The following is a 288,358-nucleotide window of genomic DNA, read 5'->3' as shown; positions in this document are numbered from 1 at the left end:
TGAAAAGTCTTTCAGAATCCATACTGTTTAAATAAAACGATGGATCATCTAGTATCTGGTCATCTGCTAAACTCCATGGTGTTTTCTTTTTCCTTTAGCACACAAATGCTAAATCTGACAAAAATCTGGAAAACGATAGACCCAGAGTAAAAAGATGAGTCAGATATCCATAATTCCAATCATGACTTCTATAGCAACACACAAACCCAATATTCTAGTTGAGTTCCTTTTGAAAGAAAGCTGGCCTGAGTGATGTCTCTGTTGCTGTTCTTTCCACAAGTATGTGGAAGAGTATTGCCCCTGGTTAATATGCTAAAGCAGAAAAGGTTAGTTACTTTATCCACATCTACTTTAGCAAGTAGAAAGTTAACCACTGTGAACTCTAAAAAATAGTGTTTTTTTTTTTTTTACAAAAAAAAAAATAAATCTCTGAGTAAAGTCATCTCCATGAACATTTACCTGTCAAGTTTGTGTGCAAAGCCAAGTATCCTTTATTAGAAGATTCTTTGAGGGGGTGCTTAATATATGATATGAAGGGAAGACAGAAAATAAGCTACCATGATGCTTTTTTTTAATTGTTATTATTAATTTTGTAAAATAGAAAGACTTAACAGCCTACACAAGATTCTTAGTGCTATGGAAACGTGCTACTGAGGATAAAATATTTTATCAGTAGAAGCAACAATATCTGCCACTTCCTTCAGAACTTCATTAATTGTTCTTGACTCTTGCTGTCCGTATGATTTTCTTATTTAGTGACTTAATCTCTCCACTCCTGAAATACCAACATTGACTGAAAGCTGAGATCACAGCACAAGCAGCTATTTTGTTTCCTATGGAACAGTAATAAGACTTTAGTACAACTTAACTAGAAAACAAATCAGAATGAATTCAGTAAAGAGTGAACAGATGGAAACTTTAGGTTCCTTTATCAACTGTTTTGCTAATTTATGAGGAAGATGTTTTCTCCAGAGCTCTGGGAGAGATGGGTCTTTACAGAGGCCAGCAAATCCATGCTCATCCACATTCACTGCCTGAGTGACTGGGAGTAAATATTCTGTGTTTGTGAACCAGAGCAGGATCCATCCAATTAGAAAATATCCTTTGTAAAGACTTGTGTGAAACTTCCAGTTCAAGGTTATGATATTACAGAGGAAAAAATGAATTAAGGGTTTTATTAGTTTCCTTCTCGACCCACGCAGCAAAGGAAATGTGTGTTTATGTGTATATAGATGGATATGTGTATCCACTGGAAATAATACGCAGCAGAGCTACAAAATACAGTGACTTGTTTCACCAAAACTTATAGTTAAAGACCCAACGTGTTGCAAGATAGAGTTTTAAGAGGATTAGCATCCCAAAAGGATTACAGTAAGGCAGCGGAATCCGTTGTCTGGTTTAAGATCTACAAGTTGAACTTGAATAACAGTATGCTGATATGTTTTGCTATGAGGCCAGCTGAAGTAGTATTAAACTTTCAAGACTTGCCCATTATTCACGTAGTTATCTTTATTGCACAACAAGAGAGGGTTTGACAAATGAAAGTCCAAAAACTGGTGTACAACTGATGCTACAATACTGTTGCATTCTGTTACATACTGTGATGTTCACATTATGGAATAAATCCAGTTTACATGTTCCAAGGAGCTAAGCCCTTTGTCCTGCCATCAGAGGTACAAGTGTTAAATAATATACCAGCATTTGGAGAAGTTCCACTGTCACCTGGTTATGTAAAATGAGCTGTGCATGACAGAAACAGGTTCTTGCTGTGTTATAATAATTATTTCTTTTTACTGTTTTGGAAACTGGTAGCATCTTCCCAATAATGAATGTAGAGCATAGCCCAGAAAATATTTCTTCTGTCCCATCTCTAACATTGTTGAAACTGGGGGAGGGGATGAAGGAAACATTTAACTTTCTCCAACTGTTCATACACTCCTGCAATACAACAAATGCAAAGCTACAACCATGTGTTAAGATGATGAATTTGTGTCTGTTTATATTGATTTCTAGAGCACATAAGGCAACCAATTTAAACACATTTTCTCCCAGAAATTTGATCTGAATAATGAACCTTTTATGATCGATCACAGAATTAAGAAGCAAGTGGAGAGACATGCAGGAGGTCCTTCAGATAAATGTCACGAGTCCCATGAGTTCATTTACTTTTGGTTTCTTGGTTGTGAGGCCATGTAGAGTGCCACTAGACAGTAGATAGTCCCGCCTATTGTTAGAGCCATAGTGGTCCGATAAAGCAGCCTATCTGGAACTCCTCGTTTCAGGTGTACTGGCAGTCCATCTGCTTTCTGTGGGAAGAGTTTAAAAACAAACAAAAGAAAATGAACACCCAGACAGAGGCCACCATGAACAAGCTACCTCAGGTAAACTTAAGAGACTCCCATGAGGGAAACCTCCTGACAAACAGGCTATCTACAATCAGATGTATTAAGTGCTTTTCATTTAGCAATACAAATGCAGATGCAAGTTAATTTTATTAGCCAAAGCCATTAAGTGCAGGCAGAAAGAACATATCCTGAAATATTCCTAAAGAGGACCTGGATGAGAGAAGTGTCACTAACAAAAGAATGTGAAAAGATACATAGAAAAGGTTATTCACCAAGTCAGACTGACATATTCCAAATGCAAGTGGCATGAAAGAGAGAAAAGGGCACGTTACAAAGCACATTCTCAATGCTTTTGTTTAAAAAATAAATAAATTAACTGATTTATTTTATGAGAAATCCCAGTACATTTAGAAATTGCACAGCTAACAAACTGGCTTTGAAAACCTTACTGCGCTCTTCTTAATGCTGCATTATAACAGCTTTGGTAGTATTCAAGTTGTTATACTCAAAACAGTAATGATCTGCTTTGCTTCTCCAGATCTGCTTTAAATCATATGCTTGGATTCCCACATGGAAAATGCTTCCAATAGTCAAATAATACAATTTGCATCTTTTGAAGCCCACCAAAAGAAAGATAATTTTTACTAGACTTTTCACTTTCTGTATTTATGTCCCATGCAAGGTCATGGGACAGATACAATTATACCATATGTCCTTAAGTGCATTTTGAAAGGTGTAGGTATTGTAGAATGACAAAAGTAGTTCACCACATTAAAATAGGGCAAAATATGACCCACTCTCTCCAGTTTTCTTTAAGTTACTCTCAAAGTTGTTGTTACCTGAAAAATTTTCTGTAGGTCTGGCACCTTGTTTTTACCCAAGAAAGAATCAGTTGCTGGTAAATCTGAAGCAAGTTTAGTTGTTGTCCCAAAAATCAGAGCTGGGGATTCAGTGGAAACTATTGGTTTGAGTCCCTGCATAAATAAAGATTAAAATATCAAGGTATATAATACTTGCAAATGTACCAATTGTCACGTTAGGTAGGCATACTGCCACTGCCAGTCATTACAAGGATAGGTTACAAAGAATATTTATCTGGTATGACAACCCCTGGTTTTAAAAAAAAAAAAAAGTGACAGCTAATGAAAGACACATTGTTGGCCTGTTCATTTCTCTGCTACAACTTTGGACTTTGTGAGGAAAACAGAAGCCTCCTTTCTGATTTTTTTTCCATGACATAAATTCATAGCTCTCATATGCTTTTTCATGCTGGTATTTGGTCCAAATTGTTGCTTGTTTTTGCACATAGTCAGACTACCTAGATCCTAACAGAGTAGTAGGGTTAGAAGTGGGGAATCCCTGATGCTAGGGTCCAACTGAGTGAGGAGACTTTACCAAACTCTCCCTCCTGAATGTTCTAAGCAGTGCCTCTAGAATTGGGCCTGAAATAACTGGGATGTGTGGGCTGGAGGGGGAGGAAAAAAGAAAAACAAAAAAAGGAAACCACCACCAACAAAAAATATTAATTAAAAAAATAGAAAGGTTATGACCACTTGCTGTTTCATATGAAAGTGATAAATAAGTGGTGCTCAAGGACACTTCAGATGCCTTGAAAGGGTAGATATTTTAAGCTGGTGTAACAACACCCTGTAATTCACATGCTGTTGCAGCTTGCCACCCCTCACGTGTTCCCTCTGAGCAGCGTAAGCTAATTTCCTTTCAGTTCTGATGGTTGTACCCTGCATTTGATATAAAACTACACGATCCAGTTCTATGGATAAGATTTTAAGTGTACAAAGTTACAGCAATCGTGAGATGGCCTCCTTGCCTGTTTTATTAGAGGTAGACTTAACAGTTATGCTTCAGCACATGGCAGCGACGATGTACGTTATGGCTCCTGAAACAGCTGTATGTTTGTTTTTTTCTAATCGCTGCAAAAGCGAAAAGCATAATACAGGCAGGTTAATGCAACAGTCTTTCATTTCAAACAGAAACAGCAATTGCTCTCCATTAGATCAAGCTGAGGCTGCACTCAAATTTTAGTTTCTGCTCATGGGACTAGTTGATACATTTTGTATTTAAGAGAACTGTCTGAACACTGTTTGGAGCTGAAATCAGACTTTCACTCTTTTCCTCTTAGGCCTGCTACAGACCAGGCATGTTTTCTCCATATGGCTGTAAATTCTCTGCCATGATAGGCATCTTCGAGGGAAAGACTACACTTCTCAACATCCCAAAACAGCCTTCTGCTTTTCTAGCGTCTGAATATTAGAATCCCATATTTCTGACGGTCTTGGTTATGTTTTGAAAGAAAGCTGGCAAAACTGGATTCTCTTGCACATTCAGTAACTAGCACCTTACTACTGAGCAGTCTTGCACATGAATTGTTGAATTAAAACCAAGTAGTTCTTTTCATATCAGCAAAAGGAAGCATCTAAGAAACTTAAGATTAGCTAAGAAACTTAAAATCAGCCACTTGCTAAGCTTATTGTGGTTGGAGAGAGATCCTCAGGACTACACAGAAGAATTTCAGTACAGATCATTTTTGAGCAAGTCATTAAGACACCTTAAATGACACTTGTGTTTAGATAACCCTGCAGTTTGGGTGTTGCTACCAGCACCAGTGTTTTGCTACACTCAACGTACTACTGAAGAGCGAATGCCTCTACATGTTTGACCTGTTTTTCTTAAGCAAATGTTTCATCTTGATAATGTCTCTTCTGATTTTAAGATGTTAATCTCTTAATCAAGCTAATAAGAATTTGTTCTAATTATTAGATGAAGTGTAGAAGGTCAACTCAAACACAAAAGTCATCATCAGCCGATTTCATAAGCACACAATGACTTTCTCTGAAGTCCTTAATGAAAGGTCAGGACATGTGGCTAATCGAAAACATACAAAATCTCAGACACCAGTATCCTTAGGTTTAACTCTCTGCCTGTCCCTCTCTAAAGTTCTAAAGTGTGTTTGCTTTCCAGTCAGAGGTCTGCAGGTCAACCTACCCGTTGGCTGGCCAACATGTTCAAAGTTAAAACAAACTTACGTCTTCCTAGCATGAACTCCAAAGGGAGATTTGCATTCTCCTAGTAGCACAAAACAGGTAAGAATTAGGAACACAATTTAATAGAGAGAGCACCACACTTAAGTTTGTAAAGGGAAATTGGTCAAGCTGAATCACAGAATGAGAAAGTGGAGAAGACTGAGGTAAGTGTAAGTGAAAAAGGAAAATTGGGAAGGAAGTTAAACTGAGAAATATGAGTTCAGAACATGAATTGAAGTAACTTTTACGAACCTAACTGAACTAGACACTTCTCACCTAAATAGCAGATCACTTGCAGCAGCACATACCTCACTGTATGAAGTTAAATCTGTTTGTCATCACTAACACAAGGATGCTTTTAGATAGGATTACTTGAAGCTCTGCTTGCATTGGGTGACACACTTAAGTGTTTTTGTGTATGTTTGAAGTATGATCGACAGTCTAAAAGGTTAATCATTACAGTTTCTCAACCAACTCCAAACGATTCACACATTAAATCAGAAGATCTGTGTGGAGTTTTTATTTTGTGGTTTGGTTTTGGTTTTTAATAGCTACAAGCAAAACAAGTTGTACCATCTGAAGATGTGGCAGTATGAGAGAATTTCTACCTGGGTTGTGGTCAGCCTTGAAGAACTAGGGAAAAGTTCATACAGTCATACTCACCTGATGGCATTTGAAACTGGTCCCACTGTTAAGTGTTTTAAACACAGGCCAGCTCTTTGACTGAACAGTTTGTATTGAATTTGTAATGGCTATGGCAGTCATTAGCCTCCTAAATCAGAGTAGTATTTTTAACCTATTTAACACCTTACCTGCTCTAGCTGAGAAAGTTCCCATTTATTCAAACAGGCTAAACAAAATTATGTAAAGTAGCATGAACTATTAAATGCAAAATTAAGTCATTTAAGAATGATAAGATTGAGATGGAAAGAACAGTACAGGTTTCAAACTAAGGAAATTTTTGTTAGTATGAGTAGTTAGTTGTGTTAGTTGTCAGCAAAAGCATTTCTGAAATACGTTTTGAGTGATATTTTGCAAGCCCACAAGCTTAAACTCGCATCAAAACAATACTGCATTGGGAAGCATCAAAACATGCCAGTACAGAATAGAGTGAATTATTACATTGCATTTTTGACCGAGGAGAATTTGAATGGCAAGATGTCCTCATTTTTCCAGAGCAATCAAGACAAATAGCATAAAAAGTAAACCACTTTAATTGCTGAGCTGTGGTTTGATTAAATACAGGAATGAAATCAATAGGAAAAAAAAATTACTTTGATTTGGACTTAACATCTACTTACCCAGGATTCCTTTCAAATTTTAACCTATATACAGATTAAATATATTTGTATAGGACAGATAAGTGCCCAAACCTTGTGTTTTCTACCATAGCTGCCTGTTAAGATGTGAACAGACGTACTTGTAGACTAGAACGAATTTACTCCACTGTCTTCCCTGCGTCCTGCCCTCTTCCCAGACCCCTTCCCAACAGCTACCCAGGAAACCTAAAGAACGGTGGGGAAAAAGAAAGAGAATACTGTTCTTGGGCCAGAAACTACATATCTGAAAGTCACCAGTACCTCAATGTTTACTTAAGGTCATGGGTTAATTTGGGATGCAAGGGCTCTCTAGCGCTAGTCCAAACTCCTCCCCAGAGGAGGCTCTCCCATGGGGTCAGGCCAGGTTGCTCTGGGTTTTGGCTTGTCTGGCCTTGAAAGCTTTCCAGCCCTGGAGACTGCACAGTGTCCTGGGGCACCTGTTTCACTCCTACAATAAACACAAAAATATCTTTTCTTACATGCAGTTTGACCCTTTCTTGTTGCAGCGGTGCCTGGTGGGATGGCATAAGCTGTGCAGAGCCCAGTTCCATCCTCAGTAACTCTCCTGCAGGTTCTGGCTGGCTGCTGTAGATCTGCAGCTGCGTGATGCCCCTGCCCCAGCTCCTCTTCTACCGGAAACAGGGCTTGTTCTCCTCCTAAACTCAACACAGGCCAAGTGCTCTGACCCTCCTACCCATACTGGGGACTTTTGCTGAACATGCTCCAGCTTATCCCAAACTGAATCCCATGCTGAAATGGCCAACAGCTGGATGCAGTAGCTGGAGGCAATTGCTTCCCTTGAGGTACTGGCTATGCATGAGGTGATACAGCCCAGGATGACACTGGTCTCCTTCGCAAGCAAGATGCATGTCCAGCCTCATGTCCAGCTTGCTGTCTGCCACTATCTCCAGATTCCTGAACTTCCAGAAGTTCAGACGACCCCATGCTTTGATGTCTTCTGCAAACTTTACGCTCTATTGCCTGCTCCAGGTAACTGATAAGGCTCTGCAACAACCTGCAGCACTGTGCTGGGTACCAGCATCCACGTAGAGTGTGAGCCGCTGAACATGATCATCCAGTTTTCTTAACCTTCTCGCTGTCTATCCATCTAAACTACATAAGCCTTAAGTTCAGAAGACATCCTAATAAAAAGTTTTCCCTTTGGTCTGGATCCCTTGAAACAGCTCAGTGTTTTAGAGAAGCTTAACACAGTATTGCTGCTTGCAGACTGTGCTGTCCGAGTAAAATCTGCACAGTGAAGGCTACCAAGGAAAGCAGAACTGTGCAGTAAGGCGCTTACAGAACGACGATAGGGAGGAGCTACACAGAAAAATTGGTGTATCCCTACGATACACACCCTACCGATACGTCAGCTTTTATTAAGTTTATCAGAAAAAAAAAAAAAAGACAAACCATAAATAATTGGTCCTTTGACTTCTTCCGTTTGTGCGCATAAATGCACTTTTTTAAAAATAAAGCAGCTGAGGTCACATCAGAAAAGCTTGCTCTCCGGACGTGGCTTCTTTAGAAGCTTTACTTTATATAAATAAATAAAAATCAGATTCCCAAGCCTTGACCTCCAGCAGCGAACGCCTTTTCATTGCTAAACCGAGTGCCTTTTTGTTACTGAACTGCACGAAATCGGAGCTTTCACGGTCTCCTCAGGACCTTCCCCACCGCACCGCACAGCGCCCACGCCACCCCGCCGGTGCCCCCGGCGCTACCCCGGGCGATGCAGGCAGCAGCGCCGGGGCAGCCGCACCGAGCGAGGCGGCCTTACTCTGCCCAACTTCCCCGAGCCGCACCCCTCCCGCACGGCCGGGCGGCCCCAAGGTCACGGGTCGGGCCGGCAGCGGCGGCCCCGATCCGCCCGGAGCGCGGCTACCTTGGTGGCGGCGGGGCGGTGCCGTTGCCGCTGCCGTTACCTGCGGGCTGTAGGCGGCGGAAGCGGCCGCCCCGACCAGCCGCTGCGTGACGCCGCTGAAGCGGTAGTACATGGCGGCACCAAGGCGGCGCGGCCACCGCCGGCTCCCTGCGCGCCGCCAGAGGGCCCCGCCGGCTCGCCGGGCGCCGCTGCCACCGCCTGAGAAAGGCCGGCCCCCGGAGCCGCCGGAGGGGTGAGGGAGGGAGGCGGGCCCCGTGCAGGGGGGATCGGGGAGCGGTGGGAGGGAGGGAGGCGGTGCGGAGGCACCGGCGGGGCTGCGCTGTGAGGAGAGGAGGGTGGCAAGGGGCAGGCGGGCGCGGGGCGCCCCGGGGGCCTCGCAGTGCGCGCAGCCAATGGGCGGGAGCGGGAGGGGAGGTCAGGTCCCGCCCTCCGGCGGGAGACGGGCTCGGGGCTCAGGTGTCGATACCCGCGTTCGAAGCTGGAGAGCCGGGTTCGAGGCTGCCCTCGGCTGCAGCCCTGGTGGAGGTGCTGAGCTCGCCTCCCTTATCTGGTCTGAGCTCCCCGCAGCTGTAGGTTGTTAGGGTACTGGGGTACTACCGAAAACGAATAGAAAAGTTTATTCAGCAGTGAAGGACAGTTATTACTGACCTGTGGTATGCGCTATATGGTCTGTTGGGAGTCCCATGTGCGGTTTTGCAGAGATGTTTGCTGTGAAAATGTTTGTGCTCGTGTACAGAGTGAAACCCAACTAAAATACGCCTTCTTTATAAGCTGGGCAAAGCTCTGCTTCTAGGAGGTGATTCAGAAAGTAAAGCAGCCATATATAAAGACAGTATTTCTCTACCCAGCCCTGTAACAACTACTTGGCTCCTGAGCCGTGAGTGTGGTGGCAGCAGGACAGAGCACTGAGCCCCCCTGCATTCACCCCCTCTGCCCAGCACACCGGTGGCCCAGTCAGGAGGAAAGCCAAGCCCCTGGGCATCCTGTGGGCACAGAGCTATTACCCACAAGGCCAGGCCCTTGCTGCCCACATCCCACCTGTGCCTGCTGCCCTGCGGGCTGGGCAGGTTGCCTCGGTGATGAGGCTCCAGACGCTGTCTCCGCCATCCTCTCCAGAGAGCCAGACAGCTGGGTGCTCCATACGCGATTCTGAGTCGGAACATCTTCCCAGGACATATTTGCTCAGTAAGTAGGAAATTTATGAAAATATTTTGTAAATGTTACGGGAAGAATTGTGAAATCCCTGTAGCTTTCGAGGCTAGGAGGTATTAACGAACTGGTACACGGGCTGCATAATGTATGGTGGAAAAGACTTTGCAGACCAGGATTCTGCTTAATTCTGAGAAAACTAAACCAGAAGGTGTGTTTGACTGTAAATCTCCCTGTAATGGAGCAAAACGCACTGATGATAGGGTATGCATATTCTTTTTAAAGTGGAATTTTTGCTGTGTTTGTATGGTAACAGTCCCAATGCATTGAAATCCATGGGAGCTGGCTCATACTGTAACTACTCAGGAGCTTTCCATGGGCATACATGTCCGTAGATGCTTTGTCGGCCCCCCTGTCCTGCTATTTCAACGTTCACATGAAGAAACATGAAGTGCCTGGCAAGCTCTTTTATCGAGGTTGTTTTATGTCTTGCTCTTCTATATTTTGTTCTGATATTAATGCATCCTACAGTCCTGGAGGAGGCTGCAGCAGCTCACACGTGGGGATGATGCCATTGTATAACCAGCACTTGCTCTGTCGATGCTCTTGACTCAAGTTCTTGAAATGCCATTCAGTATTGACTGAAAGCCACGGAAAGGAGCTCTGAGGAAGCTATGGAAAATGTATAAATTTATCTTTTTCCAGTTAATCAAGTTAGATTATAATGCTTATAAGTAAACTGTGATATTTTGCTGCTGTAGGCTGTTGAAACAAAACCTAGGTGCTGTCTCCCTATTTTAGCTCAGAAAATAGAAGATTATTTGCCTTGCAAAAGAGATGCATGAGAGGATGACATGATTAAAATTAGTTACAAATGAGGCTCTGTTGTTCTCTTAACACAAGAGCACGGAGAAGTTCCATGAAAAGGAAAGTAAAAAGCTTGGAATAACATAAATTTTGTCTTTCCTTTTAAATGGAGACATTTGTTTATGCTTTAGGCTCTTGGTCCAACTTTTCTTTAGTCTCTAGACTTTTGCCAAAGACTGCTTTGCTTGTCAGACTTGCTGACATAATGGGTAATTAGACTGGAAAACTTAACTGCAATGGGAAATAATGGAGGTAAAATGAGGCCACTCACCCCAGCAGGGTTAAAGAAGGATTGAGTATCTCTGTGGACCATAAAACCATGCACAACTCATGTAAACAAAGTGTCCCAGAAGGAGAAGACTTCCTGCATCGGGCCTTAAGATGAGCTCTGACTTTTAGACACTGAAACAAATAATTCATGGAGACTGGCAACTCTACAGCTGCTCTGTTGGGGCTTTTATGCCTTCATCTGCTGTGTGGTATTGGCAGCAGCTGAAGGCAATACTGTCCAAGCTACACTGTAGTCTCAAGTATTTTATTTATTTATTTATTTTTCCCCAAGATTTTTTTTAAGGTAACTGATTTCATACATGCAAATTTAAGATTATGCTTCAAGGTGAGTAGGCTTCTGGGAGTGAATGAAAGAAGCAGAGTACCTTGAAGTTATTCTGCATTTGTTGTTGCTGTTGTTGAAATTTTTGTGTTTTTATTTTCTCTTTGAGGGTAAAATAAATAAAGAAACAAGACCTCACTCAGTTGCTTAATGAACAACACCTTCATATGCTGATCATAATTTCAGCACAGATGTCTGTAACTCAAACTCTGTGAATCTGCCCATGCAGATCTGTCCTTGAATTGCTGAGAACAACTGTGTGGGTGGGTTTAGAACATGAAATTGCTGTGTGCACTTATGTTTTGTTTATGCAGTACTCATTTTTAAGAGTACTAGATTGGATCTGCTTAATATTTGCCTTGTGTGTCTGTGTGTGTGTATATACATAATATATACAAACCCCCAAACTAGATGATGATCTCCAAGCATAAGCTCTATTAATGTAAGAGACTGTGACATTGTAAACATGTTGTTTGAATCATTTTATCAACTGAAAGAAATGAAGTCTAAACACAGAATAATCATCCAAGGTATTGGTTGCCTCTAAAAACTGTACCTGAATTTATTGGTGCTTTATCACCCGTATGTTTTGAATACAGCACAGGTGACTCTTGGAAATAGACTACTATTGTCAACTGAGAGTTCTCTTCAATGGGCTTAATAATATTGAAAATTAATATTAAAAAAAAAAAAAAAGCTTTTAATTTTAAAGCTATTCATGCAGTTCCAATATAAATATAAATTTAACCAGTTTTTTTCTCATAACAAAATCCTTGTTTGTTTGTTTGTTTGTTTCTTCTGAGGGAGATAGGGTTAAAGAGGGTCATATATCTTCTCTGTGAATTTAAAAATAATTCCTTGTTTCACTTCTGTTTCATTGGTACTTCTTTGTCTTAACGTAAGACTTCTACATGAGAAATGCTTAAGAGCAACAGCAATTTTGGAGATAATGATTGTGTTTGCTGTAGGGTGGCTAGGGATCAGGAATCGTTTTAAAGGTGTTGAACTGTATTTGGGGGTATCTACCTTTTGTTTTACCTGTGTAATATTCTTTCTAGGTTCTTGGGCAGAACTTAACTGAAAAAGTTAATTAAGGAATTGAAAACTTGATGATCTAATTCTTGTGAAGTCTTATGTTTGAATAATGCTTTTGAGGCAATAAGATGCTTTTAGTAGTCCGTTCTGTGGTTGTGTTACATGTTTAACAGCAAATGGAAATTATGAAAGCAATGGTTTGTTCCAGGTTAGTGGTGAAGTATTCTTTTGTCCTCCCATTTCCAGATGTGAAAAGCATTGTAGGAACCTACAGTAAATATTGCTTTTGCTATTTCCCAGCCTTGTTGTCTTTGCTTTTATTTTTTCCCCATTATCATCTGAATTGCAGAATTGAAGGTAAACTTTTCATCTGATTGAGACACCAGTGTTGGCTATCAGTAAAATAATAATTACCTAAATGCGCTATATATTCTACTTTGAAGAAAGTAATCCTGAAATCCGCACACCCTATCTTTATGGCTTACAACACCTACCACTTTGGAAATTCTGTACTACAAGGTTGCATCCTTTGCCCATTGCTTTCAACTCTAATAAAGACAACCAAAGCTCAAAGCTTGTCTATGTGTTTTTCTACTCTGACACATTTTTTCCTCAATTACTGGAAGGGAAGTCTCAGGGTGGCAGTTCCTTAGTCTTCCTGGGCTTTTCTTTTAAACGTTACACGGTAATGAAATAGGTTCCCAAGTAAAGTCAGCTCTGGACATCTAGAGGTAAAATTTGTTTGCAAGGTTTTATGTTTTCACACTTTTGCCGAACTCTTCCTTCATCTTTTCTCTCTCCTTCTCTAGGGTATGAGTGTTTATTCCCAAGTAGTCAGCAGTCCACAGCAAAAATTTGTTTTTCTCAGATTTGTTGTGGATACTGGGAAGATGTTGTCCTTGTATTTCATTTCTTCTTGCCAGCCTTTTCATATCTTTGCAGATCTACAAAGACCGGACTCCAGAGACAACTACATCCTTAGTGCAGTATTGTAACAATCTTCCCTGAATAAGGCAAGAAGATTTATTAATAAACAAAACAACAATAACAAAAAAACACCCTCCTCAGCGTGTACGTTAGAGGAGATGCTCTGTTCATTTTATATAGTGTGAGGCAGATAAGCAGTAGTGTGGAGTCAGGCTGAGGAAAGATCTCGTGGACTGTTTCTCAGTATTAACAGATAAATATGATTGCCTTGGAAATGCACAGGGCAATTTATACCCGATGGCTTGACTTGAATACCCATGTCTTTCACTTTTGTGGTCCAGCACCCACTCAAAATTTACTTGTCCTTATGATTTTAGTTATATTATCTTGTACGATGTTCTTACGATTTTAGCTGCATATCTTGTAAAATGTTCTGAAATGTTTGGCCTTAATGTGCCATTTCCCAACAGTGACTAGCCTAGAGCTAGTCTGAAATAACTCCACCTGAAACGTGTGTGGTGTCGGTGTCAACTCTTTCATTGTGTGCATCGCTCCAGTTGTCTGCACTGTTTCCCACAGTGGCCATAACCTGCTAAACTGTGGAAGATGGGATATGAAGATGGACTTTCTAGATCCAGATGCCTGCCTAGAATCATGTTGACCGATGCTGCCTCTAAGACACTCTTCCAGGTACTGCCATGGGATAAAGCAGCTGAGAGCTAGCCAAACTCTTAGTATAGTCACTGACAAGGCCCAGCTTTGCCTGGATTATTTGTTAGCAGGCTGTACTCTAATGGATTTTTGTTTGGCTGATTTAGAAGAGGGGAGAAAAAAAAGGCACGCTTAAATTTAGTAATGCTAATGTCAACTGTCTGATTACTAGAGTAATCTTTCTCATAGAAAATATTCTTGTTATGGTGAATCATTTAGTACATCAGAAGTAACATAATAAGAATAGATTGCTGCCATGTGATCAGTGTCTCCTGCACTGAAAACAGTGGATAGTTTTGACAACATGTATTTTTAAGGACCGTATTCTTCCAGCAGCAGGAACCATTACACTGTGATACCTTTTTCACTCTGCTTATTATCTTCCCTGCAGCATCCTGTAGCTTCACTGACATACTGTAAGCAGGTAGCTATTCCAGTGTAGTCTCTTCATATCGTAGTGTAACTCTCATCTGTTTCGGGAAGTCTTGCAGGTTTTTAGATGCTTTCCCCCCTTGTCTTGCTGTATTAAAATATTTTTACCTTTTAAAATAATCTGTGCTTTCTTACTGTCATGCGAATAGGGACAGGGTAAAACTGGGTGTCCGAGCAGATGAAGGAACCCTTAACATAGCATTTCCCTGCATGGGAGGAAGAAGTGTGGAAGATTTTGTAACAGTGTGGCAGAGCACTGAGAAAGTTCGGAGTAAGGGGAAGAGGGAAGCACAGTATCGGCTCTGCAGACAAGAGGACTGAAGAGTGCTTGAGTGACTCGAACAATGTCAGGGAAAGCCAAAAGGAAGCGATCCTGAGCCCAGTCCTTGCACATGTTAGAGAGCTGGACAATTGTGGAAATAGGGAGCCCAACAAGTAAATGCTGCCTGCAATATCTGCCCCTGCATTGTGCAGGAACTTTTCTTTGGCAGAGTATATACAGCCTTACAAAGTCTATGGTTGGATTAGATTTCTTTGCACAGTGCTTTGCATCTCTTCATTTTTCCTGAGCAAGAGATCACCCGTGTAAGAGCAGGTGCATGTACATGCCTGGAAGCAGTGGGATTCAGTTACTACCGCACAACATCTAAGTCAATGTTTTTGTTGAAAACTCGTCTACTGGCAACGTCCTCTCTGCTAAAGGTTTCTCACAGTAAATTTCGCTGTGCCATCTCTGGCTGCCTTGTCTTGCATGGGTTCTGTGAAGCCAAGTGCTAATGGAGAGTTTCATTTGTCTCAATATATAGGAGTCTGGGCTTTTGTAGTGGGAAAATCTGAGTTCTGTTTTGCCAAGGAATACCAGAGCTAGTAGAAGCATTGGTAGTGCAGACATGTTCTGGTAATTGTGCCATGTCCTGTTCTGCAGCCTGCCGGAGCTGAAAAGATGAGGAAGTACGGAAACTGAGATTTGGCACCATGATTTTATTTGCTTTTTATTATATGTATTCTTGATTGTTTCCCCTCCACAATGTAGTTCTCATTTTAGATGTTTGCAGTGTGGAGCTGATGTGGTGATGACTTTGTAAAGGATTCCCTGTGTCCTTCTGACTACAGATCCTGTTGCTTGCTGTTCAAAGGCAGAAAGGAAACTTCTGTGTGTCCTCAAAATTGTTGGGGGCGCTGCTTTGACCCCAGTAATTTGCTAGTCCCAGGTCCAGTTGCAACCAAACAGACAATATCAGATTGCTCTAATTTGAGCCTATTAGCACTCAAGCCTCTTAGCACTGGCTAAACACTTGCCTTGTAATGTGGAGATTACACTAAAATAATGGGAACCAAGTTACTCTAATCTCTTGCTTTCTTTCTTTGCTTTCGCTATGTTATTATATTATAGCATCATGTTTATAGTGCTTCAGGGAGAAATGAATTGGGAGTGAGATCTACTTGTTTGCCTTACAGAAAAGTTTTATGGGTAGAGACAAGGGAACCTTTCTCCAAATGCTATTAAAAAGTCTTTATTTAAGGTCCCATATATATTCAGTGTAATCTAAGAGATGACTGCTTCGCACATAAAGCAATTTGAACTTTGGAAAAATACTCGTGTGTGTTCACTTATGTTCCTTTTTGGGTGATTGCAGCCCTAAAGCTTAAAAATTTCTTAAAGCTGGTTACAAAAAAAATGAAATGGTGAAATATGATTTGCCTTTTTGATGGATGAAGAGGAAATACAAGAACCAGCAGAGAGTTTATGGTTTATTTATGTCTACTGGTAAATAACTGCATGTTTCTGCGATGGACTTACCCTGTTTTTCCTCTGAACCGTAACATGCAGGCTGAATGCCTTTTATTTCAGACTGTGAGTCTTCTTTGAACAGTGAAAATGCCTAATCCAGTTCCATAGTGTTTGTCTCCTTGCTATGGTCTCCAAGAGAGTTGAAGGTGCTTCAGCTGAGCATTTGTTTCATTCTCTTTTTAAAAGCAAAGTCATAAGTATTTGTAGCATACCGTGTTTTAAATTAGCAGGAGAAAATTGATAAAGGTGTTGCTTGGGAGCCCAAGTTCTGGAGCTGACCACAGCAGTATTTGCTGCTGCATATGTTACCATTAGCCTGGAGTGCGAGGAGTTGGCTGATACCATGCTGACCACAGCTTTAGCCTGTATAAGCAGCAAAAGCTTGTGTTTAGTCTATCAGCTATCATAATTATAAGCTGGGTAGGGACTCTGAGATACCTGAGATACCACATTTCCATGGAAATTCACATCTCAAAAGGGATGATGTGACCTTTCTGAGCCTTTAAGTCATAGAATCATTAAGGTTGGAAAAGACCTCCAGGATCATCTGGTCCAACCATCACCCTACTACCAATGTCACCCACTAAACCATGTCCCTAAGCACCATGTCCAACCTTTCCTTGAACACCCCCAGGGATGGTGACTCCACCACCTCCCTGGGCAACCCGTCCCAACACCTGACTGCTCTTTCCGAGAAGAAATGTCTCCTCATTTCCAACCTGAACCTCCCCTGGTGCAACTTGAGGCCATTCCCTCCAGTCCTATCACTAGTTACCTGGGAGAAGAGGCTGACCCCCAGCTCCCCACACCTGACTTTCAGGGTAGCTGTAGAGAGCAATGAGGTCTCCCCTGAGCCTCCTCTTCTCCAGACCAAACACCCTCAGTTCCCTCAGCCGCTCCTCACAGGACTTGTGTTCCAGGCCCTTCACCAGCTTCGTAGCCCTTCTCTGGACAAAGTCAAAGCCCTTTGTTTGTTTTTGTTTGTATTTTGAGTTGCATCCTTTACTGCGGATGCCATGTGGGTTTTTGGTCATCATTAGTGCTCAGTGGAAAGGGAGATGACTGCTGAATGGGATGAGATGATGCCAGATTCTCTTCTGTTCTCCTGTTCTGACAGGCTGCTTCTGTAGACAGACACTTCCGGAAGATGTTTAAAGGGAAATAGTAAATCACAAATGTTGTCAATACAAGTTGTCAGTGTGTAACCCAAAGATACAGGTGAAAGTGTTTCTCAGTAGCAAAGTAGGAAGGTATCCATTGGGTTAGGCCTACTAGGGATGAATGGACTGGGGAATTGCTTTTTAACACAGTTCCTTGAAGAGTAGGGCACTTGATGTATGTACCTACAGCAATGACAGTAGGGCAGAGAAGAATGGGCAGGATGGGCAGAAGGGGGCTGGTACCACCATTTCAGAAGTATTTGGTGCTGGCACAGAGGCCTGCCAGTGCAGCTGGTGGCAGAAGGAAAATGGGGTGGCTATGAAAAGGGTAAGAACCAAACAGAAAGGGAGTTGGATGAAAAAGTCTAGCAAAGGAAGAAAGCAGAGATGGATTTTCAGGGATGGCATGGCAGGACAGCAGCAGTGATGGGGAACAGGGCAGAAAAGCACAGTGAAGCCCTATTGTGTTTAGTGTCTGGGAGTTATCTGCATTGTCTGTTCTTAATTTTGGTGAGTTGGTTTTAGAAAGGACTTCATTGCTGTCCCAGAGCTTTTTGCATTGTTGGAGTAACTATTTTTAACCTCTCCCTACCCCTCTACTCCATCTCCCTTTTTCATTAATTAGTCTTCCATCTGCTCTCTGTGATGTTCTTTCAGTTTGCATGGCAATCCTGGCCTCTAAATAGTGATAAATCACCAAAGGAGGGAACGTAAAAGCAATGATTCCTCTTCTGGATCCTAGACGGGGATCTTCAACGTCGGAGTGAAAGGCTACCAGTTTCTGAGGCTGTCAGTTGCAGTTAGCATAACTCAGTTGCATGCTGGTGGAAAGGGACCAGCCAGCAGAAGTACCTTGTCCAAGCTTGGCCAGTTTGCTTGGTAGAAACAACAATTTAGAGTAATCAACCAAAAACTAAAGGAGTAACTACAAATTGGCAGCTCTGACATGCCATTGGCAACTCCTTCTGGGCTGCCAGGTCTGACGTTGGCAGGCACAACACACGAGTAGGTGGCCAAATGCTCACAGGTGAGCTTTCCTGCAGAGGTGTGAGCGGGTTTGGATGGGCTGCAGGATGCGAAGTGCCTGGTTACGGTTGTAGATGAAGGATGAGATATGGATGATTTAGGCAATTTCGCATTGCTTTGTAGAAACTTTGCTTTGCATGACTGTTTCTTCCCATTATACGTGACATTTATTGTGGGGGAGGAGAGAGCTTTTTATCCTACACTGACACAGAGAAATGTATGGATATTTGCTCTCAGCTATCTAATCTGGAATTGAACTGCATTTCAAATGTGATTGGGACAGTCTATATGAAGAGAAGGCAAAGGTAACAGCAGGCTCAGTCACTGGATGTTAATGTTTAACCTTAATGCTCCTTGAGTGACGATCAGGCAAAAGGAGAAAGAGAAGGTCTAAGAAAACAAGGAGGGTAGAGATGCTGAAGATGGAGTCTACTATACAGAGGGAAGCAGATGAGCTTCACAGTTCCTGCTGCTCTTGCTGAGGGTAATCTGGCACTTACATCCAAGCCTTTGTCTTCCATAATCCAGTTGACAAGCAGATTTTCTAAAACAAAGCAAAATTTGTCTTGCTAGCTTTAATTCTGAGCTGGTTGCACTTCTCCCTTTATTTTTTTTTCTCTATACATATATCTGATTTTTAAGTCTCTTGAGGCAATGGAGATTAAAATCTACTGTGACCTGTAAGCTCAGTTTGTACCAAAGGAGTCAACAGGCACAGCCTAAAGACACTGCACTGAAAGGAAAAAGAAAAGAGAGAGTAAGACTCTCTGGCAGGAATCCATGCATTTAGATTTGAATGTATGTTTTACTGAAGTAATTTTGTTGCTGATGCTTTTCTTTTCAGTGGACCTATGCATGACTGTATTTAGAAAATACACTGTTGGCAATGTTTCTCTTTTACACTTACATAGCATCTATACAATAGAGCTCCTATCTAGGCAGCATCAAGGATTCAGGATGCTGTTTTAATAAATGGCCCCAGTTTCATTTGTTCATAGCTTCCCATCAAATGACTCAGCTGACATCCGGTTCAAATATTAAACCCTAGCAACAAAAGCCACGGTTAGAGGCTGTGCTATCTTGGTATATATAGCCAGTACAGATGACAAGGCCTTTAGCAATGTCGGGAAGATTGTCTTCTAAATGCTGCATCCTGTGTGACCAACTCTAAAATGGAGGGCAGGGAGGAGGAATTACATTTGAGCACTTAGTACTTAAAAGTACACCAGACTCAACAAGTTAGCAATATTCATGCTACAGAGAAAAGCTGTGTTGCTTGCTTGCAGTTTTGTCTGTATACATATCTTGAGTTGTGTTTCAGTCTTGGATTATATGTTTTTGGAGAGCAGCATTGTAATTTTGATCTACGACTGTAGAGTACTTAGGGAAACAGAAGCCTGGTTGATCCTCATTATAGCTCCTAGCTGCTACTTCAATATTGGTAAAATAGCACTGAAAAGAAATAGAAAAACAAAGTCAGGGATTTTTAGGATACAAGAGAAAGAATGCCATTTTTGAATTTTCTGATTTCCTAGATTTTATTGAATCTCTTTACTATCTTTTAAAAATTCTTATAGCAACAAGTGTATAAAATGCTCCCTGAGACAGCAAGAATTTATTTGTCTTTTGGCGTTCTGTGTATTTACAGTTGCATCTCAGATTGATAGGAGGTGCAAGTGCTGAGAATATCTGTAAAATAATGTGATAAAACATCAAAAAAAGAACTTCTGCTTCCAAAATATTTCAGAAGTTCTTTTAGCAAAACACTTATAAAACATCATCAATTTAATTTAAAAAAAAAAATAAGTAAAACGAGAAGTAAAAATGCTCTAAATGAAAAGTCGGTCATTCCATAATAATGCAGTGGGTTGGTGCTGGAATAGTTGATAATTCACAGATCTCTTAAAATATTCAAACTTTTCTCTAAAGAACATTAGTTGTGTTTATTTTTGGAAGTACCTTTGTAATGGCTGCACTTAACAAATCAGCAGAGGGCATCTTGCCTGTTTGTTCCGTCCTTTTAGCTCCTAGGCAGACCCATAATAATGCAAGTCCTGCACTGGTGAAACTTCTGGTTGCTTTGAAACTCCAGAACTATAAATATAGATTCATTTCTGTGAACTTGAAGCCAAATTCAATCATTTTTCCTAGATTTGTTCTTCTAAGTAATCCCCAAGGAATAATGCATGTGCTACATGGCTGCTTTTTAATTTTGTTTGACAGTTCTGTTGCCTATAATTACTGTAGGTAATCAATTGCTGTTGTTGAGAAGAATAACGCTGTGTAGGTTTGTTTATTATCTCAGGGTGACTTGTGGACTAAATATTCAGAAGTTCTGTCGAGTAAGGCTCCTATGTCCTAAATGGCAAACTTCTCAGTAGCCAGAAATTGCTAAAGGAAAAAGTTTTTTCTGAGGTACAATACCAATATGAATAGCCACAGAATTCACTTGTTGAAAAGAACGCATTTTACGCAATTGAGCATGTTTGTCTTGACCCCTAGTATATGAAATAATCAACAAACCCAGTAAATTTTATTTTGTGATTTTACGCGTCGAATTCTGTATTCACATCAAGAAAACATTCATTACCTTTCCAAATGATAGTATATATTTTTCTTTACAGAGAAGCAAACAATATATAAAATTAATGTTCTACAAAATTATAAACCTTTGAGCCTGTAAAGAATAAAGGAGTCAAAAATGTGTAGTTGCAAACATCCATATTTTATTAATTTGACCAAAGTTTCCTCTGCGGCTCTTAAAATTTCTTGTCAAGCATATTTGTACTTGTCAGTTGTGCTTGCTCCCTGGGCAGCCTTCTTGATGCTTAACCTATTACATCATCTACAAAAGATATTCCCTACTTGGTGTTGCGCTTCACAAGCCATACAAGATATTAGCTTTCCACTATAGAACAGGTGTTATGTTGTTTCTTCCACATGTGCTGGGGCAAATCATGAGCTGACATAAACAACTGTAGATCTAGCAAAACCAGAAGACTTTTTTTTGCCTTTCTCACTTAAGGAAGACTCCTTATTATAAACAGGGATCTGTTTTACCTAGCAGGAACTAGCGTCACATATACTGATGTGTATGTTTGCTTTTACAAACAAATAACAGAAAATGTTTTCTGAAGAATTTCCTTTTTTAAAATCAGCGATTTTTAATTTTTTTTTTTTAAATAGAGCAACATAATCTTTTTCTTTTTTTGCTGTGCAGAGCTAAGGTTGTTTTCCGTCAAACATCTCAGAAGCATATTTGGAAGGATAATACTAAAAAAGTCAAGGTACATCAGAAGGCCAAAATTTTAATTGGGAGTTTTATCCTGAACCTCTTATCTGGGAGAAAATTCAGAGCAGAGCAGTCCTTGTTCATCTTGCCAGTTCGCAGGAGACTCGCTGCTGTGACCACTGAATTCAGTGGCTGCTGCATGTGCATCGCTGCTTCTGGCAGGCATTTAGGACTTGTACGATTTTGTGGGCACTACACAGAGGGGAAGAGACCAAGTGACTTGATTCTGTAAGGACTTGAGTTTTATTTCAGAAACATCAGGGTTGAACACTAAAAAAGCTGAAAACTGATTCCTCTACGGGGACCAAATTTCGTATATAATGTTAAAACCCTGTACCTTTTCCCTTAAATATGTGGGTATCAAGGTGGGTATACAGGATTTTATCTTCATCAAGCTTGCTCTATGTACACCAGGATCAACCACTGTACAGTAAGAATGAATATCACATATTTAAATGGCTGATCCCTGGGCTAGTAAAACTTTAAAATCATCAGTTGATTGAGTTAATTGGGTTTGTTTTTTTGTTTTGTTTGTTTGTTTTTTGGAAGGTGTTCATAAAAACAGTATCCCTTTATAGCCTTACATCAAAGGAAATTACGTTCTTCCATTCTTTGTTATTTTGGGGATGGTGCTTTATGTGGAACTGTAGAAGGAAGATATATTGTGGGCACCTTTCAATTACAGCGATTTCAGTAATGATCAAATGTTTTTAAGTGGCACTGAGCACCTTGAAGGACTGCAGCCAATATACAGTTCCCAGTAGGTCAGTCCTAAGGATCGAACCTAGTATGTAAGTGTGATTAACCTTTGCTGTCATCAAGGTGTTTAATGACAGTTCAAAATTCATTGGCATGGGTTTAGCTTTAGACAAACAGGCTGGGTCACAATTATGTAAGTTCTCTTTATTTATGCCTAGTTTTATTATATTTGTATTTTATCTAATTCATTCCAACTGTAAATGTTTCAAATAATGAAAGAGGTACTATCCATGAAATATTTTTACTGTGTTGGCTTCAAACGGGCAATTATTAGAAATGAGCCACTTTGTCCTCATTTGGCTTTGAAATGCTGTAATTTGGAAAGAAAGCTCTGCACCCAATGTCTGCATAAAACGTGGTCTCAAGTACACTTTCAGTAAAAGCGTCACCTGTTTAAAGATACACTTATTCTAGACCACAGAAAATTGACCATTGAAAATGTAACATGTACCCTATTTATTTACTATAAAATTCTGTTTTAAAGTTACCATTGAGATCACGTTACTTCAACTTGGTTTCTAAGGAAACTAAAGGCTACATACTGATAACCATAATACAACAGCAAAAAATAATAATAATTAAAAAAAAAAAACACGACAGTATCTCTCCTTAGTGGGCTTATAAAGAGAGCAGTTTCAAAATAATATTTTATTATAACTCAAAAATACATAAAGGTTATTCTGTCCACATTTTGCCATACAAAAAATGAACATAAACTGTTTTAAAAAAGTATATAATCTCCACAGACGTTTTCTGTTACACAATTATTTTCAGTAGATAATCTTTTTACACTGGGGAAGGGATTCTTTAGCTGGAAAACAATCATAAAGGATCATTTTGTTTGTGTACCAGATATAGCCTGGATCTGTTCATCTTTGAAAACTTCCCATCTTTAATTGCTTATACAAAATGATTCGTGATGCAAACTGGTATTCAGAAGTTATGTGCATTAGTTTGTATTCTTTCCTTTGTACAAAAAGTTAGATTTACACGTAGTGCTGAAATGCATTTTATTTTGTCTTGAAATCAAGATTGCAACGTACTTCAAAGTACATTTGTGTTGTGTGCTGATTTCAAACTATTGTCATCCTGAGGATGGGGTGTTTTGTGAGAGGAGGGTTCTACCCCAGACCATTGGTTTGGTTAAATACAATACAAGGACAAAAGGCAAAGTAAATTTTAAGGAGTTTTATTGGTATTTTTTCCCAAGCATTAATACTTGGAAAACAGCATATGAAAATCTGTAGGGCAAAGTTATTACGTGTTTTTTTTTTCATTTTTAATGGAAAAAAAGTGGAGAAAAGTATAAAAAATAAAGGTTTTCTCCTTGAAAAGTTTTTTTTTTTTTTCTGATACTGTCAAAATAAACTTTTCATTAGAAGATGAAAATGTCATTTTCTTCAATCAGCTCTGTTTGGATTGAAGTCTGAAATTTCAATTTTGTCAAGAAGGAATTTTTTTTGTAAGGAGGAGAAAACATTTCAACTGACAATAATGTATAATATATGCAGGATATATATAGGTACACATGCAGGAATACAGAGCCAGCATCTCCGCTGGTGTAAAACATCTAAGTGTCTCTGAAGTTGCTACTTAGCTAGCTAACATCAGCTGTGAATCTCACCTAAGACAGAACTTTTTGCTGATATTTACCTCTCTGTGGATGCAAGAGCACGTTCCTGAACTACATAATTTCAATACAAAAGGCATAAATATAGCAGTATAGGGAAGTTAGAGCTGAACGCCAAAACGTCAGTGGCAAGAAACAGAGGTATGTCTGTAACATTACTTAATAATGTGTTCTTTAAAAACTACTGAAGGAATTGTCGAGCTCGTCTGTGAGGAGGCTACTAAAGTTCTTTTCAGATCTTCAGAAAAATTGTATTTGCAATGTAATTCCTTAAGACTACTTAAGACTAAGACCACTTAAAATACTAAATGAGTTTTTTCAAGTCTTGAGTGCTCTTTTCATGGTAGAGCCTTCAACATACTGGTCATTGACCAACGTGGCATTTCTATTTGAGTGAGCAGTTCCAGAGATGTGTTTTCTAGGTGGTACTCATTTTATTTCTAGAGCTGTTAACAAATACATATATAAAAGATGCTTTTACAGCACAGTAATAGTAAACGCATTATTTTCAGGCAAGCACATCAAATTCAACTATGCCGATGACTCTGAACTTCCAGGTTAATAATGATGTTTATTGGTACCCAAATTTGTAAAGCTGTACCTAAATATGTTTTAGTATCCAACTGCACAGTTCTACATAGCAGCTTTTCAGAATTATACTGAACAAGGCTATTTAGCAGTACTACACAAGAAATGTAGTGAACAATATTTCAGAACCTAACTTGATTCATTTTAATTTTCTAGTTACATTGGAGAATATACCCTTTTGCCAAGCGCAACTTACACTTCTATATTTTACTTTCTTTGATCTCTTTTGGGCTTTTTACAGTTGTTTTTAAAACTTCTATGAAAGTAAAATGTATGCTTCTGTAAGGATTGCTGAATTTCAAGATGATGATGAGTCTCATCTGACAGGGAACAGCTACTCTTGTTTTCCAGTGCTTTCTCCAGACTGTTTCAAGTGATGGAATCTTATAATTGGTCTTAGAAGACTTTCACTACGATATATATGTTTGTTTAAATGGGCAAAAAATATGTTTATGAATATATAACTTCAGGTGGATGGAGTTGAACTGAGTGTATGTAAAATTTGGATAGCTCCCCCAGTAAGCTACCAGAAAATATATTTATCGATGCCCGAATTTTTATGCTGACCTTTATAAAGTACCACGCTTCTATTAAAGATTTGGTTCCAGAGAAGAAAGTAACTGTGGTTAAGGAAGTCCTTGCTACAACGTTCAAAGGTATATGCACTCTTTAGTTATTCCATCATAAATTCAGAGCAAAGACACTGACTCCACTGTTTTTTTATGGAAAATTTGTGTGCTTCATCAAAGATCAGAATCAGATCTCAAGATTTTTTTCCCTACTGGCCTATATTCTTCATCTTTTCTAAGTCACAGAACCAGCTGTACTGTGTTGTGAAGCTCAAAAGTAGCAGCAATTCTCCTTCAAGTATCTAGTTTGGTTATCTGGGTTAGAAGTGGAGATACTTCAGGCAAGAAAATATGATGCCTCTACAGAGCATTTAGATTTTGTAATCTTTGAAAATCTTCTGCTACACATTGCTTTGAATGATATAGGATGTAATTATGGGAATGACGAATCTCAATGTTAAACATATTTTTTGTTCTGCTTTTGTGTGGAAAGGCAAACTGAAGACCAAACTGGTCTGGTGGAGGACTTCTGAATCCTCTTGTGTTGTTCTCTCAAATTTGAAACATCACTCTCTCTCCTTGCAAGGTGCCCAAGGCAGGTGGTTATCCTTCCTGTCTGAATGGTGATGGGCTTTCTCCAGGCTGGCGAGAATGTTGTTCCATAGGACCATCCAGTCAAGGAGGACACGTGAAGAGACTTTCCGCCATCTTCTCCTAAGACAAAGCTTAGCAAGTAACTACAACGGAACTCAAGTTTGGTCAATTTAAGAATTCAGCTGAGAGGCTTCTACTGTACCGAGCAGACCGGAACTTGAGCTCATGGTAACACTGCACGAAGCTATGATAAATGAAGGTGATTGGCAAGGCTAGTAAAACGATGCCACTAACCACGCAAATTCCTCCGAGAATCCTTCCTGGTACAGTGATGGGACACATGTCACCATAACCAACCGTGGTCATAGAGATGATCACCCACCAACAAGCAGCAGGGATGCTGGCATAATCCTTATTCTTTGTTCCCAAGTCCAGCCCATTTTCAAGAAGCTGGGAAAGTGCACTGAAAATTGCCATAGCAACACAGATAAAGACAAGGAGCATCACCATCTCTCTGTAACAACGCTTCAGAGTCAAACCAAGTGTTTGAAGGCCAATGAAATGACGAGCCAGTTTAATCACCCAAAAAATCCTCATCATTCTTAAGACCCTCAGGGTGACTCCAGCCCTCTGAAGCTGCGAGTTTTCCCCTGTAAAAACTGTCATTAGAACAGAGATGTAGTAAGGAGTAATTGCCAGTAAATCAATGATGTTGAGAGGTCTTCTGACAAACTCACACTTGTTTTTTGAAACGATGAACCTCACAATGCACTCTGCAGTGAACCAGCCTATGCAGATAGCTTCAATTATCCTGTCAAAAGAAACAAAGTACAGTATTTATGTTCTGAGGAAAGGCTTTAGTGCCGGTTTGTTTTTTCATGGACATTACCAAATTGACATTCAGTCCTTCACAAGCGACAAACAGAAAGCCACGCTATTCTTATTCTGAGCATGTAACACCAGATTTCAGCAACTAACCTTAGGATCTAGTGCAGAGTTTAAACTGATCTGTGCTAAGAACCCCGTCACTGATCACTTTCTGTGAATTACAGATTCTAGTCCTAATACTGGATGCACATGCCTGCAAAATCTGGAACCCTGCAGGAAATGATGGAGTGCCAGTGCGTAACATAATCTAGAATACTTTGTTTGTTTTTGTTTAAAATCTGTGAGAACTGATCCACTTACGAATGCCAAGGACTGTGGATCAGTGAACTAGCAATGTGTTGAACCAGATTGCTAAACTGAAATGAAAGTGAAGATGGAGTAGGTGGAAATCAGCTTTTGCATCAGATAATTCATGCAAATTGGCTCTTCAAGAACCAGTCGAAACCGGTCTTATTTGCATCCTAAACAGAGGCTAACCTAGAACTGTATTCAAAACTTTATAATATCGACACTAAATACAGGTGATATTTTATTCTTCACAGTTGGGTACACATAGTACCAAAGTAATAAGCTTGTGTCCTTCCATTTACTGCTAGGCTTGGCATTACTGAAGTTTTTTTTTTTCTTTTAAATGTAACTCCCCCTAAACTGTGTCACAGTAAAATGTCAAAGTAAGCAAAGCAATAGGCAAGATCATCTTCTTGCCAAATACAAATAGCAGCCCTGATTAAAGAAAGCATTGCTGTCCTGGAGGGTGATTTCATTATATTTCTGAATGTTTTAAAATCCCAGTGCAGCACGTGAGACTTGAGAACATTCTCAGCCTGAAACCACTAGAAGGTAGAAATGGGTATCAAAATAACCCTTTTCTTAAGATTTCAAACTACACTCACTTATTTAACGTGGGAGGGAATGGGAGCTAATATTTCCCTCTTTCCTTTGTTTGCTTATCTTTTTTCAATAACTTTTTGTGTAAAGAAAAAGCCACTTATCAGTGCCATCTCTACCAACAGGTCTGAAAGCAAAGTGAGATGAAATTGGAGATTGAAAATGCTAGATGAAACCAGAGATTTTTCTTTCTACTGCAGGGATCCTAACAAGGTATTGTCTACAGAAACAGTAGTGATTTGTAAGTAATAATCTGTCATTTGAAACATAAAATTTTGTTTCCCTAACACGTTTTCTTTTTTAGTTACCATTTCTGAAATCTGTTGTTGTTATTAAAACAGTGGCCTGCTAGAAGAACAAAGTCTTCTGTAACTCCTGTAATTATACTACTAGACTCTATAAACCAACTCTCATAAAAGCGTCATACGCTAAAATTTTATTTATTAATTTCATTTTATTCATTCATTCACTTTAGTTTTATGTGAAATAGTAGAGGCAACAGTAATAGTCAGTCGACATAAAGTCGTAAGTTACGCCATAATTCCAGCCACAGAAAATTTAAATGGACATGAATTAACTACTCAGGGAAGTAGTTACATAAAATCAGACCTTGCTATGACCTTGTTATTCATGATTCATGAATAACAATGAAAGTCCTGTAAGCAAGAGGCCTTTCGTAATAAAGGGCTTATAAAATACTTGTTCATGGTTGCAACTTCTGTTGTAAAGACCTCTGAATTTTAAAAATAGCTTCTTCTGAAGAATTAAGTGTTCTCTTAAAAATTAAGCTTTTGAAGATATTCGTGTTTCTGTTAATAACGGCAGTGGGAACTGTCATGCCAATTTGTTTGGTAAAAGAAAATTCAGGTCATAATGTCATCTAAACAAATCTTGTACTGAATGTATGCAAGTGTTCATATGAATGGATTATCATTCCTTCATGTTGAAAAATCAAGAAAAAAATGTTAGTGGGTAAATTCACTTCAACCATTTTAATATACATGACAAGGAAATATATAAGAGTTTCTCTAGTAAAAGTAGCCAGACAGCAAGATCGTGGTAATGGACACACTGAAAAAAGCTGAATGTCCTTAAAGTTGGCTATTTGAGAACTCATAATTGTTAAAAGAAAAAAATGCATCTGGAAATAAATTTGCAGCCAGGAATATTCTACAATTCTGACAAACTCCATTCCATTATATCTTATGAGATTTGTCTGGTAGTTATGCCTATGACGTTGAGCATTTACATGAAAAAGCAATTCTTAATTTTACAATTTAAAGCTGTTTCAATTGGTATTTCCTGATGCCTCTATAACATTGAAGGCGTAATTTCTTGATTTTATCACAAATTAGGCGGGTTATCTCTGAGTCAAGCTTTGAGGAAGCTAGGTCCTAATAGTTGTGATATCGTAGAAGTTATCTTTATGAATCAATATTGATTCAGAGGTCTGGTATAACTTTGGGGAGTAGTTGTGCAAGTAAAAATCCATGTTAGATGAAATGTGATCAATCTGTTGTTTTACTCTGTTGGTCCTTAGCACAAGAGAAACTGTAAATCAATTATACTTCAATAGGGAGGACTGGAGAGTCTTTTGTTGTAGAACAGACTACAAGACAGCTAAGAAACAGTACTTGATGCAAAAATGACAAAGCAAGATCAAGATAGTGGAGATGTATTGCTGCCACTTGACAACATATTGCACTTCAATGTCTCCATTTTTTTTATCTGTTGTTCTTTCTCAGCAATTACACAACCTGGCTAGGGAGATGATAAAGAAGGGTCTTTCCTACTACTTAGCCACTAGTGAAACGTGTTGTTCCTCCTCTCGTGTCACTCTTTTTTGCTTTTGTAGATAGGTTTCAGCAGTCCTGATGAATCACCTAAGTGCGTAAGTGCTTAGGTGAGCACAACTAGAAACCTCTGGCCTGTTGTGAAAGCTGGAGTGCTACATACTATGTTTCTACTTTCAGATTAAGTCTCCCTCTCCCTTACAGTGACTTATCTTTGTAACTAAGTTATATCCTTGTGAATGGAGAAATAACATTTAATAAGAAAACCAAAATTAAGTCCTTTACTTCATACTAAATTAAGTTTTTTTTAAGGCCAACTAAAATGCATTCACTTGGAAGACTAAAGTAACTGTATCTTCTGCAATCAATTCTTAAAATATTTGCTGCATATTTACATGACAGACTGCCTGTTCATGAAATAATATGCTCTTTAAGCATCTGTAGCTATATGATTAAATCATGAGCTTTATTTGGTAAAAGGTAGTACCTATTCTGGTTTGTTGTTTTTTTTTTTTTATCTGTTCAGTTTTAAAATAGCTGGTATTCAAGAAGGAGCTGGGAAATTAAAAACAAGTCTATTAAGTGTTTCCTTAAAGATTCCCCATAAAATTGGAATAATTGGAGAATATTAAGTCCTAGTTTTTAATAAGTTATGGGTTATTTCTGCTCAAACTTACTGCCCATTGGCCTAGACCTAAGTACATGAAAGAGTGGTGTTTTTTTTTTCCTGAAATTGTAAGCCTCTTGGTACTTAACAGGTTTTCAAGATTTCTTTAATGAGTGTTTTGTCCATAAACTGAAAATAAAGCCTTTGTGAGCCTCATTTTTACTGTAATTCAGTTACTGTTTAATTTTCTGTTCCATCTGATAACAACCTTTCAGAATAGGCTATTTTATGTACACTGAGTTAAACTGCTTGAAAATTTTTTCATGCACTAACAAGACTATTTTATTATGCTAAAAAAAATCACATTGGAAACATCATAAAGTATTTCAACTTAGCATTACACTTTGGCCCAGCATGCTAATTTGTATACTTTTAATATCCACTGGTGAGTCAGTTGAAATCTCCCCAAAATATTCATTAGTGGCACTATTACTGATTAAACTTGTAAATAAAACATACATATCAACAGGACACACGAGGAAAACAGATGATACGGTTAAAGACAGTATATGACAGGATCAAGGTCTGTCAGCACTGATTTGATAAATTGTTGCTAAAGCCATGTAAGATACATTAAGCCTGAAAAATGTCCAAGCAGTAGTGAGAATGATCAAATTCCTGCTCAGGAAGACTCCAACCCATTTCAGCAAAAGGTCTTTTTTAATCCTTTTGAAATCAACAGGATTTCTGCCTCGCTACAAACTGCAGAGCAAGGGCAACAGAACAGCTAGTTTCACTGCATTAAAAACCTTGCTGGTGTTTTTCCTTTATGTCCCTGTTTTGATAGCAATAATATTTCCCGATGCATTACATGCCGGTGCATGCCTCCTGGGCAGGGGGGGGGGCGTGTAATGACCAGCACTACCCTGGGAAGGAGAGGGGCCAATGCTCCACAGCTCTCAGGGAACACCTGGAGTTGAACATCCCAGCCCTGGTGTCCTCAGCATCTTTTCCGTATACTTTGCTCACAGGAGTAGCAGCTAGCCCTGGTGAGGTTGTTGAGGTTCCCCTGTAGCCAGGAAGTGATGCATGTCTGTTCTTTGTGTTATCTCTATTTTTCAAAACTCTGTTAAATTCGTTAGAAGAATCCACATCTGTGTTTTTAAATTGGGTCTGTAGTTCCATGCATGACTTTCAGCCTACTTTTAGAACTTAGGCAAAAATATGGTGTTCAGGCTGGATCTTACGCAAGAAAGAATGTCTTATTTTTATGAATGGGTGTTGGGCATGAACATTTGGGTGTTCTGAAATAATAATGATTTTTGTGCATTTCAAATGCAACTTCTTAAGCTGATGTTTTGCAGAGATGAAAAAAGCCCACTGGCATCTGTTGAGAAATGCTGTTTGGAGAAGTTACTGTGTTTATTTGTTTTTGCTTAACAGCACGGCAATCATACATGCTTTACAACTGAGGGATTATTTCAGTACAAATTTAATCATGATTCTGTAAGTAAAAAAGGGGCAACAGTCTCTTCTTGTGCTAACTATTCGTATTTAATTTAGAAAAATAGTTTAAAGATGGGTAGATAGAACTATACTGGCTTTAAGTCAAGCAGCTTCAAATGACTTCTTATTACAAGCTTAAACTCTCCCCAAAAGATTATGCTTATGATCAGTTAATGGATGAGTCCCTGACCAGAGACTCACAGCATGCATCTGTTGGCATTGATCAGAAGAGAGCAAAGATGACTTGAAATTGCCAGAAGCAACAGAAGGGGAGACAGGTGTCCCTGCTGTCTGCTCCTAAACTGTGCAAATCTGATGCAAATCTTTAGCTCTGGTAAGTGAAACATGCCAAGACAGGGAAGAGAGCAAAATCATAAAATGCAAGAAAATTTCAATAACTCCTTCCTCGTCCTAAGCATGGACCTGGGGAAGGCAATCCCTCTGCAAGTCAGGGAATTATATTATCAGTGTCCCTGAGATCTGTGAAATTCAGAGGTCAGATTCTTCATCCCTCTCCTTAAAAAGCCTCAGAGTTTTCTGTTGCCCTCTGAAGGGGATTACTGCAAAGGATCAGAAACAGCCATGCGCTGTTCACCTTTTGACAGCATGGTCATAATGAAAAGTTATAACAACATAAGGGTTTCTGAGAAAGATATGGGAAAAGCTGGGTGGACTCAATTCTTCTGGTGAAGAGGTGTTTCTGTAATAATAACAAAAAGAAATAATAAACTCAGCTGGTATTAATTGGCAGCAGTAGTAACCCTTATCACAAACCTCATTAAAGAGGCTGATTTTGTAAATTATAAGGAGTTAGTTACCGCCTCGCCTCTAGAAATGATGTCCAGATAAGGTGGAGACACCCCAGTAGAGCTGTTTTCACTACAGCTGCCCTGAGTGGTTCTGGGGATGGTTACCGCAGCTCAGCCACAGAAGTTACCCGTGTGGCACCTTTGCAAACTGTAAGTAACATAACATTGAGGAAAGGACAGTTGTTTTTTTATTGGTAAGCCTATGAGAGACCGAAAATACCAGAGAGATTTTAGGGTTGCTTAATTTCCAGAGGTAATTCTCACCTCTTCTAAGCACTGGCTCATACTGATCTAATAGTTGGTTACACCCAAAGTCTTCATTCTAAGGAGTTCTAGATAAGCCCATTCACTTTTCATTTTTAAAAGTTTTCAAAATATGTTTTTACGATAATGTAGTCTTTGTACTAGTAATTATAGTGCTGTATGTCAAAACCTACTTGCTTACAGCAGTAATATCACAACTTCTCTTGAGAAAAATACTGTTGTATTATCATGTTAGATAGAACTTTATTTTAATGAGATACCTTGCTTAATAAACAAAAGCCAGGATTTGGCTTCAGACTTTTAGATAGATCAGGAACTAGCAGCCAGGTGTTTACAAGCACTCTCACTTAGGATGGATGGCATCGCCAGAGTACACAAATCCTTTGGCAAGTGTAAGTAGTTGTAACTTAACTGGATCGCTCAAAATTAATCGTAGCTCACTCCTTTTTTCCAGATATTGCAGGCTTTTTAGTCATGACGCTGCATACACAATAAAGAAAGGAGTAGCTCCTGTAAGAGAACAAGGCCACCTCAGCAGGTGACAAGCTGTGGACAGAGAGGAACACGTTTGTATCTGTTTTCAGTGTGTTCACCATTAAATAGCTATTGATTCACATTTGCAGTGATAGCACATGGGTGAAGACACACGCAAAATGAGCCAGCCTGTATTTAGTGCTCATCTGCAACGAGATTTTTGCAAGAAAAGGGTTAGAAACTGTTCAATAGCAACTTTTATTTATACCCCCCCCTTTTTTCTTTTTTTAATTGCAATTCCATAGACTGCTGCAGCTGGTCCTAAAAAAAAAAAACTCACCCTGTCATTGACAGGGTCCTTTCTTTTTTAAAAGTAGCCTTCAGTGCCCTGACAAGTGCTTGGCTACACACTGTCCCACAAATACTTAGGACCTTATCCTTCAAATGCTTGGTACACAGTTTAGTCACTCAGAGGAGTAAAATCATGTGTATATCTACACAGGTTCTTGAAGATGAAGGCACTATGAAAGAAAAATTACATGTCATCTGCCTTGTTCATCTGCAACTCCCAGTAAGTGAAAAATTGTTAACTTACACATCATAAAGATGCGATCAAAGATATGACCAAAGTCATTTATGCTATCATTGCTGTTGTGTATATTTTCAGCTATGTATTGGGGGGTGTCTAAGCAGCTTGCTGCCTTAAGCAGAGATCACTCAGAGCATCCCCTCTTTGAAGTAACAGCAAAGATTAAGGTTTTTTAACTGGAAGAACCTGTAAGAGGAACTTTTGACATATCTGCATGTAGGCAGGAATCAACAGCTTCTCAGTCTGTATCTGCTTTCTTTTTGTTCATATGATTAATGCTTTGGCTTGGCTACAAACAGAAATACAGGTGCACTTTCCATTAAGTTAATGGAAACTATGAAAATACTTTCCAAGGAATTAATTTGGCTACTAAGATATAATATATCACATTCCAATTAACTCCACGGTAAAGGATGGTAACTTCATAATGACTAGGCTGCAATTTCACTGTAGGACCCCCTTAGCAGAGTAGAAGCTGAAAACTTTTGTTGAATACTGTATTTGTTTTAAACTAATGGAGAAGGTGGAAAACATGAGAAATGTTTACTTTTATAATATCTGTATCTGAATCTTATTTACGAGAGAAGTCTTACTGGAATGGTCCTGATCCTGTTCTCTAGAGAACGGAAGATGGAGAGCAATGGTACTGAAGTCAGCAGAGTCGCATCGATGTAACCCTGAGGTGAGGTCACAAAGATGATTTAAAAAAAAAAAAAAAAAAAAGGCCTTGCTCTGACTGGTGTAACACCAAGACTGAGCCTTATACACCCATGCCCTCGTTGCTGCAGCTGTTTCACAATGTTAGTGTCTTTACATGCGTTTTGTCTAAAGGAAATGTACACATCTGCTATATGTTCATACCCTGGGGCACTGTGCAATGCATCTGCAGGAGCTTAATGCTCAGGCTGATCATCTCCGGTGCCTCTATACAGAGGAGCTGAGTGGCAGAGGAATGGGGTCCAGCTGCCGCCCCATGCGAGGTGTTCCCAGATCAGCTCCCTAATACAGGGTGTGCTCCTGTGCGAACACACACAGCGCGCTCTTCCCCAAGTAAAAGCGAAGGGAGCTGCTTTCTTTCAGGGCTTTATTTTCCTTTTTTTTTTTTTTTTTTTTATCTCCCCCACGAAGAGGGGGTCTATCATGATTTCCTGGGCGTGGGAGCCTCCCTACGTGGGTGAGGAGCCCCCCGGGCCTCCAAAGGGGGGCACGGCAGTGCTGAGACAAGAGGGGCCGGCGCCTTTGGAGGAGCGGGAGCCGCGTCCCGATCGCTCCGGCTCCGCTCCGGGTCCCCCGAGCCCCCCTATTCCCCGTCCCCGGGCTGATTTCGGGGTTCAGGGGGTGCAGGCGGGGAAGCGGCGCGGCCCCGACCCCCCGAGACCTCCAGAGCATCGCGACGAGCGGCGGGACACAGCGGACGGGACACACTGGGAGGGGGCGGACAGCGGGAAAATAAAGGATCCTCCTACCCTGAGGGCTCCCTCACTGACTCTGCTGTGTACCTGCTCTGCTCCTCCACGCTGCGGTTCTCCGGCGCCCGCCACTCGGGCAGGGTGCTGGCGCACAGCACCACCATGGACACGATGACGAAGAGGATGGAGACGGTGGCCAGGACCTGGGCGGCCAGGGAAGACGTGGGCTCCTCGAAAGTCCTCCGCATCCTCTCCAGCCACTTGCCGCCCTCGCCCCCCGCCGCCCGCCGCCCCTTGGCCCGGGGGTCGCCGCCCGCGTCCCCCGCCGGCTCCTCGGGGCAGTAATAGGGCCGCGACTCGGCCAGGCGGTCGTCGAGGCGGCGCTGGCAGCAGTAGTCGAGGTGGGAGCCCTCCAGCCCCCAGTAGAGCAGCTCGTTGTAGAAGGAGAGCTCGCACATGTGCGGCACGAAGCGCAGGTGGCCGTGCCGCACGTAGAGCATGATGAAGCCGAAAGCCTCCGAGTGCCGGTCGAAGAAATACTCGTTCCGCTCCCGGTCGTAGTCGTCGCACACCTCCAGCACGTCCTGCTCCGACAGGCAGCCGTGCAGGCGGCTCACCCGCCGCAGCGGGAAATCCTTCAGCACCTCCCGGGAGAAGGAGTACCGGGTGCCCCCGACGTTCAACACCACCGGGGGGCCGCGGCCAAAGTTCATGGCTTGGGCGGGACGGAGGAGGAGGAGGAAGAGGAGGAGGAGGAAGAGGGGCAGGGGCCGGGCCGGGCGAGGCGGGGGGCGGCAGCGGCAGCCCCGGCTCCGGCTCCGCTCGCACCGCTGGCGGCTCCCGCTCGGCGACGGGGCGGGCGGGGAGGGAACGAGGGAGGGATGGAGGGAAGGAGGGAGGGATGGAGGGATGGAGGGAGGAGAGCCGGGGGGGCGGGAGAGGCGCCGCCAGCACCGGGGAGGGAGGGAGGGATGGAGGCGGCTCTCCCCCCGGCGGGTCTCCCCGGCGAAGTTGGCCGCCGGCGGTGCCCGGGCAGGGGGATGCGGAGCGGCGCTGCCGCCTCCCGCGGAGGGCTGACCCCAGACGGGGCAGCGGGGCTGCCGCCGGGAGCGCGTCCCGCGGCCCCGCGCACATCTGGAGGAGGAGGAGGGGGGGGGGGGGGAGGAAGAGGAGGCGGTGCTCCTCCTCCTCCTCCTCCTCCCTTGCCGTGCGGGCAGAGTCGAAAGGCGCAGCGGGCGCCCCCTGCCCCGCTCCGGCCCCCCGCCGGCTTTCCGACGCCCCGCCGCGGCTTACATCGGGCACCAGCTGGCACTATCCGGGCCGCCCTCCAGAGCTTGGATTTCAGGGGGCTGCAGCACGCACAGGGAGCTCCTCTCTTCCACCACTCTCGCCTCTCTCCCTCTCTGGTAGCCTAACAGTCCGGCTTTCAGGGCTGAGCCTTTTTTTATGCTCGCCACCACCTGGAGCATCTCCCGGAGCTCTCCCCCTCGGGGCGATGCCTCCAGGTGTCGGCGTGCTGCCAGGACAGAGGGCAGGTGAGTGCCTCTTCTCCCCACTGATCCCAGAGGTTTTGTGGCCCAGGGGCTCCGCCTGTAACAGGACACCCAGGTTAGGGCAGTGCTCCGCCACCCCCGCTCTTTCCTGCTCCAGATTCAGGGATTTCTCTTGGCAGCCTTTGCTGCTGCTGCCATGTTACTCCCCCAGCTGAGGTTTGCAGGATGCCTTACAAGACGTGGATGGCCGTGTGATTCCGTAGAGCCGCTTGTTTTAAAGGAGAATGCGATTAAGCACTATTATTTTATCGCTGTTTGGCCTCTGTCTATAAAACACTTGGAGAGAGGTTGGGATAAATGCCCACGGTGCCCCCAGAAGGGCTTCGGCAGCTTCCCTCCTACGGCGCGGCGTGCGGCCGCTAGAGGTCACAGTTAGTCGGTGTTCTCGCTTAAGTGACCGAGGAGAAAAGAAAACCACCCAAACTCCGACTACAGGAGGTAGTAAAGTATACACGTCAGTGTGCTGCTCCCCAGTAAGAGCATTTTTATCTCTTTTCAGTCATTCTGGTGCTTTTTTTTTTTTTTTTTCGTCACATAGCTGGAAAGATTCTTGCTTCCAGCAGCTGCAGCTATTTCGTGTGTCTTGCCTGCTGGTTATTTTTATAAGCAACAAATACTCTTCTAAATCGCTTCACCTCTCTTTGGGTATACTACTGCCCTTCATTCTTCCAGGAACGGTTACTGGAGTATCTGGTTACAAAAATAAATAAAAAAGAAAAAGTAGCAAAAACTGACTAGGGCTGTCAGCAATAATGAGTTACCCAGGTGCTTCTGGCTTTGCAATTTGTCATGCTTGCTGCTCCACATGTTTTAACCCCCTTCATCCTTTGTAGCAAGTTTGCAGAAGAGAGGATGGTCCAAATTACTGGGTCTGAGGATGGGCTAGCTGCATGAAAGTGCTTTCTGGAAATCATTTTGAGACAGACAAAGCTTCCTGTGCCGTGAAGCTGTGTGGCAGAACAGGTAAAGTGCCAGGCATACTACAGTTAGACTTTATCTTGCAAGTGAACAAGCATTATAGGTTGGTCTGATGTGTGTTTCTATTTGAGTCTTTCTTTTAAACACGGACTACAATGATTTCCTCCTTTAGAATAACAGCGGTAAGCAAAGCTAACCTGACAACAGCAATGCCAGTTGCTGGATTTTCCCCGCTCTGTAGTCTAGCATGTTGCGGTTTATTTATTTTAGTTATAATTACTGACTTTCAATCAAGGAGATTTGTTCTAGCTAGCTGGTGTCAATAGCTGTAAGCAATGTGTTCTCACACCAGGAGCAGTAATTTACCAGGAGCAAAAATTCAGATTTTAGACAGGATTTGTAATTTTCCTGCAAGTGTTCTGATCTGTGGCCTTTTCAGATTGGTCGCGCTGCTGTCATTATGAAATAGCAGTTTTATTGGTAAATTTGTGGAAGTTTCAATGGCTTCGTAGGACTTACTCAGGAGTTACAAGTGTCAGTTCGGTAGCTGACTTGTCATAGCTGTCTTATTCTTCAGGAAATTTCAGTGAGCATAATAACTTTCTTTTGTTGCTGAATTTTATGAGTGAAGAAACTTGAAAAATAGGATGGAGATTCCAAAAGAGACAGAGCACTTAAAACGACTTTGTGTGACTGTAAAGAGAAACATTTAGCAATATAAGAAGGAAAAGGTATTTTTAAAGGTCATGCATGGGAAGGGGGGGAAGTGTTTGAAAGTTCCAGCTGCCCTGTTTTGAAAGATTGAACCAAATTATTTAAAAAAGAAAAAAGTGAGCCAATAAATCCATGTAAATAGGTCAGCACAGAAATTAGTATTCAGCCTCAAGGTTAAATGGTAAAGTACAAGGCTTCAAGGGAAACTTTAGAGGGACTGAGCTGGCTGCTAATCTGAAATATAGCAAAGACCTCTTTCAAGCAGTTAGCTGAGTTCAGCTGTTCAGGTGTTTGGGGGTTGTCTTTTGTGTGTGTGGCGTTGTTGTTGTTGTTAAATGCTCTGGAAATACACACTGGGATGTTGAATCAAAGCAATTACCCTTCTCCTGGTGTTACAGTTGTATCATTTACTGCCCAGGAGGAACTTCACAATTAATAGTCATTATGTAAAAATAGCTTTCTGTATGTCAACATTTATTTTCATGGCTTATATTGTGCTATTGCATCCTAAGGGTATTTAATGAACTTGAAATATTTTCTACAGTTTCCAAATCTTTCTGGCCTCGTGCTGAGACCATTGTTCTGTGTTTTGAGTGCAGCACTATAATTGCTTTAAAAAAGAAAAAAAGAGGTCCTTTGCTGCTATCTTTTATGTGAACAAGCTGGTATATTTTGATGTTGGGCATTTTTCATAACTCCGGATCAGAATCTGTTCCTACTGAGGTAGCTACCAAGTGATCTTGACTTAAGTGCAGGCAAAATTGGCTTTTGGTGGGGTGTCCTCTGTCAGGATCCTTGTTCGTTTTTAGGACTGCAGCACCTAGGGGCTCGAGCTGCGGAGCAGGATGCCCAAATGACAGACTTGCACACACGGAACAAAAGATTTTCCTGTTCAGGGAGCGCACACATAAAATTGTTGGGGGGGTGGGGTGGAACAATGTGTTTTAGTATTAAACATACCGTACTTGGCAATATTTATCCTAATTACTTGAAGAGGCAATGAATAAAGAATAGAAGAAATGCTTCAAAAGGTTCAGCATGCACAGATGCACTAGTGTTTGCAGTTATCTTCAGTTTAGATCGGGGAGGGGGGGGATGGTTTCCACTAGATGTTTTTGCTGTTATCTAAGTTCTCTGTACCAGAGCCCCACTGCTTCAATGTGGTTTGTGGACTACGTAGAAAACCTCTCAGGAGAGGGGCCTATCGCCACGTATAATTGCAAAACAAAGTCTAATGACAGATGCAGTTTGGATCATCGGTGGCACCTGACATGAGAGTACAAGTTCCCTTGTCACTGAGGCACTTATAAAGATCTGAATAATTTTGAATATGAATGTTGCTAAAAGTGGCTGAATGACATTTAGTAAGGAGCTGGGTATTCACATAGATATACATGTGCACGGAATACAATCTGCAGTTGACATTTAGAATTAGACTAAGTTATTTCATGAAACATGCTAAGAGTTTGGGAAATTTGGCTGTGAGCAATTAGCTTTGATACTGAGGACTCGATGAATTTGTGGGTCAGACAGCGAGCTTTTTCGGTGTGACACGCGGCTGCCTTCCCTGTTGTTTGTCACCTCCATGTTCAGACAAAGCCCAGCAAAGATTCTTGGACCTGATGCTGGGCTAATTACTGAAGGTGATTAAATTTCAGGATCACTGGGTCAAAGGAAGCCCTCTTGGTCAGAGACTGCTGCTAGCTGGGTTCAACCAGTTTGTTACATCTGAACTCCAAGCAGGAAGACGCAAAGCATGGAGAGAAGGACGTTGCTTGCCTGAGGAAGGCAATTAGAAGGAGACTTGCTAATGGGGAATTCAAAGCCATGAACATATTTTCACAGGAGAGAAGAACACAGGAATAGATTTTCACACCAGTGAGATACTTTACTAAATGCTTACCAAGGGGAAGGGAAACTGTCTGCAGAGAAGATGGAGAGAAATACTGGGATTTGGGGAAGCTGTATGTGCAGGTGAATCCAAAATATCCTCTGAGAAGAGAAAGAAACTGGGCCAGATGAATGCATATACATTTTATTTTGTCGTGATCTTACATTTTTGGCGTTAGCTAACATAAAAGGTTATGTGCCTTTTTTTTTTTTTTTCCCTCCCCGTTCTCATCAAAGACTATGGAGCTCAGTTCAATGTGTGCATATAATACGTGAATTAGTGTCATTTGAGATGAATGGGAAAACTCGAGGGTATTGCATACACTACTGGGGCCTTCAGTGTCCTGTCTGCCAGCTCTTATGGATGTCCTGGATGCCACAGAGGTGACACCTCGTGCCTGTGTTCAGGTAACCGAGTTGAGCCCCTGTTGTGCCTCACGGAAGAGCAGGACTGGAAATGTAGAAGCTGTGTTGTCTGGGACTTGGTGTGGATGCATGCCTGAGTGACCAGTGGGTCACCCATGGCCTTTGGGAAGGGAATTGAGGCAGCTGGGACTCTGAATCCCATTGCTGCAGAGGGTACAGAGAGCTGCTGCAGAGCCAGCAGAGGCAGCACGCGTACCCCTGCCTGCTCGTTTAGAGGAGGTGATGAGCACAGAGGTCTAATTAAAGTGAGAGTTGGCTGAGGTAGTGAGGTAGTGTCCTGCAAGTAGGGTTCTACTGGATTTGTGAAAAAATATTCCAAAGAGAAGCTCCTGGAAATACTGGTTAGCATCTTTTGCTCCTTAGTGAGATATAGCATACTTCTCCATTTCGTGTACATCCTTGGGGAAAGGAGAGGAGACTTAAACTCTTATCTTGCTATGACACTACTCCAAACTTCACACTTCAATGGAAATAAAGTTTAAAAGGGTGCTTCTGAAAAATGTCACTTGCTTCTTGAAAAACAGGAGAAATACTACCTCCTGAAATACTGCTCTCCACAAATACTGAGTGACTGCTCAATTGTACTAAACTACGGTAAATGATGCAAAAATCAAGTCTTATGTAACACTTGGGGATACAAAATTTAATTGTTTGGATCCCTTACATTCAGATTTTTATCTGTAAAAAGAATTATCTCTTTGTCTAGCCCTACATGTTCTTCTAGAAGTCCCAGGAAGTCTTTCTGTTGACTACACTGGTTTATAAAAAAGATCAAGCTTGCTTGCGTAGATAAATGTTTGTGTAACTATTTAAAACTTAAAGATGATGCTTAGGTTACTAAAATACTAAAACTGAAGTCAAATACCTATCCAGTTAAAGTTAATAAAGCAGTAATGTCTATGTTCTGTTCAAACAAATCCTCTGCTTCTCAGTGAAAACAAGATCCGACCTCTTTGTAAAATTTCTCTTTTCCCAAGCCTGTCGCAGCAGCGCTGGAGAACTTGGTGTGTTCATATCCCTCCTTGGGACATTGGCAGCCCTGATTCTGCAGTGCAACGAGGTGTTAAAACCTTTGCATTATAAGGGCTTAAGGAACAACTGGAGCGTAGCTTCATTACGGTTACAGGGAAGCTAATAAAGCCGCTCCAGCCCGAGTTTACCCCGTGGGATGTTAAATGGAAGTTTGCCTCTTGTTGCTGTGCAGATATAAGCTAAAGATCCCTCGGTTGCTTTCTGTAACTTATCTGACTTACCTGCAATATATTGGAGAGTACTCTTGCTTCTGGCAAAGAGGTTGTATTATCCTAGGCTGCATGTTTCCTAGTATCCTAGTTTCCATGTTTCCAAGTATCCTAGGCGCCTACATGAGCACTCCCAACATCTAAGCAAGTTACATCGATGTTCCCCAAGTTCACTGCTGCACCGCTGGTGGGAGTTGGCATCCGCCTCCAGGAGCGGTAACTTCTCACCCCATAGATCAAGTGACTCCTTCCTAAATCACACAAGAGACTAGATTACACCCTGGAATGGGAAATGAAAGTGATGGTACCGTTATCTCCATTGCACAGCCAGAAATGTTGCTTGTAGCCAGAAAGAGCTGCAGTCTCATTTGATGAACGTAGGATGTTCCTCGTGATGCTATGTTCATGTATGACTTCCAGATGTAACAGCTGATGTTTGGGATCAGGTATGGATGCTTGCAGCAGAGCCCACCAGAACTATACAGTAGATTGCTAACTCTCTCATGTCTAAAAGGTGATCAAAACATCTGAGGAGTTCATGAAATTAAACCAACGACACAAGAAAATATTTTTTCTTTTTGCACTGTAGAGATACTCATTTCTCTATGGTTATTATGCAATATTTTCCTCTGATATAAGCTACCATAGCTGCATTTTGTGCAATTACTGATTTCAGGCGTTGTTTTTTTTAAACACATTTTTGCCTATTTCACCATTTCTCTGCTAGCAACTGCGTGCTGACCTGTCTCCTGATTTTAAACCAAGTCACACTTCCCAATTCCCTTCTTGGGAAGCTGCAACATATTTGTTAATTTCTCTTTCCCCACTAATACAGAAGGGGAAGGTGGACTCCCTGTGCTCCCCTTGGGGAGGGAGGAGTGGGATTCAGAGGAAAGGTTCACCAGCATTATTCCTCTATAACTCAGGCCAAACCCCTAATGAAATTGCAGCTGGATGAGATGTGTTCCTTCACCACCGCGGGGTGCGTTAGTGCTGCTCATGGACTTTTTGGAGCTCGGTAGTGGCTGTGTCACGCTGAAACGCAAACTGCAGGTGGGCCACCCCTGCTGCTGTAATGGTCAATACCTCTCCGACTCGCCTACCAATATACCTGCAGCATGGAAAGCTGATCAACCAGCATTAGCAATTTACACATCCTCTAATTTCTTGGCTTCCTGCTGGGATAAACCGTGGAGCCTAGCGGCTGAGGCTGCAGTGACTTGGCTGCAACTTTGCCGTCAGCTTAGGACTGACTCCAGCCTGGATGCAGCAGATAAACAAAATTTCACAGTCTTGATAACAAAACAAATCTTGCCTGGCTAAGAAATAATGGCTAAGAAGCAAATTATTACTGTAGTCTGTGGAGCTATGCAAATTTACTCTGATAAAGATCTTTGGTAAATTTTCAGTACGACTGAAATGTTAGTTTCGAGGTAGGTTTATAGATGTGCCTTTCAATTGCAAGAGCTGGAATAAAACAGAGCACTCATTTCAGATTCTAAACCATGTCTTCCATGGCAGTGTGTGCTTTGTGTGATTTTTTTTTTTTCTTTTTCGGGGGGTGTGGGGTGATGTGGGATAGGGATGAGTGTGTTAATGATTGCAAAAACAGAAGACATCAATAATCTTGAAACTAGTAAGAAGAAAATTGTACATGTCTTTTTAGAAAAGCTCAACAGCATTTAATGAGGCATACTGTGGTGTTGTTGCTCTTCAACAAGTACGATATTGCCCTGGTTCTAAAAGGTGGGGAACTGCAGGAACAGCCACGGAATCTCCTACCCTTAGCAGAGCCTCTGCCCAGACACTGCAGCATTCTTCTGGTCTGTCACAGAAACTGGAGAAGCTTCTTTCTTTCTGTTTGGGGATTTGGGACTTAAAAAATTATTATTTTCTGTTGTGGTATCATGCTTATTAAAACCACAATGCATAAGAACATATTGCTTCCTTAATTTTCTGAAAAGTATTGTTATCAGATGATCAATACATTTTTTTTTCTCCAGCAGGTTTAAATGTGACTCTTCTTTCTTCTTCTTTCTTTTTTAGAAATTTCATCTGTTTAAACATTTGTGCTGCCAAACAGGCTTCAAACTGGGAACACACATCTCACGTTTGCAGTGCCTTGTTTGTTTGATTTCTTTCCTGCTATAGTTACATCTTTAATTCTGAGATCTGTCTTTAATTCACTAATTCACATTGCCAGTTTTCTGTCTTCTACCTAACTTTTTTTTAAACTTATCTATTAAAACGTATTTCTTATTCAAAAGAGAATAAGAATGGGGAAGGAAAAGTTTTTTTTTTTTTTCTTTTTCCCTCCCTTTTCAAGTAAGAAGTACCAATTAAAACATAGGATTGGAGTCCTGTGCTGCTGTTTTCCAGGAGCCCAGGACTATGAGGATTTCCCTGCTCAGCCCGCAGAGTGCTCTGAGATGTGGCACCTTCACCAGCTGTCCCTAGGGAGAGCTCTCTCTGTCCAAAGCCACGTACAGTTGCTATGGCTGGGTACCCGCAGGAACTAGGGATCTGCCACAGCCTGGTGCTCTTTCTTATTATTTCCACGGATTAGCTGGAGAATATCCCTTACAATCTTCTTGTCTTGTAAGTTCACCATTTCAGTGACTTAACATAATGTGAAAAATACTCAGCACTGCCAAACATGTAATCAGATTGTCTACTTGTGCTGTTGATTTTTAATTGTTATTTACGGTCTCTTGCACTTTGTTCCCAAAGGAGCAGTCCTTAAAGTCAACGAGGAAGATAAGCTTGTGAAGCTGCGATTCCTAACGCCGAGCTTCGTGGCAGTTTTGTGGGAGGTGGTCCAGCGTCCCCCTTCCTGAGCACTGGGGAGATCTGGCAGTCCCGCTGCCTGTTCCGCACCCGGTAGGGGACAGGGCAGTAGACATGGCTTTCCCTCCATGCAGTTGTGCTCTAAAGGTTCAGCCCAACACAGGATGTTGTAATCACATATCTATGTTCCTGTGCCTTCCCTAAGACTGGGATTCACGTGGATTAACTCAATAGCATCAGTAGAGTTATTCTGAATTTACAGTGGTATGACTGAGGGCTAATTATAGCCCAGTATTTGTGAGTCTCTGAAGACAAATAAAATAATACATTTTCATCACTAATAATGATGGCCTGTCTAATACTCCAATATTCAATGATTCAATGTATTTAAGTAATTTTTTAGCATGCGGTAACAAATTCCATTGAAAGGAATGTGCATTGTAAAAAATGTGACCATTTAGGTCAACTGGCTCAAGAGACTGCTGTTTTGAGTAACAGAACAATTAGTTCTCATAGACAAGTTGCTTGGTACAGTTGTTTGCAGGCATTCGATTCTTTGTGTATTTTTTTAACATAAAAGCAATCCTGTCTGTTTCCTACAACCAGAGAAATAATTCTGTAGCAAAAAAGAAAATAGCTCTTGGGTTCCTTAAACTTTGCAAGACAAACTTTCGCTGCCAAGTTACAAACCTTGGAATAGAGGCTGGTAATGGAAATAGCGATGGAGAAAATCTTAGAGTTATGAATGGTGACATGATGGGTTCTCTGTGCCCAGAAGTCTTGCACTGAGAGGGGATTGCAAGACTGATGTGCCTGAAATAGCAACACTACCCTTCGCTGTTCAGAACACCAGACTTCAACAGAAAGTGAATACTTCGATTTAATACTAAATTCCAGGAAGATCATGAAAAAGTCTAGTTACTTCTGTCCTCTTTGGTAGGAAAATAATTTTTACAGTGTGATGAGGTTTCCCAGTATTTTTAGGAAACAGCTCGAAGCTGAACAATGAAGTTCTTGAACTGTGCACTACCTTCGGAAATGTATCTGAATTTGTTAAGAACTGATAGAGCAGGAAATATTGCTTTCATTCCTTGTGATACTTCACTATAGAAATCTGTAGGTGAATAAGGAAGCTGCTCAGCAGCACAGTTTGTTCCATTAAAAACAAGTCTTAAACTGTAAGTTGATACTTTTTTCTTTTTGCATTTGGGTGTATGAGGAAAATTGCAGATATAAAGTCTTTTAAAAATGACTGGTCACCTTTAAATCACAATTGCTATTGAGCAGAGCTCCTCTTAAAGTTTCAAGGGTAGAAATGACATAAACTTAACTTATTCTATGCCTTATAGATTTTATTAAGCTTGCTGAAGAGTTATGGTGAAATCTCATATTTAGTAGTGTAAACTCTGTGGCATCCGGATGCCATCCTATAGGAGGCAACACTACACCCCTGCACAAACGCCTTCTCCTGCTTCCCTCATCATAACAGATCATGATGCTATATTCAGTCATTTGTTAGTTTCTTTTCTAAACAGAAAAGGCTGATAGCCAAACACACAACTTGTGTTCAGCATAAAATATTCATCAAACAATCATAAATAACCTTCCTCATCATAAAATGTAGTGAAATTACCAAAAAGAACTCAATCAAAACATGTGATCTTCTTAAAATATTCATTAGAAATGTCATATTCTGAAAGGCTTGACAGGCACTATGGCTAGGATATTTTTATTGCAATTTCCCCCTCCCTGTTGTGGTACAGTATTTTGAACTATTTTCATGGAGAACACCGTGGGGAACTGCTGTTATGAATAATTATTACAAGAAAACCTCTACAGTACTCTCCAGCCCTGCAAAGTTGGAGGGCCTTCTACCTGTATTTCTTATTATGCATCTTCAATGGACATTCATGAAAGCAGATGGTGTTCAGCACCTGTTAGAACTGAGACCTACTGGGATGGTTTTGGGTGCTGACCACGGCTTATTCACAGACCCAGCCAGTCCTCAAAGGGATGTAAGTCTTCATTTGGGAAGACGACCAGAACTTCTGGAAGCAGATCTGAGCAATGTGCATGAGCAGGCCTCTTCTGTCTCAGACTATACACGATTTAGCAGCATGAGCTATGTTTGTCTTCTCTCTGATGTCTTCTGGGCATTTTGTGTACACAGATGTTTGTACTTTGACCTCGCTGCTAAGCTGGTACTCAGATGAAATTCAGGAACTGGCTTCAGTTAAAATAGTCCCCAAAAACTTATTGCTTTGGTGCTTTTGGTTTTGCTTTTTATTTTAATTTTTATTTTTATTTTGTGTGTGTGTGTATGTGTTTGGCTGTTTTACTTCTCTCCATCGGTGTTAATATGCATTAGTTAAAAACTTTTACAGATTCCTCAATGGAATATAGCTGTGTCAGTATAAAAGAGGGTTATTCCAGTGTAGCTTATTCTTGTATTTACAAGCATGAGAAAACCAACACACCATAATGCATGCAAGCTAAAAGATCCTTCCTTCTTTCTACTGTTTGTTGTTTTGTTTGTTTGTTTGTTTTTTGCTTTTTTTTAAGAGCTTCTGAGTTCTGTCCCAAAGCGGCTCTTGCAGCATGGAGTGTTTTCAGAGCTCCATTGCAGAGCCACTGGATCAAGGAATCTAGGTTATTTCAAAGAGCATTATGCAAAAGATATTTCTTTGGTCATTTTCTTCCAGATGAGCAAGAATTTGTGATTTTCCCCTAGCAATTCTCTTCATTGCCAATTCCCTGTTTGAGAGTAGTTGGCTGGATAGCTTTGAGGAAGACAGGAATGGAAACATTCAGTTTTGGCTCTGTTTGTCTGTTAGTCTCAGCTGTATGCTGTACTTTGTGTCCCAGTGGAGCTTTGTAAGGAGAAAAAGACTTATGTATGTACCTTACTTTTTTCTTTTTCCTTTTTTTTTTTTTTTTAGTTTATATTGAAATATAAATGATAAGAGCAACTTGTTTGTAAGCACATAAAATATTCCTTCCTATTCTAGACAATATTGTAGAATATTCAAACTCAGCAATTTGCAGGCTGTTAATTTTGGGTATCTGGATTTTATGGATTTCCATTCCTAGCAGTAACTGGGACCCAAGCTGTGGAGCTTGAAGAGCAGTTAGAAGCTCATCTGATAAATGAACCTGAAGATTAGAGAGCTGAAAATCTTCAGTTTGCCAGGGAGAAGAGTAAAGGTTGATGTACTGAGCATGGACACCGTAGACCTATCAGATAGTAGTATTGGCATCTGTCTTCCATACAGAGAAAAGAGACTTAACTGCAGTAGTTGGGGGGATTTTTACTGGATGTGGATGCTTCAGAGGGAGAACACTTGTTCAGTTATTCTGTTTGTGCCTATTTGGCACAAATCTGACTCTTCTTGTGCCTGCTTGGTGTAAGCAGGGAACCATTACTGCAGAACTTGCAGGATGTGTGAGTTGGTATCACATCCAAATTACACTCCTCATTATACTCCCGTTTATGAAATATGTAAGATCTCCTGGAACAGGGTTTTCAAACTGTTTGTTTCTTCTTGCCAGGCATAACACATAGCTTATTTAAAACAAATAAACAGAAAAAGCCTGCCAGCTTTGCAGCTAGGGAGCCTCTCGTACGCAATCCTTCCGCAATATTTCATGTCATCACCTCATGCCTGGTGTAGCGACCTGAGCCATCTGCAGCTATCTGGCTACTTAAGGGGGCATTACGTGGTCTTTCCTCTGGTCCTGAGAGAATGAATGCTGCGTGTTTCACTGACTTCAGCCAGGTATGTGATTGTCTCCAGATGAAAAACCCAGCTTCTCCTAAAAGCGACCACTGATGCTTTCCAAAATAACGGTATTGCTGCAGTGCTCGGGAGTGCTGCTCTCCTCCTTGTCGGAGTGCGCATTGATTGCAGAAGCAAGTCAGGGAATCAGCAGCCTGCTAATCAGGCAGGCAAACTGACCTCCTCTGTGGCACTGCCTATTTTTAGAAATAAAGGTCACTTGAAAACAAAGTGAAATTTGCTGGGAGTAAGTAGGCATGATTCCACTGATTGAGGAGGAAAAGGTGTGTGTGTATTGCACCAGTGATAAATGTGTCCCTGAAATCCACCCAACCAATTCAGAATTGATGTCTCTTATACCAACAGAGTAGTGAGCAATTGTCAGGTCACTATGCTGACCTGCATGAAGAAATTATTCTGATTTTTCAAAGCTAAAAATAAAAGCAGTACTGAGAATTTTAAGTTAAACCCTTCCATAATGGAAACGCAAGGCAGTGTTAGAGGCATGGTAAGGCACTAAGACACCTTCTGTACCCTTAATCAATAAGTTGCACTTGGGTGTTACTTGCCTGTAATCATTCGATCCCCAGAAAAACTGAGCTGAACAGATGCTGAGGCCTTTATTTAAATTAATTCTGCTCAGATGAATGTACTGTACTCTACTTAAATCTGTGTCATTAAGCACCTTTGACAGCTTTTTAGCAGGTGTTTAGCACAAAAAATAGATCAATTGAGGGAAGGGGAGAGAGAGAGAGTAAATCCAGTGTGGTGTGTTTAATCTCTATCTGGTATAATTATGTTTAAGGCCAAAATGGTTTAATTTAGGAGTGCTGCAGATTAATGCATCCAATGTGCTTCCAGCTGCTCTGATTCTCAGCTTCTTTTACGTCAAAAATAAGGTACACATTAGTCTCATCTTAGTCCTAATGAAGTCAACCACAAAACTCACATTGAATTTACGAGGGGCAAGATGTGAACCTATGTATTCTAGCAAACAAAATGGGTTACAAGACTGAATCCTAGAGCTCTAGGCTTTTTCTCCATTAGGATGTGAACTGCAAAATACATTGGCAGGTGTAATAAAAGCTCTGGGTAAACATATATATATATATTTTTTTTTCTCTGATTACTAAATACGATCTTTACTCTGTTACTGAGTTAATTAGCAAAACTGTGAGACATGCTTCTGGAGTGAAAGAAGTGCATTTCTTCAACATGTAGTCTTTAATAGTAGTTTCTTATAGATTAATAATAAAGCCTACTTTACAATCCTTCCCTCAAAATGGTAGCAATATTTCCTTTTGTGATAGAATGGTTTTCGTTAAAGCAAATGCAGTCAGAACAAGAAGACAGATACATACCAGTCCAGGTCTGATTTATTTTGCAGAAAATGTCCTTAATTCAATTATATGATTTATGGGAAATAAAATTATATATCGGTTCAAAAGCAGTGCCATACGGTAGGCTATAGCATCTATCCACATAATTGTATGATACTTATTGAAAAACCATTACCAAATATCTCTTTTTCAATAGCCACTCAAAAAATATCTTGTTGCCAACATAAGCACTGCTTTTATTCACACATTGATTTAGTGGCATTCTTACAACTTTAAGATTTGAATTGAACATCTAAATCTTCAGTCTACTGATAATTCAGCAATTAACTTTAAGCTATTGTTTAAATCATATTTAATGAAAATAGTGACATTGTATTTAGCTAACAGTCTCTTGAGAGATCTGATTCACAGAGTCGATAAAAAACATTATTTCTGATGCCAAGAGAAGATGATTTTCTTTTGTGAGAGGGTGGACTTTTTTTTTTGCTGATTTATAAAGAGGCTGAAGCATCCATTACAGATTGCACCTAGTTAATTCTTCAGTAGAGGCAGCTAAAATTTTCTGTTGCTTACGATAATAAACAGTGAATTTTATATTCCAGTAAATTAAATTAAAAAAATCTTACACAATGCCTTTTATACAATGGATGTTATCTAAGGCTTTTATAAACATAATCACGAGTATCAAAATGGAAAAATGTATTTCTCTGGTGACTAAATAAGTGATAGCAATAAGAATTCTGTTTCTGCTAGAAATTCATTAATGAGCTTTTGCAATGAGTCTTTGCATTAGTGGAAAAAAAAAAAGTGAATGTACTTAAGCCTGTCTGATGGATGTACAGCCGTGCTAACTGGCATGTTCGTTCATGCTAAGTGACTTTGTATATTCTACATATTATTTTTGATTCAAATATGACAAGTCTGTGAACTACCTAAGTCCTCTGTGGCAATGAGTTACACTCAGTATAAGTAGGAGTTTAGGCTGATAAGAAATCTTGTAAAGTTCTTCATATTTTTAACTCTTTGCATAGGTTTCAAGCATACAGTCTGCTTACCCATTGTAGCAAAGTCTTACTAACAAGGCAGCCACATTCCCTTAGCATGAACTCATAAACCCTCTGCTTAGTGTTTCCTCTGTTGTCAGATCACTCATGCCAAAAAGAAACACTCAGCTGAGGCACTTTGAGTTAGGCCATGTAAGGATGGCCCAAGGATGGGAAACCTTAAATTTCATTTCCTTTCTGTTGCATCAGCATGAGGATGTGTCTCCATGAAAGGTCTACAGGGAGCTGAGCACCTTTTATTAAGGTACAAGCAACTCTTCAACATTTTTGTTGATTTCAGTATGGTGCTTCTACCTTTGAGAGCCAAAAACAGTCCAGTCTTAAACACGCTCCTATCAACATATTTTACTTTAGACATCTGAACTGTCAGTTTTATTTAGTAGGAAGATTTATCTTCAGCACTGGTGTCTTCTGCAAGCAAGTTTTGTGCGTGTTTGTGTTGTTCTTCTGTTCTGGCTTTTTCTTTTTTTTTCTTTTTTTTTAGATTTGTAGAGAAGATACTGGACAGGAACCTTCAAAATTAAATTCTTGGGACCCAAAACAGGATACAAGGACAGCATGACAGCTCTAAGGAGAGCTTCCCTGTGCTGTCACTTTCTGAAATGATAAGGTTGTCAGAACCTTTTGAAAATCTAGTCTTGGCGCTGCAATAGTGGGAAGAGAACATTGGAGTGAGGAGTTTTTGTGTCTGATGGAACAACCCTTGAGAATTTGTCCTGAAACCTCTGAACTTGTGTGAGCAGCCAGAGTTCTGCCAGTGGCTGAAAACAGCTTTTGGTTTCTGAAAAGCTACAGGGAGATGAAATGAAAACTCATGAATAAAATTCTCTGATAGTACATTACCATTCCCTTTATCCATTCAACTCCAGGTGTGAGAAAGAAGCCTTAAATTGCATGAGAAGAGAAAGTGATTTTTTTTGTGCTATCTCTAATGAAACAAAGAAACAAAAACCAACCTATCTAATCATTACATTTTTAAAATACAGCAAGAAAACCGTATAGCTCCAGTCAGCTTACCAGGTATTTAACATATATGATTTAGATCCACCTGCTGCAGCTAAAGGAAAAAAGCCAACACAGAGTGCGTGGCCTGGACAAGGCAAGGGACACTGTCCTGGTAAGGGGACAGAACAGAGTTCCTGCTCTGTGTTTAAAAATGGTCCCTTACACCCTGCTCTGGTTTTCTTGGTTATTTTTTTTTTTTTAAACTCTGATCACTTCCTTTGAACATCTTTGCTTTTCTGGCCCCATAAACTGGGTGAAAAGGACTTCCTCAGCTGAAGGGCAGTAAAGGTGTGGGGTGGGATGATGGGCTGCACAGGATGGCATGACCAAAAAAAGTCATCAAATGAGGTTCTTGGGTAAACTGTGTCTCTAATAGGAATAATCTAGTCTGTAACATTGACTGCAGTTACCACAGAACTGTGGTTTCTTTTGAACAACACAAATAATTCCATAGTTTGTAGCAGAGTGCAGTTTACTTACCAGGTTATGACAAAGCTCTTATGTGATTTTTTTTCTGCAGCAATGTTGTGGTTGAAACGAGGGCATTTAAATTTTCCATCATATTTAATTTAGAAAAATGAAGATGTTTACAGAGTTTTATTTTTTCCCATTCCATGCACTGAGATAGCACAGAAAATAAACTGTATGCAAGTGTTTGTATACATTGCACCAAAGTAAAATACACCGAGTCCTGCAGCCCAGTACCCAGGCACAGCTAGATGTGTCTCCACCCTCCTCAGCTTGCAGCAGTGACTTTGAACTACTCAAAGACAGCAGCAGAACACCAGGTTTGTGCGGTCTGACTGTACGAGCTGCATTAGTGTGAATAATCAGGCCCAGGGACTGAGTACTAAGGTATATAAATGACATTCTTCATTTATCTCGGCTGTTATGCATGCCTTAGCCAGGCAACTGTAAATAAGGTTTTATCTTGCTGTTTTCAGGACATCAACCTGGAGGAGAAGCTTGGGACTCCTGGGCTGTTTTCTCATGGGTTTTGAAAGGCAAATTCTGTATCTTCAGGAGCTGTCTTCCTTATTTATAAGCTGTGCCTTTGGATCGTGGAAGGGAGAGTCTGTTTCTATTGAAATGCACTCTATGCTGGAGGAGGGCACATTGTAAGCTTCAAAGTGTGGGAAATTCCTCTAGTGTCACAGTGCAGGCTTGAGCTGAGGGAAAGTGCTCAGAGACATTTTGTTTAATAGATAATGACTGGGACAAGCCAGTTATTTGAATTAACCGTTCTCTCGCCTTTAAAGTCTAACCTCTGTTTCATTAATGAAGCAGTAAACCACAAGAGTAAAAATAACATACCATTTAACTCCTAGCTATTTTTATTTAGGTCCCCAGTAAGGTGGTGTTATTGTGCCTGGAAATAACCAGCTGGATAGAGCTGCTGCTTTCCAAGGAGTTTCTGCGGGCATTTTTTCAGCTCCCACAGAAGTACTCGTTGGGAGACAATTTCAGCTCCCACAGATGTTTACATCAGGAGACAAAATAAAGGGAGATTTCAGATTTTTCCTTCCAAGGCATGAATGTGTGGCTGTTTACTAAAGAAGATGAACTCACTGGGAGTTTTGTTTGCTAGTTCCCTGTCTTTCAGGGATTCGGTACTGGGTTGTGTTGTTCAGTACATATCAGGGATTTCAGTACTGGGTTGCCTGTTTGACACGAAGCAGTGACTTAGGAAGTTACAAGTGCACTAAAAGTGGAAGAAACCTTACTCTGCCAGTCACTTGCAGGGGGAAATGGAGGGGAGGATGTGATCATTTGAAACATCGGGAAAACTTACTCGCTGTCGAGCGAACACCTTTTCTGATAGCTCTGGGTGCAGTGAAATGTTAGCTTGGCTCAAGATTCATGCACAGAACAGGTAATAAATCACCACCATCCATAGAAAAATGGCAAAAAGCCTTTCCCCTCGAAGGACGCATGCCAGAGCAGCATCAAGTTGTTGGTAAATAATATGGATTGCACTCGATGGTGCAGGCTGCACACAAACAGAGAGAATCGGCTTGGCCTGGCACCGATATTGCTGCTTTTTGAGGCATCCCCGCAACCGGACGATTTGCGAGCGATCTGCCCGGGGATGCTCCCTGCTGCGTGTGGGGAGGCACCCAACAAAGCGGCCAACAGGTGCTGCGCGCTCACACGTGCGGGGCGAGGAGCTTCCAACTTTCCCCGCACCGCGGCAGCCAGCTCCCGGGGAGGGGGGGGAGGACGCGGGGACACCTCAGGGCTGCGAGGGACACAAAGAGCCGGCCGGGGAAGGCGGGCGGAGGCCGCAGTGTCGCGGGGACAAAGCGAGGCCGCCCCACCTGCGGCCGGGCCTGAGTGGGGACCCAAGGGAAGGGAAGGGAAGGCAAAGGAAGGGGGGCGTTCATTAACCCCTTCCCCACCGGGCGGCTCCGGAAGCGGCCGCCCCGACCCTGCGCTGCCTCCTGTGCCCGGGCGGGGAAGGGGTGGCGCCGGGTGGGGGCGACGCAGGGCGGGGGGGCCGCGGGAGCCGCTCCCTCCTCGCCCAGCCCGGCCCGGCGGCAGCGGCAGGAGGAGGAGGAGGGCGCAAAGCGCAGACATGGCGGCCAACATGTACCGAGTGGGAGGTAGGTGGGGAACGGGCAGCGCCCGCACGGCGCCGGGGGTTGCTCGGAGCGGCCACCATCTTGTCCCCCCCCCCTCCCCCGAGCCTCGGCCCCCAGCGGGGCGCCCAGGCCCGGGCAGGGGGAGGCGGCCGGGGCCGGCGGGGAGGGAAGGAGGGAGGCAGCGAGGGGGCCGGGCAGTGCCGCCCTCCGCGGGGACGCCGCCACTTTCCTGCCCCCCACCCGCAGCCCCGGGCCCGGCGGCTCCCCGCCCGGCCAGCGGCAGCCCCGGGACCCCCGGGAGAGGGGGGCGGGACCCCCGGCCCCGCCGCTGCGGCCTGGCCGGGCCCGTCCGGCCGCGCTTCCCCGCGGGGAGCGCCTCGGCGCCGCCTGGTGCGCGCACAGCCCGGCCGGGCCTCCCCGGGGCCGAATAAAGCCGCCCGGGCAGCCACAGGGGGGCTGTCAGCTCGCCGGCCTGGCCCGCTGGTGGATGGCTGCCGGGCACACGGCGGGAGTCGCTTGTGGGTGTGAAATAAAAGCATTCAGTTTCCAGCCCTTCAACCTGCTGAGACCGACCCGGGTAACTTTCCCCAGGCTCTGGTTGGAGTGGACGTGGCTCTCCGCCGGGTGCTGGGGTTCAGGTGCACCGCTCGAGTTGTCTCCTACTGCTCTCCTGGGCGTTGGGATGGAGGACGCAGCCCAGCAGGGGATGGTGGCTGTTAGCTTGAGTCGCTTTCTGCATCTGCTCCCAGGCATGCTGGTGTATACGCATCGCCCATCCGCATACCCCGTCATTAGGGCGCTTAGGTTGTAATCCCATCAGCCTTTACTCATCAAAGTAATCCTTATCGGAGTGATGCTGGTGAAATCTTGGTAGGGTTTGCTTCTTAAGTCATCAAGTCCCAATTTTTTCATTTAATCTTAATAAGCAGTTACGAACGATATCCAGAGATCTTACTCTTCCTTTGGTGCTAATTGAGCTACCTGAGGCTCCGTTTCACTGTAATGTAGCGTCAAAGCATAGCATCTTATACCTTCTTATGGTCCCCTGCCATTTTTTTTAAAATAAAATTTGCAAGACGCATGGTACAAAAGTCAAGTATTGAGCGGAGAGGAGTATGGTTGGCATTTAATGGTTACTTTTTCATTTGACTAAAACAAATTTTGAGGAAAACTATTGAAGGAAATGTGTTGCGTGTCAATTTTTTGTTTGAATGTTAAATGGCAGTAGCTTTCAGGATGTGAGCGAATTTCCATAAAGTCTATGAAAATATTTCTATTCTAATGATCCTGTAAGAGATCTTGGCACAGAAGAACCCTACTACCCTCATGACTTGAGGATCTGTTACTGCTTAATATAGTTTGCGTGTTACTGAGCAGAGATGGCAACAAAGCAAGTATCACAAAATGTACATTACTTATTTGGACAACTGTACTACCACAGCACGTAATAATAAAGGTGTGATAGCGTATGTCACATAAGTATTATTTCCATAATCTAGAAACTCACCAAAGTGCTCTATGCTTAAATCTCCCCTGGTCATAGAGTGGTTGAGGATGGAAGGGACCCCTGGAGGTCATCTGGAGGTCACTCTAACTTTAGGGGGAAAAAAAACAACTTTGCACTAAAACATATATGTATTTTAGCTATATGATTTTTGAAATAATACAGCATCTTTCATTTTTTTCATTGCAGATTATGTTTATTTTGAAAATTCCTCCAGCAATCCGTATCTCATTAGGCGAATTGAAGAGCTTAACAAGGTATGCAAGTATCTAAGGTTCCTGCTTAGCGACTGAGAATCATTTGCCTTCTGTGAGATTTCTGTTGGTAGAATTTTCTGAATGTTTTTTTACTTCCTTGAGATTTCTTATGTATTTGTTTAAGTTTCAGTTACTGAAATACTGCTGTGTGATATATTGTAATTCTGCCCTGTTATCTAAGGAAACACCCAGTTTATTATTCCTGGTGAACAGGAGTACCCTGCTGTAAAAAAAAAATTCCAAGGCAATCCTGTGGATGATTGAGGAAGTTAGCAAATTTAGTTTTTTATATGGTGATGATACTGAGTCTATCTGGAGTGATAGTGATCATGTAATGTGTCTCCTTCTGGATATGTGCATAAAGAGCAAGTGGGTGTCCGTGAGACTTTTCAGTGATCTGATAACAATACACATCTTCTGTGTATGTTTATTGCATTGCTTATTGGTAGTTCTGAATGAAGGACAGTTTTCTGAATAGAAATTGAGACTGTATTCTATCTTTATCCTAAGTGCATTGTAATGTAGCATGTGTGGAGCCTTCTCTGTGTACCATTTTGGGGAAAGCACTAATATTTCTCAGTTTTCGTACTACCAAGACATTAAAAAAAAAGTGCTTTTCTCTTATTGACTGTTCAGTTGAGCAGTATTATATCTTACTGGTAAATTGTGTCAAAAGTTAATGACAGAAATGTTTATCATGATGTCATAAATGATGATTTTGTGTGTGTGGTTAGAAAATAAGTTATAAATAGCTGAACTGTAAAAATACATCTTATTAATGGGACACAACACTATGTCATGCCAGACATGAACCACATTGCTTGCTAGTGCTGTCCATCACTACATCAACTCAGATTGTACTTGGCAAATCATTTTGGACTTACTAGAGAACAATATTTTTTATATACAGTAATTGAAGCGATTCCAATTATGTTCTGAATATAATATTTATTATCTTTAATCTGCATTGTTATAACTTAATCTTGCTTGTGGGTGGTAGAGCCGAGTCATATATTGACTTCTTGGGGGAAGAGGTTTCCAAGATATAATCCAGTTATGTTACTTGTGAATTGCGTGCCATTCCTGTGTTAAAGGTATTGAGCAAATATGCAATGAAATGATTTGGTTGTCATTTTACTGGAGATAAGATGCTTTCTTTTTTGATAAGAAAATTAAAACATGACACTTCTTGGTGCCACATCTTGAGTTTAAACAACTTGAGGTGATTAACTTTTTACGATTTATAACAAGAGAGAGAGTGCAATTCTTTGAATATTAGTAGATTCTCTACATTATCATGGTAAAGTGTGATCACTGATATGAGTCATGAAAACAACTGCAAACTAAATTGCTATTTTACTGTGTAAGCTGAAGTGAATTTTCAAATAAACCATGTTCTATTAAAGGTGGTTCTGGAAAGAAATGTTGGAGTGCTTTGAAATCTATGTCCGTCTAAAACTGGGTTGCAAAAAACTCTTTACAAGGCTCTGGTATTTCTTGAGGATTCTTATGTTAACAGGATACTGGCATTACATCTCTCAGTAACTGATCAATATATAAAATCTTACGAGTAAATAACTATAATCATTGCTGTAATTTGATGTGAAATTGATTGGCCTGTGTCAGGATGCTCTTACTTACTTGAGTAATTTTGATTTCAGTCTGGCTGTTCATGTAGAAACTACTAATAAGAGGAAAAATTACAAGTAGAGGATGTATAATTTGTATTACTCAGCTGAGCAGGGATGCGTTCTGACTCAATTTATCCTTTTATTGTAGACTGCTAATGGAAACGTGGAAGCAAAAGTGGTATGTTTTTACAGGCGAAGAGATATTTCCAACAGCCTCATAATGCTTGCAGATAAACATGCTAGTAAGTAGACTGTATGGGGCATCTTTTCTTTCTATCACAGCCTGTTCAGTTTTTCTCAATTACTTCAAATTACATTTCTTTGGCAAGAGGAATATTTATTTATATTAGGCATTAATTAATATCCAGTTAGATGCTAAGGATTATCTGATACTGGCCCTGCTCCTAACAGTTGCTTCTGGGACTTCTAAACTATGTTAAAATGATTGAAAATCTGCATTTGAATACTTCTCTTTCTTTATTTTTTTATTTTTATTTTTTTAAAGAAATATAGCCATATATTCCGGGTTAATATCAGATGTAAGTCTTGGCTGTAAGTCAATTTAAGCTTCAGAGCGTTTTCATAAGAACTTGATTTGATTCAGGATAGTAATAAACAAGTGTATAAGAGACATACTGTAAAGACTAAAGTGTATCCCGAGAGACTGAAAGTCAGTGCACATTGCAAAATAGCTGTTATGTGCATTTAAAGGAACTAAATATTAATCAGTAAAGTATCATCTTGTTTTTCCAGAAAAGCAACAAAGTGGTGGTAACAGGGAAAAAGTCCCATTTTTGTCATGTACTTAACTGCCTTTGGTAGCTACTGTTTGGTCAACAATTGAAATGCTACACTTTTCTGTAATGCTAGAACCAAAAACTCTGAAGGCAAAAACAGAATCAATGAGAAAATAAATATTTACAAAATGTTGAAAACTTGTTTGTAAGTAACTGCAAACTGCTTGTAAATAACCAAAGTGTTAAAATGTTAACATCCACTAATTTTACCACATATATTGTAAATAACAGTTTGTTTATAAAAGACCTTAAACAATTATTATAGGGTTTATAAGTCTCTGTGTCCTGCAGTTTATCAGGATGTGTCTCTTTAAAATCATTAACTAGTGCCATGTTTTGTGTACAGATAAATGATGGAATAATAGGACTCTTAAGAAAATACAACATTTTTAAGGTCAAATTCTGATAATGTTACTAATGTGAGTATCCGTGGTGAAGAGAAACAGCCAGGTTTTAGCTTTTAGCCTATTCTTTTGTTGGTCTTAAAGAATTGGAAGTGATTTGAGTATGTGGCGTGAAGAAGTACAAGCTTGGTTTTTAAAGCAAGGAGAAATAACATGTACAGAATCTGATAATTTCTTTTAGAATGCCACTGTCTAAACATAGTGTAGTGTTTCAATCGAAGATATATCTTGCTTATGTTCTAAGGAGATGTTTTTTTTTTCATCTAGTTGCATACACTTCTGAATTTTTGATGACCTGTTTATGGTATTGTGCCCCCAGATTCATCATGGTCTTTTGAGTTCTTCTTTGTGAAATGTATAGAAGCATAGGACTTGGAGTGAGCCTCACTAAACTTTCCAATGCTTCTTTTGTATGGGGGGGGGGGGGGGGGGGAAGGTTGAAAACGATAACAGTCTTACTGGAAATACAGTTTTAGCATTTGATGTGTGAAACACGTTTAATTTTTGTTGTTGTCTTCTATCTTTAAAAACGGAGTGTCAGTTCTGTGGGTGTCATTCAATCTGAAAAAGTGAATAAGATTTTTCTAATTCTCCTGTGAGCTTTAGATTGCTGTTTTGTCAGCACTTCAGTAGAAAGGACTTGTTGATGGTCCGTTGCACTTTCGTTGTAGTATTCTAGCACTTGGATGTCAGTAGAAACACCATGGAGTCCTCTGTGTTTTCTGAATTGAGATTCTCTTGCTGTTTTCTTGTGAGAAAATAAAGATGTGATTTCTAACTGGTTCAACAAGCCCGTTGAGAATGACTCCATGTTTTGCAGGTCATAATTCTTCTAACCATTGTTCTTATCGATTAATTTTCTCTGTACATAATGTTTTCCTTCTGACCAATCTGGAATCTGCACAGCTAATTTGTCTCACGAGATGTGTATTCCAGTTACAGGGGAATAGCATGTAGGGTAAGATTGCTGGACTGGATCTTTGTACAGCTCATACAGCAGATGTAGCTAAATGTCACATCAATTTAAATGTTTTGGTTCTGGAATACAACTGTGTTCTGTTTAAAAATATGATGTACGTAAACAAAATATTTGGGTATTTATGATTTGAATGTTTGTATAGCTAAACATGTTGATACTTTTCTACCTGATTTGTTACAAAATAAAGGCTGAAAGATGGGAGTTTCTTATGGAATGGAAGCTCTATTTCAGTCACTGGCTACTCCAGCGTGTGTGGAGTCTGAAGAATAATGTCTGCTTGAACTTTTCTAATGACACTTTCTATTACTAGAGATTATTAGAGATTATTCTTTCTGAGTAAGGAAGCTATCCTGACTAATGAGCACTTTCCAAGATTTTTGGCAGGTGGGGATTGGCTGTTAGGGGTGACCCCATAGTTTGTGAAGGTTGTATTGTGTGATGGAGATAAGGGTCCCATTTAATAAGGAAAAAATAGCTACATAAGAAAATACTTAGGAACTTTAGATTTTTTTCAGTAACTCGAGTTTCAAAATGATTTTAAAAAATGTTTGGGAAAAATGGAGTGAAGTAGGTCTATGGCACTATCACAGGGAGTTGATGTACTTTTTTTTTCCAGATGCCTTTGAAAAAAGTTCAGGATATGTGTGTGTATATATATATATATATATATATAAAAATATATAAATATATATATATAAATATATAAATATATATATATATATATAAAAGAAAAATGGGGAAAAATCAAGTTTACCTGATGCTTGGGTTCAGAGGAGTTCCAATAATTTCAAATCATTTGACACAAATGTATGAGGAAATTGTATTACTTTTTTTTTTAGCCTGGTGTTTCTGGTGGAACTTAATTAAGGTAGCATTTTTATTTGTCTGCCAGCATCGTGCATGATGTCAGTCTAGATCTGTGAAGAGTTTTATTAGCCAGCTGCAACCACTGAAATCCAGAGGGGAGTTGAATGTTTTATGAGCCCTTGAAGACATTACGTTTTCCCCCTTTGATTTCTGTTACTATAAAACAGTGTATGGTAGGGCCAACTTGAATGCATAGGCAGAATACTGTCCAAGGTGAGCTTCTTGATCCTCCTAGGCGGAGTAGCTGAGTTCTCTCGAAGCATAACGCCCAGCAGCTTTGTGGTCATAACTGCTGCCGTAGGGTCACTGTCAGGAGATTGTTCCTGTCTTTGTGCAGCAAAGGCTTGCTTTATGGGGAGAAGAGATGAATAGAAGAGAGCACGCAAGCGCTATTGCAGCAGATGACCAAAGTACATAAGCAAAAGAACTTTGAGAGATGGAACAAAAACATATAGCTCATTAAAACGGGAGAAGCAAACATAAATGGGTGGCAGAGATGTTCTCTTAGGGAAGAGTGGCAGTTTCTTTCAAATTTCCAAATGTAGTCTGATCTGTAAGATTTATTTGATTCTTTAAGCTGTGTTGTTACAAACATTTTAGGGAAAGGTAGATATTTGTAGAGTGAACTGTGCTAGCTGCATACTAGCACTGGTGTTGGGTTGCTGTGAAGGGCTTGACTTCTGTATTTCCTTCTATGTAATAGCTTTAGGTGCTATTACGTGAAGCTGAATAGGCTTAAGAGCATGGTGTTAAGAGATGTGACACTGGTGTGTCATGATCACAACTTATTTTTATTGTTGCTTATACTTTAAATTCTTTATCCAGTCGTGTGCTACTGTGTACTACTATCTCTGAAGTTATTCTTCTGTTGCAGTTCCTCAAGCAGCATTTGCCTAGTCAACTGCCTGGGGAAGGATATTAAAAAAAATCCTGTTGTCAGAGGCTTTTTTCTTCTGATTTATTAAGAGAACTTGCTTTGACGTAGGTGTGCTGGACTCCTGACTAAATGCACTGAATATTTCTGGGCCCTAGATAAAGTCTGTGCACTATGTAACTCTTCTTACTAACAGAACTGATGCTCTTGTGAATAAGATAAAAAGTCAATTTAAAAAAGAATCTCAGGCATATTAGTTTCAGTAACTCAGAGATCAAAGGTAAAACTGAGGTTTTTCTTATTTTCTTGGATTACAAAAATAGTCCAAATCTCCTTTTTTCCCATTTTATGGCATCATATGCTCTTTGTTGAGATTGCTTGCTGTTTTTACTCATCATAGTTGCACTTTATTATAGGACTTGTTTTAGCAATCAGCTCTTAGACAACCATGTTTCATGTCTCATTGCTATACAACATGGTGTTTCTACTACAGGATTTCTGTATGCCATAGAGGAACGTTTGGAGTACTTGGTTCTGACCTTGGTATGACACTGATGATCGTGATCATAAATATCCTGATCATAAACAAATCAAGAATCCTCACTGCACTTCATTTTCTTTATCTGTAAAATGACACGCTCAATATAAAAGTTCTTATTTGGTCTAAGCTGGTGAAAAAAATTATAGCTACACTTTCATGTTTTTATAAAATATTTGTCATTGGGTTTCTGAATATATGATTGCTGTGGCATAGTAGTGGTCTTAGTATTCAGTTCCAGGTAAAACCTATTAGAGTTTTTCAGTCCTCTTCAACAATTCAAGAAATTTAGCTTAGATTCATCTTCCAGTATGTTTCTCAAGAGTAAATAGAACTGAAATGGGAATAGGGCAATCTATATACTCAGTCTATATGTGAAAAAGTATGTCTGTGAGCACCCTGGAGGGTCTGTAAAGGACTTCTAAGTAAAATGCATAAGATGCTTTGTGTCGTTCAGTGTTGTTCTCTTTTCTAAGTCATGTATTTGACTGTATAATTTAAAACACTAACAATACAGTATTACTGGATTATTTTTGTCCAGTCAGATGGTAACAGCCAAAAAGTTGTGTGGTGTTTTCTGTTGTTGTCCTAATCCTTTTTCAGTATAGTATTTTTTGTACATCAAACTAAAAAGCTGTTATTCAGAAGGATACAACATTTATTTACTCAAAATTGCTTTTCTGAAAAATCACTTTATGATGAGAGACTTCTCTTGTTCTCTTAATTCGAGTTGTATAATGTCTTAGAATATAAAGCATCTTTTTACTGGAGGTTTTATGTGAAACCTTAAAATTTGCTATTTCTGGTCCCGTTGGTTCCCTTGAACGCCTATTTTATCCACAGTCTTTTTAGTCAGAGGCATGTTTTGTCAAACAAATGCCAGAGATGAATGTTAAACCTTGCATTGCATATGATCCACTTTATCCACCTTTATCTTAAACGTTGAAGTAATTAATACTTCCTTTTTAATACTCGTTGTTGTATCCTCTGTACAACTTCCAGGGAAAAATTTAATACAGTTTATTTGCTTTACTGATAACGTTAGGAGAGGATGACACCCATTCTGTAGGGCAGGATGTGTGTAGGGATGGAGTGTGCTTAGTTGGTTACTCTTTCAAGGGAGTTAAGTCTGGAAGAACTGCCAGTTTAGCTTGAAGGGAAAGAAGATCACGGTGTTGCATTGGTCTTGATACGAATAAAACAAACAAATCCATTTTTGTCTTATGGTCACGTGGGTGCAAAAATAAATCCATAGAGCTCAGGAGTTCAGTTGGTTAGTTGTTTTTACAGAAATGCATAACTGGTTCTTTGGAGTTTAGTATTCAGTCGGATTTGTGGTAGGGTTGCAGTTTGTGTTTTAATTATCGTAAGTGAGAAGCCTCCCTCTTGCTTGCTGGTAGGATTACAAGTCTGTAAGGTGATGAAGCATACCATTTTTCTGAGAGTCAGATAGGAGGGAAGGGAGCTAAGGATTGGGATGGCAAAGCTGGGGATCAGGGATAGGAGAGTCTTGGAGCATTTATAGCGGAGGAGGCTTGGCTGCTAGATATGCCTGAGGAGTGGGTGTGCAGACTTGTGTAACTGGTTCAGTGAGACACTGCCTTCTTAATTTCAAGGCTTCTGTAAATATAAACAAGTGCTTGTTTGCAGGTTAGTTGTTTATTCCCTCCCCCCTCCCCTTGAGTAGCAAAGAATTAAGAGAAAATGATTTTTGACCTGGAATTTCTGCCCCCTTTTCTTTCTTTTCAAAGACACGTCCTCTGTTTGTGAGCAAGCCATGGGAAGACTTGTGTTTGCTTTGTAGGTGGGGTGGTGAACAGAGGAAAAACAAATATGGTAAGCTAGGAAAGCTTAGGAGAACGAGCTCCAGTGTGTCTCTTGCTTGAGACTGGAATTTTACATATTATATTTAGTTTACATGTCTCTGTTAGTTGACTGTAAATAAGTGCTAGCAAATTCAGGTTGCTCCTGGGTATCCTCAGGTCTGTGTTGTGGTAAGACACACCTTAGGAGGGCCATTTAAGAATGATAACGACAACGAAGTCTTTAACCAGTGGCAGAGTAGCTTTTATGCTAAGGGATTTTTGTGTTAGTGTAACTATCACTTACACTGAAAATGAGTTTGGGGATTTTTTTTTTTTTTTTTTGTAGGGAAGACATGACGTTTTTCATCTCCGGAGACAAGGGAACCTGACTTTTTCCTTTATTTACACAAGAGAATTACTTCAGTTGTAATTTATTTGGAGAATTGGGGGTGGAGGGGAAATCAGACCTTGCTGAAATAGAGCAAGCCTTGTCCAAATTCACATCCTTGTCGCCAAGGAGAAACTTGTCCCAAGGCTCCCAATTATCCTTTTCAAGGGTGCTTTGGGTAGTCTCATAAATTATGTGTTTTGTTCACTACATTTTGTACAGGAACTGCATACTTGTGATTTTTTTTTCCCCCAATGTTGAAAGCAATAAAGAAGCAGTAATGAGGAGCTTTTTGCTTCTGACGATCAGTCTTCCTTTTGTGAATGACATTTTAGAATTAGTAGTTAACCGTAGCGTATATTGTCTCATTAACCAGTTTGCTGTCAGCTCTAAGTATCTTGTGGAATTACTAGCTTCTGTGGCTGTTTAGTCAGTTTCTTTGGTGCAGAATGTCTTACTAGATTGTGAATGTTAATGATCTTCCCTTAATGGAGTGAATGGGTTTCCGGTGAAGTTCATAGTTGCAGGAGATGGTAGCTCTGATGGCAGACTTGCATAAGTACATTTTATTCACCTGAGTATATGGGATCTGCATTTGGGTATGTAGGACTTTGCACGTATTGTTGTTTGTCCACTGTATGCAGTTTGTGTAACTGCGTCTTGTTTTTTGCATCTACTAGCAAACCAGCTAGTAGCTGCTAGCTTCATCTGTTAATCTCTTAAGAATAGATTTATAATTTTGGGCAGCCATACCTAGATTTTTTTTATAGTTCCAAATCTGATCTTCTAAACACAATTTAAAAGGCTTGAACACATTGCTACCAATCTCTTAGAATGTAAAAACAAACTGAAAAGAAAGTCTGGATTAATTTAATGAGTTTGCTGTGGAGAGTGGAAAGCTGCAAATTACCAATTTACATTTATGCTGAAAGCTGTTTAATTTCAAAAGTTTAATGAATCTGTGAAATCTAACTACTGTTTTTATTCCTTATTAATTGAAATCATTTATTCAATGTGTTTCCTCAGGAGGGAGTGACTCACTGGAATACAAAAGAAGGCATCACTTTTTTGAGCTCTACCCACAAAATAAATTCTTTGCATTTGAGTTTTGGGAAGGAGACAGCATTCACAGAAAACTGTCTAGGCATTGTGCATTCTCTGTTTCCCAGTGTTCTTTAGGATCTGTTCCCATTTGGTCAGGCTTAAATATGTTTATCATTATTGCCGTGCTTACTGTTTTGTGTTTGTTTTGATTTGTGGAAAACATGTCATTGTCATTTCTCAGATACTTTTTCTTGCCCCCTTAGTGTCTGTTAATTGTGCAGACCAATGTGTGACCCTACACTGTTTTCTCGAGACCTACAAAATACTGATATTATTGATCATCATAGTTTGCCTCACAAAGATAAATACGATGTTTCACACCTCCTAGGTTTTCATGATCTTGTGTGTTTCTACATCATGGTGTTTTTTCCTCTCTTGGCTCATAATTTTAAGTGAATGTTCCCAAGGCATAAATTTTAGTCATAAAAAAATTGCTAGGTTATTTGTATCTTTAAAGCTACAATTAGAGATGCATTTTATGGCTTCAAAGACTTCTGTGATAGTTTGCTTGAATCAGTAGTTTGTTGCTTACAAATGTGAGTGATGCGAACTCGCTAGTAATACAGAATGACTTTTTTCCCACCTTACAGTGGCAGTTAAGTGTATGAATCATGGATGAGATCTGGTGGTTTAAAGGCTTATCAGCAGTAATTCTTGCATATGCCTGTATTGTGCAGTGAAATGAGGTCTGTGATAGTTGTCCTTGATGATACTTGTGTGCGTCTGAAAATTCACACAGGATGATGGAGACAGAGCTTATTAGCTTGGGCAAGGCACTGTGTGAGAATGGACTTAGTGCTTCCTACCCAAGCTGACTCATGCACTACTGAGTACGTGTGGTGCGAGGTATTACAGAAAAGGTAGAAGTGGCAAATAAGATTCATATAGAAACTACTTCTGTGGTTTGCCTGTAAATTTGTGTTTTTGTTAAATGTAGCCTGCACAAATGACAGGGTATGGACTCAAGGTTACCATACATGTTGAGTTTGATGTGCCCTAGGCCACATGGAGTAGCAGAGTGGGTGTTTGGAATGGCAATTTAGAGATGTGATTTGCCTTTTTGATCAATACCTTGTTTTTCCTTTCATCTACTGTTTGTAAAGCTCTATCGGTGCAGGGAAAGCTTTGTAGTGTGAACCTGTTTGTGTACTACACAAGTGCTTCTGCAAGGATCCTGGCAGAGAAGTGTTTTATTCTAATGTAGAATATATTACACCCATGAGCAAAACAAGTTTGACTGGTTAAAAAGTGCAATTTTGCCAGTAAAAGCCTGTTCTACATTATGAAATTCCTAAAAGACTGTGGAGAGCTAAGCAGTTCATTTTGACTGTCATCAACTGTCTTAATCCAGAACTTGTTTCCAGGTTTATCGCAGTATGTAAGATGTCTTCTCTGTCCAGATTGCATAGTTGATGGGCTGTGCATACATCGGAGGTTACGTAAACACGTGTGCTTTTTCTACTTGTGCAACAGGTTAAGCATGTATCAAAAAATCAGTTTTTTAATCTTTCCATTTTGCTATGCCAAGTGATGGATTTAAATTTTCACTTGTCTGTCCTTGTTTACATGAGGGATTGGGAGTGATACACAACACTGAAGACAGTGGTTTGTTGCAGCTTCCTACATGAAAAGTACACCCTTGTTTTGGCTTAAACTAGCGCTGAAACTTAATGTTGGCAGGGTCAGTGGCCTGTAACCTGGCCTTACAGAGTGCTGTGGGGCCCTTTGCTGTGTGACAGTTCTGCTGGGTCAGGTCCTGTGACTGATGCTGCTGTTGTGAATGAAATCCTGATGTTATTCTCAGTAGGGCCTCAAGAGGCCAAGAACTAGGCTGCCAAGTATCACACAAGAAAAAACACTATGATCTATGGCCAGCTTTATTTTTGCCTTCAGAGGGTGACTACCTTCATATACTTCTGAAATGCTCTTCTCTTTCTTCTGTTTTTAATAGGGGGAAAAAAGCCCGGGATCAAAATACTGAATATTCAACATGTATGAAAGAAATAAATGATGATTTTTTGATATTTTTACTTGGTACTGTATCCAATGTGATATTTGACAGCTTCATTGATTTCCTTGAAATTTTATTTCAGTTTATTTAAACAAGAAAAAATAGCGTATATATTGAAGACCTCACTAGTTACTACAATGTGATGTTTATTCCTACACTGATTTCCCTACTCAACTGGCGTCATAATTAAAAGGTTTAAAGATTTAAAGTGACGTATTTATTTAGATTTCTTTATACCTTTCCCAGTTCATAAATATATAGTTCCCTTTCATTAGAATCTTAACTCTATATTCTTTCCTTGATGCATGTACAATCTTGAAGATATATCATTAATACAGTTGAAGATGGAAAAAAACATAACTTTCAAGTCTTAGACTATCACAGTGAATTAACTTTTCTTCCTGCTCATCTCATTAGGTCTGTAAACAGAAAAAAATCTCTTACCATGCTGGTGTTGAGTAGACATTATGTTGGATAATATTCTTCTCATTTTAAAATCCTGGACATAGAACTTTAATGTATCTTAGTTAACTTTACTCAGGAACAGGATACACAAATCGTTTTCTTTGCATTTTTGCTTTCCTTCTTTCCTCCCTGTAAAAATCAAACAAAATTCAGCCCTTCTGGAAGGAGATATTGTAGAAGATAAATCGTCTGTGTTTTATAAGCAGAATCATATGCCATTCGGAGTAGGGGTAGGAAAGTGCTTCTACAATCTGTGCCTTTTCTTTGCCAACACATTTTGAAAAGCTGTTTATACCTGCTACTGCGGATATGAATTGCTTGTTAGAAAAAACAGTTTAGATCTCTGAAACTCTGTGATTATTATTGTATTACAGTAAAATAAAACAATAGTATAGTTCTTAAATGTGGACTCCTACAGAAAGCTTAAAAGATTTTTGGTGTTCTTAGTTCTCTGTGATACATGTTTTTTAAAATATTTTCACTGCATTTTACTAAGGAGAGGCAATATTACCACTTGTTAACTAATTCAGGCATACCTTGTCTATTTTAAAGGAAAGACCATTTAAAACAAGATCTTATGAGCAGGTGGTTTGCACAGAAAAGTTGAAATCCAAATGATGGGAAAAGTTGCTAATAGGATCAGTCTTATGAAAATGGAAGATACACATTTCTCATTGCTCAAAATCAGGTCTGATAATTAATCTTGAAGGCGAAGAGTTGGGATTATTTTCTTTTTTAAAAAGGGTAGAAAGGAAGGGAGCTAGACCGGTGAGCCTCCCCTCTGTGCCTGGATAGATTGTGGGACAGATCCTCCTGGAAGCAGTGTTAAGGCACATGCAAGACCAGGAAGTGATCTGAGACAGCCAGCATGGCTTCACCAAGGGCAAATCCTGCCTGACCAATATGGTGGCCTTCTGTGGTGGAGCGACTGCATCAGTTGACAAGGGAAGACCAACCAATGTCATCTACCAGGACTTCTGCGAGGCCTTTGACATGGTCCCACTTGACATCCTGATCTCCAAATAAGAGAGATGGATTTGGAGGGTAGACCATTCAGTGGATAAGGAATTGGCTTGAAGGTCACACCCAGAGAGCGGTGGTCAATGGCTTTGTGTCCAGGTGGAGGTCAGTGATAAGTGGTGTGCCTCAGGGACATCTGAAGTGTCCCTCCATCTTGGGACTGGTGCTGTTTAATGTCTTGATCAGTGACATAGACAATTGGATTGAGTGCACCCTCAGCAAGTTCGCAGATGACACCAAGCTGAGTGGTGCAGTTGATAAAACAGAAGGAAGGGATGCCATCCAAAGGGACCTGGACAAGCTTGAGAATTGGGCCCATGTGAAAACTGTGATCTTCAACAAGGCCAGGTGCATGGTGCTGCACCTGGGTTGGGACAATCCCAGACATGAGCACAGTCTGGGAGAAGAAGTCACTGACACAAGCACTGCAGAGGACTTGGGGGTTCTGGTGGACGAAAAGCTTGACACAAGCCAGCAGTGCGAGCTTGCAGCCCAGAAGGCCAACTGTGTCCTGGGCTGCATCAACAGATGGGTGGCCAGCAGGGCGAGGAAGGTGATTGTCCCCCTCTGCTCTGCCCTTGTGAGGCCCCACCTGGAGTGCTGCTTCCAGTCCTGAGGTCCCCAGCACAAGAGGGGTGTGGGGCTGTTAAGAGAGGGTCCAGAGGAGGCCACAAAGATGATCAGAGGGCTGGAGCACCTCTCCTATGAAGACAGGCTGAGAGAGCTGGGGATATTCAGCCTGGCTCCAGGGAAACCTCATTGGGGCCTTTCAGTACTTAAAGAGGGCTTATAAGTTAGATGGAGAGTAACATTAAATTTACTCAGACAGTTAGTGATAGGACAAAGGGGAATGGCTTCTAACAGGGGAGGTTTAAATTAAATGTTCGGAGGAAATTCTTCACTCAGAGGGTGGTGAGGCACTGGCACAGGCTGCCCAGAGAAGCTGTGGATTCCCCATCCCTGGAGGTGCTCAAGGCCAGGCTGGATGGGGCTTTGGGCAGCCTGGTCTGGTGGGAGGTGTCCCTGCCCATGGCAGGGGAGTTGGAACTAGGTGATCCTTAAGGTACCTTCTGACCTATGTGATCCTGTGATTCTGTCTGATACCTTGGTACCAAGTGATCCACATAATGTTTGTGCTGCTCTGAAAGAATGATTAAATGATTATGTTGAGAAGAGCATACTCTCCTACCTATGTGGCATTGTTGTAGGCCTTCATATTTCTTGAGCCAGATGCTTTTTTTTTTTTTTTCCTGGGCAATATCAGGTTGCTTGTGTTCGCTCTTGCTCTCTGTGTGGTTTGCCAGCCTGGATTTGAAGGTAGAACTGAAACTTCTAACATGCCTTCCCATTGCAGCCCTAAATATGTTTGTACTTTGAAAAATAAGTAGTTGACCTCCTGTTCTGTTGATGAGCACGATCCAGTAATTGTACATTGAAAATGTTAATCATAATGCAAATAGCGTTGTCCATGGCACAATTTTGAGTATGCTGTTTGCTGCCTGTACCAAGGAACTGTGTAAAGGAGCACTGCAGAGGACTGTTGCTCTGCACATGCCGCAACAGGTTGCTTCAGTTTATAAAGGTGTTCACATGATGAAATGCAACAGGTTCACATGATGAAATGCAAAATATCCTGTAACAGGATATTTTCCCTTTTGAAGGAGTTTCTATTTGAATAGGTGAGACAGAAGCCAGGTTAAGGGAGGGAGGAGAGAGAAGGGAAACTGAAAAATCTGCATCTAGGTTTATGATATAAGATTGCCGGCTGTTTCATCATTGCTTGCACGTCACTGTTTTCACACTTCTGTGAGACCATTCTGTTTTGCAGTGTCGTCATAAGCTAGTTTGCAGCACTGGATAGCAGTGCTAAACTATAATGTGCTTACTCCTGTATTTATTTGTGTAGCATTTAATTTACCATGATATATTTGTTAATGTAGCACACTATAATTTGTACTGCTTACGAAGGTAATCCTTCCCTGCCTTCTACCCACAAGCTCCTTGCTCTCAAAAATCTTCAAAACCAGTTATCCAGAAAATCCGTCCATCAGGTTTTGGAATGGGGAGTTTTCTGATGATGAAGACTGTGATAGCTTTCATTAAATATTTTTGCTACAAGCCTATGACAAACATGAAATAGTTACTAAGTTATATATGACTGTCATTCTGCGAATTATTACTCTATAACATGCCGCTTGGAAGTACTCAAAAAAAACCTTCTGCGTAACTTTAGAAATATTTTTTTTATTGTTGGAGAGTAGGTGTGGCATCTTAATGGTTGTGGAGTGTAATTATTTCTTTGTTTTGTGACCTCCTTTAGAAAAATTATGATGATGTAGTGTGAAAGGATTGCTTGGATAATTGTGCAAGAAAATGGAAAATCCCTTGGAGCAAACGTGTATCTATGCTATCCAGGAGGAATTAAAAGTACACCTGTTCCCTGTAAGCATAACCAACCAGTCTTTTTTCTACCTGCTAAATTGTTCAGATTCGCACAGTAGGTAGCTAGATGACTCAGAACCCATACAAATTGTGCTTTAGATTTCTGATCCTACCTGACAGTAACAGTAGATATCAGGCGGATGTCACGTATTCTACCAGCCATCTGAATATTCTACTAACAGACACGGTGTAAGTAGAGCTAATTAATTCAGCTTTAGTAAACACTTTCTCAGTCAAACTGACAGTATAACTATGTGTAGTCTAGCTCACAAAGTTGATTAAACTGCTTTACTGAAGCACTTGGGGGTTAAATATCACAGTGAAGTTGGTACAACACCACATGTGGCAAGAAACTTCATGCAGACTGAGCAAATTGGCCAACAGCTCGGTTAAGAGAGCTCTTCGTTCACAGTCTGAATAGAGTTGTTCGTATAGTCAGACTTAATGTTTATCTTTTGTACTCATTTTGGCAGCAAATAGATTTGCTCCCTATCCCCCAAAATCTATATTTATAATTCTTTCTGCTGTAGTGTCTAACTGCCAAATGTGCGCTTGATGTTTTTGCTGCAGCCAGCTAAGCTTAAAAGATTTACGCACCGCCGTCTTTCCTTTGATGTGCGTGGTAAACTGGCTGCTGTTCAGCATTCTCGGCCTTTTATCTGTATGTTTTAAAATACGTTGGCAATACCCATCGTTTATATAGTTTTGGGGCTGAGTCTATACTCAAAGGTGTACAGGAAAGGAAAAAAGTTTAGAGGTTGTTCTTAAAGTCGGGCTTAGTGGCGTTCTTTGAACTGAAATTTATGCTGATCAAATAGGATTTTAAAGGTATTTTAAAAACACTGTCACAATTTGTGGAGTTAAAGCAGGTTCACTAAGTTTGTTAAATTTCTCAAGTCTTGCATAAACTAGGTATAGCTAAGCTGAGATACGGTTTCAAAACTGGAATCAATTAAGTTTAGAGGTAGGAAGTTAATGCGCTGTGGTTATGCTGCTGGTTTAATTCAGCATCAGCCTGTCCTGCTGTTGAAACAAGTGGTCTTGATTTTATTCCCCCCCCCCCCTTCCCCTTCACATCTTCCCGGTTACAGCCCTTATTCCCGCTTTTTCCTTTTATGCCAGGAGCAGCATTGTGGATGGGCACGCTAGGTCACAGGCTTGGAATTAATCTGGATTAGAGTGCTATGAAGTGAACAAAAAGCTAACTGCATGGTCTGAGCCAGAGGGTAGCAGTTTAGGGTTCGTATACTGGGACCTGCCCTTATCAGCGGCCTGGGGCACAGTAATCGTGTTCCCAGGCTGACACCACCTGGGGGGAGCCAGGTGCTGCCCTGGAGGGGAGGGCTGACACAGACCTAGTAAGCAGGAGGAACGGGACACCGGGAACCTGGAGACAGCTTGGCAGGAACAAAATGCCAAGTCCTGTTTGCGGGAAGGAAGAGCCCCTGGCAGGGATGCAGGCTGGGGGGAAGCAGCTCTGTGGGAAAGGCCCTGGGGTGCTGGCAGAGGGCAGGGCCCTGGTGACAGAGGAGGCAAAACAACAGCATCCGGGGCTGTATCACCAGGTGCCTAGCCAGTGGGTGGAGAAAGGTGGCTGTCCCCTCCAGCAACTCGGTGCTATGTGTACTGCATCCAGTTTTAGGCCCCCCAATACAGGGGAGTTACGGATACATTGGAGGAGGTTCAGCAGAGGTCTCCATGATGGGAGAGGCTGAGGGAATCAAGCTTCTTCCACTTGGAGAAGTGGACTGCTGATACCTGTGGGGAGATTTTAGGGGTGATGGAGTTGAGCTCTTTGCAGTGACTGAATTCAAACAGGAGCGATTCAGGTTAGGTACAAGGAACAGCTTTTTTGCCATGAGCTGGCTGCCAGAGAGGTTTTTTGGCCTCTGTCCTTGGAGGTTTTCAAGACCCAGCTGAATAAAACGTAGAGTAACCTGGGCTGACTTCACAGTGGAGCCTGCTTTGAGGAGGACTTTGCGCTGGAGACCTCCTGTGTCCCTTTCCAGCCTGAATTATTTTGCGTAGCTGTGATTCTGTGATCCAGTCAACCTCTAGCTGAAACTAACGCAGACAGTAACTTGGTGGCAACAGAGGGAGAACTTCTTCCTTTTAAAACTCAATATATACTCCTTCATTGCTGGCGATAGCCTTCAGTGTTTAATCCGGTGTCTTACTTTCTGTTGCAGTAGATAAGGGAATTGTGTGGTGGGTTATTTTGACTTAGATAAGGAAAAGTAATAGGTTAGAGGAAAGCAACATGTTTGCTAGCTGATGTTTAACCACGGGGTGGTTTGAATCACATTTAAAGCTTTTTAGGTGTCTTTCAGGATTTTTTTAAAAGTCACTTTCTTAAACCATTTTATATTAAATGGGTGTGTTGTATTTCTAGAGGTCTGTCCTCAGTTTAGTTTGATTTTAGGTGTAAAAATAAGCATATCTTCCTGGTGGCAAGCTTAAGTCACCACGTTACTTAACTATAAAAAAAACCAGACATCTACGAAGTTTATGGCATGGACAACTCTCTCTTCTTCTTAAGTTCGATAAGAACACTTTTCTAAACAGTGAATCCCACAGAGTAAATAAAAAACAAGTGTTCAATTTTTTTTTAAAATGGTAGTGCACATGTAAAATGAGTGAGGATTACAGTTTCTTCCTAGTATCTATTGCTTATTTGTGTCAATGAGGCCTTAGTTACAAGGGAAAAGGGAAAGGGCAAGGCTGTACCACCGCCAGCGAAAGTTTCGCTGGACCACTCTGGTTCTCAGGATCAAAGCAAATATTTGCAATCGCTGATTAGAAAGCCCATGTATAATAGATAGACCTAAAGCTTTAAAAGCGCACCAGAGATCCCTGCTTTTGCTCTTCAGGATTTTTCTTTTAAATGAAATATTTCTTGTAGACCAGGAAAAGTACTGCAAAACAGCATAATCTTCAGCTTTGCCCATGGCCTAGAGGGGATTGTGTCACTTAGAAAATCTGATTGTGTCCATCTTTGTAATCGTGCCTCAGACTTTCAAGATATTTTTAAGCTGAACAACTTCAGATAGAAAACAAAATTCAATTTATTCTGGGAATGATGATGCTGTGTATGTCATTACTATATTTCTCCATTAAAATATTTGTTCACTTTGAGTCATTGCTTTAGTTCTCTTCCTGAGCACTGAAAATGTGCTCAACTTAGTGCCACTAATAATTTCCTGTAGGTACCTTCCATTTCACTCTTCTTGACGTGAATAACCTCTTCTTGGATGGTAAATTAAATTGCATACGTACTGCAAATACAAGACACAAAGGTGAAGAGAGCTTTAGAAGGACTGAAGGTTCTTCACCCCTTTTCTTCGAATAGGCATTAAGGCCTGATCTATGCAAAAACCTGGTTTGAAAGCAGCTGTCTAAAGGTGTGGTCAGATGCAGAATTTGTTGTATTGTCATCGAGCAAATTAGTTAAATATTTAATTTTCTCACTTTATCCAGTGTGCACTTTCTAGATGCAGCTTGTTATTGCTGGGGCAAGCTATTACATGTTTTGCTAAATGCATTACTATTTGCATTTTTTATTATGAAGAAGAAAAATAGTAAAATTATTCTGGTGATAAATTATATTGCGTATGTAGTGGAACTGTGCAGTGTCTGGCCATGATTAGTCCTGCTTTCTGAGTTTGTCAGATCTTTGTGAGTAAAATGTGTGCTTTATTTCTGAAAAATTTGGTAAATTATATTTTTTTTCATGTTTGGGCTTGTTATGTTTTAAGAGATGGCATGTAAGAGAGGATTTCAACTTCAGGCTCTTGGATGATACTTTCTTGTCCTATGGAAGATTAGTGCAACAAATATACAATTATTTTTTCTAATTTCTCGCTCTAAGGGAGCTGTTATGATACTTGAACATAGGCATCTAAAGTCATTTTAAGCTCTCTGCAATATAATTCCTGGCTCCCTGCTGCCACTTCAAAATGGTACACGTTCTTCTGTGTTTTCTGCCATACAGGTAGTCGGGTGCTGTCTACAAGTCTGTCTAATATGGCCCTGGACACCTGTGTTTGGATGCCTAAATTGCTTTCTAATGGGCTATTTCTTGTCAGCTGTTTTCAGATGGTTGTAACAAAAGATAAGCTTGTACTTTTGATGTCATTCAGGAAGGAGAAGAACACCTGTAGAATACTACAAGCAGTATGTATACTAAAAGAAAGAAACAAAAACAACCAAAACAACAAAAAACAACCACTGACACATCTGGATATGTTAAGAAATATTCAGGCATTAACATTGAAATACAAATGTAGCTATAACAGTCATTTATTGTAATAAATGGTCATAGCTATTATTTGCTTGAAACTTTAACATTTTAATACTAGTCCCTTTTTTCTTTATTAGCTTAATTTAAAAATGCTTTGTCTTTGCACAGCATTTTTTTTTTTTACACTTTATTTATTGTTAGTATTATAGGTGTCAGAATAATTCTAAACTCAGTTGTGATCTGACTTGAACCTCTATGTGTGTCAGGTGGGACTGTGGGGCTTTGTTTTTGTTAATCTACATCCCCACAAAACATTACAAAACAGGGAAGGTGACTGTGGGTCTACAGCAAGTTAGGCTTATGGTGGCCGATAGAACTGGATTTGAAGAGTTGGTTATATGAGATGACCGTGTTTTATCACTTCTGTAGAAAGAAGTGGAATAAGCTATAGGCAGGCATGATTTAAAAAAAAAAAGTTGCATTTGGAGAGAACTGTGGTTGCCATGAAGATACAGGCAGGCTTCATTTTGAGACGTCTGTAGGTTGTTTGTAAAAAGTGTTACTTTGCAAGAGCAGATGAGGTGATTTGTTCTAAGGTAGCTACATGAAATACTAGCTAATGCTGAGGTTTCATTGTTTAATTTCCTAAGGCATATTTTGTAAAGTATATTTGGTTTTGTAGCTTGTAGATAATAGAGCAGGTAGAAAATTGCCAAATCTTAGAGAACTTAAAGTGCCTGTTTTTTGCATATAACATTCACTGAGACTTTGTCCTTTCTGGGAAGTTAGGGAGTATAGTCTGGAGGTCTGCATGTCCCAAGAATTTACTACAAAGGCAGATCTCAACCATGGAGATCCCATGATAGCTATTTTGAGTAGTGTGCTTGTCCATATGATATGCTAACAACCACTGTGAATGTTGCTTTTAAAATCTATAAGGGACACTTTCTAGTATCTGCTTTTATTTCTTCCTCTATCTTCCCAGTTTACAGATGGTTTAAGTCTTTAGAAGGAATCTTTTTCTTTGGTTATATCATGTTCAAGGTAGTACTAGACGATTTCAGGTTAGACTGACTATAAAAGAGTTTTCAACTGCGAACATAATTTAAAATATAGTTTAATACTTGCTGTTTTAGTTGCTGCTATCTTATGATAATATCTAATAATAACATCCTATTGTAGTGCTGTATTGCTTAAAATAGAAATAATTTTGAATATTTGCTGTCAGACTCTATTAGGTTAACATCTTGGAAGGCAGTGAGGTTGTTCAGTTTTCTTAGAGTGTGATTTGGCTATACAGTGAGTTCAGTCACTTTCTGTTTCATAGAAAGCGCTTTTCCCCAGGACGCTTGTAAAACTTCTAGTAATGCTGATATCAGCAAAAGAATACGTACAATGGAACTGGTCAGCAAAGAAGTGGCAAACCTGGAGAAAAAAGGTGAAAAGAGATGAAAAAAGAGTGAGTAATTTTGTCAGGATTGTTCTTGCAGCTGTGTGAAAGACGTCAGTGCATAGTACAGTAGGAGAGAAGCATAATTTTTAAAGGCTTAAAGTAGAAGGTATCAAATTCAAAATGCTTAATATTCTGTCAAGTTACATAAACCAGACCTGTTAATCTCATCTTTTCTTTGCAATACTAAGGGAGGTTGCTAAGGGGTGGGGGGAATGTCAAGTGAAATGGCTGCAAGTGTGTTATGTAACAGAGTTAATTTCGACCTACGCTCTGCTTCTCTGCAGAAGAAGTTGAAGAAGAGTCTGAAACTACAATTGAGGTTGACTTGACGGATAAACAGAAACATCAGTTGAAGCACAGAGAGCTCTTTCTTTCTCGCCAGTATGAGTCTCTTCCTGCAACTCACATCAGGTAAGAAAAAGTAAATATTGTTTGTCTGTGTAGTCTGTTGAGGTGGATTGCCTGCCAGTAGCCCAACTGTTTGAACACTTCAGCCTTTATCTTGCAAAAGGGCGTGATTGATCACAGATGAGCCGTGCCAGGTAGTCCCATGAATTGTTTTGGAACTGCCTTTGGTATTGCCTTCTGTTACTTCACGTCTGAGCCTTGGAAGGGACAAGAGTCTCGGACAGAGCTTTGGGTTGCCATTAGAGGATCAGTTGATAATGTGGTATGAAGTCAGTCTGTTCCTACTTCGGAAGAGTTGTTTTGTTAATTCTTCTTCTGCTGGCCAGAGGAACTGTGACCACTTTGTATGCCCAGGGAGACCACAGATGGATTTGGAAAGGAAACAGTGACACAGTGCTCAGATCTCTAATGTAGGGCTGCACACATTTAAAAATAAAATTACCCCAACTTTAGTAAATGTGAAGAAGACATGACTGAGTTTGGCTAAACATTTCAAAAGCATTTCAAATATTGTTTTAGATTGCCCTAATGGTAATGTAAGAAGAGGCTTGCTAAAGCTCAAAAGTTTTTTTTTTTTTCTTTTTTTTGATTTCTTTCTGTAAATGAGGTAGATACTTAAGTCATCTTCTGCGTAGAGGTCAAACAATTTGTTTGTTCATTTGGAGGGGGGATATACCTAGAAATGGAAGAGAATGATCAGGAAGAGCAGTGGCAGAAGGGGAATATACTAAGTATAAAACAAAGGCTCTCACAGTTTTGCTTTCTGAAGGAATTTTAGTTTTCTTAGTACATCCAGCTCCCCTCAGCTATTTCAGACCATAAATGACTAAAAGCTATGAAAAAAATGTATATGCTCCAGTAGAGAAAAACTTTGTATGTGCATATATATTTTCTCTTTGTCAAATGTGGCTTATCTTTCTTATTACCAAAACAGAAACTGGAAATTGGGAATTTTTATTAATTTCCTGTACTTGATTCAGCCACTTCTTCTCTGACTTTGAGAAGGTCATTTACATATCAAATCTCTGCTTCCCCAACTGTAGCATAAAGATGATAATTCTGAACAGTTTCTTTTACTTACTTTGACATTTAGATATTGAAATAAGGTATTCTGTACCTAGCTTCTCTCACAACTTGGAGAGGAAATACAATAGAGGATCTATCTCCAGGGTTACACAAAGAATCCAGAAAAACATGTGAATTCATGGTACATGTAGCACTGCACAGCAGGCAAATGCAAAGTGATGACTTGCATTTACTTTTCAGAACATATAAAGTGTTGTACTGCTATATTGTCATGAATTACTAAGACCTTTTCCGGATGCATTCTGGAAAAAGTTTTATGTAGAAGTGGGTATCATAGACTATCCTGACTTGGAAGGGACCCACAAGGATCATTGAGACCAACTGCTGGCTCCACACAGGACCAGTTAAATGTAGCAACACTGCTTTGTAGACACAGTGCTGCAGTGGGACATATTCAAGAAGGTGTAATTGCATAGCTCACTGCAACAGAAACCTGGAGTGCTGGTATGCAGCGCAGGGCAGTGTCAAGATGATACATTAATTTGGGTCTCAAGGACAAAGCTTGTTCCCTTACTGCCATGGTCAAGTTACAAGTGAAACCTCCCTCCTGAAATGTGTAAGGTTAATAGCACTCCTCTAGTGAATTGCCTCCTTTCTTCCTGATCCCTGCATATTACAAATGCAGTTTTGCCACACACTGTAATTCCCAGTTCTTATAACAGTTTTTTGCTGCCGTGGACTCACTGAGCCGTCATCTTCATTCAGTAGATTTAAACATCACCCAGTGAATGCATGCAGAATTCATGATACAGATAGTTCACAAAGCAATGCCATTCCCAGCAAGGGACTGAATTGAGTTGAATTGCTGTGTACTTTAACTGGGATTTTCACAGACTTGAGCATTACCAAATACAGCATTTTGGAAAGACACGGTAAGGCACAGGAAAAAAAAAAAAAGGTATTAAAAGTTGTCATCATGGTGAAATTGTTTGATGTTGTAAAAATTCACCATGCAACTCAGCACGAGGTAAAAAGGATCTGCCAGCTATTAGTATGAAAATCTGCAAAAGATAGTCATTGGAGAGAAGCGCTGGTTATCTGACTTGGGCTTTAATATTTTTTTTTTCATTCTTAAGTTCTCACACAGCTTTAGATTGTTGTTGTAAAAGACTGCGTTAATTTCTAAGATCATTTGTACTTGCTTTTAAATTTAACACTTTGTATGAAATAGAGAAATAGTTTTTTCCTAATGTGCAATTCCTTCATTTAGAACACACCACATGGTCTGAAATTCAGGACAGGATAGGACAGCTCATTTTGTTGTTTAAGTATTGTAACTTTTTAAGGCATGGCACCCTAGAAATTAGTGATACTACCTCAGGATTTCTAGTCTTGGCATTCTCAGCAAGCAAGCTGTTTTCAGCATACAGGGTGTGTGCGTGTTATGTATTCATATACCTCACGTGTGTATATATAAGCTATAAAACTTTAGCTAATTCTTAAAAGCTGATTTTGAGCCTTAGAAGCCTGGTTTATTTTCTGGTGTAAATCAGACTGCTGGATAAGATAAGGAGTGAATCTGCTTTGAATAGGCATGTGGTTATCTGTTGATTTGGATTGTTAAGGATTGATTTCTTTCTTTCTGGATTGAGGTTATTTAGAGTATTGGGGCCTTTGAAGCATGCCTATGTTTTTTTTTTTTTTTTTTTTTTTTCTTTGTTGGTAGAAGTTGGAGAATGTTTACACTAGTTAGATTCTGGCTTAGATTTTCATCTTGTTCTCACTTGTGGTCAATAGCCAGTACAAGTAACAGAGTAAAAGAAAAAAACTGTCTTTATCGGTGGAAGTTTCAGTGAAATACCTGAAATTCTTACGCATGTCCGCATAGTGACATAATTGCAAAGTAGGCGTGTTTCACATGGTGCAAGACTTTAAGATCAGTTGCGTGGAGTGGTGCGCATTGCTTCTGGGCTAAGTGACCCTGTAATGTTACTCTGAAAAATCATTCCTAACCAGCCTCCTGTGGCTTTCTTAGATACATTTGTATTGCTGCTTCTCTGCTAAAAGTTTTTTTTTTTTTTTTTTTTTTTTTGCCTGAATTAATACCGGGGGGGGGGGGGGGGTGGGAGGGGAGGGGGAATAGCAATGACTTGAGTTTCCTACAATAGTTTATAGAATGTGTATATATTGTTACACTCACTGAGATAAGAAAACATCGTTTTGCTGTGCCTAGGTCAGGAAAACATTTTACCTCTTGTGATCTGAATCCCTTTCTTCTTGGCATTGTTCTTTCTGCTCCATGTGTTCTATTCTTGAAAACCCTTCTCAGCAACAGAACACAAGATGCAATCTAAGTGGTAATTTGCTAAAGCTCGTTTCAAAACATCTATACATTCGTAGATCCATGTTTCTCTCTCAACACTTTCTACAGCTATGAAAGTAAGATTTTTATGAGTTGCTGAATGCTTTGGCTCTTCTGCTAACTACATAGTAATTTGTGTGTATAAGCTGCATAAATTGTTACTGAATGAAAACTCCTCATTTTTATCTCTTAAAAATAAGATGTTTCAACTTGGAAATGCTTTTTCTTCTGATTAGATTGTGACTAGGTAACAGTGTGAGCTATATAAAAGTTGCAATTTAAGAATATGAAAAAATGATTTGAACACTGTCTACAAATTAATTTAAAATTGGTGTCAATTGTGCATGATTATTCCAAGAAAGACTTAGCCTTTAAATCGTATAAATTTGGAGTGTTCAAAATGAGGACTTCAGTTCTAATCAAGATTAAAATGGTGAATTTTCAGACTGATGCTCATGTGCAACATAAAAGCTCTGGGTCATCCATATCTATGCGTATGTTGAGATGCCAGGTGTTCTCTGGTTCATTTAGATATACATGTCAGTTTGCTGTGCATTCTGTTTTGAGTCCTATTTTATCAGTAGTATGCTAAACAGGTAATACCCAAGTTATTGATCTACATTTTGGCCACAGGTGTACATGGCATACACAGTCTTATACTTTTCGGGAGATTGGTGTCATTTTTTTTGGAGACACGGGTCCCAGTAATACTCATCTATCAAGTGAGATTAGTGTTGGTTTCCCATAACTGGGGAATCAATTTTTTATAAGTAGCAGAAGCTCTTAAGACTCCACAGTTCCTAGTCTGTGGTTTGGTGATCATTGCAAACTGCTTGTAAGGGATCAAAACTTGGCTCAAAGTAGTTGTGTGATTGGAAATCTTCAAAACAATTCTCCATTTCAGTCAGTTCAGGAAAAACGTTTTTTGTTTAAGGTACCTTTCTCATCCACTGCTCTATCTGTACTTTTTTTCTCCTTCTTACTCTTTATGATGCACATGAGAAAGGTTGCTCTTGTGTTCTACTCAAAACTTTACTGCCTTTCTTCATTTTGCACCTTGTTTTGAGTTTAGTCTCAAACTGTCATTGAAGCAATAGCATATGCTAAAATGAAATCATTTTTTTTCTCATAAACTTAACGTTTCCTAATATTCTCTCCTGTTGTTTTGTTCTTGTCTAGCTAGTGACTCACTTCTGTGTTTCAAATTTCTGAGACCAACATTTTTCATGAAGATTAACGAGAGACAATTGGTTTGTCCGCATGGAATTATTCAATGTCATTGTCATATTCAGGAGGGTGATGAGTATTTATTAATAGCAGAATTTCCAAGTCTGTCCTCCCTGCATATATTTTCTTCTTTCTTCAAGTTGTATTTTAATGACCAATGCATAGCAAGTTCCATTGACTTGGTGGGAACTGAGAGCAATGTGTTCTGAAAGTTCTTACTCTGCACTAATCATACCCAGAATGCAACTACATTACAATAGGAAATGCATATGGCATGTTACTATAGCCATCAGGTTGCCTTTTCCACTTTCATGGTTTGTCCTGGTTATCAGGCACTAATTTCTTCATTTCTTTTGTAATTTCTTTCTGTAATTTTTGTTGTTGTACCTCCTGTCCCAAGGGTTCCTTATTAAAAAGAGATTTGTATCTCAGGCTGTCTTACTCATCTGGTGAAAACATAAAGAAATAGCCGGCAAGAATAACAGAACAAGAACTGTAGAGGTTTCCACTGTTTTAAAAGTAGGGGTTGTGCCAAAACAAGGCCTATATAAAAGATAAAAATAGTTGCTGTTGATTTCGATTCATTTGGTAGTTTTAAAGTATCTGTTTTCATCAGGTTTTCGAAATTTTTTAAAGATTTGACTAAAATATAACTAAATTATGGATTACTTTAAGAAAAGTCTTAAAAGATGATTACCTAGACAATGGAAACAAGATGTCTCTTTTTTTTTTTCCCATATGTATATGTAAAATGTATACGTTGGATAATTTCGCGTTTTGATCTAGGTTCCGTAGAATCAGGTGATATCTAAATCTTATAATAACATCGTAACATCTTGCATTAAAGCTTTGGTGTGACTTGTTTCAAACAACTTGAATTGTTGAACTGGTTATCATCATCTTGTGGCTTAATAAGGGAACTTTTCTGTTCCAAATGCTGATTGTTATCATGGTCTTGTCTTAATTATGTTCCCAAATACTTTTCATTCCTCCATTGGGTCTTACTCAAACATGGCACAGTTTTTGTCTTTAATTTTCAAGGCCCGTTAGGCCCTCTCTCTGCTTACTTGCTTTGAAATCTCTCCTTCAGGACTCAGATGCTGACATTTCACATAGACTGTTCATTTTCATCAGCTCCTTATTGAATTGTCCACGACAGTCTTATCTGAGTGTCTCACAAAACTGCCATTTATTTTCCAGTTTTCTGTTTATTCTCCTCTTCTTTGTTCCACAGTTAAAAGACAAACAAACAAAAGCCACCACCAACAAAACAAAATACCACAGACAAATAACTTCCTAAAAACTGGGGGGGTAGGGGGGGGGAGTGTGAGGAAATCTTTTTGTTCACTCCATTGGGACTGCTACCTACCACGATGAGTAGCATGTTTTGCTGTTTCCTTATAATCCTCATTAGTGTCTCTGTTTATTTGCTGTTTCAGCCGTAGGTGGTTAGCATTTTGGTTTTGGGACTATGGGGCTTTCTGCTGGAACAGTTGAAAACTTTTTATAAAAACCACTAAAGCGTTTTTTCCAAAGCTGTGTTTTAGAGTTTATTTGTGGGAAGTACTTAGGTCATTCTTCGATGGCTTTGTTCAAATCACAGAAGCAGGGTGTAAGCATGAAGAAGTAGGCTGTAACACGTCCCTCAGCTGATGTGCCTAAGTGGTCAGGAATTGTCAGCATACTGTTGGAGTTGGCTGAAATACACAGTAGAAAATTTACAACCTGGCAAGAATTTATAACACATGGCAATGAAGGAAGGGCTAACATGTGAAAACAGCTTTCACGTGGTTAATGGTTAAAAGAAAGAAAAAAGTTAAAAGTTGTAGCTCTGGTTCTTAGGCCAGGGGATGTGGTTGAATCCTGAGTGTTTTATATGATAGGGGCTGGTAATACCGTGAGCATTACACGTAGGTAAGCTTTGTTCTCTCCTTTTACTGCAAGACCTGTAAATTACTTTTTATTTTTGACTGATTTAATCCTGTGACAAGTTTTGTTGGTATTGCCAGCTAAGTGGAAGAACTTTTTATCTGTGAACAGTTTAAATATGTTTAAGTACATCCAAGAGCAGAAAGCATTCTGAAGGGACAATTTAATCTCGTCAGAATTAAATTGTAAGTGAAGACATAAAAGGTAACTTATTTTTTTGTTTGCAGGTATTTGTACATTGCTGAGGTATCTGAAAGCTCCCCTCAATATTCCTACAAGATCAGCTCTGCCTAATTCTGTAGGAAATAAAAATAATTTCTCTGAGTATTAGAGAAAAAGGTCAAAACCAGGAATGTAATCTCAACATCACTGATCTCTTCTGATGCTATTTACTAGTAATTTTCCCTGTTGTTATCAGTTAAGTCAGGGATTCTGCTTTGTAGAGGAAATATAGCTAAAATCAGACTCACAGTTGGAGAAGAAGGTTTCATATCTGAATAAATATTAGACAACTCAATTTTATTTATTTTTCTTACTGTTTCACTAAAACTGGGTAATACTTTGTAATTTTGACCTTAATTATTTCTTGTGACAGGCTTCAGGAAGGAGATTTCACCAATAAAGCAATGTAACTGTTGCATTATACTTTGCTAGTCTAAATAGTACTTGAAAACTTAAGAAATCCTACAGTCCTTGCAAAGAGAGTATTGTTTTGGTGTGTAACTGATCTTACAATCTGGTAAATGCAGTTATATATGTCTCTGTGGTTAGCCAGCTCCACCCCCCACCGCTTTTTTTTCCCTCTTTCTAGGTTAGTATAGTTGATTTTATCTTGTCATGCTGATGCTTTATTTGCTATAGCTCTACCTATTACAGTTATCTGAAATTGTCCTAAAACATTAATAAATGCAGTTACGGAATGCTGTGAGGAGGAGAATATTATATTCATATTCAGAGAAGCTTATAAAACTTTTTAAATACACGCCGTAGGTGAAAAAATGCGTATCTTTTCACTCATTCTTGTTGTGATGTGGTTTAAACCCTATTAACTTCCTCATGTGGCATTTTGATTACTAGTATTGGAAGAAAGGATGAGGAGTACAATGGTGGTTGGAGAACATTTAGGGACACATCACTGTCAGTCGGTATTGAGGTCTTTCTGCAGTATACATGGTTGAGAGATTTCAGAGACGAGATCCAGAGCTAGATGCTTTGGTTCAACCCACTAGGCCATTTCCAGTAGGCTGAGAGGACTTTCCTTTTGGGGGGGGGGTGGGGGGGAAGGCGGAGGGGAGGAGGAGATACATAAATGGTAGGGGTTCTATGCCTTTGGTTAAGATTCTAAATAACTTGTAATAAGTGTTTCATGCTTGTCAATCACAGAAACTGGTAACCATAATACAGATCTTTAAAAATTATTTTTTTACTCCATTTTTAATTATTTTTAATTTTTTTTTAAACTTTTTTCAAAATTTTTTTTTCATTTTAGCATTGGATTACCACTGTAGGTCTAGCATTACTTTTTTTTTTTTGAGGCTATAGTCCATACGTTTGAAATGTATATACATTAAAAAAAATTCTATTTGTGTACATGACTCCAGCCATTTGATGGTTAAAATGCTGTGCAAAGAAATGTAATATCAAACAGAAACTTACTTAGAAGATGTGCTGTGGAAATTAATCTTTTGTCTTAATGAAGCTTTGTAAATTTCCAACAGTAAGATATAAGGTCAGTCACTGCCCTTTCAGCCACGATGACAGGTGAAGGAAAGCCTCGGCAATAATTGCACTTAAATAAGGGTAGGCTGTATTGGAGAGAGGGCATACTAGAGCTGTACAGAACTGAAGCAAACTGGAAAGGTAAACTCCTATTTAGCCTTCAATACTTTAAAAAAAAAAAAAAAGGTTAAAATTGATTAACTGACTTCATCGTATAGCATATAATTAATCTTTAGACATAAACGTTCTGGAATTATCAAGGTCAAAAGCTTCAAAAAACATCCAAAGACATGATTGATTATAGAGACATTTTCCTAGCTCTCTACTGCAGGAATCTTCTCATCTGCTGTTGTGTGCTGTGCTCAGATTATTTTTTTTTGATTTCTTCCCACCATTTCCGTGTAAGGTTGTGATTCTCCTGACAAATAATGAGATTGAGAGAAATTCAGGAGGTTATACACTACAGACTTAATGAATTTTTTAACCTAATTTCGCATGCTGTCCAACAGTAATGAGTAAGATGTTAGCTTGGTATTTTTGCTTAATGACCAGCAGTTAGTAATTGGCACCTGATATTTTACAGTTGAGCTTAACAGTCAACATTCTCTGAAATGAACAAGGGCTTTTCACAATAACTTCTTTGGGTGTTACCGTCTTCAATCAAAGAGGTCCCTGATGTAACTTTTATCTTCCCTAATGTTTATTTGTGTGCTGGTTTGTTACAAATGGGAGAAGGGAATTGTGGGATCCTGCTGTCTATACGTGTAAGGCTACTAGGACCACATGGTGAATACCAACTAAATTGATGGGAGTTGAATAAGACTTTGGTGCATGAAATGCAAGGTGATGTATTTAAGGAGTAATATGTTATTATAAAGTTACTATATGCTCATCTGAAAAACTGACATAAAAAATGTCAGTTGCAAGCAAGATGATTCAGCACCCTTAACATTTTTCATCCTTATCTATGTGTGTTTCTTTAAAATGCAATTTGATAAAAATAAATTTGCAGATTATTTGCAGAGAAGTCAGAGGCAGAGGAATTTGAGGCTGAAGGGTTGTGGAAGGAGAAAGGGATGAGAAAGGTAGGGTCAAATTCTCATTGCAGTATCTACCTGGGCAGATATATGGCAGATGTGTGGCAGAGCTAAATAACAGGAAGTTTTCCACTGGTAGCTTACACAAAAATGTGGTAGTTAGCATTTTAATGTGGCCATGGAAGAAATTAATAGAATCTTATGGTTAATCATTAGAAATATTATCGTTCAAAAAGGAAAAGTACTTTGAGTTCATGGGGAGTTGTTAAAACCTCGTATTGTTTCTAGTTTGGGTCACTCGTTTTCAGACTAGGAATTACTGAAAAAAAAAGGGTATGTATGATGATCCAAGGGATAAAGATCCTCTTCTTTGAGACAGTGACGTGAAACCTAGGCTCATTTAACCTAGCAGTATAAAGATTAAAATACGATTTTGGTTTGGAAGCGGGCTTAAAGAGTGAGTAAGCATAACAGGAAGAAGAGCAGAAGGAGAGTGCTGACGTGAAAGCAAAATAATATAAACTGGTCTTGAATAAAATAAAGCTGATAGAAAGTTCATAACTTTAGGAGAATGAGGTTCTGACACAGCCTCCCAGCACTGGTAGTGGGGATGAATAACCCACTTAGGAATAGCACCAGGGGCTAAGTGGGTTCAGTAACACAGGGAAGCACCTTGTAGGCCAGCACTCCAATAATGTTCTTTTTCAACTATATGTTGGCCAAAAATCAATATTAAGAACTTAAATCTCATCCAGAACAGTGTCATACTTTTACTTAGTTGCACTGTCTTTCAGGTTTGGTTTGCTCTCTTTTATATGTTTTATTTGTTTTTCATGAATTATTTCTCAATAGCTGTTTCCCTTGCAAGTGTATTTGCCACTTGGAATGTCTGAGTTAAATAAGCGGTATAGTCATTTGCGGTATCTCCATTTAACTTTTTTTTTTTTTTAGATGTTCTTGGATTAAAAATGAAGGCATACCATTACATGGACTTAAACTTCTTTTCTCATATTAGTGCTAGCAGTAGATGCTGTTTGTGTGACAGGAACAAGGATTTGGTGTCCCTTTAAGCCATACATTACTAAATGTTAGTACATCATTAAAATTACAGAGCCATGTTGAAGAGGCTTGTTAAGTTTTCTTATGAATTGCTTTAATTTCCTTTCACAGTCATTCAGCCAGACTTGTTAGTAAGGCTTCTATCTGACTTACGGGAACTGATTTCATGAGCTGTATGTTAACCTTTTCGTTACTAAAGCAGTGGTGACGGTGTCAGAGCATACATCTGAGAAGCAATTTAATGAATAAGAAAAGCCAGCACTGAAATTTAGTACTGTTTTTGTATTGATTACATGTGGCAGGTTAGGTTTTTCCTCACAATTTGTGGAAAGTCAAGATACAACAGCGGAAGTTTTTATGAAAGGCTTACAATCACTGGATATTAGAGTTCACATATGATTCGAAACTTCTGGGTGCTTTCTTGAACTGGATCTCTAGATTTCCTGAGATTTAGTCCTGTTTCAAAACAAACAAAAAGAACCACAGTAATTTTGAGAAAGAAGGGGTGGGTATAGGGAATGAGATGAAGGACAGTTAGGTTTTCTACTGGGACACTGATGAGGATGCATGAAGTTGCACAGTACCTACTTTGAGGGAAGGATGGGTTTGTGCTGCCTTAAGAGAAGCCATTTTGAATGTCCTCTTACTCATTTGGACTTAAACTAGGAGTTTTCTGCCCTAATACTCCTCCTGGTTCCAGAGCCCCTGCAATAGGGACACTTTCCTTTTAAGTCTGAAGCCTTCTTTGGAAGCTCAAGGATTTATTTTGGGGTTCTTTTTGTTGGTACAAGATTTTTGAAACCTGCTACTAAATAAAAGAAACCTAAACAAACAAACAAAAGCCACATTTAAGACCATGCTTTAAGAAAAAGTGGAAAACCGTAAAGAACTGGGAAAATGACAGTAGTTTCCTGCTAGAGATTCTGTTACAGCAGGTGAACAGGCTTTAGGCTCGTTTTTGTTTTTTAGTCTAGGAGGTGATGTTTCATTCAGCCAGGGCTTTTTATTAATGGTATGTGTATTTACTGTTAGCTACAGTACCTCTTGTTCCTTTGTTGCTTCTCTATTTCTGAAACCGTTTCCCAATTCTGTAGAATCCTTAAATAATTGAGTGCTTGAGATTGTGCGGCTGTTCATTATGTTGCTTTGATGTTAATTTTAAGATACTAAAGCATGGCAAAATGCATTTTACTGCATTTTCAATGTTAACGCTTAAAATATATCTAATTTGTTTTCTTGCAGGTTTTTGACTTGACAAAAATTTCAGCTTTACAAAAGTAACAGTTCTTCCTTGTGTTTGTGTAGGGGAAAATGCAGTGTTGCACTTCTGAATGAGACAGAATCTGTGTTGTCGTATCTGGAGAAAGAGGTAATATCTGTGGCTTCTATTTGTGTAAATATTGGAATGATTTTAAGTTTTTTTTCTGTTATTTTTTTTTACAGTTTTAATGTCAGTAAATGGGCAAACACTTTAAAACTGTTTTCGTGAAGGTTATGTTAGAAAAATGTTACGTTAAAACCACTGATTTTGAAAGTGTTATGGAACAAAAACTGAAACGACATATTACAGTTCTATTATGCATTTTATTGTACTTAGAAAATAATTAACTCAAACTTACTCATCTTATAAAGGAAAAATACACAGACTTTTTCATGTAGTGGATATTTACAATACGGATTTTTTGTTTGTTTTGCTTTTTTTCTCCTGCCTAGAGGTGTTCGAGAAGTACCAGTCTTCCATACTCAAAATATCATACTCTGTAGTCAATAGATGGAGAGAGGGAGGGTCCTCTAGAGAGTAACTTAGTATAGGAGCTTAATTCTAAGTGCTCTGAACTGCTGTATGAAAAATATCTCTTCTCCTTTCATTTCCAGTGGAAGAAAATTAAGGTGTTTAGCCTTACTAAAGGCAAAAAAAATTCCCCATGACTTTGAAAGATAAGCCTTTAAAATAGCTTTGTACTGTAAAGTACCTTTAAACATAAATGCATTTTCCTTTGGAGTGTCTTTATATAATATCAGGCAGGCAGTGTTTTTTAGCTGGAATTAATATGTCTTTACTTTCATATTTCTACACCAAAACCACTGATAATCTGAAAAATGTTTCCGAGAACAACATTTACCCTATGCTGCAAATGACTGTACCAGATATGTCAATACTATTTTTGTGTAAGTCCTTTTCAGGCACTGACAGTTTTGTATGCTGTTTGAGACTAATTTATAAAAAGTCAGTATGGCAGAGGTATTTAGGAAAGGAAATTGGAAATTCAGAAAATGGTTAACTGTTTCAATAGATTAAAAAAAAAAAAGAATTTTTGAGTATGAATCTTTTCATTATTGCTCTGTTCTGAAATAACTTAGAGCAATGAGAAAAGCTTTGATTAGCCATGTAAAAGTATGCATGAAACATCTGCATTATTTAAAGTCAAGATTAATGTTTCAAAATGTTTATTCTTGTACCAAACCTGTAGTCTGTAAAAGTGTATTATAAGGGTTACTTGAATAATTTTCACATGGAAAGTGAGGTACATCTACAAATCTTATTTTAACATTCATTATGCTGTTGCAAATGTCTTCTTTTTTAGGATACTTTTTTTTATTCATTGGTGTATGATCCATCACTGAAAACGCTTTTAGCAGACAAGGGAGAAATCAGAGTGGGGCCTAGATATCAAGCAGATGTGCCTGACATGCTTGCAGAAGGTAAATACTTGCTCTTTGGATAGTTAAATAAATAAATTGTTATCTTGCATTATTATTTATGTTAGCATTCTGAACTAAACTAGTCACTATTGAGGCAGAGAAATACTATGAGGAGATGCTGCGTGATTAGCTGTGGGAAAGACACTGTCCTGTAGAGTCTGTGCATAACAATTTACATGTTTGTTTATTTATCTAATTGTATGGTCCAGTTTCATGCATGCCTCTTGGAAAGAAGGCACTGAAGGCCAGCTTGTTCTGTACAATTAACAACACAGTAACAGGATAAGTGAAAAGTGTTCTAATAGGGAGAGAAAGAATATAGACTGAATACAGAATGTATGCCTATGTGATTTCCAATTTTAAGGTATTGTCTTGCATTAAATCGTATTGGCTGTTCTTTGCCAGGACTGAAACAAACATTTTGAGCCTTGGCACATCTTTAAAAATCATTGGATCTTTTTCAGTCTAGAACAAATAGTTGTGTGTTAGTCTTCTGCTACATAGCAACTTTTTTTTTAAACAAAATTTGAAGTAAATTATCTATTAAGAATTTTGATGTTTGCATGAGCAGATGCCCGTGTTTGCAATTATGTTTACCTAGTAAATCTTAAAATGAGCATTTTTTGTCAGTGAAATGTGTACTAACAAAATGAAAAGTTTTCTGAGAAATACCTAGACAAATACTGTTTTTAAGAACGTTGGTATTTATTCCTTAATATGAAAAGATTATGCAACAGGAATGTAACTTAAGTCGAAAGAATTCTGAATATCCAAAATACATACATTTGTAATTTTAAATGGGGTGTTCTCCATTTGAGATGGGCTTTTTGCCTGCTGTATTTGTTGTCTCTTGTACAAAACAAGTACGATTTCTGCAAAACTTAATGGACTTTATAAAAGAATGATTTGATTTCTGGCAAGTGGGAGATTATTTTACTGTAGATACATTTTATTAGTTCATATGTGTTGTTGTTGTTATCATTAGGTTATTTTAATAGCCAAATATAACTTATAGGAGGACTTTTCCAGATTTGTTTATGAGGAGTAAAGACCTTGTTTAAGAACAAGGTTATGTCTAGAATATGATGCACTGCTATTCTTGCTGTAAAGTGTGCCTGTCGTAGAAAACCAAATAATTATGTAGACAGTTCTATGCTCAAGAGGAAAGCTTCTTAGAGGACTAAGAAAATGACCATCTCAATATGTCTATCAAGTAACCAGGAAGCATTGATGTGGTTCTGAAGTAGCTGGCTGAGTTGTTGGGGTTTAGAGGATGAACTGTCTGCCAGAGAGGAAGCTTTTTTTTTTTTTTTTATTCCAGCTGAATTCTGCTACTTTAATTGCTAACAATAGAGCTTAGCCATGGAATAATAAGTAATACATCTAAAGTAAATGTTTTTCCCTTGAAAATTTTACTTAGTTTGGAATTAGACTTTAGAAAAAAAAATATTAGATGTTAAGTTTTACTTCATGAAGACAGGACTTCATGCAACTGTATGTTACTCTTTTTTTTTTCCACACCATGTTAATCCCCAAAGTGCAGTAAGTGATGAACTCTTGTTGCTGCCTTTAGTAGGCAGTAAGAATCTGTCAATTATTAAAATTCGGAAACACTAAGTTGTTCACAAAACAAAAATCTGGAGGTATTACAGATCTTTGCTAGTTAAGCGATTAATTTACACTTACTTTCAGTGACTGTGGTGGAAAAAATAATTTGATTTTAGGAGGATAAAAATATCTAGATTGTTGTATATTTGGCTGATTATTATCAGTGTTTCTATAGCCTTCTGACCTTCAAGGAAAACAAAAAGATGATTCAGCTGATGCTGTGTCTCTGTGTAAGCTGACAGTGTGGAAGTTAATCCATTCCCTGTCAAACATTTTCATTCACAAAAAAAAATATATATATTAACCTATGTTTAAAATTAATGGAATAAAATAGATGTGTTTTGCAGATACGAGATTCTGTGAAGACTTCTGAATCTTTAAATGATTTTTTTCAACCTATACTTTAAAAAGTGGCTAATGATCTATGTCCAAGTTTTTATGCAATAATATACAATTCTTTAGGTGTAAAATGTCACGTCTTCTTTTTTTCAAAAAAAAAAAAAAAGAAAAGAAAAGCCTAAAGCAATCACCTGTAAAGAAACAGAATTTAGACAACTTCAAGTGAGGGATCTCTTAAGAAAAATCAGGTTTTTTATTATTGGTATAACGGTGTTATACAATACAAAACATTTGCTAAATTAAATCACATACCTTAAAATTTCCATGACAGAAAGTATATCTTTTTGGACGTTGTTGGTAGGCATATTTTGTTTACAGAAATTCCCCAGAGCTATAAAAAAAAAAAAAATTAGAAAAATTAAGGTGCACATGCTATCAGGTTTTTTTTATTTGTTTAAGTTTTACTGGCATATAAACACAATTCAAATGAGTGAAAGCATGCCAGTTCTTATTAGCTTTCAGAAGACCAGTCACAAAGTGGCTGATAAATGAAAATGTTCTTTGAACCGTGAAAGCCCTTCCATGTCCTCTATAAATATCCAAATATTTTGACGTAAACACACGATAGATTCTAGTAGTCTAAAAACTTGCATTCATTTTTGCATTTATTTTCTGATCATTTATTTTCCTGTCTGAATGGGCTACTGTGGCTTTTTTGTGTTTATTGAAGAAAGATATGCTGCCTTTTCATTTTTTTTTTTTTTCCTCCAGGAATCTATATTCTAAGGGAGGTTGTGGGAAGTTCACATTTTCAGGACCTCTTTACTTACTACAGAATGTGTATTGCAGAACAGACTTGCATGGAGGGTGTAACTTTAACTGTTGGGTTCCCACCATAAGTTGGAGTCATAATTCTGGATACTAGATTAAAACATAGGATCAGATTTGCAGAAATGCTGGGCTGTCACGCTCAGTTCATGTCACTGTGAACAGTATTTAGCCAATAGAAACCATGGAATTATTTGTATATGTTTATCTTCCGAGCTGTAACTATAATAAAATTAAGAAATAATCTTTTGGACAGTAGCGTAGAGTATGTTTCAACAGATGCATGGATAAGTTGAGTTTAATTTTAGAATCCTATATTTTCCTGTAATCTTCCCCCCCTCACTTCTCTAAGACTTAGTTTTCTCACCAATCTCTCTTCCATCTCTGATCTCCGTCTGCCTGTTGCTGATGTTGTGTGGGTTATTTCAGAATGTCATCCAGCAGAATTAACTATTTAGAGGAAATATTTTTTTTAAAGGGATACAAAATATAGAAGGTATGGCCTAATACCTTGAGAATACAGCTGCTAAATGATGATTAATTGAGTTGCGGGTATCTCCAACTGGATGCCTGGAAGTCACGTGTGGCTCTGACAGTCTTTCAGAGACTGAGTTGCTTGTATGTGAGAGGAAAAATAAGTAGAGGGAGTGTTTAAAGGCAGTGTTTATGAAGTGTGAATTTTGTAGGTATGAGTGCCATAGAAGGTCATATGAAGAGAGCAATCCTTTGAGAATAGGTTCTAAATAACATTTTGGAAATAAAATACAGGGGCGTGCATGTAGAAGTACAAACAGTTGCTTGTTAAACTAACACGCAGAATTCAGTCTGCTGTGGATCAGATGATGGGCGAAGATGTCATTAAAAGCTGATAGTGCATGAAAGAAGCTAATAAGTAGAAGCTTATAAGCTTCTGAAACCCTTTAGAAACTTGTTGAGTGCTTAAAAAGAATTTTAAGATTTATTTGTGGAAGAATAATCCTTTGCAACCTTACAGTAAACAAATATAAACTAAATTTAAATCTAATTGAAAATGTCTAAGCCTTGTTGATCTACACTGCTTGTGTTTGTGGTCGTTTAGCTAAATCACTTGGAAGAACTACACTTAGTGAGGACTATAGCTTTGTAGAAAGACCAGAAAATCCAGAAAGACTGGATTTCAACAGTCTATGATCTTTGTTATAAACACCTTTTGAGAGTAAAACCATGAGTTGGTCAGACAGGGAATGATAAAAGGGTTGGATGAAATTGTTTCCTCTCCCCCCTATGCCAATTGCTCCAGTCTTGCTAGACTTTCACTTTGAAGATTGTGAGTATTGTTACTTGCTTTTATTGTACTGGAGAACAGGAGACTATTCCAGAGCACTGGCTTAATTTCTGGCTAGTGTGATTGTAAATAATGTCCTTTCTCTTTTATCCACACATTCTCCAGTTGCTTATTCTGTCAATCTAATAGTTGTTTATTTTCAAATCTGTTTCCAGTGTGGGATAACATTCTAATCTTCTGTACAAAGCAAGAATAAAAAGGTTTATCTCAGAGAACCAAAGCACTCATTTGGGTAGAGAGCATCTTATATCAAGCATCCCTTGTCTTGCTCCCTCAGGAATAAGGTACCTGGTTCTCTGCTGTAGTTGGGTTTTGGTACATCTACGCACTGTATCTGATCAGCAACGAGGTGACTAGTAAGTTTAAGTATTGTTACTCTAGAGGAAAGTGTGTTTGTTTGTTTGTTTTTTAAAAGAAATTAAAAACAAACTATTCCCCCCCTTTTCCACTCCAACAAAATAAAAAAAATAAAAAATTGCCAAATTTATTCTGGGCATATAATTATTTTTGCTATTTGGTTAAAAGGCATACTTTCATGAACTGTTCTAAATATGAACAAATTGCTATCACCATCGACAGGTTTTATTTATCCCTGTTTTATATACTGAGAACTATGTTCCTCCCCTGTGTAATTTTTTTTTTCATTTTGTTTTTTCAAGAGGAACCTCAAACGGCTACTAGGTATGATGTAGTTATGATTCTGGGTAGTAGGTAACTTCTTAGTATGTGTTCAGTCATTGTTGATTTTAGTATGCTCAATATCAGCTGATTTTTCTATTAAGCCTTGAGACAACACCTTGAACTTTTAGTAAATCTCAACCTAAAAATACAAGGAACACCCAAAGATTAGCATGTTCAAACACTAATATTAAGCTAAAAGCATTAATACATATCAAAAATCTTCAGTATAATTTGGTTATCCGTATTGTAATACATGAAAAAGCTTTACGTGCGTGTAGTGTGATGCAGGTAACAGAGCAACCACCAGCCTTTAGAAATTTTATTTCTCTCTTGTAAGAACATAAGGTGGTTCCTGAGATTTAGCGCAAAACCACCAGCCAGAAAGTAGATTGTAGAGGGAAGAGCTTCTGAATTTTCTCTACCTCTCTTAAGTTGTTTGGGTGTTTGAAGTGTGTCTTTGGGAACCCAAAGCTTGCCAACCTATGTCGCAATGGGCAGCAGTGTAGTGGCAGCTGGTCCTAAACAGTCAGTGAGCAAACACTGATCTAAACAGTGGAAAGTGCCTGGTAAGAACACTTTACTGCTAATTAATTGCCTGTGTTGTAGCATCAGCTTCTGTCAGCTCATCCTCATGTGCTCATAATGCATGCTGTGAGGAAGCAGAAAGCCAAGTTCTTCACTCCTGCGTAATACAGCAAAGAGGGGAGCAAGCTGTATGGAGCTAGAGGTCACTGGGCAAAACGGGCATGTCAGAGCGGGCAGGGTGATGGTGGCTGCGTGAAGGGATTGGGTTGATGGGTGGTTGGTGGGAAATGAGACTTCAGTCTTCATACAGAGGCATATGGCATATCAAGAGGGGTTGGCAGTGTGGCAAGGAATGATCGGGTTTAAAGGTTTATCTAGAGAACTGGCTGCTAGTGTTAAGTGCTACTAGCCATGATAGCATACTACCACCAGCAGTGGCATTGCAAATCCCTGTTCCAGTCAGCCTGGAGTGGTGATCTTAATCAGAATCACTGTAACTGGGTATCTCTGAGAGGCTACCTGGAACTTTTGTGATGCTAATGGTCCCCTCCCAGCTGCAGTCTGGGTCCTAACCCAGTGCTGCTTATCTCTTGTGTCTGGGTTTAAGAGGAGACCACTCTTCTGCAGAATTCATAGTGGTGCAGGAATCTGATGCAATTAGGTGCTCTCTAGCCATTTAAACCAGTAGAAGGAGTTTGGATTTGGCAGGGAGGAGGAAATGGGGAGATGAGGACCAACCTCTTTCTACGTTATACAGAGGAAGAGGAGTTAAAATCTCTGAGATGGCACAAGTAGCAGCCTGTACCAATGATGTTCTGTTTGAAGCTTTTTTTTTTTCATAACTGAAATAAACTACCTTCAGAGTATCTGTATAAAAACCCAGAGTCCCTGTTGCACATCTGAAAATATCCAGAGAGAGTCTAGAAGTAGTGCTTGCTCTACACTCAATTGTGTTTCTTGAAGGCAAGGCATTTTAGAATTAATGGAGTTCAAGTAGCTGAGAAAATAGGAAGAAGGGGAGCATTTGGGGAAATTTAAGCAGTAAATTTCGGATGATGTTCTGAGAATATATATCCAAGATTTCTAAAACTTCTCTTTTGAAAGAGAACGAAGTTATTCCTTTAGAGGCATTTTCTAATGTTTTTTTTTTTTTTTTTTTTTTTTTTGCTTCTTATACCAACTCAGTTGCAAGAGCATGTTGTTTTTAATAGATCAGATGGAAACTATTAAATTTAGAGTTCAAGGCTTTTAATGTTTGAAAATATTGAAAGTCCAGGATTTTAAGGTTAAAAACTCTTCCAAGTGGAAAGACAGATAAGACGTTCATTTATATACTGCTTAGATTTTAATATTATGAAAGTTTAGGATGCTTAGATGCAGTGTATTTTTTTTCCTGGTTCTTTTAAATGCTTCCATATACACTAAAATTCTATTTCCGTTTAGTAAATGAAAAATTGGTTTTAGAATAACAGAACCCAGCTGTGATCTCATGAGGAGGGATCTGTTCTGTTATTTCATGGTGTATAATGCTCCCATTTATTGAAAAAACCACAGCTGGACTTGAAAATTTCTCATACTAGCCTGAGAACTGCAAGAGTTGTTTGAAGAGTGCAAATGCTTCTCTTGTCAAAAGTCTGTGTGCTGGATTAACTCTGTTAATTTTTATGTAGTTGCAATGATTTCATTCTGTTATAGACAAGATAAAAATCATACCTTTTTAATTCAGGCAATATGAAATATTTTTACAATATTAAGTATTCAAATACTTAAGTGTTAAGAATTGGAGAGCCATGTTTAAGGACTACGCGGACAGATGTGGTTATGAGAAATGTCTGACAGGATAAACAAATATAGCCTTACTGTCCTATCAGTTTTCAGAAAATATGGTATGTAACTTGTGCTAAGTGATCAGTTCTCTGACAATTTCTCGATATGAGAACTGCCTGCATTAATACAGCAGGCAGTTTTTTAAAAATAAAATTCAATGATAAGTCAGCCAACAAAATATTTCTAATTTTTCCCATTAGTTCATTAGTTTAGAAATATGAAACATCTAACCTTTTGCTTTAAGAAATTTTCAGCGTTGATAATTTGGAGAATATGTGGTTCTGGAATAGTTAACGTTTCCTTTGTGAAAGAACCAAATGTAGTTGCAAGAATAAGTTGCCAGATTTAGTTTAAACCCAGTTCCTTGTGTATGATCATCAAAGAAAAAATTGCTTTTCCTGCGCGCACACAGTAGGTGACAACAGTGGCAGCTTTAGGCTCTTTGAGCAATGTGTTGGCATGGGAGGATAAGACTTTTTGTGGGAAAAGCTGTTTACAAAAGTACTTCTTTAGGTGGAGTGGAGGAACTAGTTTGTGTAGAAGCTCTTGTATTCTGTATAGATTCTGTATTCTGTATATTCATGTACCTCTTGTATTCTGTATAGATAGATAGCAATTTGGCAGTCCACAGTCTGTTGTCTAAAACCAGATTTCCTGTATATTCAAGAAGACCTTATTGAGATTTAGACCACAGAAAGCAATGTTTAATTTCTGATACTGGAACTACCCTCAGGAGCAAGAAAGAAGAAGAAAATGTCTTCTTCAGTAGAAGAAAATGTTTGTGCCTCACTTATATTTCCTTCTGTAAAATGCCCCAGAATCTTGTAAAAATCCATTCCAGAAGGTTCAGTGTGAAATGAATTGAGACTTCAAAGTTATGGAAAAATTTGTTAAGTTTTCAGCAAAATAAATGACAATTTCAAAATATTATCCAAAATAGATCATAAGCAAAGAGATCTTGGAGGGTTACATGCTCAAGTAGAAGATGAGGACTTCCCATTTTTAATGAAGTAAGTAATTAAGTGTTAGAAGATGGAACAAGGGATACTGCAGCCAGATTCAGAAACTGCTGCTTGTGAACACCAATGGAAAACCAGACATAAAGTGTACAATTCTGCTAACTCAGTAAGATTCCTTTATGGTCGGAGCAGAAAAATGATGCCTAGACATGATTCATCTCACCTGAAGATGGACATCTAAAATAGATTAGAGGTTAGATGAGATGAATCTCGACAAGGGTAATAAATACACCAGAATAAAATTTCTATTTATGTGTACTCAAATATATTTTGTTCTGAAATGGAGTTTATCCTGGTTGTACTTTTGACTTACCATCAAAAGTCTTGTTCAGAAGGAACTGTTTCTTGAGCAGATTTAAATATGGTTGTCTCTTGTATGGTTTTCAGATTTTTTTTCTTGTTACTAAACTCAGTGAAGTATTTTTTTTTTTTTTCACAATTAACTGTCCAATGCACAGTCATCGCAAATAGTAAAATACTCTTTTAAAATGTTGATTGTGTCAAATTTTAAGAGGTTATAATACCCTTCTCTTTTGGCAGTCTCTTCTAGTGAGCTGGGTGATTTACGTGCTGGGCAATTAAATGTGTGTTTATAGGCTCTTTAATCAGTTTTATTATAAATTAAATAGAACACATGTAAATGGCCTCTTTGTTCCTGTTTTCAGTAAAGACTTCACTTACTTTTTCCTAACTTAGCAGATGCAGTGTAAATCTGTAGTTTAGTGTTGCAGCCACATAGTACAGAAGCTCAATTAGGTATTAGGACACTGCTGTATGAAACATGGTGTTGTATGAAGCCTTTAATGTAACACAAATAGGTTTGAAACAAAAATATGCATCTGTCTTTTGGGTTACATAGTAATTTTTACAATTTTTGTTGCATTTTGGTACAACTCCATGGGTTAGTTAAGTGCATACATAATTTTAATCAAACAAGCAATTACATTTATTTTGTTGGTTCTTTATAATATATATATGGTAGTTGTCTATTCCTGGAGTTGAGTTTTCAGATCATTCTCAACTTCCATGTTACAAGACAAATGATAAACTAGAAGAGCTGGAAATTGTGCTGCTCAGTAATTGCATCTTATAAAAACTGTTCAACAGTTTGAGGGGAATTATTCGTGTTTTTTTGTTCGGGGATTGTTGCAGTAGTGTTTTTTTTGTTTTTTTTTTTTGTTTTTTTTTGCTGTCCCTGTCCCCAGTTGTAAAAAACTTGTTTTGAGGTTGGTTTATACTTGAAGTCAGAGTTTTAACCTTCGTAACAAGAGATCTATGATTACCTGCTGTATTTGTCATTTTAAGGAGATGTGCATCAGTTCTCATTCTTCATATGTTTATTATGAACATCTTATTTTTCAACAACTTGAAGGAAATGATCAAATCACTATCCTCTCTTTGACCTGCTGGTTGCAGTGCGAGATGAATGGTCTGTGCTGTGCTGTTGGTGAGGAAGATTGTGAATGATTGCTGTTGGAAAGATGTCTTTATTAATAATGGCTATAGAGCCTTCTCTGAGGTTGTTCAAATACCAAATGAGTTCTGTCTAGTAGCTGGCTTTACAAAGGATACAGTTATTTATTGCATGCTGTGTATGTGCTTATTATCACAAGTAATACCTTGCACGGAGCACTTGCAAATCGCCTTTCAGGCTGTAACACAACATCTTAGGGTTTAATTGACTTTGCTGTATTTTTCTACCTCAGTAACTTTGCCTAAATGGACTTATTGTAAGTTCATTTTTTTTTGTTTCCTTTGCCATTTTACTGTAACCATTTTTTAAAAGAACAAACTTTTACAGAATGATTTTCTCGTTAAGATGAAAAACAAATGTCAAATGCAGATGAAATGTGCTTTTACACTTGAATAATTCAAAATAACATTTCATCATAAAGAAAAAGTTACTATCTGAATTATATATTTGGTTTAAATTTATGCAAGCAAGCAGGACTATTCATCTTCAGCATACTGTAGTCAAAGGGGCTTCACATATTTTTAATTTCGTTTATGTCAAAAAAAAATTGCAGGACCACAGATCTTACTATAATTTAGTAGTGTGGGTTTTTAGTTGGCTGTCTTTGAAGAACACAATGTCTGTGTGTTGTGGTATCCCTCTTTCCAAAACAAGTATTTTAAATATCATTAAATAATAACTGTACCATACTACATATAAATGTTATATGCAGTATCATTTTTCACTGTGTTTTCCTGAAAACTGCATGACTTCATGTATTGTTATTTCAGGAATTCAGAAAAACTGCTACAATCTCTCTGTGTTCAATCTGGAAATGGTGTATTCACTAGTGCTGGACTACTTCACAGTGCTAAACTTACCAAAATATCAACTAAAACGGGGGTAAGAGGGGACAAAACTTGGTGCAAGTCACACCGTTCAGATGTATTCATATATATCAAAGGAGTACAAAAAGCCAGTTCCAAAATAAAGGTGAATTTCTGGTGTCTCTTCAATGTTTGAATACTTGCCCTTGCCTTTGAACTCAAGTAGGACTTGTGGTTTTATGCAATACGTTAATTTAGGTCATTGCCTTTAGAACTGCCGTAAAACGCTAAAATGAAAGGACTGACTATTTTTAATATTTCTTTCCTGTAGCAGTAGGGTTTCTACCTAAAAGTGTCTTTAACATAAGGATCACAAAGTGAGGAATGATCTGGTTTTAGGACATTATGTCTCTGTTTTCCTACATCTGTGAAGTTCCTTTTTTGCATACTGTTCTGCAGGGTTTTGAGAAAGTGTCAACATTATTTGTTCCTTTCTTCTAGCCCTGGACCGTCATTCCAGCCATTCTTGGTGCTGCATTATGGAGAAGTTGGTCATACTGACTGCTTATAGTTTAGTTCTTGAGCTCAATAGTAATTATTTCTGTTTAATTCTGGGATTTTTAAACTCGATGAATTAAAGTTCTTTTGAGTGCTTGTGAGACCTTGCCTTTTGATCATCAGTTTCTGATTTATAAGCAGTGCAAGACCAAGCACTGGGAGAGTGCTAAAGTCTTTGGTGTTGGAGGAAGTTTAATTTGGAAAGGATTTCTCAAGTGAAAAATGACTGAATTTTTTATAGACTAGAGCTCTAGAGGGTAGGAGGCAATTGGAGTGTACGTGTTTTATTGGCTTAGAAAACGCTCAGCAGCAGTTTAAATTGCCTGTTGTAGGCCAATAATGGTCTTCTATCACCTGATAACTTTGATTTGTAGTCTCTGTACATACTGTCTTTATAAAGACTGTTTTTTCACTTCTAGTCTTTATACATGCATTATGCTCATATATTGAGTTTTACCAGAACATTTCTATAAATATAGAACTCATCTGAATGACTAGCTGAAATCTTGGATATCCTTCTGTCAGGCAAGTTAAGCAGGGATGGGTGTGGGGAAATTCTTCTGCAGTTGAACAGTAAACAGGTAATTTTTCTACACTTTTAAAATAATCTAAGCTTTCTCATGCTTCTCTTATTAAAGTAACTATTTGCACATAATTTTTTTTTTCAGAGTTGAACATAAATTTTTGATTTTTTTTTTCTGGATGATTGTTGATTAACCAGTAATGATAAGAATCACAAATCATGTGGGGGGAAAAAAAGTCAAAAATGAGTAATAAGAATTGGCTGCAGAGCTTTTATAGTGAAAAGTGTTGTGATTTCGAGTACTTAAGATCATCAGCCAGCTAGCTGTCTACGATGAATTCAGTGTGTGCAGAGTTGAACTCATTAAGTGCCATTAGTTAAACTCATTAAGTTTTTATGTTCACCTGAAAGATATTTCTTCCAATCCTTCATGTAGAACTCCTTCTCCCAGTGGCAATTACTTCAGCATTTTGTAACCTTTCCCAGTTAAGCTGTACATGCTGCTCTTCCCTCTCCTCCATCATCAGTTGCTTGCATAAAGCTGTGTGATGTTTTGTGATAATTAACCTCTGTGTATAAATGTATATTTCATTATATATAGTACAAATATGTTGGCTGTTCTAGAGGGGAACTAAAGAACTTGTAATTGGAGGAGAAAGTTTAGATTTTCTTTAGACAGGCACTTTTAATGTATGGATCTCTGTTCGTAGCTAAACAGTACAAGAAAATCAAATGTGATGCTTTTTTTCTCTCCAGTAAGTTACAGAAAAAGTTTGTCAGCAGTCTAAATGTCAGCACGAGAAGGTGGTTCACAAATCAAAGTCTCATTTTCAGTGGCTGGTTGTCCATTTTTGTGATGTTAAATAGAACATGAATCTGTGTTCAAAAAGTTATTTAGGGTTACCTGCAGTTAGTATACTGCCCAACAGTTTTGGCCAAAATCTGGTAAAAACTATATCTCCTAAATCTGATCCTGTATTTCAATTATAACTGAAAGGAATCTCTGTTTCACATCTTTGCAATGTAGTGAAGAAATACTGTTCCTGTTTCACAGGTGTAAAGCTGAAGCACAAAGGGTAAGAGTCCAGTGAGATCAGTTAATGGAGTCATAGAATGGTTTAGGTTGGAAAGGACCTTAAAGATCATCTAGTTCCAGCCGCACTATGCTTCATGAGAAAGAGACCTTCCCCAGCTTCCCAGTGTAGGCCTCCTTTAGTTACTGGAAGGCTGCTAAGATATCTTAATTCTTATATTCTTAATGCTTGGCACATACCAACACATTTATGAGGCCTTCATGTTTATGTGTTTGGTGTCTAGTGAGTATGGGTAATTAATGCATGAATCAAACCTCATGGCTAATTTCAAGAGATTCTATAAAGTGCTGGATGAATTTCCATAGCAGGGGAAACTCTGCAGCACAAACTATTGGTCTGGTGGCAATTGGTCCATGGCTACACCTGCCTTCTTACTATGACCAAAAAATCATGATTACAGATTTTCTGCCCTGTGTGAGTAAGGATCAAGCAGGTGGTACTTCTGTTTTGCATATCATAAAAGATGGATTCGCTCAGAAAGCTGAGCACTGCTGGTGTTTAGTTTAGGTGTTTGGATCGAAGTGAATGCTAAATTACTTTGTGAAAAGAAGAAAATTGAAAAAATAGTGCAAATTATACAAAATACAAGAAGAAAAAATCGTTTCTGACAAGTGTTATCAGAAAAGAAAATGTTCTCCTGGCTATTTTTCAGTCAGTTACATCAACAATTGTGAGTCAGTAGAAGTGGAATTGGCATTGTTTCCCTGAAAGTCATTTAGAAAACAAACACATACACCTACCTCACAATTTTATAGATTTTATATCTCAATTTCTTAACCATTTTGTTTTTTAAAAGGATACGGTATTGCGGCTTTGTAATCTGTAAAACTAAGAATTGTGTTGTGAGGAGATGTTCACAGAACATGTTTTCATTGGATAAGTTCTGAGAACAACACAGAGACCCTCTGAATCTAATGGACAAGTTACCTTGGGGCTATTTATCTGCAGCAGGCAAAGTCTAAAGGACTAAGTAGATCTTTAATTTCCTGTAGTTCAACTTAACAGCATTTGGTTAATAGCTTAAGTTTCATTTGTTTTGTTTTGTAAAACTTTACTTAGAATTGTTTTTGCCGGGGTGGGGAGAGATCATGTTTTCTTTTGATTAAAATGACAAACCGAAATGCAGAACTTCAATTTTGTTAAAGAAAAACTTAACATTTTGCTTTTTAAAAAGAAAAAACATGAGAAGAAAGATAGCAAATGATTGATGAGGAGAAAAATTGACATATTTCTGGCCATTTAGTAATGTTTTCCAGTGAAATTAATCTTTGGGATTAGATTGGCTATAATAAAATTTTATGTAGTACTCAAAATAAATTGGATACACTGATATGGCATACCAGGCATTCAAAAAATTAGCCTAGCACTTTTCAGAAGCCAAAGGAGATAATTGGTATGTTGGTGGTGGTGAGGGAAGGTAACACTTACAAAAACAGAACCCAAGAGCCTTCTTAGATGCAACACTGAAAATGTTAAAAGTAGAACTCCCCCATTCCATTTGTGTCCTGGAATCTGCAACTGTTCGCAATATAAGGAATGAATACTGTGGCGACTTTGATACCTGTTCAGTTTGAATATCTTATAACTATGCGTCAAATTCAATGATGTAAATGATAAATGTAGAGTTGTTGATAGAAATGAAGTTTTAGCTTTAAAAAGGGGTCTGCCACATTAAAAAATTCTATAGTGTATGGTACAGACATAGTTAAAGAGAGCTGAAGGAAAACTTTTTTCTTTAAATTATTAATATTTTGGAAGATCACCTCTGGAAAGAAGACTTGTTTATCTTACATGATCATTTTATACGAATGTTCAGGATGTACCAAGGAATTGCATCATATTTCTGTTCTTGAGGGTTTTATTCAAGGACTTCTACTGCACTGCTTGACTGCCCCCGTGATTTGAACTGCTTAGGTTCCTTCTCTTCATGTTTGTGTGACAATACCGGCCATTTAGGTAGAAAATCAGGAACGAGGCATACATTTTAACTGTGTTTTGGCAGAGACTGCATATGTTCTGGAAACCCACATGTGTGATGTATTTGCAATATTAAATATCATAGCAACAATTGCATTATATTTCATATATAGATTCTTTTGGTGTAGATTCTGTTGCTTTTATGTTATTTAAGTATATTTATTGCTACCATTACGAAGTATTGTTTGGCAATACTTCAGATTTGCCTTTATCAACAGTTAAAACAAGTTTTTGTAGTAATGATTATTTAATTACATGTACTTGAAGTAAGGTGTAGTAGCTCAATTTTAAAAATCTTTTTGAAAATTTGATTCAGGAGAGTGACATCTTTCGGTTCAATATCTGTGTTATGTTTGTATGATGTTTTTCTTTGTGCCAACCATGACCTGTCCAAGTCCTGGCTTTTCTCATACTTCTACAGTTAAGATCTCCAGGATATGATGTCCTGAAACAGTTAAGTAACATGAAAGATACTTAAAAACTATATATTAACAGATTGAAATGAAGTGCTTTGAGGTTATTTATAAAATATAGAACATCACCCACAATGTGTCTGTCACAGATGGAAAAAATGAATGTATTGACAAGTGTGTAGTCCATTGAATAAGTTTATAGACATAAAATCCTACCCACAAGTGCTAGAAATTAAGTTTGTCTCCAGTACTGGATGTGAATTAGCTTAAACAGAAGCATAAGTCCCATTAGGCAGATGAGTCTTTATTGCCTGTGTGTCAGAAGAAAGTCATTTAGTTTGTTTTTCTGAGAATATTCCTGAACCATTAGCCAGACAGCATGGTGCAGTTCTATCTTATGCTTTTGGTAGGAATGAATATATGCCACATTTTCCTTTCAAAATGAATGTACCAAAGAAACTTGCCACGTACAATCAGATTTCAGAAGAACCGGAGCTTGGTTTGCAGTCTGCTTCCAGACTCCTAAGTGTACAGGCTTTTTCATGTCTTAATGGTACTATGCATATTTAGACTGGCTGTTTTCATTAAGTCCTAAGAAAAAACAGAGACTGAAGTGATTTTCTGTGTACTTAGAGAGATACCTGCACTGCTTAGCTTTTCAAAGTACATGGCATGGCTCTATTTGAGGACAGGTTTTTATTCTTGCAGTAGCTCACAAAATTCAGAGAAGCTCTAGGGGCCAATTGAACACTTAAGTTCTTCACATCTTCAGTGAAGGAAGAAAATGCTTATAATCTAAAATATCAAAGGTGGATGATGACTTTAATTCTGCACTTGCCATTTGTTGTTGCACCTTACTATGTTGGTGTTGGTCGTGTCCTATAGATAAATATTCCTATACTCGTAGACTGTGTTGTCTACCTAATGAGCCTCTGTTTTTTGTTTCTCATTTTGCAGTAGAAGTTATTGATGGAGTAGCCAAGCCGAGATTTAGGTTTCCATATGAATGTGAATCATTGTTGTGTCTTTACACTTTACTGTTCTTCCAAGAAATACATAATTTTAATAACAAATACAGTGCAAGTTAAATTTCTGAAAACACTGTTGTTTCAGTCACATGCATGTACAGATTGTTCTATTCATTCAAATGGACTTGGGAAATGATTATATAGTATGTAGTAACTTTATTGTGCTGTAGCATTATATATCACTTCGTGAGTGGGTATAACTAGTCAACAAACATCAATTTTAATAGTATGATTGGTGTTAACAATACAGATAATGTAGTGGTTGAGAGCAAGAGGTGAAAAAGAAATAAATATAGTAGGTAGTATTGTTTCATAACAATTTCTGTTTTGCGGGTGTATTCAGAATACAAATTGGATAGGATTTTTAATTGCTAAAGCTGGTTAAGTGTAAAATTAATTTTGATGTGGCTTAAGTGAAGTTAACTTTGATATAGTTGAGAAGCAATTTAAAAACCTCACTGGTTATTTACATTTTGGTTTCAAGTTTATAATCACATTTTATTAAAGTTCTTTGATACTACTCCTAAGACTGCCTCCTTAAAACAAATTCAAATGCTGATGTTAAGGGAAGATACTTATTTTACTGACACTGCAGTGTGAAATATAAATGGATAACTGCTGATTATTAACTACTTTTTGAGTGTGTGTGTGTATATATAAATGTACAATGTCTCTTTTAAACATAACACAAGAAGTACACAGAGAAAAACATTGTGAGTAATAAGTGTTTTGTCCCATCTACCTTTTGACAGGAGAATTAGATGACAGAGAACAGGCAAAGCTGGAAGTAAAAGTATGGGATCCAGATAGCCCCCTTACTGACCGTCAGATTGACCAGTTTTTAGTTGTAGCACGGTAAGATTAAAATCCTCTAATAAAAAAAAAAAATTCCTTTTCCTTTTTCTACTGACTATTTATTCCCCTATATCGTGTTACTCAATTTGTTTACCATTTTGTGAGCCCTTCTGTTTCCCACGGTTAGCTAAAAGAGAGAATCAGACCATAACCTTCTGCATATTTACTGAGTTTACCGGTACAGAAGAGAGAGAAAAAGAGTTATACTAGACTGCCTGTATTTCAGGCTACAGTAGAATTTGATATTTTAAATGTAGATATCATTCTGTTTTCCCATCAGGGTAAACAAAATAAGATTTCAGTGGTAATATTTCAGTCTTGTACTATAGTGTTTGGAATTTCATAATGTAATATAAAGTAGAAATGAAGATGATGTAAACAAATGAAATGGATGTAGAACTTGCCAGATTTGCATATAAGTTGACTAATATGCAGTGCAGTTATTTCAAATGAACATTGAAATTAAAGCTGTGAAGTGATGCATTTCATTAGTAAAAAGAAAATCTGGTCAGTTCAATTTTATAAATTAACATGTGATTATGCATACTTATTTGAGGAACATCAAAGCCCTTGGAATTCATAAATACCTTTTAAAACAATTTCTCCACTTTACAGAATTTAGAAAGTTTTAATGTTTTTACTGAAGAACAACTCTATGTTCGTAAAATAAAGCATGTTTTTCTCGTCCTCTAATTCATAGTTAAAAATATAGCACAAAGTTACTGTTCTAAAAAAAAAAAAAAAAAAAAGGTGCTGGCAGCAAACTGTTAATTAAGGTTAATGGAGGGATGTTACCCTGAGTCATTCCATCTTTTTTTTTTTTTTCCCTCTAACCTGGTTGCAGAGCATAGTCTCAAATCTTATTAGGCAAATATTCTATTCATGTTGTTTCCAATTTTTGTTCTTTATTCCTTTTCCCATTTGAAACAAACATTTCAAGAAGCAGCTGGGGGGGGGGAGAAGGAGGGAGAAATTGCTTTATATTTTCCAGCTTATGTGTACAGTGAAATGGGTTGCTGACTGATTGTCTTACTCTTCCAGTTTTGATTGACTCATAGGCTATTCTGAGTTGAAAGGCACCCACAAGGATCATGGAGACCAACTCCTAGGTCCACAAAAGTCCTGATTTTTGGGTGGTCCTGTGTCTGAGAGTATTGCCCAAATGCTTCTTGAACCTTTGGCAGACTTGCTTCAGTGAAGCCTGTCCCAGTGCCCGACTCCCCTCTGGGTGCAGAACCTTTCCCTAACACCCAGCCTGACCCTCCCCTGTCCCAGCTCCATGCCGTTCCCTTGGGTCCTGTTGCTGTCCCCAGAGAGCAGAGCTCAGCGCCTGCCCCTCCGCTCCACTCGTGAGGGAGCTGCAGGCCGCCATGAGGCCTCCCCTCAGCCTGCTCTGCTCTGGGCTGAGCAAACCAAGGGGCCTCAGCCGCTCCTCATTCATCTTTCCCTCTAGGCCACCATCTTAGTTCTCTTTTTGACACTCTAATAGTTTTATGTCCTTCTTGCATTGTTGGGCCCCAAACTGCACGTAGTGCTTGAGGGGAGGCTGGACCAGCACAGAGCAGAGCTGGACAGTCCCTTCTTTGGACTGGTTAGCAGTGCTGTGCTTGATGCACCCCAGGGTACGGTTAGTCCTCCTGGCTGCCGGGGCACACTGTTAACTCCATTCAACTTGACGTCAATCAGAATCCCTAGATTCCTTTCTTTGGGGCTGTTCTCCTGTCTCTTGTCCCCCAACTTGTACGTAAATCTAGGGTTAGCCTTTCCCTGGTGCAGAATCTGGCACTTACTCTTTTTAAATTTCATGCAGTTGGTGATTGCCTAGCCCTTTAGTCTGTTAAGATCGCTCTACAAGGCCCCTCTACCCTTGACAGATTCAACAGCTGTTCCTAATTTAGTGTTTTCTGCAAACTTACTTAGTGTGCATTCAAGTCCTGTGTGTAGATCACTTGTAAAAACACTGAAGAGAACTGGCCCCAAAACAGAGCCCTGGGAAACCCCACCAGTGGCTGGCTGCTGGCCTGATGCAATCCCATTTCCTATAAACCTGACCCGTCAGGCAGTTGTTCACCCATTGTATTGTGTACTTGTCTAACTGTACGCTGGAAATTTTGTCCAGAAGGATACTGTGAGAAACAGTATTGAAAGCTTTGTTGAAATCCCAAAAGATTACATCTACTGGCTTCTGTTGGTCAATGGTAGATCTGGTAGATGGTAGATCTTGGTAAATGTTGATCCAGCTATGTATCTTTCTCCCTCACTTAGTAGCCCTGTGTCCTTTTTATATAGTAAAAGTTGCCTGCCTCTTTTGAATTTCTAAGCAAGCCAAAGGGGTGTAGGTGTGATCATGCATCTTTTCAGAAGATTACAATGCCTGGTGGGTGCTCCACAGAACATAACACGGAAAATAGAACTACTTTTAATACCAGCAATATCTGCGCGTGTATGGGCAGACAACACAATGCCTTCAAAATACTGTGTGCAAAGATGAAGAGTTATAAAACTGATTATGTGCATCTTCGAAGAGTTCATTTATTGCCTTCACATCCTTCAATCTCCCGTACTGCACTACAGTGGGGAGTTCAAGAAGTATACTGTGAAGCTGAAAATCTTTCCAGAAGAGAACGTTGGTACCACAGAGAAGTCTACTGGGAAGTGATAGAGAATAAATGACTGAATTTTTCTTGAAAAAAACACTCTTCTTCCCCTTATCTAAGACATCCTGTGCAGTGCTGTGCACATCCTGATCAAGACTGCATTCATTTAAAAGCTGATAAATTTCTGTTCACAGGGTCTCTGTTATGGTTAGAATGGGTCCTGGCCATACCAAGATTCTGTGATAGGTCAATCACTAATGCTGACCAACACCTTATTAGAGATTGTCACTTTATTGATGGTCTTCCACAAACCTCCACTCATCTTTGCTACTTTTCAACAGACAGAAACTCTTTCCAAGCTCCTATATACTTATTTTCACAGGCTGCAAGAGCAGATTTTTGTTGCACTAAGTAGTTCCCTGACAGACTTCCACTGATTTTTGGAGCAACAATTCTCCTATGACAATTGTGGCAGGTTTTAATTCAGTATGTTTTATACTTGTAGGCAAAAGCTTTTATTATACTGTACCAGTAAAAGCTACTTGAGTAACAGAGTTAATATTATGATTTGATAAACTGTGCTTACAGACTCAGATCTCTACTGTGTACTGACTGCAATTATCTGGGCATTGGCTGTGCCTGCTGGGTTTCCAATAAGAATGTTATTTCTATTACTTAGAAGTTGTTTGATTTTTGCAAATTTAAAATTCTGGTATTAAAAAATTTCCTCAAATGTTTTCCTATATGTAATTTTGTTTAAGTGGGTATATGCAACGTGTATATGACATTTTAAAAGCCCTTTTGAATGTTAAATCAGGGGCATTGAGTATTTCTTCTCATTTTTTTTCAGTCTACTTTGATTGAAGAAAGAGTTGCTTTTGAACTTACAGGCATCAGCTTTTTCAGCCACCCAAGCACGCTTTGTTCTTTAAGAGGTGGTTCTTTTTCTATTTGTGTTGCACATTTGCAAGAACACTTAGATTTGGCTTTGACCACTTATTCTGACAGGATTTGAGTACTGTATCAGGAGTAAAAGGCCTTTTATCCTATGTTTATATGCTTGGTCAGTCCCTGGTCCTGTCTCTTTGGTCGTTAAATACTAGCATGCAATAATCTGCTGGATATAAAGAAAAAAAAATATGCATGTCCTTTCCAGAAATCAGAGGCAGCAGCGTCAAAAAAATCTACAGAGCTTTTGCAAAGTCTAAGAGTACTTGTCAGGAAAGATCCTTAACCTCAGGCTCTCTGATGACTCTTACTTGATCTTGTGGATTTAAAAATCTTGAAAGTACAACAGTGCTGCTGCTGAAGCATAATTTGGACAAGGGCTCTTGCTTGAAGTAGCAAAAGCAACTGTTAGAAGCTGGAGGCATCAAAATGATGTGTTCTGGTTTTGAGTTGTTTTTTGGGTAACACACTGTCACAGTTATACTCTGGCAATGAGAATTCTAACACCTTTTTCCACTCCATTCAAATAAGATAAAACTTTAATAACCAATTTTTATCCTGTCATATGTATTGACAACAGTTCTTTTGCGTCTACTGGCTTCAAAGAACAGGATCCAAGAAGCTGCAACAGCCATTTATAGATCTGTCTACATTAGCAAATAGTACAGTCCAGTGGAAATCTATTTGTAGAATAAAATGTTTGGTGCTCACAAACCAGCATTTACAGTACTGTGCACATTTTGAGCAGTTTTATTTTGAGGCTACCTCCGGTCTGGTCCTGTGGACTACCAGTATGTGAAACTAGTGTTTAACAGAAATCCAGTTTGTGTGCTCCAGGATAATTTTGATGTTGGACAGAGTGCAGTAGTGTAGATGCTGGAGATGCTCACTTTGAAATTCCAATCCTAATTTGAACTTGAACACTAATATAAATGCACAGTCTTCTCCAATCATCTCTCTCAGTCATTCCTAATATACACAGAATACTGAATTAGCTTGTGAAAACTCCATAATATTCCATGGTATTAGGAAATAGACACTTTCCTATTGTGTATATGTTTTTTGTTTGTTTATTTTGTCAAGGAGTTGAAAACGGTCCTGACCAGACTCAAGTTTAGGAGGAATTTTAGGTTCCAGTCTGGACAGATGCCAAGAGCTGTAGATCTGGACATCCCAGCTCCCAGCATCCCCCCCCCCCCTTTTTTTTTTCATTTTCGTTTACTTTGTCTGTTAATTTGGTCTACAACTCATTACATGGTAAGTTCTTGGTACCTCCTAATTCTGTTTAGTTTCACCACATCATGAAGTATATGTTAGGTCAACAGCTTAGTTCTTTTATTCTGCTTCATCTAATTAGGCCATTGACATAGTCTTCCAGAAGGAACACATCTCTAAACCAAGCTGTTTTCCAGAAGGACACTTCTGGTCCTAGCTAATTTCTTACTCAAACAGTATTTAGAAGACTAATTAAAACACCCTTAAAAACATTTGATCTCTACCTCAAAATTTCATTATTTTATTTCTTTGACATGAAAATGTCATTTAATATCTCTGGCTAATCTAAAATATTTTCCTGCATTTTAATGCTTGCTTAATTTTTGATGTAGAATCAGAGAAGAATGGAAATTTGTGTTTAGTCATTTGTATTAGATCTTGATCCTTCCTGTGTTGTTTCCGCATTTCCATTTTCTCCAAGACAGTGACTATATTAATTTTCTGTTGGTTACTATTGATTTAATTGTAAATGTTCATAGTATATGGAGATGTATTTATTACACAATTTGTCTTACAACGAGGAAGGGAATACAATGCAGCTTCAATTAGTAATGTTTACTCACATTCAGGAAAAGAAATAAATCTTCAACAGAAGACGATAAGTAAAAACTTACTTTTAATTTGTATTTTTATCTAAAAGTGTGCTGAAATAATCTTCTCTGTTACTGCTCTTGCAAGATGATTCAACATAATTAGCAGCAGCTCACAAGATTCCCCAAGCTCATCAATGAAAATAAATACATAAAAAGTCATTGGTTTGAAAGCTTCAGTATTGATGTGCTTCAGGAATCTTTTTAGGAGATGAGAAGTAAGAGGAATTGGAGTTGATTAAAGAGGTAAAGAAATTTAATGGCTGAATTGCAACATAAAATTGTGGTAAAGATGGTGAAAAATCTTGATGCTGGTGCAGCACTGGTAAGACTAGAATTCACCTTGTTAACAGCGAGGCAAATTATAACATTTAATGGTAAACAGATGGTTTTAAAATTAAAAAATATGTTCACATCAAGTGTACTAGGAGTATGAAAAATACTGTGTTTCTACCTGTCTGTCATGCTTGGCCAAAACGAGTTTATTCCTTTGTGCATTTATCCTTACTATAATTGTTCTTGACCAAATTAATCTGAAAGTAACTAATTCAGACTTGAAGGTGAATTTCCTTTTTCATTTGTTTTGTTAATTTTGACCTGTTGCCTTACAAAGAAAAATCTAAGCAGCAGCATTTTCTTGGACCTTATTTTTGAGGGGATGATAGGTAGAGGCTGTAAGTATCATACTCTGACTATGAAATTGCAGGTCAGTGTACAAATAATGGCTTAAATCGTATCCGGTGATTTAAACTACCTGTATCTATCAGTATTTCTGTTGAATAACAAGTATTTCACATATCTTCAATTTTTACTTAATAATGAAATTGAAGGTTAGTTGTGACACATGGGGGGGACATTACATATAATGCTACTCCCCACCCTGACTTAGAGAGTCTTTCAAAGAGTAGCAGCAGGTGATTTTGTGTTTATCTTGTCATCTCTCTTGCGCTCTAAACCTCTGATATGAGAATAATGAAGCATAGCACTGGACAGACAGTTGCTTAGAACTGCAGTGAAAATGTGCCCTCTGGAACAGCATCATTTTACTATTACTATGTTCTTCATGTCAGATTTTTCATTATCCAGTAGTAAAAATCTCAGGGGTATTTTTCAACTTTAATTAGTATTGTGTTGATTAAATACATCTCCAAGAGGTACTTTTTCTTCTTTCCAAGAATTTAAGTAACATAAGACTCTCAAAGGAGCAGTCAGGTATTAATTGGTTGTTTTTTAAAATGCTGTTATTGATAGCAGGCTAAGAGGTCATTTTTAGGACCATTTCCAACACATAGTGAATGGGAACATTGGTGTAATAAGCAAAACAAAAGCTTTCCTAATATGTAGAAAACCACCAAAGATCTACTCAGCTACTTTGCTCAAGCACTTTTAACTCAGATGTGAGGCACCTCATTCATTATTTTGCAAATATGTGAGGAAAACTGAATTTGCAGATTCACAGATATATAAAGGTGGTCTGGAGGACAAACAAATTTTTCTGGAGTATACACACTGCTCATCTCATATCTCTGAAACAGAGAAACAATGTTGACAAGGGAACTATTTGAAAACAGACATGTTACAAAGGATGTCTGTCTCGCCTGGATTTTTGAGAATACAAGGCAGAAGAAAAACAGCTGGACCCAGAACTTTCTGGATCTGATTTGATGCTGGAGTGCTATTGCTACCTGTGAGACTAGTGACTGTTTATGCTGATTATAATCACCATGGTTCCAGGTTTTCTTTGGTAAGTAACAACCTTTTTCAGAACTAGTTGCTGATGAGAAATTGAATCTTTTATGCAGTCTCTTGCTGTTGCTGCTTGATAATTACATTGGCAGCCCTCTAATACTAACCTTAAGTGAAAATTTGAAATTACTGCCTCTTTGTCTTCAGTCCTGTTCGTATTATTACAATAGTTCCTGGAGTTCATAGAGAGTTACAGGATGGTTGAGATTGGAAGGCATCTCTGAGATGATCTAGTCCAACCCCTTTTTCAAAACAGGGTCAAGTAGAGCATGTTGCAGAGGTTCATGCTGGGTAGGCTTTTGAGCATCTCCATGAATAGAGACTGCATGACTTCTGTGGGTAACTTGTTTCAATGTTTGACCGCTATCAGATTTTTTCAAGTGTTTAAATTGGGCTTTCTGTGTTCAATTTTCTGTTCATAGCATTTTTTTGTTTCACTGGGTGCTGCTGAGAAGAATCTGGCTCAGTATTGTTTACTGTCTTCCATTACGTTGATGTGAATAAGATCCTCTCCAAACCTTCTCTTCTCTGGGGTAGACAACACCAGGTTTCTCAGCTTTTTTTCAAATGATAGATTTCCAGTTCCTTATTTGTTTTGATGACCCTTGCTGGACTTGTTCTAACATTATCTTACCTTTCTCGTGCTGGGGAACATAGAACTGGAAATAGCACTTGACTCAGTGCTGGTGAGACCACATCTAGAGGGGAAGGATCACCTCCCTCAGTCTGCTGGTAATGCTCTTCCTAAGGCAGCCAGAATGTTGTTCGTTGGCCTTGCTGCAAGGGTACGTAGTTGACTTATGGTCATCTTGTCCACCAGGACGCCCAGATTCTTTTCTGCCAAGCATCTCCCAGCCGCTTGGTCCCCAGTGTGCACTCATTTCTGGAGTTATTCCCCTCCAAGTGCAGGATTCGGCCTTTCCCCCTTGTGGATCTTCATTGGGATGCCTGTCAGCCCATTTCTCCAACCTGCTTAAGCTCCTTCTCATGGCAGCACAACTCTCTGGTCTGCCAACCGCTGCTTCCAGTTTTTGTCAGTTCTTCTGCTTGCCTCAAAGGTGTGGGTGTGGCACATTGTAAACAGGTGAAGAACTAAAATCATGTGTCATTCCTTTGGAATGGATGTGGGATCTCAAATTTTGCAGGAGTATAGGTCCACAGTAATAGTTTTAATAGCTTTTTTTATTATTATTTTAATGGAGACTGACAGGAAATTAATTGGTCAACATTTTTCAGTGACTTTAGTTGTTGATATTAATAGTGCAAAAATGTTCAAAACATCTGAAAAGTTCCGAGTTTTGCAGGAGCTGTTTGTATGTGACAGTAACTAGTTTGTGGTCAGTTTTGATTTTATCTTAGTGCAATTATTAGTTGCTTAGTGCAGAGAGCAAGTGAAAGGAGGGAATAATTTTAATAATAGGAAAATTAGTAATTGTCTGACTATAACAGTGCCAAAAGTGATGGACATCCCTATGAATCCTCACACCATCAGATTCTCACGTATGTGGTTGTCTTTACATGGACTGTGTTTAAATCTTGGCAGCAGTTCTGTGAAATAACTTTGATACCTCATTTAATATACCTGTGGCTATGACTTGCATCCAGTCTCTTGTCATCTTCTTGATTACTTAATTTCTTTGACTTTGACAAGCATAGTCTTCTCAAACCTAAATGTACTGCTTGAAAGTTCATTCTCTGCTGCTCTGATCCTCCAAGTAGATAGCGGTCCCCGTCTCTATCATCCCCTTTATTTTCTCACAGTCTCTCATGCTTACAAAACATTTTACAAACCTTAAATTGATACAAGACCACTGCGTACTATACTGATTACTTTCCAGTGTATATTCCTGCATCTGCCTATATCCATCTTCTGTATTTAATTTAATGTCTTAAACTTGACTACAAGAAATATGGAGCGATGTATTTTGTGTGTTCAATTTGTAAGCTGAAGTTTTTACAAATATAGGGCTCTTAGGCACAGCAAAATGACAAAGAACTACTTCAACCACTTCAGCCCTAGGGAGTTCACTGCCAGTTTTTTTTGGTTGTAGATATATTTTGCTGAATTTGTAGATTTACTCCATAGTCTTACATTCTGGCACTAGATTATTTTGATTTTTTTTACGGTCCTACAGTTGTCAGCTGCTGTCTCTGTTCCAAGTCCTTGAGAGAACTTTCTTGGTTCATCTTTAAGATAATTAACACAAACAAAATCTAAGGTAACGCTGGATTATTTGGTCTAGCTCCTACACCTGCTTGCTGATACAGCTTCAACAGAAGTCACTCCCTGTAGATAGCACCAATAGTTTATCATTCTTGTCCATCTCACAGCCACGCGTGTCCTTCATCGTCTGTATGTTTTTTGAGTTGAGCTCATCTGGGGAGGATTGGAGCATGTTGGTTTCTGTCTAAAGTCTCGCTATTTTTAATTACTCGCTCTTGTTACTGGCGGCTTGAGCACAGTTTCTGGTTTTGTGAGTTTATTTATTGTTATTCTTAAATTAAACATGACTCCAATTATGTATTATAATTATTTGGATTTTACTAACTTAATGAAACATTTCTTAGTCTTCTTACACTAAAGAATCTGTTTAAAAAAAAAGTAGTTGGAGTCTGGCTGTTCAGGCTGTTTTGGCTGAATGGTAAGTTTAGTTTTGCTGGGAGGTAATAGAGTATCATCTGGAAATGGGTGTTAAGTATTTTTTCTTTCATTTAAAAATCATTCTTTGGTATTATTAGGGAAAAAAATCATGCAAGGAAAAATCACAAAGGAATTATTTGACCTTTATATCAATATTCTCTTCATACCTGTGTTTTGAATGAAAAAAAAAGAGACAAAAAGTAACGTATTTTAACTATCTGTAAAAATGAATATTTAAATTTGGATTTGACTGCATGGCTAGATTATACAGAGCACTGCATTATTACTGTGTGAAGTTTTGAGACTAGGTAACTATAACAGCCAAATGCTGTAGAATTCCTACATTTTCTTGGGTTGTGTGAAAAGCTCAGTCTTCCAAAAGTTTCCAGGAAAGTTGATTTTGAGATACAGCCACGGATGCCCCATCCTTCCCCCTTATAAACAGCACGCTGCCTGTGCTTTATGGTGGCTCTGGGTGGTTTTTCACTCACACATCCCATAGTCCTGCCCAGCATTCCTCTGGTGGTTGTGAACCTCTCCTACTCAGTACTGCATTGCAAGTGATGCCAGCTAGTACCTCAGCTCTTGCCTCTTCATCACTTATTTGACATAAACCTAGCTTTATATTGTATCTTAATTTTTATGTTACATTTTCGGCAATGTGATTCACATGTGCTTGGGCCTCGAAGTCAGCCTAGAAATTTTGAAAGCAACTTGATGTAGTAGAGAGTGACTTTTGAGAACATATTCTTTGTAATTTCCATAGCATACTCCTTTTATTTTAGAAATATGGTAAAATATCGGTAACTATGGAAAAGGAAGATAAGCTAGTAGGTAGCATCAGAAGGGAAATGCAGTCATGCTGCATGCTGCCTTACTGGTTTGAGCAGTAATGACAGAAGGATTACCGCAAAGATTGTTAGCTACAACCCTTATCAATGCCAGCATGCTTAAAGAGGTTGACTATCAGGAAATGTGTTCACAATAGAGTCTGACTCTTGGGACTGATCTCTGGATGGATAATGTTTTATAAACAGCCAAACTTGTTAAAGGAAAAAAAAAAAGTCACATTTGCTATTTCTGCAGAGAAGTAACAATGATTCTGGAAGAACTTTTGAATGTAGCTTATAGTACAGCTTACTGACTCCACAGCCGTTAGAAATTTAAGCAGTTAAAATCTGGAGTGTGTGAATCACTGTCGTTTAATTTTAATTGTGTCTTAAAGGTTTTTGGCAGAGAGTACTGAAATGTATTCAGTATTAAGTGTTTTGAGATTTAAGATAAAATTGTGATAATAGATATCGGTACCAGTTTTTCCACTATCAGTAATATATCTTAGTGAATAAAACTCTTGATACCCATTGTTTTTTTTTTTTCTTACTGAATATTAGGTTTATAGTACACAATAACGTGACAGTTTGTGCGTGTTGATCTCTAATTGACTACGTCATTATTATAACTCTGCTCTCACAAATTTTGTGGGATGTGATTAATGAATGAAACATCAGTCCTTAGTCCAGAGGCTTACAGTATATTAAAAATGTTAGGTGCTGTAATTTGATACTTAATTTAGAGGGACTTGCATCATGTTGTAACTGCATCAAATCATTTTTTCAATTATCATAGTGACACAATGCACTGAGAATTGGTTATCGAACTCAGGGTACTGGAGCAGCTAATTATCTTTCTCATGTTATTGCATCTTTGCTTATTTCCTTATGATATGCTCAGTCCAGTCAAATTCTTTTATGCATCTTTACCTTCACCATGTATCTTATGTGATATGTGCTGTGTGCTTTGAAGAATAGTTTGCAGTTTAGAACGGTCACTATCATGCTAGTCATCCATCTCTAGGCCTTATATTTTATTACTGTGATATGTCTAATAAATGCTACATACAAAGGTGCAACAAAAAGGTGAAGGTTTGGAGAAAAAGTTGTCCAGTTTCAGTAACACTGGGATGCTTTTATTAAGTAGGCTGAGAGAGCCACTTGTTCATTATTACTTTATACCTGTGACAAAAGTATCATTTTGGAGGTACTACTGTGCTTTGCTTTACTAATGGAAGTAGTAGACATGCATTACTGAAGTGAATAAAGTGTTATTTCCTCACTGGAACGTGATGAACCCCTTTTTAAAATTATATTGTACAGTGGTTTGGCTTTCTAATTTTTAAGAACAGTAGTTGCAGTTTAAAAAAAAAAAAAAAAGGCAAAACGAGTCTTTGGCTTCACAATAAATAAATTGGTACATAAGAATTTCCCTGAATGTCATTTGTTTCCATGCTGTTTCAAATGAGTTGTTCTTGTACATAGGATGTTCCTTTTTGGGGGGAGAAGGTCAGAATTTTTACATTTGTTGGTTTGCTTTTATAAAATGACCCTTTGTTAACAAAGATCTGAATGTGACATTTTAAAATGACACCTTTGTGGATATGGCATAATCTGGTAATAAAAAAGAGGTTAAACCTTTTAAATGTTTATGGGTTTACTGTTTATTCTTTCTCTGTTGTAGTGCGGTTGGCACGTTTGCTCGAGCACTGGACTGCAGTAGTTCTGTCAGACAACCTAGTTTACACATGAGTGCAGCTGCTGCTTCCCGAGACATCACACTGGTAGGTGGTTTGTTAAAAATCCTACAACTTTTTTATGTGTGTGAATTCAATAGTATCTTGTTACTTCAGAGTCTGCCCCCCAGATATCTGTTTTCCTCTAGATACCTGCGTGGAAGCTCATGTATATGGTAGATAATTCTGTGCATTTTCAGTAACCTGCTAGGGCTGCGCTTGTAGTCATGCTGTAAATGGTTTGTTATCTATTTAAATATATCTTCACATGTGATGATTTGCATGGGAGGGTGGATAATACTCATTGTGCACAGCTTCAGTCAGTTCAGTAGTGGGATTTAAAATACATTTTAATAAAGCTAAATGTTGTTTAGATTATATCTTATTATAACTGTATCTACAAATTTTCTAGAGTATAAATAATCAGACTTTGTAAGCAACTTTTTGAAGAACATTTTACTTAGGATATCCTTAGGATGTTTACTCGATTTGTTGAAGTAGTTGCTATAATATCATGGAAACATAGAATGGTTTGGGTTGGAAGGCTTAAAGACCATCTGATTCCAACCCCCTTGCCGTGGTCAGGGGCGTCTCTCACCAGACCAAGTTAGCCAAAGCCCCATCCAGCCTGGCCTTGAACACCTCCAGGGATGGATGGGGCATCCACAGCTTCTCTGGGCAACCTGTTCCGGTACCTCGCCACCCTCATGGTACAGAATTTCTTCCTAATATTTAAATGTACCCCCTTTTAGTTTAAAACCATTACCATTTAAAAGCATCTAAGCACCTACATCTTTTAGAGAAAGTTTAAAAGTATTTTAATTACAGACCAAAGTTTTGTCTTTGCATATTCATAGCTGAAATGACAAGATGTGCTACAGTGATGAAAGCGTGCCAGGAAAACTATGTGCAAACAAAATCTTACTGTTTCATAGAATCAAGTATGATTTTGTCTTTCCAAAGGCACCAGCAGAAGGTGTCTATTTTTTTAAATATTTGTGTACGGAATCATGGAGATGATAGCTAAGCCTTAAGTAGGTCTATTACTCATCAGGTAATTGAGTATTTGATCTAGAGGACACTCAAGGAAACTAACAGATCACTTTAAAATAGTTGAAGTACTGCCTTACACAGTGGGTAACTGAGAGCTCCTGGAATTCAGTACCTCAAGATTTTGTGGGAAGAGACAATGTTTGTAGGTTAAAAAAGGGGTTAGAAAAATTATGGGCGACGGATCCATAAGTAGATACTAAGGAGAACAAGAAATGCACAATCTGGCATTCCTAATTCCGAGGGCTTACAGGTGCTTGTGAAAGAAATGGGAATTAACCTTAGAAAGTTCTTAGATTTGCTAGCTTATTTTCTCTAAGTGACAGTTCCTTGTGACGCTGACAAGGACAGAATACTTGGCTAGATGGATGACTGATCTGACTCAGTAGGTCAGATCTTATATTCCAGATAAATCATATTCATTAGTATGATGAGAAATACACGATTTCTTATATTTTACCATGTGCTCTCAAAGACTATTAAACAGGAAACCAACTTAGTCTGGGCTACTGTAGTGCAGTAAAGGAAGGCACTGGTAAAATGTAATGGTTTCAGTAATCTTCAAGAGTTTCTTCTATATTCAAAAGCTGCTTCTTCTGTTTCATGCTTGCTGATATGATGTTACTGACGTTCCTTTCACATTAAATGCTTTAGTTTTTCCATCAAACAGCTCTTCCATTTGACATTTTTTATTTAATAAGATTCCTTTGGATGAAAATTTTCTGATAAATCCCACAGAATGCCCGTCCTTCTTACTGTATTCAGTGATTAAGAGAATAGATTCATCCTTATAGCAGTTTCTTTGTATTTGAAAGTACGTGTGCAGTGTTGCTAATAAAGGGATACATTTAACATTTGAGTGCCATATAAATGTTTCTCCATTGCAAATGATCCGTTAAGTTCCATTACACTTAATGAAAGGCATATCTTATAATGAGGCACCAGAGGAGCCACCCCAGGTTTAATTATTGTGTCTGTCTGTTCTTTCTCATTTTCCTACCCCCTCAGCTTTTTAAAACCCTCTTTTGCTCTTTGGCAAAGTACTTCCTTCTAAGTTAAGAAAAGACATATATGTCATTTTAGTAGTTATTCTTTCATAGTTTCCTATGTTAATTAGGAACATATTTTGAGCAGCAGTTAAAGTTAGTACAGACATTTGCAGAACTTGTGGTGGATCTCACTTGTACTTTGAAAGGGATGTAGGTGCATAATGCTGAGAAAATTACCCTGTCTGTATCCTTAGTGGCGGATAACCCTTGCACCTGAAGTGTTATTAATGGGGATTCTGTACATCATGTCTGTGGGTTTTCAGTGTTTCTAATGAGTTGTTTCAGATAGAGATGGCTGTAAGCAGTCTGATAAGCACAGGTTATAAATGTGAGTAAATTCTGGGGGGGTGTATGGATTAGGGAGGTCCTGTGATCTAAATAGCAAGTGAGGGGCTACTTTCAGTCTTCCTTATCTTGAAAACCTGGGGAAGGTAATGAGATAAGGTAGGAAACAACCAAATCATCCAGAAAACGTTGCTAGAAGACATGAAACAGTATGGGTTTAACTTCTTAGTTTATAGTATGTGTGGTTTTTTTGTTACTGATAGACTGGTGAGACAACTAGAACTTACTGTGTCTGAGTGTGCCAGAAATGCATTTTCCTTTATAATGAAGATTGGTCTCTGAGAAGAGAAGGAAACTGGAAAGACATCCTGTTTCAAATTTATAAATGTTGCACAGTGCATACACCGAGTGCCATTAAAGCAAAGGAGGTTGACAGAGTTACGGTGTATGCTGCTTGCTGGGGGCTTATTCTGAAGAGCCCATGCTACTTCACTATAAGGAAGTAAATCTGTTCTTGGATGTCTTTTGAAAATGTTAAGTGTGAGCAGATTCTTTCTTTCAATTTTGAATGGCAAGATGTTTTAATGAATTTTATTAGACTTCCGTGTATGTAGCAAATAAGATAAACATGTCTAAAGTGATTGAATTATTCTATCTATATTCAGTTCCCAGTTTGAGTGCTTCTTTGGAGGCAGTTCAGTCTAGTTTATTTAACTGACTACTGAAATTGCATCTATTATGGAAACTGTTAGAGCTTGTTTGCAATGTGTCCTGTTACTCCCTTTTTTTTCCAGCTCCATGCTGCTCCTCTTCAGCTTAGTACATAGTTTCTTGCTTTGCCTGCTTAAGTTTGGACTTGAAGTTCCCTCTGTCTATGTGGTTAATACCTTTCATCTGGTGGGACCCCTCATTTGTGCTGCACAGTGTGCTCCAGGCAAACTTGCTTAGGGAAGGGTGGTTCTTCCTTTGTTCTTCAAGGTCCTGTCTGGGAGGAGCACTGGCTGACAGTTCTCCCCAGCCTTAGGTATGTGTTCCTATCAGTTGTTTCTTACAGTCCTTGAATTCTTGGGTAAAGCAGATAAAAAGGAGATACTCCAGGACTTTGTCTTGGGCGCTAGCAATGTCTTTGTGCTGCTTCTGCTTTTGCTGGCACAGCTTACTCTTGGCAGTGTGGGAATCTGACTGAAGGTGGGGGCTGACAAACCTGCAGAAGGCAAAGAGTGTTACTGTGGGAACTTGTCAGTGGTCTTTTGTCACTGAGCAGTTTAGTGAAGACACTGTTTACCACAGAGTTCTCTGTCAATTCCCCCCCCCCTTTTTTTTTCTTCATAATATCACCAGAAAAAAGCTTTACGGAATCAGTTGTTTATTATAGATGGAAAAATGAATGTAAAGCAAGAGCAAGGTCCTGATTTATTCACTTCCATTGTCATTTTTAAGAAAATTGATGTCAGTGAATAGATCTAGATATAGCAGCTGCTTGGAAAATGTGCAGAACTGTTTTTCCATGAGGGCTGCAATTTAAATAAAGGTTTAAATCTTGGTAACATAAACTGAGTTCAATCTTTAGGCTTGCTTTATTCATTGTTTACATGACAAGCCATAAATCCATAACTTAATTTTGCATTCCCTAATCTGAAGATTATGGCTTTTGGATGTTACGTGACAGTATTTCCATATTAGAATACTTCATGTTAACAATGGCTTATTCTCAAGGCTGGTAAATTTGGCTTGAACCATAAGTAAAGTGACTTATTGTAGGATAACAGTGACATTACTTCTTGCAGATGAAACAGTTCAAGAATCTTGTCCGTGTTAGCTTTCAAAGAGGTATATTGAAAGCTGGAGAAAGACTTAGCCTACTCATAGGAGATAGCCAAAAACAATAAGGAGAAACCATTATTTGCAGTACATTTTGTATGCAGAAGCTCAACTGGAATTACTATGTAAGTGTTATACTGACACATAGTGCAAGACTGTTCTTTCCTTGCAACGTTCTAGGTGTCATAAGATGAGTTTAGGACTGTGTGAGAGACTGCATGCTGCCCTTACAGCTCGTCACTATGGTGGGACCAACACGTGGGAGGCTGATGTTATGCAGTCACACACAGTATTGCACTTTATACATCTAATACCTTCTTCAGCACAATGATTTAAGATTGTGATGATGGGCTTTTGGGCACTGAGTCAGAAAGACTTGCATGTTGCTCATCTTCCCTACGGGTGGATCTGTGATGTAGTTGATTACTTTTCATGTTCCCTATCACTTGTGAGTATCCAGCGTTACTTTTAAAGTGAAGAATGCTATAATCTGTTTGCTCTTTTTCACTTTTTTAAAGGAAGGTGAAGTAAACAACAAAAAAAGATTTATCCATCTCTAGAGTTTATCAAGGGGAAAAACTTGCTTGTTTATCAGTGTGATGATAATGAAAGCAATAAATGACTTCTTTGTCCAGCAGTGAGAATATTAAGCACATGTTTTCTGAGGAACTGTTCAGTTACTATTTAGAAGTTAATTAAAATTGCCCCTCAATCAGTGTACGTCACTGTCACTATTGGGTTACTTGAAACCAATTTCTACCAGCTAAAGATTCTCCAGAAATGTTTGCTGGTAATGTACAGGAACTAATTGACTAATGTCATTTTTAGTAAGCATTTCATTAAGGCATTTCCTTTCCCAAATTAAGTAATAAACAATTTATTTTCCTTGCGTTCCACAGCGGGAGATCTGTGATAATAAAGATAGATTCTAAATTTTGCATTAGTTAAGGTTTATTGTATGGTATACAGAAAATAATACACTGAATTTGTGTTAATTGAAGTGGACTGCTGTCTAATTAAACAAGCTTTTTTACTCTCTCCTTCTCCACATTAGTTTCATGCAATGGATACGTTGCATAAGCACAACTATGATTTGAGCAGTGCCATCAGTGTTCTAGTGCCACTTGGAGGGCCTGTCTTGTGTAGAGATGAAATGGAGGAATGGTCAGCATCAGAAGCTAGTTTATTTGAAGAGGCATTGGAAAAGTACGGGAAGGACTTCAATGACATTCGACAAGACTTTGTAAGTACTGAAGTAGAGTACTTCTTTGCTAACATGTTTTTGCATGGGTGAGCATAATTACTTTCTGTAGGTTTGGAAGATTAGCTAGAGGAGAAATTTGTGTAGTTGATACATGTAAGTAACATGCATGTACATTTTATACAGATGAGTCAATATTCTTTCTTGTTTGGTGCAATTCTTTGGAAAGACGTTGGCAGAAGGTAATCTGTTCAGTGGTTTACTACCAGGTGTAGGGCATCTCATATGCAAAGGTGTTTTGATCAGGATGTTTACAAAGACCTGGAAAAGTTCCAGAAGCTTTTTCACAATTTTCAGTGGAATTGATTGTCAGCTACATGCCTGACTCCCCTGAGTGTTTTCCGAAACTCTGGGATTTCCTTCTTTGATTAGTAGAGAGAAATTCATATTCAAATAGCTTATAAAGTGCACTGCAGTGAGTTATTTTGACATATTAGATATTTTGGTACTTCTGAAAGATGAAGCAAATGTTTTCCAATACCTTTTCACTACAGTTTTTGGTACTGAAGTGTCAGGCCATAGGACAGCTTTAATTTGCTGAATTCTTCTGCAGAGTAATGAAATGAAATCAGTTCTGAGACTGCTGAAATTGCTAGTTATTTGTTTACGCTTTTTTTCTTGCATGCTTCCTGCAGAACCTCCTTGCTTTAAATGAAAAATATTTCCTCTGTCATTCTAAATTGTTCAAGTTGGGCTTTGTGAAAAGGTTAGGATATGAGCCAGAACAATTTCATTACTTAAGACTGAAGTTGATTGAAACATTTTCACAACAATTTCATTCTGCCTGACTCCGAGAGTTCAGAGTTTTTTTTTTTTTCTTTGCAGATGTTACTAATAATCTTTGTAATTAAAAAAGAGGAAGGGAGAACTATGTGGTACAATGTAGAAGTCCTTCCAAGAAAGTGTGTGGGAGGGTGGGAGGAGGCTTGGCGCTGAGCTTAGCTGTCTTATCTTCACTTTCACAGTTCTGAAATGAAACAGATAATTGAATGAATGTGGGAAGGGAAGGCCATTGTTTTTTCTGAAGAATTGACATTTTAACAGGTGTATTATATATGTGTGCTTAATTCTGAGATTCCTAAGGGAGAAAATGTTCAATGCAATGAGTTCATTGTGTGAAGTTGAAAATTGTATCATGGACAAAATAGCTCTGACATACAAGAAAATATGAGTAGAATGGAGTATTTTATAGACTTTTACAAGTTGAGTTCTAATACAGCTTGTGACCAAGTAAATCTAAGCCTTGTCTCTGGTATTTATGTAATTTTTTTCTGTATAATTGTGAGATGTTGCACGTAGTTAAATTCTGTTGATACTCATACATTAAATTGATGCATTGCAGAAATAGCTTTTGTGTTTTAATGTTCAAATGCCAGATATTCAAGTAACTTCACTAGAAGCTCTTTAAAATGTTCAGTTTTATCTCAGGTAGACTCCTGATAGCCTCCCTTTATCAGTGAATTTTCCTTCCCAAAATGTAAGTCCTTTTTTCCCTTGTCCTCCTACCAGAATGAAAGAGATCTAGAGGTGGGGTTGCACAGCCTATGAAGGACACATTAATGATGAGTCAGAGTACAGCAGAAATGGATATAGGGCAGTAATCACTTATAGTCACTTTTAGCTAAACCAGGGGTGTTGTCTAGCCTTAGTCACTGTTTTTTAGCCTTTTGAAAAAATAGTGTCATTTTTAAAACATTTGAAGAATATCTGTTTTACTTGTCAGTTTATATGATATTGGTAACAGTGCGTACAATCTTGATACAATTCTATGCAATTTGGAAGCTCTCAATTGTATTAATTATGTAATCTTGTGTGATAACTTAATTTCTCCAAGTAAAAGTTATATATTCTCACATGCTGTGTAGTATTCTAAAGCAGTAGAGGTTTAAAAACAAGCATTTAGTTTTGAGTAATCATCTAAAATGGTCCTTCAAGATTTAGGTCATGGATATATGAGAAGTTTCTGCACGTTGAGGTAGGTGGAAATTTTTAGTGCTTAGCAGTAATTATCGATGAGAATATATTTATCTGTTACCAGGTATCATCCCTCATAAGTTACTTTTATATGTGTTGATAAAGCTTGAAAAAATGAGCTAACGCACTGCTAGCGTATGTGCTAATTTCTTTAAGCGTCCATTTCGTATCTAATCCTGTGCTGTCAGAGATTAAATTTGAACCTAAGCAGTCAGTGCCACGGTGCCACTGCACAGGCAAGACTGCCACAGAATGTAGCAGAAAGACTGGTAGCACTATGCTGAAGCAGGAGGGTTGTGCAATACCCGCCTGAGTCATTATGTGCCAGAGGAGTTGTCTTCTGAATCGGCCCAGATTTGCAAGACACAGCAGCTGCAGTTGCAACCCTTATATTACAGTTCTGTAAAGGGCAGGCTCATTTACTTTCCCAGCAATTAGTAAGAACTAGCACTCTTTGACATTCGATGTGCAGCTCAAGCTTTAAGCTATAAACATTAAATATTAGTAAGCAAGATGATTATTATAAATTAAGTGGTGCAAGGGAGTTTACCATTTTTTAATAGACAGGAGAAGCTCATTTGTTATCAAATTACCATCTAGCCTTTGAATAATCATATTCATCTGCTGTTGACTCATCAACTGTTAAAGCAGTTCATTTGCTGAGATTCTGCTGTCTTTAAGGAGCTATTTAAATCCTAATCAACCTAAACTTTTAAATTTAATTGAATTTACTTGAATTACTTCATATCCCAGGGTAGTAAAATGGGAGAAGAGTGAATGTTTTATATTCCGTAAACATAACTATTTTCCTAATGGTAAGAGACAGCTGTTATGCTTGTTAATTCTTAGTTTTTCATTATCACAATTTTTCACGAACTTATAACTTTCATGACTCAAATACCACAGGAAACACTTTGGTAATCAAACTCGAACTGTTCATATAAAACAGGAGCTAGATTGTAGTACCAGAAAAGCATGGAATTAAGCTTTAAAGTTAACATGTTCATTTTAAAATAATTTAAATCCTAGGTTTTTCATGCTGGTCTGATCTGAGTAGTCCATTTTTACCCTGCAGAAAAACAAAGAAATGGAAAATTCCCTTTCCCTGTTTCTGTTTTGCTGTCATCTCGTTGCTGGTTTTCTCCTACAAAAATGTCATGTAGAAGGTCGTTTTCATTTCTTTCAATTAGTGTTTAATAAAACCTAATAATGGGGGTTAAGTTACTCAGTATCTGCTCACAGTTCCTGTGGCAGTTAAGAGCAACTTCAGGACAATTCATGTGCCTCTACAGCGTTTTGTCATTTAGGTGTGCAAGTAAACAGAATACAAAAATCTGTGTGTTAAACATGTTTTCTGAGTTATGACTCAGTGTAAAAAAGATTATGGTTATCCAGTCCAACCACCTTAATTATCTTTCATTAATTGTAGTTACCTATGGAGTTAACAGACATACCGGTGTCGTAGTTAAAACAGACAGATGGAAGTATTTTCTGGAGTACGGGTGAACAGTCTGCGGCGCAAATGTTTTGATAGGAGAAGTGTTGAGGAAGGAGAGTAAATATGGAGAAGTTAAAAAGGACTAGCTGATAATGACAGGTAGTTAGGGTGACAGTTTCATCTGGGTGTCAAGAAGTACATGGACATGCAGACTGAGAAGCAGCAAATGCATGCACTAGTCACTGGCCCCTTTACTTGGGCAGATTTCTTGTACGGCATCATTACCTGAGAAAGTAAAAGAATTTTAACAAACTGAATTGTGTTGCTATTTACCGCAACATCATTTATGCATCCGTTAGTTAAAAGCAAATAGACAATGCTGCTATTGTTTGGACCAGAGATTGGGCACAGCTGACTCTGGACCTGAATCCCAGCTCATGACAAGCAGAGATGGAGCCAAACTCAGTTCCTCCAAGTGTCTGCAAGCAAGCAGAGCGTAAAACTGGCTGTGAGCACCTGCATGCTGGTAGAGGCAGCTTGATATATTTTTTCTTCTGTTGCTTTTAAGAACTTGATCAAAGGTTCAGGAACCTGCTCTTTTGGCTCAGTACGTAGAGAAAATCCCTAAGTAGAGTAAGATTACAAAGAAGTTTCCACACCTGGATTTTCTGGGATTTCCTGAAAAATGACGCTTATCTCTGGAGAGCTATGAACATTAGTATTAATGCATGCTTCCATAAAATACCATGTATAAAACAGTAATGTGTCTCCAAGTTATGAAGAAAATTCCGTGAATCCTGTATGAGAATTACTAATTCTTATTGTAGAGATAATTTATGGTATTTAATAGATAATTCAGTAGTAATTACAAGTGGCTGCTATGCTTAGTTTTCTCCTCTAAACTTAGGTTACGATTCTAGTTTTACACATTTTTGATTTACTGTTGAACATGTGCAACCAAAATTGTTATCAAGGTAATAAAATTCAGTTGCTCTGAGCTTGTGCAGAGACTTCTGTAGAATACTTGGTGTCAGTATCACTCTTATTGCAAGGAGCAGATCCTACTTTAAGCATCCTTTTGTTCGGTGTTTAGTAGTTGAGTATGCAGAGCTTTATGCAAAACCATCAGTATTATATGAGCAGCTATGTTGTTATGGGACTTGAAAAAAAAGTGAATTAAGTACTATAACCAGTGTATTTTGTAAGAGCAAAACTATTATGAGACTTGAACACAGTCTTGTAAAGATGATAAATTTTAGTCCTGATGTTGTTTGATGATGTCTATCTGAGGCACTTTACAATAGAGTTGATACTACTTTCTGTGTTTCCTGATGCACTGGATTCTGGTTTGATCAGTTAGTCTAACCATAACACTTAAATTAAACAAATTACATTTAGCTTTGATGTGCAATACTGCTGGGATTCTGAATCTTCGTTAATTATAAAGAAAGATTGTGTATTATTAGTGGTGTATACATTTATATGCATATAGATTCCAATGTGGGTATTTAATGCATGCACATTTTAAGAATTGTGTATCAACTACACATAGTTTTAACATGTGTTTAATAAAATGTGAATGCTGCTATTTCCTTACTTGTATACTTCCACTTTAATTTGTAACAAATGTTTTTCAGCTCCCATGGAAGTCGCTGACTAGTATCATTGAATATTATTACATGTGGAAAACTACTGACAGATATGTGCAGCAGGTAATTTAAAGGCTATTTCACCATAAACAAGTCTGCCATGCTCTTATCTAAATAACAACAAAAAAATCTCAGCTTGTTAAGGAATAAAAAATTGTGTTCTTCAAAAGAAATGTAGTGGGAGGTGTATGGTAATAGTTTAGGCTGCAGAGTAGTGTTTTTGTGCTGTTCACAGGATGTATTGCCAAATCCTGGGATGCCTGTTGTACACCATATAGCTGTGAATAGCTTTTTAAGCCATTTGGATTGTATGCTGGCTTGTAGCAATGTGATTTCTGGTTTTTGCTGTGCTGTGGAAGAAGGAAATGGGCTACAGAGCGGATTCTCTGGGCTGTGAAGCTGCATATGGGCCTGAAGAAAAACGAAAAACACATCATGTTAAATGTGGCTTCTAATGTTATGAACATTTTGTTGATGCTCCACGCTAAAACATTACTTTGGCATTACCAAGATTTGAAAACAAAGTTGAGTGCACAGAGTGAATGTGTTCATCCTTCTAAATGAATGTTTGAGTCCCTCTGGAGCACAAACCTTGTAAGATAATACTGGATACCCACTTGAAGCAGGTTTAGGCAAAACTTGAGTGTTAGTAATTTTTATATATTGCACTATTTATACATTTACTCCTTGATTTAGATACTAAAAATATTTTAAAATACTCCAGTGTAATTTATGATTTAACGTTTTAGTTTGTAGCTCATTTACTTGGATAATTAGTAGCAATGTTAAGTACAGCATGTTGAAAATAAATTTTACGCTCTAACGATGACAGCTGTATTGTTAGATGCATTTTTGGAGTCATTCCAGGCTTCTTTGTTATAGCGTGTCAGAAAGCTGATCACTTCAGCTTGTTCTGTGGTTTGGTGGCTTTTTGTTTTATTTTGTGTTTGTTTGGGTGTTTTAGGGGTATGAAAATAAAGAAAAAGTCTTTTACCACATAGTAGAGTTTTGAATTATCACTAGAATCTTTTAGTTGTATGGATAATAGAAAGACAAAATAACTTGCTCTGTATTCCAGCTTGATTTTTTCAGTTTGTCTCCATTCATTTCACTTTTTAGCACTTTTTTTTTTTTTGCACTGTATATCTTAAAAAGATGTCAGCAAAGATTTGCTGTGCTGTTCCTCAGCTCTTGAGGAACGGGCAACAGAGGATCTTGAAGAATCAGATAAAAAGATTTTATTGAGACCAAAAGCCTTGGAGTAAGGATAAATTGAACTGAAAATTGACTTCTGTTAACACTCTTAGGTTGCTCGGAGACTGATTGTTGTTTCCTGTGAAATTTTTTGAAATACTTGCTCTGGAGTTGTTGGCGTAATGCTCTGAGACTCCTTTTCTAAAGTTCTGTGGGGCTTCGTTATGATTCTGTTGCTACAGCAGTCGAGATGTGTGATGTGCTGAGTTTGTGTACCATTTCATAGGATGAGGTTTTTAGATTCACATGCAGGAAAAACATAAAACGCAAAAGAAACAGCCTGAGTGCTCTTATAAAAGTCAGCCTTACTTGTAACTAAATAAAGTTGTAACATCCTAACTCAGACCATGGCATTATACCACAGGATTTAATGTTCTAGACATGGTCTTTTCAAGGTCATGCGTGATCATCAAAAAGAAAAACAGCGTAGGCTGAATACTGCATTTCTGTGCAGGTTAACATTTCTGTAATCCTTCCTGATCAGAACTTTGTCCTGACGTTGTTTAGATTGTTCTGGAATGGTAAAAATAATACAGTTCAGTAAAAATTATATCTGTAGGGTGGTTTTGTTGTTCTCATTGTCGTCCCCTCCACCACCAGAACAAGCTGTGATGATTTCAGGGAGAATATGTTCAGTAAGAAAGTGGCAATTCTGGAGTCATTGTTCTCTAAATACCGTCTTTGAGAGATAGAACAGCTTTGAGGAATGGGGAAAGAAAATGTTGATGTACATTCTTGAATCTTAAACACACATAAAATACAGACTTCGAATTCTGTATCAATGTGGTTTAACTTGAAAATTTGCCCTTTAACTATATGTTTATTTCTTTGTGTGAATTAGCTGGTTTATGTCAGGCATACGAAAGTTTTCCACGTCGTAAGTGCTGTGAAATGTCCTTGCTTGGTATCTAAATGTGATGATTTAATGGTGATGGAGATATCGCTGCCACCTTCAGGGCATGTTCCCTTCAAGTCAAGGTGAAGGGAAATCGTAGAGTCATAGAATGGCTCAGGTTGGAAGAGACCTTAAAGATCATGCAGCTCCAACCCCCCTGCCGTGGGCAGGGATGCCACCCACTAGATCAGGTTGGCCAAGGCCCCATCCAGCCTGGCCTTGAACACCTCCAGGGATGGGGCACCCACAGCTTCTCTGGGCAACCTGTACCAGTGCCTCACCACCCTCTGAGTGAAGAATTTCCTCCTAACCTCTAATCTAAATCTCCCCTCTTTTAGTTTAAAACCATTATTCCTTGTCCTATCACTACATGCCCTTGTAAAAAGACCCTCTCCTGCTTGATTTATTACATGAGAATACAGAGCTCTTCCACTCCCAGGAGAATAACCTTATAGAGTTGCCAACTCTGATCAGATCCTCTGTTCCTAAGGACCATGTCCCATGGGATCTTATCCACTAATTCTTTGAACAGCTAGAAGTTGGCTCTTCTGAAGTTCAGGGTCCTGACTTTGCTGCTAGCCAGGCCCGTATCTCTCAAGATCACAAACTCATCCAGGGTGTGGTCACCGCAACCTAGTTTTCCTCCAGTTTTAACCTCTTTAATGAGCTCTTCTGCATTGGTCAGCACCGGGTCCACTAATGTATCTCTTCTGGTTGGTTTGTCTAATACCTGGACGAGGAAGTTGTCTTCAGTGCACTCCAGGGGTCTCCAGGATTGCTCACTGGAAATAGTTACACTGAAGTCCTCTGTCTGTACTGAATCTGTCTAGCAAAACTAATTCAGGCCTTCAGTAATAAATATTGGTGATACAGCACTTTCCCTGGCCATAGCATTATATAGTGTCTCCGGAAGGTCAGATGACTCATTCCACTCAACGAAATGTTTTCACGTTCCTTGTTTTCTTCTTGAAAGTCTGGTTCAATACAAAAGACTTGTAGTAAGACTTTTCCACAGAAAAAGGGAGAACATGTGTAAGGATAACTTTGTTGTTGTAGTACAACAATATTACATTTCCCTCTCATTTATTTCTCTTGTTGAAGATGCTACTAACATAGGAAAATGGTCATTCCTCAGGATAGTTATCAGTTGATATTCATAACAAAAGTTCCTGGAAAAAATTTACTGTTTGATTTCAAAGGCAGTTGATTTAAAAGTAGTACAGCCCAGATGAGAGGCTGGGATAGTTGAGGATAGCTGGGATAGAGGTTGACCTCCCTATAACGCATGCTGTATGACTTGTTTGAAATACTGTGTAACATCAGAATTTAAAAAAAAAAAAATTCTCTTTCCTTTTTACATTGTTCTAGTGATTTATTACCCTTAATACTTTTTCTTTGTACAATGGGACCTGTTTGTTATGAACTTTGTGGAATGCATGTTATCTGCGGACCTGCAGTCTCACATGCTTTTTTTGTTTGCAAACAAATTATATATAGTTGAATATAATTTGAAGAGATAAGACAGTTGTGGAAAGCCAGTGACCCGAAGCTTTTAAGAAAGAGGTTGCTCTTGAGAGGAGAGCTTTTCTGCTGGGGCTATAAAGAAAAAATGTGCTCAGACTAAAAACTGCCAGTGTAGGAGACTTAGAACAGCAACAGCATGTTCCTTCTTCTCATTTTTGCGAAAACTGACCTACAGAGGCAGATCATACAATGTTTGTATTTCTGCCTGTTGAAGGTAATGCAGGGTTGCTGAGCTTGGTTGGTGCAGGCTAAAAACTGGAACTGCATCAGACGTATCAGTGAAAGTCACTTCTGTATCTGCAAATACAGCTTGGCATCTGTGAACAGGAAAAAACCTGTTAGAAAAAAAGCCCATCTTCAAAGTAAATGGAAGAGGACTCTCCTGTTGAATAAGGATTAAGGCATGGTGGCACGGACTGCTTAAGAGTCTATTTATAGTCCCAGATTGCTCCTTGAAGACACAGTTTTTGCAAATGAGAGTTATAGTGATGGATGGCACAGAGGCAACTTTCTGAAATGGAAAAGAGCAGTGGTTTATATGAGGAAGCTTACTCAGGCTACTCAGCCAGAAAAGCTGATAAACCCTGTGCCTCACATCATGATTCTGGGAAAAGACTCCCAGAGCAGAGTCTTTTGGTGATAATTTTTTGAAGGTGAGAAATATTTTTCTGAATTTTAAACCTTGCCAAGATTGGATATCAAAAAATAGGAGTTCAGCAGAGAACAAAAATAGTAGGAGAAACAAATTGATACTTGAACACCTGGAAAAGAAAGGGGGAGTCTTGGGAGGCAGGGAGATAACGATTTATTATTGCTGGATATCAGTGTCTTCTTTTTCTCCTGTAATAAAATTGACATTGTTTCAAACCCTTCTTTTCCTTTTGTTTTCCAAGTGAACAGAAGTAATGTCCTGAATACAGGAAGAGTGGGAAAATATTATTTTTCCTTGATATTTTATTTGGAGGCAAATAACCGTTAGACAGCTGAACTCTTTATTTCTTGTGCCGGTGCTGAGAAAATCGTCATCGTTATTTGTATCATCTTGAATCTCCCACTGTTCTCTGGTACCTGCAGTTTGGTTACTGCATGATATGATGGAGAGTAAAGATGCAGAGTAGCAAAACCCTTCCTGAAATCAAAGGACTCCAGTTTTTATCCAAGAAACAGTGACATGTAACTCATGGCTTACAACCACACTGAAGTGTCTTCTGTTAACTTTCAAGGTTTTTATGCTATTGTTGTTTCAAAGTGTGAGGTTGAAACATCCAAAGAAAATTATTCTCTACAGAGTATTCTTTAATAAGTTTCCTGGCAATATGTCATGGGTAACTTTCATATGCAAAAGTTTTAAGATCATACTGAGCAACACTGACTTAAATAAGTTGGCAATACCACCTCAAGTGTAACGTAGCGATACTGCCTTGGATGCAACTTGTTTTGAGTTTGTTGCAAATATGAAGAAAGTCATAACTTAGTACATTCAAAGAATATCTCAGTAGTAGTGCAGCTCTCCTGCTACTGCTGTGTTCTTCAGAGAATTTTAACTTAGCGGAAGCAGGTGTTTAGTTGCTTCTAACAGTCAGTAGACTTTCCTGTTCCATTTCCTTATACTACTTATAAGATACTAGCCATAAGTTTAACAAAGCACACAAAAAGCACTGAATTACTTGACCGATGAGGAACTCTGTGTGTGCAGTTTCTTACTAATTTTCTACTTATTCTGTGATGAGGGTTAGCCACTATGTCATACATGTTTATTTAGATGCGATTTATATAAATAGTAGTAGTAATTGTTTTGTAGTATCTGTTTTTACAGGCTTGTCATATACTGAGGCTTGCAGGTTTTACTGGGGAGGACAGTATATTATCATTTCAAACCAATAATAAAAATAGATAGCTCTGGTTTTCTATGGTTTTCATCTTGTAGATTTCTGTACTTCTTTTGGAGGCTCTTGTGGAATCACCAAATAATATACAAATAATTTAAGGATGGATTGTATGCATTTTTATGAAATTATATACTTGAAGATAATAAATTATTTTAATGTGTTAATTTTTCAACTAGAAACGTCTGAAAGCGGCTGAAGCAGAAAGTAAATTGAAACAAGTATACATCCCCACCTAGTGAGTATAATAATAAAGTCATTTTTTGAATAATATACGAGTAAAATTGTAACATGCAGCAACATGCATGGTATTTTCATAGTCATTCTCTTAATACTTAGTTTTTTAGTATTTTTATACAGGCAGAATATATACATACAGAAGTATAATCAGAAAATGCTGCAAATCTTTGTCATAAGTGAAAACTTTGTACTTAATTCAGCCCATTGGCTTTGACCTCCAAACTGTCTGTTCTGGAAAGGTGAGAAGTTGATCAGATGCTACATGGACTGCTCACAAGCGAGGAGGGCCTTGTTGTTTAAAAGCAGTTCTTCTGGAGTAATTGCTTCAGAATCTCTGTAGCACAACATTTCATATTTGTGCAAATGCAATATTTCAAAATAGAAGCTGATGTTAATGTAGTTACATAAAATCAGATACCCATTTTGGTTACAGTTTTATGTTGTTGATATCCTTTGTTCTTGAGCTTAGAGGCAAGATGTTCTGGCTGTAAATAAAAGGTAGTACACAGCCCGAACTCTTATGCCTTTGATCAGGTCTTATTAATGAAATCTGTTTTCATCTGAGAGATTTTTATTCTAGTTCTTTAGATTTAAACTTGATTCTAGATCTGTTTTTCTTAATGTGTAGTTGGTAGAAACAAGATATAATCTAATTTCTTCAAGATTACAGTAAGAGAAGAAAGGATTACAGATAACATTCTTTTTAAGCTTTCTGTGTCTATATCAAGTACACATATATGTGGATTTACCCATTGATACAAGTATTTATATAACAGGAGACTAGAATACCAAATGAAATACTTCAAAAATCCATTTTGCTTTTCTGATTACTGGTATAAGTTGGATACAATCAACGTTAATTTACGTATTTCATACAGACTGTTCTCTCTTAAACAGATTTAATACAAACAGACTGTTAAATTCAGTCTTTTAACCTCATCTGTAACAAAACATGAGTTTTACAAGTCAAGTCTCTAACAAATGGCATATTCTAAAAAAAAAAAAAAGTTAATTTTGTGATATGGATAATCCTCGGCATCATAGGCGAGAGCTGTATGCTGAAAACTCTGTTATGAGTGTTCACTGACTCTCTCGTGGAAGTGGCTGCTTTAGGAAAATTGTTACGGACTAGTTGTATTGTTTGACAAAACCTGTTCTGAATTACAGGGGGGTTTGCCTTTGTTTTGCCTTACTACCATTTTTTTTTTCTGCAAGTCGACAAAATCCATAGTCAAATCCATAGTCATAGACAAAATCCATAAGAAAGGAGGAATACTTAAATCTTTGATAAGTGTGCAACCTAGGGCGCTCATGGGCAAATGGATTGCTAACACTCTCTGAAGGCTGATTTATTGTATTTGAAGTCTGAGTGGAGTTGATTCTTAGAGTTGAATACCTTTATGATCTTGATCATAAGGTATTTCAGTTAAAAGCAAAGGTCTGTCTTCAATAACCAAAAAGTCCCTTTTCAATTCATGGTTGCTCTGGAAGGTAACTAAGCAACAGATCGTAAGGTAAGAGACTTAATGGTCACTTGATCCCTTCTCTTGTACCCCTAGCCCAGGATACTTCTCTTGAGTATCTTGGGAAGGCACTTGACAAAGAGCATCTGCAAGTTGGAAAGGAAGAGTCTCTCACTGGATGTAGTGAAAAAGAGAGAAGGTAGGAGGTAGATTTGCTGGCATTTGGAGTAGAGACTTGATATAGCAAAAGATTCTTGTACACCACAGAGGAGTGGTGAAGAAGCAAGGATACCTTATGCAGGTCATCATAGAATGGTTCCGTTTGGAAGGGACCAGTTCATCCAGTTCCAACCCCCCTGCCATGGGCAGGGACACCTCCCCCAGACCAGGTTGCTCAAAGCCCTGTCCAGCCTGGTCTTGAGAACTTCCAGAGATGGGGCATCAACAGCATCTCAGGGCAACCTGTTGCAGTGCCTCACCACCCTCCTAGTAACAATGTTTTCCTAATATCTAATCTAAACCCACCCTCTTTTAGTTTAAAGCCATTCCCGCTTGTCCTGTCACTACACTCACTCCCTGACCAAGAGTCCCTCCCCAGCTTTCTTGTAGGCCCCCTTTAGGTACCCTGTAGGCCCCCTTTAGATAGTTTTGTTGTTGTTTTCTTTTCCCCTCTAGTTAGTCATTTTAGCTAATCTTGTATATATTTTAGGCTACCTTAAGTAGTGAATAATCATCTTATGAATTATTGAATCTAGCCTTGCATTGTATTGTGTAGTACAGCTTGTCAGAGTTAAATAACACCAACAAAGTTGGATCTTTGGGAGTACTGTACTCAACCTGGTGTGGACTGTGTTCTCTCCAAATTAACTCACCTGTGACGTCCTACCTCACTGAAACATTAGTAGGTAAAACAATCATAATATAATGTAAAAAAAAAAATAATAAAAAAAAAATCCAAGAACAGTTCTTCAGCTTTCTCAAAATGAATGGTTTGGTGTACAAACCGAGCAGATGATCCTGATACATGGGTGATCTTTGCCAGTGTTATAGGAAGGACACAGGCAATTACTGCAGTTAGTGGGAAGGTATGTACTTCTGCTTGAGATACAAGGCAGCAGGCCCTCTACTAGTGTGGACAGCTTTATAGTGTTACAGGCAACATTACTACTCTCATGTGTTACACTTCACCCAAAGCCCAGCCTCACTATGTAAATCCTTGCAAAGGGGATGTGGAACTCCCTTAAATTCTGTGCTGTGTCAGGCTTCTTTCAGTGCTTGACCCTGAGACTCACTTAGGCTTTAGTAGCTTGCCAAGCAGTTTTGACCATGCAGTATCATTTTACTAATATTGTAAATTTGAATATTGAAGCAGCTCTTTATGTAACAAGTCTGTGTTGAAAATGTTGGAGAAGCATAAAAGTTAGTCTTGTGGTTAATTTTTATAGATGTTGTCACCACACATCAGAATTCCAGAATTAAATTGTTTTCATGTTGATTAGCTGGTTAGTAAAATCACTTCTGAAAGATGACTTTTTTTTTTTTAAAGCAATAAACCAAATCCCAATCAAATATCCAGCAATAATGGGAAACCTGCTGCAGTCAATGGAGCAATGGGAGCCTCTTACCAGACACAGGCCTCAGTAATAGGTCGGGCTTGTGAAAGTTGCTATAGTAAGTAAATTTTTTGTCTAGTTTCTGAATAATTCGGGACTTGGGGCTAATCATAATATATTCTTAAAAACAAATGTATGTACTTCTGTTTGCAAACTATAAAGAGGGGATAATTTTTGATGAATTGTGTGCCAGAAATAACTTTAACTTATTGAATGCAGTTCTAACTTAATAAATCAGTTTTAGAATATGCTTTATGATTTTTTTCTTTAACAATTTAGGAAGTATGGAACAATAAAGTAGTATAATATTATGGAAGTTATATGTTACTCCTTTACCTTTTGGATTCTAAACTCTATTTTTATTTGTCCTTAAAATTAGTTTTTAATTTTTTTTTTTGTTTAGCTTAGCTGTTATTGAGTAGGGTGAGGTTGATTTTTTTTTTCCCTAGTATTTCCCTAGTATTTTGTGCATTTATGATGGTTCTGGCTGGTCGTCTTGAAACAACAACCTCTTCAACCCATCTTGAAATAGCAACCTCTGATGTAGATTATGTGAGAGAAGATATAATAAAATCCAGAACTGGAACAAAGTGAAAAGTCCTACCATATAAATATTCTTTACTTATCATTGAGATGGCTCCCTGTGTCTTAAACAGCAATTAAACTAAAATGATTTTTTTTATATAGAAAGTTCCAGTTATATATATCTATTGTTTTTCAAACTATATTTTTTTAAAGAATAATTTTCTGGTGAAAGGCTAAATTAGTGTTTCCAGCTGAGACTCCACTTGCACAAGGTAAAGGTAGGCATGCATCAAAAGTCAGTAGGAGATGTGCTTGCCCTTTTCTTATAAAGGATCTTGACTTACAAGTACTCACTTTGCATAACTTGGGTGGAAAAAAACCACAGATCTTAAGCAGTTCTAATAAGTAGCAAGCACTCTAACAATCCTGTCTTCGAGGTTAAGTTTAGAAATTTGGGGGTGGGGTGGAAGCGAGTTTTTTTTGTTTGCTTTGTTTTGAAATCCCTTGGAAGAAAATCATTTCCTGCAGATACAGAGTCCATGGTTTGAAAGTAAACAGTGAAGTATTCCAAAGTTTTGATTTGGAGTTGACTTTTGAGGTGCTTTAAAAATAAATAATGTTCTCCTTTTCTCTATGTCAAATGGATTAAATATTTATCTAGATACTGCTCTTAAGGAATGCCATTTATTACAGCATTTGAACATACAATACTGAATGTATCATGCACCAATTTAGCTGTGCTGTTTTTTTCATCCTTAGCTCCACAGTCTCACCAATGGTATTCTTGGGGTCCTCCAAATATGCAGTGTAGATTGTGTGCATCTTGCTGGATTTATTGGAAGAAATATGGTGGCCTGAAAATGCCCACACAGACAGATGAAGATAAACTGTCTTCCAGTCAACCTACAGAGGTAGGATCATCTTCCTAAAACCTTCCTAAAATGAAGTGTGGTGCCTTCTAAATACTGTTGTGATTCAAATATTTAATGGCATGCATTTTATATATATAAAACTTAACTTATTAATCCTTTTCCTGTTTTAAGTACAGCTGAACAATGTGCAGGTCCTGCCATGTTGACTTTTGACCAACCCTTAGACAAAAACCCACTCCATGCGTTTTTGGTGGACAAATGTCATCTTGTCAATTAAGTGGTGTGTTATCTATGGAATGTTAATATGCCTATACAGTGTCTCATCTAGAATGGCATTATATAAGTCCATTCACAGCAGAGCTCTATGGTCTGTGTTACATCATTTCTTAAAAAAGGACTATTTTTTTGTATATTACTTGTACGTATTATTTGATTAACTTTGTGAATTTATTCAAACCTTGTGTTGTTTTTTTTTTCTATAATTAAATATGAAGGGAAATATCATTTGTTTATTTTCTTTGTTTGTTTTGTGGAAAAATCTGCATGTTCTTTCAGCTTGAGATGATAGGATCTAATAATACCAGATATTTTTTTGTTAACTATAATTATTTTGGATATCATCTGTCAATAGTAGGGATGATTCAGATTGTGTAATTCAGATTCATGTTATGATTTTTTTTGTTGTTTTGTTTTTGTAGGAATCACATGTTAGAACTCATATGTCCCGGCAGGCCACACAGGGAACTCCAGTTCGTAACACTGGAAGTCCAAAGTCAGCAGTGAAAACACGCCAAGCCTTCTTTCTTCACACAACGTGTTGGACAAAACTTGCCCGTCAGGTCTGCAAAAATACTCTCCGGCTGCGGCAGGCAGCAAGACGTCCCTTTGTCCCTATTAACTGTGCTGCCATTAAGGCAGAATGTAAGATGTTTTTTTAATTCTTAGTTCTGTGTGCTGTGCTTCCCACCCATTTTTGTCTTTTAATTTTATTTTCTTTTTCAATAAACATTTCTTGTCTATATGCTTTTGCTTTTCATTTTTTTCGTTTGTCCAGCATATCACCAACCCAATGGATAAAGTCTAGCTGCCTTGAATGGTTTTCAGGCTTTTTTAAAAATAGAACATTTTGGAAAGTGCTGGCAGGATCAGGAGGAGGGTCCTGGGGGTGGGAGACACATCAAGTGAATTAACAGAGGGATAGTCGTTACGTCATTCACTTACAAAAAAAACAACTGTCATAAAAAATCCTGTGGAGGATCAATGTTGTGACAAAAGTCATGCTTCCTACTTGGCAGTGTGAAAGAAGTTTGCATTTATATTGTTTGTTTATTCTTTTGCTAAGCAGGAAGTATAGAACAATATGGGGTTAGCCGAGGAATAAGTAGCATTACTGAGGATGCATAAGAACTTAAATATGGTGTGTAATGCAGTGGTTTATGACATGATCAGATGGGTGATAATAGCCATCATTATTATTTCACCATAATTGTACTTTCTGTCCATTCCAGTTTTAAATTTTAGTTTTAAATGAAATTCTTTTATGCTTGTTCTTTTTACAGCCAAAACAGAAATAAATGATTAATTCATCAATAGTATGACAAAGGGTTATAAGTTGCAGATAGCAACAGTAAGTCTCTTTATGTTCAGGTGTTTCAATTCTGTTCCAAAGCCTAACAAAGTCACTGAATTTTGAGCAGGTTTTGTACCTGTGCTGAGCATGTCGTTTTACTGACCAAACTGCTTGGTTATCTTTCAGTCTTCATTAATACAGTTCTCGGAGCAGGCACTTAGTATTCCAGAACAAGCCATGCTGGCACACTGTCAATTGTAGTAGAATTGAAGAGACCTCTTTAGAATCTAAGATGTTGGTTTTATAACCATGTTTACTAGATTACTGTTAAATGTTTTCCCAGAATACTTAACTGGGATGCCAATGATGTCAGTGTTAATTAAAAGAAATTTTTTCCTTAGAGGCTTAATGTCTACTTTTGAGTATTTTTCCCTTTTAACACCAGCTGTTTCTCACATGCAAACCCTTAACCTACTTCTGCAGACATACAGAACTTGATGATATTTCTGTTTGTTGCCCTTATTTATTTAGTTGTCCTATTGGCCATTTTCTTTTTTCTTTCAAAGCTGTACAAGTGAAGAGCAACTTTCATATTTAAGGAAATTGTATGTCCTAGAAGAAAAAAAAAGTCCTAGAAGAAAAAAAAATCCTAGAATAATTGTTTCCAAGGCTGGACTAGGCTTATATTTGTAACCCTTAGTACAAAATAACAGTTATTTTCTGAGAGGAAAGTGTTGTACCTTTTCATTTATATAGTCGGCATTGAATTCTGCTAAATCATGGAAGAAAATTGTTTGAATTAGGTTCACCTGAACCTTGAATCTTTTATCCATATCCCTGTTTCTTCTTACTGCAGTGCATCTTTCTACTTGATGAGAAAGATGAACCTGTTGTTTAAGGAAGAGGAGAAAAATAGAAAACAAAAGGCTTTATCCAACTGTTAATCATCAAAGTAGAAAAAATGTTACATACACTTCTCAACTTTTAAAGCAAAAGTGTGAAAATCTGAGGTTTTCAACAGTGAAGAGTCATTCTTGCATCAGACTAGGAATGTCATGACTTCTTCATCTGTTCCATTCAGTGAAAAAGTGCCACATCAAATTAACATCAAGAGCAAATAGGTTTTTTTTTCCTGTAATTTCTTTCATTATTCATTTTACGTAAAGTAGAATTTGGACCTTGCGGTGTTGTCGTTTTGAATACTGTTGCTTCCTCTTAGACCTAACATAAATTAAAAAGTCATAGTTGTTGATGCTTCCTAAGCACAACATTCAAATTATTTTATAATAGTAGAAACCAGATCATACCTCATTTAATTAATTTTATTAATGTTTCTCTATGTGTACATGCACACACACAAATGCACATGCATATGTTCTGTTTCTGGAAATCTCTATAGAATCATAAAGTAGCCTTACCTGCATACAGTTTGTGTCTTTTCATGTTCTTATTCTAGTAAAACCCATTAAGTAGATCAATAAAAAATTAGTCTTTCTAGTTTTGTTTGTCTACTTAAATTTGGTGATGTGCTTTCAGTGCACTATGTAGATTTTTGTTATAATTAGACAGCTTTTCTGAATGCCTTGAATTCTTTTTAAGTGATAGCTTGATGTATATCATTTTAAAATGAGATACATAGCAGTAATAATTTCACTTGTTGAAAACCACTGAGTGGTTACAATATTGAATGAATTTTTGTGTCGGTGTTGAATGGTTGGAATAATGCTTATATGATAACCTGGCCAGAATAGTGGGTTACCCATGGTATGATCTGACGTGAGATGGTTAAGATGTCCAAGAACCAATTAAGGATCTGGAATTTGTGTTCCATGTTTGTGTGCTGAAACTTTAATCTAATTTTATAGGTGCTTTGTAAGAATGACCTGATTCTGTGTGTGTGCAGAACTGGTGCTGGGTAATGTAACTGCATTTCACAAGTATGTTGTAGTAGGCACCATATCAACATTGTTACACACTCAGGAACCCTAAAATCTAAATAAAGAAGGAAGGTAGGGCACTCTAACCCAAGCACTGTACCACATTTTATGCCTTCTTAGTCTTTAGGCAATTTGTTGAAGTGCCAGGTTGTTGATGAAAGTAATTCCCAGTTCTGAGAAAGGAAGTCTGAACAAGCTAGTCAGAGCTTGCTCATAAAATAGATTGATTTTTGCATTCTGCCTGAACTTACTTGCAAATACTTCTTTAGTCTTGGAGGGGCATGGAAGCCTTTTGGAATGCTAATCTCAGGCCCAACCATCTTTTGGGGGGGGGGGGGGGGGGGGGGGGAAGCAGATTTCAGAGCATTTATTTGATTCCTGTAATTCCACCCACATCATCTCCGTCAGCCCATTATGTCCAGTAGCAGAGAACAAGGCCCTATTCTGTGTTCTTCATTCCTTCAGTTAGCACAGAGAATTAAGTTTTTCTCATTAGTGAACAATGTAGCATGACCCCAGCTCAGATGCCAGCAGGAGGTAATGGAGAAAATGCATTCGCATCTCAGTTTAAACTATGGATGGCCACCAGAAGGTTGATAGCATGGCATCTCCTGCTAGGAGTAGTCATCCATCACAGGAATCTCAAACTTTGTTTTGCCTAGAGATAATAGACTTGCATTAGTTTGTGACCATAAACTTGTCTGATGGATTTTCAGGAATAATTAGAAATTGGTGAATTTCAGTAAAAGGAAATTCCCTTGCTCTGAATCAGGCAAAATATCATTCTTTTTAGCTATTTTACTTTTTTTTTTTTTTTTTTTTTTTAAGAAAGTTAAACAAAGTAATCCTGTCTGTGGAAGCACTCTTAATTAGAGGAAACTGAAGTGGGCATTCTTCTCCTGGTGGTGACTGACAAGATCTGTCTCCAGTTTACAGGGTTGTTGATACATGCTTGGCAATGAGCCATGCATCTGTGAACATTAAGACCTCAGCAAATAAAGATTTCAAGGTGTTTTGGTTTTTTCCTCCTCATTTATAGTTTTATCAATACAACTACCTGTATTAATTATAGTAATTTATATTTGTCTACACTGTCTATACAGATGTGATTGACAAAATCTTTTCAGTAGATGGTAATGCATCTAGAGTTATCTGGAAATGGATATACTGTATATGATCAAAAATTACACCTTTAAATTTGTAGATTTAATTAGCCATTTGGTACATGGTACTGTTTCTTTAAATATTATTTGATAATGACAAGCAAAAATTGAGTAGAATATGCAAAGATCTTATTATTGATTTGTCTTTGTAAGCAAACAGTCTATCCTTACTGACAAAACACTGTATTCATCTGAAGTAAGTAACGTTTACAGGTCTTAGGTCAAATAATTTCTTATTTTCTTGATTTTGATAGCTGTGGAATTCTCTTTTGGCTGTACCTAGAATTAAAATATTTACTATAATCTTTAAATATAATTTGTGCCAGATAGTTTTAGCCAGTAAAATAATTACAATAATGCAGTAGCTTTTTTCCAAAGTTTCCAAGAAGAACAGAAATCAGAGAATATATTCCATAAATCTGAGTTTTGACAGCAGTATGTTGGAACGTCAAAGAGAAATAACTCACAAGTGAGAATCTGTAAACTGAAGAGGTCTACAAACCTAGTGAACAAAAAATTAAAAACCCTTTCAAATCTAAAAGAACAAGCCTCATTCGCTATCACCATCTTCATAGCATACCTGATTTCATTTTTCTCTAATATTCACAACAGCTATCCCTTTTGTAGTTTGAGAACTTGGTCTGTTTGGAACCTTAGAGAATCCATTTCACAGTGTGATTCAAAATGTTGTTCCTGTAGTTTTACTAATTGTACCGTATTCTTTTTAGGGTTGTGGCGTTCTGAATTACATGCACTTCAAGATAGGGATTTCCCTTAATTTTTGAGTGTGTCACATGATGTTTTCTGTTTTGCTTGCTCTTCCTCTCATAGTAATTTTTAATATTCCGGTTTTAATTATTTTTAGGTGACCACTTTTGAGTATTATCTAACTATTTGTAGAAAGCTGTTGACACTGACACCAAGATTTTCTTCTGCGTGGTGATAGTTCAGAACCCATCGCTATATCTGTGTATTAGTCATTTTACCCCTTAAGAATTACTTTACATTTATTGCTTGATCCTGCTGGTATCCTTTGCAATCAGTTTTAGTTATGATTATGCTCAGTAATTTATTATCAGGAAACTTAATTCCCTCATCGCATCTTTTCCTAATTATTTAAACATTGAACAGTGCAGATCCTTTTGGAATTGCATAGAAAATTGCTTTTAATCAGGGTCTAATCCCTGGCAAAACTGTCTCTTTTACACCACAGCAGCTGAACAGCAACAGTCTTTTGTGACAAATTTTGTCAAAAGCTGTTTGAAATTCCAGGTTGGGTGATGCCAGAGCAGCTGCGTGTGTATGTGTCACGATTCCTTCAGAGGATTCTGGCAGACCCTTGACACTTGCAGTCACTGGTTTTCAAGACGCGTTGGTAGGAAGAGACCTCAGGATGTCTCTAATTCCACCACCTGCACAAATCTTAAGTGCCCAGGGCCTTTTGTCAAGCTCAGCTTGATAACTCCAACCATGGAGACTCCACAGCCTCTCTGGGCACCTGCTCTGTGTTTGACCAATCTCAAGGTACTCAGTTGTTTCTTTACATCTAGCAAGAACTACCCATGTCCCAGCTTGTGTCTGCTGCTGCAGGCAGCAATAGCCTGCTGTCCTATTGCCATGTACCTCTGAGAAGGGTCCAGCTCTGTCTTCTCTATGCTCTGCAGCTTGGTAACTACCAAGCAGGTGGCAGTTGGGTTTCCCCTTTACCCTCGCATCTCAAGACTGACTGACCCAGTTCCCTCAGCCTCTGTGCGCCCTCTGCGCAAGCTCCCCACCGGTGTGGTGACTCTCCAGTGGCTGGGTTTGCTCCAGTATCCATGTATCTCTTTGTAGTGGGGATCCCAGAACTTGACAGAACATCTGGATGTGATTTCACAACAGCCAAGTAGAGGGGAAGGATTAGCTCCCTTGCCCTGCTGGCTGCATCCATGCTAATAATTCCCAGTATGCAATCGTCCTTGTCGCAAGGGCATGCGGCTGAATAATGCGAACACATTAAACGTGTTTTCCTTTTACAAGGTCACTGTTGGCTCTCTTTGTGTTTCTGTATTTGAGCTGTATGCCTCTATTAATAGTTCAGCCCTTTTGCCAGTCTACAAAACTACTTACTGAAGAATGTTATCAAGTTTGCCCTGTTTTTGTTCTCCTGAACGGAGAGGAGTTTAAGCAATAGCTAAACACCAGCAGTGTACCTGCTCAGCAGTTTCTATTTGGATGAATTCCACCTGGTTCTGAAAACTTGTTTTGATTCATTAATCAGTTTGTCTTGAAATGTTTCCTATGGACACTTCAGTGTGAAATAGTTCCCACACTTTCCTAATATAAGGGTTTTGAAAGTGGGCTTGTTGAAACTTCCCAGCAGTGAACATTGTTACATAGAATTAATTCACTTTTTCTGCAATGCCTTTATCTGTCTGGCATATTTTCATCACACCTTGATCATCCCATATTGTTACAGACGCTAGCATGCTTCTTGCCTTTGATGTCTGAAAAAAAACACCATCAGATATAATACTCAAATTTTTAACTTTTTTTTTTGAAATGCCTTTTAATTTCTCATAGCTTTCCTTACTTCACTGATACTAAAATTTTTAGTGTTCACGTGGAAACCCATATTTGATTTTAGGATTTTTTTTTGTTGTTTTTCACAACTTTCTATGTAAATGTTTTGGCTATGGTTTTACACATGAGGGTGATACAGAAACCACAAAGATTGTACAAGTAGTGCATAAAGATCATAACATTTATTATATTTTTCATGGGAATCTATATTGTGCATTAAAGTCTGTCATTGTTAAATATGTTTGACAGATGGCAGTACTTTGGAATACCGACCAGGGACCTTTGGTGAACATGTTTTGCCTCAAGCATGGAAATTGTGCTTTTTTTTTTTTTTTTTCAGTCTGTATTCTCAGTCAGCTTATTAATATCTCACTGTGATTCAATGTCTTTTTTTTTTTTTTTTTTACAGTGAAGACATTTAGATGGAAAAATTTCTTGCTGATTACTTCATAGTCAATACTTCCTTATTCCCAGAGTAACTATAAAATATTCACTGTATAGTCTGTGCTTAGTTTACTAAGGGAGACAGTGGAGACATATCTTTCTACTCTGTCACTTAAAATATTTCAAGAGTTGTGGAGTATTAAAAATACTCCAGGCACTAGATTCAATGCATTTTCTTCACTGAGCACAGCATATTTTGTTATATTAAGAAAAAAATAATAAAGTACTTGGAATTTCATGTTAGTCCTTAATATAGTGAAATAAATGGTCTGCTGAGTGTAAAACACCTGTGAACAACATACTGAAGTCCTTATTTTAGTCATTGCTGTGGTTACATGATCTGTGCATTTTTTTTTTTTGCACAGAGTTGGATAGAATCTATAGAGATTGTAAATTTTGTGTTTTTCCTCAAATATAAATTGTTCTATATCGTCCATTCATGTGTCTATGTACTCATTCCCTTGTGTTGGATTGAAACACAGGAACATTTTGGTAAAACACAATGTGGATACAAATTGAAATTATAATTGCTATAATTTATTTGTAATACCTAGTTCCTGTAAAGCTTGTTAGAAAATGCAGATCTGTGTGTGCACATGACACACATACAAGGAAATGTGCAGGTTGTTGTCTGTACATGAGAAGTAATTCCATGTAAGAGAATTCTAGTTTGACAAAATCAAAATACGAATGCAGTTTTGTATGAAACAGAACAGCTATGTTCTAGGGATCCTGTGTGTAGGGATTATTTATGTGGTTTCAGAAAACAGATGACCCATTCACTCCAATGAGTTTAAAAAGGATAGTTTAGTTCCAGTAATCTGGAAACTGCTTAACCTGGTGGCCTGTGGATTTTTGCCTTAGGTTGATTGATTCTGCTCCTCAAGTGTGAACCTTTTCTTAGTAACACTTCTGTGTCGGGGGCTTTTAGAAAGACTATGTCTGTGTATTCTTGGTGCCTTTAAAGGTGTGAGTTCATAGTTTTAACATCAAATTGAGGTAGTTACTGAACGGCCTACTTTTTGTTTGCTTTGCAAGAAGCTGCTAAGTTTGAGACCTTTGAGCTCTGTCATACTTGGTTACAAATGGGTGAATTTGTTCAAAAGTTCATAGTAAAGTTTTTTTGTGTGTTTAAGATTTATCATGCCACAATAGAGTGGAACGAACTGAATCACTGTACCATGGGAGTAATTCATGACAGAACTCAGACTTCAAATTTAAAGCCCTTGCAGTTCTATATTACACCATTTAGAGCCAGAAAGACTTGTAGAGAACAATAATGTGAAGAGTTCAGTGTAAATTCCTGCTCATAGCCAGAGCTGCTTTTATTTCAGTACACATGTTTTCATTTGTGTTTCATTTACCTAGTTGACTTTTTGCAAAATGACTTTGTAGGCAAAAAATATAATGACATTTGTGTTAGAACTTATATTAACTTTAAAAATAATTGAAAGAAAAAATCATAACATCACTTGCATAAATGAATACATAGCCTGCTTTTAAATATCTATCATTATTAGCATTGATGAAAAAAAAAAAAACGTGCTAAAAGGGGAAAAAAAATATCAGCCAAGAAATTTGTGTTAAAAACTGGAAACTGGCTGGCATGTCCTAACCATATTTGTAATGGTAAAATGTTTAAACTGAGTTTTATTCTTTGAAATTCTCAGATGCAGATCGACATTGTGAAATTGCTGGAAATCCTCTGAAGATCAAAAGCACCAGAAAGCCACTGTCATGTATCATTGGGTATTTAGGTGGGTATCTGCTTCCAGAGAAAAATGAATCAAATGATCATTCAGTGTTTACTGATGGTTAGAAATTTTCTATGCGTAAAATGAGAGATTTAACAAGAAAACTGTAAAGTGAATAAATATTCTGTTCTGCTACTCTATTCAGCTGCAAAACTGCATGACTGAACTTGGAGGATCTGGGCAAAAGGCTTTCTGATACTGGTTTAAAATGGCAGAGTGAAACCTGATGTAATGCACAATGTAAAAAATAGTATTTTAAAGTAAACAAACAAAAAAAACACTAAAACAGGAGATATTCAGTACGCTTAATGCTGCTTTGCATCCATGCCTCTTGAATCCATATATAAAACTCCCATGTACTGAAGGAGCAGACTTCAGCTACACAGACACTTAATTTGATGACACTCTTAATTGGATGACATAATAAAAATAATAATAATTAAAAAAAAAAGTAAAGAAAAAAGTAAAGAAATCTGTACTGAGATTATAGCCAAGAGGACGAGGTGCTCAGATAACATAATGGGGAGAGGAGAAATTCTAGTAATTGTAATTTGTTATTAAAAAATGAAAATAGTTCTCTTTGTAAGGAACCACTACTGACTGTTAAATATTTACAATTAAGAGATGAAATACCCCAGAGGATTTTTATTAATCCTGAAATAAATATAGAAATCAATCTATTGATCAGAATCTGTGAGTAAGTCTGCAATATATTAACACCATTCTACAGTAGTAAAGATAAGGATAGAACTAGATGGTTTTCCTCAGAATTTTAACCAACAGGAGTTTGTTTGTACTAGAACAAAGTAAACAATAACAGTAGCTTGACTTACTGAAATAAAAATCAGCTATTAATGTAGTTTTGACAATTATTCCAGAACATGAAGTTTAACAAAATCTAAACTTCAAAAAAATGGATAATGAAGAATTAACGGCCCCTGTCACTGAATTTTGATTCTCCTACCCTGCAGTTAAAGAAAAAAAAAAACAGTGCTAACTTCCTGCATGCATCCTGGCTGTGTTAGGTATGCTGCCATGGGAAGGAATGAGAGAAGGTTTGCTTTGATTGACTGGGAAGATCTGTGGTTGTGGGAGGGGATGATGGTTCATCTAGTTGACCCCTTTTGGGTAGCCAAACGAAGAAGGGACACCATGAGTGTACTAGAAGATGCTGTATGTTTTTAGTGTCATGTTGTCTAGTCTGAGAGGGATTGTCTTGGTACCTCTGAAAGCATGGTTCTGTAGATTTAGCGGGAGTAAATGGATTAACAATGTCAGATATCATTATGTGTACTTAGGTGAAGGTTTCGTGAAGAAGATTAATGCTAATATACAACAGGTCATATCATCATAATCATAATATTAAATATCATGTAATAATACACAGCCCACAAACATACTGGAGTACAGTTAACAGCATCTCACAGATTCAACTCTTATTGAGCCCTACTGGTGAGGCACAAAGGATATATCAATGCCCTGCACATTGTGGGTCATCGCTTCCCTTTATCTCTATTCTGCTTCTTGGCTGCCAGTTCCACAGGTGAGATAGGTTAAGCATTAAAAGTAAGCCCTGTCCTCGGAAGAGGTAGGGCTAATCCCCTGTAATCTCTTCAGTCTTCACTGTGCTTACTAAACAACCCCCCTAATGTGAGCCTCTGGCTAATTAAATGTCCTATATTGCCTCTTGGTTATGAGGAAACCAGGCTAGCATTTCCAGCTGGGATGCATACTGAGGAGAAGAGATGAGAGAGATCCAACTGCTTAAGCACCTCTGGAATTCAGGCTGCTTATTTAAGTGTCTCAGCAGGAGACTTCAACTTTTCTTTGTTTGCTTTGGATATATATATATTTACCTTAGTGGCATTAGTGGAAATGGGAGATGTTTTTACAGTTTTTATTGCTATTACTTGAGGCTGCAAGTTGGTCTCATAATAAAAATTCCTAATATGTTGTTCAGGTATTGTTTCTTCCATTTTATTTTTATTTTAATTTCAGAAGTGATCATAGAATCTGAATCTGGCCAACTGGTTATTCGTTGTGTGCCTAAAGGGATAATTTGGATTATTTGGATGATATATTTAGTTCTCTAAGTCAGGAGAAGCTGCAAGTGGCTAGGAGATTCTCAGTGAAAAAAAAAAAAAGTGTACTAGGCAATAGAACAAGAGTGGTAGCAGTAGGACTAAAGGATTCCTAATTACTATTGCAGTAATTCAAGATAATATAAAAATTCAGTCAAAAACCCTGAAATGCCTCACTACTTCAGGTATGATGAAGCAGTTAGTTAGAAAGTGCTGTTCTACAAAATGTGCAAATATTTGAAGCAAGTCTATAGGTAGAGGTTGAGAGTGTATGGTGTAAAGACCCTAAAATAAAACTTTGTTGAGAAGTGGTCCTAGCAGTTTGATTAAGTTCCTTTCTAGAATTTAAAGGGAGAACTTCGTCCTGCTACCTTCCTCTGCTGCAAAAAGAGAAGGGATTACTGTTGTAGTAAACTGAGGATTAGTGACCTGCAGACTGAAGAAAAGTTAAAGGAAGGAAATGTATCCTTCCTCACCTGTTAGCATAGCCTGGAAATATAGAATTTTATCTCCTATATGCTGTAGACAGAAGGAGTTTGTGTTCTAGTCTGTTGATCCAGCTGCTGGAATTATTGTGGTTGCTACTGGAGCTCGTTGGCAAATAAGATAATATTTTAGTGGTAGTAGCCCCAAATGTTAATAATTTCCTTCTGAAAATTGAAAGATGTTGCCAAATGAGCGTTTTAGAATCCAAATCCCATATAATCTTCAATAAGCAGCACAAATCTTTCTACTTTCTAAGGTGAAATTTCAAACTGAAAGAGGGTTCATAATATGGAGCACACTTCTGTTCCCATTTTAGTAAAAAAAGCAAAATAGACTCCTGTTCTCTACACTATGGAAAATGTGGGGTGATGCTGTAAAATCAGCCTTACAGGACTGCCTTTAGGCAATTACCAGTGTGTTAGTTTTATGTTATTCTAACAGCTACCAATGTGATATCCTGCTTGACTCTTTTTAATCAGAATCTCTTGAAACATCTTGGATAAGAGTATTCATGATTTAAGAGTAGGATTGCATGCTGTGACCAAACCACTTTTTAACTAGTTAAGCATAGTCTTTCCCAATTTGAAGATTGCTGGTGCTGTGCCTTTCTGGCATTCTGTTCCCGCTACATGTTCTGGCGAACTCACTGTGGCCATCATCACTCCTTTCTACCTATTTGGATATGGATGAAACTGTTTGGCTCTCCCACCTTCCTTTTTCTGCATTTTAAAGGTTATTGCAACTGCCTAAGTGTTGTCGCTGTGCATCGGCAAGCTCCTTGTGTGGGTGGGTGGTCTTAGTACCTGCAAGCTGGTTGTGAAGGCTTGCAGGGAGAATGGGCGTGTGGTGCCAGGCAGGTGTGTGCTCTGATAATGGGCTTTTCTAACACTTGTGGAAGAAGAAAAATCAGCTATCAGAGTGGACTTTGACTCCTGTACAATCATGTCTGTTTCTTCTGGGCGATAACTGAGCAGCAGAGGGTGGGGGGCCTTCCCCTTCAACACTGAGCCTCCTTTTATATGTTGCGTATTCCCACCTCCTGCGCTTTATTTTATACACAAAAAAGCAGAAAGAAGCACTCTGAAGAGTGCAAACCTGGGCTACGAAAGTATTTTATTTTATTTTTCTTACTCCCCGCAGACAGCTAGCTCGTGGTTTGCAGGCCAGCCCCTCTGCCCGCAGGGCCTCACTCTGCAACCAGCAGGGGACTCACGCGGCAGGCCTCTCAGCCCGGCCGCAGGCCTCACGCAGCTGGACGATGCTGTCTGTCTACTGCTGCTGCTCTGCGTCTTTTGACAATTTTATCTGGCAGATTACTGGGAAATTTTCATACAGCTGTATCAGCTTTTGGCAAATGCAGCAGGTACCTGCTCTGAGGCACACTGGGCAGACGAGTTTCAATGCCTCTTACCTTTCCTCCATCCATAAAATAGTCCTAATGCACGAACTCTTTTAGATTCTCTGGGACATTTGAAACCCTAATAGTGCTTATGTATTAGAGTCTGGTGGTACCTGGGAAATCCAGTGCAATCTTGACACTTTGGGTTGTTTCTGCTGCAGTTTTGGGGGTAGTTTCAGCTCCAATCTTTTGCTGTAGCTCATTCCCTGACTCTTGAATATAGCAACTTTTATGTGGGAGGATCCCTTAAAGCTTGCTCTTGTTACAGAAAATATTGAATACCATTTTTTTCAGGTTTTCAGGTGGTTTCGCTGTTGAAAAATGCTTTTATTTGCTTGATTAAAAATCTGTAGGTGTGTAGCTCCAATACAAAACTCAAAAGGGAAGGAAAATGCAAACACTGAACTGTTTCAGTTTGATCTGTAGTATCTCTACCTGTGAAAACCTTACACATCTATACCATTGTAGTGAACTCAGGCAATCTAAAACTAAATAGATTTTTTTTCTTATTTGGAAGGACAACAGGTATGAAAACTTCTGTTCAAATTGTTATTCGAGGTCCCGTAAACGCATTCATGCTGAAGAAACTTCCATTTCACTAGAAATTTAAGTGTAAATTTTGTAAGCTGGGTGGACTGAAAGTTTTTTTGTTTTGTGTTTTTTTATGTTTTTTTTTTGTATAAATCAAGTATTTCTCTCTCTTTTGTCTTAAACAGAAATTCATCCTGCAGTGAAACCCAATGTAATCAGATCAACATCAAGCCTTCAAAGTCCAAGTGCAAAACGACTGCTTGCACCCTCCAATCACTCTTCACTAAGTATTTTGGGAAAGAGAAACTACAGCCATCATAATGGTCTTGATGGTATGTGTGAAAATATAAAATAAATATTATTTAAGTTTATGAATTGCAAAACTTTCTGTGGGCCTAAAATAAAGTTTTGTGACTTTTCTGTAGGGAATATGGTTTGAAGAAATGACATAAAATAAGGGGGCATATTCTGACAAATATAAGATATAGATAGCATATTTATAGCATTGATTCTTAATGCAAGGAATGATGATTCATATTCACTGAACATGGGTATCAATTAATGCCATTAATGCCATCTCTTACAAAAACTATTTGTACCGTTTTTCCTACTAATCTTTCTACTCTATAGAAAAGATCAGGAAAGGAATAAAACAAATTTGGTGAAAAGGGAAAGATGCAATGAATGCTTTATTTTGACTTACTGCATTTTTATTTGAAGAAATACTTTGCAGAGATATGCACTGCCTTTCCTGAACTCTTTTTGTGAGATGTAACTTTTGTAAGCAATTACCTTATTTGTACTGCAATTCAGTATGGTGGTTGGGACTAGAAATCTGAAAGAAGTTAGGCTCTGAAATAGGCTGTTCCAGACATGACTGGCACAAAAGGCATGCTGTTTTCATGCTTCACATGGCAAGGTAAAATGAGAGGGACTCATTTTAGACAAGATAATAGAAATAATATTCCAAATACTGGAAGGAAAACTCAATCCATTATCTTCCTATAATTGTGTTTTTCTGTCATTGTCAATGTTATTTGTATCTTGCAGTGAAAATACCTACTGTACACTTAACAATAGCTAGAAATAACTATATATTTTGACAAAAAGTGGTTATTTAATATATATGGTAGAGAGGATCGCTTGGACCTTTGCTCAGTGTGCAAACAGCCTTTACACAGTAGGCAAATAACATGCATGGCAACGCAAGCTATTCAGTGGACCGTGATGACAACCATGTGACTTAGATAAAAGGATGATGCTGTTAATAGGCATAGCTATAAATGCAGAGCATTTCACACAACAGAATTTTCGCTGTGGACTTTCATTCTGAAGTTCTGTAATGTTGATCTGGTACTTACTGCATGTAATTATGAAAAAAAGCTGCTTTTTTCCCCTTCTTGAAATGCTGGTCATTAGATTGGATTCTTACATGATCTTTGAGAGGAGAATGACTTTGACCTGGTAATGAAGATGATGTTACATTCCTACTGCAAAGGAAGTTGTAGCAATGAGTTCAAGGTAAACATTATTATGATGGTTTCCCCATAAGGAGATGACCTTGGAAGTTCTTAACATTTTTCTTCTATTTAATAACAATGTTCTCTTCAACATAAAGCATTTATAAAACCAATCATTAGCCACATTGATTAGTTCATATCAAACAGATAATTGTTAAGGCAATTTTCACAAAGTGGCATCTAATTTTAAAAAATACCATTGAGAACTGTAAATTATTGCTTTAGGAGATAATTGTTTCTGCTTATCTATTTTCTATGCAAATGTAAAGAAAGCTTATATCCTAGAGAGTGGAAATCTGCTAGGTGTATTTTGCTCATGTAAAAATGGTTATTTGGGTTCTTGTCCCCCTTTTTAATTAAAACATGCAAAATATAGTCCATGCAAACCGTAAAATAACTTCTGAAATATTAGGTGTGATACAAGAATGATAATGGAAATGCAAAAGAATAATTTCCAAATGAGGTCAGGTATTCTAAAGTTAAAAGTGTAGAAGTAATTCCCTAAGCAATGCTGTGCAAAACTTAGTAAACTGAGTACCTATGATGATCCTTTTTTTTTTTTTTGTGTGTGTGTGTGTGTTTCTAGATTTTCTGCTACTTTTTAGCATGTGCAGAGAGCACAATGGTGTGCGGAAATAGTTTAGTCACTATCAGTGTGTACTACTGAATGCTGTTTTTATAACATCTGAAAGTTACCATTAGCTTTCTCAGTTCTTCAGCCTCATAACGAAGGAACTGCAGCAGGCAAAGGGAAAATCCTTATGTGGACCTGGGAGGCACAGCCTCACTCAGTGATGTTTCCTTGCTGCTCAGATGGCTTGGTATGGGATTGATCTTCTTAAAGAGTAAATTTATTAGACTCCTCAGTTGAACAGAAGCCAAAGAGAAGTTTAAGGAATATCAAACTAATTGCTGGCCAAAGCTTGTGCTTTCGATGAGTTATCTTCAAGTTCTGTTAACATTTAGCGCAATTAGTTTTATGCTGAGACATCACCTTCTGCCATGTATCATCTTTAACTAGCCTTTTTATTTACCATCAGTGCTGACTTGAATCATCTCAATCTCCATTTTTCAGTAGTAGTTGTGGTCCTCTTGGCTTTTTTCATTTCTTAATCCCTTCTTCCCCAGGAAATAAAATGCACAGGAAAGCTGATCAAACTGGTAGCAACAATACTCAACAACACCCTCTGTTCCTTATGACTGAAAAATGGCTGTCTTTCATATTTGCCATTTAACCCCTACTCTGCTTATTGCTAAATTGAAAACCAAACCATACAAATAAAGAAACATTTTGGGGTCTGTAATTTATTCAGCTTCTATTCAGTACAGAGCAACAACTGAGTGACCAGAGCAATTTGAGAAATAGTGGTTTCTGCGTAATTGCACTGATACGTGTATTATTTGTGCAATGAAAGGTTTTGCCAGCCCCCAGAGTTTTCATGTTACTATAAATATACTAAAAAGCTTTTTGGTTCCAAAAGACTAGTGATTGTTGCTGGTTTTATTGCATTGTATAAATTAACAGTATCCAGAAAGCCTACTATGGAGATGATATATTCTGTCTACCAGTTCATGCTTTGATGAAATGAGCAAACAGAAATGAGCACAGTGAGCTTACGTTAAGTCTTATCTCGAGCTATTTTCATAATCTTAATGTTATTGACTTAGAAATGTCTGAATGTTCAGGTTTGCTTTTTACGACAGTATTAGAAATTTGTTTTAAGCCATAGAAATATGTTTACTTAAGACATACGATAATTTACAGTATTCAAGTAAATGTTACTTAAGCTTGTGTAAATATGTATTTAGACTGACATATTTCAAGTCATTCTTATTGCTTAGGTGAGTTGAGTGTTTAAGGATCTGTTTAAGGGAGTGGGGTAAGATTATGAGAAAAACCATTAATATTTGGTTTAACGCTTTTAAGAATATCATGCCTAAATAAGAGCATAATTACCATTTTGTAGGGTAGTCTTATGTTGGCTTAAGTCAAGAGTTTGGCCAGTGTAGCACAAGATTCCCTTTCATGTCCCATGTATGTGTCTCCAGCAAAAGTCTGGTGCAACTGATAGGGATAAGGGAGTCTGTAATTTCTGACTACTATTGCTTGATCTTTGTTGAGAATGCTGAGGGAGATCATTTATCTCTTTTCAGAAATAGTGGGGCTTGTCCACTGTAACTTGCTGTTAAAAGATTTGATTATCAGTCACTGATGGCTGAGAGATGTAGTTCTAGTTCTACATATGATCCATATATAATGCACAGACCTGAATAAAATTGCACTGCTTAAGCACTGTGTATTGCAGCTGTTATTCTGTACTGTTGGTGTCTGCAAAAGATTGTGATCCAAGGCTATTTTTCCCCTTTCACAGTTAAAGATCTTGTAGCTGTTCGTGTACTTTCTTGTAGGAGGAAGTTTTTCTGGATGGTCTTTAAAAAAAGTGTTGTTTCCTTTATTTTCAAATAACAGGAAATCTTGCATTCTGTAGGATGGAATGAAAAATGTTGGAAACTTTTCTCTGTTCTGGAAAAAAAATCACAGTATTTTGGGGCGTTTTCATGTAATATGCATGCTGGTGTTTTTAACTACACAGAGGTAAGAAAGAATATCCATTGCTGCTGAAAATAAAATCAACACAAGGTATTTGAATGATTTTCAGTAGTGAAGACAGTCTCTTTCAAATGGGAAAAGTATTTCTTCAGAAAATCACGACATTGCATAATGTTGTGTGTATCTTATTTTATGACTTGAGTTGACGATGAGAAGATTTAGGTGTGACTATAAAGTGCTTTGTAGATATTTTGAATCAGATCTTTAAATTATAGTGTCTGAAATTATTCCAAGCAATTACTTTCACCCACAAGCTGCTTAACTGTGAGCAACAGTACATACAAGTATTCAAGTTTTACGTCAGGCTGTTGTTTTGGAAGGGTGAGTAATGATAATTTTCCATTTAATATTTGGAAAGGTAAAGGTATTCTACATGACTGTAATCTCTGTCAACTGGCAGGCATTTCCTAACTTCTATATGCATCAAAACCAAAATGTCTACAGGATATCCAAGATGATACCATCACTAACAGAGATTGTTCTGTGCCTGATGATACTGTTTTCATGACTTGTGGGAAGAATCAGGAGAACTGGTTGTTCATAGCTGAGGAGTTTTTAATCAACAATCCCAATCCCCATTCTCTCTTCACTTTTCCAGACCTTTAATACTGTATTTCAGGCTGAAATGTCTTAATGCCTTCAAGAGGATTCTTTTAACAGTCATGCTTCAGTTTCTTAGGGAATTGATTATTGAAGTCATCCGCTGTATCTAAGAATGAAATGGCAATTTGGGGGTCCATTTTTGTAGCAACCTGCGCAACTCTAGCACAGCAAGATGAGAAAGTTACATGAGCAATTGGCAAAGCGAGAAAGACCTCAAAAAGTGTACCTTCTCCCGTAGGTGCTATTTTGGTCAATCTCTCTCTGCTCATGACTAATAGTATTGGCTATTGAGGAGATAAGCAAGGAAGAAGGGCTTATATTTCACTCTGTTTTTCCACTGGAATTTCTCTCCTTTGTCAATCACAAGAAAATATATGCAGCTTAACTGACAATCAGAGAGACTGGAGTCTTTCCTGCCCCAAATTTTCTTAAAACAGAAAAAAATTCTAACACGTTTCATTGTAATTCATTTCACATAACACTATGTAGAATTGTTAGAAGAAAGCAGTTTTCGCTATTGGATTGAATTTATCAGAAGAGGAAGATGTCTTTTCTCTAAAATGTCTGATCTTTGTTATCACAACATTATTTTTTGGCAAAGATGGAGATATTCTACTGAGATGTCAGGCTAGCAGCATGGAATGCATACCAAAAATATCTGGCACTTAATTTTAAAAAATAAAACCATAAAATATCTCTCATATATGTTTCATATTAATAAACTATATGCCTACTTAAATTGTTATAAGCCTCATTTTACATACCAGTCATTTCCAACTGAAAGAGAAGAAATGAGATGTGATAAGCTACTATGTGAATCTACTTTTGCCATTTCTTCTATGCTGAAACACAAAGTATAATTAATATTGTATCTCATTTTTCTCAAAAGTGAGAAACAAATACTATTTATTGTTCTACTGCCAGCTTTTTCTCTGAAATTTTCTTTGGACACGTGCATTCTAGTTTTGATCTTTGGTGTAACTAGCAAAAGTTTTGAAATGTTTGGCTACAGATCTTTTACTGAAATATGTGCACTGATCCTGACGGAAACGTGAGCATGGAGAGCAGATCTCTCTGGAAATATTGATGGTGCTGTTATGTTACTATGAAAGCGGAGGACTATGAAAAGGGTGTTTATAACTCATGGTTATTTCCTGACTTATACAACTGAGAGCTTTTATATATGTGACAATGTGAAATGCTTTATGGTAAGAGACTTGTCATGCATAGTTCTATACAGTCATTAAAGCCATCTCTGATCCTCAAGAAATTAACCTAAAACCCTTTTTACCTTTGATTGTTGCAACTTGGACAATGCTAGCCAATTTCTGTCTATTTTCAGTATCCAGTTGGAAGGAGTCATTTTAACTGTTTAGTAGAAAAAGAAAATGCTCAAGCACTTGCATTTCCGAATGTGTATTCTTTTTGCAGACGTACAAATTATGATATTGGAGATGATGAACTACTGACAACTTCCAGTGTCCAGATTATATACCTGGAAAATTACAGAGTCTATAATTACCCCAGGGTGTCACTGCTGAAATTGTCGATCATTTGTAGAACTAAGATATTACATCCAATATTTGTGTGTCAAAAGCCTTTTTGTTGTTGCTTTGTTATTTAAATTTTTGAATCATAAAACAATATTTTCCCTTCAGTTCATTTAAATAACAAATCAAGTTGATGATTTCCCCCTCTCCACTTCTGTCTTCATGCATCCAATCTCAGTAATACAAATGACACTGTGACTTCAGGTGAAAAATAATCAACAAGGAGGAAAGTCATTGAATGTGTCATTTTTGTCAGAGAAATAGAAGAGAAATACCTTTCCAGAATTTATTAAAATGAGAAAATCATGTTATCTTGGAATGATAAATGTGCAGTCATCATTTGCCTATATTGAATTCACATTACAATTATCTCCAAATTAGTGGAGAGCTTTTTATTATAAATAAAAAAACAGTCTTCTGCTGTGTGTCCAAAGGCTGCTAAGTCTGTAGAGTATTCTTTCAGTAGGTAAATGTAAGCAGCATGAACTCTTTGTGATGAAATTGGTCACAGGACGACTTGGAAGGTGCAAAACCATTTATGCAAACCCATGTTTCCTTGAATTTATCTGAGAAAGAACTCATCCTAAGTGTTAACATAGCATATCACTGTGTTATGGTTTTGTTTGTTTGTTTTAAATATAGATGGTTGAGTGCTTTTCTTTTGCCTAAGTGAAAACACAATTTCTATTTAATCATAGTTCTCAGGCTTATTGTATCTTCTGAAATATGAGTTATTTCCAAGGATGTTAAGTACACTATAAATCGAATAGGGGATTTTTTTTTTTTGGCTTTTATTTCCTTTATTTCAAAAATGTATCTTTGGATTTGTAAGGCTTCTTTGTGTACATTTGGTTCTGAAAACCTTAAATTTAGAATTGCATTCATACTTTGATACCCTACTTTGAGCATGCTGTACATCGCTTCCATTTTGTTGTACTAAGGAATTCCTGAAAATGGCAGTTGAATAGAAAGAGCAAGCAAGAGGGATCGCACAAAGAGAAAAAGGGAATTTCATGGTGAACTGCCCTCTATTTCTGCTGTTTTTGTTTTTTTTTTTTTTTTTTTTACATGCAGGTAATGTGTAGGCATGAAATTACAGTAATACTGGCTTTTATAACTGGCAGAATAAATCAGCTCTTAAAACAGTAAACAATAAGAACAACACTATAATCAAGTTAGCATATAAAACATCACAGATAACCAGAACCTAATTCCTGGAATGACTACTTTCCACTGGTATTATTTTAAAGAATTAAAGTTTCAGAAAGACAATCCTGTCTGTTGGATAACAGGGTTAGCAGCATATTACCTCATGAATTACTGGTTCTGGATTTGAGATCTGGAGTTCATACTTAGAGTGATTCTGTGTATGATTACTGTCAAGTGGGTTGATTATTTTTCGTAAGCTATGATTGCAGAGTAGTACTTCTATTTTATTGCATAATGTAATATGGAAAGCACATTCAAAAAATGATTAGGCAGTATAACTGGAAAGTTCCTGTGTGTGGGGAAGATGCTTTGGGATACGTTTTTATGTTTCTGTGCTTTCTTGCTTTTTCTTGTCTGTATATTGTTTCTCTGAGTTGTGGTGAATGGAGTTAAATCCAGTTGGAGGCCAGTCACAAGTGGAGTCCCCCAGGGCTCAGTGGTGGGCCCAGTTCTCTTCAGTATCTTTATCAACGATCTGGATGAGGGGATCAAATGCACCCTCATTAAGTTTGCAGACAACACCAAGTTAGGTGTGAGTGTTGGTCTGCTCGAGGGCAGGAGGGCTCTGCGGAGAGATCTGGATAGGCCGGACCGATGGGCCGAGGCCAACTGCAGGAGGTTCAACAAGGCCAAGTGCCGGGACCTGCACTTGGGGCACAACAACCCCAAGCAATGCTATAGTCTTGGGGCAGAGTGGCTTGAAAGCTGCCTGGTGGAAAGGGACCTGAAGGTATTGGTGGATAGCCAGCTAAACGTGAGCCAGAAGCATGCTCAGGTGGGCAAGAAGGCCAACAACATCCTAGCTTGTATCAGAAATTGTGTGGCCAGCAGGACTAGGGAGGTGATTGTCCCCCTGTATTCAGCTCTGGCGAGGCCGCACCTCGAGTACTGTGTTCAGTTTTGGGCCCCTCACTACAAGAAGGACATCAAGGTGCTGGAGCATGCCTGAAGAATGGCAACAAAGCTGGGGAGGGGTCTAGAGAACAAGTCCTATGAGGAGCAGTTGAGGGAACTGGGGTCATTTAGCCTGGAGAAAAGGAGGCTCAGGGGAGACCTTATTGCTCTCTACGACTACCTGAAAGGAAGTGTTAGCAGGGTGGATATCGGTTTCTTCTCCCAAGCAACAGCCAAACATTTCTGCCAAATCAGGGTGTAATTTATTTTGTGGAAGAAATTGGTGTCTCCTTGGTTCCAAAATCTTACTATTCAGTTTTAAATGTGTGCAAGAGTTTAAATTGTGCAACAACAATACTTTAGTCTTTGCTAGATATAGAAATTTTTGACTATGTCTACTACCTAAATAGTTATTTCCCTAGCTTTTCATTTACATTTATACTCAATTCTTTCTGAAAGATGTTTGGCAATTTAGATTATATTTTAGTATCTACAGCAATTAAAGCTAAGAAGTATATCTGGAAAAAATGAGAATGCTTTTATTGTATGATAAAACAGAGAGGTTACCCTGCAAATATAACAGATCTTTCTTTACTTCTTTGCTTGGTTTTATTAATAGGTTATCAAAATGCTAATATCCTGTAGTTAACAGCTGTTGGCATTGTATTAACAGATTCTGTAAAATATTCTTCAAAAATATGATGTTTAACAACCTCCGGGTACATCCTGTTGTTATGTGTTACAGTCCTCATCTCCCTCAAAAGAGGTATTATTTTGCGACATTAGTAATACAATCATGATAATCATAGTTTTATAAATTTTGTATATAAATCTATGTGAAAAGCATAGTACCTCTGAGTAAGAGTGGAGATATTCTTACTACTGAAGTTTCTGAATATAAAAAGAGTGGGGTTTTATTTGTACATTTTGGTCTTTTTGTGAATGAGTGGAAGTGCTCTGCAATATATCTTTGTATTTCAAGAGTGAAGAAACCACATTCTTTTTGTTTAATCTAATGTTCCAGTCCTTAGGAAATGCAGTTGTGCTCTTGGTGATAGTCATGGGTTTTTTTGTTGTTGTTCTTTTTCTGGAAGTTGGGCTTGTAACAGAAATGAGTCCTTTTTTTTCAAGAGTTGCTCAGATGGTTATACTTCCCCTTATGTAGTACCTGGGTTTTCTCAGGAACATTCCTGAAATGTTATTTGACTGAAATATTAAAACAATAAATAAAGCTGTAGTAACAAAAAAAAAATAACTTCACTGTAAAGATAGAAATTCAGTAGATGGTAGGATTCTTCTCTCTACTGTAATCTTCTCTTACTTGATAACAGCGCCAAATATATTCAGGAATCAGGAAACAGAATTTCATTTTTATACTACCAGTTTAAAACTTGCCTGGAGGACTGGTGCCCTAAAAATATTCCTGTACGTGATTATTTTTGCGGGGAAAAAAGAGAGGGAAAGGGACCTGGGAGAAGATCTCACAACTAAAATATTGGAATCTAGGTAGCTTTTCACATTACAGAACCTTTATCGATGGGAAGTTATTGATGTCTGTATTTATTATTAGATTTGATTAAGGATGAAGAGATGTGCAGGTGTACATCTAAACTAGATGTTGGAATTACTGTTGAGTGTTGGTCACATAGAAGTTTCTAATTAGCTGGAGAATTTTAAAATAACTTTTTTTTTTTCTGTCGGCGATTGAACTACATCTTCAGACTGGTTAAGATAACTTCTCAAAATGAGAGAGAAGTACTGGTTTGATTTAATTACCATTTAATTACCAGTTTAATTACCATTTTTTCAGGAAGAGATGTGCAGCTGTTCTGTCTCTTGTCCTTTTATTCTCTTTAATACCATTTTTAACAAGAACAAAAGTCATGGAGAATTCTTTTAAGTAAGGAATGCCAGTTGGGACCCCCATGAGGATCTCAATTTGGAACTGGGGCAAGATTAACTAACCAAGTGTAATTATTGTACATTTATTTCACTTGCAGAATGGAGACTGCTGATTCAGTTCTTGCATAATTGAGGACATTTTATCCAGAACTGCAGCTAGTGTTGTGTGAACTCTATGTACTATAGCCAATGATGAAATTTTACCCAAATTTTTGAGCAGGTCAATGAGACTGATAGTAACATCATCTTGCATCTTACAGATCATCAGCATTTTTTTTATTTATTTTTTTTTTAGTTAGCGGGTTAGAAGGGTGTTTAGTTACTTACGTTATCCTGCTTCAATAAAGAACAGAGCTGTAATATGACTGCCATAGTGTTATAATGCCAGAGAGGATGAGTCTTCTGTCCTTGGGGAAAAAAACAACAACAAAAGCAAATGTACTTTAAGTTAAATAGGGGGATGAAATCTGCATTAGCTATTGGCCTGGTCATGATTTCTCAGCAAATATAACTGTGTATTCAATTGACTAACTTGTAATCTCTCATATAGGAGAGAGTAATTAAGATTTCTGAATGTTATAATTCTCAATCTGCTTTGTCAGTTAAAACAACATTCCATGAAAATTCTTAGAAAAAGTTCTGCATAGTTTCATAGAGCTTTTTCAAACGTGAATAGTTACGAAATTATGTTGATACTCTGTATTTTTTTCTGCAGATCTTATCATCCATGTTAAATGATGCCGCATGTTAAAAGCAAAATGAAAAAAAAAACATTTATTGAATTAGTTCCGTTTTCATATTTTCTTGCAGAAGAGGATAATTAAACAAAGGGAATGAGTGCATTTAACAGTATACTATAACCTGCCATATATTTTCAATATCAGTGATTCTCATGTTTGCTTCATAAGACATCTTTCCAATCTCTGTGTTTCTGGTATGTTTCTTGTAGATGAACAATACTATCTTAGCCTTCAGGGTGAGCCTAAGAAAATAGTGGTTTTTTTTGTTTGTTTGTTTGTTTTTATGGGTAAAGACAATACTCTAATGCACTGTGGTTTTTGTTTTGCAGAATCATCCAGCCATACAACAAGAACAATAATGGTAAGTGTAAAGGATACTTCAGGTATAGGTCAATCTGTAGATACAATTTGTCCTTTGAAAACAAAGCGAATAAAGTAGTATCATAAGCTGTTGGCATGTTTTCTTATAAAGTCCAGTATCCCTGTAGAGACAAAATGGGTCTGTGAGCCACCATATTTCATTGGAAGTTTTGGGAAAAAATGTGAGGTCGAGTAGCTTACGAAGTAGCAGAGCTGTATGTTTAGATATATAAGCATCCAATTACAGTTCTACTGTTGTGTGTTTAAGTGATTATTATCATGTCAAACTAACGTTCATTAAATCGTTTGCATACTGTGTGTTTCACATGTCAGAGAGCATTTAAAGTTCAAAACTTATGTTAATTCTTGCATCACATTGCGATGCAGCTGTGAAGGTGGTTTCTGACTTTACATTGAATTTGATAGTTTGGATTCCAGAAACAGGTAAAATACTTAAACAGCGTGACAAATTAAAATAAAATAAATTTTTAAGCATAATAATGTCATGGATTTAGTGTCTATCTTGGGATTTTGTAGGGTGAGAAATTTTATCAATCTTTTTCTGTTTCAAGCTCCTAATAAAAGTTAGATAAGGATTGAACAAAAATTCACATAAATAAAATCTCTGACTGGGAGTATGCCTGTCTTGCAGGAATCTGGGGGGAGGCCTATCCACTTTTGGGAAGAGACCAATTTTTGAGACAAACTTTGACATTTTAAAACAACTCCAACAAAACATGATGTGACTAGAGCCTCTTTGTTTTCATTCCTACAGTTTTCAGTGTCTCTTCAAATTTATTACCTCATGCTTGTACAGCATTATTGGGACATGTAAATTCCCACACAGAAATATTTCCTCTTTGTGATTCAGCAGAGGAAAGGGCAAATTTAGCTCATTGTCTTTATCATCAGTAGTCACTAACAGTCTAATGCAAATGGATAATAAATCAGTAAGGGCTACAGACCACAAATTTTCAAAATGGTTAAGGTGTGTCTGAAAAAAAGCAATGTTTCTGTTTTCTACTGGATGTCATATATTCCTTGTTTATCATGAATTTGGTTTAAATAGAGCTATATCCAAATAAGATGCTTAATCAAATGAATTTCTCTGCCATAAAATTTTGGAAGGGATTGAAAAATATTTCAGTGTTTTTCCAATTTTAAATTGATATCAGGAAGAGAGCTAGAGGTTAATGCTGAGTCTGTTGGAAACTTCATTCTTCATTTCCCTTTAATTCGTTTCCTATTACTTTTACTCTGAAGATAATACACATTTTGACAGTCTCTTTCCAATGCATAAGAACAGCTGTAAAAATTTAACCAAAGAAATGTTCTTTCCCTATATACATGTGTCCTTACGTAAAGAACAGTCAAACTTTAAAGTGATAAGAGAGGTTTTCAAATAGCTTGAGTTCTGGAAGTCCTTGTGTTGTGAGCCTCCCCAAATCCCTCTGCTGACAGTTCAGACCACTTGGACTAATCCGTGCAGTAAAATAAATGTGCTGTAATTGTCCATTGCACTTAAATAAATAGAATGCAATTAAAAATAGGTATGCAGTTTAGTGTGAAAAGGTTATAACAATGCTGACTCTTCTCTGCTATTAAAATAACTGAATGTATAATGGAAAATTTCTTACTCACCACTGAGTAGGGAGATTATATCACCAAAGCTTGAAAATATATTATTGAGTGGATTAGAAGCAGTACGAGATTATCTATTCAATCTAGACACAGTGAAGCAATACTGTTGAGGTCCATTTTTGAATGACTACTGCAATAAATAATTACTTTGAAATAAAGTCCACATATTCTGACTGATTATGGTTAATATTATAACAGATACGAAGTTAAAGCATGATAATAAATCAGAATGAGAGAAGAGTGGCAGGAAATCTGTATATTGCCTAGGATGCTTTAATGTAAAAAAAACTTTTGTCTTAGCAGGGAAAAACATTTGATCTCCTTGTACATTGCATTGCAGGTGGTGAGATAGCATAAGTACAACATTAAAACTGACCTTGTCTCTGGAGATTCAGATTTATGTTTAAATCAAAGCTAATGAGGAATAGAGCATACTTTGCTGAGGAAAAGAATGTACATTTTTTTCTGAGAACATTAGCTCTATTTTTTTAAAGCTCAAGAATTGTTTTTGCATTCAAATACAATCATGGCTCCCTGTTTTTTGTTTCAAACTCCTGTTTGTAAAAATAAAGTACTAGAAAATAGTTTAGGGGTCTGTGTGCATGTGAAGGGTCAGTCTGTCTTCTGCATTTTAAATATAAACCAGATTTCCTGTTTTTCTGTGGATAGATGGCTGTTAGTCTTTCACTACTAATTTTAGTGGTTTATATAAATAAATATTTACTTCAAAATGCTGCTTTTAAAGACGTGGTTTATTCAGAGGTTATATAGCTTTTGTGTAACTTCTGTGAAATGGAGAGGCTATGAACATTGTAGCATTTTAGCCTGGCTGCTTTGGAAAGTAAACTGTTTCTTTTTTTTCCCTTCTCCTTCCACATAACTCATTGGCTAGGATTTTCAGTATTACATCTAGTCTAGGTGTTTTGTCAAAGGTTAAATAGCACTCAGGAGGTTCAAAAGTAATATTTCTATGACTTAGTTTCTTGTATATGATCTGTAGGTCACTTTTTTTTTTTTTAGTAGCCTTCATGTTTTGTTAAATGAAATTCTGTACCAAAAATGAATGTGTGCCTGCATGCTAGTACCAACATTGTGTGGTGATCCCATATGAAAGTATTTTGTAATTTTTGCATTCATCTCAAATCTCCATGAATAAGTAAGCTAAACTAGCACAAAACTTTAATTCTTTTGAGAGAGGGAATGTTAATGCCTGTACAAATTAGAACACTCCATGTGTGGCAAAACCAAATCAATACCTAATTTAAACTCAGTGTAGTTTTAGATTTGGTTTATGCTATACCCGGTATAATGAGGTCAATGTAAATAAATTAAACTAATTAGTATGGATTAATACCGACCATATTGAGAATACACGATTTCTTCCAGTCATTTTCTTCTCTGTCTAGAAATTTTATTTTGCTATGTTTAATTTGATTTGATTTTTTGCTTAAAGATGAGAAAAAAATGTTAAAAACGCTAATTTAGGTAATGGAAAAAATTCTCTTTTGTAAGGATGGAAAAAGGATAAAATATGAGAAATTCAAAGCCACTTAGGAATTTATGATAATCCAGTTAAACATTCTTTCAGTCACAGCATAAAGATTCCCCATTAATTTTTACATTACACCTATGATGCCTGCTGGTGTTACATATTTATTTCAAAGCTGAATCTCTTTTCAGAATCTTCAGGCAGTGGGGAGAACACCAGTGGCTCTCTGTGAATAAATGCTTGGCCTTTTATATCCCAGTACAAGCTGAGAGACTTACAGACAGGAATCTCAACTACGTTTGGGATCTGGGTCCCATTTCTGAATTTGTACAGGATTCCTCTCTGACTTTCAACATGCATCTCATTCTCCTTGTGCTTGAAATTCCTTTGGGATCTAGAGATGATAGGAGATTTACCCTTCATAATACGATGCTGACTTAAATCACTGCTTTAATGTAAAGTGTTTGGAGTATCCTTGTAGTTGACTTTGGAATGGTATCCAAACTTTGTTGGACTTGTAGGTGCCACTGCAACATGTCACGTGTATAGTGACTCTACACAGCTCATAACAACTCTGGAATGCATGATTTCCTTTATGAAGGGATATATTGCATTTGTTGAGTGTTAGAGGTGTCTCAGTTGCTCACTAAGAAATGAACATTTGTGTATACAAATGGGAAACTCATGTCCCTGCCAGGTGAGCATTGATTAATAGCACCTGCAAGCAGCTGACAAAAATTGAGCTGTGTACCAGTCTGTGAGTGGTACAGAGAGAGATGGTGCCTCTGCAGAAATGTTTTAACAGAGGACAGGAGGCACCGTGAGGGCATTTTAACAAATGATCTTCCCATAAATTTCTCATCAAAGGCTTGTTGAAGACCTTCAAAAGATGGCCATTGGTCTCAGAAGCCTCTGAGGATCTGAGTTTGCAGCACGGAGACCTCTTGTTTGGCAGGTGAACCTGTTCAAAGAGATTATTCTGTGCTGACTTTTTTCTGAATGCAACATGTTGCCTTAAAATAGTGACAGGGATTTTTAATTACCTGCTGTGGCAGTGGGGCTGACTGGTGAGGGCTTTGTTTTCTCATCAGGTCTTCAATATATGCATTTATTGACACAATGAAGTAACATATCATCAGGAGACTTCTCTCTGGGGGTCCTAAAACCAAGTTTTGGTGTGGAGATGGTTTTCAATCACATGAGTTCTGAGCTCACATGAGTTCAGAAACGTGTTTCAAAGAGTTATTTGTTGAGGTACATGGACAGACTCTAAGTATCAATTTCTTGAGTTTACTTTTAGTCAGCTTTGTGTGAACCTCCCTTAGCCTAGTGATGTTTTTGGGCATAGAGCAACTTTCTTCTAGGGATACAAGAGACCGCAATGAATGCAGCCAGACTGAGATGAGGAAAAACTTGTGAGGAAGGAGTCACTCACAGGGGAGGAAGGTTTGTCCAACATGCAGTTGGCAAACTCTGTGTGAACCTCCTGCTGCTCTGTGATCTGCCAGTGGTATGTGGATTCTCAATATACCAGTAGTTTTGTTGCAAAATGACAGCACAGCTTATTAGTAAAGTAAATAGTCAAAATCAAAATGCCAGCTGCTAATTGCACACAGCAGTGTTACAGCGAAGTTATTGTAGCATTCTGCATGCATGGTTTTTGTTTGAATAGAGCTTCTGTGGTAGTACCAGTGGTATTCCTGAAGCTTTCGTAACCTTTCTAGCATAACTATGTGCTGGAGGGGAAAAAATAAATAATAATAGTAATAATAATAATAATAGTAAAGCATGTAATAAGTACTCGGTATGAAAGGTCTGTTTGCTCTGGGTGTTGCTATCAGTATGACAGTTGCATTGAATGCTTATTTTTATACAGAGTGGTAAATATATATTTTTAGAGGAATTAAGGAACTGATTTTCTACTTTTAATTGTTCAAGAAATTCAATTGTTTTGATTAACTAGAAATTAAAGATAATGTGGTCCCTAACACCCAGACTGGAGAACTTATTTTTCCATTGTCTTTAAGTGAAATATAATTTCTCCAAATAGCATGAAAGGACTCATGGAAAAGGGAAATAAAAGGGAAAACAGTAATCATTATGATGCAAGAGAGACAAGATGATATTGTAACCCTTGCACTGTTTTCTGTCGTGTTATATCTTGTCTGGAATAAGAATTAGGTTCTAAGAAATGTAGACAAAACAGAATTTTGGATCTAGTAATGACATCTGTCTTTGCCAGGGGAAAAAGTATTATGAAAAAACACATACTTTTTCCATAAGGTTTAGCTGTTTTTCAGAGTTTATGCCATAGGAAATGCACTTCTTGTACCTTGTACATTTCCTGAACATGTTTTGACTTTGTCTGATTGTCCTGAAGTAAAGGAAATGTACAGTGGTGGATTAGAAAGGAAAAGATACTAGCCACTATATTTGCGAACTTAAATGGGTTTCTGACTGGGGAAGCACAGCAAAAAAAATTGCCCTTTGAGCCCTTGAATGTTCCTCGGTAATATATGACACTGTCAGGTAAAAATAATTACTTTGGATGTACTATGAAATCTGTACAGCTGTCGTATATGACAGTGTTTTCTATTCCTGAATTGTTGCTTTTTTAGCGGTATCTACTTTGTGCGCTAAGACATCACCAGGTAAATACCTTTATGAATTTTTGATTTCATCCAAACTACGTATTTTATCCTGAATTTATGCTAAATAACAGCAGAATTACTTCTAGCATCATGTCCCTTGCTTGTTCCTCTCAACCAAAGCCAACACACACACACAAAAAAAAAAAAAAAAGTGAAAACCAAGCTGCAGTCTAAACAGTGAATTAAAAAGTGGAAAAAAATAGGCAATTATTTGGCAAATACTTAGAGTGACTACAAAGGAAGATTTACAGCCGTATGTGCAAGAGCAACTAAATCCGGTGTAATCTTTCTTTGCCTCTAGGGTAAAGGAAAATAGTTTCACTCTAAGAAAGAGTTATCTGTGACTCACTCAAATTTGATGTCTTGTTGCTCTTTTCATTGTTTGTTTTTTGTTTCACCGCATCTAAGAAAACATAGAGGAGGTTGTTCATTTATTTGCACTAAAGTAAAGATGGTGGAATTAGTCCTTGAAGTCACAAATTCCCAGTTGGAGGGAGCAAGTGGTCTGGATCAAGGTTGTTGAAACTTGTGGCATAATATAAATAGAATACATTGAATACAAGTGTAATTTTTGACTGTTACATGACATGATTTAAGAGATTGGTTTCATGTTCTATTCTGCTAGCCTCCGTGCATGTTACCAGCCCCTTCCTTACTCAGGGATTGTGGAATTGCTCCCCTAATTAAAGGCTACTCCCAGGAGTATGCAGAATTGTGCGTGTTTTATGAATATCACTAAAACACTATCACTAACAAGGAACACTTGTATTATTTCACCAAGAAATAGTACAACTTCTTAGGAAAACATGATGCTGAATCTATGTGAGATGGAGCAGAACTTTCATCTTTGTATATCTTCTAACATGTCTGTTTTGATCAAATGTTGTGATTACTTAATCTTGTTGATAAGTGATCATGTGGCAAACAAAAATCTAATTTCAAAAATTAATGTGTATATTGGGATATGCCTCCAAAATGTTACTTACAGACAACACAGAAAACATTTTTACTTTCTACTTGATTTATCAGAAGGCAGCTTTTCTCATTAGGTGTGGGCATTTGCTGTCTCTAAATCTTGCTGCACAGATATTCCAGCTAAAGGTGTGGTAGAAAATTAATGCGTCATTTTATGTTTAACGTTACCTGTATTAAAATGAAGGTAGAAGTGTTGCAGTCAGCTCTAATATATATAATGACTGGAGAGTGAACTTAAGCACCATGGCCACCACCAAGATGATGTAAAACTCTGTTACCTTGCCTTAGGTTAGCAGCTAGGCTGGGCCACTTGCCCCTTACAGTGATTTTTACTTAAAAAGAAAGCCAGATAGAGTAAGGATCTGTAAGGTGAGAAGTGTGGATTTATTTTTACTTTTAAATTAGATTAATGCTATACTTGGATCAGAAAACAAGTCTCATTGGTTGGACTGTTGCAGGACTGCTTAGGTTATGGCACTGATTCATGGTTCAGTTTCTCTTTTTATTAAATGGTTTCAGCAATAGTTAATTTAGTTTTTAAAGAGCTTTCAGATCTGTGGCTAAAACACGTCAAAGTGCACAGATGATCAGAAGGTGTAATCTGTCCGGCAGGTACTTGTTGAGGAAGAGTAGCTGTTTTTTGAGAACAACAGTGTGTGTAGCCTGCCCTTTACAGCAGAATCGGTTAACAGAATTATGCTTGTTCTCAGACAAATATCTTTTTTTTTCTTCCCTTTTTTTTTTTTATGATTTCAGCATGCTGCTCCCCATGTTCATATTACTAACGGTAAGGCCTTGCAAGCCAGTGCAAGTGCCATTAAGACAAGCACCATTCCAGTGATCAAGAGACAGAGGCAAAATTGGCTTGATGCTTCAGATGATGGTTTCTTTATAGCTACAGAAGAGACCAGGTAAGAGAAATGAAGTTGAAGCAGGGAAAAGCAGGGAATGAGTCTTCACTGCATACATGTTATTGATCCACTATTTGAATAACAGTTTTTGTCATTATTATTTGAGGTTGTGTTACAGTGAAGAGCCATGTTATGTCAAAACATACAACCCATTTTTCATCCCTTGCTTACTAACATTATCAGTATTTCACTAACAAGACTTATCCAGTCAGGGTTACTTTTGTGTGGCAAAGATTAGAACTTTTTAATTGTTACTAGTTGTAGTTTGAAAACAATGAAGTTTAAGACATCTCTGATCATTCAACAAAACACATATGTATCCACAATGGAGGCTACACTTTAAAATATTCAGAACTTGAAAAATACACAGCACACAATAGAGACATATATAGCAGGCAGCATCTTTCTAGGATAGAAATTAATTTCCTTTAGAAACAACTAAGATATTTTTCAATCTGACATTTCTAGATTAATTGGTAAAATTTAATGAACTTTTTGTTTTCCCACGAGAGTTTGATATCACAGAAGAGTTGCTACTGGAGGCTCCTCTGCTCTTTTCTTCCTCATTTCCTGATTTAATTCAGACTGGGACAAGACGTTAGTCTTATTTTTGTAAATTCTGTTTTCTGGGCTGGTTATTTAAAAACGCTTAAAAATCTTGCCTAGATTTAAAGTAGGAAGATTGTTAGGGCAAATAACATCAGACTACTCATTGCTTCTGAGATTATTTCACAGACCTAGAAAGGCTGGCAGTTGAACAAAAATGTAAATAACAAAATAAGAGTAGGGAAGGAATATATGTAAATATAGAGCTAACTGAGGAAAATGTGCATACTTAGTCTAGTTTATGGTAGACACTGCTAGAGTAGTTGAAATACATGTACATGACAATTTGGTGGCTATTTCAAGATCAAGTAAATATGGTACCTCATTATTCTTTTGCATGAAGAATTCAACAATTCAGAGATGATGGTAGGAGGATAAGCCTTTAGGCTTCTGATAACTCACCCAGTTATAAAATTGGCTGCTTCAAGGGTTTTTTGATACAGGCTATGCAAAGAGCTTAGTATCTGACTAATTCCTGGTGATCATATCACTACCATTGGGACTGGTAGCCTAAGTCACTGGTTTAGAAGTTTTAGCACTTTTTTTTCCCATTTTTCCTTAGAGAGGTTCCTGTCAAAGGATGAGATGAGTCCTATGCTGACAGTCTCTGTCTCTCCCCACTGACCTCAGAGGTAGCCCAGATGACTGGTTTAGATGTTTAAATTCTGGGTGATTTAAGTATGGAGAGATGAACTCTGCCTTTGCAAATACCCATCTGGGATAGCCCTGTCTGATCCCAACCTCATAAATCCCCCTCTCCAATTCCATGGTTGCAGATGGCATTCCCTGGCCAGGGTTGATGTGGGAGATCAGCACAGCACGTACATTGTCTCCACCTTCACACCAATGGCGGTAGGTAAACAGGGGCTTAGTCCTCAGGACTCCGTGTCTGCTGCTCTTCAAATCATTAAAAAAATGTGAAGAGTAACATCTGAAATACCCTTGTATGGCGACCACAGGGCAATAAGACCTCAGTGACACTCCTTCAAAAAAAGGTGGTGTCATTAAAAGTGGCATGCTGCATCACTTTGGCTGATGCTGAAGAAGTGAAAGAGGGAGTGCTCAAGGACTTGCATTGGTTACTAATTGGAGTTAATTGTAGTTAAGGAGTGAGCCGCCCCTTTACAGCTTTTCCCAGTCTGACAAAAGCTACTGCTGTAAGTTCAGCAGAAGTACATAGACATGTATCTTCCTTCTGTGATAGAAACACACAGAGTAATAGTTCCTCATTCACATTAATCTTCAAAACTGCAACTAATGTGAGACAGCAGCTTTTTATCCTTTGAAACTCCATTTCTGTTCCTTCTCTCTCATAGATTCTCTTCCCCACACACACCTTTTTTTTCTTTCCCATCCCATCTCCGTTGGTTCCTTTCCTACATCAGGGATGTTTTCACCTTTCTAACTTCTTTCCTTTGATCCCTTGATTCCCTTCACCTGTATTCCAAGATTATTTGGAAGAGGTGGTGTAGCTTGTTCTCCTCGGCTCTCACTTGCCTCCAGTCCTTATAGCTCAAAGCGGAAAGCCCTGCCTGGTCCTACTGCTCAAGTGTTCAGATGCTCAAGACAGCTATTAAATGTTCTGCTCCTTGAAGGAAGAAGGGAGAAGAGGGAATAGGCATTAGCCCCTGACAGTTAACCTGTTTTGTACTAGGAGTTCACGGAGATGAGCATGGCTGTGACACAGTTCAGTGTAACATGATTACAATGGGAAGAAATATTTTATCTAGGGAGGAGATGATTGTGAAAAAGCAGAACAGAATTTATCTGGTCCTGCCACAGAATGAAATAAAATAAATAAAAATCAGTTGCCAGTTTGCAGCTGTTAGATGTTTAAATATGTGCTGAACACTCAGCTCAGAAATAATCATCTCATTTCAAAGTAACAACTCGTTCTTTAAGGCAGGTTTTCATACTGTGCTGCATCAGGATCCTGTCTGTTTTAGCATGTGTATTCATTAAAAATACATGTAAAAAAGACATATGCTAATTACATCCTGCATAAAGAAAATATTATTTTCAATATTATATTTAGATTGCAATAGTACATAGCAGTTTTCATTTCTCCGTCCTAAAACATTTTTACTTGTGCAGTGAACTAAGGTTTAAGATGCATATTTCTATAAAACCTTATGTGGGGAGTCCAGAGGGTAAATTTCCTCAGACATTTAGCTGAAAAAGATATAACGCTATAGTTGGTTGATATCTGAGGGAAAAAAAGTATTATTATTACTGGTAAACTAAATGAGGTAAGGTAAGGTGAATATCTGTAGTTTCATTTTAAAGGATATTTTAAATAAATGATTATCATTCTTGCCCACTCTGAATTTAAGCCCCAAATATTTTTTATGTAAATTTAAACATTGTATATTGAATTGCTCACGTATTCAGGTATTTGTAGTAATGGATGAGTATGGACCTAAGTATTCAGAGAACAGAAAAGAATTATAGAAATTAGTCTAAAATGTCCAAGGTAATCCCTGGAATTACCCTGGAATTTTAAGACCATGCCCTGAATGCTCATCAGCATGCTCAGTGAATCTTCACAATAAGCGTATATATATATATATGGCCCCAGTTTTACAATTTCATCTATGGTGACAGCCTGCACTCACCATTCAGAAACCTTCCTGACACCTGTGTGAGTCCAACTCACTTGGGATTTCAACATCTGCGTTCAGTCACAGAATCAAAGCACAGGGATTAATCTAGGCAGAAAAGCAGGTGGTGGTTCAAGAGCACTTAACTTGATATTACATCATAATTTTATGTTGAGCTTTACTGAATTTCATATTTTCGTATTTTTCTTTATTCGTACCATTGCTGAATGAAAAAGGAATTCTCATTCCCTACTGTGAAATAACTTGGTCAAGATTTTTTCTAAAGTGCAAAACTGTTTACACGATTCACTGAAAAATCACTCTTTGAGGAGCCATGCATTTATCACTACTTACCAAGGGAGTCTCCTTATTTCTTTTTAATATACTTAGATATTAGCTGCTGGAATTGTCCTACCACTATGTGTATACTTTAGGATCATCCAAAAGTCTCATAATTATATAAGAGTTTTATTCTGGACATTGTACTAAATCACCTTTGCTGTAAGAGGAAGCTTTTTGTGTTTTATTCCCATTTTGATGACTAGCTGTAATGTAGATTCTATTGTAGGCTCTGTTAGAGGTTAATGCAGAAAATGACTTCATTGCATGAAATGAAATTCTTTGTACTGAATTACCATTCTGGGACTTACATAATTATTGAAAAAAAATAGGACAATATTTACTATGATCTCCAGAAGTTTAATAAAAATGTAATGTATCAGCTTAATATCTGTTGAGTTATATAAAACATTATCATAATCTATGAATAAAAGTAGTAATGTAAATAGCTATTGGATGTCAAGGAAAATGCATTTGTTGATTAAAACTTTTCTTGCCATTCTAGGCATGCAGTGTGCATACAGTTCCTATACACACGCTCTATTGATAACAGAACACATGTGCATGCTGATGATCATATTAGTATAGGGACAGATAAAACATTGTGTGGAAAATGATTTTTTTTTTTCCAGCATTTGCATTATAAGAAATGTCTGGAAATATTTGGCTGAATGGGTTATAGCAGCAAATTCCATACGCTCTCCCTTCACGGGCCAAAAAGCATATTTGCATATAGAACTGCAGTTGAATGACTCGATGCTTGTTTCCTTTCAGTGCTGAAGCAGTTAGAAACCTTCTCACGGTAAGTGCAACTCCATTGGGAATGAGTTAACTGCAACTGCTAAAATTAGAACGTGATCTTTAGCTGTTACCAGCAGACATTGCTTCCTTTTTGCTGATAAAATGATTTGAGAGGCATCCCTGTGGCAGCATTATATAGGCAATTTTCATATTCTTCACATCATGTTCTTTCTCCAAAACAAAAAGCTTCCTGTGGTTTGTTGAGGTACTATGTAAGGATATCACAGTGGCTGTGATAATTACCTGTTATCACTCATTTTTATTTATGCATGTCTCATAGCACACACAAAAAGCTTAAAACTAAAGTTGCATGTTGAGAAAGAAGAGAATGTGATGCTCACAAACTAAATTCAGCAAAATGTTGTCTTGCCTTTGCCATCAGTGGTCTGATTCTCTTGCAGAAGTTGGGGAAACTAAATCTGGTGCTCCCAGCCCCTCGTGGCTCTGTGTATCCTGCTAGCACTCATCACATTGTAGCTGTATCAGTCAGTGTAAACCCTAAATTCAGGTGAAACAAAATTTTGTTATAAGTGTCACCCATATTCAAAGTTGTTAATGACCTGCCATTGTCTTTTCTCCCTCCAATACAGGTTTTAACGATGAGGCCAGGGTCTGTGTTTGAGTTAACACTTTTAGCATGTTTCTGGGAGAAAAGGGAAAAGTGGAGGAGTAAGTGTCTTGTGCCTTGGGTCTGTGTTACAGAGGATCGGTGCAGGTCTAGATCAGGATTCCAGTGTTAACTACTCTGTTCTTTCTTCCTCTTCACAAATGCAATTTTGTATCACAGAAATGCCCATAGACATGTTTATTCTTTTTATTTTTTAATCATCTTCAACTGTGCACAAAAAGTTGTTCACTTAAAAAATATTTTTAATGTACATTCAGGGATGGCCTCTGCTTTTCATAGAGATGAGGCAACTTGATTCAAATTAGAATCCCAGTCTTGAACTTCACTGTAGTTGGATCCAGGGTATAGTGTATTTTCATTTCTTACCTGCATGGAACTGTGGCCATGAGACCCCCATCCTGTATCTGACTGCATGGAGACACTTCGCTGCACCCTTGGAGAATCAGCTGCAAGTCTAAGAATGCTCTGCACCCTCTAATCAAAAAAAAATTATCAGCCTCTAAGAATTTACTTTTCTGGTTCCTTTACTTCTGCTGTATTCTATCACTGTCATACATCTTGAAAAGCAGGGATTATAGAATTAGAATATAGCCTTTAGGATTATATCTAATCCTTATTGATAGGATTGCAAATATCTCATTGATTGGCTGCATCTGAGTGCAGGTGAGCTTAGTATCATTTCCAGTCACTGTGACAGTACTGCAGATGGGGAATCTGTGCAAGAACTGTCCTTGCTCCAAGTAGTGGTCCTACTTGACTAGCTGCTGTTCAAAGTTGTTATGCTTTGTTACTTTCATCAGAGTAAAAATCCCTAGTCTAACTTTTTCAGTGAACTGCTATTTTGATCTTATTTAGTGAGGACTATTCATGACTCATTTATTGTTCAACCTTATAAATCATAATTCTTCCTCAAGCTCTAGCTGAGGTGCTGTGACAGAATCACAACCAGTGATATAGAAACTAGATCATAATCGCTTGCCCTTTGTTTCTTATTGAGCGGTTTACATGGACCTACAGATGTTTTCTTTCACTATGCATCTACATGTCCTTTTCCTCTGGCTCCTTTTATGATACCAACTAAGTCAAAGTAACACTACTATAATTATACTAAAGTTTATTTGTTTTTAAAAACAGGATCATTCCGTGAAACTAAAATCAACCTCACTTGAAGAATGTGAAGATTTTTTAATATTCAAAAGGAATAATACATGGAAAACAAAACCAAAACTGCAGTGTTTCACCTACTTTCTCATTTAAGGATTAGTTCACTATAAGTTATGCCATTATTTATTGCTGGTAGGTTTGAAGAGCATATGTTATTAAGAATTCTGTTTCATCAGTCATCAGAACAAATGAAATACAATAATATTGGTTGGGAGCTTTGTATTAATCTCACAGTTTAAAATGAATATTTCAATGACATTGTAGTAAGCTACTCACCCTGGTTAAAGCTGCATGGTAAGAGGAAGATGTTGGAGCACTTACCTAGGACTTGGGAAAATATGATTCAGTTCCCTGCTCCCTGACAGACTTCCCTGAGACCTCAAGTCTGTATCACCAAGCCTTTGGACGGTTAACTCATATCAAAATTCATAAGGTGCTTAAATACTTTGATGAAGACTGGGGGGTAATTCTCTGCATATCCTCTGTTCTCCATCCGCAAAATCAGATGAATTGTACTTTATGTTTTCAGAGAGCTGTTGTACGCAGAGTTGGTCAGAAGCCTTATGGGGAATCTCCTTTCAAAGAACACTTTTTACCTTTACGGGTAACAAAATCTCACAGAAATGCCATCTGCAGGAGTCCAGTAGCTGCTGACTGAAACTGGGTGATTTGTTAGTTTCAGAGGTATATCCACTGATTAGCAGGTGAAAATTAATTAGTCCACAGCCTCAGTGATGACAGCAGGGAGACAGGGGCTATGAGCAGATGGTTGTAAATGACCTAGTTACTGCTGCCTGAAAAGTCACACAGTTGGATCTTGTAAACTGATCTTTTGGGATTCTACCCTGTTGTGAGCAGAAATTCACATACGCAGCCTCTCTGTGGTGGCTTAGATACCAAAGTATATTTTGCAATTTTATTTTAGATAGGAGCTTGAATGTGGTTAATTCACATGACTCAGCTAAAGAGCAGTGACACATTTACAGGTGTTATTTAACCACTAGCACTCATCTCTGCTCTCTTTGACAAAAGTAATTTCACATTCAGACAGAAGGTACAGAAGTAGCCAGAGCATTTTATATTTGAGAGGGGAAATATAATTTCCAAAATGAGACTTTTTGCAAAATTTTATTTCTGTAGGAAACTTAAAAAAGAAAAAAAAAAAGGAACTGAAATGAAATACAAGGATAATAAGTGTATTAAGGATTGTCTTAAACACAGCTGTTGGTGGAGAAACTGCTGTAAAATTACTTAACTTTTCCAGAAACCTCATTCACTTTGTTAGACCTTCCAGACCCTGTTCAGCAAAGCCCTTAAATGTGTAAGGCTCCCACTGAGTGGAGCCAGGCAGCTCGAGTATGTCAGATAGTAACACACCTTATAAGTCAGATGTTAAATTGGGCTGTCATGCAATTCTTTTAACCTGTTTTCTTAACACTTCTTGACAAACTTTGAGTTCCCTGCAGTCTGGTTGGCCATTTCTAAAGATTTCCCTTCAGAAGCTGTCTTTTGTGTTTGTGCAGAGGATTTGATGTAGCTGAACACAATCCTCTTTACAGGATGTTTTAACTTAAGGTCTTAGGGCTTGTTTTTTTGTTAGCTTGCTGCTCAGCTTTTTTCTAAATCCACATCCCCAGTGGGAATGTGTCACCTTATAATACCTGGTCTTCTATTGTGGGAGTTAATATCAATTTGTTTTTGAACAAGAAAAAAAAATTTCTATAAAGAAACATCTTTGGATGTGAAGCCAGTTTCCCTTTTAAAGGGACATTAATAAAACCTTGGGAAACATATAAAGTAATGATGAAAATGCTAACTTGTTAGACCAGGATAGTCTTCTGCATATTTAATATCAAAGAAAAGATAAAGACAAGAGTAATTATGCAGATGCTACCTATAGCAATGCTAGAATAACACCAGAGTTCAGAAGTAAAATTAGCTTTCTCTCACCATTACTGTTCCTAAACCACAGTTTATTGCATTAGATCTCAGCTATTGATGACTGTAATCCTCAAAAACTGCAAAATATCAGTTTTCAAAGACTTTTTTTTTCTTTTTATGATTTCTCTCCAGTGTTAGCAATAGTATTTAGTAGAAGCTGGATACGAGGTTAAGGATTATTTTATTTGAAGGCAGAGCAAAACATAGCAATAATGTGCATTTAGATACAGAAATTAGATTTGATGAACATACTGTTGTTACAGGTAAATACCAAAGACGATTGTAAAACTCGACAGTGGTGAATATTTTGGAAATATGTCAGTGAATCCCACAGTCTTAAAATTCCCATGGAACTGACCACTACCTTTCATTTACAAGTTGCTCTGTATTGTTTTCTTAGTTTAAAATTACAGATAGAGGATTTACTTCTGAGCTATATATACATGAGTATATATATTAGTGCATAGGTTTAATCATGTATTGTTATTTTTCTCTGATATGTTTTTAACACATTAAGATCTTTTAAATGAATGACCCTACAGCATTAATGCAAATAAGGCTGGGGGGGGGGGGGGATAGGGGGAAAAGGAAAAAAAAAAAAGTTGGCATCTTTTTGTGAAAAGCTTTCATAAGCAACTGCATAGGGATTATCAATGTAGAATACTGAAGAGAACATAAAAATAGTGACTGTGAAAGCCAACCACAGAGATAACAATCACTTCTTGTCAAACATTCAAGGAGACTTGGCTGGTTTCATTACTTGTGCAATGGATAAGGGTTAAAATATTTACCTGACCAAACACAATAGAAGTGTTGTGTAAGTGGTAAAAGCTCAGATCTGTGCATCACAACTCCTTTTGCCTCTGTTACGTGACATGAGACACCAGACAAAGCATTTAACCTCTGAACAGCTCCATCTTTTTGTCTGTAAACTTGAATAATATGAATGAACACCTACTCTCAAGGATGCTCTGCAGTTTTTAATTAACCAGATCAGCAAGCACAGTGAGATACTGACAGGAAAAGTGCTGGCCATGACTGAAGAGCAGGATGAAATTTTCTTACCCTAGTCAGAAAATGAACTAGAGTGGACCCTTGATAATATGAATGTTAAATAAAAATTCTGATCTAAAATGAAGATTACCTTAGAAATTAGCATGTCAAATAATTTTGTGGCAAAGCTTTTCTCTATTGGTGCCACAGTACAGATTTCTAATCTGTATTTTACATAGGAGCTTCTGTGTAGAGTAAATACTGATCACACAAGAGATTGTTGCTGTGGAGCAGGGCCCTAGGGGGACACTTCTGTGAAGGAAATTTTTCTCTCCAACTCTTTCTGGTAAGAATGATTAATTTTGATTTTCAGCCCTTGCTTAACAGCAAATAACCAGAGTGCCAAGAAGCTCATCCAAATATACTCTATCAGTATATATATTATTCCAGGAAAAGTATATGCATTATTGATAACATATTGATAAAATATTGTTATTTTTTATCAATCTCAAATAATATTATAATATTGTAAACATAGTATTCAGGCCAAAAATCTTAGATGAAATAATCAAACAAGGTAAGAAAAGAAACAAAAAGGCTAATAAAAAGCCATTAAAAAAGTTTTGTATTGAAAAAGTTCTAATAAATACTAAAGTGTTTATGATGGGGTGTTTAAAGTGTATCAAAACTGGAAAAGACAAAAATATAAGATCTTTTTTTCCTACGAAGCATATCATAGACATTTTTCATATTCTTCAATTTCTTTCTTCAGCATTTTTATTTTTTCTTAAAGCAAGCTATTAAACTGCGAACTTCCTCACAATTCCTTTGGGAATGACCTGCTAGACCCTGTGTCACCAAGGCATTTGGCCAGCATATACCTAATTTAAGGGACATACCATTCAAGAAGTCAAATATAATCACATGATTGAAACCAGCCAAAAAGTCTTTCTGAATCTATATCAAGATGCTGAGACTAGTCAGGTAAGGTTTTCTGTCATCTGGGATTTATGCGTATTTAGTAGAAGATATTTTTGAAAATGTTTAAAGTGGCATTTAATGTTGTTAGGGAAATGGCACTTGATGTTTGTAGCCCAAGGGCAGAAATCAGAAGCTGTATGTTCCAAACCCTTCTCAAAGATAAAAAATTGTCTTCTGGAATTGTGAATTACCATGCAAGACATTTGGGAAGTAGTCAAAAGCAACTTTGCATTTACTCACGGCCAGCTCTGATGCATCTTCTCTCTATTTTTTTGTGTAAGAAAAAAATGTATTCTGCCATGTGAGTAATGTTTTAATCTAATAGTAGGTGATGTTTAATCAAAATACAAAGTAACTATATGTCTTAAAAATTACTAGATGGTGATGAAAATTTATACTGGTAAAATATAAAGTTATATAGCATAAAGTTATATAGTATAAAGTATAAATAGTGTTTGGGTGATGTCCCTCTGACATCCTGCCTGGTATATTAAGGGAAACATAAAGGAGTTGCTTTGAGATCTTTTGTCTTTTGTGCCTGCAAAAAGCTTTCTGTCTCCTTGGATTCCCAGGGTGCCTACATATTGATAAATTTGCAGTGATCTTGTGTGTACGTTCATGGGGAAGAGAGGTTAAGCAACCCTTTCTTTAATAGAGCAGGATTCATGCCTTAAACTATCTGAAGTCAATGGTAGCTAAGGAGAGGCTAATTAATTTCAGATAAAGTTCAAAGCAGCTGTCCCATAGCTCAGCTTACACGTCTGTTGAAGCCTGAGCCATTGTTTTGTTTTAAAGTGTATGAATAATTTACTTTTTATCCATTCCATTGAGCTACCTTTGCTAGGTCTTATCGGTTCTTATCCCCTCTACCAAGGTGGATGCTGTTGTTGAATGCTATGAATCCTAGATAGGCCTTTTTCCCTTCAAGGGAAAAATTCTCTGAGGAACATATGGCTCTATGCATGCTTTTCTGATAGACATTGCTGTTTGGTGTGCAATGGGAGATGTCACTGCTGAGTTAGCAAAACTCTCCCAAGAACCAGGGCAAGTCCATCCATTAATTAATCCAACTGGTTAATCCATGTTGAGACCTGTGGTGTCTATCATTCCTACCAACTATGTTGATTTTTTTTTTAATTGTGCCTACCAGAAATCAGAGTGGGGTGGGAACGAGTTCAATGGGGTTGGTGCTGCCAGTTTTGGCAAAAAGTGATCAAGTCCGTGTTGCACTGAAACTGATGTGCAATCATTTTTGCCCTAGCTGTCTGCAATAGGTAAATTTAGTCTCTTGGTGGTAAATACCAAGCTCACAGATGAACTGTGAGAATAAGTCTATTGCTGATTGTTAAGATTTAGTCATCATGTGATGACTGATGTATGACAGTGTCTATTTATAACACTTCTTAGGGGTTAAAAGATAAGTTTTTCTCAGTTCCAGCTTTCATCTGAAAAACAAAACAAAAAAAAAAACAACACTAATGCAGAAAATAATACTGTGCACTTCTTTAATTTATTCTCACTGAGAATCCTTAGACATCTTACAGTATTAATGAAATATGCTGTTTTCAGATAAAATGAAAGCATGGAAAAACCTGATGGATGAGATGATTTTTCCAAAAGCCATCCCAGTTGTTTGCAGTAAAACCAATATTAATAATTTCAGTAATAGGTGAGGTCCCTGTTGTTCTAGGCACTCTATAAATGCACATAAAGTGAAGGTTTCTGCTTCAAAGGAAATTTATCTGAGTAAATTTTAAACCAGCAGCAAGAAAGAGACAGAGAGGTGGTTTATGCCATGCCACAGTTCAGGCATGACATGATCACAGGAGTCTATGCTTTAAACGACCTGGGTTTTTCCTCCCAGTAAAGAAAATGCTCTAGTTTAGTGTATTAGTGTAGTAATGTTTACTACTTTTTATATTCATAGTAGCTATAAGCTGTTGCTCTGAAACACAAAATGCCAGAGAAGCCTTCAATGTAGTATGGTGTTTGAAAATACTATGTTAAGCTGCTCAGGAAGATCTGACACCATGATGTTTAACTGGTGTGTCTGTAAAATATTTTTCATAGAGGACAGTTTTCCTCTAAATATTCATGCCAAATTGGAAGATAACCACCAGCAAAGGAAAATGCGTCCTTGCTAGGAGGAGGAAAATAAGGCAAGGTCTTAAAACATTTAAATGACATTGGAGTGTCTACAGCAGCACCTCTTTAATCTTATAAAGATCGTACCACTCTATGCCATCTATATTAACTTTATAATGTAACTAAGTGGCTTATGGCAAATGCTCTCCGGTAGCCTGATACTTATTAAAACACTTGTGATTTATTTTGTAAATGAACATTTCACAAAGGAGTTTATTTTTAAAAAGCATATCAGCATCAACCCACTTGTGCCTTCAAAGTGCATTCCTCCTAATTTCTGTAATTTTAAGGTTAGATCAAAACTTTAATGGAATATAGGTAAGCTTTACTGTAAAGTGCTGAGGGGAAAGAAACAAAAAGTCTAAATCAGCAAGCCAAATAGGTAAATAAAATACAGCATTCACACTCCTCCTCATTTTCACCCAGGTAGAAATGAAGGAAGTAATGTGAGTTAGTCATTCTGTAATCTGTCAGGTTTCAAAGGATCTGTGCCTACAGGTTCATCCCAGTTAAATTCTCTTTTAACAGACTCAGCATTGCTCATGTTTTTGCCTTTCACTTTATTTAAAAGGCTGTTGAAATTAATGGAAAGACTAACAGACTCCTAAGATAGTACCCCCACTTGTAATTTAATCCACTGAGTAATTATAGTGTACCTCTGGATAAAACAAACCCTCAGAGAAATTACAATTAAGTGTAATACCCCCAAGGAATCATGATTACTTTGAAAATAATTGTGCTTTGCTAACTGGCCTTGAGCTTGCGCTCAAAACTTACATTGCACAAAGCTTACATTGTGCTGGAGCCGCAGCAGCAACTTCAGAAATCTTTGTCTAGAAGAGTTTTGCTGTTATCTGAATTACAGGGTTTGTCAGGGTTTGTTGTTTTTGTTGGTTTTGTTTTTGTTTGTTGTTTTAAAGTTTTTCTTGGTTATACTGATTGCAACTTTTGCATAAAACTTGTACCATAACGCAAAATCCTGCTTTGCTGTAGTCAATGTATAAAACTCCACCTGCTTCTAGGGTGGCAGTATTTTGTACAACTGGCAACTTTCAATTCCTGTTTACCATTGCCAAGTCATAGTGAATACTTCATCCCAATCTAGAGGTTAGGAAGGAGTTCAGCTTTCATACTGTTCAGTGAATCCATTCTCTTATGCCTGCTACCAACCTGTTCATAATCTTTGTGCTACCACCACAACTAGGTGATAGTTCATTTCCATGGCACTAGATCTTTGAATATGAAAATGTTGCTCAAATGACATGAGTATAAGAAAGACTCTAGCAAAAATATCAAACTAATTTAGGTAAAGCAGGAATCATAATGCAGTGTACTTCAGCTTAAAACTCTGTAGCTGGGTTTGTAATAGGTCCTTAATATATTTGTAGTGGAAACAGAGCATCAAAAGCATTTCTGGACCTCAGTTATTTATTATATACTATATATAATAATTATAATAATAATATATACCCGTTATATATAAGGGTTATGGACAAGTTCCCCTTCATAAGAAAATGTTTCTTTGCATTCACTTTCAAAACAAGATTTGTCATCTGCTAAAGTTTCAGCAGGCCTTTACACACAGTTCTCTCTCAGTAAAATCTTCTGCCATAACTTGAATTTATTTTGTATTCCTTCTTAAATAATGTTGGTATAGCCAAATAGAACAAAGTTCCTCCAATCACAACTCAATGCAATGTCGAGGAGGCAATACTGATACACAGCAGTTTATATATATATAGAAGCAGTAACAGACAGATATGCCTGATATTAACAGAGCTACAGCAAGTAATGCCTTTAACTCAGATTAGAAAAGGCTTGAAAAATGCATTCTTGACTAACATTGACTGAAGGTCACTTTATTTTATTCAAGTTTTAAAAACGCTTCTATTTTAATGCATGGCATTTAAGCACAGAACTTTGAGTCAGCTTTTACAAATCAGAAATTTTGTTAGCAGCTATTCTATTGCTGAGAAATCTGGACATCACAACAGGTTATATAGTATTGTGCTTAACTTCACCAGATGGTTAGTTGCATATAATTCACTGAATTCCTAAGAAAGGCTTGGTTCTTTGAAATTTTTTTTTGTCTGGTTATATTTAAGCATGGCGTAAGTGTCCTATTCAGCCTAACTATTCTTTCTACCCAGCATGTTACAGTCCTTGCATAAAACTTGCAAAGAGAAAATACATCTTAATAGTACGTAGTACTTATGCACATTTCCATATTTCTCTGAGTAGCTGCCAGAAGTCTTATTTACCTTTCTCTTCAGTTACCGTCATGCAGACATAAAGAATTTGCCATCTTCCCACATTGGCAGCAATGCATCACATTTGACATAAAAATGAGCATAGTGAGCATTATATACCAATCATCTATTTGAAGGTTTGATTTATTTTCCAACCTTTGGTCTCAGGAGGACTAGAAATACAATGCAAAGGCTTTAAAATATTTTTTAATTAGCATTTCAAATGAAGTCTTTAATGCATCATGCTTCAAGCACTTGTACAAGAATCAAAAGAAAAAGCAGAGGAAAATAGCAATTACTCTTTCCTAACAACTGCAAAGGATGTTATCATCACTACAGATATTAAAGCCATTTACTTGCCACCACCAAATAAAAGCTTTATGTAATTAAAACATATGGCTGGTGTTAACTCAAAAAGGGACAGGAAATTGAACATTAAAGGTGACTCTGCCCTTAATTTGTTGTATTGCTTAGGGAGGGAGGAGAGCGTGTTGAAGTGTTTTGAGAGAGAGAGGGACCAACAATGTTATCTTTGAATTTCCTGCCTTTCATCAGTTACTATTACAACCCACATGCTCAAATGTTTAAAAAAAAAAAAAAAAAAAAGCTGAAGGGTTGTAAAACCTTATCAGTGGCTATTAAAAAGTTTAGCTGTTTTTAGATGCTAAAGTCTTCAGTGTAGGCAGTTTCCTCCTCCCTGTATATTTTTAGAGTAAAAAGAACCAGGTTTGGGTTTAGCGAAACAATTGTTCGAATAGCATGTTTAATGAAGTCAATGGAAATTTCCATCTTTCCAATTTTATTTCTGAAACGCTATATCCCAGAAAGCTAATTTCTGGAATCCTGTTTAATCACAATCCTGTTTAAATAGAAGTGCTGGATTCTCCTTGCAGAGCGCATACCAGATTAGGCCTTCTGACAGCCTAGATAGAGATACTTTCATTAATACCAACTGAAGAGCTCATAAACTGTTTTTGCGGTTTGCTTGATGCAGTGCTGATGAGCTCCCCCTTTTTAATTCTGCCATTCTTCATGCTAGTTTGGAACCAGTATTTAATAACTGCATCTTTTGACTTTACTGTTGTTATTTAATAGTCATAAATCCTAATCACAAATACTTTAGCGTTCTTATATTTAGTGTGAACTGCCAATTACTTTCAGTACTAGGAACTACTTGATGGTTTATGAAGTTGCCATATTAAAAATTAAGATGGGTGAACTCTTACCTAACATTTCTATAAACTGTGGGCTTCTCAAATGACTAATGATCACATTGGTTCTTTAAATAAATACAAACTTCTGCAAGCAAATGTAGAATCATAGAATAGAATCACTTAGGTTGGAAAAGACCTCTAAGATCATAAGTCCAACCTAGCACTGCCATGTCTACCATTAAACCATGTCCCTAAGCACCACATCTACACGTCTTTTGAATACCTCCAGGGGTGGTGACTCAACTAATTCCCTGGGCAGCCTGTTCCAATGCCTCACAACCCTTTCAGTGAAGAATTTTTTTCATAATATCTAACCTAAACCTTCCCTGGTGCAACTTGAGGTCACTTCCTCTTGTCCTATTACTTGTTGCTTGACAGAAGAGACCTACCCCCACCCTGCTAACACTTCCTTTCAGGTAGTCGTAGAGAGCAATAAGGTCTCCCCTGAGCCTCCTTTTCTCCAGGCTAAACGACCCCAGTTCCCTCAACTGCTCCTCATAAGACTTGCAGTCCAGGCCCTTCACCAGCTTTGTTGCTCTTTTTTGGATACGCTCCAGGGCCTTGATGTCCTTCTTGTAGTGAGGGGCCCAAAACTGAACACAGTACTTGAGGTGCGGCCTCACCAGAGCCGAGTACAGGGGGACAATCACTTCCCTAGTCCAGCTGGCCACACAATTTCTGATACAAGCCAGGATGTTGTTGGCCTTCTTGCCCACCTGAGCATGCTTCTGGCTCATATTCATCTGGCTATCCACCAGTAGCCTCAGGTCCCTTTCCGCTGGGCAGCTTTCCAGCCACTTTTCCCCCAGCCTGTAGCTCTGCATGGGGTTGTTGTGCCCCAAGTGGGGGACCCGGCACTTGGCCTTGTAGGCCTTGGCCCATGGATCCAGCTTATCCAGAACCCTCTCGAGCAGATCAACACTCACGCTTAACTTAGTGTCTGCAAAATTTGCTGAGGGTACACTTGATCCTCTTGTCCAGATCGTTGATAAAGATATTGAAGAGAACTGCCCCCAGCACTGAGCCCTGGGGTACACCACTTGTGACTGGCATCCCACTGGGTTTAACTCCATTCATCACAACTCAGAGAAGCAATATGCAGTGATTGTGAGAGTTCTCCCAGCTGCTTATAGAATATTTCCTCTCACTCTTCATCCTGGCTGGGTGGTCTATAAGAGACTCCCATCATGACATCTGCCTTCTTGGCCTTCCCCTTGATTCTTACCAATAAACGCTCAACCCTGTCATTGCCATTGTTCAGCTCTAGGCAATATGAACACTACTTAACATCAAAGGGCTACATCCCCACCTCTCCCTCCTAGTCTATCCCTTCTGAAGTGTTTATAGCCAGCCATTGCAGCACTACAGTCATGTGAGTCATCCACCATGTTTCTGTGATGGCAACTATGTCATAGCTTTTCTGCCGCACAGTGCCAACTAGCTCCTCCTGTTTGTTCCCCGTTCTGTGTGCCATGGTGTAGATGTACTTCAGCTGGTCTAGCAATCCCATCACCTTTCCAGAGGGAGAAGACCTAATTCCTATGTAACCATTCTTAGGCACTTCCATGATAAATATATCAGAAGGGATCCAGTTCTTTAAGCTTTTTCTGGAATGATCCCCGTTATAATCGTTGCAGGTAACAGGTCTCGTCTATTAACATAAATTTACCAAACCTAGCTGTCTCCTCATTTTAGAAGTGCATATTTCTACCAGTCTCAGTTTAAATTTCTATGATTTTACCATTCTGGATGCAATTTCTTGTCAATATATTGAATATCTTCTTAGGCCTAAATAAAGATGACCATGTAAAGTAAGTGCTCAAACAGTAAATTTTTGTCTCTGTGGACTGCATGAATAGCCTAAGCTTTCCTTTCTGGGGATTAATTTTCTTTTCTTTTATTGTGCTTATTACTGAATGATGCTAAATCCCAGTTTGTTTTTGTAGGCCATAAGATGCTGGTGACATCCTGCTTTCAGGCAGCCAAGACAAATACTTCCCTGTTCCTTTCATATACATAAACCAAAATAGGTGTATTTTTCAGGCTCCCTGTAACCTCCAAGATCATGATATATTATCCTGATTTGGGGCTTTTTGTTTTGTCCTTGACTATGGTCTCTTCTGTGGCTCATTTACTTAATTGGAAGTTTAGATTTCTGAGGAATACTCAACCAGCAACTAAATATGTGTTGAAAATTTAACATGCAAAGAAGAGCCTGTTTAGTACTCAATAAGACTACGTTTTAAGCTGCCCCTGTATTTTCAATGTTAGGTGCCACCATTTTCCAGGCTCACTGTTAGCAGCCTGTTAAGATGAAAGGGACAAATCACTTATTTTGTTACTGTGTCAAAGCCTTGATGCACCTTGATGCATTTCAGCACTGTGTAGTTTGCAATCAGGTCAGATTTTCAACTTGGAATGTTTGAATTAGAAAGCCTGGTCTCTCTAAAGTTAGAGGACATAAGTCACTTTAATTACGTACGCTCAAAATCTCTGTAATTTATAAACTACCTAAATGAAAGCTGGGATAATGGACTTGAGTGAATTCAGAAAATAAACAATTTTCCATAAACATCTAATATTCTGGACTCTGCCAATGAAGATGGTTCTTGACATACTCTGTGTGTGTCATTTCTGTGATTTCTGCTACTTTACTCTGTATGGTCAGCATTATGATTTTGATTTATAACAATACAGAGCCAACAGAGCAATTGGAACCTAACAAAGCTTTTTGTGTCAGAATTAATTATCCTTGCATGAGATTATAATACAAACAACATGACCACCTGTAGTTAATATGTTTGACTAAAATTAAAGTGAATTTATTGCACCTGAAAGGCACAAGTTCAAAAAGCACAAAGACTCCAGTGATCCATTACTTACAGAATTGATGCATTGAAAATAACACTGAAAATTGGTCTCAGTCCATCACTTTTGTAGAAGTAACACATTCACTTGGGTGCTAATGTGGTTCTTTCTTCTGTGATCCTTCATTCCTGTATTGAAATCACACATAAGGACTCCCCTATTGGAGCATTCTGGCCGAAGATTTCATATAATGTTGTTGTCCAAATATTGTCTAACACCAATTCACTTTTCACTGAGCAATTATGAGTTACTAGTTGGAGGCAACTGTGAATCATCAGTTGATGGCCAGGGCTCACTCTTGTTGACTGCAAGTCTCTTTTCCATGAACTAGCCTTCCTGTTCTGGTAAGAGTATTTGCTTGTTTGTTTGTTATTGGCTCTCGAGCAGTCTGTTAAAGACTGAGACTTACCTCTCTTGTTGTCTCTCTCTTCTTTCCCTCCTTTCCCTCCTTCCCTCCATACAGAAAAATCCGTAAGAGGTTTACCAGGTCGCAGCTGAAAAGAGCTTCCAGAACACCTTGTTCTCCAATCATTGCAAAGACAAAGTCTCTCATGAACAATAGGCAGGCACGAACAGAGCCAAGAACCATCATGCACTGAAGATATAACAGCATCAGCACCATAATCATGTCAAAATCTTAATTATGAATGCAGATACAACAGGACCTTCCACATCTTCAGGACAGACACACTATATGAACATGTTGTGGTTGGGTTCTGTGTCCTGGGCAGGATCCAACAGCAGCTTTTGTTTTCCCTTGCCTCTGCAAGGGGCTACTTCTGATTCGCTGTGCAAGCCTATCAATGATCATCCTGCTATATTCCCCTCATTCCCCATCATCAGAGTTGGCTGGTCAGGGAGCGGCTGTTCACACTGACCACACGGAGTATGGATGCAAAGTACACCCACCACATTTGTCTATGCCTTCTAGTGGTGTGATAGGCAGCTTTCAAAACTATTGCAGTGTCTTTGAAGCAGGATTTAGTCTTTAGGGACTGCATTTTCAAATTGAGCTGCAGACTGGGTATTTGAATTTTACAGTATCGGCTTGAGTCACTTTGGATTTAATTTTCTGATCTGCTGAGCATCCAAACACTGAAATGTGAACAAGGAGTTGTTCAGCAGTTCTGAAACTTAGACCAAATTAGGCAGAGCCCAGAATTAGTGTCAAATTTTCAAAATGTTGGCCATATTAACTCTGTTTAAAATCCTGGAAAGTATTATGTGTGGCAGTGAACATCCAGCTGGACAAGTTGCATGTGTAAGAACTGGTCCAAATTTCTATATATTTGCAAGCATCCACCTATTTCTTTGGGTATTTCTGGCATTTCTTGAAGTCTATTCTGAATAGTCAAAACCAGCAGAATGCAATTCCCAGGAAAACATGAGGAAATAGAGTATTTCCTATTAACAAAGCCTCTCCACAAAATAATTACTACATTTGTATACATCAGGTTAAGAAAGTTGTCTGTAGAATGTGTTGAAATTCATGCTTGTAAGGCTACAGGTAGACACTTACCATGGAGAGATGATGTGCCTTTTGTAACTAATTGTAGGAAGCTGTCAGTTCCCCTGAAAGTGGGAATGGCAACAGACGCAGGTCTTTTTTCTACTCAGGTACTTACAGGTGAACAATCTCTGCCCTACTTTGAAATCAAGAGGCAACCAGTGTGTAGCACTGCTGTGTAAACCTAGCTGAAATATGTTGATTATCTGAGGCAAGTTATGTCCTTCCATAGATCTGGTTTCCATATGGTTTTTCAGAGGTAGTCGGACACTGAACACATCACAATAAGCTGAGATGAGCTCCAAGACTTTTTCCTAGTTCTTTACTAGGTAGCTCTAACAGTATAGTACAGATGTCAGGTTTTCATCTGGTTGTGCATGTGTGCCCAGCTCTGTGGTTAGAAAGACAAACGTGTAAATGGTGTCTCATATCTTTGGGTGTTTCAACCCCCTCCCCCAATTATTTGTCCCCCATGCAATTTTCAGTTTCAGCCTGAAAGAGCATCTGTGATACCAGCCTATAACTAGCTGTGCTGTCCATGTCAGATTGTTAACTCCTGAAATGGTCATCCAGATGCTATCTCAAAAAAGAAAGCACATTGATGTCCTGAAAGGACTTGCTGATGATCTCCCAGAGTGATGGATCCAGGTCTTGTCCACTGTCCTTCACCAGCAAGAAAAGGGTGAATATGAAGGAGAAATTGTGACACGAAGTGCTTTTAGTACCCTGAGCACCCTAGTGAATGTCACTGATTGGGAATCGATTGGAGAAGACCTGGGATTCATCTGCTTACAGTTCTTGCCAGTAGCCACTGAAGTGTGCTCCCCTAGGAGTCTCTTCTATCCACACAATCTGCTTTTTCCTTACAACAGGGAGGGCTTTTCATCAGATACTGAGTGGAGACAACCTATTCTTATTAGTAAGAATTGCCTTTATTAACTACGACATATGGAAACACCTCCTGTATAATAGCTTCCTCACCCATTAAAATAAAGAAAACATGATTATTCAGCAATCTGTTTGACTGAAAGTATGAAAAACATGAACAGAAAGAGCTTTCTCTCCCTCAGGCACCACTGAAATCACACACAGCAGACTCATTTTCAAAGTGTCATTTGCTGTAAGGTGATGGATTTTTTACCCTGCCTTATTAAGCTTGTACTCAAATTATTTCTTTTAGTCAGTGTGCTACAATGTCTAGCTAGTATTTTGTAAAATCTGTGTGTTTCTGCTTTTGACAAAAATATTAGCATTTGTAATAGTGTGTTGTGAAGTCATTTTTTCTTCTTTTCCTCTGAGGAGCGAGAGATTCCTAACGCAACTCCCTGTTACGCAGCCTGATACAGCTATCTTTTGCATCAAGCAAGGTAAGGAAGAATCCTCCTTTGCAGCTTCAAGCTGAGGCACTTCATCTGGATACTCTGGCAGTAATGCTGTGCCCCTGCTGGGCAGAGTCATTTCACAGGTTGCAATAGCCAACCCTTGGGGTGGGTGAGGCAGTGAGGAGACTGTTTACTGAAATAACTTCGGTTCCATCTTTAAACTGCTTCGCATGCAGCTGGAGAGAGACCTTCCTTCCCCTAAAATGCAGACAGTGCACAGAGAACTGCACGCTGTGTATCGCACCTTTGTCTTTACCTGCTCTCTCTCAGTCTTACCTTTCCTGTAAGATGTTCTCCAGGATGGAGACAGGATTTACCTGTGAATTTCAACAGAAAGCATCGATGGACAATTAGATGAAGATGTGTTCCTGCTGGGTTTGGGCATAAAAACTTTTGTAGAAATTGTGACAGTTCTTTCCACAGTGTCTTGCAATTTCATGCTGTCTGTTGTTGAAGATTTTGTTCTACTGACCTTGAGCAAAGATGACACATTCCTGTGTAAGTTATAACAGTATATCCACAGCAAATCAGAGCTCAGTACTGTTTTTATCAAGATTCTCAAGCTAGTTATTTTAAACCTAGCAAACATATCTCAGTCATCAACAGTGACACTGAGTATAAACATAAACCTCAGAAGCAAGGACAAGACATTTGCTTCTTACCATGGATGTGAGCAAGAGAATCAAGGCAGCTTCAGCACTGCATTTGCAATATGATTTATTTTCTTGTTTGCTAAATAAGAAAGCTATCTGAAAATCTGCCTCTGCTTGTAAAAATATGGAGTTAGAAAACCATGCAAAATGCATTTTCTTTTTGTGTTCAGAGGTCTCATAAAGAGTAAGAAGATTTTGTTGAAATTTAAAATGTCCTTGTTGCTGATTTCAAGTATATAGCTATTCTGCACTCTTGAAATATTTTTGTATATTTTTTCAGATTATTTTTAAAGGCTATTACTTGGTGATGGAAGTTTGGTTGTGTAGGACGGAAAAAATGAGCTCTTGAAATACTTGAAATGTATTGGTGACATTAAAACTACATCTTTTAAACCACTGCTTTGATCAAAAGCAAATATAGCTATTGTTTCTACAGTCCAAAACTTGAAGCATGGTATGAAAAAGTGGGGATTGAAAATGAAATGAAGAATAAATGAGTAGAAAAAAAATGAAATGGAATCTGCACTTACAGAATGTGCACTTTTTATTAATCTGAAGCAAGAATTTTTATAAATATCATTTTAACCTAGGTACTTTCCTAATTATAAAGTTTTAAATAAAATGGAATGGCTGCATAGTAGTTTCTGATATAGTCACAGCATAACATCCTACAGCCTCGTACAGGGAACAATTGTACTCCTTCAGAAATATTATACTGCAAAGTACAATATAGTGGACACAGTGTATTTATATATGTGTACTGCTATGGTAATGGAAGCATTAGAATCCTCTGGAAATGTCAGCAAAATTATACTCATTTTTAATTTTTTTCTTGAAGGTCTTTTATATAAACCCGTGTCTTCATAAACCAGAGTGGGTGTCAAGAGATCTGAGTTTATATAACTGCACAGTGGAATTTTTTGGAGTAAGTCAGGACTTTTTTATTCAAATGTTGCATGTTGAGGGAGGAAACCTAATTTTGGAATACATGGGGTTTGGATAAGAGTTTTGAGATTGTACTATACAGTGATCAACAAATTTGCAGAATATGCTCCTGATGCTCATAAAGATTTAACGGTTGGTATTGAAATACAGTATTGAAGATTAAATAAAAAAGAGAAGCATAAAGAAGCATGTCATTTAAAAAAAAATCTATTGTTTAGACTGCAAGTGAATTTCTCAAGGGAACGGTAGAACTGGGAGGCTCAGTGCTGAGTGTTTGAAGATGTGGAGCACCTTAGAATGAAACATAGTACTATCTGATTTGCATTAAAGTGTCTTTGTGTACAAGCTTTGTGACTCTTGGCCCTTTTTGCAGGAAACCAAATTTCTATGTTGGCACTATTTTCTAGTAGGCTATTCAGTAATCAAAAACCTGACATTTGATGAACAGTTAAACTGCACTAGCTAAAGACACAAGTAGTTGAACTGGAGATTAGGAGGGAAGATTCAGAAGACAGACACAGAAGTGATATTGGTCATTGCATTCGGATTAGAAAAATTCCTAGGATTGAACTGAAATCTAAGTGAAAGGACCACATAAAATTCTAAAATACAGTTCGTTGGCACATCTGAACCTTGCAGGTCTGTGTTAGTGTCAAAAATTTAGCCTGTTTTTAATTTGTTAGCACCTAGAACTGGTGGCTTCTATGAGGATATGGAATGTAAAGTGAATAGTCTTCCTTACTAACATCTTGAAGTAATTTCCTCAGATAAGTTGGATGGTTTTTCTGCAGAGAAGGACATCCATATACAGGGCTTCTGAACAGAGGTAATGGCTGTTACTTCACAGGTTTGTCCAAGGTAATTCTTTCCAGCTCCTAATTGTTTCATCTGTCGTGGGAAAGTTGTTATTTACATGGATCCATGCTGTTTGATCCACACGGTACATTTTGTTTCAAGTGTCTGCATTAGAATGGATTATCTTTTTGTCCGCTTGTTTGTTTCTCCCTAAAGAGGTCTATGTGAATTCCAAGTTGCAAAACTGTAGTTCTTCTGTGGTGCTTGGATTTACTTGCCACAATAAGTTACATATATTGGTAGTCCTTCTTCATGAGGAATGTTGGTATTGAGGAGGAGATGATCTCTGGAAGCAGTCCTTTGCTGGGGGAGCTGGGAAAACTGGCATCTCTGTAACCAGGTTTACAAGAAGCCACACTCAAAAAGCAGTCCAAGATACTTAAAGGGTCCAAGACACTCATCACTTCCAAAGCAAGACTATAAAGCTTTTCCCTTGTCTAGCTGAAATATATACTTCAGTGGCCACTTCAGTCTCTTAATTCTTCTATTTACTGTAAAGTTATTGATCACAAATACAAAGTCTCAGAAATGAAAGGATATGTACTTCGTGTTTTACTTTCCAGGCTGCTCTTGCACTAGCCACCAGAAAATTGAGGGTGGGGAGGGAAGAAAAAACTGTGCTGTTGACCTGAAAACATAAACTATTGAAGACTGTATTTTACAAGGAGCTGAGTTCTGTTTTGGTCCTTGGTATATGCAGAACTTTCATAAAATGCTGTAAATGCAGAATGTATTTTCTCAGACTTGACACCATGATGTTTTTCCATGAACTCAGATGTACTATGGCTGCTTTATACAATAGAAAACCAGCAGCCTGCTGACTGTTACCATTTCAGCTTAATGTAAAAGCCCTACGTGGGCTTTGGGAGCCTGTTGTATTATAAGCCCAGATGTTAGCATTGTGGGGTTCTTCAAATATACATTATTTGTGCATACATTAAATGTGTGTTCCTTATAAGCTAAGTAAAGGATCTTTATGGAAATGAAAACTACTTATTACTTATATTATGGTAACACCTAGATGCCAGGCGAAGGCACTACCTCTGGCTAATAATTATTTGAGATAAACACTCAAATCAAAGTCTGTTCTGTATAGCTGGGATGTTCCTCAAGAACTGGAATTGTCACTGATACTATGTGATGAGGACATTTGTTTTTTCAAGTGGCTTAATAGAGTCTGATAAGGAACAAAAATCTCTTGCATGTAATAAATTTCAATCTCTACTGCTTAAGGCAAAAGAATGGGAGGAAAACGATTAGATACAGATTTTGATGCTGATTCTCTTCTAACCAAGTTATTCATGACTGCAGAATCTCCTCCCAAAAGCTAATCCTTATTGAGTCTGGAGAAGTATGATGACTCCCTAATTTGCTAGCAGGACTGGGTGCCCCCCCCCCCCCGTGTTAGCTATGTTATTACTTTGGAGATTTGCTCCTCCATAATGTGAATCGATAGTTTCATTAATGTGGAGGAAGCAGCTTGTATCACCTTTGGGCTAAAAGTGGCTTTCACTCTAATATCTTCTGCTTAGGCAAATAAAAGTACATTCTGGATAGTAGTAGCAAAAAAAAAAAAAGTTGGGGGGGATTTCACAAGCACTTCTGTGAAGCTAAGGAGTAAAGCGTGTACAATCTTAAAATAACATGGCATAGCATAATAGGCCACTGAACATGATTTTCTTTTGTTATGTTTGTGACTGGCCGTGGCTGAAGGATCATTCCTTCAAGCAGTCCTTTCTCTTCCAGTTCTCTGGACAATGCATTTGCTTTTACTGCATTCATCAACATGCTCTACTTATGCTATTTACTCTGCCTTGTAGACGCATATTGGAAAAAGGAACTACTTATACTTCAACATTTCAGTAAAATAATTTATTAGGGTAGATGCAATGGAAATGTAGTGAGTATAATATTGATGAATGGCTCCACATTTGTTTTCTCTCCTTCATTTGGCTGGCCACTTAAAATATGTGTGATTCATTTCTCAAAGTTTTAATTTTTGTGCAGTCAGTGAAACACAGAGACAGAGTAGTCCATCTCCCCCAAAAGTTTTCTGAGTTGGGAGCACTGTTCTGTGCAGGGAAATGCATTGATTCAGTGGGAGAGCTGTCTCGATTTTCATTAGCATTTTAATCTCTTTTCAGACAGTGAATCTAAGCAAAGTTACACTGAATGCCTTTGATCCTTAGGATATGTTTTTCATCCGTAACGCAGCTGTGTTCCGCGGTCTGGAACATGGTCTGACTGTTCTAGCTGTTTGTTGACCCAGCCCTGGTGCTTATTTTCCCCGTTTCCAATAGCAAGCAAAGTGCTGATTGGCCTTTTCAAGGGGACTAGACTCCATCCTGCCATTTGTACGTGCACAGTTAAGGCATGGTTAAGTATCTTCTTCTGTTGTCTCTGCTTCTCTCCTGCTTCTTGTACACATTCAGAAGAAAGGACAGCTTGATGCTGCTCTTTTCGCTGGGGTGTATGGGTTTGGCTCAGCTGCTGCTGAATGCCCAGGAGAAGGAAAGGTTGGATCATTGCTGACTGTCCCTTTATGCAGACAAACTGCTCTGATGCTGCTTATTCTAAAATTGCTAAGTATAGGGACAGTCTGTCCAGCTGGTGCTTCTGTCCATGTATGGTCTCTTGTTTTGTGGCTAAAGCAGGCTTCTTGGCACTGCTGCAACTCGGAGTCTAATAAATGGTTCAGACTGGCTGAGTCCTCTGGAGATACTCCCATTCCACCACTGCATAACAAGAATACACGCCAGCTCTCTTATTTAATAGCTCATTTGGATCCAGTCCCTGGTTCAGGCACCCTAGTCCTGCCATGTTTGCTTCCTTGAACCCTCATCTTTATGATTTTTAACTCACTTAAAGATGAAGTCAAAGAAGGTTATAATTCAGATGATGCTATAAGCACCTAGAAGCTTTTGCTCCCTTCTTTTTCCAGTTTAAGGCTATTTGTTCTTCCATTGCTCTTTCCCTTACACCTTCCTTTACTTTTCTTTCCTTTGTTCTTTCCTTTACTGATAAAGATTGATATGCTCAGTTCTTACTTGGAATGTATCCTAGTCTTCAAAATCACAAATTTGTACCTACCAGTGTTGAGGGCAATGAACCTAGATAGTGTATTGGCCAAAGAGTCGGAAGTCAAATCCAGATTAGTATTCGAAATCTGTCTGGTTTCTAGGGCATTTGGAGCCATTGGCTTTGTACCATCTGTTCTAAAGACAGGGACTAGCTGCAAACTTGGGATCTCAACCTATTTGGCTTTTTATCCGTCTCTAAGGCTTAAATGAGTTCTGCTCTAGGCCTTGGCTCAAGTGTATCTATTGCACATGCCTCGCCAGACTCTAATTAGACCTGCTACTTGAATGCTGAGTAGCTTTCTTCTGTTTACTGCTTGTGTGCTTTAAATTTGATAGATTTCAGTAGAAGAATATAAATGAAGTGACTGTCTAGCTCTGGATTTTCTCCATCTTCCCTTGATGCACTAATGAGAATCAATGGCAGTTGCTTATTATTTTTAAATAGCAGTTAATTTGAGAAAACCTGATTCACTAGCTCTTTTCATTTTGCTGATTTGATTTCAGCCTTCTGCCCATCTGGGCCAACCTACATACACTGTTCTAAAACCAGAGCGAAAACATTGCTGAAGTCAAAGGCACACAGCATGACAACCCAGCAAGGTGCTGTCTGTGATGGTGTGCTCTGAACCGCTCTGTTCTTATGGGTAAAATTCTTCATAAAAGAAGTGGCGTTACTCTGTGTTCATGCTCTTGTGCCTGGGAGAGAATCAAACAGAATATTCACAAACCTCCTATTCAAGCATCTGGTTCTCTGTAGTTCAAATCGAGGAGCAGTATATAAGACTGTGTGATTGCAGAGAGAGATAGAGAAATTATTTCCCGAGTAGATCAGTTATCCTGTCTGGTGATGTTCTGAAAAATCCCACTCTCACCGTAAGAACTGTAGAAATAATCTCTGTAAAGTTGCATGACCCTTCTAGAAATGGCCTTATGGTCAAAGTCCTGCATCTGTGCAAATCCTCTCGAAGCTAACAAAGAATCCTGAAGCAGGATTGTAGGCTAAGCTTATAAGCTCTTTAGGTTAGGGCTAATATCTCCCTGTAATTATTAAAAAATGCTTTTTAAGATGTATAGCTTTGTAGTGATGGCTGTATTATTTCTTTATAAAAGAGAAATTCAGGAGCTGTTAGTGGCTATAGGGTCATCTTAGCCAGGGACACAGGAGAGGGTGTCATCACACTAGTTTCTGCAGTAGATGTGCACTGTTACATGACACAGGGAGGAGAAAGGTGTGTTCCTCTGGTCTGAATCAAGAGGTGGATAAGGGGGATTATCTCCTAGTGGGCTCCCTACATTTTAATCCAGGGTGATTCCTATTCACAGCTTTTTTATTTTTTTTCACTTCATAGGAAAAAGATAGGATAATATACTGAAAGGTACTGTATGGTTCTATGTGATGAAACATTGGTGTTTTTTTCATTGTACACACAGGAAAGTTGAAATGTTATTTGTAGAGGATAAAGGTGAACTTTGCTCATGATTTTATGAACTTCTTTATTGCACAGTTCTCTTTGTGCAAACAGCACTTGACACTCTCTTGCCTTTTGTTATTTCCAGTAGATTGGAGTCATTTTTTTTTCCCAGTTGAACTGTGACAAAGCAGCAGGTGTAGGCTAAAAAAAAATCAAGTTCACTTTCAGGTTTTGTGCAAATATTTAGGGAGATTTGTGAAGTACTGTGAAATTCAATTAGATCTGCTTCCTAACTCATTTTTCCCTAGACCATTGGTTTGCAATTTTGGAATAATTTGTCATAATTTTTCCAAAACTGGAGCTGGTAGCTGGATTGGGCTAAGGCTGTGGGGCTGATGTTCACTTTGCTGACTAGAGATGACACCCATGCTGACTAGAGATGTCTCCCTGGAACAGCTACTTGCTACTGATCCTCTGCTGGGGGTTTCTGCCCTCTCAGAAGGAATAGTATGGACTCTGCTGTTTTCTGCTTCAAAGTCATCCTGAAAACCAGGATTAACTACATGGTATTTTCTGAAATGAGAGAGAGGATTCATGTGAATTCGCTGACAAGTAGGGAGGGAATCCACTAACAAGTAGACAGGAACCTCTGATGGCCATGGAAGGCAAACAGCTCAGGCCCATACTGTCTTCAGCTGCACAGCTACATCTGGAATAGGGCACCTATCCACAGCCTTACTTAGCCTCTGGGTTTACCTAAGAAATTATTAACCTTGCAGAAATAAATAATTGCATGAGGGTGTTGAAAAAGTAGAAGAGATCTCAAGTTAATCCATGCAACGTCATCAGACAAATTCAAGGATCTATATTTCTGACTGTCTGCATGTATCTGCCTGTGACCAATCCAGCACTGATGTCTGTCTCTTCCTCACCAATTTTGTGTTCTCATTTACGTCTGATCGTGACTACTCCTGTTCAATCGTTGCCAATTCAGAAGGGTCGATCGGTCTTCAGCCAGGATTTGACATCTATTTAAAAGTGTAAATTTATAAATGCCTAGTTCTTTCTACCTCTGCTGCTTGGAAAGAGCCTGATTTGCCCAAAACTCAGGCTGCAGCTAGGATAAAGGTCAGTAACGTATTTGGTACAATTTTTCTGTTTGAAATGTCAGATAATATGATAACGTTTCCAAAAACTGATCGGTTAATCCAATATGATCACTGAGAAATAAACAATCCTGTTTTCAGATGTTTCTACAGGCCAGTGCTGTCATGAACACAGATAGTGGATTTCTGATGGCTGAAGAAAAGTTTTTATGTTGTTTGTAGCTGTGTACTTATATTCATGTAATTCATCCAGCTTTCAATAATGCAGGATGCTACAAGTGGCTGTCTGCAAAACTTTCATAAATATGTAGCTAAAAATCAGTAGTGATTAGGAACCAAGCCAGTGAAATGCAATTTTAGTAAAATGCATGATGATCAGCACTCAGAAGGAAACTCAGGTAAATAGGCGTATTTTCCTGATTCGTTATTAAATGTACTGCAAAGAAAGAACATGGATTTTGCTAATCTTATGCAAAGTTTATCAAAGTTGCCACTCATTTTTTAACTTGAGCACCATCTAGTGTGCATAATAAAAATAATTTAAAAAATAAATAGAGGGTCAGTTCATTACGGCACTTAGCAGTGGAAGTCCCGGCATGTTGTCAGTGTCAAAAGGAAACAAGAACATCTGCGTTTGTCCTGCTAACTTTTGGTAAAACAAGCTTCAGGTCACTTACACATGCTTCAGATCACTTGTACATTCTTCTGATCACCCTGGTCCTTTAATTTGTGCCTTGCTTAAATACATGCTTGCACTAAATACAAGAAATGAAATGCACAAACTAAATACCTACCTATATAGAAGCAGGTTAAAAATACAAAAATTAAAAATCAATGGCTGTTTTTTCCTAATACAGGAAAAAATAATATAATAATATAAATATACAAATACATATTTGTATATTCATGCAAGCATGACTGTGGAGCCCTGTGCACTGCTGCAAATTTATGCTGCCTGCTCCATCAAGCCCCTAGCTTTCAGCTAAATGGATCTTGGCAGATGTTCTAGATCTTGCCCAGACTTGGAATACAGTCAGAGATGAATTTCTTTCCTGTGTGCCTGGATCAGAGTGGAGTGCACTTATGAGAAGAAGCTCCGTGTGCTGTCACTTTCCCTGTTCCCACTGCTTCATGCAGCATGTGCTCCATGGCATGCTATGGGGGAGGCCCACCCCTTATCCCTCTCGCTAATGAACTTCATACTGCTGTTTGCAATACGTTTTGTTCACACCTGTGTTGTAAAATCCCTCTGTTGGTAACTTCTGCCCTCTTTCTAGTCATCTCACATTCCTCAGTATTAGAAGATTTAGAGCTGCTGCTGGGGAGTGTTACTAATTTCCATGCATGCATCAGCAGCCATGGTTTAGTATCTTCCTACAGGAGTTCCTATGATAAGGGAAAGATCTCCTGCTCCCACATGTACTTCTGGCTTCCAGAGATTACAGGTCACTTTAAAATAGAAAAACAGAGGAGATTAAAACCTGATATTTGATTTAAAAACAAACAAACAAAAAACCCTCATGATTTGTTCATTGAGAAAATTATTATTTGGGGAAGTGGAAAAGAAAGGAAGGAGATGTTATGATTTTGTTAAACTTTGGGCTTGAAAGTCTACTAACTTTCATTATCTTATGAAACAGGGGCTGTCTATGCAGCCCGAACAGTATTATTCTAAGCCCTGAAATGAAAGCGAAATCTGCTAAAACTGCACACAATCATTTTTTTTTTAGGACTAGAGGAAGGAAAAGAGCTTATTTGGGGTATTCCTCTTTCTCAGTTCAAACAAGGTATGAGAGTTCAGGGGACTTCACTGGTCTCAACAGGTCCACATGCTTTGGCAAACTTAAGAGCTCCTTGCTCTCATATTGTGTTTGTGTGTGACCTAGCTCTAATCTGAAATAATTCAGATCAATAACTGAAATTTGTAGTGCTTAATAGCTGTATTTGGATAAAGCTTTTGAAATTGACCTGTCATCTGCTGACTCACCACTCAGACATCTAGTCTCCAGTGTAGCACGAACTGCAAACTTTTCACAAAAGCCACACGTCAAATGAAATTTCAGAATGTCTTTGTCCAGATAATAAATGATAAAAACTACATTACAGTAAGTGACCCCATCACCCTCAGGTCTGTATCTCCTCATTACCTTGCATGTGGGAGAGTTGCATAGCATGCTCTAGGGGACAAACTGAGTAAGTGCTCATTTTAGGGGGATCCTCAGGTGGGAGTTGACTTCTCCATCCAAAACATTTTTGTATTTCATTGTACAATGCTAAGTACAAACTCTGCAATATGGGGTAACCTTCAGGCAGAGGAAATTATCCCTTTCTAGCCACTTGGTACAGTCTAGGAGTGAGATACCAGATGGAAAATACACTGGGTGAGAAAGCAAAGGATGACTCAGTGTAACTTCAGGTGAGATCACAGATAAAACAAGAATGCTATACATTTATGAAAGTAAATACCTGTGTTAAAGTTAGATCCTCTACTCTTCTTAGTGTTGTGTTTACTGTCTGATAGCTTTATGATGTTTATTTCTGCTCAGATTGTAGTATCAATACTGTTGAATCATTCATAAAAAGACTAATTCAGTTTTGCTTTTGGAGAAGAAAATCTTGCTGCAAACCAGATGTTGAGTCTGATCTGAACTTTCATGGGTAAATTGATTACAAAAGCAGGAACTGTGTATTTTCTCTTAAATGGAAATATGTTGGAGAGCACAACATTGAAGTGATTTATGAGGTCTGTAAAATCATCAGTCTTCAACCTTACTCCCACCACTACACATGCATCAAAAGACCTTGCAGTCTCCTACATCACTAAGGTATGACCTCCAGTCCAATCTTACCAGAAGTTTAGGGAGAGTTATTGTTTTGTGGTGTGCAGCCCAGAAAATGCCACAACCTAAGGGTTAAGCACGTTGCTTCCAGCACTACCGAAATTGCTTTGCCTACCTGTGGCACGCAGAGAAAAAAGAATTAAGTGATGCAGCCTCTTGGAAAGCTCTGCTTCAGTGGTTACCCATTTCTTTGTGTAATTTCTGAAAAGTTGAACATTTAATTCCTAGGTGTTTTAATACTCCTTGCACAGTCAGCTATTAAAGTTATCTGCATAGGAAAGAACCCCTTCTTAGTGCTTTACTGGCAATACAGGATTTCAGTCTCTCACAGGGGATTTGGCTTTATCATTTGGAATATAGATTGAGCTTCGCCATTCTGTCTTTTCTTCCTGGAATAAGCAAAATGGTAATTTTTGATGGGATTGTTAAATGGAGTTTCTATTTTGCTAGTAGAGATGTATTCATTTCTTACAAAGGTGTGGTTTTAAAAGCACTTAGATTCGATGATGCTCCTTTCTTCTTCAACAGAAGTTTTATAATACCTGAGGACTGTTAACTCTGATGCAAACATTCATTGGTCTCCACCCTCTCAAAGAATTTCTGTAAAAGACAAAATCTAATGGGTAGGTAAAAGCTTAGGCTGTCATGCCATGAGGGATGAAGAGGGGGCATCTGACATCCCAACACAAATTGCACTCTAAAGCTGGCCAGAGTCAACACCCCAGATCTCACAGTCTACATAACAGCTTTCAGTGCTGGGGCAAGGGGTCGTGCTCATGACAGTCCCACACCAAACGTTTAAATAGGAACAATTTAAGTTTTAAAGGCAACGAATGGAGAGCTGCCTGTGTGGCACTGTGAAAGTGTCTGAACACCATCACTCCAAGCTTCTTGCCAGCACAAACAAAATGGCTTTGAAAGGGGTATCCTGAGAGGCACAACATAATTCTGTCAAAATTTTGTCATTTTCCTGTCATTTCATTCTGTGGAAAAAGTAGCAACTGGATACCCTGACATAGTCATCTGTCTACGTGCTACTGATACCACCTGGAAAGCTAAGGAATAGGCTGAGCTCATTGAATTCCTTTTTTACCAGCTATGTATGATTTGTTGATACCGCATGATGAAGACAGACTTCCTTACTGAACAAATAGGTTATCTGTATTTCTGCTTTTCATATACATATTTTTAAAGTCCAGGGGCCTCAAATCTTCAAGTTTTTTTTGACTGTAAGTGAATACTGCTTCATGCCAGAGTCTGAAGGCCATATGCCTGCATGTTCCCATTTCCCCACCCTAAAATTAACTCCTGAGTGCAACTCCCAAGCATACTTAAAATCTTGTTGATCTTAGAAAAGAAACAGCCAGCCTTAGGAGAATAGGTTAGTTTAACAGGCAGGTTTTATTTGGTGACTCTGAGCAGGGAATTAAGACCAAATGAGAAGCAGACTAACATTTGGTCCAGGTTACATTGAAGAGCACCCTTTGTGGAAAATTCCACCTGATATTTTTCATGCAAGTCTATTGCGTGTTGTGCTTTCAGGATTAATTGGATTAAATTATGTTAATCCCTTCTCTGTGCTTGGTCATTAATGAGAATTTTCAGTGTTGTTCCTGAAGGTACTTAGCTATCAGTGAGGTAGCAGGAGTCAATGATATTTCCTGGTCTGGATCTGAAAAACAGGAGAGAGATGTTGGAAAGAATCAGCAGCCAAAGGAAAATGTGTAAGGACGCTTTGGACTGTCACCTGGGGAATGGGGTTCTTCTCTAGAACCCACAGACATACTCATGCTCAAGGTATTGTACCCAGAATTCTTCCCCTTGAAAGACTCTTGTTCAGAAACCAAAAAATGAGTTAAGAAAAGGCAGGAATGAATGACTACCAGGTTTCAATCGATAATACCCCAGTCTGATTTTAAATTATCTAAGCTCTTGATCTTTTGTCAGGGACTAGGCACAACCAATCTGACTTTTGCTGCTTAAGACAATTCCTGTCTCCATTGGTTTATCAGCACAGATCTCTGACTCCATTTCATACCATCAGATTTGTCTATCATGTCAGATCCACAGCCAACTTTTAGCAGCTGTAAATCAATGCACCTTTTCTTGGTTTTGGTGTTAACATATTTCCTGTTCACCAGCTGAAGACCAGACCAAGAATTCGCTGGCTTGCTTTCTCATGTGGATTGTATTCTCTATTTATAGTTAGATGCTCACAGAAACTGTATTTTTTTCTGGCTTCAACTTTTGCTCTGGGTTTATTTGCTAGATTACAGCTGTATTTTAATGCATTCCTCCTATTCTAGCAAGTTACCTTGAAGTAGCTTACTGAACCAGAAATTACAGCAGTATGTTTTTATGATATAAGAAAATTTGGAATCTCCATCATAAAATTTCCTGTCTTATTATTGCCCATAAGTAGTTGGTACATTTCTGGGCTTTGGTTTAATCCAACCTTTATTTTGAATTTTTTTTTTTATCAAGCATTTCCAGACTGTAGTAGACAGTGATGTAGATGTGTGAAGCTGTATAGCTTCTCTTTCTTGTGAAAAAGTACAGAGCAGAATAGTGGTAGTATGATTTTGTGTCTTTCTTTTCATAGATGTACATAAAAAGCGTGGAACAAGTCCAAGGATTTCCTTAAAAGCAAAAAGTTGCAATATATTAACTTGCCAATTCTGCACAGAGCCCCACTAAATCACAGAACCATAGAATGGTTTGGGTTGGAAGGGACCTTAAAGACCATCCAATTCCAACCCCCCTGCCATGGGCAGGGACACCTCCCACCAGACCAGGCTGCCCAAAGCCCCATCCAGCCTGGCCTTGAGCACCTCCAGGGATGGGGCATCCACAGCTTCTCTGGGCAGCCTGTGCCAGTGCCTCACCACCCTCTGAGTGAAGAATTTCCGCCTAACATCTAATCTAAAATATGTTTGTAAAGGCTGGAGAGGTTCATTTTGTAAAGCAGACATTTCCATTTGCAATAAGTGAACAGAAAATGTGGACCTACATTTAATTAAAATTTTATAGATGTTTAGGCTTCTTAGTCATAAAGTGTGAGAAAAGGTATCCCACATTTTACTGGCAATGCATATTTGGACTATCCATGTTTCAGTACTCATTTAGCTGTTGTTATCCCTTGATCCTGAGCCTTAGCAAGAAGTGTTGCTTAAACAACATGATTTCTTTGTGAAAGTTTTCTGTTCTGTGAGAGATGCTTCTTTCCAGCCCACCTGTAGGTATACTGTGAGCCATGCTTCTCCAAGACTCTCAAGAGGGAAGGCTGCTATCAGTGCATAATGCACCCATTTAAACAGTTCGGTCATAACCAAAACCTCAGATTCAAGCCCCTGTGTTTATTACTTGCTGGAGGGAAAATTTGGAGCTAGGTGGCTTTTCATGTTCCTACTCAAGCTTTTTAAAAATCCAAAGATTAGGATTCAAATATATGTTTTATTGTATTAGAATCATATTCAAATGCATATTTTCTTGTATTTTCTATTACAAAAGCAGTATCTCAGCAAGCGTTTGCAGATGTAGCAACTATTATAAGTGTGTTACTTGGGGTGAATGTTCTCTTTGTGCTGTAACCTTTTAGTAGATGTGCATTTAGCTCTCTTAATGCAGAAAGCTTTTCTGAAGAAGCTCACCTCATTTTTCACCTCATCCAGAAATCAGTGTATCAAATTGCTGTCTTCTGTTCAAAGCTTTCAGAAGTGGAGATGCCAGCTGGAAAGGGCATTGTCTTCCCTTCCCAAGTACTTACTCAAGATACGCTCTTGCCATTAAGCAATGGCAAGTATTACTTAAAATAACTAGTGTAGCTACAGGTAGTGAGCTCTTTTCACTTCAAAATTGGATTGGAGGTACATTTACAGGCACTTAGGAATGTTCTGATAGAGGTTTTTGAGAAAGAAGGGGAAAACACCTTCCTAGGGCCTCCTTCATCATGAATGGTTGTGATGCTGTACAGTCACGGTCAAGAAGAGAACATTAGGATCTCTCTGTATCCCTTTTACTGTTTTGTCTTCAGGGTAAACTCCCTCTCAAAAGCCTAACAGAGGGATGCTGTCTACTTGCTGACAGTAGACTCTGAACTTTTGAAAGGGGTAAGTGATCTGTGGCAGTACCTGAGTCATGATCACTGCACAGCGTGATGTGCAGTGTCATGGGTTGACTGTCAGGCTTATGGAAGAGGAAACAAAGGGAACTCTGTTTTCAGTCAACAGGAAAGTGACCAAACCTCCAGCTCCTTGAAAGTTTTTTTTTTTTTTTTTTTTTTTTTTTTTTTAGCAATTCATTTCAATTTAAAATGAAGGAAGTAGATTTATTGCTGTGAAAATCACGCTTCCTGAAATGATACAGCTCCTTGGATGAGCAGGACAAAAAAACAGGCATTTGCAATGCCACTCATCGTGAAGAATGCAATAATGTGCTGTTAAAAATGTCATTGACACAGTGTAGACTGTGTGGCAGAAACATACTCAAGCGCTAAAAAATAGCTGGGTATGAGTGTACATTGTTACAAGCTCTCATTACAGTCTGGATAATTTTCAATGGGTGGAATAGAACATTGTCAATAGGCTCTTGCTAAGTTTCAAAGTAAGAATTTTGGTGTGGTTCAAACATGAATGATATTTTTGTCTGTATGAAACCGGTGACTTTTCCTAGATAGGGTAGGGAATAAATAGCAATGGTTGGTTTTGTTTTGCATAAAAATATAGCTTTGAGCATTATGTTCATATTGGTAGGAAAGGGGTGCCAGCTGCTTGTAAAGGCTTTTCTTTAGATTTAAGTGTGCTTATTAATGACTTTATCTTTTACTATTTCCTACGGCATGAGGATTAGTAGGATGCCTTTTACAGTTGATTCTGTTTTACAGTTCTGCTGCTCGGATATGGCATGGGGTAGTAAGGGAATTTCTGAGCTCTTAAAGCTGGGAAGTGCTTCCATGTCCATTTTAACACAGCTTGGCTGTGGTTGGAGTTTCTAACCGGTGATTAGATGGGGTGTTCTGGTGTAACTCCATTCCCACAGAACAGCTTGGATGAACTGCTCCATTTCCTAGAGGGGGCAGTTCATCATGGCTCCTTTGAGTTAGGGAGGAGAGGACAGTATTTCCACTGTACTGAGGACATCATGTCATATCTGCCAGATTGAATGGGTAACCTAGTATCTGATTGAGACAGATATATCAAGTAGGATAAACAAACAGATGTTTGAACAAATGTAAAGTTGAAAAGTTAAGAAAATAGCTATGTTTTGTATTAGCACTTGATACTTGCATTTTATATTAGCATTTATGTGCTGCTGTTTATTCTGCTTCATCCTTTAGAAACCTTATTAGCTTCTGGACAGGTTCTGGATGTTCTCAATAGCTGCAGTCAAGAAGAACGAAGAGTCTTTTTTCAGGTCTCGGCTTTGATGTAATTGCCATTTTTGCTGTAATGCTTTTATTTATTATTATTTATATTTATTTATATTTTTATTTATGCTAATGATAACATTCCATCTTTGGGCTCTGATCTCTCCAACTCACTCTGTTTTGCTTTGCAGGGCAATATGTCAAAATATAAAGTAAAAAATCTCACAGATCACATAACAAATTTTGGCCATTGGCTTCCTTGCTGTGGGATGTGCCATAGTGCCTTGCTCTTCTGTAACTTGCACTGGCTGTCCAACATAGCTGACTGGTGTTTGTATCTGTAGACAAAATACCCACAGCTACTCAATGAGTTCCAGAAAAGGTCCGTAGTTGAGTCACTGATATGGCAAATTTCATTTGACACAACAGGTAGGGTGTGGGACAAACCCTTGCGACATTTCTTAGCAAATGGAAAGCAGTCACCTAAAATGACTTTCGTGTGTTCACAAAAATGATGAGGGATTTTAACAAGGCAAAGAGAAAGTGAGAACAGCTCGTGCACTTTCCCCTGCTCTGTTATGTAGTGCACAATGGAGACATGCTGTGGAGCGACAAGTTTGATGTGTGAATCACCAAGAACTGGTCACAAAAGATATATTAGTACTTGAGTATTCTTGATGTGGGATGTTTAAGTATATTTATATTTCTCTCTTTTTTTTTTTTTCTCCTTTGGTAGAGGTTTTCTTGGTGTCTGCCCCTCCTCTACCCCACAGTGTAGTAGCGTAGTGACATGTTTTGTGTGTTTAACCTGTGCTGCTTCACAGGTCAAAACAGTCAGTTCATAGAGGCTGGGGGCCCTACACCTCCTTGGACCTTCACAGGATGAGAACAGGGCTTAGCTGCCTACTGGGGTTAAACCACACCAGATATATGTTCCAGGGAGCATCCCTCTGCCTCAGCTGCCAGGGGGAAGTCCAGTCAAAAAATTTCATACTGCCCTTTCAGGGCGGATGGAGCAGCTGCTCCTCCCTTCGCCCATCTGCTGGTGGCACATCTGTGCGGTCCCAAAGGGCTGCCTATGGGAAAGCGCTGCTCTGCCTTCCAGCTACTGCTGGCTTTGGCAGCTGCTCAAGAGTTCTGCATGAATTTTGACTGTGCCTTTAGACCAGAAGATTTTGAATTCCAGTGGAGTTGTGCTGGTGTAATACAAGGGAGAACAGCATCTGCTTCCCACTTGCTTTCAAATGGGTTACTAAATGAAGATGTTGGGTTGTGTATATTGCAGACTATTCCATACTACTCATATAACAACCTGATGTGTAAGTACCATTGCATACAAAGAATTAGAGTGTAAACCTTTTAGGAGGTTCTTTCAGTATATTACAGGAACTAATATTTAGGTCACATGGATCCCAAATTAATTAGGAAATTGAAATAAAAGGCAATGGAAAAAAAAATCTTTTTTTTTTTTTTTAACGTAAATTCACTCTACTCTTTAAAACTTGAGGATATAAATAAAATTATAGAACAGTAATTAATCCATTAAATGATAAATTAAATGAAATGTCTAAAGGGGAATTTTTCAATGTCATCTTAGTAGCCAAAAAAAAACCATTAGGGTAAATAAGCAAAGTTGGATATCTTTACTCAAGAGTGTGTGCTACATTTGTCACTTCCATTGAATAGTCTGCAATTCATCTGGATTGCTATTTTTAATTAAATTTGGAGTTTAGGGTTTTTTTTTTTTTTAATACTACAACAGAAGTCTAAGAACAAAGCATAAAAATGTATATAGGCTGTGTACAACTCAGATCAGCAACAACAAAATTTTTCCTTGTATCTAAGATAGTACAAGAAGGAATTAAGTAACGGGTATTAAGTAATGGCTACTCTGGAAATCACCTTCAGCCAGGGACTATCGTTTGTTCATAGATGTGTAAGGGCAAAATGTAAATTCAAGGATGTGACATGCCACAATGCTTCACAGTAAAACATTTTCTTTCTCTACTTCCTAAACTTTGCATCTAAAAATTGGAGGGGAAGATGAAGGGGAAGGAATCAGGCTCTGTTCTCCTGGAGGTATTCAGCCATTTTCCTGTCTATGTGAAATGAATCCCATTTATTTTTTGACTTCAGGAGGCTTCTGTATCAGAAACATGAAAGAAACCAAACCAAACTCTGTGTGTTTGTGTATAATGTATCCTAATTTAGGGATTGTCTGAAACTTAAGAAAATGGTAAAAGTCTTATTTTGAAATTAAAAAAAAAAAAAAAGCCTTTTATATGAATAACTTGTACCCAGCTCTAAGATTCTGTTGGTAAACATAAAACATATATTTTTATGTTACATAAAACTGTTTCTCCAGGACTTGGTATTAGCCAGGAGTTCACAAGTGTCAGCGCAAGCACATCCCAAGAAATTAAGTTGTCAAAGTATGCAAAATCTTATCTCTAATTTCTAATCTCCATCAGAAGATAGACAAAAAGCTAATGAGATAAAAATATTACATAAAACAATCCCATCAAATGTTCTACTTTTGTAAGTTTTTAAATCTAGATATCTCCTGTGATCCTAAACTTAGCCTATGTAAATACCACAGGCCTGCAAGTGGCTGGAAGCACATAATTTCGTAAGGCTTCATTCTGATATTTGAACATTTTATCCATAACTTTAGATATGCAAGGAATATCATTAAGTTGGTTGACTGCAAGGTCCTTGGACAAAGTTTTCTAGAAAAATTGCTATTTTAATATTTTGTGATGACCCATGGTGCTATTACATGCAAAAGAAAAATCTACATATTCAATTGATTTTTTAATTAATTATACTGTGTGAATATATTTGTATTAGTGTAATAAACTCATTTCCTTTATTATTTGCTACCTTAAAATGGCTAAACATTTTTAAGAAACAGTTTAAATCTCTGAAAATAAATTCTCAAGAAATACTTCAGAAATAAATTTTTTGAAGCCAAACTGATAATGTTTGCTGTTGGCAAGTACCAATAAACCTTTCTATTTCAAAGACAGAACAGTCTTCTACCAGAAAGGTTGAAGCATGAATAAATGCAGTTACTCTAAAGCAAATAATATTTCTTTTCTGTGCTGGAGATCTTTTCTCCCCATAACACATGTTCGTATTTTGTCCAAATCAATTATTTCACATAATGACAGTAAAGGCATGGTAATGGTTCTGTCACAGTAGGAATATTTCCCCCTTTAAAAATGAACGTCTTGTCTTTGCTGTGTTTGTTGACAATGTGAGCGAGACCATTTATTATTGAATAACATGGCATTATCTCTCCACTAAATTACAAGAGCCTTATTTAAAGACAGCTTTGTTCAACACAGTTTGTTTTGTTTTTTTGACAAGCAAAGAATGGCTCATCCTAGTTGCACATGCAAGCTATGTTCCTAACATTTTGCATGTTTTTGGAAGCTTTCTCTGATCTTATTGCATGAAAATGTTATTTTAAAGACATGAGCTAGCAAAAATAAAGCTCTTCTTTCAATATTTATTACAACAGCAAACAATAATTCAAATCCTCAAACAGTTTATTATCTTGTTGACATCATTTCAACATGCACCTGGGTCTCCCCAAACAAGATATAATTTTTTATGCTGACAAATACTGTTGACCCTGCTCTAAGCAGTAGGCTGGATTAGATGACCTTCTGAGGTCAACATGCACCCAAGGTCTCCCCAAGCAAGATATAATTTTTTATGCTGACAAATACTGTTGACCCTGCTCTAAGCGGTAGGCTGGATTAGATGACCTTCTGAGGTGTCTTCTAATCTAAATTATCCTATGACATCTTCTAATTTTATTTGGAAAATATTAAAAGTCACTTTTAATTAAAAGTTGAATAAAGTATCAAATGCGTCATTTTCCGCAAAGCTTACTTTATTTTAAGCAATATTTATTGCCCTTTTGTTGCTGAAATGCTGCTGATTTTCACAGGTATATGCTGTATTGGCAGGTTCCTATGCAATCTATTTGTATTCTTTGATCAAAGCTGCATCCCTAAATAAATTTAACCAGATGATAGCTGCAGTTACATAATCTAAAAATATCATTGATGGAAAATTTTAAAGCATTTGGTTGCTGTAAGGAACACAGGCCCAGTGAGAGTGACAGGTAACTGGACTCTTCATTTGATGAGGCATCCTGGAGCATTCAGAGCTGATTACCTGGATGCAGGCCACCATGCTGCATGGCAGACAGCATGGGGCATGTTTGTGCATCAAAATGGAGAGGGAAGGTAGTGAGAAATCTGACTTCCCACCACCCCTATGGCTTCTAGCTGGGAACACCTCTGTGAGCTGAGAGCCCTGAAATGGCTGCCCTGAAATGGCCGCCATTCAGGTGAGCTGTCATGGAGGCCAGTGGGTGAGCGTGCCTCAGGTGGGCACCTGGGCCTTGATGGCCTGCATTTATAGCACTGTGCTCATAGCACACACATGAGTGCTGTGGTAAAATCGCCAGAGTTCTAGTGATGGATATTCTCTTGGTGTGCTACAGTGGTGTTTTTTTTTTTTTTTTTTTTTTTTTTTTTTAAAGTAATACTAGTAGTGCTTTCTGCCTTGCCCTGCTACTTTAGGAAAAAGCTTTTCAAAATCTGAAGCACTTTCAGTCACTTGAGGAGTTTGGGCAGTAAAGTCCCATGGGCTGCTAATGGAAGTAGGGATAGTGTTTTATGCCTGCTTCAGGTCCTGGCCTGAGACAGATTGCTCTTCAAAGTCCATTACAAACTAGTTATGAAGGGGCTGTTGCTTCAGTAAAAGTCTGTAATGCAGATGGTTTTATTCCTTTGTCTGGAGTGGAAAAAGTGGCTTTTCACATGTGTAACTCCACTAGACCTGGGCTGCTTACTACGTTGGACACCCACCCTGTACCATATTAAATAGACAACTTCTTTTACATAACAAAGAGCTAATCAAACTCATATTTAAAAAAAAAAAAAAAGAAAAGTCAGAATGGAGTCATACTTCTAAAAAAACCCTAAACTTTCAGACTCAGTAAAAATATACATTTTTTTTTTCAAAAAGCATTCAGCTCTCTGAACCTTGAGATTGTGCGTGAGATGTATTCTCACGTCTTTCTGTCCCCTTTACAAAAATTGTTATGTTTTTCTTCTAGTTCCTGGACTGTAGAAAAGTGGGCATTGAAAGTGTGCTCATTGTGGTAATCAGGATATAAGAATTCACACTCTGCTGTTTGGTTTCTTCTGGGATTGATTTCTCGTGTACTTTTGGATCGACAGTTCAGTTAAGAGAAAAGAAGTGGATAAATAAGGTGAAGAAAGCAATGACAATTCTTTTTCTATTTTTTTTTTTTTAACTAAGCCACTGCAAAATGCATAATTAGAAAATGCACTATTTTCTGTGTCTGATTTATGACAAAGCTTTGAATTAATAATTGGGTAATCCATTATACGAACTATTTTAGAACTAGCAAGAGCAATGTTCAAATGCATTTCAATACAGTAAACATTCAAAAGAAGCAATAACACTATTGGTAGATGGCAAGCAGAGACATAATTGCCTTTGGATCGAAAACTGCAGTTTAGGCCCCCATCAAAGGTTGTCTGTTAGATGTTCTTTCAACCCAGGTGCATGCAATTAATCTCACAGAAATCAATGAAATTGTATGCGGGTGTGTGAGAGAAAAAAAAAATCTTATTAAATAAGAAATTATTCTATTTAATAAAGTTCCCTGCTTATGTTTATCTTGCTTCCACATTTCAAAAGTTTCTAAATAGTATTTACTTTAAAGGTTGGTCTGCATGTCACTCATTCTACATGCACAGTGTCAGAGTGAGCTGTGGGTATTGTTTCTTTCTCCACCACTGAACTGCTGGAGCAATATACTGCTGTGAAACCAAGCCTTTCCAACAGAAATAGAAATACTGTCACACCTTAAATGCAAAGGTAAAGAGGTAAATAGTTTCTAGAAGCAATATAGCTATTTTTAGTTACATCTATTTCCTCTAAATAGTTGGGCTGACTGTACTTTTTTTTTTTCTTTTTTAGTCGATATAGTTATTTTGTAGAAAAAGTGGATTTTGTTTGACAAAAATATTTTCAGAGGTGTCTTACTTGGGTGGATTACTTTCCTTCAAATGGTTTACCATGCCAGTATTTGGCTGATAATAAGGTATTTCATTGAAATATTCTGTTACAGTACGTTCTGGAAATCATGGTTGTTTTTTCTTAGGTTATTATAAGATTGGGCTCCCCAGCTCTGCTAAATTGTTCCTGATGTGCTCTGTCCACAGACTTCCATGATATACCTGGCTTTTGTCATGGTGAGAAAGAGTATGTAGCACCATTGAAAACGTAGTGCAACCTAGAAAAAAATAATCTGTGAACGAGATTAATAATATGAAATGTTAGAACTACAACTCCACTGGATCTCCCAGTTGGCAATATTTCTGATCTGAAATATATTTTCTTCTCTAATATTTCTTTTCAGCTTCTTTTTAAGGAGTGGGAATGGTTGTGAAGAACAGAAGTAGTTCCATATAGAAGTGCTGATAGCTCTCTTTCATTGTTTTTCATTTCTGTTAGCATTTTTCTGGGAAAAATCCATTCTTTTTCTGCCAGCCTTTTTAAGCAGGTACTTAGTATTCGTGATTAATGATCAAGCTGTGTGATATGTTATGAATGTACTTCACTTCTTTAGTTCTTTAGCTATACAAACGAACCTTTAAAAATGTCTTACACGTGGAGGAAAAAAAAGAAATCTCCTTCTGTATCTCAGCCGTGCACCCAGAAATCATTTCTGTGAATATTCTTATGAACAAAATGTCAAACATATGGATGTTTTAAAACGGAAACAAAAAAAGGCTGTTAAAAACATTAAGCCACATTTCTAATTAGAAGCCAGTTGAATCTGTTTGGTGATGTTAACGCTACTCAAACTGTTGCGCTGGCAACTCTTGGCAAATATTTATTTTTGAAATGGTGACTACCGTGTGGTTGTTGTAGGGAACTGACTTGAAAGTTATATTTAATGCTGAAAGAAAGGATAAGACAATCTAAATTGGAGTTGTGAATATGATCTCCAGGTTCAGATGTGTACACTGAACTTTTGTCTTGGTGCTTTCTTCCATATTGGAAGGAAATATGACAACAAGAAATGGGAAGGAGCTATAGTTCAGGCCACTGGGTTGAATGTACCATGGAAAATATTTGGGTTTTACTGAATAATACGTGCAAATTAGGTTATATGGCAGTCACATAGCTGTAATAAGTGTAAACTCAAATGATATGGCAAATATTCCCCAGGGAATATGGTCTGACTTCTAGGAATATACGTGTTTTTTGTTTTGTTTTGTTTTTAAATTCATGTTTTGAATAGTTGCAGAAAAGCAACAAATTGCTAATTACTAAAAAAAACCTCTGCTCATGGATCATTTGCAAGAAGGGAAAAGTGTTAAGAAGTACTTCAATCAGTGCAATGTTTCATCTGTAATTGATGAGGAAGGCACGCAGAGGCAGCTGAAAGGCAGTCTACAGTCACTGATCTGAAATCTAAAAGTACTGGCTTCTTATTCCAACGGGATTGCCAACTCTGATTTGGTAGTCAGTTCAGGTTGTGCTGTTTTTATCCTGGCTAGTATTTGGCATCATGTGAGCTATAGATAATAACAGAAGGGTGAGCTATACGCTGTAGGTAGCTCATCTGGCTCAGCCATTATTCCCCTGTGAAGGAAATGGCACCTGGAAGGGGAAAGCTGGAAATATGTGCCAGTGGAAAAGATAAACAAAAAGTTACAAGTTAAGCAATAAACGCTGTCCATAGGATAGCAATAGCATGATTTAGTAACACATGCAACAGCCATTGTTTTTGAGATGAGAGCAACCATTGTTTGTCGTGTGTCAGGATGATCAATGGATTGTTTTTCTGTTACAATAACACAGCTTTACTTCAATATGTTGCAGCATTGAATCAACATATTACAATGCCTGAACGCAACTCTGAAGAGAACAAAGGTTGTTGGTCCAGTGGCAGGAACTAATACTTTTCTTGTATAAGACATCAATTATTACAATGAATAGATGCCCTGAAAATATATTCTCCAAAAGCTGGCTACTACCGTGTACTTCGAGAGATATGTTGAACAGAGTAAAAGCTCTCCTGGTAGCTGTTGTAAATGAGGATTTGTCTCTCATCTCGGTACATGCAAATTGCCTCAGGGTTTTCTTATTGAAAAATGTCAACAGCAAACAGAGCCTGTGCTGAAAGGAAATCATGCCAGAGGATCATAGAAAACCAGAGTTTGGAAAGGACCTTGTAGACTGGGAAGGGCATCTGATCCAGTCCCTAATCAAAGTAAGGCCAAATTGGAAAAGTTTTCTCAGGGCATTGCCTAGCTGGATTTGTGTGGGGACTTCCTTTTGGAATAGATGGATCATTTGCTACCTGGTCATGTGCACAAGCACTCTCAGTAAAGTCTGGATATTTAAGGTGTATCTAGACAATGGGAACGGAGCTCTGTGCAGAGCATGCTATGGGAACTTCTTTGTATTTTCTGGTTTCCTTCTCTGAATGATTCCTCAAGAAGTCAGAGAGACTGTTAGAGGGAAAATAAAGAGGAAAAAGGGGCCCGGCCAGTTGTTGCAGGAGCATCCTAGCTATGCCTTGATCCTGAGCTGAGATACTGAGTATGACTAATTGCAGACGGGACAACGCAAGCGAGAGATGAGTGTATTGAGCCTTGGCATGGGCTGGAAAGATGTATAGTGATATTGCTGGTACCGATTTAGTTGGCAGCCTGTGCCAACACCTGGCTAGAAACCCCTCCAGCATTTGAGATCAAGGGAAGCACTGCTGTGCAGACATCCAACGCTGCATAGAAGAAGAGGACCCAAGGTGAAACTGCTGCTTGTTGGTGCACAGCTGATGGGTATCCTGCTTTCTCCAGGTCATACTGTGCTGACTAACTGCTGCGGTACCTGGGTCGAGGCTCAGTTTGCGTCTATGAGAGTGTAACACTTTTGCAGCCAAACCCAATGCCTGCTTGGTCTGCTTAATCAGTTGAGTTTAGCAGCGTCACATTGCCTGGTGTTCTCTTTCCCTGGTCAACATCACTCTGTGGGTCAGTAGCTCCCAGCACAGCTTTTTGGCTGCTGCAAAACATGGCAGTGGGCTAGGCTGATGACAGATGAGCAGATGTGGATCAGCTGAAAACTACTTTTGCATGCAATGCAAGCACCAATCTTCACCCCCTGATTGTGGAAGCAGATTGCTTGCGAAGATGTTGTTTTAATAGTAGTTGAACTTGCGTCCCAGAAATCTTTCTTCCTTTTTCAGATAAGTGAAAAGCTTATAATTAATTCAAAACTCTGAGCATTGTGTTACTGATAAGCATTCTCTCTGGCTAGAGTCTTGTATACTTCACATTATGTCAAAAGAAAGCAAAGCAAGTGCAAGATACTTCAAAAGGAAAAAGGCTGCTAACTAAACAGAAATATTTCCCATTATTGTTTTAGCATAATAAATGCCTCAAAAAAAATGTATGCAAATTTGTTTGTTCCTTGACCAGGACCAGTGTACGTAGCTGTTTTGCTCCTTTGCAGGGAAAAATTTCAGGAAGTATAGGAATATCCTGAAGTATGACTGATGCACCTGTCATTGACTGTTTTGACAGTCTGAATCAGAATGTATGGTAATACTCTGTAGGCACAGGAAAAACACTTCATGCCAAATAGGTTTAGCAAGTTTTAATTTTACACAGTTATACCCAACTACAGCATACTTAAGAATAATAACCCATTCAGTGAGGAAAACATGTTTGGACAGGTGTTTGGCAGAGAACTCCCACTGCATACAAGAATTGCAATAAACCCAATCACTGGTTACCAAAGTTTTTGGAGTAATGCCCACTGCATCTTACTCTGTACCAGCTGAAAGCCAAAAATATAAGAGTAGCATACTGGAGGAACCCTTGTCAGTTTAAAATACTCCTTGAAATACATATCAGCAGATTCCGTACCATCAGTTGCTCTTTGCTTAACTTCGTGGTGCTGCATAGCGTGCAAGGTATCAGTGAATGCAAGCAGTGCTTGGTTGTCTCTGCTGAATAAGTTCTTCATTTCTGCTCAGTTGTCTGGCTACAAAAATATCATGAGATGTAATTAAATACTACGGAGGAATCACTTTAGCCCACAAGGAAGGAGCTAATTCCACACACAAATGAAAGGCTTATGGAACTCAGCTGTGGCTCTGGCCATGTGCAGGGTTTGAAATTTAGCATAAAAACCCAACATATTTTTATCAGGGTTTTTAAGCAGCTTCTCCCTTTAAAGCAGAGGGCCTGACTTTATCCTCATGGTATCAGCATAAGGTAGATTTCATTCAGTTGGAAGAAGATCAGCTCAGCATTTTGTAGCAATATGGCATTGCCTTTCCTTCTGGAATTTTTAAATGAAAATTGAATCTGGATGGTAATTCTGAATATATCCACAGTGAGCCTCTCTAATAAGAATTACTGCTGATCTGTTACCACTCCCCACCCAGCAGCCTATCAAGGAACTAATTTAACAACAAACCTTTAAGGTAGAAATGAACATTAGAGGGATGTATGGGTGGTGGGAGGTGGGGAGGGCTGGAAGTAGAGTTAAATTATTTTTCTCAAAGAATCCCTTCTTTTCCATGGCCATTCAAAAGAATACCTAAAAAGGTCAAGTTCCTCTTACCACTAGCTACTAAGTTCACTTAGCTCTGGAATAAGCAGAGAAGCAGGTGAGGTTAACTATATTTCTCCTACTGAAGGTGTTTTGTTTTATTTTGTCTTAATGCTTTCAGCCACTTAACTATAGTCTGCTCTGTGATAGTTTAGAAATTTTAAATTAACTTTGAACTCTAGCGAGCTTTGTAACTGATGTAATTCGACGTTGCTCCATTGACTTTGCAGTGTCAACTGTCACCAAAGGAGGAGATGGCGTGCCATTTCCAATGTTTGCAGAGGCAAGAAGAGTTCAGCCCTTACAAAAATTTAAACATTGTGATCTTTGAAGGAAGTGTATGTGAATTCTAAGTAACCTCATCTCTCTTTGAAAGTAACAAGCATGCCCTGAAAAGTAAACATTAAAAAAAAAAAAAGTCTTGTGTTAACACAGAGTTAACACAAGGTTAATCAATGGTAACAGAACTGAGCTGCTGCTTTGGGAAAATACTGTGAAACCATAGCTGGATCAGCTGTTTCCACTAACAAAAGCATATTCCTGGGTTATTTTCTGCATGACTTGAAGGCGATAATTCATAACATGATATGTGCATCCTAAAAGAAACTGCTCTTGCAATCTAGCTGTTTTCTAGAGATTAGGTAGTAATGGAAACAAGGGACTTGGACCTGACTTCTCAAAGCCTGCTCTTTGCTGCGTTGTTCGTTCTGCACTGGATACTCGGAGAAGCAAATTTGGATTAAGAAATTTGGCTTGATTCTAGATTGTAATAATCAAGTCACAGAAAATTGATTTTTTTTTTTTTTTTTTTTTTTTATAACCCAGGCAAAATTCACTCTATGAGAAGCCATCTCATTAGTTGAGTGTCAGTCTGGAGTGGTCCCATGACTTCAAAGCCCTGTTTCTCTTTTTTTCTGCTAATGCTCCATCTGTTCCTCTCTGCCTTCACTTTATGATTGTGTCTTCTGCTTCATACCTCAGTGCTTGTTTTGATGTATGTCCCATGCCTGGACCAGCCTTTCGTTTTGTGTGTCAAGCATGTGAACTGCATTATTGAAAGTGCCTCTGAAAACCTGTTTCTGATACTTTGATTCTCATTGCATATTTCTATTTCATAAATGAAATTTTGACCTTATTGAAAATAATGACAAAACTCCCAATGGCACCATGAGAGACAGGATTCATTGTCTGTGTCTGGATTTGTATACAAGAGATTGAAAAGTTTTTGGGACAGAGACAATTGGATAGATTTCCAGTTCCTGTGGGGTACATTGGCCAGATTTTTAATATTTAGAGTGCCTAGCTCTTCTAAAAAGATTTTTCCACTCCTGTTAAATGAAAGCTTAGGCCCATCTGAGATGGGGACATTTTTATTTGCCACACACTTTATTTGCCATACACATTTTAAAAATGTGTATTTCCACTACCTAAAAAAAAATATAAATGCCTCGACTCCTTGATTATCATTAATTTCAGAGGTAATAACATTTACACCCTGATTCATCCTACCTGCTATCAGCAATTTAGCTAAGGTCTGTATTGAGATCTGCATCATGCTACATTTCCTCTGTAACTGGTAGCTAGAGAGAAGCAGTTTAAGGAGACAGGTCTGCTTCTCTATGATCTGCATCACCCTCTGATGTGCTGCTACTCTCTTGTGTGACTATACAGTGTAGTTTTTGTCTGACTAGGCTCCTACTCTGAGCAACTTGGATAAGATGAAACCTTAATGCCTCAGAAAATCAAACAAAGCTTTAGCTGAATACATACAAAAGTAAGTGAAGCCAAGTCCACAACTCAGGCCTATTGGCTTACCCAAAGTTTTACCTGGTGAATAAAGACTATAAATGCTATCCAAGGAGTCCTTCACACTCCTTTTCTCTAAGTGCAGGGCCACAATGCCCTATTGTATCCAACTCACACCATGTGCTTTCTGTATACGTACTTTTTACATACTGCCTGATACTCAGCAATGACCCCAATGCTCAAGTACCGTTGCAGTCACCTTGACCTTGTGTAAGCAACAGTGCTCAGACTGAGGCTGTGTATCAGACTTGTCTCTTACCTCTGTGTTTCATTGTCTAGCCACCTCCTTTGGCTGTAAAAGCCAAAAGCAACCTTTTCGTTTAGTGAATAAATATCAGGAGTCACAGGGGGATGCAAACACAATTCTGAAGTAGTTCTACCATCACAGCATTAATGCTTTGAGAGACTGCTGTCTTCATTCTACATTTTTTGCAGAACCCTCATTTTCATCTGTCTAAACAGGTGCAGCTTTTTTTTTTCTTTTTTTTTTTTTTTTTCTCATCTCTTTATGAACTCTGGACTTTAGAAACAACACAGAGCTGATTCAGGCATACTCTTTAGATATGTAAGGGCAACTGAGACATGGAGTAAGGCAGCTACAGCAGTCTTTGGTATGCTTTCCATAGTGCTGATCAGAACAAACAGAAGAGCAGGAAGGAAGCAGGTGATTTATATAATAATGTACAAAGAACATTGCCTGTTAGCACTTTTTAGTACTTTGGACTGTGTTCCTTTTAGCCAACTGCTTCAGTTTAAAGATGATGCAGAAAATACTGAAGAAAATACCTAAGAAACAGGAAAGAAATCAAGAAAAAGGTGAAGTTTTAAGCCATACAACTGCTGCTTGCATCTTACTGGTCAGGTATGTAATATTAACAAGTGAAAAATGAAAAATGTTTATGTCAACAATGTGGAGGTAGATCACCACAGCAGTAATCCAGACCATAACTGCTATTTTTATAGCACAAGGTGTTGGTATTTTATTCAACTGGTAGTGCAGATGAACCACTTTAAATAACCTATCTAATGTGATGGCAGCAATGAATACAACCATGCCCTGTCCTGTTCAGTGGCAACATGAATAGATTAAAACTGTAGAGAAATTCTTTGGAAGACCAGTACTCTCTGTTCAGGTAGTACCCCATATGAAATGACAGACTGATCAGCATTAAGAAATAAGCAAATATGCTGAATAGATATATGGTGATTGGTCTCCAGCTATTCCTCTAAAAGCTCAAAAGATGCTGCGAGCAATTTCACTGCCAAGCGCAGGGACAAGAATGATCAGAAATGTTCACTTGTCATTTTACTCATTGCTGCAGTTCTAGAGCTTTTCCTGGCTTCGCTGTTGTTGTTGCACGAAGTCTGCTGCCCACATTTGGATGGTAAATTCAGCTGCTTTCTAGCCAAGAGTCTGTGAAGTGAGCTGCAGAGGAAGTACAATGAAATCTCAAGATGTGGTATATTTATTAGCATGTTATGAGTCACTATGAGTATGATGGACTCTTTCAAACTGTGGAAACAAGTATCTTATGAATATCAAACAAATATCTTAGTGGCTAGTGAAATACTTGCTCAGAGAAAGAATGCAAAACCTAGCAGTACTGGCTTTAGGTCTCCAGCAAAGCTACATTTAGATGAAAAACATTAGTTTTGTTCTTGCTCTCTTTCATTTGGTAAGAATTGGTCCATCACCAACAAATGGCTTCCATTTTTTTGGGGTGGGAAGGTGAGAATACCAAGTGTCTATACCTGTGTAAATTCAGCAACAAGTACAACATAATCATTGGAGTCGTATCTGCCAAAACATTTAGTCATCCAACATCCTTTTGATGTAAGTTAATATCCATTGGTCTTTGTATGTGACAGCTCCGTACTTTGTTCCTAAAAGCGCTGTAAGCACCTGTATCACAGGGAAGGAACTCATATTGCTAAGAAGCCAGCTCATAAAGAAAGACATCTTGTGCTCCATTATCAGATGTACTGGACTATTCCCTGAAACAAAATGTTTAATGTTTTGATATCTGTGGGGTTTTTGTTTGTTTGTTCATTTAATTTTAAATTGTCATTAATTAAACTTATTTTCTTTCCTTTTGTTCCTTAAAATATTTCTGGGGAATCTTTCTAAGCCTTTCACTTTATTCTATTTATTGTACTGTGTAGCAGACACCCTTTGCTTGCATATGGTCTTATCTGCCAGCAGTTGAATCAAAGTATGAACAGGGGCTTAGACTGAAGGTTTATAGAAAGACTAGATGTAGTTGAAGCTATCTAGCAGAATTAAGTTTTAGAGGCATGACTGTACCTCATAAAATGATGTGTTCTTATGGATTGATTTCAGGTACATTGTCTTGTGGAATACCCCCTTGTTCTTGAGCTGTCAGGGGAAATAAGAAAGGGCTTCTTTATTTTCAAAGTGTTTATCACAGTACTTCTTATTCATTTTATCTGTGATGTAAATAATTTGGGTTTTATTATTATATCACAGCTGTCAGAAAACCAGAAGTTCTCAAATTGAGACAAACCATCCTGAAATAGAATTTAAAAAGGCATGATTTTTTGTCATACAATGTGAAGTAAGACCTTTATTTTGAAGGAGAGAATAAGAAAATGGTGATTTGACCTTTACAAAACATTTCTACAGTTGTCTAGGATGTTCAGAACAGCCTGTTAGTTTGCTAGCTTAACAGCAGTGAAAAGCCAGAGACGGAGTTTCCTAGGCTTCTTCATCACTGGGAGTGATGTTGCCTGTTTTGGGAGCCCAGAGGGAGGTAGGACCCATGAAGCTGACCCATGAACTGGTAGGACCCAAGAAGATGAGCTCTAAAGGAGTTGCCCGTGAGAAAGGCAACCAGCATGCTTGCTATCAGCCAGATGTAAGCAACGCTACCCCCATGCTACTTGATTCTAGACCTCCAAATCAACCTTCGTGTGGGAAAGCAGCATTTAGGGGACAACAGTCAGCCCGCTGTTTTTTCCTACAGCTACACTTTTGTCTGTGCTCTGGTCTGTTTCATTCTGTATCTTTCACTCTGATCAACTAATTAAGGATCATGACATGGTTTTGTGAGGATCTTTCATTGGAACTTTTATAAATTAAAGGTTGTTTTGCCTATGACCCTCTGAAGGAGGGAATTTGCTCTCCGTTGTCTTTGTTACACAATGTTACATGTGCAGTCAGGGTCCATGCTGCCTCGAAGGTAGTCGGAGCTTAGTGTCACTCTATGGACTTCATTTCTGAGGAATTCTTGAGATTTAGCAAAAGGAAATTGCTCTGTAAATTTGAGTTAACAGTAGTATGTTTGACATAGCAGCAATGGAAAGATTAGACTGAACGGTTTCTTAGCGTAACCCCCGACTAAAATTTACAGCAGCATTTGTCTTTCATGACACGTTTCAGAACTGTTACAGTTTGCTAATATGAAAAATTGCATAATTTTGCAGGGGTTTATCGAGTTTAACAGGATGGTTCCACCTGCAGAGCTTCTGACTTTCTTTGAACTTTTGGTGCCTCATTACATTCTAGACATGTTGGTAATTCTTGATGCAGCTTCTACATATGCAAGAAAGTGACAGTTTATACAAGATTTCTCAAATATATAAAAAACAACAAACAAATTTCTTCTGTTTATACACAGCTACCTTTGGATAACATAAGGCCAAATGAAGTGTGTGATTGGCAAGCCATGATCCTGGATGTAGAAAAGTACCAGTAACGTCAGACATAGGTTCAGCATGGATATATGTTTAAAATTAATCTTGGGGAAAATCTAGAATCAAAGTGGCATTTTTATGGGTTTTTGTCAGTTATTGCATATATATTGTGTTGCACATGTGTGTTCGTAGAATATTAAAAAAAAAAAAAGAGTTGTCTATGGGATGGCATTGGTGTCCCAGTTTATTCCTAAAATTCTGGTTTCTTCTCCCAATATTACTGACTTAGAAATAGTTGTGAAGAAATGCATTATTCTGGAGCGTTAAGAAGAGCAAGCATTACAGAGTGTAGCAAACAGCTAATTTTGACATGTTTCTCTTCCCCTTCTCCTGGCATTGACCATAAAAAGAGTGACCCAAGTTAACACAGGAAGCAGCCAAAGAGACTGCGTGGCACCAATCAATAAGGTTAATTTTGTGCACGTTAATCCCAGTAAAAGTTTCCGAATGACAAATTGTCCTCTTGATTGAAATGTGTTTGGCTGTGAGAGAGAGCTGGGGTGACAGTGACCCCATCCTGCACTGCTCCGATCACCTTCTAGTGCTGTGCCATGCGTTGTGGCAGCTGTCCTAGCTGCAGTCTAAGACACCTGTAACTGCTTGCTGACAAAACACCCAGGATACCTGCGGCAGCTGGATGTTTTGACAGTATGGGGGACACAGCTGTGTTCGATCACGATTGCAGTCACCTTCGAGTGAAGGATGGAGGTTTGTGCACACTCAGTGTATCTTTGGGCTGTGGGTTTGGAGCCCATGCTCTCCAGATGTGGAAACCAAATCCTGTCTCACTTGGCTCACCCCGAGCCTGTCTTGTCCAGGATGCTCTTTGAGTGCTTGTTTGTACGAGGCTTGAGAAACGAAACAGGATTATTGGACTGTGGCCCGACTGTACATAACTGCTGTTCAGTTTTTGTTCCAACTGTTTACGTTAATTGAATTTTTAATAAAAGCCCAAGCAATTCACACAGCTGGTGTTCTCTGAGGCTACTCGTAGCCATGATGACCTCTGGCTTTCATGTGCAATTTTGCATGTTTTTATTTGTTCCCTGCAGTTTTGCTTTGTTTTGTTTTCTGTAGGTGCCCAAGAGAGAAATAATTTTGTTTTCTTTCTCATTGACTGTGTTTGTAGAGAGATTGTACAACCTTGTGATCATTCCAGTACTTCCTCTGTGAGTCCCTCCTCAGATCGTTGTGGTGAAAGTATAATGTGCTTTTCTAACTACTGGCTCACTGACTGCTTGTTGTAGTGTTTCCTCTTTTCTGCTACTCATTCTACCCATAATTCCATTGATTTTTCTAGCTCCCCTTTCTAAATTAGACTTTGGCTAATGCAGACTTCTCAAGAGTCTCCTGTTCTGTAAGACTCTGGGCACTGATCAGTGTAAGAAACTTGACAGGTTATTATTATTATTTTTTTTTAAGTGCTCCTTTCTACCAGAGAAGCCATTAGACAAAATGCAATATATATACGTGTGTGTGTGTGTGTGTGTATATATATGTGTGTATATATATATATATATATATATATATATTCCCCCCCCCTCCCCCCCGCACAGGCAAGTATCTGGAATTGCCAGACTGCAGAGTGGTCCCTAGGACGCAGGAATGTTGTGAGCCTTTTGTCTCTGTGGGTTTGTACCCTACCAAGCAGAGAGCGTTGTGCACATCTCAGGGCTGCAGCTCATGAATCCTATGTTTGCTTCCCTGCACAGAAGCTCCCAGAGGATCCCTGAAAGTTCACCTTGATTCTTCCAAGGCCTTCAGCTGGTCTGGATTTGTCTGTGAGCTTCCTGGCCCTCTATAGCACAGCAGACTATAAGAGAAACCTAGGTGTTACTGCTTTGGTCTCCCTAAATATTCATATCTTTAGCTGCTTTATGTGGTCTCTCTAGATACGAGCAGACTCCAAATCACATGCTTTAGCATTTAAGCCAATGACTACTGATAGATGATAGGCAGGAAGGTATTAAGGCCTGATCTTGTAACAGTCCTGATACTGGGAGTATGCAACCACTTACTGAAAATCATTGCCTTCCTGTAACAGTATCTTCATGTACCAGTGAGACCTCAAGTTGGCTTTCTCAAAGATGGAATGGCTTTTAGGACCAAGATCTTCACGCAAATGCATTTACTTCAATTTATATTCTAAGAAAAGTTAAATAACCATTGATGAGACTTCTTAAGTACCATGTACTGAAGGTTTGATCTGCATGCAGTTTTTTCCTGGCACAAAAGTTTGTCCTGGGTATGACTTTTTTTTTTTTTTTAAAAACTTCTCTTCCAGATTTGTTATTCCTGATGAGACATATGAATAAAATTGCAATGATATAATTTAATTTGCTTCTCATACTTGAATTAGCCCAAAATACTGCTATGATTGCATGGGTAATAATGCATGGGAATAAAGCAACTTTTCTATGCACAGGCAATCCCTAAGATATATCTTTCTCTAACATTTAATATCATAGGAGATCCTGCTAGTGTTTTGAGAACATTAAGGGAAGCTAGATGAACTATTTTATCTTAAAAGCAGTCCTGCTGTCTTTCCTTGTGTGCTATGAAAAGGGACAGCTGATGTTAATAAAATCCCCTTATCCCAGCTTTTGAAATTACTTTTTTTCTCCACTTTAAGTCCTGAATATCTGAAAAAAACTTTAGTCCTCTGAAAATAAATTCCAGTTATTTCCACTGTAAAGGAGCTGAGCTTCTTCTTGAGTACTAAAAAAAAAAAAAAAAAAGTCGTATGGGGATAGAAATGAGTGCAATAATATGAATTTTACTAATACACACAGGCACAACCTATTTTCTGATTGTATATTTTTTTTTTTTAGGTATTTCATTATTTATATGCCTTTATGCAGACAAAAGGGCTCGTTAGAAATACATTTAATGTACATCAAGGTCATGCCTGAACTGCCTTTTCCATATGCAGGGAAAATTTAAAAATTGAGATTGCCTGAGTTGTGAGCATGGTGTAATACTTATCAACAGCTGTTTTTAGCAGAGCTGACCACGGAGTTCATTTATTCTTCTTTAAACAATAAGAGACTTTTGGCTCTTGGTTCCTTTAGAACAAGCTAATTTGCATTCCCAAGTCTGCTCCCTGGATTTATGCCCCACAGAGCTCTTGCTTAATAGACACCCAATATTGCCCTCACAGTGCAAGTGTGAGCATGGTACTGCAGCAGCTGGCAAGACCAGGTAATGTTAAGCTGATTGCAAGGTCTGTACTGAAGATGAGAGAGGAAAGGGGGTCTTCTGATCTTTCTGAACATCAAACACTGCTCAGAAGACCCTTCGTTCCAAAGGGCACTGGCATCTGTGATACAGTTTAGCATGTTTAGATGATCTATTCAATACTAGACATCTGAGTATAACAGTGTTACCATCCTGATAGCAAATCCTTGCAGAATTTTTGAAATAAAAGAAATATCTACTCTGGTATAAGTCTTAAACTGTTGGGTTGTCCTCGTACTTTCCTACAGACCATTAAATAATGTTTCCTTACGGTGATTTGTAATGATATGAGGCCTGTATTTTATTTGTTTTGAGGGCGTGATTGATATCAGCATGGCTTCAGCTGCTGTTTGAAGCAAGATATAGACCTGTAGGTCTAACAACCCTAGCTGCAGCTTTGCTTTCCTTTTTTTTTTTTGCTAATTACTTTGTTTTTTCTTTTTCAAGTGTAGCTTCAGTCATATGCATAACCTGTGTCCTCAGGTTGCATCTTGTGAGCTGCTAATGCACCCCTGCACCCTTTCCCCTCTCCAAAACCTTTGCACTCTGGTTTCTCCATAGCTCAGTCTGGCAATATTCCTTGTAGTAATAGCTGAAAGCTGTCTAACACAAATGAGAAGGGAAAAATACATTTCAGTGGAGACGGGCTATCAAATGTATAATGATGTCATGAACTTTAAGTCTCTGATGTTGGATTTTTGTGCCATATGGGAAGAACAGCATAGCAACATAACTGCTACTCCTAATTGCATAATATAAATGTCAAGCTTGTTCAAAATTCAAGGATTACATATTGCCAGAAGAAACTCTTTTCTGTAGACTGAAGCTTTTTGGCAAAAGGCTCTGAAGGCAGAAGCACTTACTGTCTATGATCTCATCAGCCTATTTCTTAAACAGCAGGGCGATGGACAGAAAAAGGCATTTTTACAATGTCTCTGCCAAGGGACAAGATAATTTCTTGCTTTCAGCTCTGAAAAACTTCCAAGATACTTCCAAAAATTTCCAGTACACAAATCTTCATCTTAAGATTAGAAGAGTTAACAAATATTGACTGGGGGCTTAAGCATAACAATGTTATACAGCACATTCATAGAAAATTCACAGATGAATATAACTAGCTGTCTTTTTTGTTGCAGAAATGTAAGAAAAAAACACTTAGAAATGATTAGCTGAGTATTTATCAAAGGTTTATAAATTATTGCTGAGAAAAATCAAAGATTTATTATTTTGGTAATTTTAATATACCTACTGGAATTAATAAAAATAAAATATATAGTGCCTGTGGTAAAAAGCTATCACTATCCAAGGATCTTATGAGTTTTAAAGCAGACAAAACAGTATATTTATAAAGGAAAAAGTCTTATCTCCACTGCACAGTGGAGAACTGAAAGTGAGGTTTATGCCAATGTTATAAGGGAAATCTATGACAAAAATGATCATCTGCTAAGTGATGTCTTAGAGAGCTTCGCAACTGCTTCTTGTAGAATAGATAGTGCATGAAAAGCTGGGTAGGTGCTTGTCTTGATTCAAGTTGATTCTGAACAGCTTTTATTTAAGTTATTCATAATCCACTTAATGACTTCCGCAGTGATTGTTTCATAAGCAGTGACAAATCAACTGGATTTCTTAAGAAACCTTTTTTATTTGTTTTTCAATAAAATTGCAGGTCAAGCAATATACAATCCATTATTTTAAAAGTCTGTTTCATATAGACATTCTTATTAAAATTACCTGAAAAGACACTTTGCAGAAAAAAGGAATGTTAAGTGACTTACGTGGCATTTTAATTTAATTTAAATGGTTAGGGAAATTCTTACCAGACCCTTTTATTTATTACCTAATGTAGCTTGAGTTAAAGACAGCAAAACATATTGGTCAAATTTCTGACTTGACCAAGTGGCAGAGGACACACATATCATGTATTTAGAATTGGCAAAGGCTTGTCTTGGTGAAGAGTGCTTTAAATTAGTTTTGATTAAAAAAATCAGCAGAGGAAGTGAAAAATCATTACGACCAGAACAAGAGCAATAAAACACTAATTCTGTGTGTAAAGATTGATGGGTAGTTGAGAAGCTGATTTGTAAAAGTCACCAGTACCACAGGGCATGAGTTTATTAAGCGTATGAAAGAGGCAGAGTGAAAAATGAAGTCATACTTTAATCAACGGAAATGGAAAATAAACAATTCAATATTTGTAGGCTTCTTTCAGTGCAATTTTAGTTTGAAGTAAGCTACCTCTGCAAACCACTTCCCAAAGAATTTCACCACTTGAAGATGAGCCTCCCCTAACCCTGTTTTGTCTGAGCAGCTAAAGACAGATGATAATGGGTGGAGAGGGATACGGGGAATGTTGGCACTTCATCTTCTTTCTGATAATTATAGTATATATGGAAATACATGGAAAATGTGTGATTTCTTCTTCTCTGCTTCCTACATAAGCTGTCGTTTTCATTACCTTATTTGTATTATATGTAGTACCTTACACAAAGAAATAAATTGCTCATTCCTAGTGGGACAAGCTGTGACTCATGCAGAAATAGACAAGAGAATTAGAGCTCTAGGTTTGGAAGCTGGTAGCTGGGCTCCTACCTTCATATCTCTTTCTACACAAGCACCCTATAAACTGTGCTATCTTACTGGTGGTCTGACCACTCCAGTGTTATACAAACTCATAGTAGCTTTATCTGCTCTAGAAAGAAGTAAAAATACCAAATACTTCAGTGAAAACAATTGTCTAAAATCAGCGATTAGTTGACCAGGCCTTCACAGTCCCAGAAACAGCTATCATATGTTTGACACTAATTGTATTTGGTGTCCTAGCTGAAAAGTCAGACCAGAAAGCCTGAGGATCTCACAGGCATATAACGTCTTCTATTTGGAGGGATGAGTCACGCAGATAAGGAAGTACAGAGATGCTGGTGACTACATGTATTTCTGTGTACTGTTTCCACTGTTGCTCTAGAACAGGAAACTTTCCAGATAAAAGTCCATGTACAAAATTATAGTCTTGTAAGCTGCCAAACCAACAGCCTTCATACCACTGGCGGAGGTAACATGCATTTCTTATTCTATCTAGCCAATATGCCTATATTTTACTCTGATCTAAAAGCACTGAGATACAGTATAAGGAATATATTTTGTCTTCTTGCTCATTTATGGTTACTGCAAGATGCTGAGCTTTTCTGGGAGCTGGTGGGATTTTTTAACTCCCACTGGCTTCGTTGAAAATTTGGTATAAATATTTCACAAGAATGCCTGCCATTTTGTGGAGACAAACTGAGTCCTTCACCTCTCCTCTGAGAGTTCAACAAGCACTTCACTACAAGCTCACCAAATATATTGGTGTAATTATCAGACATAGATTTCCAAGTATCTAATTGTTTAGTTAACTTCCCTTTCAGTAAGCTTATTTATATGCCTTTATGTTTGCGTGATCTGGATTTCATCTAGAAGCGGGGCTAAGTCTAAAAGAGTCTTTCAGTGCCTGAAAGGGGGAGGCACCATTTAACCTTGGAAAAGCCTCAAAGTCAGAAGTCAGTTCCCTCTTTGGCCTGAGAAATGATTAACCTTTTCTAAAAATGCATGACATCATGTCTGTGTCATATATATCGTAATTATATATGACTATTTCCATTCACGCTTTAATGCCATTTATAGTTCAATATTCCTGGGATTTCATGGGTTTTTGTTGAGGTGTAGTCATTTTTGTCATTTATCTTTCATGAGTTTTTATATTCATCATCTACACGTTTTTATTTTTTTTTTAACAGCGGGTGGATTATATGCATCTCTTTCTAAAAAGCTTAGTATTTTAAAAATGAAAATGTGTGGTAAATGTCATAATTTGAAATAAAGAGTAATATAACTGCATTTTTCAGACATAAAGGGAATAAAATGAGACCTGGGGAGAAGAGGGTACACTATTTTCCTTCATTAGGGCCACTCTTATGAGCTATAATGTGTAGAAAGATAAGGAACAAATTAATGTTAGCTTTCCAGAAATTGACTTTCTGTATGAGTAGTTATTGAAACCTTACTACTGTGGACAAAACTACTGCTGCTAGAGTATAAAGTTTTCAAACAGCAGTTTTTAAACAGCAGTGAAATGAATAAGGAGCTAATCTGGATCAATACAGCATTTTTGTGTAATGGCAATATTAATACACAGCACTCCTGTGTTTCTTATAACAGCTGGATGCTACGGAAGTCATGGCATACCCGCTATTCCCTGGGCATTAGCAATAGTGAATGTCTTGTTACAAAGCAGACTTGGGTAGAACAACAGTGCAATATATAGCCCCTGCTGAAACCATGGTGAACTCCTCTGTCTGTGTGATTAATCTGGTGAGCCCCTTCCAGGAGAGAAATAGCGGTAACAAGAGCTTTGTAGAGCTTGTGGAACGTGGCTGGTTTAGCATTGCACTACGGGGCAAAAAGGCTAAGAATTTGTGTAGCTGCTTATTTTTCTGGGGAAGCATCAACAAAAAGTGCTGGGTGATTGAACAGGAGATCTGATACATATGCTTTTTTTTTCATGAACAGAGCTACAGCCAGATCCACCAAGAAGAACAGATCCACCAAGTCCAGCCTTGTCAAGTTCTTTGAAGAGGAATGGGAGGGGAAAAAATAGTGGTAAACTATGTGATAAATTTTCTATATAAAGTATGAATCACTCAGCTTTCAGTTAAACATCTTAATCACAATGATTAAAAAAAAAACTTGCCTGGTCAACCACGAGGAGGCAGAAGTAATTTTGCAAATGGTCTGTGTCTCAGATGACATTTACAAATTAATTGTACTCTGAACCTAGAGATGACTGTTCAGCAACAGATTACCCTACAAACTGATCCTGCTTACAAATATGGGAAAATGTTTAATCACCTGTTTTAATCTGATCTTTGTCCAGTGATACTGGGATTCTTTCTCCAAAGAGCTCCATGGGAAAAAAAGTACTTAGCTACTTTTGGCCCTTTCAAAAGCTGTTTTATTATGATGGTAGAGAGCACTGCCAAGTATTGTTAGTATTGTTAAGACACCTGAAGTTCTCTTTCAGTGTAACACAAGTGCTCAGGGGGCAAGGTGTATTTGTCCCATTCTTCTCCAGGCTGAACCATAAATTCTCTTGCTGAACATATAGCTGTTGTCACAACCAAAGTCCTTCAACTCTCACGTCCTGAATCATAGGTGAAATGCTGGTTTTTTTAGCACGTTTCTCTGGACATGTAGTGTTGAATACTGTTTCTATGGCTTCGAGGAGACTATTTAGTCTTGGACTCCTTTAAAATAGCAGATATACGTGGCTGCATTTTGGTATCATATTGTCATCTCAGTTTCTGAATCATTCCCTAGAACACTGTAGAGAAAATTATCTCTCTATGAGGCTGTCAGTTTGAGTACGTGCAGAACGTGGCTTCCAAAACAACACTTTCACTTACCTGCCAGGATGCTGCTAGGGCATTCCAAGCTAGTGTCTAGGGCTTGGTATTTTTAATGTTATTGGAAAGGGAGCATCTATTCATATAGGGCAGTGTGATTTTTTTTTTTCCATATTTACATCTAATACTTGCTCTCTTCTGCATTATAACTTTTAGCCCTGTAATTCTTTGGCAAATCCTTTTGTTTAATTGACAGTTGGTAGTTTGTATGTTACTTAAAAGGAAGCTTGAGCACAATGGAGCTGAGCTTCCTTTGGTTCCTATCTATTAAGCTGGTACTTTCCTGCACATTTTTAATAGCTTTTGTAAATCTCACTGTTTTTCTGAAAAACCTCGTCTGAGCGCCACTGTTATGACAATTTCATTATTTTCAGGTGTGGGGTTTGTTGTTTTTCTTTTTGACCCTCCTTTTCTTCACTGTTATGCATTTTTCCCTTTCTCACACATTTCTTCAGTCTGTTCTGGTTCTTTTACTTCTGTTTGACCTTCAGTGTCATAAACTATTCCCATTGAAGAAGTTTCTGTTTACATCTCACAAATGGGTGACAAGCATGAACACAGGAGTGCTGGCTGTACTTCATGTACTTCAGTGTCTTCAGGAGTCCGTGAAAGGCAAGACCTGCCTCAGACTGACCCCAGTGATCTCTCCTACTCTTCTCCTTGACTGAAGAGCATTTCTGTGACTTGAAGAAACAGGTCTGTTGAGAGCAAGCGGAGTTATTGTATTTTATCTATTTATTTTGGGTGGTAGGTGGCGGGGTTATGCCTTTAACCTAAAGTTAGACTTGTTAAAGATTTCTTGCTTGGTTACAGATTTCCTGTTTTCTGCCTTACAGAGATTGCAGTCTTTTCTGCCTGGAAAGAGAAGCTAATCTGTGAAAGAGGAATGAAGTTGGAAAGCCTAACTCATCAATGACAGCAAAAATGCTTTAATACCTGGACAGTAACGCTGGATATATGTTGTTTCTGTGGTACTTCATCGTGACAGTACGGGAATTTTGATCCACTCCTAAAGGATGCCTCGTAATCTTGTGCTGTCTTTTACTAATAGAGATTGTGGTAACAGAAGTGTACAGTTGCAATTTTTTTTTCTGAAGGAGAGAGAAAAAATTGTCCCTCCAGAAATCCTGCAGAAGGCCTGTGTAATTTTGATGTCTTTTAAGTTTTGGTTTGAAAACTTCTGGCCCTTTACACAGTAATTACTTTCATTGAGGAAGTGCACACATTCTGCTACTCGCTAATTACTGATAAGGAAAATGCAGGAAAGCTCAGTGATGAAACATGTCTCATGTGCTTGTCTTTCTTTTACCGAGCCAAGTTCTGCAGAGCTAGCAGAAGTTGCAAAGAGTGCCTTCTGAAATCATTCCCCCCTCCCTGTGACTTGAAATATCCTTCTTTTCTTTCCATCAAAAATAAAATGGCAGCAGCTCGTGTCTTGTCAAAATGGGCTTCGCATGCTACATGCCCTGTGTGGCAGACAGGTAGTTAGGCAAGAAGCCAAGCAGATGAGGAAGAAAAAGGGAAAATTTCCTCATTTCTTTAACTTTGCTACTCACTATGAAGACTCAAGGAACAGATGCTGTTATAAATATGAGGAAAGGGAGGGAGCAACAGCTTGGCTGGATTACGGATTTGGACCCCAGACATCCAGTTTGTCATCTTAATTCAGATAATCAGGATTGCCAACTCTTCTTCAGTCACATACTTGGCAGTGAGAAAGTGAGTGAGAGAAATCCCAGCAGACTTCCTGCTTTCTAGATGTCTCTAGCTCTTGAGATAATGCTGTTAAGTTTGTAAATGAGATGGGTTAAACCTTAACTAGATGGATAAAAATAAAAATCCTAAATACATTTTAAAAAACAATTTTTAAATCAGTTTTGTGACTCAGATTTTTTAAATATCTAAGAGTAGCAATATTGACTATTAAGGGGTAAACTCATACATTTTTTTTTAGAACTTTTCATCTGAGATGATAGAAATGTTTTGTTATATCCAGTACAATGTCTAAGTATTGTTTTTTTGTTTGTTTTGTTTAGAAAATATATTCTGATATGACTTGAGGTTATTGAAAATAGCACCGATTCCCCTAACTTTATTTGGTATTACTTTAGATTTACTTTAATAAAAGTGGGGCCAAAATTAGATTTTTCTTGCTGTATGTCAAAGCAACAAGCCTGAGAATATTTAAAAGAAAAATCTAAGCAGCCTTAATATTCACAGAGCAGTGGCCAAGTGTGGAGAGTTTTGCCTGGAGTTTATAAGGTTTTAGAATTTTAAAGAAATTCTAAGGATGGGGATAGAAGGATAAAAAAAAGAAGGATAAAAAGAAGGACAAATTGCCCTCAGAGGAATGAAACAGTAATTATGCCCTCTTGGGCAGCAATAGCAGAAATTGAAATAATTTTACATTGACAGAAATTTTACAAATTTTACAATGACAGAAATTGAATAATTTTACTGTGCTTCAATTCAACATTAACACAGGCAGTCTTTTGACTACTCTGAGGTCATTTTCATTTAAGGTTCTTGATTTCTGCTTGGTATCGTTAGCTAGATACAGCTCTCTTTTTGTCTGTTATGGCTTCCGTGGTTTCTGTATCAGGGATGAATAGATCAAGTCTTTCTAATTTGAAGCCTCTGAGGAATGACAAAAAGAATAACCACTTGATACAGAGAAGCCCCTTTGCTAATCAAAGCTTTTCACATTTTATAAGCCATACTTAAAACTAATATTTGTGTGAAGAAATAACCTATATCTAGATAATAAAATGGTTTTTGTATCAGTTTTGGGAAGAAAACTAACAAGTTTTTTAAATCTGAAAATAACAATTTGGAGATTTAAGAAAGTGTACAATATCATAGGAATCATTGAAAATGCTTCGTTGTTACAAGTCTAACACAAATTTTTTATGAAGACTCATGAACAAGTGTCTCTTCTGTCTTAGCATAAAAAGTATTCAGATTTTGCATATTATCAGAATTGCATATTATCTTTTTTTTCAGATTTTTTTTTTTTGGTTGTTGAGGATAACTATGTATTTCAAACTTTCCCAGAAGACTGCTTGATTCTAGTGTTCCTATGTCAGACCTCTTCAAGTTACCCCTCAGGATGAGGATGATGGCCTTCCTTTCCCTGAGAAACCTGCCTCAGTGATCGGTGTAAACCACTGAATGATTTTCCAGCATCATATGTGAGAAGAAAACATAATACAATACAGTAAGATGCATCTTTATCTAATCCATCCTGCTCCCTGAGAATGACTTTTCTAAAAAATGCTTTTTTACCTGATTTTTTTAAAGTAGCATTAGTGGTGAACAAACTCCAAGGCCACATACATTGCCTCTAGACTTTCAGAAATGTTTTCTTGCTATGCTTATCTTATTATATTGTGTCATAGCTTCCACAGTCATGTAGAAACAAACTTTCCTCTTTCTACCAGCCTTTTAGATACTGAATAGGTATTCTTGCTGTGTCTGTCTCTCCTCACAATTACCTCTTTTTTTGAGGTAGCCAATTCTTGTATCTTCCAACTTTCCCCACAGGACTTGCCACCCTTGTTCATTTTCTTGTCTGGAGTCTTTCCAGTTGGCCAATCTCTCTCCTTCGATGTACACACAACTGGAAACAAGCCTTACCTGTGGCACTGTGAACCACAGTCCCCCATAGACTGGAAGGAATTCCTTCGGAAGTTGCTTGTACATCTCCTTATAGCGTGTACTTTCCTTTCTAGTAGTCTACTCATGGTTTGTTTTCATCTTGCAGTCCACAAAGACCTCCAAATGTTTTCCTGAAAAGCTTTCACATAATGAGTTGACTTTGTTTCTATGCACTTGATTTGTTTATGTACATAACATTATAGTTGCCCCCACTGAATTTCACTCTGTTGTTTTAGAACAGATTTATGAAGAAAGTTTTGAATTCTAATCCTGCTCTTTAGTTTACTGCAGTTCATACCCATTTGGGATCATTTTAAAACCATATGTTGTTTAATACATCATCTAGGTTACTGTGACCATGCAGCATTGAACACAGGACCATTTGGCCAGTCAATGACTAACAAGTCTCTGTAGCATTTAATTCTCTGTAATATTTTATTCAACTACCTTTCAGTATTGCTTTAATTTCAACTGAGAGTATTTTCATCTAGCTTGTACTTTTTTGATTTTCTTTTCACTTATGAGAACCAGTGTTTGGGGCCTTACTGTGGTCAAAATACACTTTTAAAAATATTTTTTATTATTATTATTTTATTTCCCTTGTCTCTAGAAGGGCATTAGATTGGCTTCACCAAATTTCAGTGCTAACCAATTTTAGTTGCTAACCTATTCAAACAACTGTAGACTTAAACATTATTAACTTATACATTCTATGCATTTTTCTAGAAAAAATACTGATTTGTTACACTGTTCTATGCTGGGTGTCAAGAAGACTAATAATATACAGAAAAATATTTAAGAAAGCCTGGTAGCCTCTATAAACCACGCATAATATCAGTAATACCCAAAGACCAAACAAGGAGGACTATTCCTGGTTGAACTATGGTGTAGTCAAATGTGTTCATTAATAATATAAAACACTTGGATCATTGTCTTTAACCAGTCTAAAGGATGTTTAATAGAAGCAATGAGAAATAATAGGAATTGCAAACAAGATACCTCCAGGAAGCTGAAAGGACGTTTTTCATAACTGCATAATATCTGGGAGCCACAGATTTAAACGTGGTGAAACAATCCCATATTTATTAAGTGGATTCTGTTGCCAAGATTGGACTATAGCAGTGTTTTGATACAGTGTGATGTGAGGGAAAAGCTCTTGCTGCATATTTGGAGATTATGTTCATATGGCTTATTAATTCTAGGAAAAAGAATATGAAGTGCAGCTGAACAAATGCTTAGGAAAAAAAAAAGTGGAATAGTCAATCATCCCTGGAGAAGATAGGTAAAATATGAATATAGTGCAACTGTGCAGTGCTTTGCCATAGAAAATCTTAATTTAATTATCAACAGGTTTTCAAAAACACTTCATAGTATAGCCAGCTCTTCCAGATCTCAAAACAGGTAGTGTTTTTCCGAATTCCAGCGGAAGTGACTTGCTTAAAGAAAACTTAAACTGCTTAAAGGGGTCCTACAGAAAAGCTGGGGAAGAACTCTTCATCAGGGATAGTGTAGATTTAGATTATATTTAAGGAAGAAATTCTTTACCATGAGGGTGGTGAGGCATCAGAACAGGGCAGTGAAGTTGTGGATGCCCCATCCCTAGAAGTTTTCAAGGCCAGGTTGGATGGGGCTCTAAGCAACCTGATCTGGTGGGAGGTGTCCCTGCCCATGGCAGGGGGGTTGGATTAGATGTTCTTTAAGGTCCCTTCCAACCCAAACTATTCTGTCATTCTATGAAATCAAAACTTTTATTTAAAAAAAAAAAGAGAGAGAGAGAAAAGAAAAAAAAAAAGAAATAAAGGAAAAGAAAAATACCCTACTCTAGCCCTTGTCATTATTGAGAAGAATTAATTGTGACCTTATCTCAGAGTAAGATCTGAAAGATCAGGACTAGGAAGATGAATAAAATGAAACTGTAAGAAATTGGCATGAAAAACAAGATCATGGAGTGGTAGGTCTACTAGTTTTTGAGTGCATTGGTGGGATTGTATAATACTCAAATGTACAGCTAAACCTAAATATTGTGTTAGATTAACAGTGAAAAGACCAAACCATGGAGGGACGTATAGCAAACAGATGATATATACAGAATGATTAAAGAGAAGGTAATGTGGTATTGATCACAGTCCAGTAAATCTAACTCAATCTTCCTTAAAGGCATAAATATTAGGGGAATAAAAATCTATTAGTGTATAAGGGTAATAGACCAAGGAGCATGAGATGATGATGGAGGAAAAATCATGTCACATAAACTTGATTAATATTTTGGAGATTGAATTACAGATGGCTGCAATGAAACAGATGTAATTTGTATGGCTGTCAGATCCTGCTCATATTTATACAGATGAAAATCCCAACTGACTCTGTTGACATCCATTGAATTTTTGTTGGTTGAACTCAGAGACCAGGGAACACATCTCTGGCCTTCACTGAAACAATGTTTTTATTGTAAATGTTCATTCAAAAATGATTATGTGTATTGGCATAGTTGGGTAAATTTACACCTCATAGAAAGAGGATAAATGTATAAATATGTGGTACTGGAGAAAGTGGGAAGATGAGCTGTGGACAGTAACACAAGCTTGTGATTTGAAAACAAGATGGTCTAAATGAGAAGTTTCCAAAAGATAGCACATTTACTGAGAGGACATGGATAAATATGTTGTAATATTTATACATATTATATATTGTAATATTTATATATATTATATTTATGTTGCAGGAAGTGGTCCTTAAGAATGCCCCTTCCTCAAAATATTCCCTAGTTTTGAAGAAAGTCAGACAGAAGACCCCAGAACAGAGCTGCGGGATGACTGGGAACAGCCCCCAGCCCCTCTTCCTGCACTAGCCTGTTCAGCAATGGAGATGCGTCCTGAATAATGGGATAGTCTAAGGCAATTTACTGAGTGCACTTATGCCATGCTCATGGTGTCCAAAATGTTTCTTTTTTTGCAATGGAATTAAGATCCCCTAGACAATGTCTAAGCTGATGATAAAGTGTGTACTCAGATTATGAAGGTTATTAAGCTATGAGGTAGTGACAGGACAGTAAGTCAGGACTTACTGATCAGTCACGACAGATCTGATTAAAGCAGAAATATGGGTAAAAACGTTGCCTGACAGGACAGTAATATTATAGAAACTGATCTGATTAAAGTAAAAATATGGGTTAAAAAGTTGCCTTGGATAAAAGTTATTTTTTAAGGCTAGGAAATATTAGGATTATTTTTAAGCAGTCCTCTGAAACTGGTTTGGATAATGCTGGATTCCAGATTTCCTACAACAAATTCAAGTAGTGTGTGAGAGTCCTGAGTGTAGGAAAACAGGTCTCGAAGTAACGTCCTGGCTCACTGACCCCTGCTACTGCAGCCAGCTGTGGCATACACTTCTCTCTCTAAAATGGCAGCACAAGTGCTGATAAGATTCAAAGTTATGAAGTTAGTACAGAGAGATAGAATAATTGGAATTTAATAGGGTCTGCAGCACAGGGATACATTTTGAAGTATACTCGGTGTGCCAAATACTGAGGAAAAGACAGTAGGACAAGAGAGCGCCTAGCTGTCGCTGTATAGCTGGAAGGAATTATTTGATTGCAGTGTTACTGTTCACCCTGAGAATATTGCTAATTTGATGTTTACACATCAAGAGGTAATATCTTGATACAAAGCAATTAAAGTGGCAGGAATCTTTTTCTTAGTCATCTCTGCTGTACCCTAGATGTTTTTTTCTCAGTCAGAAACTTGAATTTTCACAACATAGAGTGATTAGACAAGCAAAGGCTTAACGCGATAACTCAGAGGGCTATGCAGTCTTTGTTTCTCACTGCTGGATACTCAGGATAAGTATTGAGCATACAGACCTACAGAAATGCCAGCTCTGAGAAGAAACAAACATATGCTGTGGGTAAAGGAAATGACACGCTAATGAGGCTTTTGTCAGATGCCTTTCTCTGCTTGTTGTGCAGCTCCATTTTTCTCGCTTGCTATTTAGCCTATAAGCCTCAGGGAAACAGATTGTCTCAATCTAAGTTTGTGCAGTGCCTTGCTGAGCATGGGAGCCTTATATCATAGAGTATTTGCTTTATTTATCACTTAAATATAGCAGGATTTGCCTTCTGTGCAGCTTTTCTTCTCCTTCCTGGTCTCCAGCAACAGCACAAGCCTATGGAGAGAGAGGGTTAGCTTTCTGCCACAGCACAGGGAATCCTAAAGGAAAACTCCTCTGAGCATCCAGCAATAGCAATATCTATCCAAGCCACGGGGGACCACACTGTGTTATCTACATGCTTTGTAGCTGAATGTGGTAGTGAATGCAGTAGAAAACCTACACACAGCATGTTCAGGAGCTCACTATTTTCATCATTGGTGAAGAAAAGCATTTAATGAACTCAGTGGGAACAAATAAAGACAAGGAGGATATGCCATGTTCCAATACCCAGCTTGAGATGTAGTGCATTATCTGCGGGAGGCAGCAAGGATGAATATCCGCTCCCCAGTCAGCTCTGGCAATGGATTTGTTTCAGTGCTCAGTCCCTGCTTTGAGGACACTAGCTGATGAGAAGGTATGGGAATTTTGTATTAGCAAATTCTGTCTTAGTACTAGCTCAGCTCATCCTTTCCTTTGTCCCATCTGAAGGGTACTTGTGGCAAAGGCTCTGATGCCTATCAGTGCCATCCCAGGACGAGCCCCTTTAAACCTTGCCATCTTCTTCCCAAAAGAAGAAAATAGTTTTTCAGAATTGTTCTGCCTGTTCCTGTGCAGCCTGACTGTATGTGGCTTCCTCCAGCTTGATGTGGCTGCTCACAATCTGCCCCACTGCTCTTCCTTGATATGTTTCTCCATCACTGTTATGCCTCTCATGAATGAGTCCTTAAATGTCCTTTTGAAATGAATTATACAGTTTTGCCACTGTTTGACCATTCAGAGGGTAAGGAGATGAGATGGTGCATCACAGAGAACAGTTATTTCCAGGATTTTTTACTTATACTGTAAGACACAGTCTCTGTGAGCATAGCTCTGAATTATAACCCTTACAAGAAAAAAAGGACACCTGTTCAGGCCATTAACATTAACTTCATGGAGAAAACTTCCAACAGGAGACTACAACACTTTCTTGAATAAATCAACATTATGGGGTTTTAATGGATGTCTGAAATATATGTGAGAATTAAAGAGAATATAAAAACTAGGTTTTCTGTTGAGCTTTACTTTCATTGGTATAAAATTATCTCTTTCAAATGACTGCATAAAAGTAAACTGTATTTTTCAAGCTAGCTTTAATGATCTATATCAGCTGTACTATGTTGCAGAAGGAAAACTATTTAAGTATTACTTTAGCTGATGAGTAAAGGTATCATCCATCAGCTCTGAGAGATGAATACATTCAGCTGGATTAAACAGTCACTTGGAAGACTGGGGCAGGGAAATGTTAGATGGGGCCAAGAGGTTTTAGAGCTTGTTGCATATCAGCCCCATCCCATTACAAATTAACCTTGAATTAAGTCTGTGCTGAGTAGTTGTGATCTCCAAAGAGTCTGCAGGTTGAGATTATCAGATTGCACTTACCTCCTGCCCCTACCTCATGCCTGGTAAAACCTGGACTACATCTGAAGGAGAGGGAAACACGTATAAAGGATCTGGCTGCTGGCCTTTTGGGTTTGCTAAGGCAGGTGTTGGGTTGTTTGTTTTTGCTTCTTCCCTCTGGAGCAAAGCTTGTTAATTTAGACCCCCTATTTTTACCGCTATACTGTCAGAACTTCAATATGTTATAGCAGCTTCAATTCAATTCAAGACATTGGTGAGTACTTATTTCCTAAATATTTTCATTAAGGATGAGAGAGAACTTGTCATCTTTTTGGAATCTCTTTGCAGGTTGATTTCAATAGAATTGGAAATGTTCTCAAAAATCCATTTTTGTGTCTCTTTGGGTTGACCTCATTATAGTCTTCTTCATGTAGACTTTCATCAGGCCACCTGATGTAGTTTGTAATTTTAAGAACTTGTCAGTTCATCTGTATCTGTGTATGTAAACACATTATTCTTTCTTGTAAAGAAAAAAAAGGAATTTAATGTTTTCTTTTTTTCTAATTTAGTGGATGATTCTGAAGTTGGTTGCCATGGAGGAAAAAGCAAGTTGGTTTACTTGGCCCTGAACAAAAGATCTTTGTTTGGGTGGTTTACATAGTATAATTGCTGTAGCTAATCATGTCCCTGGACTTTCAATTTCAAAAAGGAACACTTATGTCAATGTAAGTAGTTGCCATGGAAATCCTCACAGCATGAACCTCCTCAGTGAAGACCTTATGGCAGATAACACAAACTGTCTATGATTTCCCTAAACACATCAGACACCGAAGTGAAAGGTTTTTTGTATGCCTTTAAAACATGTGTGCAATAACTACTATTTGCCTGTTCTAGCATACTTTTCCTAACCTTACTTCTTCAAGTCAGATAAAATGAAGGTCACATTCTAACAGCATGTATTCATTTGAAGAAACAATACAAGGAATTGAAGAAATCTCTTTCAATTGCTAGTGCCCTAAAATATTTTCAGGTGAAACTTTTCCATCCATTCATTCATCTATCCATCCAAAGACTTCTACATATTAAGCTTTTAAAAATACAAGCATGAGAAGCACTGTTGGCATTTGAATGCCTCCTTCCTTCCTTTTCTTCTCACTGATCTACAGTGCTTTCTTCTGTGTAGATCTAGATGTTAACATTTCAGTCATCTAGAAGGTGCTTCTTTTCAACAGGATGCAGCTGCCAATTTTTGGTTTTATAGCATTTCTGGAAAGCCAAATTCAGCTGTAACAAAAATTACAAAGTTTCCAAAAGGATTGTTCTATTATCTTGAATAAGGTGCAGTATTAGAGTGAAATTATAACCTGCAGAAGATTAGAAGCAGTATATTGGTGCATACCCTTTGTTAAGCAGCCTTCGTGTGCCGATGCAGTTCCACCTTGTGTCAAGAATTAGATTTGGAAAATAACAGTTTAATGACAGAATGCACAAGATGCATAAATTAATCTGTAAAACAGCTTTTTCAAATATATCTGACTGTATCTGTGTGTCTTATATTAAGCAAGAAGAGTATTATTACCTTTTACAAAGAGTTTATTTTTTTTGTTCTGCAGGGCAAGGAACTTTAAGATGACCATTCACGTGATCACACAAACTGTATTTATCTCTGTCCAGCTCCCACTGGACTGATGTTGATGTCATGGAAATACCATTCATGACTAACTTGGTGCCAGCTGTAGCAAAGGCCAATTCCAAGCAGAGGTGGAGATGTCAGTGATGGTGGGTTTAAGCACACAGACGAGCAAGAATAGAGAAGTTCACTTTAACAGCTGCCCCCATAGTAGATAAAAGAAGTACTTCATTCCCCAGAGCTTTCAGTCTGTCTCTCCATTCACTATATTCTTTTAAAATTGAGTCTGTTTAGCTTCCACTGCCAGACACTCTGGCACAGTTCCTCAGGCACTTAAATATCATTGCAGATTTGGGCTTCCGAGCCTACATCTTATTTCCCTCTGAGGGGGAGGAAGCTTTGCAAGTAGAGTTAATTTTGCTATGGAGGAAATAAATGCCATGAAACCTTTCTATTAGATTAAAACTGATAATAAAAAACAACCTCTGGCCCTCCATGAGGTATGTCTGTGAGCTGCAAAGCCCCAATTCCCTGGGATGCTGTGGAAAGCCTGGCTTAGGTGAGCATCTTATGTGGTTGGCTTCCAGTGAAGCCCAGGATAGTTCTTTCCTCCTGTACGATCTCCTTCTTTTTCTGTCCTCCAGCAGCATGTATGGAGTGCATCCAACCCTCAGAGAGCACAGATGTAGCTACTCCATAAAAGCTTCTGAAGCATCCCGTGTCTGACATAAATAAAAATGACCTTTAGTATCAATCTCTATCTCTGGCTGACAATAATTGACTAGTCATTTTATAAAATGACAAGTACACGCAGTATGCTTGGCACAAACTTCACCAGTATGGGCAAGATGAGATTTCACAATTCTTTACTGCACAAAGATACTCAGAAGGCATATATGTGTGTTTGTATTTATGTCTCTGTGTCTGTATATGTGTGTACACACATACACACACATATATAGTCTATAAAACTATGCAATAGTATTTTGCACACAGAAAACCAACACTTATTGTAGTGTAGCAGCCTGATTCTGTTAACATGCCAGCATAAATCAAGGCAGCTCTATCTAAATCAGCGAAGATGTAAGTAGAGGCAAACTGCTTTTAATGAAGAATTGGGTGTAGATTGCCTAGCTTATCTGGAAGATGGAAGAAATAGCTTTAGACAGTTTAATATTGTCATTTGTCTTGGAAATAGAAACCAGAGAGTTGGCTAATTTTTGTTTTAAACTCTAGGTCTGATGGGATAAGGCTGTCTGATTCTAATGCTAGCATATAATTTCCTGTCTTGATTTAAAAATACAGCTAATCTAGTAGATTTTTGGATTAAATAAAATCTTGTCACTGCAGTGTGTGTGATATTTCTGGAAATCACTATATGATTTATTGAGTGAAACCTAGTAGCTGAAAATACTTTATGAATATTAAAAATATATTCTAGGAAGTTACATGTTTTCTCTGAAATGTCTATGGCAGTTTCATTTCCTGTGGTTTCATAGTTATTAAATGTCATTGTTTCCTCTTGGAGCATATGATCTGAGCTCTCTAAACCAAAAGTATGTCTGGAAGGGACTCATTCAATTTTCTTGCTTTATATCCTGTGTCTTTCCACTACATAAAAGAACTTTGAATCAATGCTTTCTGCATCATTCAGCATTTCTAATTACCTACACTTTCAACATCAGTTACTCTCTTATGTCACACTGCAGGTTCACTGTTTGTCTGTTGGGGTTCTTGATTACAGATGATAGTTAATGCTGGCCAGTTTATGACTCCTACAGGTCTCATCAGGTGTTAGCAAGTTCTCATTTTCTTCTGCTTCCACTTACATGCTGTGGATGGAGAGAGATAGTGGTCCTGAAATGAGCTTGCATGGGTTTTGCTTAATATTCAGGTGCATGTGCTTGTCCTTTTTAATGATGTGTCTCTCAGACTTCACAATGTCATACAAAAAGCAGAGAGTTTTCAAGCTTTTACTTAGTTTCATTCAATATTTGCCATTCTTCTTCTTCTGAAGAGAATAACAGGATATTATCCGGTACAGGGCCTGATGCATTTGATGTTTATCTGCCATTCACTAATAAAGCACATAGGGTTTGAACCATGTGGGTTGTTAGTCACCAGTATCAAGAAGCAATCGGTAACTGTTAACATTTTTCTCAGATTGATGTAAACAAACTGATCTATTTGTGGTCTGACAATCTGCTGATTATTTTTCCCAAGTCAAAATGTGTTGTTTACTTTCATTTTGTAATGTATGCCAAGATGCTAACAGGCAGCTCAGATCACAAATGTGTTCAGGCAAATAATTGTCACTGAAACAATGGCTTTGTAATGATATGTACTTTCTGTCAGTGCTAGCTTTTATTTTATAGAGTAATGTTTTCTGTAACTCCATTCAGGGAGTAGGAATTATCCTCTAGTTCACTAGCAATACTGGGGTATGAGCAACCCTGTATGGCTCAGTTTATTTTGCCACAGTAGCACAGAGCTTTACCAAGTGGGCATGGAGATGCCCCTAACAGTGTGCCCTGCGATGGGGATGTTCCTGCAAGACAGCAAAATAAGTGTTTGACTTCCCACCTCTGCACAGAGATAGGAGCTGTCTCTAGGTCGTCGTCTTGTGACATTGACCTTTTCCTGAGACTTTTGGGTTATAGATCTCTGGCTGTGATTTGCAAGAAAAGAATGAGCTTGGCTCAAATCTTGGAAAGAGTAGAAACCAAGCCCTGTGGGTCCTCAGTGGAGGTGGCTGCACCCTCAAAGCAAAGCGTGGCAGGGTGGCATTTAAATGTTTATAGAACCCAAATAATTTTGCCCTGACTTCAGCATAATTTATCTCCCAAACCAGGGACATATGTTTTTATTTAGCTATGTAATGGTCATATATATACACCTGTTGAGTTGCTCTTCAAAAATATAAAGTGGTGTTCAAATCTTTGTGGTTGTGATACAATTTAATTGAATTACCTGGTCAAAGATCTTGGAGGTATATTTAACCTAAAGCAACATCAATTTGGAAAGAGTTGTTGTATATGATTCACAGATCTCTGAACAGGACAGCTGTCTGCAGAAGTGAATCTGATGCATGAATTTGGGTTTGATTTACCTAACAGCAGGGTTTATTTCTGCTAAGGTGCTGAACAGGAACTGTTGGATACATATTGATTTGATATATATTTTCCCCCTAGCTTTCAAGCTTTAATAAAAATTTCAGTAATACTAAAAGGGAGAGTTTTTATGCACTTCCACAGTTTCTATACAATCACTGATACCACTGGCTGGATCCACCATAAGATCGTTTTGTGCCAGATAGTGCTGGCACTTGTGGGTTGAGATATTTACTCTGAGCTGCAGGGTGTATATTAACTTTGTATTCTTCATTATTACTTTAAAATCAACACTTTTAATTTGGGTCCAACCAGCTGTTATTCTGCATAGTTTGATGCTGAAGAATTGCTTTACAACTATGTGTGTCTTCAATCAGAAACAGACCAGGAGGCGATGACCTTTATTAGCCTGGTATGTTTATTAAAGTGCACTCTGAATTATTAACTGAAAATAAAATAAGTAGAAAGAACCCACAACTCACTGAAATCTGCATCATGAACACAAGCTGGTTTCGTAGGAATTTAAAAAAAAAAAAAAAAAAAAAAAAAAACACCTTCCTTTACTTATATGCTATGATGGTGGGAGTGTTGTTTTACGTGCATCTGTTCTATAACATAAATGTGGTTGGAGATCTGAAATTGGACTACAATGAATGCTTTTAACACCAGAATGAAAGTATTATCTTCATAAAATTAGAGAAGATTGGTTTACAAGCATTAATAAATGCTGTGTGGGTTTGAGGAAAGAGTTTACTACAACACACCTGATCAGTTAATTGATCCATCTAGTCTGGTTTTCTGGCTCTGGTAGTTTGTTACTTCAAAGGAACAAGCAGGATCTAAAAATAAAGCAAGCATGGAGGAAGGAGAGTTCATCTTTTGACTTTTGCAAGCTGTCAATTTATTCATTGCAACATGAAATGTAGTTGGCATCTGATCATTATCTTGCCTTAACTGTTCTCTGTTACTTTTAAGAACAATGGGATAGTCTTGAGCTCTGCTGTTGATTTCTGTGATATGTTACAACATGATCTGTGAGGGTCACTGTTTACCTGTGTTTTGCATAAAGTTGTGTTGGATTTTACTGGTGCAGATACATAATGTAACTGTGCTAATCAACATATTTTATTATTGTCTCATAATTCAACACTTAATAAGGAAGAATATATTGAGACTGTATCGAAATTTATTTCAATAATTTTTATAATGCAGCTTAGCTCAAAACAAGAAAAAAAAGTACAATATCAGGTCAGACCTATCTAGCTTAGTTGGCAATTGGAGGCACTAATTACTATAAATATTTTTGATCTACGTTGCTGATTTATAACTGACTCTAACGTAAGGTCTCTTGCTCAATTTGAAATGCTATCATAATGTTTATATCGCTCATATAAATTTAAATGCTGTAATAATAGAAAACAATATATTAGTAGCTAAAAGGGTGTGTCTTACCTTTCTTTTCACAAAACTTAGCATTTTTCTCACTGTGTTCGAACATTTTAAAGGCACTGAAAATCCAGAACCTCTTGATAGTTTGCCAAACAACTGGCAACATTGGGCCACTTGCCTCTTCCCATTTGAAGTTAAAGGGAAAACTCCTGCTGACTTCCAGGCTAGGTGAAATACAGGCTTGGGTAACTGCAGATGCCTGTAGGTAGGTTCAGACTCCTTTGAGTGTGCTTCTAAGTTTTCAGGTCAGCCAGCTCTGGTTTGTGACTCTGGACAGTCCTGAGTGTGTCGCAGTAATAATTCATTTTTGAAGTGTAGTGCAGGTATGTTTTTTCTCTTCTGTGTAGTAGAGTAAATTGTAGTTTAGAATTCATATTTGTATAAAGGCATTGTTTCTGAGTGTTGGAGAAACCATGGGCAATAGATGGACTGAATAGGTGTACGATTTGGATTGAAAATCAGTACCCAAATCAAACAGCAGGTGCACCTTATTTAGAAAGAGAAGGAATATGTTTGAGTGGAGCCTTAATTCTAAACCCTGAAGCCTTTAAAGATGGACAGTATCTGTAATCTAGAGGTGCTTAAATTTGCATTCTGAAATTTCCATGGCTCACAGTGCTTCTGAATGTGTGAAGAGCTGCTGCAGATCATCCTACATACTAGTGTATCTTATCCAATTACCATTGTGTGAAATACAAACATTTCTGTGATATGAAGTAAACCCAGAACTAGCACTGCAGTAGTTACCTCCAAACTGGTAAACTGAAAATACAACGCTTTGGTACCCTAGATTCTTCAGCTGTAGATGTTGACTCAGGGAGCAGGCAATCCTGCAGGCAGACAGGCCTATCAATACCAAAGGTAATCAGATAAATTACTCCCTCATTCAAGGGACACTTGTCTGTTGTAGGTCGCAACCATAATAGTCTTAAGGACAGGGCTCAGGTTCTCAAATTAGATCCCCTGTTATTAGGAGAACGGAGCAAAATTCTGCTGTATGCTTTACTAGAAAAGCTAATGAACCTAAATATATTATAAATTAAGGCCAACATATCTCAGTTTTTCTCACCAGAAGTATGAACACTTGTGTAAAACACATACAACATTTCAGTTTACTGATCTTTGTGGGTGATAGATATATTAAAGAAATATTTTCTGAACTTTCATTAGAGTTATTACAAAAATCAAGACATGGTAACTTCATGCTTTTTCAAGCATGTAATTGATAAAGCTCAACATCAGAAAACAGGTTAGTTAAATGTTTAATAATGTAAAGTGCAACATGTTTTTTTTTTTTTTTTTTTTAAACAAACAAAACCCACATGTTTTAGGCTATTTTAAATAGAGACTTCTACAGCTGGAAATTCAGGACCAAGATGCCATGATGATAGTGTGGTGCATAGGCAGCAACCCACATGGTATATCTGGCATGTTACTACCAGCTGTGATTGGTACTGCATTGCCAGATTTGCTAACCAGCTAAAGTTACCTGAAGCAAGTACAGTGATGATCTAAGTAATGTGTGATGTTACTGCTTCTACTGCTTCCCCCTTTACTAACACACATTCCACTTTTCACCAAGGGATCGAGATCCTCAAGTAGTAGAGCAGATAAAGCTTTTTTTTTTTTTTTTTTTTTTTTTTAATTTTTAAGGGCTTTTTATCTAAAGATCTCAAAGATCTGTAAACTACCACAAATATAAGCCCCTGTGCTGTGGGCTTGATAACTAACATACCTAATCTATTACTAATGGCAAAATTGAGGCAAAGAAATGAAGAATGTTCTGTAAATAAGCACAACAATATCTGTCCTATCTCCCTTTCTTCACCTCACAGAGGACACTTGCACTTGAAAAGCTTTCAATTTATTCCAGATACTAACACTTATATTACTATATAGCTAATCCTGCTACATGGATCTGTTTTCATTTGCTTTCATGTAAGAATTCTTGCTTTGCTTGTTTTTAAAAAAATTACAGATTGTAGATTTTGCTGAAACATTAACTACTTGGGGAAAAAAAAGTTATAATAGGGTATAGCACTTGATTCCAGTGTAATTATTGTGTTAGACTGTTCAGATTTACAGGTGTTCTGACTATAAATTTATTAAGATGACACAAATAGGTTAAAATTTTTCTCATCAGTGTCAACTGTTACGGAAACTAACTATAAGGCTGCTTGCGTTTTGGATCCTGAGCAATGTAAAGAGCAACACATTCTTCTTCTCTTTTCCAGAAGTACCTGGAAAAATAGAAAGAGAGGTGATTGAATGTGTAGGGGAGGTGGGGAGGACAAACCAACTACCAAACCTAACAACTAAATACCTTGATGCTCCTGAAAAGTAGAGGAATTACAAACAATTTCTCTTCTGACTACGTTTGTTCTATTTCCATATTGGTATATCTTGCTATATTTTTCAGAACAGCTCTTCGTAATCATCCATGTAAGCCAAACATCATGACACAATGGGGAAGAACATCTCTCTTCTTATGGGTGAAGCAAGGGGAAATTCTGATCTCGGTGATGTAAGGATTTAAACAGATATTATTTTAACAATATAAGCATCTAAGAATTGAGGAGTATTTTTGCCTTGTGGTCATCACCTTTGTATTAGGTGTTTATGCCGGTTTCAGAGATGGCCAGAGATCAGTATCAGCGTACAGCAGTGACACGTACAGTAGTATGCGCCTGCTGTACAGGTCTGATAAATGTCTTAATCCAATATGATCTGTGCTGGCAGATCTCTGCACATGCATCATGCCAGGATTTTGAAAACAGTCTCATTGATTGACTGCAGGACTGGGAATTAATTTAAGAGAAGTGATTTCATAGAAGCAGTGGACATAATGGTAGAGGGAGGAGGGGAGGAGGTACTTGTTGGAATCACAGGTGCAGAGAATCATTCTGTGCAGCTTAACGGTTTCAGGTCTTTCAGCAATGGCTTCTGGTGTTATTTAGTGATTAGCAAACATAATCATTACTACTTATTAGTTTTTGTTTGCCCTTTTTTTTTTTTTTTTTTCCTGCAGGAAAGCAGGCCATTTGTAATCATCTGCCTATAGTTTGCTGCATTGTATTACCAGTGGGTGTATGCAATTCTTCACGATGGGCACTTTATCGACCTGTGCCACTTTTCACAAGAGTTGGCAAATACTTTCAGTTCCTTCTGGAAACTATTTTCACCAGTTTTTCTTTTTACATATATTATGTGTACCATGATTGTGAAACAGCCTTATGCATCCTACTACAGGAAGAAAACTGTGCTGTTGGTCTGGCACCCAGATCTCACTGTATTGATTTTGATTAAGGCTGATCTGAAGCTTAGAGGATTTGCTGTTGCCATTTAGTATTAGTATTCTTGCCATCTACCTTTATGCATGGTCTTTTGTGTGCTGCCTTTTCTTGGTGTTTATCTTTTATTTTCCCCAGCTTAACCATACAGGGTGAACTAGAATGAATGCCTGGCTTTGTTTCCTCCAAAAGACACTTCTGCCCTAAGGAATAATGCAGGCTATTGCAAATCCTGCAATCACAGAGGCTATGTTTCTGCACCAGCTGATGCCCAGCTTGATATGGACCAAATAGACAGAATTTATGTTGTCGGAGTCTGGAAAATCATGCTGTTGAATCGCTCGTCTCTACTCACAGAGATTGGGCACGGACAAGCAGGCTGTCACCAGCAGTTAGAGTCAGGGTTTTACCATCCATAGTAACTGTAGATGCACCCTCCTGAAGGGAAAGAAGAGACAGACAGCTTTTAGTTTTCCATGTCCTATCACCAGCAGAAAGAAAATGCTGCAGGTAAGTATGGAAATCTTTCCTACTGAAAGAGTACTTCAAACAAAACACTGTTTTACAAGGCCTAGCTAAATATTCAGCTGATCTTCCCCATCTGACGCTATTAGCATCAATAAAAACATGCTTCATGGTTCGTTGTTCCTCATCATAAAGCAGCAACCTATTGCCTGATGCCTTGGGGATGTGCTGCTACCAATCTAACACAGCAGCCTGCAAGTTGGTATGACTCTCTGGAAACTTACAGGGATAACCTGCTGGAGTACTTTAAGCTCCTCTTCTACTTTCCTGATTCCTAATACCTTTTTAAGTCTTGAAAAGAAATTCACAAGTCAGCAGGGAGCTGACAGAAATCAGTAATAGGCATCCATCTACACTGGAACAGACTCATCATTATCTTGTCAAGCAGAGGAACCAGATTCCTGCCAGCAGCAAGGTCTTGATTGCACAGGCTGCAGTGTAAACAAGTGTCTTTCAAGAATATTATGTCTTTAATTAGTATTTGATAGTCCCTGTGAATTTCAACAGAACAGGAACTGATGGAAATACCTGCCTTTCGAGCTAGTTTGACTTGTGTAAAGGGAAACCAGCTTTTCTCTGCTGTTTTTCCCTTGGGCTGCAGGTGTTTCTTTGAAGCCAGGAGAAAGAAGAGAATCTGGATCAACCACCACTGTGCTTTAGCATAAAAATGTTCTTGAATTTTTATTAGCTTTGTCTACTTAATTCCAGCTGGAGTTCAGTATGAGGACAAAAACTTCAAGGCAAGTACTAATAGGTGATGATTTTATCACCCAGAGGCATTCTGATGTATTTGCAAGGTACACCCTAGCAGGAATCAAAATCCCCACCTAGAACTGATAGAAGATGGCAGTAGTTTTGTCCTCCTAATACAAGATGAGGGAAAAGAGGGATTATTTTTATGGTGGCAGTTTACAGACTTTTTTCATGATAGTTTAAAGTCAAACGATGATTCCTGTCAATGATGGCTTCTGTGAGAAGGAAGGTAATCATTAATTTTTGTTGCTGGTAGTAAGAGGCTTTACAACTGTGCAGTTTGCTCTGAAATGTGAATTCATGGGTTAATATGTGTGAATTGTCACATACCAGCTGCCACATCCAGATATCTGAATTACTTTTACTTTTTTCAGTTGTTCCTGGTCCATAAGCTATAACCTAGAAAAAAAAAAAGGGAAAGAAAAGTAATGGATTCATCCCAGTGACTGAAGTGTACACATTCATCTTTCTACAGCATTTAAACATTCTATTTTTAAAGAAAAATGTTCATAGAGGATGACATTATTTTTACAGACATTAAAATTCACATTACGTTTGGTATTCTCATATTGATTCCTACTGATAAAAAGGGAACTGATCACACCTGCCACTCCTTATGCTCTTCTGCATCCTCACTTATCTACTCCTTCTGCCTCCTCCCACTCTCTGCTTTGCATCTATATCCTTCCTGCTTCTGTTCTTGGAACAGGCGCTTCCTCCTCATGAACTCGGGGCCCTGTCAAGAGTGTGTTGAAGTCAAAAAGATTCTTCCATTAACATTAAAAAGGCTGTAGACCAGACCTTATTTTTCTCATTATCTGCCCTTTTTGTGTTCTTCCTGACAGTCCCACACTCTCTGTCACTCTGCTGTCAAACGTATTGGATTCTTCAGAATATGACTCCAAGTAACCCAGGGAGAAAATATGTTTTGTAAACCATCGTGCGTGCAGCACAGACATCAGATGGTGCCAGCTTCATTTACACTCAAGCTGGACTGCGTTTGACAAGGCTGAGAAGTACAGTGCTCTAGCATGGCCTGGGCTGTCCAGGGGCTGTCCAGGTCTTTGTTTCCATTTTATGTAGATTAAGGAGGGGAAAAAAAGTGTATTTACACACTTGAATTAGATTTGGCACCAAGAGTGCTGTACAAACATATAGGGAAGCTGAACACACTTGTGAGCAGTGTTAGCATCTTGCTGGTATTTCTGATGTGGGAAATAAGGGGGCGGGGGAGCTCTTTTAATCCCAAAGGAAGTGAGTGGAAATAAGGTTCGGGTTGATTCTGCAAATGGAAGTATCTGAGATAGGGGTCCCCCGCCCTAGGTGAGTCGGATCAGTGGCCAAAGGTGGGCATTTCCAAGGGGGCAGGGCAGGCTACAAGTGAATTGCTTTTTAAAGGTGCATGATTTTCTCAGCAGATAGGGTTGCAAGGCCTGGATTCATTCAGTCTGAACACGAGGCACCTATTACCTGTACCTTTAAAAATCTCCTCTTTCATAGAAATTAAAACACCTACCTCTGTTTCAAAGTTATCTCCAAAGATACTCAAGGATTGCTTCTGTTTTATTTCTCTGCGATGGTCGTTCAACCAGCCGTGTAAGGAAAATGGCTCCATAACAGAAGTGGAATTCAGTGGGAAAGGCGTTTCTTTCAGGAGTTCGTCTGTAAACGCAGCAGAGGACTATCAGTCGCATTTCCCTTGAGCTTTGCAAACTTTTTACGGTTGCTTACAGCTTGAAGTGTTCGATTCACAGGCATTATCTAGGTAAAAGTCAATGACCATAGCACTGTTTGCTATTACAGTTATCACGATGTACCACTTGAGTTTAAGACGCGTCTTACTTGCCTGTCTTGGTGAAGTTGCTTCTCTGAAGCTGTTGTCAGAATTGTGCATCCGGGCTTCTTAAAAACAAGTTCAAACAGTATGTGATAGACTAGACAGTCCTTCTGGACATGCTCTTTGCTCTCTTTCAGACCAGCTTGTGCCTTTCTAAAAACTGATGTATTGTTTTTGAGCCTTTGCTGAGCAAACCCTAACACGTCCCCATAGGAGAGGAATGAGACCCCCTGAACCACCTTTCTCTCTTTCACATAGTCAGTACTGGCCTTTGTGCTTCTTCTCCCCTATGTGCTAAAAACACTGGCCACAATGAAGCAACCTGGTTATCACAATGTTAAATTGAATATAAAGGCTTTTCTTGTGGTGCTCATGGATTTGTAGGTGGATTTAATTTCCAGTAATTCTCCTTCATAACTGATTTACTTTAAAATAGCTGGAGGACTGAATGCAGTTTCACTGTAGCTAGTAAAATTCAAGACTTGTGCTCTGTGTTGCTGTGAGTTGGTAAATGACTAAAGTTAAATTTGTCTAGCAGTGAAGTTCAGAGACAGGGTAATCACCTTGGGGATCCTAGGTAGATCCTAGGATCCTAGGATCCTCAGATCCTAGGCTTCTGAGAAGCCACAGGGGAACACCTCTAGAACAATTTCATGTCAGGATGCCAACTAGATGCAGGAAAAGCTCACCATATGTCTGTCTCCCAAAGGCATTGAGCTAATAAACTCACAGCTGAATTCTAGTTACAACACAAGGAAGAGTAGGTTTTTTCAAGTATTAGGGTATTTCTTAGGCAGAATTCTTCTGGTTCTTTTCTAAAACCACATTTCATGGCACTAGAGTGTTTTGAAAGCATCATTGCAGTTTTTCATGGAAGGCCATTTCAGATGCAGTTTTTGAACAGTGTGAGAAGGTGGTCAGTGCATTCAGGGCACGGCAGTATATTGCATAAGCTGCTGCTATTTGATGGATCATAGTATGCACCAAATATCCATGTTTATCTCCAGAAGATCTGGATGGGATGTTAACTCTTTTTTGTTGTGGAAACAGGTTTTGTCATTAGAATAAATTCTCTTTAAGACTAAATTCTATTCTAAATATAATTTATTTAATTTTTTTTTAAGAACAAAAAAACCCAACACTTTACATTAGATTTATTCTAATCTGGGCCTGGAAACAGTAACAAGAGCTAGTCTAAACACTAGATTTTATTGTTTTATGACACTACAAAGCAATGTTAGGGTCCTTGATTCGTGATTTATTTTCACACTGCAATATATCTGATTTTATTTCTCAATTTCACAGGTTCATCAAACTTGCTTTGGAGGTATTTAGAAACACTTGTACACTTTGCCCTTAAATTATAGATACATCCAACTATACCCACTGCAAAGTTGTTTTTTTTTGGTTAGGGAGTAATACAAAATAAATATCTAAAACATCATGATGCATAATCTCACACAGAAGAAAAAAAAATCAAGATGTTTTATCAAAAGGTACTCAGAGCAATTAGGATTCCAATAGCTTTTAAATATTTCATTAATAGTAGCAATCTTCACTTTCTAAAGTAATATGAAGATAGCAGAGATTTTTCTGTTATCAGACTAAAACAGGTCACTTGAAATTAGAAAAGCCTTTTGTAATACAAGAAAGACAATAGTAGGGCTTTAGTAAAAAAATAGTATTTTGTAATACATGTGTGTTTGTGTATATATACACACATGCACACATATATATATATTTTTCATCTCTTACTCTATCACATACTATATCTATCTGTATCTACATCTCTCCCTATATATATATATATATATATATATATATATATATATATATATAGGTATACATATATATACACACACACACACACACCAAGATGCCATGACAGTCCTGCTCAGCTCATGGGGTTACACCTTGATCAAGAATTCCAGCATCGCATCAGGCCAACATCAGTTCTGGCTTCATATGCTGGAGAGTGGGTAGCAACAGACTGAGTCTCTAGGATGGGCACTGTGAAGTTTTTTGCAAGCAGAACTATAAATGCTCCCAATGATTTACAAGGAATTTGGGGTTAAAAAAAAGGAAAATAAAAAAAAGTGTTCTGAGCAAGAAGCAACACAAATCTAACAATGAAAATTAATTATCAATTTCTTAGTCAGTATCTTAACTTCTGTCACTTATTCATAGTAAGCATAATTTTGCTAGTTTTCCTCTTTCTAGTGATCAACTCTTGATCAACAGGATACAGGATGTCCCATTACACAGGGCTACAGGAAAGCAATCTACTCATACTTAGGGTCAAGGCAGAGTGTAACACATCCTGCTTTTTTTTTTAATTATTATTTTTTACAAAGAGCCCACACATTGCAAGTAGAGCTTCATTTCAAGTGAAGCCCTGAAGAAGTTTCAGTCTTCTGATATTTTCTTGTCAGTGGGCCCTAGTTTGTGATGGGGTTTGAGTTTATTCCTAATTCAGATAAATTAACAATACTTGGCCAGTAGTAGGACAATGACCTCTGAAAACAGTCTGGATGAAGTCGATGTTTGGTGTGAGCCACTATGATGATTCTCTTGCCTGTTATTGCAGAACAAATAGGAGAGCACTGTGATGATGGCGTATATGACATGATGCGTCTGACATTGTTAATGACCTGCTTGACTGAGTCCTCATCTAAAGTCCTCATCTGCAGATTATCCCTTGAAGCTGAAAGCTGCACATGCCCTGATCCCTGTGAACTTGAGCTAATAAAATACAATGAGGAGGATCCTGTACTTTGCAATCTCACATGTACTGGGATTAAAGCCTGGTGCTTTCAAAGGAACTGAGTCTTTCTTATCAGCCCAATGGCTTAAATTTAGCTACAGTTGCATATATTTCTGCTTAGCCTGTATATTGGCTTTCAGTAACAGGATATGTGAGTTGGTGTGTTTCTGGATTTATTACTTTATATTAACACTGTGAGACAAGGAGACCTTAGTGATAATGAGGGTAAAAAATAAAAAATGCTAGAATTGACATCTTACATTTTGCTAAGCTAGTCAGCTGAAAGCCTTGTGTATTTATCTCCAAGTGATGCATCACTAAGTGGAATATCAAATCTAATATGTTCCTACATGTTGCACTGTTCAGGAGATCCATTTAAATAGTTCAATAGTTAAGTCCATTTTTGGAGTTCATTACTATTAAATATTCATACCCCAGCAATGCATTCTTGATGGTTTTTATAGCTCTTTCCAGCTTTAAATTAGAATGTGATGATATCATGTTAAGCTGAAAAATACATCATGTTTACGGAATGAATTTATAAATATTTAAAAACAGAAAATTACACTTTTCATTGGATGTTGATTTCAGTTAAACAATAGAGACTCTATTGAGACCAAGAATATGAAGTTGTGGGGAAAAAAGGAAAAGGACAGATGGCATGCAATAAAACTGCCAGTGCTCATACGGCTTGTTCCTGTCTCAGCTTTCCAACGTGTATGGTGCCAGGTTTTGTGAGCACAACCTTGACAGAGACAGTCTAAGGGAGAGCTGGGGACTTGCTGGGATTACTGTATTTCTGATAGCAATAAAGAGGATTGCTATTGGCTAACAGGTAGATGTGTGTGCATTTGCTTACCCCAAACTTGCATGCTACTTGGGAGCTCCCCTTCCCCTACTCCTGTGATATACCTAAACTTTCTTGTCAAGCATCATCTCATTCTCCCAGAGCGTTTCTTAAGACCTACTAACCCCAAGCTCTTTCCATAGCTTTCTTGCAAACCTCGTTTTTTGAGATTTGTTGCAAAGGAAAAAAAGCAATAAAGTCTATAAAATACAATACATTGAAATAGTGTCAACTATGAAACTGATTACGTTGGCTTTATGAAAAACTGTATTTTTTCAGTGACGTGGCATTCTTCACTTCTAGGCAGTGCAGTCTAGATGGAAAAATCATTGACTCTTTAAATCACCTGGTATGTTCTTACTAATTGAGAAAGGCCCTCCACCCTGAGTGATGGTGCTGCCTTAGAAACAACCCGTCTCTGCATGCTGTGGGCCCATCTCTGAACAAGGACACGAGAAATTCCCTTACGAATAGTGTCTCCTTCTGTAAAAGAGGTAGGCATCCTTATCCAAAGGGGAACACTTAGATCCTCTTTATTTTGTTCTTATCCTTTAAAAAGCATAAAAATGGCCCATGCTAGGGATAAGGAGTTATTTTAGAATTGTGTATTCATTTATTTCTATCTACTTTATAAGCATCCCTTCCATCTCTTAAATAATACTATATAATAATGAATAGTTCTGACATGACAGTTTTGCAGATTTTCATGTTAAATTGCCAATGCTGGCAATAATTTATACACTGGGATGTTATTCCCAACATGCCTACCTAATTCCTTTGAAAAGTCAGCTTCATTCTCAGTGCTAACAGAAAAGTCAATGAGACTAGTAGGAGTTTAATACCTCTGCAAATCAAGTCAGTTAGAACCTGTGGATGCAGGGACATAATTCTAGGCACCTGTGTTTAAAAAAAACAACAAAAAACAAGTAGTTAACTCATTCCATATAAAAATCCAGAATGAGAGCACTGATGATGACTGATTACATAGGAGGTTAGTTAGTTCATTTCAGTGTTGTTAAGTATAGATGTGGAAAAATTTAGCTGAAAATTCAGCACTCACATGGTGTAATCATACCTTTCCCTGTGTAACTGTATTTGTTTCTGTAGTGTGCCCTGAGAGTTGGCACGACTGCTAACTTATGACTCGTCCATGTAATTATTTCTGGGCACATTTTTCTTTGTGTCATTAAATCTATGTTAGAAACTAAACAACATTTTTTTTTCCTAATTGAAACAGGAGTTTGATGTAGAAAGCCTTGAAGAATATTTTTGTAATAAAGAAATATTGCATCTTCAAAAGGAGACATCACCAGCCAGGAGGAAGGGAGTAAATTAGAACAACAAAAATGCAGGATTTAGGCCATATTTCTGTTTACAGGCTTGTCGTGATCTAGCTGGGTCATTGTAATTAAGAATGCTAAACTGTATTGAGATATACTGGCTAGGGTTCCAAGTACAATCCTAAACTCGGGAATCTTACTTTTTGTTTCTGAATCTGCCTTTTATATGACTGTGGGCATTTCATTAATTGTCTTTGTGTGTAACTTCTCCCCCCATAGAAGAGGAAGTCCTGTGAGACCTCGCTACATTTGTGAGATAAGGCTTTTTACAGCATGTGTGAGCTATTATTACTAAATAGCCTTAGAAACACTAGTGAAAATGTCAGACTGACACTATAAGTGAGTTTTCTGATTCAGATGTTACTGTCTGGGGGACACTTAAGAACATGAGGATAAAAAGAAGCTACCTTATTAGAGAAGATGTACCTGCTGTGAAACTGCTCTGAGCTTTAGAGCTTTAAAAATATTATATATATATATATATATATATATATTTACCAGAGTCTGAACAGAAAGGAAAACAATTTTATATGGTGTTTCTTTCAATTTCCACGATGGGTTTATTATATACATTATGTACTTAAGGGTCAGCAGTGGCTTGCTTCCCACGGTGAAGCATTGGGATAGATCTCAGAGAATACGGTTTATGTTCTGCCTTCCTTTGAGAAGGCTCAGCTGAGACTATTGTAGGAGAGGCACTCTTCTTCCCAGAGATTTTTTTGTTGTTGTTGTTTGATGACTGCTGTCATTAGTGGTTCTGGGTCCCTAATGAACTGCTTAGAGTGCTCCTGGCTTCAGGAAACATGCAGCCGGCAGGCCTGGCTTTTGGATGATACCAGGTTTGGGATTGAAGAGTTTAGCAGAAGTTTTCATATGACAAATTATAGCAGCCAGTGTATTTCAGACATAGTAAAGGTATTTTATTAGTGTTTTAAGTGTTACTAACTTAGGTTGGTTGTGGCCTATCTGGTTTGTCTGAACTCTTCATCTACAGTATTAGCTATATACTCACTGGGTGTATATATACCTGTGTGGTATAGAGAGTTGTTAAATATGAAGGAAGGGGAAATGGATGAAGCCAGTGAGAGGCTGTGTGGTTATATAGGACTGTAGGAGTATGTTAGGTGATTCTAGTCCCTTCTTCAACTTAGGCAGCCTTTGCTGTTCAGGTGGGCTTCAGGAGAGAGATGAACGTGACTTAGGAAATTCTTACAGTTTCTTGTGCAATTTTGGTGGGTCCAGGCAGTTCAAAATGCTTGACTATTTTTGTCACCTTGAATACCATTCTGTCCTGGAGATCTCCTGCTGGCTGTTTGCAAAATACATTCCCAAGAGAAACACTTCTTAATGTCTAAACGCTCATATGCTTGTTCTTTTAATACAAGCGTTTGAATCAGAAGGAAGTCACATATTATAGAAGATGAGTAGTAATCTAGTTATGTTGGAAGTACTTAAAAGACGAGAGGAAAGAGAATCAAATATTCAGTTTTCTAAGCTAAGTTTTCTAGCAAATTAAACTTATTTCCAAAATGTTTGTTATTATTTAAAATAAAATTTAAAAAAACATATCTTTAGAATTATTTCAGTGTACCTTCAACAGAACAATAAATACCTATATAGTTATATTAAATTCAAAAGAATGACCATATATTTGCCGTTTTGTAAATGAAGACAGAATTTCTTCCTTTCCCTCTTTTTATTATTCAGAGGTACAGTTTTAATTGAACTCATTTTTCCCCCTAGCCAGTTATCTTATAATTTATTTTTTCTTATTTTCAGTTATCAACATACTTTTCTTTTGATCCACTTGACTGTGTATGCCAGTGAAACAACTGCAAATACTGTCTACACAGGTTGTACTAGATTAGCTACAGACTTTTATAGCACTGAGCTCACTCTTATATCTTGTTTAATAGCAGTACTGAAACTAGAAAACATTTATTTATAGGCTATACCTTAGGCTGTATGGTATTCCTACTCCAACAGATTGAATAAACTGTTCAATTTTTCCTACACATTCAGATACTTGGGTTTTGTCAGGTCTGAATCACAAGCATAGAACTGTGGTGTACTCTAACAATACTAACCAAATTTAAAGTCCAAATGGTGAATTACCCTAGATACTCCTAGAATCAATGCAAGTTTTGGAAGTGAAGTCACTACAGGACTGGTATTTGTGTCATATTTCTTCTACATGTCCATTGACTATAAATCTTTTATGGGAATTAAAATCTCATTGATGATTGGAAGTAGATTAAATAATTTGGATAAGTCAAAAAATGATATTCTGCCTACACCATCAATATTCCTAAAGAACATTTAAAATCCTAACTTAGGAAAAGTCTTTTCTCACACCTTTTCTTCCATCACATTTCACATAAAAAGCTTGGATTATTTCAGTGAGTACTAGCAAGGTAAACTTTTGAACTTCTGAGTACTTTTGTGAACAAAGTTCAGCCATTACTGTTTCTTAGAACCAGTGTTTGTGTCTGTCTGAACTGTATTTAAATGTCTCTTGCCCACACTATAAAATTGTGATGAAATAGAAACTGTGAGAGCCTTGCTTCCAGGCTGGTTCAACCAAAACCAGCAAGAATTGTTTTGACAACTGTCATTCCTGATGTCAAAATTTGTGTAAAGGAAAACAAACAGGCAAACATACCTTGAGTGATCCATGTTTAGCCTATGTCCTAAATATATTCATCCTTATTGATAAAGGAAGCGAGACGTTTTCTCAGGCCTTACCTCTATACAAAAGAGGCTAATAATTTAGTAAAAAACAGTTCCACGGAAAGTGCCTCAGGTAAGGACTGCATGAAATGTGTGTTTCTGATTGATTGTACTTGAATATTCTTAACTCACTCTTCTAAAAATGTGTCTTTTTAATAGCTATTGCTGCCTCTTCATATGTTCTGAGTACCCTGGTTTGAGGGATTTGCCATAGTGTTGGCCGAGACAGAAAGCATAAATAAATCAAGAAGTCTGGACTTAGATGTGGTGTTTTTTTTTCCTTTTTTTTTTTTTATTTGTTATTTTTTAAAAAGGCAATTGAAGCTTGATTGATTCCATTTATAGCTTTCCCGTATGAATGAGCTGCAATCAAGGTTTTCTTTGAAGATGTTTGTCATCCCTTTCTCTCTGAAAAGGGGAGGCAACAGTTCAGATTTATGTAAAGAAGAACCTGAGAGTGCTTCAGCTGGCACTTTAACACTGAAGAGATCCTGGATTTTCAGAAGAGAAACTAAAAGAGGCTGAAATCCAGCTCTCTGCATAGATCAACTTAAATTTTGTTAAAACATGTCGTGAGTGAAACATCATGAGACACTGGTGGTAGCTTGTTAAATATTACAAGTGTTATGCTGATTGTTGAATTCTGCTTCTTAGGGAAAAAAGAAAGAAAGAGAGAGGGAGAGATGTGCAAGAGAGGGAGAGAGAGGAGAAAGAGGAAAAGAAGGAATGGGAGAATGCTTAAAGGGGGAGAGAGCAAGCAAGCGAGCGAGAGTGTGAGAAGGGGGGAGGGAGGGGAGAAGGAGAAAGAGAAGCTGAGAAAGAATGAGAGAGAGATGGGGAAAGGGAGAAGAGGGGAAGAAAGAGGCAAGTGAGAAAATGAGCGAGAAGGGGGGAGCATGAGCAAGGAAGGAGGAGGGAGAGGATGCAAGCAAGAGAGAAAGCAGGAGAGGAAAAGAACAAGCAGGAGAGAAAAAATGAAAGCAAGAGAGTGAGAACAGGGAGGGCAAGGAGAGAGGAGGTGTGAGAAAGTGAGAGGGCAAGAGTGTGCAAGAAAGAGGGAAGCCAAGAGAGAATGAGAGAATGTGAGAAAGAGAGAGGGAGGAGAGAGTGAGAGCAGAAGAAAGCTAGTGGGAAAGAGAAGTAAGCAAGAAGTGGAGAGAAAGTGCATGACTGAGAAAGAAAGTTTTTAGTTTTTCTGCTTGCTTGCTTGTTTCTCACAAGTCTCACTGACAGGAGCTGCTACCTTAAAATTCTGTAACTAACGATGTGGGGTCTTTTTGCCATGTACAAGACACCACTGAGACTTTCAACATCTTATTGTCAATGAGTACTGAAAATTGCAAAACCTGAGCTGTTTGGTAGGCTGAAGTTCTGCCGTTGAAGTTTGTTGACTCCCTTTTGCTTGTAGCGATAGTTAAGTCACGAACATTTCAAATATTTGTTGTCTTGACTGAGAGGCTAATCCAAAGGAAGAAACTATTCAGGGAAAAAAGATGTATTGAGCTCTGAGCAAAACAGGTACCTTTATTGCTTTACTGTTTTCTTTTTTGTTGTTGTTGTTGTTTTTCCTCTTGAAAGAAAAAAAACTTTTTTCAGCTTTAATTAAAGTTTTATGGCTTTTGGCTTTTGCACAGCTTTTGAATAACTTACAAGGAAAGGACTTTACTGGATTTATCAATAAGAATTTCTCAGAGTTCTGTGCTTAAAAAAAAAGGCAGGAATATATATTATAACTTCTGATTGACTGTCAGGTCTATTCTTTAGCTCTAATCTTCTGCAAAAATATTGACAATATAAATCTTTAATCTCCTTTCTTTTCTGCTTTGATATTTAATAGTTGGTTTCTGTCATAAGCTCTTACTTCATACTGGTGAGGGACACTTACTGGAAATCACCGTATTGAACAAGATAGCAAGTGTGAGAGGATTTTTTTTTTTTATTACAGCAGCATCTAGAGGCTTCATCTGAAATTATACTTCCTGTGCTAGACACTGTGAAGACAGTGAGACAGTAGCTGCCCTAACAGCGCCCCCCCCCCAAAAAAAAAAAAAAAAAAAAAAGGTGGGGGGGGCAAAAGGCAAATATAAAGGAATTATTTGCCTATTGGGATAGGAAGGCATGCCATCTGGGTCATCTAGATCTGTGAGTGCTAATTTAATGCGTTAACCAAGGTCACTACTACCTGGACAACCTTGAGGAGTGGGCCCATGTGAACCTAATGAGGTTCAACAAGGTCAAGTGGAAGGTGCTGCACCTGGGTTGTGGCAATCCCAGACATGAGCACAAACTGGGAGAAGAACTCATTCAGAGAAAGACTTGGGGGTTCTGGTGGACAAAAAGCTCCACATGATCCAGCAGTGAGCGCTTGCAGCCCAGATGGCCAACTGCATCCTGGGCTGCCTCAACAGAGGAGTGGCCAGCAGGGCAAGGGAGGGGATTGTCCCCCTCTGCTCTGCCCTCGTGAGGCCCCACCTGGAGTGCAGCATCCAGCCCTGCAGTCCCCAGTACAAGGAACAACGTGGATCTGTTAGAGAGGGTTCAGAGGAGACCATGGAAGTGAACACAGGGCTGGAGCACCTCTCCTATGAAGAAAGGCTGAAAGAGCTGGGGATGTTCAGCCTGAAGAGGACAAGGCTCCAGGGATACCTCATTGCAGCCTTTCAGTGCTTAAGGAGGGCTTATAAAAAAGATGGAGAACAACTTTTTACTCAGACAGATAATGATAGTACGAGGAGTAATGGCTTTAAAATAAAAGAGGGTAGGTTTAGATTAGATGTTATGAGGAAATTCTTCACTCAGAGGGTGGTGAGGCACTGGCACAGGCTGCCCAGAGAAGCTGTGGATGTCCCATCCCTGGAGGTGTTCAAGGCCAGACTGGATGGGGCTTTAGGCAACCTGGTCTGGTGGGAGGTGTCCCTGCCCATGGCAGGGGGGTTGGAACTAGGTGGTTTTTAAGGTCCCTTCCAACCCAAGCTGTTCTATGATTCAGGCTGGTGTGATAATAGCCTTTTGGAAGACTGGAAAAGCCCAAATTAAGAGAGAAGCATTTTCATGGTGCATATAGATAGAGAGAAGTAAGATTATGGAGACAAAATTTTCTCTTTTAAGAAACAGAGAGTCTTTTTGGAGAAGCACATTTCCTAGTCAAAGACACAATGCTGAAAGCTGCTTCAGCTGCAGTCTTTCAGGCAGTTTTTTGTCTGGCTTACTGTTCCCTAAGTGCAGGGGCTTGTAGGGTTGCTGTCCTGTATACAGGACTCTTCTGTGAATTTTTCATTTTGGTCGGGATTATTACCTATCACTATCCATGTTCTAGGTCTCTGCCCAACAAACTCAAGAGTGCAGTTATGACTGGAGTGTGGAAGTTGCAGTTTTTATCCAAAAATAGATGCAAAATAAAAATAGGGCAAGACAGCATGGAAATGAAATATTAAATGAATCAGACCCTACATGAACTAAAAGCACTTGTCTTTCCTTGGGCATCTTTATTTCCTGAGTGTATAGTTATAGGTAAAGGAGAACAAGTAGCTATATAGTGTGTAGGACCAACTCACTAAAACCTCATTCTCCAAAGTCAGAGATGATTTTTTCTTAATATAAGACAGGAATGGCATGCAAGAAAAATATAAATACTGAGGTTTCACACTGTAGAGTTAACTGATAGGTCATTGTGATGTCCTCACATGAACAGACAGGATTTTGGCTTTTTCTTTTTTATAATCATGTATATGGATTTTATTTGTGGTTGGGGTAATGAAAGGAAGTACTTCCCCAAACAATTTTCATTTACATCACAGAGAAAGAAAAACAGAAACTTAGTCATTTTACGTGGACAGAATCCTTGTTGTTCAATCAGATATAAGAATTGTTCTAATTCTGAAATTAATTTACATTACCTGGATTTGGTTTTCCAGTTTTATACTGCCTTGAATTGAAAAACCTGAAATAATAAACATTAAGCAAGAGTAAAAATTTATGTTCATGTTCTTTAGGTTAACAGAGATTAGGCAGCAATGCAAAAAAATAGCTGTGCCAGATCCTCAGCTACTATCAAATATATTCAACAGGGCTACCCCTATTTTGTTGACAGAGGGTTTGGCTGAAAATCCTCAAAAATTCATGCCACTAAAAAATTTCCTATTCTGGTGTTATACTGATTTTGATTTCCTTTCCTTGCTACTTGCACAAGTTTACTTGGATCATAGTTCACATTTAGCAAACGTTTCACAAATCAATAAGTTAATTGATGACATTCACACATTTCCTGGAAAGCAGCTGCTTTTTACAATATCTAACAAATTTGCCACAGTCCTGATTATTGATGAATAATATGGATTAACAGTATTTAAACTAAGGCAAGCAATAAGAGTGAAAAGCTCTGAGTTAGCTTAGAGTTTTACCTAGTTAACCTAGCATCAATTTAGTCTTAAATTTTCATTCAGTTTTTGTATTTAGCAAAAATGTATGCTTACTTGTTCACAAAGTATGTTCCAAGTTTCAGTGGGTGACATTTTTTTTTTTTTTTTAAATCTGATTTAATGATTTTAGGGTATACAAGATAAAATTAAAGATCTACAGAGCAGCAATTAACTTCTAACAAGGCTATGAAAAATGCAGCATAAATAGAAAATGAAGTATATAAGTCACAGGCTGATAAAGATCCATTAGATCATTTCAAATGTCTTTTAAAATTTACACAGAAAAAGGCTTACTCTTGAATTATTGGTGTAAGTTGAGTGCCAAGATCTTCACAGTGAAACCACTTTTCAAATAGGACATTAGTTGATTCTCCAACATAGTACCTGACAAAGTAAAAACATTATTCATTTTTTCTTTTATTAACTAACAGATCACACATTCTTTTCAATAAAATATCTACTTGATGTATGTAAGTGTATTATTCTCAAGCGTGGTGTACTTCATTCTGAAATGTGGTTATTTAGGGAAGCTTTATTTTTCCCTGATTAGCTGACTGGTGAGGTGCTTAAATTTCTGTCAAGGGCCTAGTAGTTCTGCTGATCAACTACAGATAAGTCACAAATTCCTTTCGCAAACTTTCCAGATTTAATCCTAGAAATTGTTTTGTGCCATAACTCTTTGGGACCAATAAACCCCACTTCGGGTATGGTTACTACAAAAATACCTGTCCCCAAATACAGTTTCCAATAACAGCTTCCAAGCAGCTGTTAGATAAATGTTCATTTCTAAGAGAGTCCTCTTGCTTATTGCTCATGCATGGGCAGATAAGAATACATGATGGCTTATGGATGTGTTTGAAAAAATTTGGTTGCGTAAATTTGGAAAGTGTTGTTTAGCTTGCCACTCTGCAAAGTCACTTTGTGTTTTACTTGCATTATTTTGTCTTAATGAATAAATAAATTGTACTGAGATCAACAGGACAAAGTAGCTGTTGTCTCTGGGATGACAAATATAGAATTTACCTACAGATTAAAAAAGAATGACTACATGGCAAGGGAGGGATATTCCAGCACAGTCACTCATAGTGACAAGTGATTGTAAATAGGACCTGTGTCCTTTGGGTTAAAGTGACTGGAATTCAGGTTTAAAGGGGTAAACAAGGCTTATATGATTATACTCTGCATGTATGTGTATTTGTGTATTCATGTCTGTCTTATATATCCGTATTAGTATTGTCCAGCAACTTTCTAAGAGCTCTGCACTTCTTCCAGTTTTGCAAAAAGAGTGTACTGGGAAGAGAGTAACGTTATTAATGCCTCCAACATAAGAAAAGCTGTGCTATGAGCACAAATTTTGGATACCTGAGAATCTACAGAGAAGGGAAATGTTATAAATGTCTCTGTTGGAAGAAATATGCACCTTGGTAGGCGTTAAAGAAAGCATACAATCTAAAAACTAAAATCAAACTTAGTTGGCTTAGTTTGCCATAGGATTAAGTTTTGTTAGTGCACTTTTATTATAATACAAAGCATGTAATCATTACCTAGGTTGAAACACTGAAACAGGCTCTTTATTCTTCACTTGCACAATAATCAGCATGCTAGTGTCTCTGATTTATGACTGAAGCTTGTAGGCATGGTAAATAATGTAATGGTAACATAACATTAGACCTCGAGTCTGCATACTTCAAAGCAATCTTTGCTGCAGGTGGGTGGAAGTGAGAAGCTTCACAAGAACAGAAGTTCTGGTTGTAAATCCCATCTCCCAGGAGCATGCACAGAGCCAGTGTCACTTCAAAAGTACAACATGATTGTTCACTTCCCAAACTTCAGGCATCTTTGTTCATGTCAGTGTGAAACCATGGCCACTAAACACCTCTAAGTGATTTATTTTCAGGTACTTGATTAGATATTTTCAATTAAGAGTGTGCTTTGTTAATCCAATTATTTTTTCCACCTGCAAACCATATGGTAGCTTCTGATTAGTTTAAATTCTCACCAAAAGGATGACCATATCAAAGTGCAAATCCCTAGATCTACCTGGGGTTCCTTGTAAAGCCGTTCAGTATCTTTGTAACTCATGGCATCCGCAAGCTTCATGTATGAGGTAGGTTACTTTATTTGAAGTTACCTACAGCTACTTATGTTCTTTTATTACAAGTGAACGTCATTTTCTGAATCACTAGCCAATTGTTTCTAGCTCAAAATATCTTTTTTAATAATGCCAGTGCTCAGGATTTATGGACCTGCTATGAAAATAAAAATAAAAAAAAGTGCACAGATAAACGCTGCTTCAAGTTAAGTGGATTTGTCTTCAGCTTCAAATCCATTCAGGTGACTTTCTGAATTATCCTCCTCTTAATTTCCTATTTCTTTCTCTAGAGTTCTTTGTTTGAAAAGTGTGTGTATATATATATACACATATATATAGACACACACACACACATATATATATATATTTCTAGCTCACATATTCAAAATTCCCCTGTTTTGATATGGCCCATGCAACAATCAAAACTGTAAACAAAAGGACAAAACAGCACATTACAGATATTACTGCAATTTTAAATCTTTATAAACTACGTGAGTAGCTGTGAACTCACTTTGGTCAGCTGAATCCAGTTAATAACAAATCAGCTTTTCTAACTTGGCTATCACTGCTGTGACTTGCATTCTTAGACTTATGAATTTTGCAAGGCTACAGAACAAGGCTCAGTCCTGCTCCCACTAGAATAGAAAATAAATCTCTTGTTTATTTGAAGACATTGTTCTCATAAGGCAATAAAAGCTAGGTAGAGGTGTTTACAATGTAGAGGGGTTAGTGTTAAGAAAATTGACTTTGTTTCTAGCTACCCACACGCTTGCCAGGAAAGCTGCTCTTCATCTTTTTGTTTTCAGTGCCTACCAAGGAATTAACGTTCTACTTGCCAGAACTGATATGAAAATCTCTTTTGATTTGTGCTGTTACAAAACTCTGAGATTTTAAACTTCAGGTGATATTCATACGCAATATATAGGTTGATAGCTCTAACCACAGGACATGTTGTAAAGACAACTCAATGTGTTCCTTGCTAGACTAAACCAAATGCTAAATGAGATCTGTTTGTGTATTGATAAACACATGTGTGGACAAAACTAGTAAAAAAATTGCCATGGTGAATCTATTGAATTATTGCAAATGTATAATACAGTATTGTATTGACATGAGAAATTAATTCTATATTATGTATCCTAATAAAATAGCCAACAGTTATACTTCACCTGAGCCCATCAATTTCTGTCTTTAATCTTTCCCTCTCAATCACAAGACCCACAGTGTCTGCGTATCTCTGAGGAGAATGAGGTATCCTAGCAGGTAGGAGAAACATCTGTTCAGACAAAGAAATGGGAAAGCATCAGTGGTAGGAGGTCTTTGTTTTGCATATCATCCTTCTCCTGTCCCAAACCTGCAAAGTCCTCTGTTCACTGTCCCCACCTTCCCCCTGCTCCTTGTTGATCTGTGCTGCTCCCTTGTAGCTGCATTCAATTTGGTTCCAATAGCCAAGCAGATGCTGCTTTTTGCTTTCTCAATGAATGATGACCATTGATTCAGTGATCAGCATTGCCTTTATTGCAGTGAGGTGCTCTCCTCCCAGACTGATCATCGTTGCTAGACACAATTAAAATGAAAATCTAACCAGTTACTCTATCTGGAATCTATAAATTTACTGCAATTTCTCAGTAGCAGAAATGGAAATAAAAAGCAAGTTTGTTGTCAGCTCAAGAAGACTTCTAACGTAATCATCTGTGTGTGTCCCTCCAACACAGTGAGACCTGTGATTGTGTGATGAGGAGAATTCTCCAGAATTAATTAACAAACACGAGGGGCTACTTACTCATGCAAGTCACAGAGAATGGGCAACATTTGGCTGGGAGAAGCCTATTACTGAAGCCTGAAAATAAATTTTCTTCTAGCAGCTATTTGACTATGTAGGAAGGTGGTAAGCATGTGCTGTTTTTGAGTGTAACAGATTTCATAGCTGAGTTTGGGCACGTCATTGCAACTTCACTGTCTGCAGGACAGAGCGAATGATAGAGCAAGACTGGTGTTGGTCTTCCCGCTACAGATATCGTGTGCTCCTCCTTATTAATGCTTCTGGTAAATGCCCAGATCTCAGGTGTGGAGTCTATTACCAGACTTTCCCTATCTATAGGTTTGAAAGCTTAGATCTGTTTCTTCATTGAAAAGGTCGTAATGCTTCTTCTAGTGACTGTGCTTTGTCACAATGCTTCTTCTAGTGACTTTAAGCTGTTGGGTCTAATACATGTCCTTCCCTTTAAAGACTGACCCCATTAGATCTAATATTTGATCCTCTCAAAGACTGAGAGCAGTTCAAGCTTTTGACAATGATAATGAGTAGCAGTAGTGGCACATCTAATAACTTGTAGTAACAGCAAGTAAAACATCTAGTCACAAGCTCATTAATAGCATTGAAATCTGTGCTTTAGTAAGTCTGCTACTACATGGAAAAACATCTGAATGAAGGTGGATACATTTTGTCCATAAATTGCTCTTTAAAAACTGTTCTGGTATTATGATGGTTGTGAAAGCTAGCTGTGATGACTAAAGAAGGCTGAAAATAGCCCAATCTCTTAACTTCTAACATTCTAAGTAGCTTATTTAATGTGGTGTTTGGGTGGGTGGGCAGTATTTACCTGACAGTGTGTAAGTAAAAGACTAATTCGCTTGAATTCACGTGGCTGATTCTATGCCATGAAGGGGAGTAAGAACTCCTTTCAGTATTTTCTTGGCTGTCTGAATGGATATCCCAAGTACCCACAGATTTTTATCTCTTACTGAAATTGTGAAATGTTGGACAGAGTATTGTAGTTTGCTGTTACTTATAAAGAATTTGTTATAGCGCATTCAAGCACTTATTTATTTTTTAATCCTGATACCATTTCTTACACAGCAGCAATAAATTGATTTTGATATACTTCATGAAATATTAATTTAGCATACCTATGTACAACAATAACAGAAAAACAAGTGTGTTTTACCTCCCCTTCTCGGATGACAATGTCTTTTTGCTTCCCATTTTCAATTATCTTTAAACACATGTCTCCTTTCACTTGGTAAAAAAGCTGAAGGAATAGGAAAATAGCAATAGGTCAACTGCTCCAAAACATTCTGTACTTAATATTCTGTTTTTAAAGGATGTATGTACGAATACATTCAATCTGTTTGCAAATACTTACAGCTTTTTTTCTAACAATACATAATAGACTTCCAACCTTCATTGCTTTTGAAAATTTTCTGAAATATGTATTATTTCCATTATCCGCATACATATGACAGTCTGTACAAGAGATCTGTAACTGCTTGAAGAACTCTTCCACAAACACAGTGGAACCCTGCTCTACTGTCTTTAATCCTGGGGATTACACTTTGTAGGGCCAGGACTTTATGGTTGAGACATCTGTTAATTGTACTGCATATAAAGCTTCATTTCTGTTGTTTTTCAGCTCAGATGTATCAGGGTCTTCACTTTTACATTCAGTCAGATTAAGTGCCCCTTTTCCAAAAATAATTCAGATATGCATGCCCACTTTTTTTTTTTTCTTTTAACAGAGCTTTCTCACGTGGGAATAATTGCTCATTTAGAAGCTGTTCTGCTTTATTTCTGTGGTCACTCTGAAGCCCTGCAACAGCTGCTCCTCATCCTACTGTGTGTGTAAAAGGATTATGTTCTAAGCTTACATAAGGACAGGGCTACTGAACCTGTAATTCTGCCTTCAGTGACCTTTCCACGGTTCTGTTTTCAGAGTAGCTTTGTGAGGGCTCGGAGGTGCTCAGACCTGGCCTTGTGCTTCATGGCAAGAGCTGTGCTATGATCTGTAAGCAGGTCTGTCGTTGACCTGGAATAATGGGCACATTTTTACTCGTACTGTATAATGATGGGCAATAATACTTCAAAAAGTCAACTTTACCTTTCTCATTCTGCCTCTCTGCCCAATTTCTGTATACTTTTCATATTCTGTCTGCTGTAGCTAGAAACCAAGCAGACTAATACATATAGTTGCTGAAATTCAGGTTAAAATTGCCTGAAATCTGACTCAAAGTTAGAACTACAGTGGAAATTATTTTATCTGTAGTTATTCACTATAATTTTAGCAAAATGGAAATAAAGAGCTCATGAAATATAAATAAGAGAAAGAAGAAATCACCCAAGTATTATGAAAACCCTGAAACAAACCTTTTCCATTAGAAAAGCTTAATCAAATTTTTAAATCAGTTTTTTTTTCTGAAACGGTTTTTGATATATTGATTGATATATGTCTGAAAATCCAAGGAACACACTTACGAACATAAGAATAAATACACTACCAAGGGAATGAAACAGTGGAGAGAACTGAAGATGCACTGGAAAAAAGCTCATGCTGAGAGCTCTTACATGAGTGGAAAGCTCACCTTGTGCCAAGGAGATCACCACGGCTAAATTAAACTCCCTCTTGTCTAGATGGCCATATTGCCAGGTTACTTATCCTCATTGCACTCCATTTCCTGGTGTTCTTTTCATATCATTTTCTTGCGTGTTACTGAATGACTGTATAAATGCAATATTAGCCCTCGTTACAGAGCGTGTCAGGCTCCTTGTACAACATAGTCATTTGGGTGGAGAAATGATCTCTCCTCCATTTCAAAAAAGACCCATCTTATCTAAGAATATAAGGTTCTGATGGATTATCACACAGGCCATTGGTAATATGGCACCGGCAATGCAGAAATTGAAAGATCTTTTTGGAAATGATGACTTTTGGAGTGGTATCTTCCCTATAGCTACTGAGGGAACTGTTTCTAAATGCTTGCACAGACATGTTGATGATGCAAAGAACAACAGGAGGAGAGTTTTGTGCTGCTCGTGAGTACAAATTGCACGGATAAGCATCTTTCTGGTAATGGAAGGCTGAGGAGTGGAAAGGAGCCTTTCAGCTCAACAGTAGAGCATTGCAGTCACAAGAAAAGATTCTTGACACAGCAATGAATTTTGAATTAAAAGAATTATTTTGTAGTGGGAAAGGAGGAGGGAGGTGGGCTATGCATTGTTCCATTGCCAATATATATATTTTTTTTTAATGTCTGAACTTATATACTACCTACCATTGTAAATTATGGTCTGTTCTTCAAAAAGTTTTTTTTTTTTTTCTTTGAATAATGTCTGAGTGCTTTAGGCTTCCATAAATCATCTGATGTCACTGTGATGCATTAAAGTGGCAGTAATTACTGAATCTACTGATGTCCTTATATTATACCCTGAACTTTTATTGAGGAAACTGTCAAATGTTTAACATCTCTGTGAGTTATAGTCCATGCCTGTTTCATAGGACAGTTTGCCAATATAGTATTATACTGTCATTTTACTGGGACTTTTTCCTTTTTTTTTTCCTTATTTTTTCCTTTTTTTTTTTCCTTTTTTTATTTTTTCCTTTTTCCTTTTTTCCTCAGTGCTGACCAAGCTTTGCATTCCGGGCAAATATAAGCTCTTCCTACATATCCTCCCCCCCCCCCCCCCCCCCCCCCAAACAAAAGACACATGAGTAATGAAGTAGTGGTGTGTGTGTGCGTGTGCTTGATTGTGCTTCAAACTGGATAGCATTGTGTCAAACTGTGATGAAAGGCAGCGGGATCAGTGCTGAATTTCTGTCTGGTTTGCACAGTCCAAGTACAATACAAGATGTGCTCTAGGTGACCCTGCTCGGCAGGGGGGTGATGACGATCTTCAGAGGCCCCTTCCAACCTCAGGCATTCTGTGATTCTGTTTTATGCTCAGAAGTTCAGTGTATGGCTTGCTAATTTAGATCCACATTTGATATCAAACTCTGCCTAGATATAGTAGCCCAGAGCTCTGTGAGCACTCTTCTGGCTGACAATTTATTCATGGGCCTCTAAAGAAATCTGCAGTTTGCAGTATACTTTGATCACTGATTTTGAAAGTGGAATTTAGGATTGCTTAGCCACTTCTGGAATGAGGTTCTGACTTGGCGTATCCTGGTTTGCATTGCATGTCAGATTAAGTACTAAATTAATATGAAGAGCAAATCAAATTCTGATGTGGGAGTAAAGGCTGGGTGTTCTCCAGACTTCAGCAGTGACTGATCTATATGAGCACAGAAAAACAATTTTCTCCCTTACTCATCACAAGGCTTTTCAGCCATCAGAAGTCTGGAGGCAAACAGATGAGGAAGGCAGAGCAAACTGTTTGTTTTTTCTCTGCTCATTTACATGTCACCTGTGAAACATGAATACTAGCCAAGACTCATCCCAACAATTTTATGCAGCAAACATATTTCTGAAGACACAATCTCTTTCTGATGCAAAGGGATCATCACTCTTATTGCTTTCTAATATGAGCTTTGTTTCTTATTAAAATATTCAGAGTTTTCACCAGATCAATGTGTTTTTAAAATATAAGGAGCAAGAAGATCTCGCTTGCTTTGCTGAGACTCGTGTTCTTAATTTTACTCGGGAGATAAGCACTGCAATACCACCTACTGGAATGATTGTTCTAGCCACTTTCCTCGCTCCTTAGGCATCCATTATCCCCATACAATCTAAAGGGAGAATGAAGTTGCTCGGGGAGTTTCTCCAAAGCATGCTGCCTGGAGAGCAGCATAAGCTAGAAGAAGGGGTCAGGTTTCATTTAAGCAGATTTGTCAGAAACTGGAGCCAAATCCTACTTGTGGTGTGTATGTGAGGAGGAGAAAAAGAGAAATCAAAGCTCAGGCTAGGAAATGCAGACGAGCTGTGACAGATACGACTTGAAATTTTTATCGCTTTTCAGAGCACAACAACTGTATCCCAAACAGAAAGTGTAAATATGCTATAAGAAGCTGAAGGGATTGGCCAAGGTGATCAGAGGAGAGGGGGTTTCTGTTCTGAAAATCCTCTGCAGGAGTGCAGTGTTAGGGCTCCGACCTGTGGGGCTGCATCAGTTTGTAGATGGCTGCATACACTGGAAACAACCTAGATGCCAAGAGCAGAAACTTCAGGCACTCATGCCACAATGAGAAGCAGGGCTTTGAACACCAAGTGCAGTATTGTGCCAATGCAATTGTGTTGCAGGTGGTAGATGAAAGGCTGATTTGAATTTCTCTGCATGGAACTGCGCTGTTATATGTAGACTCAACATCAGGTGTGAGGAGAATATGAATTGTTATGAAAGTAAAGGCAGCTATTGGAGATGTTATGTTTAAGTGGGGGACTGAAATGGATAAAGAGATGGGAGCCTAACTACTTTTCTGATCCTAGATTTACCATATCTCACCTTCCCCCAAAGCAGCCCACACTATGCAATAAATAAAATCTGAAACTGATTTTACTACAGTTAAGCTTTGTTATGATCATGGTTTTTATGTGTCATTAATGTCCTTTGAAGCAAACAGTTCCCTTCATCTTTCACTTATCGTATAAATTCCCAGAAATAAGGTGAATAAGATAAAAGAATAGCTTTTCCCCTACTCAGGCTTTGCAAGTAAGCAAAAATGCAGTAAATACACCGTGAATTTTGAGAGCTGTGTGAACACCTTAACTCTTCACATCACAAATGCTATTGTATGATGAAAAGTTCAAGAGACCAAGTTATGTCCAGGACTGGAACCTGAAAAACACCTATGACCCTCAGCCACGAGGGGCTGAGCATTGTCAGGACTGCCCTACAACCTTTCCATACAAGCTTTTCATTAGTACTTCATGAAGGGTTTGTATAAAAACTTACAAAACTAGATATGTATATATAGCACAATCTATTTAGTGCATATTAAGAAAGTCTTGTCTGTGTAGCTATACAAATGTTTTCTCACAGCATTTTGCTGTTTTAACAGATGTATGTCCTAAAGCAAATACATGAAAAAGAATGAATATGACATAGTGGTAAATTCAAGCCTAAGAATGTGACTGGCTTATCTCTTGTAAGGTGCAGCTAAATTTTACCATTTATAAAATCTGTCTGATAGAAAACAATGTCCTGGGTATGAGACAGTACTTCTCTGCAGAAGGCTGGCAAATAAGTAGTGCATGGAAAATTAGAAGGAGCGAGATATCAAGCTACAGATTTAGGAAACCCCTGATAAGCAGGAAAAAATTTGTGTGAGACTGGGCACTGTTTTAGTCTCCATGGATTCCAAATCAAATCTCCAGACCCTCTCATAATTAGAACCGATTTTCCTGATACACCTGCACACTAAACGTGCCAGCAGAGAACAGCTCAGGAGGAGGAGGATGCTCCTAAACCCTCATCTCTGCATGTGAACTGCTTCCTGTTGTGAACTGCAGGCTGACAGCACACGTACCATAGGACACAATATAAGCTGTGTCTGATAACAGGCACAAAATCATGTCTGAACAAATACAAACAATCCTAAAGTTAACTTTCTTTTCTAAACCATTTTTTTGAGGGTATCAGAATACTAGTAGAACAGTATCAGCTACATTTGCGAAGAGGACTGTGAGTTTTTGCATTCATGATTTGGTTAACAGTATGCCTCTATTTTGGGTTTCAAATTATCACTCAGAACTATAAAGGGCCTGTTTTGAATGTTTGGGTTTTTCTTCTTTTCTTGTTTGTTTTGTTTTTAATCCCAAATCCTATTTAGGAATATGCCCTTTTACTAGGAAACTCTCTCACAATTTTTAAATGAAAAACATAAATTTAAAGGATTAATTAGATCACAGGAAGGTGCATATGTATCTGGTAAAATACAACATGGGACTGTACTGCATCTATGTGAAATCGGGCAAAATTGGCCCATCTGATACTGCAAATTCTCCTATGTTCCGGGGGCACAAATGGTATCCATGACGGGTATTTTACATTTCCATTCATTATCACTAAGTAATTGTTGAAAAATTGCTATGTAAAAGAAAATTTTAGTTATTAATACATCTTCAATCTAGATGAATTAGCAATGATTTACTTATGCACATTGATATATATTATGACTTCACATATATGTCTAAATTTTATGCTGTTGGAAAGTCATAAGTCACCCTTATTAAAGGTTGGTCAAATTCTCCAATACATGAGCATCTTGAAGAAAAAAAAAAAAATGATGTAAATGATATTCATCTGACTTTTGTTTTATGGGAAGAAGAAAAGAAATTTTTAAAACGCGACAGGACAGAAACTAGTCAGGGACCACAGACAATCTAGCATAAACTGGGAGATGCAGAGAGAAACAAGATCATAAAAAAGAGAAATAAATATATCGTATTTATATACCTCATAGTTGGAAGGTATCCCTACCCGTGGGATGGAGGTTGGAACTAGGTGATCTTTAAGGTCCCTTTCAACACAAACCAGTCTGTGATTCTGTGATATTTAACACTTTAGTGCAGGCTGTTATTTCAGTTAAACTTTAGCTTTTTTTTTTTTTTTCCTGTTTTGCTCTTAGTATATGCCTCTTGCACATTCTTCAGAGCACGAAAATAAGTTAATTGTATAAAAACAATTTTGTTAAGTTGCAGGAAAAAATTATTTGGACTCATCATTTCCATACCTACATTTAGTTTATGCTTGGTAGAAACTTAATGTCACTGACCTTAACAAAATTCACTTTGTTAATCTAACATATAACGCTTAAAATCATGCTAAATAGACGTGATATTCTTTTCAGTGCTTTCTGAGCAGTCATGCTACAGATGTGGTTAATCCTTTCCCAAGGACGCAATTGTGTTGACAAAACCACACTTTGTTTTCCCCAACTAAGTATCTCTGGAATTTCCTTGTCAAATACGTGCTGGATACTAAATTCCTCTGGTCAGTGACAACTGCTTTGTACTGCGCTGCCCTGAGGTCTGCCCTCCATGCTTCCCACCCTGAGGGACCTGCTGGCATGGTACAGCTGACGAAAAGGGATATCCTGAGCGTGGTGGGTAGCCTGGTGCCTTACCAGACATGGCTGTGCCCACAGGCAAGGGCAGGCTGTGAGACCCATGTTACAATTTTGATAGGTTTCTACCTTTTCTTCCTATATTCTGCACTTGGCCCAACAACTTCTCACAACTCAAAGCTTTGAGTTGGATGGCTTTGTTTCGATACAGAAGATGTCAGAGAGGGGGACTGATTTGAAAAATATGGAGAGATTCTATTCTCATAGAACCATTGGATATCCTGAGTTGGAAGGGACCCACAAGGATCATGGAAACCAACTCATGGGTCCCCCAAGGCCCACCCAGAGCTTTGTCTGAGATCTTTGTCCAAATAGTTCTTGAACTCTGGTAGGCTTAGGGCTGTGACCACTGCCCTGGGGAGCCTGTCCCAGTGCCTGACCACCCTCTGGGTGCAGAACCTTTCCCTAACACCCAGCCTGACCCTCCCCTGTCCCAGCTCCATGCCGTTCCCTCGGGTCCTGTCGCTGTCCCCAGAGAGCAGAGCTCAGCGCCTGTCCCTCTGCTCCCCTTGTGAGGGAGCTGCAGGCTGCCATGAGGCCTCCCCTCAGCCTGCTCTGCTAGGCTGAACAAACCAAGGGACCTCAGTTGTCCCTCATACATCTTCCCCTCTAGGCCTTTCATCACCTTTATAGCCCTCCTTTGGACACTCTCTAACAGTTTTATGTCCTTCTTATATTGTGGGGCCCAAAACTGCACATAGTACTTGAGGTGAGGCCGCACCAGCACAGAGCAGAGTGGGACAATCCCTTCCCTGGACTGGCTGGCAGTGCTGTGCCTGATGCACCCCAGAGTATGGTTGGTTCTCCTGGCTGCCAGAGGACACACTGCTGGCTCATATTCAACATGACATCAGTTAGAACCCACAGATCTCTTTCTTTGGGAAAAGAGCATATTCTGCAGGATATTCTTTATCCTTCAAAATACGAATGAAAGTAGAAAATGCTGTTATCTTTCACAGAGTCCACTGGCTTGAAATTATTATTTTTTTTCTGAAAATAATATTGATTTTTGAATTTCAAAATTATTTTTGAAATATAAACTGATACTCTGTAACAAAATATCACTTTAAAAATATTCATACCTTTCTAAAGTTTCATTCCAAAATATTGATGTGACACATTTTGATGTGTAAGAGTACTTTCTGTAGTTTCCTGTTGGAAATGAACTATAGCAAAATAGATCTGATCTCATCACGTAGTTTGTTTAAAAGGAAATGAACAGATGGTTTATGGTTCAGGTGCATAATTCTGCTCAAGTCTTTGAATAGATCTAGTAAGTACAACCCCACAGAGCCTGGCATTGCTAGGCTTCTGTAGCTTCAAATGTAGCTGCATTCTAACCATACAGATCAATTAAAACAACCTATAGGTTACCTCTTCTCCTTCTTCAATATGATAATCCTTCCTTTCATTTGGTCCTCCAACAAACATCACATTCAATTGATGTCGATGCCTAGAAAAGAAAAGTGACAATTTAAAGCTACCTCTATACGTGGTTTCCCTTATTTCATGGATTTTTTTTTTTTAATGCTTTGACTACAGCGAGTCAATGAAACAATAGCAAGTGACAAGTAGTAACCAGAATGAGAGAAAAGACCTAGATGCATCTTCCTGCTCTGCCACTGGCCTGCTGGATGACCTGAGGCCATCTACTTCCCACCTGGTGTTTCCTCCAGCTGTGAAAAGGGAACCAAGATACTTACCAACAGTGGAAAGAGCTTTGAAATGTAAAGACAAAGAATGATATGTAAGAGACAGGAAAGACAGGAAAAATGCTGTCTCAATGTGATTTGATTAATTCAGGATTCTGTAAAGGTAACCTCTTTTTAAGCTTAATAAAGGTAAAATCATACTTGGTTCCCAGTGGCAGAATTACTAGAGATTCTGATGGTAGGAATTATCAGCTAATTTCTCGTCTATTTATATCGGTTTTGCTGAGGTGGAACAACATTACAATGGTTTCTTTGTGGCTGTGGTTGATTCAGAAAAAAGAGATTCAGGTCCTTTATCTTAATTCTGTCCCTTGTAAGAGCCTCAGCGAGCTCTTTTCTCAGCTGTCACAAAGAATAGATAGAACCCCAATTATCTATCAGTACGCGTATATTAATAAAGAGGTAAGGTAGCAGTTTTCCATTTCCTATGTGTGGGGAAAAAAAAAACAACACTATAAACCAGAATTGTTAACTGTGATTCAGAATTTATCCTTAAGCTCTCTTTGACGTGTGAGCTGAAGGGTGTTGACCTCTACTTTTCAATGAGGAAATACTTGAGCTAACTGGAGATCCCAGTAATACAGAACCAGCAGGACTATGCTCTCCTGCAATTCAGGAAAGAAATACGTGCCTCTGTGTCAGCACTTCAAAGCCTTAATTGGGAGAAACCAAACTATTCTGAATTGCTGAACATATCTATGTGATCTGGTACTTATATCATGCTTACTTTGAAGAGAAGTTAAATTATAAAGAACACCACAGTAAGGATTAGTAAAGCAGAAATAACAATTGTGACAAACCATTCCTTGATCAAATTAAAATCTAAAGAAATAAATTAGATTACAATACTTAAATTTACTATTCTCACCATAGGAACTTGTACACATTACAGCTCCTGGCTTCATGCCAATATCTTAAAATAAGGAACTGAAATCAGAACTGGCTGTATCAGGCAGATTTAATACTTGTTTTCAAGGACATGCTGAAATACTTCTGTATTAATGAACCCTTCCACTAGAGAAGGGTAGGAAGACCAAAACAGTAAAAAACATAGCTAATTATTCATGAAATAAATTCAAATCAACTCTGAAGAATAAGAGAAATATGATCTATGTGCATCTTGTAGCCTACTTTTAAGATTAATTAATTTTTACAGAAACCCATTGAATTTGATTCAAATGATTAATTTTATTAGTTCAATAATTAAAAGGGAAACTATTTCTCTCAAAACCATTGTTCCTTTACATTTTTTTAAAACTGTTTGGCAAATCTAACATCAATTCTGGTACCCTATGGTTTTAGCTGGGTTTTGCATAATAAACTGGCAACAATGGGTTAATTCTTGCTATCATTAAGAGTTATATAATGGCACTATCAAAAAACTCTAACTATCAAATACAAGCACGAATTCAACGAGGTTTGTTTGTCCACACTGCTAAATAAAGTTGTCCAGTTAATATAATTGCATTGAAATAAGAGAAATCATAAGAAAGAAAAGGAAGTTCAGCTAAGACCGTCTGGGAGATAGTTAATGCGGTTTCAGTATCATAAAGGTTACAGGAGTGTGGAAAGTACTTGATTGCATTATTTTTAGAATGAGCTGCAAATCAATGGCCTATTAAGTTTTACATACTCTTATATTTTTCTTCCTAATCACATAAAGAAAATATGACCAGCAGGCAACCTTTTGAAAATGTCTCAAGACCATGAAGAATGAGATACTCCATGACCGTAATGAGGTCTCCTTACCTCCTTACAGTAAGTATCATATTCTGAACTCAAACAAAAGCTTTAAAAGTGCCTTAGCAACCCTGTAAAAATCAGCTATCACAAGGGTTCTGATTTTGCACTAATTGTTCCTTGAGGTTAAAAAGTATTTAAGCTTGCAAGACAGCGTAATTAAAATATATATAATTAAATTGTAGCTCTTACATCACATTGTTTTCTTGACTCCGGCAAAACTCTAAGCAGATGAAGATTCAGTAACTGAGGTTTTGTTTTGAAATCCCATATAGGTACTTAAAACTTTCGATCATCACAATTGTATGGAACATAACTGAATAAAAGTCTGAAAGCTGTAACAAATTTATAGATGGGAAGTCCTACTGGTACACTGTAAGACCTAGATTTTAACCTTTAATTCTCTTTTGAAACTTAGGATCATAAGTTACTTAATTTTTTTAAGGTGTTTGCCTTCTTGCGGCGTAGAAGGCAGTGAGAAGATTTCTTTATACATCTGCACTCGGCACATAAAGTATCATAGCCTTTGAAAACAATCTTGGAAATCTATTAGTCACATCTTGGAAAACTGCCTAAAGCTTTTTTGGAAAATCCAAAAAAAAAATATGTAGATAACACTAGGAGCAGGTGGTGAGAAACTCAGAATCTATATAGTACATGGTTTTTCTCTCCTCCTCCACAGGCTGAAGCTTCAATGGAGAAATTGATTTTTATTTTTTTTTTTAATCTATGCAAAATTTATCATGAAAAAAATGTTCCTTGTTTCACTCTAGCTTCTTGCAGTGTTTATGGGGGAGACTTATCAACACCAACTACTTAGGGATACGTGTAACTTTCTGACCTCTGACAGACCTCCTATTCCAGAGCTACTTCAGAATTACGCAGAGCTGCTGGTAGGCTGTGCAGAATAGTGCAGTAATAACAAAAAGGTTAATCTTACTGATGAAGAATGAAAAAATGAATATTTCACATGCTCTAAAATACTAAAGCTTTACCACTGTCATTGGTAAGCTTTAGAAATAGCTATGCTTTTATGCTTCCTAAATCCACTCCCAAAATGAAATAAATGAAAGCACTTGTAAAAAGACATTTTCTTCTCTTTCCCACTGTGAAACTATTGCAGTGATTCAAGTTTCATAATTTCTCATTTAGAACATAAACTGTAGTTTCAACAGAGACATCTTGCTAAGGATGTACCTCTTACCTTATTTTTGTCTTGCAACCATTACTTTGAAAAGCAAACTCTTGCAGCTTTGAATGGAAATTAATATCACTGCCACTGCTACAGTAGTGCCCAATCAGCTTTTGATTAGAAGTAGCAGTGCAGGGTAGGGGCAACAGGCACATTCTTTGCTTTTTGTAGTCGTTAAAATTCAAATGCAAGAAAAATAAATATAGAAGAGCAAGAACACCTGCTTTTTATGTTCTTCATAAAACTCAGTCTTCTGTAATTTCTGGTACATTATCCTTTCTTATGAAAACCTTTATACAGAGGCAGTGTTGGACTAAATGTATAGTCCTCAAGTTCACTGATAAAAGAAATCCTTGGTAACATGACCAGAATGTGCCACACATTGGACCACTTACACTGGAACTTGTTCATGGGCTTTGACGCTGGCAATATGCATACTGTAAACCTGCATAATACACACACTTTTTTCTTATATTCGCTGTATAATTATTCAGGACACAGTTCATAGCTCCAAGTTCTCAGTCAGTGCCCCGAAATGTTGCCTTTTCAGCCTCATGCTGAACAGAGCATCCTACCCTGCCCTGACAACTCTGAAATGCCCTGGAAACCTGCTCTTTCAGCCCTGCTCCCCTTCGATTCTCCTTATCTTCATGTGATATATCCTGTCAGTTTTGATTGCTCCTGCAGATTCAGCTCCTCTGCAATATTGGAATGACCCTTAGCAGCTCTAGCAGCTGTTCCAGGTTGTAGGATGGTAGCATGAATCTATGTGCTAAATCTTACAGTCTATGGATGCAATGCCATCTCCTCAGATTTCTATGAGGTTATTGTCAAAGGGCATGACACAAACTCCCTTAGCAGCCTAATTGCCTACAAGGGACTTTGAATTGAGGCAGACATATTGAAACTGATCTTCACAGCTTCTGCAGAGTTACCACAAAAAGATTTCAGTTACTTCCTGTCCTTCAAAACTGCGGTATGACTGGCTGTAGCCTGAGAGGAACTACGGTTCCTTACTAGTCTTTACCATGTATGCATTTTAGCAGCTTCCTCTGGTAGCTAAGAATATTTATATATCTAAGAACAAAATTAAAACAAAACAAAACCTTCATTTACTCACATAAGTTTATTGCACACAGGAGGTAAAAAGGCTGCCTTGTTTTCTTCTATCCATTTTCTGACATTTACCAGAAGCTCCATGGTCCACCAGCTATGAAACTTCTGATGAAGATGGAGTTTGCCTAGTGCTCGCTCCGTTAGCAAGTTACGTGTGACTCCATCCCCCCAGTTCAGGGATTGGTTGGTAGAAGAGGTGTCTTCAGGCTTGAGTGTCAAAGGGGACAGGTCCATCGGCCAAAGGTCACTTTGCAAAGAGTGCTGGTGCTCCAGCAGCTTAGCTAATAATTGACCAGTGTTTTTTTAAAAAAATTATTTTCATCTGAGACTCATACTGCCCACAGGAGGTTGCTTCCTTCTCTTTACTGCATCAGCTGCAGTAACTTTCTCTCTACAGAAACTGCCTTGCTACATACGGTTATGAAAACTTGGGCACTTAATATAAAAACATCAGGTTTCAAAGCTAAATGCATGTTGAGAGCCATTGCTCAAAGTTTAGTTACATGTATACAATATAGATAAAATTTATTTTTATACATACTTAAATATCTACATGTTTCGGGCATGATAATAGAGTCCTATTTCCTTTTCCCACTTTCCCTCAACCTTGTTAGGCTGAATGATTGAGGTTGTGATTGAAAATACTGGGAACTACTTCTGCCAAATAACAAAAATAAAGATATCTCCTGTATTTGTAAGACCAAAAGCA

At 38.1% G+C, this 288,358-nt stretch overlaps 4 protein-coding genes across 6 annotated transcripts; 1 reads left to right on the top strand and 3 right to left on the bottom strand.

Moving 5' to 3' along the window:
- Window positions 1-1,491: 1,491 nt before the first annotated feature.
- LOC118255660 (cytochrome c oxidase subunit 7A-related protein, mitochondrial) lies at window positions 1,492-8,799 on the bottom strand. 2 transcript variants are annotated; one of them, XM_035562012.2, is made up of 3 exons: window positions 8,631-8,790; window positions 3,185-3,319; window positions 1,492-2,306 (listed from the first exon to the last, which is right to left on the bottom strand). In XM_035562012.2, exons 1-3 carry the CDS (start codon window positions 8,700-8,702, stop codon window positions 2,163-2,165), a joined length of 351 nt encoding a protein of 116 aa, XP_035417905.1. In that variant the 5' UTR covers window positions 8,703-8,790; the 3' UTR covers window positions 1,492-2,162. The 2 variants fall into 2 exon arrangements, with proteins under 2 accessions (XP_035417905.1, XP_035417913.1); XM_035562020.2 differs by lacking the exon at window positions 3,185-3,319 and having other exon boundaries at window positions 8,631-8,799.
- Window positions 8,800-25,892: 17,093 nt separating this feature from the next.
- On the bottom strand, window positions 25,893-35,674 carry KCNG3 (potassium voltage-gated channel modifier subfamily G member 3). 2 transcript variants are annotated; one of them, XM_035561236.2, is made up of 2 exons: window positions 35,019-35,674; window positions 25,893-26,545 (listed from the first exon to the last, which is right to left on the bottom strand). In XM_035561236.2, exons 1-2 carry the CDS (start codon window positions 35,672-35,674, stop codon window positions 25,900-25,902), a joined length of 1,302 nt encoding a protein of 433 aa, XP_035417129.1. In that variant the 3' UTR covers window positions 25,893-25,899. The 2 variants fall into 2 exon arrangements, with proteins under 2 accessions (XP_035417129.1, XP_035417140.1); XM_035561247.2 differs by having other exon boundaries at window positions 35,052-35,674.
- Window positions 35,675-54,139: 18,465 nt separating this feature from the next.
- On the top strand, window positions 54,140-192,704 carry MTA3 (metastasis associated 1 family member 3). Its single transcript, XM_035562811.2, has 19 exons — window positions 54,140-54,278; window positions 55,951-56,018; window positions 57,798-57,891; window positions 77,321-77,447; window positions 89,109-89,172; window positions 90,389-90,506; window positions 107,283-107,385; window positions 119,697-119,796; window positions 125,008-125,196; window positions 130,264-130,338; window positions 136,014-136,072; window positions 139,084-139,208; window positions 140,435-140,586; window positions 141,246-141,468; window positions 149,894-149,980; window positions 154,660-154,806; window positions 165,833-165,864; window positions 173,376-173,530; window positions 192,523-192,704. Exons 1-19 carry the CDS (start codon window positions 54,251-54,253, stop codon window positions 192,656-192,658), a joined length of 2,082 nt encoding a protein of 693 aa, XP_035418704.1. The 5' UTR covers window positions 54,140-54,250; the 3' UTR covers window positions 192,659-192,704.
- A 60,914-nt stretch (window positions 192,705-253,618) lies between these two features.
- On the bottom strand, window positions 253,619-287,733 carry HAAO (3-hydroxyanthranilate 3,4-dioxygenase). Its single transcript, XM_035562596.1, has 10 exons — window positions 287,654-287,733; window positions 283,264-283,342; window positions 275,002-275,085; window positions 273,223-273,329; window positions 270,256-270,345; window positions 269,440-269,483; window positions 257,542-257,687; window positions 256,356-256,424; window positions 255,103-255,185; window positions 253,619-253,697 (listed from the first exon to the last, which is right to left on the bottom strand). Exons 1-10 carry the CDS (start codon window positions 287,731-287,733, stop codon window positions 253,619-253,621), a joined length of 861 nt encoding a protein of 286 aa, XP_035418489.1.
- Between the last annotated feature and the right edge of the window lie 625 nt (window positions 287,734-288,358).

This window comes from Cygnus atratus, chromosome 3, assembly GCF_013377495.2.
Source record: "Cygnus atratus isolate AKBS03 ecotype Queensland, Australia chromosome 3, CAtr_DNAZoo_HiC_assembly, whole genome shotgun sequence".
NCBI lineage: Eukaryota > Metazoa > Chordata > Aves > Anseriformes > Anatidae > Cygnus > Cygnus atratus.
This window is presented reverse-complemented; position numbering and strand designations above follow the sequence as displayed.

What these genes read in the sequence shown, in the direction of transcription:
- LOC118255660 (XM_035562012.2), bottom strand. Translation starts at nt 8,702, where the DNA reads ATGTACTACCGCTTCAGCGGCGTCACGCAGCGGCTGGTCGGGGCGGCC. An exon ending in CCGCCGCCTACAGCCCGCAG is followed by an intron (nt 3,320 to 8,630) that starts GTAACGGCAGCG and finishes TTATTTATGCAG; the next exon opens with GGACTCAAACCAATAGTTTC. An exon ending in ACCTACAGAAAATTTTTCAG is followed by an intron (nt 2,307 to 3,184) that starts GTAACAACAACT and finishes CTCTTCCCACAG; the next exon opens with AAAGCAGATGGACTGCCAGT.
- KCNG3 (XM_035561236.2), bottom strand. Translation starts at nt 35,674, where the DNA reads ATGAACTTTGGCCGCGGCCCCCCGGTGGTGTTGAACGTCGGGGGCACC. An exon ending in TCAGTGAGGGAGCCCTCAGG is followed by an intron (nt 26,546 to 35,018) that starts GTAGGAGGATCC and finishes TTCTTTTGACAG; the next exon opens with GATAATTGAAGCTATCTGCA.
- MTA3 (XM_035562811.2), top strand. Translation starts at nt 54,251, where the DNA reads ATGGCGGCCAACATGTACCGAGTGGGAG. An exon ending in TGTCGTATCTGGAGAAAGAG is followed by an intron (nt 89,173 to 90,388) that starts GTAATATCTGTG and finishes CTTCTTTTTTAG; the next exon opens with GATACTTTTTTTTATTCATT. An exon ending in GGCTTGTGAAAGTTGCTATA is followed by an intron (nt 139,209 to 140,434) that starts GTAAGTAAATTT and finishes TTTCATCCTTAG; the next exon opens with CTCCACAGTCTCACCAATGG.
- HAAO (XM_035562596.1), bottom strand. Translation starts at nt 287,733, where the DNA reads ATGGAGCTTCTGGTAAATGTCAGAAAATGGATAGAAGAAAACAAGGCA. An exon ending in ATATTGAAGAAGGAGAAGAG is followed by an intron (nt 275,086 to 283,263) that starts GTAACCTATAGG and finishes CTATTCCTTCAG; the next exon opens with CTTTTTTACCAAGTGAAAGG. An exon ending in CTTGTCCGTGCCCAATCTCT is followed by an intron (nt 253,698 to 255,102) that starts GTGAGTAGAGAC and finishes CTATTTTTCCAG; the next exon opens with GTACTTCTGGAAAAGAGAAG.